Source organism: Diprion similis, chromosome 6 (genome assembly GCF_021155765.1).
Source record: "Diprion similis isolate iyDipSimi1 chromosome 6, iyDipSimi1.1, whole genome shotgun sequence".
NCBI classification, from domain to species: Eukaryota; Metazoa; Arthropoda; class Insecta; order Hymenoptera; family Diprionidae; genus Diprion; species Diprion similis.
In genome coordinates this window covers 20789761-20997554 of record NC_060110.1, presented here as the reverse complement: position 1 = coordinate 20997554, position 207794 = coordinate 20789761, and the positions used below count along the sequence as shown (strand labels likewise).

The window sequence follows — 207794 nt, the reverse complement described above, 5'->3', positions numbered from 1 at the left end:
CGCATTTCAATCTACGAAAATTTTTTTCATCGCGCTAATTTTGAATAATTTTTCCAACGGTAGAGAGTAAAGTTGTTGTACTCGTTTGTACATGTAAACTGATGTGTTAGATTTGATCATATAGTTGGTGTCTTTTTTTTTTTTATCAAGGTCGCGTTATCAATTCAATTCAAATGTAGTATTTTATTAACACACAAGTTCAGAAATTTTCAATTATCCTTCAACCGAATACATGATTGATGTAAACAAAATTTATTTGCTCTGTGACGTTTTACTAAATATGAAACCTAACCGCGATGATTTTTGTCGAACTTTGATATCTCTGAAACTGATATCGTGGCAGATTATTGCGTAAAGAGGAAAAAATTCTATCAATTTCTTAGAAATTTTTGATGCATGCGCGTGTCTATATAAGAACACTATAAGTATGTTCAAACATAACTCTCAGCGACTTTTGATAACCGGATCCCTAGGTTCCAGGATTTGATTCTTCTTGATCGTCTTAAAGTGATTTTTCTACGAAAATATTCTCACCTGAATTCCTGAGTTGGTTCAAAATCACTTCAGCTGCAATAAAAACTTTTATTATACGTGTCAATGGATCGAATTTAAATTTCTTGGTTTACGGCTTTAATCCGACGACAAATTCCATGGTGTATATATTAATAATTCATTATAGGGAAGAGGGAAAAAAAAAAGAATTTGATGCGATTTTTTCTTTTCACCAAGGAATAATGTACCAGTAATCGAATTCACGTGAGATATACGACTATAATACAAACTATGATGAATGACGAAATGAACCAGATCTTTAACAAATAAATCCTTTTTATTTCCAGGTAGAAGGTGGAGACGCGGGAGGTCTCAACACTCGCGAAAAGGATTCAAACTCCGGGATCGACGACCGTTTTTAAAATATTCTGATCGAGTACTAAACCGCGATGGACGACGAGGAGGGTTCGTCGAGTTCGGGTCCGATGTCGTCCCTGAACAGTTTGTTCTCGTTCACAAGTCCGGCGGTAAAGAAACTGCTGGGATGGAAGCAGGGCGACGAGGAGGAAAAATGGGCCGAGAAGGCGGTCGACTCACTTGTGAAGAAACTGAAGAAACGAAAGGGCGCGATCGAGGAGCTCGAGCGAGCTCTGAGCTGCCCTGGGACGCCTAGCAAGTGTGTGACGATACCTCGGAGCCTCGACGGACGGCTCCAAGTCTCGCACCGGAAGGGCCTGCCGCACGTAATCTACTGCCGGGTGTGGCGATGGCCGGACCTGCAGTCGCACCACGAGCTCAAACCCCTCGAGCTCTGCCAGTACCCCTTCTCGGCGAAGCAGAAGGAGGTCTGCATCAACCCATACCACTACAAACGCGTCGAAAGTCCGGTTCTCCCGCCCGTCCTGGTCCCCCGACACTCCGAGTTCGCCCCGGGCCACTCGCTCCTTCCGTTCCAGCAGCTTCCGGAGCCGACAATGCCGCACAACGTCTCCTACTCTTCGAGCGGTTTCAACTCGGGGACGGGCGTCGGCGTGAACCCGACGTCCCCGCTCTCCTCCGTCGGTTCGGTGCCCAGTCCGGGCAGCACGACATCGCCCAACCCGCAGAGTCCTTACGGCAGTAACGGCCTGCCGGAAACACCACCGCCGGCTTACTCCCCCCCGGAAGACGGCTCGCAACACGGACAGTCACCGCCTCCGGACGCCTCGGCGATGGACACGAGTGGCTCCGCCGAGGTAGCACCCGTTTCGTACCAGGAGCCACCGTACTGGGCATCGATAGCCTACTACGAGCTGAACTGCAGGGTCGGGGAGGTCTTCCACTGCCAGTCGCACTCCGTTATCGTCGACGGATTCACCAATCCGAGCAACAATTCTGACCGGTTTTGCCTCGGACAGTTGTCGAATGTAAACAGAAATTCGACCATTGAGAATACCAGGAGGCACATAGGAAAAGGGGTTCACCTTTACTACGTAGGCGGCGAGGTGTACGCCGAGTGTCTATCCGATTCAGCCATTTTTGTACAGTCCAGGAATTGTAATCACCATCACGGATTTCATCCCAGCACCGTATGCAAAATACCCCCAGGATGCTCGTTGAAGATATTCAACAATCAGGAGTTCGCACAGTTACTGTCGCAGAGCGTTAATCATGGATTTGAGGCCGTCTATGAGCTGACCAAAATGTGCACTATCAGGTTGGCCGAGATCTGTTCTACTTATTTTATCTTGATTCGCAGTAGGGAAAACCCTGCTTTCAATAATTCTAGTCCAGATCACAATCTCATTTTGAATTCTCATTTTTAGGATGTCCTTCGTCAAGGGTTGGGGTGCTGAATACCATCGCCAAGATGTCACCTCGACTCCGTGCTGGATCGAAGCGCATCTTCACGGTCCTCTTCAGTGGCTAGATAAAGTTTTAACCCAAATGGGTTCTCCCCACAACGCAATAAGTTCCGTGTCGTAGACGTTATTCGAAACTTGTCGTTTGCACGCGTTCGGCGAAGTAATCGCATGCGTATCCGGTCAGAGAAACGCCGCCTAGACTTCCGTCATCCTTAGAAATTTATTTTCCAAATACCCTAACTGATAGAAAGAAACTAATGATGATCCTCCAGTGAGTACGTGGTGTGACGGAAATAGAAAAAAGGAAAAATCACAGATCAATGACGCGCCAATGAGTAATTGAAATTAACTTTACAATTTTATTCAATTATATAGTATATATGATAGGGCATAAGATATATAAAAAGAGAAACAATGATGATAATAATAATAATAAAAGTAAATAGAAGAAATAAATGAATTTAAAATGCGTATTTGGCATTCGACAAAGGGCGTTTTACCGTCGCGAAATTTATTCATCGTCAATTGTACATAGAGAGCATATTAACTACTGTGGAAAGATAATCATTCACACTTCTATATCTATTGCATACATTTCATACCCGTTAAAAATGATACCAGTTGTATACACGGATTGAAATTACCTGGTCAAATTTGTATCAGGCTGTAAAAGAGAAGAGAAAACATGACGTAGTAAAATTTTGTCTATTATTGAAAGATTGCTGCTTTGAAAATTTGCGAGCTTCAGTAACGTGGTTTTTTTTTTTGGTTTTTTTTTTTTTTTTGTTTTTTTAATCCGTTGACGTCTTTCGTCCATGATTATTTATGAATACTTATATTTTATTATTATCCGGAATATATGCCGTGTTTTCGTATTTTTGTGCATATTACTTCAATAAATACTTTTTATCTATTCTTTTTAAGCTGACTACGTTGATTTCACGTTTTTATATGTGTTTTGTACTGCAAGAAAAACAAAATCACAACTTTATTGCAATTAATATACGGTAGATAACAGGTTTTCGCAAATTTGATTGATTCCGCGCTAAACAATTATCCGATTCTTGTAGATAAATAATATACTCAGAACTGGTTTGCTTGGCATCTTTTGTGCCTCGCAATGGCTGCTTTATTTTTTATATCTACGTTTGAAAGCTTTGTCTTTTCAATAGTCCATTTGATGTGGTCAGAGGCCTTCACCATAGTGCTGCTCTCTCACTGATAAGGTTTATGTAACTGACTATGAAAACTGAAACAATGATCAACTAATCTGACTTTTTCGAATTAACCATTCGACTAAGATCCTCCCCTTGCTACAGGGTAAACAATTCGCCATAATGAAATGTGTTCGTTTTTTATTAATGTCTGTCAATCTTTTTGAAATTATAGGTATTTTGATCCATATTCCATGATCTTGTGCACATCTGGATGTTATTATGACCAATCGGTTATGAGTCATTTGTAGTAGTTTATAAGATACGCGCAGCTGTATACGGCTATTCAACAGATCAAAATTAGACATTCGATCATGTCAAGATGTGATATGAATACAGCTGCGAAAATTATAGTGCGCTCAAGTTAGGCAAGAAGGGGAATATTTTTTTAAACAATCTTGATTCTACCCTTGTGACATTCATATGTGTACAAAACTTTTAGAAAAAAGACAAGATACGAACAATAATAAATAAGTGAAGTAACGTGTAGCTTGCATCGATAAAATTTGTCTCTCTGTAATAACCATAAACTCTGCCTAACACGATAAAGATTACGTTAATTATGCATAGGTCAAAATTTGCCGTATAAGAAAAGTGTTGTTATCAAGTTGTGTAAAAGTATAGCTATCCAGAAATTATTATATGGGTAATATTTGCGTTCAATTGCATCATTTCGTCTAGCGATATTGCTACAGATTATGTGAACAATGGTATACATTTGTGCTTCATAAGAATTTCTCATTTTGGTGTGTCATTTAAATGCTTTATTCGTTAAAGAATACATTGAACAAAGAAAGTAAAGAGTAAAATCTAAATCGTCCAAGTAGAAACGAATGAAAGTATGTACCGAATAAGAATTATTTTCATTATTAATATTATCATTATCTAAAGAAACGTTATACAGATATTATAATTATTATTCCTATTACAAGTAAATCAAGTAATTGGACATATACTAAAAAACGTGTACAGCATCGGAGGAGATACTTACAATTATTACTATTAATATTAGTGCAGTAGGTTACGGTATAAAGTAAGGTGAATTATGCACCTTATGCAAAAACTACATTATAATACAATAAGGAATGATATTTTTTAATGCAATTTGTGTCTTATGAATTATGATATTTTATTCTATATACAGCGATGCGGAACGCGATATATATTATACATATACACACATATGTATAGTTCGAGTATCGTAATGTGCAGAACTTACCTCCTAATTGAGCCAAGTACTGTAATAGCTGTATGTATGTGTTGGATGTTTGTTTGTTTTATGGTTCTGTGTGTGCGTGCGTGCGTGCGTGCGTGCGTGCGTGCGTGCGTGCGTGCGTGCGTGCGTGCGTTGTGATAAAAAGAATTGGAAAGAAAAAATTGAAGGGATGAGAAAAAGCAGGTAAAACGATATTGCGCATATTGATACGGAACACCGGGCGAAGAATAGACACGTGAAATTTCGATTGGAACAAAGGACACCTTGTCGTGATGAATCTGTGCGTTTGTTGCTATACTTGTAAATTGCTTCCTCATTTTTCTTTGCGTCTGTATATGTGTGTTTGCACGAAATGACGGGAAGCCAAGAAACCTAAATTTCGCAATTTTTGAACCAGTATATAAGCCAGACAATATCTTCGCCTTAGAAAACTGAACTGCAGAATAAATTCCAAGTTGATTAACTTAGACGAAGGGGTTGTAGATCGTTTTAAACCCCGAAAAATTTCGTGAATATTGACAAAAAGAAAGCGAATATAAGACGTCAGACGTACTATGATTGAAACTAAACGAAAAAGTAAAATTTATTTTAACCGTGAAAATTCTAAAAGAAATTTAGAAGCCGTTCGACAATTATTGAAGTTTCAAGGCACTTGCAGCCCCTGTAACGTAATGTAAGGCTTACCTCTCTGACGCGACTAATCTTTGAAGTAAGAAAACAAGAAATGAAAAGCGAAACGTATATTTCAATGCAACAAATTGGGCGCCGATCTCATATTGACCAATAATTGAAATAATTTAGGTCTCACCTGCGCCTGATAAACTATTACCCTTAATGGTGAATCGCACAATTTTATAATCTTTTTCCGTTTATCAGTTTTCAAATAGCTTATCACGTACATGTAATATTATTGAGTATAATGCAACTATATTAAGAGTTTGACGCGCGTTTTAATAACTGGTATAATAGCTTTTTAACGTATACCTTAGCCGTTCAATATCGCGTACGTTTACATTAAATTTACATTTACAATAACAAAAACAAATATACAGTTATAGTTGAATTTATATACGATATTCTCTTTACGCTAATTATTGTAATCATTATCTTTGTATTCAACTGATGCGTCGTTCTAATCGCATTGATAATCTTTTTTTAATTATTTTTTTTTCCTCCACTTTCTCATTTCAACTAATTTGCTGCATGACAATATAAATATTATATACCTATATATATATATTACAAGTATATATATATATATATATATTACAAGTACCGATAATAAAGAGTGCCACTTTTGTCACAAAGATGACAAAATTTGATGCTGCCCAAGTGCCTAGCTGTGATCTTTTGCTACCAAATTTTTTGCAAAACGTAAACTCTTAATTTTTCAATCTCGAATATGATAATTCGGTAGTATTTGACCTCAACAGACTTCAAAATTAGTATTCCAAAAGTAACGACGAACAATAAACGAAACGTGTTTTTGCGTCATTACAATCATATGTAGTCTTGAAAACGTCGTCGCCGGTCGTGCTCAGAAAAAAACAAAAAACAAAAAAAAAAAAACAAAAAAAAAAATAAGCAAAATAAGAAAAAATGAATTATATAATTATATGATCTATTTGAAAAATGCCAAAATGTGCTTCTCTGTTGTTAAAATGGAAATGAAAACAAGTCGTGTGCTTAAATATTAATTAGTCAAATATTACAAATTATAGATAATATATGTATATATATATATGACATGCATATATATATATAGACACATATATAAATTTGAGGTATTTACAAAGTTAAGTATACAAATATATAAATTCACGAAAGGGAGTACAAGTGTAAGAAATAAAGTAGGTAATAAATGCTGCTTATTTACTCTGAGGCACAAAAAAAAACCGCCATTGTTCATTCCATACCGTTCCGCGATTATTGTAATTGCGTCGTAAATATTGTAACCGTGTCTCTTTGTTTTTACTATTCATTTTTCTACTTTTCTTCTTGTTCAACATAATAAAATATCACCTCATACGTATGTAATTTTGACATTTTTCATTCCAGTCAGATGTATTTTTATGATCCTTGCGTCCACCGACGTTGCCCTGCTGATGTGCTATATTTCAGGGGTTTTTCGCAAACAAACACGGCAGTATGTTCAGTTGCCTATCGGCACGTCTTACCGATGCGAAGTACAAAACGTTAATAGTGTCGGATTCTGAATTACCGTCAATTGCCACGGTCGGTACTGCAGATTTAATGCTTACCGAACACACTTCGACTCTTGCGCTGTATTCTGTGTTGGTACGTGGGGTCCGAATTTTTTTATCTCGTCTTCCAAAGAAATGCACAAAACAATTGATCGAAAATATTATAATTATAAAAGCAAGTGATTGTGCAATTGTTTATTCTGTTGCTAATAATATGAAATCAGCCTTGCACGACAGTTGAAAATAAACGATTTGTTGCAACGATTTTTTTTTTCTTTGAGTTTCTGTACAGAAAGAAATTGGAAAAAGAGAAAATTGCATTTATACAAAACGCAAAAATTCTGGCCATTATATAGTTGCGGAGGGTAAAAGACTACCATGCGAAAAAGGAAATATTTTTCTTAACTTTCATCATTGCAGCATGATAATTCACATTAAATAGTAACTTGGCATCCCGTACAGTAAAACGACAGTATTTACCTAATTGCGACTACTCACGTGGTTGTGTGTATTTTAAACTTTCGTTTCAGGTAGGCAGCAGCTGCTACTCACTCAGGGCGAGTCAAGGTTCTATTGTACCGACGGAGTTGGTGGTGTATTTTCGTCTTTTACCACGGCGCCGCAGTTTGCGCGGAAATTAGCATGAATATATGTATTTGCACATTTGTCGCTCCTCGTTTCGTGGAATGCAATTCACCTATTGGTTCAATTTCGCGTCTCAAACGCTATTTGTTTACAATTACCGAGAGTAATCTCAACGAAGAGATATGCAATAACTATCTAGAATTTTGAATGTCGCGATGTTTGTGAAACCGGTTGATGATTTTTCAATACACATCAACGAAAACAAACAAGCAAGGTATTGCTTATCCACAGCGAATATTTATCCAGACTTTTGCAAACTCTGATTTTTTTTTACCCGTCCGAAATATCAACACATGAAATCATAACGTTTACTTTATACAGTAGATGTCAGTTCATGTATAATTAGTTCCATATAATCGATTGTCGTTTTTTCGTCTCAGGATTGATTTGAATGACCTTTGTCAGGCTAATTAAACCCCAAAGAATTGGAAAAAAGCTTTGAAAACATCGCAGGATCAACCTCTGGAGAAACACATCGAAATTTCTGAGTTCTTGCGTCCTGTTTTTGACCTGTAATTTCCAAATTCTTAGTCTGAACACTTTGCCACAAGTTGCTGTCATGCTTTTTTGAGAAACAACGATAACACAGAGTTACAATCGATTGACCTTCGCTGCAGATTTCTCTCTTTAACATTTATCGCTGAGCAGTCTAACTCGATGGTTTCTACGAATTACAGAATTGATTTTTAGAACATTTTAGGACCACCCGTTACAGGAAAATGAGGTTGCACATTTTCCTAGTTTGAGGAATGAGTGATACGGGTCTTAACGCAATCGCTTCTCTCTGGAAAACCAACTAAACGTAGTGTCTTCGTTACTTTGTTAATTGGACCCAATTTTCCCATGACATAGAAAATGTGTTATAGTAACGCTATGAAATATTAGTTATAGGACACTATACCTTTACTATTTGTGCTCTCCGGGTATAAAAATACGTACTTTGTTACGGGACTGCTTATAATATAGTCAAGGTTTGGAGGTCTATAGACACAGGTCAAGTGCGTTCGATATGAATTTTTTCTCCACCTGTAAATGTCAGTCTAGCTCGGAACGAGCCGCGATCAATGAAATTGATCCAACGATCGATACTGGCGGCGAACAATACGCCATATTGTTTACAATACCTGCTGCCCATACATTTATTATCACATCATGTCACTTACAATCAGAAATCGAGTGTAAACGAGCGGCCGATGGAGTATGAGAAAGAAAAAGAAAGAAAAACCGATTGGCCAATAAAAGAAACTACAATAGAATGTAATGTGATGGATTACATATCGCCTGTAACAATGAGCTTGATTCCATCGTGATACGTTATTAATCCTTATTATTAGCCGTTACAAACACAACTTATTATGCCGATGATGTTGGCCTCTGTTATTGCCGGTCTCTCCTCGACGCGGATTCCGTTCCGGGCGATGATTGGCCATTTTTAAATTCGCGATATTATTTAGCCGTGTTTACCGACGCGGTTTAAGAGTCAGAAACCGCCAGCGATGATGACCTTTACGCGCGCCTATCGCTCCCCGGTTCTTCGCGCTTCCATCCTCCTCTCGGCTTCTATTAGCTTTGGAGTTTGTTTTCTACACGCGATTTCTTCTTCCCTACTCCCGCACCGTGGTTAGAGCTACCAATATACCGCACTCGGGGAGCGCTCAGTTTCAGTTTAGCCGGCACGGAAACAGGTGCTCCTGGTTCATCTTTCGCGTTTACAATACCTACCGGTTGTGCATTACTGTGGTGCCGAAATCCGACACGATCGTTATCCAGGCTCGGTGCAGACCGGTGCTTCGAGCCCATGGAAAACCACCGGAAAAAAAGGAAACTGGTAAGCCGTTCTTTTTCCATCGTTTACGTTTATTTATTAACTTTTATCACCTCGTATTTTAAATCGCGCGCGCTTTTTCATTAGAGTGATAATTAAATTCGTCTGTATTCCGTTATCTTATAGGCATGAAATTATCGATTTTACCTACATTGAATAGAAAATTGATCGTAACGATCATGACGATTTCTCTTGCAATCGTCAAAACGAGAGTATTATATGTAATAATAGTAATAATACTAATAATAATGTATACCTACAATTTCTACTTCAATATCTTACATTTTTCGTTATACATTGCGAAGAACTCGTGCGTGAAGATCAAGTGCGATTGACAGTGAAATTTATAGAAATTTTCATTTCCGATCAACGAGTGATTGACTGAAGTGTGTCAGGACTGTTTATTCTCTACTTCGACCCCGTATTCAGGCCGCTCCTTTCTAACGGACAGTTTTCAAAAATCTCAACCCCAACTGATAAATTTGACCGCACGAGCTGTAGCAATATTTTCACCCTCGTTCCAACCGTCGTATCGTATTTCAAATTTGTGCCAACGTAGCTCGGTAATGTTTATTCCTGCGGTAATCGGGTAATTTTTTTCACTCCAATTTACCATGTTATATTTCTATGACTGTATCGTCTTGTCGATAACTTAGTTTCAAACGGCTTTTGAATCGGTTAACATGACTAAACGAGGTTGTCAAAAGGCCAAAGTTCGATAATTTTTCATCGATAACTCTGCAGCAGATCGTAATTTACCGTTTCAATTATTTCTTTCCATTACACAGGCTGTGCTTTGCGAGCCAGTTGTAATTGAGGGTCGAGTGCTTAACCGTAATTATTCGAAATCGATAAACAGCGGGTGACCTGTTGTGTACCCGAGACCCTCGAAGCCGAGTTGCCACGTTGCGAATGCATAATCTATCGATAGCTCGCACATGCATATATAATACGTGTGAATTTCACACACGAGCCTTATCTCCACGCGAATTGCGTATCAGTTGCGCTGCGTGCAGTTTCAGGTCTCAGCGATGCCAACACTTGGAAAAATCCAATATGTGTACTCGCGAGTGCATCTTAAGAATGACCAAAAATAATCGATTATTTTTTTCCGATTAATCGAGTAGAATCGATTATTACCCAAACTCGATTAATTGACCGGTGCAATTATTTTTTCTCATAATCGGTTTCTGTTTTTTACTCCCATTGAACGACGCAATACACTATCAATACATGTGATTAAAGTATCAATTATTATCGTCGTTTTATTTACTAAGTATAACTACTCGATACAATAAGTGAAAGATAAATGAATATTCTTACCAATAAACTATAAATTATCAAGAAACTTGTCCGCCATTACGATTCATGCGTACCGAAATTCATCAAATTTCAGTTTCAAATGCACCGTTTCTAGAAAATACGAAATAATGGATCAACCGATTAATTTGTACCGATTCAATCGTGTCGTGTCCGATTATTTTTTCGGACACGATTAATCGATGCATCGATTATTTTCAGCTTATTAGCCAACGCCAGGTGCATCTAGCTGCAGGATTAATTGGAAGTGAAATATCAGTCGAAGACAGGCTTCCGCGCACTGCCGTTATAGTGATGCCGCGACCGTTTTCAGGTCGAAAATGACGTGCTTGACAGCGAAATGTAGAAAGCTGTCAACGGATATCTCGTTGACCTTTGGAGTGGCTTCTTGTACCTACAAAGCAGTTTTGTCAGGTTCGAAGTACGGGTTTGAAGGTTCTAAACGATTCTCGCTAGAGTCTGTGTAATGATCGAATTGCGATTTTCTTCCATATGGCGTTTTTTGTTCTGTGCGAAATTAGTCGCGGTTTCGAGTGGCTTATGAAACGTATAACATACAATGTTGGTCGGTTACTTATAGATTGGTAAAATTTTTACGAGTGTTTTTACATTCATCAAGTCATATTTTCATCCGGTGTTGAATATTTTTGCACGGAAATGTACGTTTAACTGTGTTTCGAGGAAGTGTATATAATATGTACACTTCAGAATTATCTGTCTTATATCGAGTTACGGATTCGTCAATAAAGGTAAACTGTGTTTCTCAAAATCTGAAAGTTTCGAAAGGGATTGATAACTTGTAAACCACTCTCCGAATTTGAAGTGAGAAAAAAAAAAAAATTATTTTAGAACAAAAAGGTACAAAAAGGTACTTCAAATCAGAAATTAGAGGAAATCGAAAATTTCATTTATTACCATGAAGATGTTTTTGCGCGACAAAAAGATCTGCAGTAAAATTGAAATAAAAAGCTGTGTGCGACTTACATCTGTGGTGAGAAAATGAGGAGCAACGTATTCTTCGAATTGGAAACCGTAAAAAGGTCTGAGGAATTCTTTTCTTGACTGTTTTTTTGTTTTTTAGTTTATTATTTATATTTTTTTATTCTTAATCTACATCCTGTGCAAAAATACGTCCGAGTACTACATAGCTTGACTGATTTGGGATAAAATACTTCATTAATTCGTTACACTTGAGATGTCTGAAATCAATCGACACTTTCGATTTCGACACCGCTTCCGAGCCTACATGCATGTTAATGCCAATGTTTTTTTCCCATTCGTTATTTTATTTAATTTTTTTAGTTTTGTTTTTTTACTTAGCTACGGCGTCCTCAAATCGTAACATAACTATATACAAATTTACGATAGTAAACGTGAGCAAAGCACAGTAAGGAGTCTACCGATTGTGAATCACTTTCAATCATGAGGTACGACTCAAATCGCAGTATGCTCGGCCAATTAAAAGTATAGTAATATGTGTATAAATGTATTCTTAATGATAATTCATGTCTAAGCGTTCCTCGGACGTGTTTGTATATTTTATTTTACCTTCTGGTTCGTATTTTTTTTTTCTCTCTTGTTCACGCTATTTTACTTGTATTATTTTTAAATCTGCTATTCCATTATTGCGGGAGGAAAACATCGCGCTGCATAATTGTGTGACGTTTTCAAGCAGAGATTGTAGTCACGCTGATTGGTTTCAGGATTGTCAGAATATACGTGTACAATGTTTGTATATATGTATACACGTGGTATGTATAATACTTGTGCATACAAATAGCTGCTTACCTACCGGCGTTGATTCTTGTGGCGAACACCGATATTACGTCATAGATAATTCCGCAGGCCTTGCAAACCCGCCGTCTTAAACTGAACTATCAATTAAAAATCACAGCCTCTTGCGCAATTCACAAGCCTGAACGCAAGATCTTGAGATTTGGCAACCTGAACTATACGCCAGTTGGGTCAGCGTTGACTGGGCTGATACAAATTAAGTAACTGTGTTATAATCACCAAGCTTGAAGGAATCGTTGGGAATTTATTTATTTTTTTATTTTTTTATTTTACTTCGATTCGAACGTTTTCGCTATCGTATATTGCTCTGCGATTTTTTTTTTATTCTGCGTAACCCAATTTCAGCCCGTTCAATCACACGAACTGATTGTCAGCGAGATTAATCAATTTTCTACATTCATACGTTAATCGAGATAAATATTTTTCGCTTGTACCCACAACGCGTTTAAAATCTGCGAAATAATATGGAAATTTTCCAAATTTATATACGCCAAAACGGAACTTGAACTTGTACTTACCTCAAGAATTTTGTGTCTCAAATTTTTACTGCAGTATATAACTATACTATCGCATCGATACGAAATACGTGAATATAAAAATCTCTGACAAAAGTCAAAGAAAAGAGTTAAATTTTTCGGAATCATGTTCTTCCGACAGGAACTATTAGTACGATGGGCCATTAGGGACATAATTTCTTCTTTTTCTTTGAGGTAGAATGAATGAATACCATGGGAACATATGTTTAATTACACGAATCGAACATGCTGGAATGTTGATAAGACTCGTTTTTGCTATCAGGCATGAAGGGTTATCAATTGGAAATATTTTATCGTCTGGCGATCAGGCGTCATACGATCGTTGCAGCTGATCAATTCGTTCCGCGACGACCAATAAAAGTCGATTAGGTCCATGCGAGATACCCTGAGATATTTTACGGCTATTTATCCACTTTCCTTGTACTAAAACCTCGCAGTTTGTCGGTTGCCGTCGGGTGTTTATCACTTCGGCAAACACGTGCCGGGTTAGCGACAAAATTATCTTCATTTAATATTTATTATAGACATTTATAAGTCTTCGCTTTACTTGCCACGTATCTATTATAAGAATAACTCAATTGTGTGGAAAATTTTTATCCTCAAATCAATGAATATTTTTTTATATATTCGCAAAAATGCAAAAAAATCGTGGCTCTTGAACCTCTTTAAAGTTTGGACTTTCTTCAAGGTTTTTTGTGCAATATTTTTGGTCTCTCGTGACGATTTTGGTTGCTTTTCTGCGTCATTACGCACTCATTGTAGAAACAATTGTTTGAATATTTTTATTCTCACAGTATAAATTCGCTTAAATGAAATTAACAAACGTTTCGTAATATTACGATGTTTTTGCAACCGAACTAGACCAATTCTATTCACCTAAACGAGAGTTTATTACTTGAAGACCGGTATATTAGGTACGTGGAGTAGGGCTTAGACCGACGGTGCATGTATTTCCGTCAAGTGTGTATAACATCGCGTACAGATATGTATGTGAAGATAATTTCGTCGCTAAGTACGATCTAAATTAGCTCAATTCCCCACGTGACTCAGAGACGGAGAGAGAAATAGAGAGAGAGCGAGAAGGAAAGAGGACCGACTGGAGTTGGATCCTCCCTCCAACATCATCCGCAACCAGAAACTCCAGTGCATCGGGAACAGCGCAGGGAAATCCGACGCTAACTCGGAAGACGCGATGCATGATCGCAGGATATAGACGCGACACTCACGGGCTCAGTTTTCATTCACCGACTGTAATCCTAGCTGCAGGAAGTGTTAGAGTCGAACTACATTTCTCCTCGTCAGAAAACTTTACAAATCGTGTAAACTGCGTACGCGAATTTTTTTGAGACGTCGTCGCGATGCGTGAAAATTTTCTTGCGAAAATCCGCGGAGCAAAATTCGTTGCTGTCCCGTACAAGATTTTTGAGTTCACGTAAGATTCGTGCATAAATATAGGATCTGTGTTTTGCGGAAGAAAAACAAAGTTCTACGAGTTTCTACGACAGATTACGAAAAAAAAGGTTGATTAGAAAAAGTCTCGATCAAAGAATCTAAAGAACGAAATTTAGCAGACCGATTGAAAAAATTTCTTCAAACAGCACTTCAGCCGCGTGTATCATCGGCTGAAGAAGACACCTCGAGACCAAAAAAATGCACGACTGCCAACATAAGCGCGTAATTGGAGTATAATAATTCGATGAGCTTGCAACACGACGTTGAACGATTTCTGTCGGAGAACCGAACTGTTCGATCGCGATGCTGTTCCAAGTATCTCGTGGCTCATCCCGGGATTCTTTGCGCCGGAATATCGATCTCTGGAAGTTTGGGAGTTTTTCAGAGGCGCAAAAACATCATCATAATCCAGAAAAACGCTTGACAACAATGTCTCGATAATGCAATAGAAGAAACAATAACCGGCGATGGCGGATGCGCGGCAAGTGAGCCGTCGAAGGAGTTTCCACATTTACGCTTGAGCGTAAACGTGATAAACGCCACGCCGCATCGAAGCAGAGTCTCTATAGAGTCTCGCGCCACGCTGAAAGACAGAAAGATAGAAACTGGCAACGAGCTATCCTAACCTAACCTAACCTAACTTCCGGAGTTTCCGTAGCTACCTTACCGGCGGAGCGACTTGGCCGCACGAACTTGACAACAACGCGGATCGACTATCAAGGCCTTCGACACGGCGATTTCAACCGCTTTCTTATCTGATAGGTGTACTCGTAACGATCGGAGGCCGGGAGTAAAACCGAAGCCAGCGATCAAGGCCTGCAGAGTCACGGAGAAGCGGCCGCTCTCCGTCTCGCTCTTACCGACGGAGTAGGACACGGGATGAAAAGAGATCGCCGATGTCGCGTGCCCGCTTCCCTTTCTACGTGTATATACCTGTAATATCCATTCCTTTCGAATGAGGTAAGAATCGCGCTCGCCGCGGCCACGTGTGACACTGCTTTTTTTTTAACTTTATTTTAACTCGTACACATCGGTGTCGATTTTCACCATTCAAATATTCATCCGGTCGGGTTCAGTGTCGCGAACTCCACCTTCCATTCGCGTTTTTACTCCTTTACTCGTAGCTGCTCAGACGTGCGGATCGTATAAGGCTACGTAGTACGCAGCGTAAATCGTAAAACCCGTTTCTAATGTGACCGTGCGTCGCGGTCTGCTTATATCCATATGCATTGTTTGTGTTGGTGAACCTGGCGAAAGCTCGTGTAGTATCTTCTCTTATACCGACATCGCTTGTTCAAACGCCGACGAATGAAAGCTCCGCGCTTTTCTTATCGCCGCCTCGATGATTCGAGCCCTGCAAGCTCTGCCATGAGAGGGAGTCGTCCACCGTACCTGCATCGAGCTGAGGTAATTTTTATTATTAATTGATTGATTGGCTGGTTTTTAAGTTCGCTCTAAAAGACCGGAAATACTTTTTCCCAACTGAAATGTAAAAATAAGCCATTTTGGACGCCTGCTGAAAATGAAAAAAAAAAAAAAAGATATTCTCAATGAATCACATGCCTTTGGAAAATAACAAACCATTTTTCCACTAGAAACCAAAAACGGGTTTCCCTACTTATAGAGCAAATATCCTGTACCAGCTTGCTTCCGGAAAAATTCCGAGGATAATATGAGACCGCATAGAATCATTGCTCGTCGTTTTTTCTCAACAAAACTTCTATAAGCAATGCATACTATAATAAATGACCCTGATGTTTGTAATAAAACACACTATAGTTTCAAAGGGATTCAAAGTATTTTGACAGATATTCGACACATCATAAACTTTTTTTTGACAGATTAAGCTGTAGTTTATAAGAATAAGAAAATTTCTAAAAAAGTCTCCCCAAAATTCTGCACAATTTTCACTTACTGTGTTTGAATCTCCGATGTTTGGCGCGAGTGTTTATCAACTTTGTTTATCTTCATTTTTATCTCTTTAATTTCCTTGCGGTCCAGCGCGGCGTAATCGATGGATTCGATGTTACGTGGGGGTCGATTGAAATTGCCTCGCACATCAGGCGAGGGAAATGGACGGAAATTACAAACCGGATGACTGGAGCCCTTCGGAAGAGACCGCGCAGTCTGCGGCGTGTCTGCAAGCTCGCCTCCCCCCCCCCCCCCCACCCGCCCCCCGAAAAACGACTAATAATCGAAACTGGGTACCGCGATTCGCTGGCAAAGTATTATATCCAAGGTTGAAAAGTCAGTTCGCCGGAAATCCTTGCAAAAATCTGAGATAAACAGAGCACTGTAGTCGTATGATTGGAAGCAATCTTAATTATCCTTAATTTGGTCGGAAGAAAGTAGATTTGCTGTTTTCACTGAAAAGATAATGAAATTTTCTTTAAAAGGTGCGAATTTAGTTACATGATTGCAGACGAAGATGAGGGGGAGAAAAAGACGAGCTTTTAGAGGATTTTTATACGATTCCTTGAGCTTTTCATATAATTTTTATGTACTTTCATCTTACGCCTCCTTTTCTTGATGCTTCAAAATGTTTGGTATATGAATTAAACATTCCGCTTTATTTTTATATACATACGGTCGCAATTCATTATTCTACACTTTGTGGTTTGAACTGTACAGCAGATCTCTTGAGCAAGCCGGTAAAGAGAAAAATTAGGCCTTAGAGTTGCGATTATACTTACATTGCACACTTTCGTGTGTCATCAAGCGCACATGCAGAGGTTTCGGGTTAATCACGCTTCTCCTGGAACCGTCCTCTTTAATTCCAGTTTTACTTTCTAAAACTTCTAAAACCGTCCCTGAGTCCTAGGGCGTAGCTCTTACCGCGAAATATGATATCATCCTTCCGGGACCTCTTTTCTCTTCATACACTCTACACACATACACCAATCCGCTGGTTGCGTTGCCCTTTTCTGTCCTGCACTACAATCGGATGGGTTCACGTAAACTTACGGGTACGGAAGTGAAACCTGCGTCATACCTTCATGTTTTGATAAAGGTGGGTACAGAGTCCCACGCGAAATGTGTATTCGGGTTAATTATACTTACAACGCGTTTTGTCTCGTGCGAGATTTTGCGATTAAATATAATATCCTTACACGAGTAAATACATTGTTTCGTTTTGCAAGTATGAATTTTACTACAGGCAGTAGAATGGAGAAATCCTTTTTTGCTTAAGTCGTAACTACAGAAGTATAGGTGTTTATGTTTTGCGCTTATTAACTCGTTTAATTAAACGAACAAACATAATTTACTGAAATTATTTTTAACCAGGCTAATTGGTGTGCGTATAATCCGCTAAGTTTTAAGCTGTACTTTAATCTGACGTTTCTTCTGGGGATTTTTAAATATTTCCGATCATTTAACTATGCAGGGATTTTCAAGCTTCCTATTTTTTCTTCTACGAGCTTTTGACAAATGCAATCGTGTACCACTAAAAATATTCGGGTATATTTTTTATTTGTGTAATATTTGAAGCCAAGAACTTTGGATGTAAAAAAGTTGAAAAAGCTGTCGAATAAAAATTTTTCACTTGTTGTTTCGTCTTTTGATTTGTTAGCTACAAAGTTGCTCGACTATCTCATCTCAGAACTCATATTCGTGTATCTACTTTGTTGTTTGTATCTTAAAAGGACTTGGGTATCGGAAATCGAGATAAGATTTTCACTGCATTTTCAAAATTTTTAACAGCCATGCACGTATTCCGTTCAAAATATTCAACTCGCCTCGCGTGAATTTGAGTATTCCACGAAAGCCTGAATTCCGTCGAAAGTTAAATAGAAATTTAAAAAATAAAACACGTCCATTATGAAATATTTAAGTTTTGCAAAATGTTGAATCTTAAAAAATGCGACAATTTCTCTAATATACCCGGTTCACATACGTTTGCGCCTAGCTCATGCGGACTAACATTCGTCTGCAGGTGACTAGCCGTGCAGGCCGTAAGGCAATATGAGTGATGGCGTCATCAATCAGTAACGACCACTTACTTTTAGCCTTGAGGGGGAAAAATAGGGAGAGAAATGGGTGTACGTGAAGATTTTATTCCTTCGATCGTTCATTTTGCGCTTTGTCGACAAAAAACGAGTTCTCTGCTTCTCGCTAATCACCCGAATCAATGAAATCGTTCATAGCAGAATATAGATCAATGCAGCGTTCTTGATTCAATATTCATCTAAATTTAGATTTCAAGACAAGATGCAGCTGTCAGAAAAATGATAAATGTTATCGGGATCGACAAAATTTTATTTTATTGCTCTTCCTTTTTAATCTACATTTTTTCGTTTCGTCAATTAAGTAAAAAACGTGTCTACTAGAAGACAAAGTAAGTTCGTACGTTTTAACCGTTTGTCAGGTCTGGCAAGGGTTGAAAAGCCTCGGGCTGTGTATTACGCATAACGAGATACTCGGCTATTGCGAATTATTATGCGACTGTCGTCGCGACGTTTCGAAATTTGCTGCAACTTTCGTCGCGATATTTATTTCGTACCGTACGAGATTATTTCTATCTCTTTCTTTCTTGCATAGAAAAAGATTCATTCGAATGCTAATTACAATAATTGAATACTGCCAATCTTCCTTCGTAGCAAAAGAAGTAGAAGAAAAAAGTCCAGATTTCATCAACTGATTTATAATGATATAAATAACAAACTCCCAATTCAAGTAACTCGATGCCGTGCGAAAAAAGTGTTGAGTGAATCAATTGAAACAAGAGGAATCGGTTAATAATATATTCAATCGATTATTTTTACTTCGAGTTTTTTTCACACACGTAGTTACAGAACTACTGTATTTTATATGTACCTGACAAACTGGTGGATTATTTTACTAGACTTACGTCAGCATGCGATTTAGTCTGTAAAAATTATACCAATATCCGTTTGTCAGATTCCCGGAACATTAAGGATGTCTTATTGATGATAATTAAGCTGTTTATCCGCTATCGGATAAATACTGGCATGGTTTTCGATGCAGGTAATTATGCCGTATTCGACGAGGGGATAATTCACCTCTGGATAATGCATGCGATTGAAAGATTCCGAAGCTTCATTTCAAATGCCTCTCGATTTATCAATGATGATTGATTTCATTCGTGCAAATTGCAAGTACGGTACAAGTAGATTTTCTGATTAATTATTTCCCGGCTTAATACTGCAAAGCTGTAATGTGATCAACAGTTGAATATTTACGGTTATACGTATACCGTTCAAATGTGGTTATTGTACGGAATATACGTTGCTCAATTGCGCGCCAACTGGATAAACATTATAGCGACTCAAGTACGTCAAGGCGATACGTTTCTTACAGTTTTTTCGTGTCGAGTAATTTTTACTCTCATCGAGCAGTCGGTGCAGTGAAACTTGAATTTTTAGCCAAATTATCAACCGTGCAAGATGGTGTAGGAAATAAAATATGTAGAATTGCCAACAAAATATCTGATGTAATTTTCTCGTTACCGCGATTGTCACACATGTCTGAAGAATTATTTTCCAAGATCTGGTGAAGAAAGTGATTTCTCTGAAAATTTATAACAACAGATATATAAGGGGGGGTTCTGGCTCAATCTGCTTTATCGACCGAGTACACTCGTACACTCGGTCGGTGAAGCCGATTGAATAAGAATCCCCCTTTATATATCTATGTACGTATAATGCATGAACACCTATCATAAAATCAAACGCTGATCGCGACTATGATCGGAATGCTAACAGTGCGAAAAAACTTGCAGAGTTGATCGTAGGTCGTAACTTGATTCGTTTTGAATTTCAGAAAAACAGGAGAACTTTCGATGCAGTATGATTTCTGTCAAGAAGTAAAGAAACAAAGTGTGATTTCGTTAATATCGGTAATTTTGTACAAAACTTGTATCCAATTGGTACAAAAAAAACTGGTTTATCTATGGAAAGTTATCGATATTTTTTTTCTCTCTTTATCCATTGACAAACTGTTGCTGTGAATTATATTTTCGAAAAGTATCGATACAAATATGTTTATTCTGTGCAGAAGACGAAGTTGATTTTTTTTTTTGTTGAAAAACTCTGTTCGACAGTAATTAATCGATATTTATAGGAGTTATAAAATATTCCTCAGACCGTTTATTCATACCTACAGCTTCACTTTGTGAGTGATATTCCTCAAAATTGTTTATTAGTGAGGTTTTGGGAGGTGCTCATTGAATTTGGTATTTTAACTTTCTACATTTATACCCCTTTATGTCTTGACTACATTTTTGACATTTTGAAATTGTATGAATTAGCTATTATTGCGTTTTTTTTTTGTTGCTGTTTTTTTTTTAGTAATTTGATATCTTGACCTTTCTATTTTCTGATCTTTCCATACTCATCTCAATCCTCGTTCTATTAAATCAGCTGATTCTGTACTTTGACTTCCTACATTTCGATTCGCAAAAAAAAACAGATATCCGTCTATTCGAAAATTCTTCATTTCCACCCTCCCACCCTCCGGTCTTTCTAATTTTCGACCCGGCCCGGTTTCCTTCGAAAAATCCTCGATAAAAATTGTACAAAATTGTATAAATATTCGCTCCCCGTTACGCGGTGCCGATCCTAGCTTCCTAACGTGTTACACACAACAAAGCAGTGATATCGCTGGTGTTTGCAGATGGGCTCGCGCAGTGTTCCCGGTGCTGGCGTCGCTGGAGTATTGATCAACGAGGACAGCGGCGATGGAGGCGGCGTCGTCGTCGGCGGGGGTGGCGGTGGAGGTGGCGGCGGGGGCGGCGTCGCGAGGGGGGTCGGCGCCATGGCGGCAGTACGAGGTCGGACCTTGCCGAGGACGGGGCAGAGAGCTGCGCTTAGCGGAACCATCACGGTATCGAAACGGCCCCCGGCGGCGGTGGCGGCGGTAAATTCCGCCGCAGGAATCAAGCAACCGAAGACGATTAAAGCCCCCGGAAGTTTCGGGCTGCCTCCGATTAACGGGACGAAAAATCCACCCTCCAGGAAGAGCCCAGGAAAACCGCGAGAGGGAGCCGACAAGGAAAACGCAGCGGGAGCCGGTCCGAAAGCTCGGTCCTCGAAAAGGCCCCGCGAAAACGAAGGGAATGGAAATGCAGGGAACGGTTTGGCCCTCCGACCACCGAGAGTGATCGCCCCGAAGATGGCCAAGGTGAGGATTGATTTTGTTTGTTTGTTTGCTTTTTATCATCTGAATTCGTGCCAACTTTTAGGCACATCGGTTTTTTTTTCTTCTCCTTTTTTTTTTTTTGTTTTTTTGTTTTTTTTTTTGTTTTTGACCAGTTTCGAACAGGTCTTCGTAAATATGTATCAAAATACAGGGAAGACAGTATTTTGTTTCGTTTTATTTTCATACAAATCGGTTTTTTACGTACAAGTAAAACAGGACTTTGGTACTTTTGGGGCTGCATGGGTGCTACGCCTTCGATTGCCGAAGACGTAGATTGCGTTTGGAGATTTTTTTTTCCTTCTTTCTTTACTTTTATCTAAAGCTATCCAATTAGGGTTAACGCAAAGTGTTTTATTATGTATTTTGATAAAAGTTTATGGAGTATCATTCTACACATGTGGTGGTGAAATTTAATTCGCAAATGTTGTTGAGTATGTAATCGACGAGGTTATCGAACTGCTTCGCGCATGGCCGGAACAAAATTGATGTGATAATTTGAAAATTTTTACTTTTTTAGAATTTGTAGAAGCTCGTAGAGGTTTTCAATTCTCGTGAGACTTTTTTCATATCTTTTTTATCTTATTTTCGATGTCAGATTTTTGGTGGAAAATTAACGCTTCTCGTTCACAATTGTCGAAATTTGAAATTTTTTTATATAATGCGTTGAAGGTACTGTTGAAATTTTATATTCACCTCGTGAGAGAATTAGGAAAAATCCTTCTGTATAGGAATACAATCGAACGACTTGTCTTATCTGCATCTTTTATCTACGCTGACTCGTAAGAGTTTGAGGGTGAAAGGGTGTGTTTTACTTTGGGCTCTCCCTTCTTCTCTAACATCACCCTGTGCAGAGTACCGAATGAGACGAAGGGCTTGGATCCTTGAATCAAGATTTAACGGGGAGATGTTCGTTTTTCGATTAACTTCTTATCAGCGCGAATCAACAAGAATTAAATTTCTTTCGCAGAATTTTCTTTTCTCTTCAAATTGGTCAAATACAATTTTTTTGCTATCGGCCTTTTAACTTATAAGTATGTACAGTTATTTCATATTTTCAGCATTATATTTCTCGTAAACTAGTATTGTTACACTGAAATAGTCGAACGAAAAGAGAAGCGTCGATTAAATGAACAGACTTAATTAACCGTGGAATGGTGAGCAGTAAAAAATCGTGTTTAGATCTTGGGATCCCTAGCTGAGTATTGTAAGATAGCATTACATAAGTGTATACTTACACACACTTATATAACTATGTTCTATATACATATTAATACGATACGCTGCTTAGAGTCATTGTCGAACATTGCGTTGGTTCGTTGAGTGAGCGTAAAAGTATTTTAAGCTATGTTTTCTAGATGTAGATCAGCGATTTATCACGGTGTAGAATAACTGCTTATAAATTTTTTCCTTCCTCGATCCGCATCTTACTCCCCCCCCCCCCCCCCCCCCCCCTCTTATTTCTATGTACCGCGCATATACTTAACTGGATTAGCCGTAATGACCGAAGAGAGGAAATTACCACGGTGGTAGGAAACGGACGTAATTTGCTCTCGTTGAGTCGAGAAATTTGAATGAGAAAAAGAAATGTTGAAACGCAAAATTCAAAGCTCGCGTTTCCACATGTAATTTTTCTGAAAACTGCTTAACTCTTGGATTCCAATCCACGAACATATACCTGCATCATAGATATTCATTACATTATACGGTGGTTAAGCATAATTCGAACACTCGAGAATGCAGTTTAAGCACCTAATTCTACGTGTGGTTGTATACACACGCACACATACTACTAAACTTTCGTTCAATTACTTTATTAATTTCAATACAACCACTTGATGTGCATTCTCGTTTGAATTTAATTTTAGGCTAGCTATGCTCTATGAATATGAATCCACTCATCCACGATTTTGGGCTATTAAAAATCGGCTATAATAAAATTCAATAATCAAACACCACTCAAAAAACCAGATCCCTATACTTATTTTAATTATAAATTTACACTCGTTTCGTTTCATGATAACGACAGCTATAGCAAGAGTTTAATTCCGGCGAATGAAACGGGAAATTTTTTGCACGTGCCTATATCTGCGTATATATGATGCATGTAGAAATGCACATGTAAACGTGTGTAAATGCATAAGAGCCGCATTATGTGAAATAGCTTGGTTCTAAGGCAGCTGCTGCAACCTGTAAAAACGGTTGTCGGTTAAATTCCCTCCGTCAGTTTACTTCTGACGTGCTTATTACCGCCATCGTTATCATAATTATTACTACTATTACCACCACACAAGTCCGTTACGTACTATAAATGCATAGCAATATTGGAGCGCAGAATATCGAATCTTTTTATTTTATATCGGTGAAACGACAATTGATGAGATGAGAGAAAAAAACAAGACAAAAAAAAAAAATCAAAATATTCAACGAACGGTAAACATTGCTAAGGTTATCAACGTGGGTGAAAGAAAAATTCTGCGGGTTCCCGTTGCTTTATGCGTATATTACATGTATATTTATTTATATAGATATATTATTCACTACTTACGCAGGTAATCCAGTCCCGTTGTGTTCACCTGTGTCATTCAACGCGATAAGACCCGCCTGCATCGTTGTTTCGCGTTGATAACGCGCGGAAAGCAAGAGGAAAAAAGATTGAGAAAACAGAGTAGTAAAAACGTGAAATAAATAAGTAGATAATATCGTCTTTGCAATGAATGCGCTGTGTAGTTATATTATTCGCACTGGTTTACTCGGTGAAGTGACAATACAGTAATTTGCGAGGCGATTAGCAAGAAGAAAGAAAAAATTTGCATACCACGCTCACAATCTCAGGTTCGCAAAAAAAAAAAAAAAATAATTTCTTGCTTGATGCTTGATTTGAGTGGTTAATTGCTAATTGTTAATTATTCATTCGAATTTAATCTGCAATACATCCGCAACTAGATTTTGTCAAAGAAAAGTTTCAGACAATTTTCAATTCCATTATTCATCAACGATACTGACAATTTTCTGTCAGTCGAAGAAACAAAACAAAAAAGAACAAACACGATTTTGTTCATTGGACGCTTTTTCTCAAACAAGTCTGGCAGTCGCATATATATACTGCGTTGCTACTAGTTTCAGTCCTCGGCTGCTAAACTGTCGTTTGCTAAAATGATGTCAGGACCAACCGGGTCTGCAACTTGACAGTTTCTGCTTTGTAACCGGGGTCACGTGCCTCTGGGCTAGCATTGCGTGGCGTTTTCTAACCACGCGATACGTCGGCGAAAACCTCGTTATAAAAGCCGGAGGTCAAAACGAGTGATTCTTTCTTATTTTTTTCTGTTGTTTTTCTTTCACGGTTCCAAATTATCGACGACACCGTTTCACGCATTTTTGCTCTAAATATCGTGACTCAGATTTGACCTGAAAAAATAACACTAAATTTTAATTACCGGGCAATATAGCGTCAGTTTAAACGACACCCTTCGAGTCAGGATCGATGACGCTTCTTCGAACTGACTTTTCCCGAAAATTAATTAATTAACGGATATTAGAAGGAGCCGTCGAGAATTTGCTTCACTTTCGTTTATACGCGAAGTAGACTTAACACGATTATAATCACTTATATCGATCCCCATCCTGACCTCAACCCCCGGAAATGAAACGAACGCGTGTCGTGACACGGAATATTTTTCAACAGCTTGTAGAAAAAAACCTACAAACTTAAAAATTTCTCATATTCCTACGTTTTTTGACCTAATTCGTATCGCATTTTGTACGAATTTTGAAAAAGCTTGAAATGTTTCAATTTAAAATGCAATTTTGCGACACGTTTTTATTCGCAATTCTTGACTGAGGGTCAGAACTTGGAAGAGTCAGTATTGCGAATGACCGATATATCGAAATTTCAAACATGTGAAGTTGAAATCCGAAATCTTGATTTTTGGAAGTGTCGCTGATTATAATGACTTTGGAACAATTCATATTTCCTTATTCTATTTTCACATGTTTGAAATCTCGATATATGAGCTATTCGCAATACTGACTCTTCCAAGTTTCGACTCCCATTCCTCACCTTGCAGCTATTTCCTGAATTTTTCTCTTCGCATAGTCAATTATCGTAATCAAATTCTGTTTTCCCATCAATTAATCGCTTCATTTTTCAAATTCGTCTATTTAGGCACACGTATTGTGAAACCGTTCGTTTATTCACCCTGCACCATATGGAATTAGACTACATTTGAATCGTTGACGGTTCAAGGTTCCTCCGAGTCTTGGCTTCCGGAAAAGCTCTGTCGGAATCCGCGTCTCTGATATAATGTTCACGGGAAGGAAAGGAAAGCTTAATTTTAGTCGAGGCTAACTAAGCGACCTACTTGACCCGATTTGGAGTCGGGAAATGCTTCATGGCTTGAGGCGGGTGTCGTTTGCGTGTTTCATTCTGCACACCTGCGTTGCACTTATGTTGCAGTGAACTGCACTTGCCTTCCTGCGTTATCCCGGCAGATTACGTTGTTACCACACAGACAGAGCTCTCATCCCCTGCAGCTTATTCTCTATCTTCGGCTTGTTTCGCGGCTAGTTTCTCCCACCTTCGTCTCACTTTCTTACGTAACTTTGGACTGGAGGAGCTCTCTGTCTGTTTAACGAATTTCACACACGTTTGCGGGGCTTAAAGTTAGGCTAGGCGAACTCTAGGCGAGACTATTCTCTCTAAAACTAACGCGAATATATGCATAACGCGACACACATCCGACGGTTAGACTCAGGTGTTGATGAGTTATGTTCGACGAAAATACGAATTTTTTGTTACGAATATGATTTTATTACATTTTTGTCTTATTGCCTAGAAATTACGTAACGTAGATTCGAAATTCTGGAGTACAGAGGACATCTACTATCAATAATTTGATTTTTCTGTTTACTGTGACAAAGATTTTGGCTGCATTGATTTTTAGTGTTTTTAACACCTTCCTAATTTACTGTCATTGGAATATCATTGCGGTTAAAATCTTTCAACGAAGCTAAACTACTTTTTTCGGAACACTTGACTCAATGTACTACATAATGTAAATTGATGGAACAAAAAATTGGCATAACTTTTAAAAGCTTGAATTATGTGAAACGTTTTTTCTTGTTTTTTTTTTTCTGTCCTGTTCAAATCTTGAGTTGAAATCAGAAGTCAGATAGAAAACAGAAATTTGATGCTTAGTTTAAAAAGATTTTTATAGACCAATTTATCCAAGTGTATAAAATTGTTAGAAACTTTTTGCGAAAAAGCCACGGTGTTTAATAAACGTTGAATGAATAACTGGATGTCGATAAAATGGAAAATGCAAATTGCCTGACATCGCGATGTCTCTTGCGGTAAATGGAAAAGGCAGCTAGAAAATGCGATCTTTACGCGTACGTACATATCGTTGCATGCATACCTTCGGTTTAAAATTGAAATAAATATGAGAGCGCTCGAGGTATGATTAATAGATGTTTAGCAGCGTCGAGTACCTTCCTATTAAAATTCATACGAAATGCGGAATTAATACCGCAATGTCAATGCACGTTTCAACTTGAATAATTCATTGTATCAAATGCGCGAGTGTCCGCGTTGATGTGCCGACTTATTATATCGAGAATTATATCCTGGAAGGCATAATAAATTGCTTTGAAACGATTGCTTTTATCTTATACATATATATTTCTTGGAAAAATAATAGTATATAATTACTATCAGACGACAGTAATTATAGATACGTATATGTGTAAGAATGTCGTGTGATTTTTCTTACCACACTTTGTTCCTATAATCTATATACGTAATTATCGTGTGGTAGTGATTGGAACACTTCCTAATCTCTGCACCATGTCTTACAACGAAAATTTATGCTTTCCTATGTATCTCGGTCATTAGTCAGATTCCTGACAAATATGTGACAATTCCAGAAAGCGTTTAATCGGAAAATTGTACCTATATATTCGTTTGGTGAAAGTTAATAAGAAATATTACAATGCGGAGTATCGATAATGGTTTAAAAAATTTTTAAATTCAAAAATTCTGTAGTCAAAATGAAGGGAATAATTTTTCGAGGTCAGCAAAATGTGTGCAAAGGTTTTTCTCAATCTTTTTCGTCAACGTCTCGTTTAAATTCCATTAGCCGAATACAAATAATGACGATGCATGTATTACACAATATCCTTATTCTATTTACTATACACGAATGATGAATGAATGAAAGGCACGACTTGCACCTATCAGGAAAAAACTTGTACAACTTGCCCTGATGCGACGCAAATACCGTTTCCAACCAGGCGAACTTGTCGCGATTGAAACGCGGGCTATAAAAACCAGCCAGTAAAAACTAGACACCTACGCGCATAGTTTAGATCGTTTAAGTCGCCTTTACGTACTTACTTCAGAAGCCTTGCGAGCCGGCGAAGGTTAACCATAAAAGCGTACGTTCAGAGTATCTCCACGTACGACGAGAAGGCAATTGATCGAGTAAATACATTCTTTCAATTTTACCTCGCGATTTTCGATCGTCATAAATTACCAATCCGATCAATCCAATATCCAATAAACAAATCAAAAAAATTTCTTCAAAATCGCATTGGATGTAAATAAATTCGAAAATTTATGAATCCAGTTATTGCAACGTCACTTTTTCTCTCGCCTGATTAGGGACGAATTGTTTACTAGACTGATTAGAAAATACGTGAGAATTCTCAATTCTATTGATTTTCAACTCTAATGATCCTGGAGATAAAATTATCCTCGATCATGCATTCGAGAATGTATAACATTCGGTGTGAAGTGCAAATTGGAACTTATATATATATATATAGCGTGTGGTTCGAATTCCCGCGAATTCAATTGCAGTTATACCATAATGTACCTGGTCTATATCTACGTTTCGGTATGCTGTGTGGTCGCCATAATCACGCAGCTGGAAACATGTATGTGCGATAGTTGCATGACTACATAATGCATCGTTTAACTTATATATCTAATCAATACGCACCTGCATCGAACTCGACTCGATCGATTCACGCTGCCAGCGCGATTTTTTCATTCTGCAACTTTACTACGCGTCGACTATCGGGGTACAAAAAGGATGAAAAAGTTGAGTTGCGTAGGATACACGAATAGCAATTTTATCTTTGTACATGAGACTAATTTTCTATTTTTTCATTTCTTCATTGGATACAAGAGAAAGCTGTGTTTCGTATTATCGAATGTCAGATAGACTCAGAACTAGAACATGCGTGCGGAAATTGATCTATCATTGATGAATATACCGAAAATAATGGAAAATATATGCTTTTATAGAGAATTGTAGTCTCTACAAAAAATCTCTGATACATCAAATTCGTAAATGAAAGCGTTCGTGTGTTAATAAACGAATTTGATTAAATTTTGAACGTTAATTAACATATCAACGCTTTCATTTACAAATTTCATGCGTCAGAGCCTTCAATTCTCTACAAAAATATGTATTTTCTATTGTTTTCTGTATATTCATGAACGACTTATAAAATTTTAAAAAGCAAAAGACGTTTTTTCCGCGTTAATTCAAGTTGAGTTAGGGAGGTGAAATTTTGAGGATTTTTTTTTTTTTTGTTAATTAATTTGAAAACGTTCAAACCTCTGGGAGCATAAAAATTCGAAAACAACCCTATTTAAGATCACCCTAATATATATTTATCGATGCACTATGCATGATGTCAACCCTTCCTTTTTCGCCCAGGAAGCTGTGTGAAATCCTGGTGGAGGGTCGCTTTTATAGGGCAATTGGTGAATCAGCCTGCAGGGTATAACGCCCTACGGAGGATTCCTTTCGCCTAGGATCCGAGTCTCTGGGGGTTAGCGTACCTCCGCATATATGTACATATATATAAAGGCCAAGAGTTCAACGCGCATTCATCCCGCATGGGTTCGAACCAGAGGTTCTCATTGTCAGACAATTTACCGAAAAAGGGTTCACCGCGATCGCTTTCGAGTTTGAGGAGATTGGTCTGCCAAAAATCTATACTCTTTATGAATTTTATTATGAGATACTCGTCAATTAAGCATTCGCCAAATCCCTATGCTCGTTAGCTACAAGAATTTCTCTTTGCGAAAATATCGTGATTGCATAGAAAAAACACTGCGATCATAAATATTAGCTTCGATATCGATGTTTTATTTCAAATCGATTCGAAGCGTTTAAAAACCTTAGAATGAGCCATCGTAGAATGAAATCGAAAGAATATATTGGATTTTTTATAATTTTACACAGATTTGAAAAGAAACATCGATATATATATATATATATATATATATATATATATATATATATAAAAGCTTTTGGTCGTCATTCCGGTGTATAAATTTATTTTCTAGCTTTGTATTTTCAAAGAGACTTTCATAGCTCAATAGTCAACGTAGGATAGTTTCGTAATTTTGGTATAGAAAAAAATAAAGCCAATAAAAAGTTTTCCATTTTATGCTCACCAACTTCTCTAAAAACCTGAATCGTTTTCTTATTTCAGAGATCGAATAAAATTCTGCATTCGTACGATTCTGACCTTAATTATCATACAAAGTTGACATTCGGTTTTCTTCCGTTTCGCTCCGATTTTTTTTCTCTGATTTCTGGATTTTCTGAGCCGCGAAATAAACTGTTCTAGACTTGTGTTTCCGGTCTGAGAAAATTCGAGGCAATTTTCGCGGCGGGATTTCAGGTACACGATATCTGGAATTTACGAAGCGTGCAGCAACGGCTGGCTTATTCTTCTCCGCAGCTGCGCGATCTATTCAAAGATATTCGAATGGGTCACGAAGTATATAAGCTGACGTAACGATCACCGATGCTAGGTGATGGAGATAGACGCAACGCGTGTCTGTGGATGTGGAAGTGCGATACTTTACGTGAGAGATTGACGCCTCACGATTACAGATCGCGATTGATGAATTTTTCCATGGAAAGAATCGCAATTATGGCCTTCGTGCCGTGTATTGACGACATCGTTGATTGTGTGGTTTCACGTTCAAACCGCGTAACAACTCTCCTTACATGTTGAACGAACGTAGACGCAACCGGAGGATCAGACGTTTCCTGCTCACTCAAGATCACCGTCCATGGATCATTTTTGCTCATCGCTTGAGCGAGGTCAAGAACCGAAAGTCCTCGGGAATATACTGTTGACCGTTTCATGGGCAAGATATTTAAACCCGAAGTTCGAATCTAGCTGAGGGAAAATCTCAAAATTCAATTTCAAACCACGATGTAGGTAAGCTGTTTTGCCTTGTCGTTTTCCTTCCTTCCTTCGACTGATGGAAGACTTCGAACATTGATCAATACCTCGTTACAGATAATCTTCAAACTTTTCATCAAGTCTAAAAGTTTCCTTTTCTGAGGCAGGTAAATCTTAGAGAAAAATGAATTTCGTTTTCACTTTCGGAAAATCCGAAACTTTGACCTACGGTTACGGTATTTTTTCAAAAGTGTCATTTCTCGCTTAATTTTTCGATTTTGTTTATTCTTTCTTCCCAACAGTTATGATTAGCATTCGCTCGCGATTCGATACCTGTAAATAAAAACGTCAGGGGAAATGTTACGACAAAGGAACGGCGCAGCATTATTGCGTTACACAGAGACAAGAATCTTTCTTGGCTCGTTGGTTCTTTCATGAATTTCTGGACCGGAACGCCTGGCGTTGTCATTCGTGTCTATCAAGCCGCTGGGAAGGATTCAAGACTCTCCCAAAATTCTGCAGCCCGTGGCCTCAAGATCAGTATCTACCAAGCGTGCGTTTCATGTCATTCGAGCATAAGGCGACCGGTCGACTGGAGTTCGTATCGACTCAGAGTCACGCACGTGTTATGACTCTTTTCTTATCTGAAAATAAAATCTCGGAAAACGGATTTCGCCAGCTCAACGTTTCCACGAATTAACCACAATTTCCTGCTCATCTGCAAGGAGGACCTCTGCTACGTTATCCCAGAAATACTGTTCAGGTACACGATTCAATGGATTTATCAATTTTATATAGCTGTCCAATATATCAACGACAAACCTTAAGTAACTTACGTTTTTCATCAATGTTCAATAAAAATCACTTGTCATTCAAATCTGATCAAATTTAAGCACGATTGATGACTTCCTTATACGTGACAGGTTTACGTATCTACTAAATTTTTTCAGAGGTATTACATCCTCTTTTAATTAAATAGTAACTCCATACTCAACGTGTAATTATATTTGCATTCAACATTTTGAAAAATTAATACACCGCGATAAAGATGCGAATTTTAATGGGATCTGAGAGCAGGACTATTCGTCGCGATGACGTAGCCAGCTGCTAAACCAGCCGCCCCTGGCTATGAGCTCAACATTTGGCATGCTGTATTGATCATGATTATTGTTGTGATTATGATCATTATTTTTCGTACGTCCAACGTACGGCTTATTTCGATTAGCGTGCATCGATCGATATTCAATTTCTTGGCATTTTTTGTCTTTTAAAAAGTAGAACCATCGCTCGATGCTTCGTCGGTTCGGAGTTTCTTTTAATGATTTTATTCCCCGGTTGATCAGTAGATTGAATTCCTTCTACATACCATTCCTCAGTTTTTTCCCTTCCTTTTTTCTCTCTCATTGTCAGTTTACGGTCAGTCTCGACGCCGTATAATAACAATATGCCTGTCGACTCTGCACACCATTCTGCGATTTGCAGTTTATTAGATTAGGAGAAAGGCTTCCTCGGCTGCCCATCAATCCGGTATTCAATGCGGTACAATGACACTTCGTACGATCTAGAATTACCTACTTAAAACCGAAGTATCAAGCCTCGGTCCGGGGGTCATGCGGTGGGCCAAATTAAATTTCCTCCAATCCCCATACATCGGGAAAGAATTCAAGTTCTGTGATCAAATTTCGCTCATCGCACATGACGCAGCAACTTTTAAACATGAGAGGGTAAAATTTTCGAGTTAACATTCTTTCTCATTTCAATTCACGGATCTAGTTCCACCTGCACCATCAACCCCGGTAGTTTCTGCAACGCGAAGCGTTTTAGACGCGTCCTCGGTATAAGTGGATCGATGATACGCCCCCGCCATCAACAATGAACCGTTCCAGATACGCTACGCGGCTGTCCCATCCTCGGCACCAACTTGTTCCTTAAATCCCTCTCGGTTTCGTCCGATCCGTCAATGTGTCGTGCGCCAAAAGCTCATCCGTTTCCAACGACTGGGTGTTCAGCAACAAAGGAATACCAAACATGAAAAACATTACTTTTTTATGGAGGAATTGGAATAGTTTTCATGAAAAAATCATCATTCGATAAGTAACAAGAGACAGTTAATGGAATCTTCATGGATTTTACCACCTCATCGATAACGACTTTCCTTTCCTTCATTCTTGTTCCAACAGACTATTGATCATGGTACGTACATGGTACGTTCGATATAAAGAAGAGGGAATAAACAGCGTATGTATAATTGATTCCGCGTCATGGTGAAGCGTTTGATCCCACCTGGAACATGGTGTTGAAGTTGCGAGGTGGGCTATGGGTTCACCGAGCCGTGAATCCGTGTTGGTGGTCGGTTGGTTGACTGGTTTGTTGCTCGGTAGGCCTCGTCGTTCTTCGCTTCTCCCTTTGCTCCGATACTCAAAACTCTTGGTTCTATTGTCTGTTCGGGTTTGATGACGTCAGGTGCCAAGTCCCGCGTTGAAGGTTGCCCTGATGCACGGTTCGTTTGCTGTCCTATTTCCATCATCCGCACACTGTGCGCTTTAAGGTGTACTAACCATTGTCTATGTACCCAGTATGTAGTGTTACATCGTGGACTCATTTTCCTCTGTCCTTGAATCAGTGAGAAATTTCGTTCTAGGAGAAACCTATGAGGTCGGAGTATTTGGCTATTTTAGAGAAAGTGTGTGTAACTGAGGTACAACGACTTTTGGTCAATTGGATGTGTACTTTTGCGACTGAAAGTGACGACAATGTTCTCGGAAATATGGTACGTATTTCTATCGGACGTGCATTATTTACACTCGAGATTACCGCCTTCGTCCAATATCCGCCTGATTTGAATGTAATCGGTTCCATGGTACTCGAAATTTTGTCTTCATGGTACGAAGACTCGTGATGCAGGATGATACGAGAAGGTCGAAAATTTTAATCCATATGGTAAGACGTGATATCAGTTGCCTGCAATGTGTTCAGGAAAAGAATTATGGATATGATTGTGGTGCTCATGATCCTTCGCACCTCTGTCGACATAAAATAACGTACTTACCATAAAAAGCGTATACCGAAATGCGTCTCGGCTGGGCGGAAACGCGGATGTAATACAGACGCAGCATCCGGGGCGTCTCTGGCGAGAGGAAGAGTGCATTCCTTCCAATTCCGACCTCGTATTGTCGTAGTAATATATACATGCAATGCATTTACGACGCACGCATTGAACCAAAAAATTCTTCTAGAATTGAAAGATAAAAAATGACACAGACACGATCCGCAGATTTGCGATACTACTTTCGAATCTACCTGTAGTAAAAAATGAAGAAAGATGAATGTGCGAGTAATGGTTTAACGATTTCCTGACAGCTGACCTCCACTGTAAATTGAAATTACGCAATGAATTGAGTGCTGGTATTGATGCAACGATTCCATTCCAACGATAATATTTTCTCACTAGTCAATTGCTACCGTTGAATCACATACAACAAACATTATTGCTTAGTAGTCTATTCGGGAAGTTGAAGTCAAGACATGCGATTTTCGAGGTCTTGCGATCCTCTTGGGTCTGGTGTTAGAAACGTGTACCCAATCATGGTCTTATCGATTGACTCTTGAGCTGTGCAGACTTGCGTAACGAGTACATTCAGTAAATTTATATCCCTGCGAAGCACTTTCTTTTGTGTACAATTATACTCTATCCAGTACTGCAAGTACGACAAATCTAACCATGCCGAGATACTGCTCTTATCTCAAATGCAGGGTTTACGCTTGGACTGACTAGAAAAGTGAATGGAAGTCTGCAGGATGCACACGCACATGCGTCAAGAGTTAGGGAACCGTGAAGAGTCACAAGCTGGTGTCAAACGAATGTAAAACACGTCGCGCACATGCAGTGGACATAATCTCATGTGGAAAATCCACCTTTCGAACGACGAATCTTCCACAGTATGCACGTGCATACGTTCCTCGGGTAATTTTTTGGTCTCAGGTCTGTGGCTCGACTCGCACTTGGTTCTACAACACTTGATGCTGCTGTACAGCTTTTAGTGGAAGCGAGCAAAGTCGTACCGAGTGCTTTCCTGCTTTTGGTGCAATTAACGAGTCAGAACGAAGCGGCAGTATCCTGGTAGCTGGTATAGACTCAAGGTCACCGGATACACGCGTACCACTCTGGAAAATGAGAAATTCCTTTTTTGCCTTCTCACTTTTTTTCGAGATTTACCTCCGGCGAAGAGCGGTGAGAGAGTGAAAGGTTTTCTCATTTTTTTTTTTCTTTTGTTCTTGCCTTAAGAGTAACTTTACCTCCATTTGAACACAGGCGTGTATTAAAGCACTTACTTAATACTTAAATTGAAATTCACAATCAGTGAAAGAAATGATAGAGACGTGATTGTGACGAATGTTGAATATGTCTTCGACAAATTATAACTTGTTTCCCTTTTCATTCTTATCGCATCATTAGCCATGAATCGGGCATGAAATTTAGAGTTCGACGACCGAACTACGTCGAAGACCCGTAACTATAATCTCTGCATGTCGAGGAAGAAAAAAAACGTCATCCGAGGTTCAATCAATTTTACAACATTCGTGCAGTCACCCAGTTTGTAGGTACAATGGACAAAAGCGATTTGCCCATTGGTCGCGACCACGTGATTGTGTCGTGCTGACTGGGGAGTTTCGTTGAATTGGCAAATAGCTTTATTGATTGAACCAGCTTTGTTCATTATCGATCTACGTCGTCGGTCGTCACCACGCGACAGTTCATTGACGCGAAGAGCTTAAATCATCGCTGAAGTTTTCGCATCGATTTTCCACCCTAATTAAATCCGACTTCAAGGTGTTTCGGACGTCCGACTTTTTTTTTAAACGATTTCCTTGTGGAAGTTTGCGATTGTTTGAGGCGTGAAATCCCGCAACTGTATAGTGAGTTTGCAGGGCGATGATGGTCGGTCAGGTGGGCGGGATAATTTAGCGCAAATTCAAGCTTAATAAAGTACAGTACCGTCGAGTTGCTTTACGCTGTTACACATGCTCGTCATCGCTGTACATATTCCGTTACTCAGTTTGGTAATGATCTCAGCTTCTTGCCTACGTCCCCGTGTGTTATTCATCGCAATGAAGGTCATGGTCCTGAAAATTCAGCTCATACTCATTTCCTCTCTCTCTCTTATAATTAGTTACAATAATCGTGACGAAGAACTAATTCGAACAAAGATTTCAACGATTCGGATTTATCCCGATTCCAAGCTCCTCCCTGATGTCGTAACAAACGCGTCGGGAGATGCAGTCAGCTCTTAAAGTCTCTTGAAAAATAGAAAAGCAAAACGGTGGATAGAAAAGAGACTACGAGAAAAATAGGAATGGATAGAAATAGTCGTGGTCGCATGTCGGCTCGTGTTGTTATCTACAGTCTGACCTAATATCCCTCCGCCGTTGTAATAAAATCCAGTCTATTATCCGACCCCGCGTCTAAACACAAGAAGATATTATTATACGTGTAATTTCTCTTCGAGGATGCAAACTTCCACTCCACAGCGCTGCACAACAGAGCCATTAATTGCACGGCTCTAATTCCATGCTGGTGTAATGTCAAGTTGACAGGGTCAGATTAATTTTCATCGTTACATCTGCATTTCACATGCCTATCATATGTATGTGTGTTGCACATAATCGTGAGATTTTCTTTGTCAAGTGGTTCTATCTCGGACGATTTTCTTTCCTTTTGTTGGACTTGGACAGTTCTGTGAATGTTTTTCTTTTAACCAAAGTTAAAATATTGCGATTTAGAACGAGTGTATAATAGCAATAAACGGTCGATGGAAAAGTGGCTCAGGTGACGAAGAAAGTCGCCATTCAATGTTCTATATCATCGACCGCTCGAAAGGGGCTTTTTATTCTTCACTACTCGCGTTATACATTCCACGCGAAATAATTCCTATGGTTTGAGATGTAGAAAGCCTGCTGTGGCAGCTTACTGTTTAACGGGCGAATGAAATTCTCTCAGCTTTTCGCTGCAGAGACTTTCCGTGACGGCCCATTCGGATATCGGGAATCGATACCTACGTTACAGCAGCGTATTATAAGATACTGCTGCAGGCATATATAGGTGTATTCGGAAATCGGAGTTCAAGGGGTTTGCATCAGCGCGGTAATTCTCATCCATCGATATGTTGCACCAGGATTTTTATTCCTCGTTATAGTAACAAGTGGTTCCTGATCGTTGCGTACTACGGATCTCTGGTTTGCTCTAAAGACGGCCGATTTAACATTCAAACGCAATTTCGGAGACGGCGAAGGCCAAACAACGCAATAAAATTGTCGGTCGGAAAATTTAGACTGCAGGAATTTTCCTATAAATTACAATTGCAACGTGTCTCGCTGCGTATGTACTTTATTTACTATATGGTGTATACATGCAATCGTTACTGATGAATCGTACACAATACACTGACAGATTGGTGTACATCGCTTGTCGAGGGATGCACGCAACCCCGTTTACTTGACGTACACAATAAGTATGTCGACTTGCCGTTACAGTTAACCACCCCTCAATCGATAAATGCTCAGGCTACGTCGTAATTTTACTCCACAACGCGTAATTTTATATACCGTAAGTAGGTATACGGTGAGCAAATTACTTCGTTGAAATTAATTCGTGCAGCTTATATTTTTGCCAAATTTACTGTCGATCAGGCGTAAAATTGATGTAGAACAACGCGGTTAATATCTAAAATGAATACAACATTCATGTCCAACTATCGTAGAGAAGGTTGACCTATTTTCGATGAACCGATCACGTGAGATATTGGATTTGCAAATGGAAAAGTATGACAAGTGGATTCTGGAGCCGGGAGTCCCTTTTCCAAATAAGAAATGGGTCAATAATGACTTGTTGGATCCGTCTCAACCTACAATTCAAGCTACAATGCTTTGAGAAATTGGAAAATACGTTATTATCCTGCCTGATAAATCATAAATTGATTTCAATGTCTGATCGAGTAAAATCACGCGAATAAAGCCACGAGCTTTATTACTCGTCTATGAAGAAAAAAAAACGTGAAAAAACATATACGTCGTTTCATATGACCTAATTTGAATCCTGGTGATTGTGAACTGAGGGTTGTAAACTTGGTCAAAGTTTCCTGATCCCGAGCCAAATTAAATTCCCGTAACAGTTGGATTCAACAAGCTGGATTATAGCGTAAACTTTGTGGCTCACTGTTCATTTCAAAGTAGAAATCGCGAGGTTCTCTTATTCACACGACAACATTCTGCAAGCTCGTTCAACCTGCTGTAATTCATATTTCAACCTGACTCGAAATGTGCAAACGGTTGATTTAAAGCCTAACACGTGATTGCGATTCGAAATATGCAAACCGCGTTATAAAGACCCAACTGCACTACGGTCGTAAATATAAACCCCCTTGAAAGAACTATTTCTGCGTATGTGTTTTTTTCACTCGCAGAATAACGGCTAATTCGATGCAATTCTCGCGCATTATTCCCCCCTCCCCTGAATTCTGACCCACTTTGACACTCGGAATGGCTATAATTTCCACGATTGGTGACGGGGTTTCAAACCCACTGTCGAGGTGTTGGATTGAGTAGTGACTTCTTGGACGTTTTTCTTCTGATAGATACCACAATGTCTATAGGTACCCATTATAGTACCTGCTGCAGGCTATGGCGCATTGTCTTCGAGATGAAGAAATGACGGTACGACACGTGACGCGGCAAAAAGTCTCGTGCTTTTGGCTAAGATTAGATTAGCGGAGTGTCGCGTAAGAGGAGGAGGAGGAGGCCAAGAGTCGGGCACTTGTGATTCACGGATGGTGCACATCGTCGAGGGGAACTTTAGGCCCGCGGATACAGCAGTTCGTATTATTTGGAGATGGGCCAAGGGCAACGAACGCACTCGCTATCTTTCGGGGTTCCTACGTACCGCGAACCGAGATCCAGAACGTTGATTGAATCATGCACTACAACGGCTTACGTCGCTTGCAAATACTCCACCAAAGAAAGTCCGGGTGGGCGTAAAAGTGAACCTCGGTCAGATGTAGCAGCTGGGAAGGGTTTTTTGGTGACGCGTTCTGGCATATATTATAACGTATAAGAGATGAATAAACCGGGGGTTAATTCTAGACGGGAAGACATATGGGAGAAAGTATCTCACTCTGATTTTATATATTTATTTTGAAAAATAAACCTGTCGACCATAGACTATGCACTTTATGGACTGTGATTATTATAAACTGTGTCGCCTTTTCTCACATTTGACTGAATATCGTCTGATGATGTTTTCGTTGCAGAACGCGGGAGAGAGCAGGATACCGATGCCGGGTTCCATCCGGCCCTCGTTTCTTCCTAAGCCCAGGGTAGTCGCCCAGCACAAGGTTGCAGGATTCGAAATTCCTGTAACGCCACAGAATGCCGGACAACGAGGATCGGTGAAATCGCTTATGGAGAGCCTCTACTTGGCAGACAAGGGTTGCGTCACTTCGACGCCATTTGTTCATTCGAATACGGGTACGATAGACGAGTTTTTGGCGTTTATGTTTTATGGAAAATTCTGGGTGTAGTTAAGTTCGAACGTTTGTACAACGCACCATTCGGACTGAATTTGCTTAACGATTCCGGCTCAATATTTCAGGTGCCAAAGCCTTCGACGAAACCTTCGGGCTTTCACCTCTGGAGAATGTCCGCAATGAGGAGGATGGAAAGTCTAAAACTCCATCGCCGACCTCGAAAACGAAAATCCCACCCGGTAATCGTCTGGTCTTGCCAACGATGTTTACGAAGCCGTCGATCCCCTCGACGAACGAAGCAACCGTCTCGCCGGGAGCAAAATCGACGAACCTTAACGTGACCGGAACCGTTGCGAAGCCGAAACCAGCGCCGCAGGAAGTCGAAACGTCAAAGTCGCCGGAGCAGAAGACTCAGTCAGTTGCAGATGCGGGTGTTTCGAAGAAGAATGGAGCCTCACCGACGGGAAACGAGGGGAGAAAGTCCCTGCCAAAAATTAACGAAGTCTCTGCTCTACCGTCAGACGCAGGAGCCGAAAACAAATGGATGCCAAAGTCTTCTACGGGCGTAAAGAACATTACCCACCTAATTAACAAGGTCGAAAATGCTCTTCTGCGTCAAGCAGTGTATAAGGTGAACGACGTGACGGTGAATTTGAGCAAACCGTCGCCGAAACCAACCGGGGCCATATTTACGCTCAACGAATCGTTCATAAACGTGAAACCGACGGTAAACGGAAACTCCGGCGATTCGGAGCAGACGACGACTGTGCCGAATTTCTACGCCGATAAATCACCCGTCGTCGAGGCACCGTTTACGAAACGAATGACGTACACATGTGGGAAAAATGACCAGCCCAACGATGGGGCCCAATCGAAGAACCTGACCTTCGACAAACCCGGCCTGATCGCAGGCCTTAGTCCCGACGTCGCGAAACAGAACGGTGGAATTCTGTCCCGCGAGGATATGAACGACACCTTCTTGATCGGGGATAAGGCTGGTCATGGCCAGGCCGAGTTTACCAAGGAACAGAAGGCCTCGAACGGGACGTTTTTGATCGACGGCATCGAGAACATCGACGCTTTTTCACGGACCATATCGTTACCCGACAGAGAAATTAACGCCCGCAATAATCCGGCAACGAATTTATTCCCTACGACACTTGAGGACAAAGTGAAAAACGACAACGAACTAAACGACACGTACTTCATCGAGCCGGGAATCCCCACTCGCGCCAGCATTGTCAGTGGATGTTTAATGAGCAAAGAACCGGCCGAGTTTCCGAGCATTTTTTACGACTCCATGCGCCTGAGTCAGATCGAGTACGTCAACGACAGCTGTCTAATCGACTACACCGTAACTACGGACACGACGAATCGGTCGATCCTCCAGGAGTCCTCGAACCCGACTGACGATTCGGCGAGGAACTTCGACTTTTTTGACTCGAAGGTCACCATGATCGACGATATCGGCGACAGTTGCCTCGCCGACCGGACTCTGCAGGTCACTAACACCTTAGACGAGCCCTTGATACCAGAACTCATCTCCTGCAAGCCAAAGGAAATCACCCTGGGTCCGACTTCCGGTCCGTACAGTCTCCTGGGTCTGAACGTCCCCGAAGAAGAGGACGAATTGACGCCTCCGGCAGCACCGCCTCCCTCGAAAGCTACGCCGGCTCCTCACTACCTGATGCTGAACAAGCAGAACTCCTTCGAGCACGACGAGAGCTTGGGCATACTGACGCCAGACCAAATGGCGGAGTTCAGCATGGCCTTGGAGTGCTCGAGGACTCCGTCCTGCGAAAACTTGACCGGCTCCGGGGGTTCCAGGATCGCGATGACGAGGGCGTCCGCCTCCAGACCGTCGGACCTCCCCACATCCGTCGACGGCGGACCCACCGAAGGATCAAGCGAGCGGACACCGTCCCCCGAAGATCTTCCGCTCGACCCGAAACCCGCTGAACCAACGCGGACCGTTCCGGTCAGCTTCATCACCTCCGTGACCAGCATCACTAGTCTCGAGGCTGGCTACCAGGGTGACGGCGAAAACTCGAGGCCGGCAAGCCGCGGAGCCGATCCGGCGCCTGTCGCACCGCCACCGAATCTTCCAGCTCCTCGAACCGATCCTATGACCGATTCGGACTTCTTCACGGAGAGCGACGCCGACGCCCACGAGGAGATCGTCCGCGGTGATCGCAGGGCTCAGGTCATCGATGGTACACTTTTCTGCGCCCCCGGTGGGAGACGCTGTCCCAGCTTCACTGGCGAGGAAATGGACTCCAGTGGTATCTATTCCGATCTCGATCGCAGGCAGGACGATCAACAACACGAGGAACCCCACAGCGAAGGTCAGACTCCAGACACCGCTGATACAGAGTCGCAAAAGAGCCAGCCGTCACCTCATTTGATCGACAATCAACAGCAGCAGCAGCAGCAACAACTTCAGCAGCCAATCATCACGGATAATCTACAGGTGAGGAACGAATATAATGTATTGTTGGGCCAGTTACCGATTGTTGGGTTTGCATAGCAGATTCTTTCGATTTCACTTACTTCAGACAATTGTAGTCAGTTTCTTCCTGAATCTTAAAAGATCGGCATCACTGCTGACATTATTTTAATTATCTTTCCAGGTACCAGCGAGCAATTTGAACACATCGGTGGATTCGAACACGTCGGTTGGTACCTTAGAGGCGACTGTGATCGAGGTTCAAAATCAGAGTCCGCCGGCAAAGGCATTGAACAAGTCGGATCCGGTGCCCTTGAAAAAGTACAAGATGCCCAAGCGGAACGTCGTCTCGAAGATCAAGGCTATGATCGAGTCCGGACCGAAAGACGAGTCCGAAAAGGAAGCACGACGGCCGCAAAGGACGCCGAGGAAGGGTGGACGGTGGGACGCTGTTATGAGCAAGATAGAAGCCGGGAAAAACGAGCAAAGGTCACGACCACCGAGGAAGGAGGTCAAGTCAAGGGTGTTGCAAAGCCTCGGTCCTCCACCTTTGACGGCGAATCGACGATCGCCCGGAGACTCCACGAAGAGCAAGAGGTGCGTATCGATTCTTTAGTCAGGGGAGAATGGGATTCGGGATCTTATGGGGACAGGATTTCAATGACGTGAAATGGTAGATGGCGATTAATTTTTCTGTCTCTTCATCCAGCAGGAGAACCAGAGGACGTCAGGATGTGATTTCGCCTACTCAGGAGACTGCGCAAAGCTCGGTGCACAGTTCGATGAGTGACATCAGCAGTGCCCCCAGTGAGTCATAAATATTTACTACAGCTAGAACAATTGAGTGTGTGTTGTTATAAACGAATGGAGAATAATGGGAACGAATTGATGAAGAATCGGAAAACTTTACAACGCGCATTTTATTTTTATCGAAGGTAACTTGCTTAATCTGTTCTAATTTACAAATCGTCAAATTCGTTGTTTCTTTTACGACGACGGATGTTTGTTTATTAAACTATAACACATGTGTTGATTGAGTTTACTTGTTCAGCGACCGGAAATACTGTCGATTCTTGCACGGAAACGAGGTCGGTTTACACGCGTCTCGTCGTTCGCGTTTGCGAGGATGGATTTTGGATCGTGGATTAAAGCAGTGCGTCGTTGAGTCAGTAAACTTTTCCGAATTCAAAAGTATCGCGCTTTGCTGTGCGAGTAGCTTTAATTTTTATTTATCTGTTATTATTTTTATTTGTATAAAAGCTTAAAAATCATCATTGCGAATTATTTTCGAATGTTTTATTTCTCTTTCTATCGCAATTAGTCATGACACGTCATACATGTATTACACGTAACGAAGCTTTTATAAATTTCATATTTTTCGAGAATATAAATCATACTGTATATCGTAATAATCGTTGTCTCAATAATTATTCTATATCGAAATTTGAATTTAAGATGAATTAGTTGCCTTATCTAGAAATAATATTCAATGCTCCGCTTGACCCTTGTCAGCTTGTCAAGGTATAGCGAATAAAAAATACAATCACTCGCCTCAAAGTTCACTCGGCTCGTTAATCATCGTCCAAATTCGTTCCGGTTTAGACTTCTTTCTAAAGCTGGTCTGCTATACCTCTGCTCGATGGAAAGTCGCCGCGTCGCGGCCAAACAGACGATTAAAGACATTCTTTCGATTTCTGACCCCTTAAATTCGCTTTTGTTTTTCATCGTCGACGTCTCCGGACTTTTGTCTTCCCGCCGAGCGTTAGATTCCGTCACAATTCTTCAGTCGGGATAGCTCGTCTATATTTGCTACTGTTAATGCTTTTTGCTTAGCCGTTTCGCAAATAAACTCAGCAGCTGAACCGTCCAGGTCTCGTCGTTAGAAGCCCGAGTCAAAGCTCAGCTTTTATTTTCCACAGAAATTTCTTTACCTTAAAATTAAATATATTCTAAAAATCTGCTTTAAACACGGTATCGATTATCAATTTATTTCAAGTAAAAACTTTCCCGAATTTTTGAAATGGTAAAACTTTAAGCTACTTTATTTTTCGTTAAGAAAAATAAAGGAAGTCCATTTCTTTTCTTAATCCTGCTAGATTTTCTCGTATTTATGGAAACTGAATCACTGCATCACTTCGATATTTCATCTCGACGACGGAATAAATTTTTCCTCGGTTACATCTGAACTTTATTAATCATCCTACGTATTTTTAAGCATCGTCAACTTTTTTTTTCCTCCAATTTTTCTTTTCATCCCCAAAACATTTTGAGACGAGACGCGTATATAAATAGCGAAGCTTTCAATACCTGCACGCGTTTACTAGTGTATAAAGCATCGTGCATTCATGGTTCGGAAATACTCGATACTGTCTATGTGTGTGTGTGTGTGCGTGTATGTGTCTGACGACTGTATTGCGGACGCATTCCGTTCTCGAATTATCCCTCGAATGCGATTTTGCTCTATTTGTTGGCCTGATTAGCCGCATTCAATTCCGACAATTATTCAGCTGTAATTATTGTTAACGATATTAGTTGCATTAGTTATACCATAACGCGAATATGATCGTCGAATTGGATTGATCCGTGAAAAAATACAAAAAAAGCAAAACAAAAAAAACTAACGACTGTATATAAAAAAAAGTACCACAGGAAAAAATTTGTGCAAGATTAAAACTTGCAGGACGTATGAGCTCGATTAAAATCGCTGATGATAATTTCGTATCGATCAACGTGATCTATTTTTCTTTTTTTCCCTCTCTTCGACTTTTTTCACGATGAATTATTCAGCAGCGTAGGCGAACAAAGCAGCAGCCTTGATTTGAGACCGGCCGTCTTTCAAACGTTTATTAGACGGTGACATTAATTCAAATTACGTGAATTCAAAAGGCGGAGGTCAGGCAAATGATTCTGGGAGCCACGGCCGGTCAATCGTTTATTTTACGTAGTGCGAAATCGAATCGAATGGATTACGTTAATCGCAAAAATGCTTTATCGGCGAGTTTCTTTTTTTTTCAGTGAAAAAAGACATCAAGAATTTGAGAAATAATCCGATAATTGGAACCTTCAAAATAAATTCGATTTAACTTTACTGTTTTTTATTCGAATTTCATATTTTTGGGCGCATCTTGCTCGCTGAACAAATTCCGAGATATTGTTTGAAAAACATTGGCAAACAATTTTACATCATGTAATTTCAGATGAACATCGGTTGTGTAATATTGACACGAATTTATTTCTATCCTCTTTGGAGATGGCGATGGGTAAACATTTTTCTTTGAAGATCTCGATGCTAAACGAAATGATTCGAAAACATAATAATCGGATAAGAAACATCAGAATTTAATCGTGTTGGACATATTGTCACATTGTTACACTGAAATTTTCGGAAATTATTGATAGTTTGTGCTATTTGGATTTGTTCGGATTCATTTCTGTACTACATATTACGAATATCGTTACATTCGCGTTTTCAAACGGTTTTTTCCCGCTTTAAAAATTTCACAGAAGAAGGAAAGATGGAGGAAAAATCCATCCGTGGTTACATGCACGTGTGTTATTCATCGAGTAGTAGTCCAAGCCTGCAGAAGTCAAGCTATACAAGCACCCTTGCCGCAGCCATTATTAGCACGCTTTTTTTGCTATATTTTTGCGACGATGGAAACCAGCTGCTGCTAGCAGGATATAAAAGGGCGTAGCGCTTGCTCCCCGGCTGTTTAGACTTCGTATCGACCGTAATAGTTTGCTCGGGCGAGAAGAAGCTGAGGCGGAGAAATTTGTTCGCAATTTAAACGACAATAAACTATCTATAGATACATCCCGTCGCATTCTGCGTCATAGATTGCAGAGGTTTTATGCATATATGTACATATTGTATATACATATATACTGCACAGTATATCACGGTATAATGTATATATCTGTACGCATATGATCATACGACTCTGCATAATTTCATGTTATATTTAGAACTGGGCTGTAACTTTTTTCTTTCGTTCTTCTTCCGATAGACTGCTAACTCGTTTCAAACCCAGATTTCAAGCTCTTACTGCAGTAAGAAATATTTTGGATCCACGAGTTATAGTGGTCCGAATTCATTGCGTGATTTCTTTCTTCACTTTTGAACAATCGATCTTTCGTTTAATCGAGGCTTTGAATTCAGCGATTCTGTTTACAGTACTTCATTGAAAATTTCTTTTCTAGTCTAGAGATTGGAAGTTGAAAGAGTAATTGAATTATAAAGTTAATTGAATTTACTTCGTAATTCGAAGTCCTGTGATAAGTGATGAAAATTCTATTTAGCACACAAGGAAAGATTTAAAGTCAACAAATACAAACCCTCGTCTAGTTTTGTAATTTTTTTAAATTCATGCATACAGTGCTGAACAATATTCAGTTCGCTATTGCTACACTTGAAAGCAATTTTATAATTGTACCCATTTGCTGCAATATGCACTAAGATAAGGCTCATTGTCATGCAGCTTTATATTCTTAGCATTGAGCACTCACCGTCTTATTATTAGACGAGTAAGTGCTTTGAACTTGGGAAGAAATTTAATAAAGGAGTGAATCAGAGTACATTCATAATCTGGTAAACTGGGTCTCTCTCTCACAGTTCTCATGTCAGAAACGCATCATTCAAGTAATTTATTACAATTACTTTGCTGAAAATATACTTTCGTACATCGCGTCGCTGAAAAGTGTACTTCCATGCCTTACCTCAGTCTGAAACTGTACCAAACCGCGACTTCTAAAAGAATAATTTTTGCGATTAGCGGAGGGTGTAAATGGCGACTTTGCGATGCTGGAAGAAAATGTGGTTCGACGTCAGGGCGAGACGTTGGACCGTGAAATCGTTACGACACAGTCCACGGGTTCCCGGTGCAGCACATCCGTTCGTTTTAAAATTCAAATCGAGGTTGGTATAACTCCGTCGTCCTCGAGGCGATCCGGTGACGACGCCCCGGATAAAATGGTCACCGTAAAACCGAGGCGGAGATGAATTAATAAGAATTAATTTACCACGTCAGCACCGTCGTTGCTGCTGATGCTTGTCGCTACGTGAGGAGATTAAAGAACACTCGAACTCGTGCGACTATGTCTGCGACTTCAAGACCGCTCAAAGATCACGGAGACGACAAGGTCTTCCAACTTTGTCTTCAAGGCTATATGTCGTTTCCAACCGTAACCCTCGTAGCGTTTATCACTAATCTTTGGAATCGCGTTGCTGTTACTATTGCTGGATATCGTCGAGGTGTCGGTGCAGAAAAACTGCCCCTCTTCCTTTACATGCAGTTTAACCGTTACTCGTTCTTATAGTGGCGATTCACTCTGTAGTTAAACACGTTCCAAGAATGCAGCGAACTGGAAGTAACGTGCCGATTGAATGCTGGCGAGCTCCTCAGCGTTGAACGTTTCCCAACAAGACAGGATTGAAGACGTACAATCGATACACTGCTGTACAAAAACTTGGAACATAATTTTCAAACTTGCATTTGGAAATTTTCTCTTTCTCGTATCGAATGGAATAATCTGAAAATGGTTCTCCTGATCATCGACCGACTTTCGAAGGTACAACGATCGCCGCATATTCGACGGAAAGTCTTCGCCAGATTTTTTGAGGTCATGGGACAAAGAGCAAAGCAAGTCGATGTGAAGCATCCGAATGAGAGATGCATGTGCCAAGTGTGCACCGGCGATAAGTGCCTGCAATCGAAGGCCAAGGTCCATTGGGCCATCCTCGTCTCTGGCAGGTATTTTTCCTCGGCAACAAAGCCGCAGCCATTCAATACATGTGCGGTTGTTATCCTGGTCTCTGGGAATTTCTCTCGTTCCACAGCAATCTTCTCCGGGCTTTGAATACGTGGTGCGGAGGATCGTTACACGCGTCTCTATTGGTGTGTTACGTGGTCCCGGAGAAAAGAGAATAGAGACATTGAACGGCGAATTATTCCAAACGCGTTTCAGTCGGAGTTTATATTGGACTGTAACATCGATCGCTCTGTGGAGTTGCGTCACGTTCTTGAATTACGGCTGGTTCCCGCAACGATGGAACAAACACATCGACTCTAACTAGTTCGCACCAATTACTGTGCGACTAAAATCATGCACGGTTGTGGATACTAAAATTTCCTGCTAACTAATTTAGCGATTAGTGGCCGTAAAAAAAGATCACAATCCGTATATGTTTCAAGAATTTTAGTCTTGATATGTCGAACCATTAACCCTGTTTTCTATCTTAATGGATGTACTAATGACGCACGAACTGTGCGATATCGTCATTTACTTTTTCTAATAGAAAATTGCATGTTTACTTCAATTTAATACGAGTTTCTTTAGCCAAATAAGATTATAAGAATAACAAGTGTTTTTGTTATTTCATCTCTATTCTTGTAAAATTCCTCGAGTTATTCCTGAAAAACATCACTGCTTACATAATTGGTATCTTGTTCCATCGGCAAAACAAATATCGACAAACAATCTGCACATACCAGTCCTTTTAACGAATGAATAGTCCCCCATAATCAGCCAGTCTAAAAACGAGGGGGCCTGGTCACGTGCGACCTTTTAATTTGACCAGGGGACTCAAAACGGTAACTGTAAGGTGTCAGGGTGGTGATGTAATAGGACACCCTATAATAGACCCGGAATTTTGTAATCTATCGTAAAAAAAAGGGAGAAATAAAAGTCAGAAAATTGTACGGTCACGGTAAACGATGTTATGTTTTCTCTACTGTAAGTAGAACAATTTCTGCAATCAATTTGATAGTTTGGGTTATATTGTCACGAAAATCGTACCAGAACTCCGTAAGGTAAGTGTACCACTCACTGACCCTGTTCCAATTATTGACCTGTTTTAATTGTATCTGTTTGATCTTTAGTTCTGTAAAATTGCCAAAAGAATAAAATTCTAGTATCTAACCATCTAGCAATTGGTTTTAGCAATCGAAAAATTCACAATTTGTACCGTCAATTAATAATTTTGTAAAACAAAGGGTCAATAATTAGATCCAAACGTGTGGGTAACTGTAACACTTGCTCTCAAAAATTCCACCTCACAGGGTGTGTCCACGTCGCAGTGCGCTCGGCGTAACGTTTGAGCAAGAGAATGCTCGGTTGGGGTGGGTCGTGAAGCGAGGGTGAGTCACGGGTAAGGGTGTCGGTATCGATCCTCCGTCAGTGGAGCCGGCGTCGTGACATTAACGGGGTTCGGTATCCCCCGGGTTCCGACGCCAGTGCTGGAGGGAGAGAGACCGGCGGGGGCGCTCTCTCGTGGCGGCCGGCGTCGGCGTCGGCGTGTCCGGAGAACCAGGAGGACGTCGAGAGAGCGAACTTGCGACAGTCCCCGACGAAGCTCGGCACGGCGTGGATGCCGGCGACGCGAGTATGCGCAACGAGAGTGCCGCGTTTGACCGTCGACGGGTCGTCGGGACGTCGCCGGCGCGGACGTCCTCCTCCTTCTCCTCTTACTCCTCCTCTTCTTACTCTAGTTCCTCATCTCGTCCTGATCTCGAGTCCCACTGACGTCGGTCTTCCCGCACTTTGTTCGCCGTCTTCATTCTGACGACGCGGGTCAACGCCACGCCGGTTTATTTCCGGCACCGCCGTTCCTCCCTCCCTCCCTCCCTCCCTCTTCATCTTCCTCCTCCTCCTACTCCTTCTCGGGAACAGGTGCACCGGGTGACCACGTGGGCCCCCCAAGGCCATCGACCATCGGTACTGCTCGCTCAGTCCATCGTCGGCCTTACGTAACTGAACAACGCGACCGGGCTTTAAGGAGTCGAGAATAAGGGCACAGGGTGCGATTCCCGGCCCAAGGTCACGGCCAGGACTCTAGGCCGTTCGGGCCATCCTTCGGGGACAAGGACGTTTTCACTTACCGTTGAGCGCGGGCTACGCTCCCTCGCTAATCGTTAATTAATATAGTAATTTAGTGCCTTCGATGACGGATTTTATTGTGAGAGGAGAAACGGAATGAGAAAGACGATGTAGAGTTACCTGAAGGAGAGTACAATTACTCAGTGCGATTTCGTCCAGTATCGAAAGCCGGGAGCACGTTTCGCAGTCGCGGATCATGTGCGTGGCGTGTATAACATGAAGTCCAGAGTGCAGGATGTGACCCAGCCACTCGTAAAAACAGGTTTAGACCTTCCCCCTTGCCGAAGGATTATTTTTTCGTAGCTACAGTAGGTCTGTATGTACATACATATAGTGTGTCAAAGCTCCCGAAGTTGAATATTAAAAGCCGTCTCCAGACCTTCGGAGAAAAGACCTGGAACCTTATTTCTGTGATAAGCATATGCAAAGAGATGACGTCGGACCCGGCTAACCGGATGAGCGTTTCTCCTCAGTCCTGAAGGAGCAAGAACCCGAGAGACACCGCGGTAGAAAAAGGACTCTACCTGGCCATGGACTTCGGGTGACCCGTAATTATAATCGACAGATTATCCTAACTGAAAATGGGGCAGCAAGGGTCGAAGGATAAGTCGTCGGGCATCCCAAGGGCCGACTTTGTCAGAGACTCTGCAAGGATGCGACTCGGAACTTTCAAGAGAGGTACACCTTACCTAGTCGTTTAGCACCCGCAGGATCAATGATCACGTACCTGCGTGTGACGGGCTTTGTAATAACGCTCTCCTTCCTGAACCCTCCGACTAAGATTTCCGGTCACGTGACCAGAGGATCGTACTTTCATCGCTTTTGTCGACGGTCCATGTTTCTTGCTTTCGAGTTGGAACACGCGGTGTATACGAGCCTAGTTTCTGCGCTTTTTGTGCGACGACGATGATGCCACAGAGACCCGGTTTCAGCCGCTTCAGCCACTTTGTTTTCACGACCGTTTTAAACTCTCTTCTTCTATTTTACTTGGCTCGCTATTTTCCGTGCCGTGTTCATGACGTATAGTGCACAAGCAACTTTACGCGTTTCTGCATCATAAACTCTTCGACATGAAGGGGGGGGGGGGGGGGGGGGGGGTCACTTTCGCAAATATCTACTTGCTATGTTTAGGTCGAAAGAAGTTTCATCGCAAAGTTGTTGCAGGCGAGCAAACCAGTTTTCGCGACGACTAGCCGGGCATAAACTTATACCTGACCCATTACAGAAAAAGTTTTGAGCCCGTTTCAACCCGTGAGTTACTGGCATCGATGTGTATACTTAAGTGTACGGAATAAGCACACACCGCTACAAACAACGCTGCAGCTGCTCATCCTCTGACGATTTGCTCAGCTGGTTTTCAGGCGAACGTTACTGATGTGATCTAGATTCGGAAGTGCCTTGCTGCACGCACGTTTTGTCTCTTTTCATCATTTCCTCCAAACTTGAACATTGACGCCGAGTCGGTATGGAAATATCGCTGAACCCGAATGAAGAAGTCCGTAACGATCTTTCCTTTGATCGCAGGGTTTTGCAAAATTCTGGATACTTTCCACTTATAACGAGTTTTGAAGTCTTCGTGAAAACTTGTGGGAACTACATTGGCTTTGGGTTTGGCTTCCAAGTCTTCGTGAAGTCTGTTTTACCATTTATCACCTCAAAAATGATTTCGCTAATGGCGAACCTGTAGATAACCGATAAAATACCGATGAACGGATGACTGGAGTTGAGGTTTGGCTAATGGGTTAGAACCTGGATAGCTCTAGAGTACAGTAATCGGTGAACGTGAATCTAAAAATAATATCCAGTGTCAGTTTTACGCCGACAGTGCATCATCTGTGCGTCATTTCATGACCCATATTCATCCTCACCGATTTAGACTGTTCCTTGCCACAAGACGCGATGCGTGTGGCAAAATCAGGGCCTCGGTTTTCTCCTCTTTTTCCACTGCTCGATGCGCGTTCCACTTTTTCGACAAAGTCCACCACTTCAGCTGCGCAATTCCCTCGGAATTCAATGCACAAAGAGGACAAGTGTAACAGTCGTCTTGACTTTTGACCAATGGTGAAAACAGGGTGGACAGACTTGATCACGTGATACATCGAATTAGCATGAGAGAAAATCCAGGCGAACCTGCGAGTCGATCGTTGGTCACGTACATATATACACTTGAATAATGGCTATGGCCTCCGGTTCTTCGTAACAAGAGGCTGTATATCAGAAACAGATGAAATTTTTATAAAGTATATAATATAGTTTATGATAATAATCGATTAATAGGCGCAGGTATACGGGCTGATTTACGATTCTAGGAGATAATTGTTCCACTCGTGCATACCTTGGTGCCTGCATTGCTCACGTGCGTTGCTCGGTTCCTTTCGAATCCTTTTTTCCTTCGGTACGTTCGATTCAGGTTCTCAGACCGAGAGAGAAGGGGACTGAAAAGAGGCGGTGTGGCCACAACAGGTTGACTACCACTCGCCGGAAATGTGGGTCGCGTTCTGATACGCAATTTGAGCCTTAAGGCCTTTGTACTCGCGAACCGGGGAACATTCGGCCCCTTCTCAAACGCACATGCTTTCGATTCCAGAACTGGACTATCTCGAAGAAAAGAAAGCATCGAAATATGCTTGAGTCAAGAATTTGGACATTTTTCTGCACTCGTGAATTCAAATTTTTCTCAATCTCCAAACGTTACTTTCATAAATTTCAGACAATATTCCTGAACTTGACAAAGCCCGAAGTGCAGTCTTCATATTATCTCGTTCTATAAAAACCTGATACACATGCCTCTGATTGCATAACAACGCTGTGATAAAATCCGTTCCGAAAATTTGATAGTTCAGAAACTGTAGAGCGGGAACCCCGTTTGTGGTTAATCTAGGAATCCGAGACTAATGATGTCAAGTTGAGACCAAATAGTGTCGTAATGTCACAACGTAGAGTCAGACTAACACCTGAACGTGGTCCACGTTCAGATCATAACTCGGTTGTCAGGAATAAGGTTATGCGAAATTGATTAAACGTATTCCCAGAACGAATCCAACGAATTTACATGTTTCCCTGAAGGAGGTTTTTAACTGTTTCGAAGAAGCAGGAACGTACGTACGTACCTACGTGAGTCTTGTGGTAACCTCAGTGGTAACAAGATATTCCACTCACTCAAGACCACACTGCAGGCCATGTACATACACAAATATAATAAAGAGATGAGGCGAGTGATAAGAGGTCAAAAATATACTCGCTGCGGGAGAAAAGACCCCAGCCGAAAAAATTATACCCATACACCTACTGATTAAGATTTACGAGTTAAGCACACTGCGTGACGTGTATATCCATGCACATTTACATTAATGACTTTGTTCCGTAGGGTCGGCGAAGAAAAGATTGGGCAGTCCTGGGGGCAGCGAGGGATCGGCACAGTCAACGCCACGGATTTCGTCTCCTCGACAACACCAGCCGCCACCCTCGTCATTGACGATTGTTAACAACGTCGTTTCATCCGGGAACGTAAACAACAATATCAACGCCGCCGCCGCCGCTGCCGCAGCGGCAAACGTTGTCAACAACAACAATAACAATGCTAATAATAATCAGCAAACCTCGGCTCGGCCGATACCATCACATTCCCGTAAGCTATATACTCACGGTATGTCTCCTGTTATACCTGACCGACATTCCTGACGTATTTCACAACTTCCATTCCACTTTGTCCAACTTCTCGATTCAGCCCTGCTTCGAGGCAAAAATGTGGAAAGATTAGAATAGTCGAATTCTCAAAGACCACATGTGGTATGGTCGAGGTATTACGGAAAGCCTAAATATAGAATTTTCATAATATGGAAGACCGTTGCAAGGCAAAACAGATTGGAATTACCATAAATCGAATTCAGTTTTATTGATTTTTTTTTTCATACTTTAGAGCTTCAAGTCTCAACGACTTCTTCCATTCTTTTTATGGGATTGACTAGTTCAAAAATCGTGTTTTATTTCTCGATAAAGGCTATTGTTCCTTATTACGTATCGCTTTCAACGATATGCTTTCGTTTCTATACCATATATAACGAGTTTTAAAGGTCCTCTATACAATACAAAAAGTTAAGGCATGTAGGTACTGACCGTTTTTTTTATTTTCAAAGGATTTCTTTGTTACATCCGTCAATCGTGCTCAAATTTTCACCGTAACTGCTCGAGACCGTGACGAATCGATTCATTGTGAGCAAATGTTATAGCGGTTAATACCGTTCATACAGAAGTTATGGAGTTCCTTTTCTTCTGTCGTGTACATAAAATTGTATTCAGAATCCCATCACATCTCTGCGTCCGTTTCGTTACGGTTGTAAAGCTATTTAGCTTATCGATATTATTTTTAAACAATTTAACGCGTAATTCTTGAAGGAATTTAGAACGTAATTGGAAATGAATAGTAGTTCGGGAAAATCAATTGATAAAAGAAAATATTAAACAAAACATCCGAACAAAGTTGAACCTCGATAAATACCGATAAAATCTAGTTCTGATCGCGATTAAAAATCTCATCCACTACTCAAGCAGGGAAATTAAGAGGGATTAAAAAAATGGGATGGATCTAATAATAGCGATCTATTCAAATATTTTTCTAACACGTCGAACACGTGCTTTCATAAGCGTGATCCCTAATCCTTCACCAATATTCTAAAGCGGTTATAACATAATCTATACGGCGGTTAGCCGAAGTGGAAGATATGCTTTGACAGCACGAAACTGTTAAGCTCCTTAAGAGTTACACAGTGTAATCTCAGGAGAGATGAGCATCGCGTATACATAATTAATATTTTCTTTTGGGCCTGCCTGCATGTCGTTAAATGTCGAAATTAGTGTAGGACGCTAGTCGAGTTCACCGTAAACCAAAGCAACATTAGATCACGTATATTTCTTTCGTTCCTTTTTCTTTTCCCTTCTCAACCTTCCTACTTTCCCCGACTTCCGCATCACCTACGATCAGTCATGAATTTGGCAATGAGACTGAAAAACGAATCACGAACGAATGCATGTAGGAGTTGGAAAAATCTCTTCTCAAGCTTTGATCCGCACCTTTGAAAACGGAGTTGCAATAGGATCGAGAACCAGTTCGTATCTCTTGGTTACAGTAGCTCTTGCCACTTGACACCTTATAACATGACACAATGCTGCCATGAGTCGAGAGGCATCTCGGCGATGATTGGCAAGAGACTAATTGGCTCTAACGAACTGACCCTCCTTTGTCTGTATGTGTTTATCTGTGTTTATTTTAGAGAGGTCACCGACCGTTGGAACACCTCCGCGAAGACCGGTAAACGGAAGAACGAGCCAACAGCATCAGCAGCATCAGCAGCAGCAACAACAGCAACAGCAACAACAGCAACAGCAATCACGGATCAACGGTTCTGAGGCGAAGAAAAATTCGCTCGATGTATCTCGAGTAAATCTAGGTGAGTGACCGAGTCTGCGAATCATGCCTGGACCATCGTTCGAGAGCTAAGCGTCGCGATATGTCACGCTCGATTATGCTCTCTCTAAACGGCTGTATACGAGTAGAACGCTTAGCTTAGACTAGGTATAATGCTCAACTGCCCAACCCTAAAGGTGCATACGTTGTCGCTTAATCTTGTAACAAATTGCTACCAGCTGCGAGCGAAAGCTGCAACCATGCCGCTAGTTACGCGACGAACAGCCTCCGGGTGTACTTTGTTGGTGCTCGTATGTCAGACTCGGAAGAAAACGATGGACCTGCCTTAGAGAGATAATCGCAGTTTTTCACGACGTACAGTAGTCGAGGAGGGTTATAATAGATGTTCGAGTTACGGGTTTTGAATGACTCAACTCAGTGACGAGGGAACCCCTTTTTCATAACGTTGACGAATTTTCATAACGATGTGGTTGGGTTGTGTCTTACGATGACGTGGTTTAGGATGAAAAACCGATTTTCACGTATTTGTGTGATATATTAAAAACGGTTTATACTTTTTAACACTTTTCTGTGAATATCGCAATGTGAAAAGATTCACTGAAGTAAGATTAGTCCTTCAGAACTTCGCATTTCTATGATCAAGTGTATGATTGAGGATGAGAAGTAGTAGAAAAATTGGTCAACAAATTTTCGTCTGTCACCGTGGGTTTATTTTTATTTTTTTCTGTCACGATGACACACCAATTCTTTGATCTCAACGACTTCTTTTTATGAGATTTGTTTTTGTTTCATCTTCTCATCTTCTCATCTTCTATACTTTTTCTGAAGATTCCTCTGAACATAAAATTATATATGTATATATATATACATACATACAAGACGCGTAAAATATGTGGTGGAAAAATAACCGGAGCAGTTTTTTTATATCGCTTTTTCTAATCGCCTCTCGTGAGTTTCAGTATGATTGAATACCCGCCAATCAGTCCGATTCGGTGGCTGGATTTTAGATATACGAAGGGCGAAAATATGCGGGAATAAATTGTTTTTCCAAAAAATAAATATCCGGAATTACGGACACCGATTTATTTCACTTAGTTTTTTGAAGTTAAGTTTTCTTTCAACTTGTCACATGGTATTAATCTCAATTCACCGTGCTTTCGTTCTTAACAGACACATCCTATTGATAGCAATCTGTTCCACAAATCAATATTAAATCTCTAAATGCAATTACCTACATAGATTCTACATTTTTACCATTAAAAATCAATCATTTTTATCATATTTAACAAGTAGTGTGTCAGAGATAAGTGATTTCGTTGAAACATTCTAGCGTGAGGAAAGTAAGAGAGCAGGTTTCTGATATTTTCTACGTAATGTTAATATTGGGTGAAATTTATTTCGAACTTATATCACGCGAAAGTGTAACTGAAATGAAGTATCTAAACGTGTTTCGCGCCATTCCTCACTTTCGCTGCATCTTTTAATCTAAAATATCTTGTTTAAATATAAAAATAGTGGATTTCAGATAATCGTCATATAATAATTTATCACCACGTGCTTTGCAAAAATAGAAATTCAAGTACGATCGATCATTTTACTCGAGAAAGTGAGTGAAACGGTACAAAGTATACAGAAAAATACTCATTCCAATACGCAAATTTGTCAGACAATTTGTTTTGGGTTAACGTCACTTTCTTTATTCACGAATGAAAGAATATCCGGATTAATAATAGTTCAATAAACATGACGTTCAATCAACGATACACAGAATTTATTCAGGTGGCTAAGCCGATAAAATTTTCTATCATCACATCAACGTTTTTTAATTGTTTCCAAGAGTTAAAACCTGTCACCATTGTCAAGTGGTGAGATAATTATTTCCAACATCGTATGAAAGAAAATATATATCGATAGACAAACGGTTACGCAGCTTACGATTGTAGTCGTAATTTCAAAGGCGTATGCAGAATTATTCACGGTTTAAAGAAGCGTGTCGTAATTTCCTCAGTTGTCGGTTATATCCGCAGAATGAAATCAGAAAGTATAAAATACTGACAGCACGTATTGTGCCTTCTTCTTTTATGATATCGTAGTAAAGTGTAAGGTAAAGAGATCCACAGTGTTTTATTGTTTAGGACTATCTGGGCTACACGTGGCATTGTCTTGGCACACCATGATGCACGGATGGCATCCTGCGAAAGAAAGTCAGAATGAAATTAATTACTTACAGCAACAGCCGCGTTTCGAATCCAGATTAAATCTCTTCGTGTACTTGGTAGGACACATTTCCGGGCTTTCTTAGGCAATTCTTAATCCACTTTTGACTGTCGCTCGCTTATTATACCTACGTGCACTCGTATCTGATTCTCTCGCACCTCTGACATGCAGTCTCAAAAATCTTAATAAGTACGCTTAAATTTAGCTGGCTGTCGCGTTGTTTTATAAAAAAAAAACCGTGTGCGTGTGGTTGAAAATTGTTATCGATCGATTTCACCTGAATTTTCACGTCATTCGATCACTTGCGTTCTGTATTTTAAAAACAAGCGTCTTGTGTTGGTTTTTTAATCGCTATATATTTTTTGCATCGAATTTGTAACCCAAAAGTTGATTCGAACTAGACTCGATGCACCAAATTTTTAATAATAAATAATAATTGTCGTAGTATTTGGAAATTGTCGTCTCTGAATTAATTCTCTAAAAACGAAGCTGCATGGAGTGTAATTTTAACCAACCACCGATGTTCAATGAATTAAAAATTTGGAGAAACGTGACTGAAATTTATGAACCTAAATCTTCGAAATTCCGGCTGTTGAAATAAATTTAATTGTTTGAAATCAAGAAATCTGAGATTTACGTTATTGAAGTTCGTAATTACTTTAACCTAATGATCCATTTTCAAAGAGGATCAATAATCCAGAAGTTTGAAATGGTTACGAAATACGGTAAACTTTAAATCATTCTGCATAGAAAAAAAAGTAAAGTAAATTCTCGTTCGTGTAGGTAATTAAAATAACTTACAAAATTAGTAACTATTCCAAAAATTTCATTACGATGATACAACGAATCTCAACATCGTTGAGATTTGAGTCAAAAGTGATGTAAGGCTACCATTCCATCGCCGTATAACAATGTAATCAGGTCAACAAAAAGAAGAAATGAACGCTCGAGAAAAAACTCCATCCAAAGATCCTTGCCCGATACGCAGTGTGAGAAAAACCTGGTTTCATACTTTATACCCAAACCTACTCATTCGAGGGTCGAGTGGCGTCCTCAAACTTAATTTATGGTTAACCTGACCCAAAATGCAATGCCTTGGAGCGCAGCAGAGACTAAAGTTTCAAAATCTCACTCCACCCTTAGTCAGGTCATGAGCTTATGCCCTTCATTCGCACAGTGCAGTAATTTCCAAAGTCATCGACCCCCACAGGCCGTTCAATAATCAGGCTAATTACCTGTAATTACCGCACATCGTAGGTATCGTTTATATAGAGTATGTATGAGGAATTCCATGGAAACCCAACCAACGTCTGACCCTCACCATTTGTGCGATTTTGTTTGCAATTTTTTTTCTGCAAATGTCACAACTCCGAAACAGTACCATGAATTTTATCAGATTTTTTTTATTGAATTGGGTAATTATTTGTAAATATTGAGAGTCATTTTGAAACGGATCTTTTTTAAAATTTTTCAAGAATTCGCAAAAACTGTATTTTATTTTGGCAACATTTCAAGACCGGGTCAATGATGGGCTGATTTTTTTCTATATATTTTTTTTTTTTGAACAACAAATTCTCAAAACTTCTATTTTTCACTCAGAACATTTTTAAACCGTTTTCACTAGGAAATTTGTAAAAAAAAGTTGAATATGCCAAAAAAAAATAGACAAAAATGACTTCGTAATGGAACCGATCTAGAAATAAAAAACAGGGGAATTTTCAAACCGTTAAAACAATGTTTTAGCTGACAAAAAAAATTGCAAGTGTTGAAAAAAGTGGAAAATAAAAAATAAAAATCTGCCCATCATGGATCCGATCTTGAAATGTTTGGAATAAAAAATACAGTTTCTGAGAATTTTTAGAAAATTTGAAAAACGATCCTTTTCAAAATCACTCTTAATATTTCCAAATCATTGATTAGTTAAGTAAAAATGTTGAAAAAATTCAGGGTACCTTCTCAGAATTGAGAAAAACGCAGAACATTTTTTATGGTGATCTTCAAACGTTGGTCGGATCCGCACGGAATTTCCCATATCCATACACACACACATACGTAAAACCTAAATACCCGACCTGCGGAAAACCCTCGAGGATATATTGCGTATATAAGGACCGTGAAAATGCGACATGCATTTAGTTTTTGTGGCGGCGGCGGGGGCGGAATGGCGGGGAGGCCGAGAGCACCGCTGCGTGGTTCCGGTTAGGTACTTTGCGGCCGCACTAGACGCTGCCTCTCGAGTTCTTTCGAGTTGTCTCGAGTCTCTGTTGCCGGATAGACGTAGTGCTGCGCTTCGTGCAGACGCCGTCGCCTCAGTCTTCATTCACTTACACATGTCGCTGGGATGCTGGCTCCGGTATTTACACTGTAGTCTTCAGTTTCGTTGTGCGGCGTGATCGCTCGGTGAAACGCGTTTGTCGCGTCGAATTTCCGGGGTCGAGATGATCGTGTACCGGAAGTGAAAAAAAAAAAAAAAAAAAAAAAAAAAAAAATATCACAATCCTCGTGGAAAATCAATGTATCAAAATCTCTGGTCTCTCTTCCCACCGCCGATTAATTCTTCGTCGTCTTCATGCAGACTTTGGACCATCTTCCTGAGCCTGGAGTGCACCTTCGCACTCATAATTACTGGACCCTAGCACGTTTGGATCAGTTACCTTCGGATGCAAGTGTGTGTCTTCTTTTTCTTTCTTCGATATAAGTGGTTTGCCTAGAATCGGTTCAGAACTGCATCCTGCTTCATCGCTATGCAGAAAGAGCACGTCGATGACTGATCGATTGCTCCGATAGCTTCAACGCTGTGTCCGAGTAACCTTGTTCCGCGGTTTATTTTTCTCTTAAATTCTTCCTTTTTTTCTTTCTTGTCCTTCCGACTCTTTCGCATTCTTTATTCTTGTTACATTCGTTGTCCTTACAACTTCCGAATGGATTCGATTTATCGGGTTTTAAGTATCGTTATTCTATTTCGGTCTTATGGTGTTACGGAAAAACAGGTTTTTTTTAGTTCCGCAAAATTTTGCGATTCACAGTTGATTGAAAATTTTATATACTAACAATCACAAGTTCAATTATATTACCCGTCAATCTGTGCGCGATGATTGAACAAAAGTTTGCGATGAAATGAAATTCTGATTTGCGGATGTGAAAAAAGGCAATCGTAATTAATTTATACCAGCCGCAATTTTTTATGCTTGTTAATTAATTTCTTTCACGACAGCTGATTAGTTACCGCAGTAAAGTTGCGACCGAATAGGATGGAAATAAAAAAAAGTTGTATCTTAATCGTTTGACTTTCAGTGTCCAAATTTATTGATTCGGTAATGAGTTAATATTTATTCAAAGAAAATTATGTTTTTAACGCACGCGGAGAACGGAAATATGATGGAAATAAAAAGAAATGGTTATTGCACCCACCCACAGATCTTGCGCGATTTCCTCCTTTCCGGTTTTTGATTTTGTCTCTTTCTTCACCGATGATCCTCGCCGACGCGGCGTAATAAACAGAAAACAGAATAAAACCGCCCACGCGGTTAGATTTTTAACCAAATGCAAAGATCGAATCTATTAACCCGTGAAGCCAACTTCAGAGTTTAGAGATTAGAGCTTAGAGTGCTATTAGCCATTAGCCGGAAGGTATATATTGATGGAGAAAAAGAAAGTGCGCGAGGTCTTTGCACCTCACGTCCATAACCAAATACGATTCGGATACATCTGAAGGAAGAAATGCGGGTGAAAGATTTTTATCTCTCAGGTACAGTGTACGCCTTAATTGTTTCGCCGTTTGTATGTTAATTTAAAGTAAAATAAAGTTCGAGCAACGGGGTATCACGAGTGAAATTAACATTGAGAAATTATCTTTGCATATTCTTTATGCGTGAAATGATTCCTGAACTATTCGATTTAACAACATGAATTCCGCAAATTAATTATGATTTCCAGGCGATGAATAATGAAAACAAAAGATTGACCCGAACCGAGAGAAACTTCAAGTTGTGGTTACTATTCAGTCTTCGACTATTATCTTCATTTTTAACCATTACCGCAGAATATAATTCTGGGTAAAGATGAAAGTCTAGTTTCGTAGATGTTACCGGAAATTCTAGTACACGTTACTATTTTTATTAATTACGGAAACTCGTATTATACACTTTCTCATAACTATTGCGATTACTTGATGTTCGTGGAACAATAAATTGATGTTTATAAGGTCCTGTTTAATTGAAAACTGTAGCAGATCAAACAAACAGATTTAATATTACAATAACCAGAAAATCTAGCTCTAAAAACTATTCATTGATAGCAAATTTATTTCTGATTTCAAAAAATATTTGAACCGTTATCGTAACGATACCCGATTTTCTGGAATTATCTAGTAACTGTAAAACAAACGATGTAAATCTCAGTGCTTCTCAAACCTCCAACTATTTCGTATTCCATTCAAGTAGCGCATTCGCGTGTGAGACACGATGTGCGAACGCGTCCTCGACGAGAAGTCAAAAGCGATGGATGTGTAATTGCGTACAGATCGTGTACCTTCCTTCGTTTTCTTTTATTCTTTTTTTTTTTTTGTTTTTTTTTTTGTCTCTTTTATTTTATTTTGACGTGCACTCCCACTACCGTCACGAAATGCACGATTCTCGTAATCCCACCAACTGCAACGGTGTGTGCGACAAATTGAGTACGCGCAAGACTTGTGGTGGTGTGAGAAAGAGGCTCGGACGGTCCGCAAGTGTCAAGCAGACTTCAGTTTGTAGCATGCTGTCATTCACTCAGCACATTCTCTTTGCAGAAAAGAGTCCCTCAGCAGCACGAAAGCCCGCCGTACCGCGGAGATCGACGTCCAACGTCGTCCCGAAAAATCAGAGCGTCTCTCCGCCTAAGGGTGAGTCAGTCCTGCAAATTTCAAACGTCTAGACATCGTCTCAAGCCTTCAGCCCTCCTTTCCTTACTCCGACTTACCTTGATTCTTCATTTCATTTATACTGTACTTAAAATTCATGTATGTGAATTCTCTTCTTCATGCGGTTCGGACGATTTGGATGATCGTTAGGGAGAATGAAAAATCGTTTTAACAGCTTGATAGAGTTTGAATTCAAAATTTTTATCTGCCATTTAGAATTCATCTTTTCCACTCCGCTTGACAATTTTAACTCTATTGTTTCGTCACGTAATTCGATGTTCAGAGTATACAGGGATTATTTGTGAAGTTGTTGAGCGAAGGATCTGTCGGAAAGTCTCGCGCTAAAAAAAGTGATGAAACAAGGATCCTCGAAGTAAAGTGGATCGAGTTGTATATGAATGAAACAAAATCCTCTTGCAGCGTTGGCTAAAAAAGACAAAAAATGAATAATAAGCGAGGAATTTTAGCGACTTAGAACACTTTTCATTCATAAAATCACTTAATCGTCGAGAAATCACCTGACGCACTTTGTTTTTTACTAAAATTAATAAATGCCCTTAACGAAACGTGAGACAATAAAATTACTATAGTTATAACCCATGAAAATATTTCCACGTGATTTTTCCCGAGTATCTGAGAAACCGGATAGAAAACCGTTAGCATTTTTTGGTTAGCATGATCGGTTAGGAAATCGGGAATTACAACTTCCGGAGAATGTAAACTTTCGTCTTGAGACTTTTGCTCATTTTCATCCTACACACTCAAAGCCAGTTCCAAGACTGATCACAAAACTATATGCGTAACGACATAAATAATATGATGCTGAACTGCAACAGCAGCAGTTCCGGAATTTGATGTGTCAAAATAGCTCAACAGCCTTTCTGATCTGACAATAAAAGTGCATCCTGGTTTTTTAAGTGATGTTTCGATCAGAGAAACACATGTTTTTGCCCTCCATTTCGTGGCGAATTATTATAGAGTGAGGTGAGTCAGAAATTAAAACAACAAATGAAAATCATCGCGCGACTTGAACTCAAAGAATTTGGTATCTGAAAATATCTTGCGTGATTTTAGGTTCATTTCTAGGTGAACAAAAATTCTTGAAACCCGGAAAAAAGAAGTCGTTCAGCAAATTTTCAAACTGCGATACGGGCGGAACGATTTAGGCACCGATTAGACTTTACCCTATCCTTGTAACAATGTTTGAGGAGTAAATCAACGAGATAAGTTTTCTACGCTCGTTTCTCCTATCTCTGCCACACATATACACAGTTTACAAGCCATTCAGCTGTAGGTACACGCGGTGTATATGCGGCTTTCATACGCACTGCACACGTCCTCGTCGTACGGTACAAACTGTTGAATTACGTCAGTTCGTATATAATAGGGTCTTAAATGTTTCTCTTGGCACTCGAACGACGGAGAGACTAGGCAACGATCGTCTATGGGAAACAGGGCCTCGATTGCTTCCACGAATATACCGAATCGACGACGTGGTATATTAATATAGAATTACGACCCCCTGCGGCGTCTACATCTCGGGATTCGAAATAGAACAAGCTACTGCCTGCGAATTTTCCACCTTATATCGTATCCCGTTCTCAAGATTTTCCCGAATTTTTACGACGATTGCTTTAATTAATTTTAATTCCGTGTCGATCATTGCATCACTTGCAGCCTGGCGTATCGATTGAGTACCATGTCGATAGGAAAATTATGAAAAAAATTTTGGATTTGCAAGAAAAAAAAAATTATAAATTAGATGATAAGTTGGAAAGATCAGGGTAAAACCGGGATCATTTTGATCCCGTTCTCGATCAAGTACTCTCAGGTTTATAACGCACTACGTGGCTTCCCCCTCTTCGAGAATAACGGAAGCAGAGTCAACGAACGCGCAAATTGTTCCGTAATATCATAACGCGAGAGCCTGGAGACGGCCGGTGGTGTGCGAGTGAATGAAATAATTATAAAAATATTTTCCATTCGCCGAGTACGACTGTCGAAAGACCTGCGGTGCGCGTATACGATCAGAAACTCAAAACCATATTTCCGGCGTCGTTTAACAACCCGCGTGCTCATTGGGTTGGCGAAATATTTTAGTATGAATGAAATTGAGGACAGGAAGTGCAATGAGAAAACGGGCATGGCTGTTCTGTTTTACCGACACCCTGTGTTTTGGATTTTGCTCACTTACCTTGAGTTATGGCATTTATTGTTTAACAATTCGAGAAATTCTTCACGCGGTTAATGGGCTGTCATTAGATATTACGTGCCGATTGTACGAACATTGCCTTCCTGAATATTTCTGATTATTAAATGGTGTCTTAAAACTTAATCAGTCCTCTAAAAATATTATGACGGGTCGGTAAATTCTTTTGAAATTTGTTTGTTAAATAAATGTTTGTTAAAAAATACTAAATATTTGTTACAGTTTTGGTTTTGATGCATAGAAAATTGACTAGCTTCTCCCATATTAATCAAACAATGAGATTTAATCGAACCAATAAAACACCTAGAGTCCCAATAAGAAAGAAAAAACCTTTTTTTCACTGTGATTGATGAGAAATATTGGAAACGAATTGTCACATTTTCTAATTCGTTTCAACATATGGTCTCTGAAAGTTCATAATTTTTATCGCACGATCATGATGCTGTATAGGTGGAGAAATTTAATGTATCCAACTGTCTACATAATGATAAAAAACGAACACGAAATCTAATGACATCTGTACAAATTGATGCCAATCTATTTTTAGATTTATTATGGTCTAGAGATTATATTTGTGACCCAGTTATCGGATTTCTTCGAAATTTTTCACTGGTCTGCAATTTTTTCTGGAATCAGCCATCAATGCTTTGAGTCTTCTCGAATCCTATACGTTAGATTAAAATCTGATTGAAATTTTTTACAGCAAACGTGCAGCGGTGTAATTACTTTAAAAATTGGAAAATTCAGGCGAAAAACATAATCTCAAAATACGATTCCTCTGCAGGTTTACAAGAGAATAAATTTTGTAGATTACAACTTCTGCAAGCTTCCAGAAATACATCAATTTCGGCAAATTGAAAAGAACGTGATTAAAAATTAAACGACTACGTTACCAGAAAATTAAATGTACCAGTCCTGAAGAAAGATCGAAATAGAAATCTATAGATCGTATAGAACCAAAAAATTATTTCCTCAAAAAATCGCTGAGTTTCAGGCGTTTGATTTATTGTTCCGATCAAACTTCGGTGTTGAAACAAACTTAAGCGTCTGTATATCGCTGCGAGATATGAATCTATAAAAAGAAGAGATAACCAAACAAAGAAAGAAGAAAAAAAATGGCGAATCGTTAATTGCGCGAGACGATAAATTGGCGAACAGCCGCCATGTTTGCTAATTGTAAAGCAGAGCACATATATGTATATAGATATTGTATATCTGCCTCCAATACATCGGATCGACACTCCCTTCCGGTTTATCAGTTGTCTGCCTGCGGACGGGGATTTGTCGTGAAGATTTTTGAATAGCGTCGACAACGACACGCCGCATCATCTCGGCATTGGATGAGTAACAATTCGTTCAATTATTATCCGTCGAGATAATCGAGGCGTGTGTGGCACTCATTGTCGGCTTCTTATTGCAAAGCAAAAAGAAGGAGGAATACAAGGATCAGAGAGAGAGAGAGAAAGAGAGATAAAAAAACTATCATAGTGCTACGTAATACGCAGTAGAAATTGTTTTGACTTCTATACATATACTATATGATATATATGCTGGTCCCTCTTCGCTACGATCAACTGTTCAAATGGAATAAATAGTCGTGCTCTTCTAACAAAACTATGATTAGTCTATGAGGGTCTATGATGGAATTGATAATTCCGATTTATACTCCGGTACTGTGTATTGTAAGTGAATAATTTTTGTCTCACTATAAGGCGCTTGAAAACGGTCAAGAATTACTTCTCGCAAGATATTCTATATAAGACGTGTTGATTAATTATTTTTTTGTTGTTTTTTTTTTTTTCTTTTTCTTCTTCTACTACTCATTTTCATTCACCGCTTGATACAAATGCGTCATCGTCATCGTAAATATCATCTTCTCATCCTACATCAGTCCCGTAATACACGGTCAAAAGGTCAATTATTTATTCAACACTACATTCCAATTAAATCTACACTATGAACAACGATCCCTGCATACACGAATCTCTGGTTTATAACTCTATAGAAAAATAACGCGTGTCAGCAATCTCTGATTAATTCCTGAGTATAATTGATACATGTATTTGTATAAATAATTTTATCTAAGACATAGATGTGTTGAAATTCTTTGCCAGTCAAAAAATTAAGTTCATATTTTTTCAACAGCGTGTCAAATTCTGTATACATAGATTAATTTTACTGACACGTCGACGATATTCATGCTTCTTTGCTGTTGGCATGTCGCTAACTATTATAGTTTTGGATTCGAAACAATTTTACTCTGATTGATATTCGACTAGCCTGAAGCAGCGCGTATTTCTTCATCCAGAGATGCGTGAAATTAACATGCCTACTGCATTTCTGAATCGAGAAATGAGTCTGCGACACTGCATCAGACCTTGTCATCTCGTTTTTCACTGGAAACGGTCACTCGACAGGCACGTGTAAACACGAAATCAAACAGAAACTTGGGCGGAAGCTGATTTGAACTTCTCAATTTTTCACTTTTCTAATTTTTCGAACCGGATGTTATATATATATATATGTATACCGGGTGAAATTTCAAAGCAGATTTACTCCGTTTGCCCGCAGCGATCGTAACCTCCTCGTCTATAATAAAATTCCTCATTTACTACAAGCTGCACGTAATATCGCTAGAATAAACTCTAGGAACTGGCGCTGGTCAAGGGCCAAGATTTAAAAAAAATATTTGAACGCTGCAAGTGCGTCATGCATACAAATCTCACGTTCGGCTGCTTGATGTGTAATCTGTCCGCACCGAAAGTGGCAGCATATCTAGAATATACTGACTCAACACTTGAAATGCCATCCCGTCAAGAAGTCGACCTAATATCGTAATTATTCCTGAAGAAACCTTAAATTCCCCATCAAAATTACGTTCCAATTTTTGGAAAAGCAAATTTTTCAGCACATTGACTTAAAAAAAGTCTCTCGATAACTTTTTAATAATTATTAATACTTGAGGACCGCTCGGCGCCGTTTCAGGTTTCTAATCTTTACTCCAGACAGTCCGTTTTATGGGGCCCCGTTGTGCACTTCTGGTATACCGGGAATCCCCTCTTCCGCTATCCGTCCAGGTGCTCAAAGAGCCTGGAGCAAATCCAGAAAGCAACGCCATGGATAAATATCCGCTGCTTCTCGGGCCGAGGAAGAAAGTCGTGGCTTTCACCGTGTCACACGAGAGTCCAAGTGGAGAATTGAAAAGTCTGGATGTGTGCGATTTACTGCCGCATCATGTGGAAAATCATAAATGTATAGGCAATACGTTAATGACTGTGGCAATTTTGCGCGCAAATCGATCGGTCATTCGCATTAGGTTGCTACTTACGAAATGTATAAGATACATTCGCTCCTCGATTCGATCAAGAAGGAAAGCCGAGTTTCCAGGACGTAAATTCTAACCGTACAGACTCGCCAATTTATGGCACCTGTTTGAATTTCCAAGTCTTTTTCCTTTCCATGGAAATATTTATTGCCGTACGAAAAGTCGTCACGTATCAACTTGACAAACGTAATTTATCAAAGAAGTTAGAAAAGTGAATGAAATTTATTTGTAGCTAAAATTTTGGCTGTTCCCCTTTGCAAAAAACATCGTGCCAAGTTTTCTTTCACTACATTTACCCTGAAAATTTATTTGGCTAAAATTATATCGTGCATAATTATTTGTGAACTTTTAAAAGGAACTATTTCTCTCATAAATGGAAACGTCTTTCCAAAGATTTATTTCAAAAAGCTGAGGCTTTAATACGATAACGAATAGATCCGGAACGCCCCATACAAACCGTAAATCCATGATTAATATTTATTGCTCCGACATATCACCTCAACATTTTAACAAATTACGCTTTCCGCTTTCTTTTTTCAAAATTATTACTCTCCCTAAGTCGACGACTGATATAATAATATTATATCGCCTGAGGTCCGGTTTCGAACAAAACCGGACATCTGTTGCCCCGACGAAAGTTACATTGATCAGAGGTCAAAAGTATAGACACAGTTTATAGCATTTATTTCTATGCGTGAATATCATGATATATATATATATATATATATATACACACACACTTTTCTCTTTCGCAAGACTTCATTTCGTCACTCAACATATGCGCGTCTACACCTATAGGTACAATAGCGGATTTGGCACAGGATGGACCAGATTCTGACAGAAATAATAATAATCACAATTCGTCTCACGGCTATGTCAAGAATTTTTCCTTAGATTATTATTGATTCCTGTTTTCCATCGCAGTGAAGTGATTTGAAGAATTAATTATTACCCCCGTAATTCTTCCTTAATTATATTCATAATCTTTGGTGGGAATCTCTTGTGGAAGGATAACTTTTCTCATTACATATTTTCTTTCTCCTTGTCTATATCGCGTGCATATTTTCGTTAACTATTCATTCACCGTCTAATCTTTATTCCTAATTAAAACTTGGAGCCGTTCTTTATCGTCTGGAGCTCATCGGAGTGGCTGATGAGTGTGTTCTAATTCAAGAGCGAACATAATGTAAAGTTCTACGTACACACATAAATTCATACTCACTTGTTATACGCCCTCTCTCTCTCTCTCTCACACACTTTTTCTATGATCTGTCTTTTTTCTCTCGGCCTCGGGTTTTCCAACGATTCAAATTAATAATCCTTGTACACAGGTACTTTCGCGTTTCGGCTCTCGAGTCCATGTAATACTAATTACAATATATTATGGGTTTGCATTATATTTTACACGGTGCAATTCTGGAAAGTCTACATGGGAAAGTTTCACCGAATTTCCCACTCAAACCTAGTAGTGTTTAAATGAATTTTTATTACTTTTTAAATTGAAACAATTTCTAATCTACTCACAGGTATCCTTATACGGATCAGTATTGTTTTTACTCGAAATTCTACGTTGAGAAGCTACTCAATTTCAACCCTCAGAGTTTAGAATTTTTCGACAATAATGACTGATTATCGTATAATAATAGGTAATATCAAAATTTTTGCTGTCAAAATTGAAACTCGAAAAATATCAAAATCAGAACAGCAATTAAACTTTATCTCGGAAAAACCTGTTGATCTACACACCTACAAATAATCGCCAAAGATCAATGAACTAAAATAAGTTCTAATAAGACTTGATTACACCAAAAACAAAGTTTCTCATCAAGTAATTCCATCGGACTTTCAAATTCGTATTTTTCCCGTTCGTCTATGTCAATAGATATAACTATTCGTGATAAAAAAAAAATATCCATCTCGTATTTTATGCGAGGCACAATTAATCGCGTGTTTAAAAATAAATCCTGTTTCTTTAATACGATCTAATAGACGATCAATTTGGGTCAAACATATATACCTCACGAACTTTGTTTCGCCAGTAGGAGCTACTATTATTTCTTCGATATAAAATACAAGTATAAAAGTGTATATATAAATATAATTCAACAACGATCTGTATAAAGAAAGGAATACACTTTAGATTGGAGATAGAAATACAGGCGTGCATAAAAGAGGCTGTCGTTAATAAAACGTATAGAAACAAAATGGAAAAAAAAAAAAAAAAAAAAAACGATTACACAAAAAACAACATTCCTTTATAACAGTATACGAATAAAGCATAAATAAATAAATACATCTTCCGACGACTCGCTATAGTCAATTAACAGATAAAAACTGTATTTTGTTAAGCTTTCCGTTATTACTCCCCTCCCCCCTCTCTCCGGGGCTTCTCCAAATACTGTATTTTTTTTTTTTTTTTTCTACAATTTTTCTTAAGATAAGCGAAGTTGTAGCTACAACAGTTACTGTACGCAGGTTGTGATCTTCGATTGTTCAAGGCGACGGGTATGGTTATACATACATACACAGACACCGAAAGTATAATCCTCGTCGATTATATAAATAAATAAGTATAAATTTATTCGGAGCACCGCGCGTCTATTTTTAAATACCCCGCCATCTTTCCACCGCCTCTGGTCAGCCGGTGCTCTGCAAAGTAGCCGCGATGATCGGGGGGCGGCGGTCGATCCGCGACGTCTTTCGCCCCCTTCGTCGATCCGGGGCCCCACCACCGACGAATCGTAAGGGGGCCGCGAGGAGGCGGCGACCACTTAGAACTTGACGATGAAGCGGCGGCTCGCGCTAATTCAGTCGTCGTCGCGTCGACTTTGTGCGCGTCGCCGCCGCCGTCGCGATCTGCCCTCTTCGGATCTACAACGTCGCTCGTTTAGTGCTGCCCGATTAGTAAACAGGACTAATTAAGCCCGCCGCCAATTAGGATGAGGACTTGCCCGCGTCCCGCGGGAATCATGATCGTTGATCTTCCATTTTTTGAAAATTTTCTCATGCCAGTTCTTCGGTCGCTTAGTCTTCTGTCATGTTCGATTTCACGGTGAAAAACTTCGGTGGTAATGAATCGAACGATTCTTACCGATGACGGATCACTTTTGTTATAATTTATCGAGCTTGCGGATTTTTACTGTTTTAAAACTGATGGGATCAATCGAACGATCACCATTCGTAGATCGGTTATTAAGTGTCGATTTGTGCGTCAAGGTGTGTTGTGCAATGTGCTTAACGTACAGGAATCTAATTATCTAAGGGACTTATTTTAATTTTTTTTAAATTTGCAACGCCGTGGCACTTCTGAACTATAATTAAACGTTGCGGATGTACTTTCAAATGTACTGCAATTTGATTTCAAAATCCTTCAATTTTGCTGGATTTTTTTTTTACATCAAAAATCAAAGCAGAGGGTACAAATTTCTCGCTACGAATGATTGCGAATATTCTAAAGAGAATGCGTGAAAAATTGGCAAAGGAAAATTAAATAGCAGTACAGCCAAGCCAGTAGTTGCGAACTTTCTCATGATCATTAAACTTCAACTGTGGAACGTTTAAAAATATTTGTAACCTATAAGTTGAAGCATGTATTATATGTATGCTCTACACATAAGTTAGGCTGATCTTGAGAGACTTTTTTTCGAGTGCGCAAAATAAAGATTGGCAAGTATACCTAACAGTTGGGGAAGAAGAAAAAATAAACTTCTGTCCGAGAGAATTTAACAGTGTAGCCACTTTTAAAACTGCGCAGATATTCGAGCTTGTAAAATTAAACAAATCGGATTGAAATTTTAATAGCCGTACCTAAACGAAGATGAAAATCGCGATCGTGATGTTTTCCTTGATAAAAACAACGTGCAAAAATTACAATGAGCAAAAGTCTCGGAGGATTTTGTTGTGCTGGAAGTTTTTTCTACTGCGATTGTGCGACGATTTTAGAGTGTGAGAAAGAAAGAATCTCAATGGTTAAGAAGGACCAGATTTGAGGGTAGGAAACGATTGAGGTGAAAAATCGTAACGGCAAAAGGTCTGTCAGCCGGACCGCAGATGGTGATGGGTCCGGTTACATTCGTTGCAGATCGCGGGGCCAAGGAACCTACCCCTGCGCCGATTAGGGGGCCCATTGAGACGCGGGAACAGGCCCATCAGACTGACCCAACGCACGAGGAAATCCACCTTAAACAAGCCGAGGTCTCCGTCCAGGCCTTGTCCGTCATCGTGCAGTACCTCGCTCACCAGGTGAGTCATCTCTTCCTTTTCTCAAACCTCATCTAGGGGTTGATAATTATCTAAAACTAATAAAATACTCGAAATGTTTACGAAAAGCCCTAAAAAAGATCTCAATATTGACGAATATTTTTAATTTACATTATTCTGCGAATCTTTTTTCGAAACTGAGCAATATGCAATACCAGGTGAAATGTTCAGACCGGTTTTTCACTTTGCAGGTATAAATAAAGCAATTGAGATACATTTCGTGATTCAGGAAATATGTCTTTGGGTCTTCTTTGCCTATTTCAGAAAATATTTCACGATTTTTTCTACATTTTGAATTTATTCACGTTTCTATACACGTCTATGAACGATACATTTATTTTCTTTCCTTAATTTAACTGTGTATATAGACAAACAGCCGCGACGATTGTTCAAAAATCGAAATAAATGGTGTTCCTGATAAATCGGTTTCAAATTTCTGATCGTTTGTACGATAATTCCGGGTGCCTTTAACCGACCTTTTTTTTTTTTTTTTTTTTTTATCGTTCCGATCGAACGATTCTAAAGTAAACTATTAGCACACTGAGAGCTTTTGTGAGGTGAACGGATGCTTGTTTGTACAATAGTTTTAATTATACACAATCCACAGTCTACTCACCCGTCTCATTTTACCATGTAACACTACAAACACGCAAGGCTGCATCAATATTTTCATGTCCGTAATAACACGCGTTATTTATAATTATACTCGTAGCCAGCATCTACCGTACGAGATACAACCGAAACAAATGTGTGAATCATGCAAGACAACTCTTTACACACACCTTGTTTATAATTATCGCACAGCCGTTACTCACCGATTTTTAACGCAGCCTAATCAGCAAGACCTTAATTATTAAAACACAAGCATTGCGCATAAAATGCAGACGCGTAGTTTTGCTCGTTCGTTTCAAACTTTTTCATCGTTTTTTCACAAAACAAAAACTGAGGCGCAAACAGTTGTCCGGTTGTTCTCCAAGCTGGAGGAAAACTTTTTCGTTTATGATTTGGACCGATTTCGTGCTCTTTTAGACGCGTGTAGTCGGTTGCAAATTATTACGCTGCGCAGCCGTTTTTTACTTTTTTTTTCTTCACTGCTCGCACAAGATTTAGAACGACGGTCGTTGTAACCACGTTCATTGACAAAAGCGTCATCTCGTCGTCACATGATTTCGTAACATTACACATCTGTAAAGTTTGACTTGGTAGAAATTAATTAACGCTTGATGTAAGATCGCGTTCTGTGACTCTAGATCCCAGAACCTTGATCATCAGATCGATGAACTCATCTGTCGTCGTCGTCAGCTGGCATTGTATTCAACTGCTGAAAACATTTAAATATTTCGAATTCATCTGTCATGGAATTTACCATTTTAAATGTTCTTTTTTTGTCCTAAATTCAGGACTTTCTAATTTTCAATTAAAATAATTGTATTAATAGTAGTGTAAAAAATTGATCCCTAATTAAATTCCCTAGAATTGAACCCTGAATATATCGTTTTTAAAAAAAATATATTTTATCTTTTAGACGTTTTAAATTCGTGTCTGGCAATAATTCTACCTCCGTTTTCTTTTTCTCTATTTTATGTGATAACAGCTCGATGGCTTCTCAGCACCGAGACTGAAGAAAGACTGCGAGAGGATGAAGACTGAATGGCTGGAGGCACGGCTCGAAGCGGAAGAGTTAAGGGCCGGATATCGCCGTGTTGAACAACAGTTAACCGAGCAACACGACGAACGAAAACGGGCCCTGGATAATCTACGAGCTGAGCGTAAGTCCCGTCGTTTCTACGTCGCCTGCGAACTTGTCTCCGCACCGCTAAATCACTGTCGTAATTCCGTTTATCCGGTCCCAGTCAGTGGTGCCAACCATAAATTTTTCCGCTAGAACGAATTTGTATAATGATTTTAAGCTGAACGAAATTTTGGGTCGAATCGAGAAAATCAGGTCCATTATTCTTGTTGTTATGTGTTATTTTTATTTATTTATTTTTATTTATTTTTTTTTTGTCACTATTGGCCATCGGTAAAAATACCGCGACTTGTACACCGTATGAATAAAAAATCCGTAGGTACATCTACATTCGTTGAATTGGTGTATTAAGTACAGTCAGTTTACCGCTATGGGAAGCGTGCGCAGGTACCAATTGCGACTCGACGACGTACGAATGACTTTTCAACGTCACTTCCTGAGTTGCTCAGCTGCATTGTCGCGCGCTTATTAATTGCCACGTGATAATTAATTAATTAATTAATTAATTAATTAATGATCGTGTGATCTCGACCGGATTGTATTTTTTATACCATCTTCTCTCGGAATAATTAATCGCATGGTATTACATTACGTATTATATATGTATAATATGTAATTAATGTCATGGGATAGAATTTCACGATTGGTCCTAACGAAGTGTAATTATCGTAAGGCTGGTGTGAATAGAAAGCAGCGGGTTAAGTGGATCAATTGGTTACTTTTTAGACTGCACTTTGTAATGTGCAACGGCCTGTCGTGCATCGCACGCGGTTTAAACTGCGGAATATATTACAGGGTCAAACACGCGGTCGGTTACTATTAGGTATATAAAATATTAGTGCAACTACGTTATATGTAGTAAATAATACGTGGATAACGTCATTTTATTACCTACGTTTATCGAGGCTCGTTTGCATCAGTGATTTACTCGTGGACATGGCCCATCAATATTCGACCTTACATACTCGTAGAGATTTTATGGGTAATAATGATGGCAATCGAATCGACGCGACTTACGGGAAGTTCGTTATTTAAGAATCAATAACTTTTCGCTCATTTTATTATTAGATTGGCGCACGCTGAGGATCTATCGAATTCGGATATTCGTAAACTGTTGAGATCTTCCCAACAATGCAAGGGAAACAGTCTGATATTATAAACTAGCACCTAGTCATAGATTTTTTGTTTCGCATTACTTTGAAATAGTTGAAAATCTGATTGTCAATCTAATTTTATTTCACGGTGGCTCATCTTGTTGAGAAGAATATTCTCTGCAGTTCCATTGGAACATTCTCGTTATCACATTGCAGGTGACGTTAATTATTTAATTTTTCTAGATTGTACCGTTATTGATCTTATGACCAAAAAATAACAATATTTCATTTGCTATTAACAACAATTAAAACCTGTTCGACTGAATTTGTGAAAATAGTTTTCCCAATGAAGTAGACCGTCTTTGAGTAAAGTCAAACTAATCTATGTCCTCAAATTTTAACGAAAAAATTGAAAAATAGAAAAATATTTTAGAACAATACCATCAGATTGCTAACGATTTTACAACGTCGACAAAGATCATAAATGATTTCAAAGGATAATTCCATCGTATTTTATAATATTCAAGTTCGTCCAAAATTTAAACCATGCAGCAAAAAATTTCGTACCAAATTTCTAAATCTTCCAGTGGAATCCCGTCACGCTCAGCGTCTTACGGAGATGGAATCAGCGCTCCAAGAGGAGCGTGAAAAGTGCGAAGCGCGTCTTCAGGACACACTGAACAACTCAACGAAGGAGTTGAAGGTGACGATAGCCCGCCTGCGAACAGAGCACGAAGCGGACCTGATGCGACGAGAAGCTGCGACGGAGCGAAGATCGGCGGTCCACGATCAGGGAGCAGCGCTGCGAGCGGAGGCGGATTCCCTCCGAACGGTGCTCGAGCTGCGGAGCCAGGAGATCGCGGCGTTGCGAGCGGAGAACGACAACCTCCGTCGAGAAGTGGAGGTGAAGGAGGCGCTCGAGGCAAAGGTGGTAGCACTGGAGGCGCGGAGCGAGGATCTGCGCGCGCAGCTGCAGCGAAAGGAGACTTTCGAGCGTCAGTTATCGCACGAGAACAAGGTGCTGCTGGAGTCGTTCCACCAGGAGTCAAAGCAGAACAAGCGGCTCTCGCAGCACAACGAAGAGTTGCAATGGCGGCTGCGTCAGAACAACGAGGTCGTCACGGTGCTGGCGAATCAGCTCGCGGCCCCACCGCAGCGTCTGACGAGATCGTTGGGCCCGGAGCACACGAGCCTTTCCCATTCGCTCGACGACTCGCCACCGGCCTCACCGATGGTTAAATCTATGGTCGAGAAGAGCGACTCGGTATCCTGGACTCTGGAGATCGAAGAATCGCCCGAGGCGATGGCCTCTCGTTTGCTGCGCCGCTCCGGATCGAGTCGCGGCATCAGTCCCAGCGACTCAAGGCCCAAAAGGCCCCGACAGCCGTCCTCATCCTCGCCCGTCACAGCCGCCACCGTTTCCCGCCAGAGTTCGCTTCGCGCGACGAATCCTCAGCGAGCCGTTGTCCTCAGGGCCCGCTCGAAGAGCGTTTCCATCGGCGACAACGGGCCCCAGGACACTTGGGCCTCGCCTGGATTCACGTCAACACCATCCGCCGCACGAAGAAGACCAAGAAGCGATCCCGCCACTAATACCACCGTCGTTAACCAGGAACCGAGCCCCGGCCTGAGGCCCCAGGAGGCCGGTGGCGAGGCGATGATATCCGAAGAGACCTCGGCGTCCAGCAGCGAAGACGAATCCTCGGCCAGCAGCGACATTCCACGACTAGCGATGGAACTATCATGGAGCGAATCGGAGGGTTGACGTATCGCCCCCGACGCCTGCTGCGGCTGGAGGAGGACCAAGAGCCTCTAAGACTTTCGACTATACCTATTATACATTGTACGAACACGTGTGAAGAGTTTTGAATTTTTTTTTTTTTTTTCTCGTTTTCTTTTATCGTTATTACACTGTTTTTTTCTTTTCTTACCATTTTTTACTCATATGAATTGCCCTGTAAGGTTGAAAATTAGTGACAAGTTACATCGTTGGGATTTTTTTACTTTTCTTTATCGTCAAGATTATTTTTTTATTTTTATTTTTATCCTATTCTATTCTATATTTTTTTTTCTCAAATTCACTTCGTTTTTGGCATTTTACGAATGGTTATATATTATATGTCAAAATGATGCAGGATTTTTCTCTCCTGTGGTGCAAAACTAGGCAGAGAAAGATTTGGGGCGTGATTTTAAACCACGGTTCGCTTAATGCTGCAGGCCGAGCTGCAGACTAAGGGTGCAAAAGGATGTAGGTATATATGTAAAAATCGACGGAACTGGGGTGAGATGACAATGATAAATATATGTGAGATAAAATTGTGAGAGACGAGCGGTGGGGAATCCAGTATTATATAATTGTCTATATATATTTACAGATAATTATTATCTATTATTGTCATTATTATTATTATTCTTATTCTTCTTATTATTATTATTATTAACAATTACGCCGCTACACTTATTATGATATACTCGATAAACGAAATATTATAATAATAATAATTGTTATTATTATTATTATTATAACGAGAAGGAGACGCGGTTCGACAAAAAATAAAATATGATAGTAATAGAAAGAAAAATCTACATGTAGCTGTTTTACGTTTGATAATAATAATATAGGTAATATAGGTATACTTATTACCGGGGCGTTGCTGTTGAGTATATAAGGTGAGATTATGTAATAACTTGGACCAAAAATAATAACCTTACGGATCACGGGATTTTCTAATCCGGTTAGAAACGACGTCTGTTTAGTATGGAAAGCAATTTGCCACTTTATACCCGAATAAGGCATCCTTCAAAAATCGATCTGTTTCCACGTAAATAAAGCGTGTAAGAACGATTAATTTTGCAGCCTTGTCGCCGATATTCCGAGGCGTTCTTTTATCCTGCGATTCGATCATAGGCTGATCGAGCAGAACGTTGAGGTTGTTATTGACGATCGAGCAATTATTACAGTGTAAAAATGATTATTCGAATTACGTTGACAAAAGTAGCGAAGATATGCAAATCGTGTTATGTGTTTTGAGGATACGTAATATCGACCGTGTATGTTATTATAATTATTATATACTCAGATGAAATGCAAGTCCTAGCTCTGTGATTGCAGCTCGTTAAGTGTACATAACGTAACTCGCCATTTCTCGATTAAATACGATTTTTTTTTAATTTCGAAACTGTTTGAATTAAATTTATCCCTTATCCGCAAAGTGTAAAAATTTCGCAAACTATCGAGTCGACGACGTTTGGTTTTTTTTTTATCAAAAGATTTTAAACGCTATACGGATGGGATTTATTCTTGGTCAAGTTTCTAAAATTATTGTCGGATATAAACGATCCATTTCATGAGAAACCGTCGACTATGTCGTAAATGCGAATGTTTTAATTTTTTATGGAATCCCCAAGAAACTTTTGACCATTCTGTAAAATTATAGACTTGAAAGATAAATTAAACAAAACAAAGAAAAATTAATAAATAAAAACAATTATCGTGGAATCGTTCACACGTCGTGTAGAAATGACCCTCGACTAACGGACGTAGGTATGAGTTCACGTCGGAAACTTGTTTTCTGAAGTTATACGTATAAATTCAATAAAATTTTGAGTGGTTGCAGTTGATTAATATGTATACATAGATATTATATTAATTAACATGTTTACCATGTAAAACTAGCGAGAATATCATGTCATCGATTTATTTATTCGTGTTTTCTACTATGTATTCATCAAAATCGTTAGAAAGGAAAACGTTGTTCCGTTTTGCAAAATTCCATCGTTTTCTGTATTTTTCATAATCAATATTAGGAAGTTGGCGGAGAGTTCGAAGCGCGAATCAGCCAAAGAGAATTGATTATATATTATATATGTTTAACGGGATAATTTCAGCTTAAGTCCTCAGCGTTTTCCCATATATATTAGCGCACGTGCACACAAACATTGTACATCTATAATGGTTGATTGATTATTAAAACGATTCTTTATCATCGCCAAAAAGTAAAAGAGAGAGAGAGAGCATGAAAAACGGAGAAGATAAAGAATAATAAAAGATAACTTAAGTTAATTATTTGTATCTTTTGTACAAAGCCATGGATATGCATATACTACATAGTACATAAGAACATTAACAGTCTAAAATTTCAAAAGAAATTAAAGAAACCGATGTTCTAGCGATTAAGAAAGATATTACGAAGAAATAAAGTAGAATTGATTAAATATAAAATGCAACACACATATAGAGTTGTAGCTGAAGATTTGTATGACGAAGAGTTATTATAATAATAGGGAAAAATATTTGTAGTCCTGATGATAACTAAGATTTTCATCGATATCGACGACGACGAGGACAGGTAAAAAACATAAAAGAAAAAAGAAAAAACAAACTTAACAAAAAACACGCATGGAGAAAAAGAAAATGATAATTCTCTCCTTCACTTATATACATCATAGGTATATATAATATAATGTTGGACAAATTTATTCTATTCTCTATTTACCAAATAAAAAAGATACCTTTAACTATTACCACAAGTTCAATACATGATGCTACAATTCTATAAATTGAAGAAAAAGAATTACAATAGTAATAATAATGTGTCTTGCTAATTGATAACTCCCGTCCTCGGTCTTTCCTCAATAATTTATTGTAGTCTTGTACGTTAATTCACTTATATTATACATACGAGTCAATTTTTGTTGTCATATTTTCGTGCAAGTTTTCCATTATTTAACGACGAAAGCCAAAATCAAGCTCGGAGTCGAATGTCCCAAGTTGGCTGGCTTTTCTATTACGCAACCTAGTCACGCACCTACTTCAGACTCTGACATCACGTGCCGAAGATACCATACTCTCTACGCCGTTTGCATATGCGATACGCACTCGTACGCACCCACGCACGTGGGTTATACCAGCAGTAAGTTCCATAAATCACGAATGGAATTTTTCAGTAGGTTGACATCGTTGTTATTGTAAATTAATGGCAGGTTAACAGAAAAAATCTGTTCTTGGTTTCCAAGCTCTACTTGAGTGAATTCGTTAATTAATGTTTTTTCACATACGAAAAAATATGTAGATTACATATAGATTTTATGATTAGGATTGCTTGTCTTGTCGGTACAGCAGTACCAACGCACGAATGTAGAAAGTACGAAAGTACAAATAGTTTGATGTTACATTGCTTCTAACATATCATCAATAGAAACATGTACTGTATACAACTTTTCCCTTAGATAATGTTTGGTTTCTTCGGCACAATTCCCTGTGCTTCCAGGCTCTCCCTGAGGACGTGCTTCTTGATTTTTCCGCTGGTCGTTTTCGGAAATCCCTTGGTCAGATGGACGTATCTCGGAATTTTGAAGTGCGCTATTCTCTCCTTTCCGTATTCCTTGATGTCCTGAGCCGTCAGGCCGGCAACACCCGGCTTTAGACGAACGCAGGCGCAGACATCCTCGCCCAGACGGTCATCATGAACTCCGAAAACATGGGCCTCCATGACTGCCGGATGGGTCTCAAGGAACTCTTCAATCTCCTGCAAGAGTTTAAGCTTCAATCGTAGCAAAGCATTATGCACGAATCGGGAAAAGTTTGACAGCGAATAAAGGAACAACTCGGGAGCATTGCTTAAGTGACATGGTTTTCCAATTAGTAATCCGGAAATGAACTTTGGTGTACCGCGACAAATCGGGCACGGTTCGCATTCGAAATTGTAATCGAACGTTACCGGTGCTCACGCTTCATCGATATCGTTCAGATTCATCGCTTATCGGTGCTTCGCGTCATAAATAAAATATCACTCCGTAGCACGACGCAAAGGCTTTCCAAACCGCCATGCATCAATATCCTACAGACACTGTCTACGCACCTTCGGAAATATGTTTTCACCGCCCCTTATCAGCATGTCCTTGAGTCTGCCGATGATCCGGCCGTAGCCGTCTGGCCGCAGGATGAACTGATCCCCAGTTTTCAGCCAGCCATCATCGGTCTTGGTCTTCCTGGTGTTTTCCTTGTCTCCCCAGTAACCAATCATCGTGTGATAGCCGCGAGTCCAGAGTTCTCCGGGTGTTCCGAATGGAACGGGAACTCCATTCTCGTCGACCACCTGCAGTGCAAGGTACGTATGGTCACGTGTGCAAGACGTAAACACTGAAACGACCGGTTTTTCACTTGTAAACTACTTTAACCAAGATCGATTTCCCACTTTCGCGCCTTCCGACCGTCAGTCAGTTGTCTTTGCGTTCTCTAATTCTTTCCAATTTCCCATTCACGTTTTGAGAATGATAAATTAACGCGGTCTACGCTATAAGTATTCAAATTCAAGCTATTATAACGTATGTCCACATAGAGTGATGAATAAAAAGCCGAAAATATAGCGATCTTTAGTCATGATTAGTAACTACATCTACAAAAAATTTGTCAAATCTGTTTGTTTAGCAAGTTAAAGTTAAAATATGTATTTGAGCAGAATTGTTTACTGGTTAGATTATCGAATTTACAAATTGCGTTTTTTTTTCTTCTAGAGGCGCAGTTTGGTCACCTGGACTTCGGTGTGATCCGATAAGTATCCAACAGTCGTTTCAGCAATATCTCTGGGCGTGTTTAGCGGCGTCTGGAAGCTCATGCAAGTGGTCTCGGACAATCCGTATATCGACTGTAATTAGAGAAAAAACGAAAAGACGTTAGTCCGATGGGTAAAGGGATCTAAATCCGTGTTAACGCTAAATTTGGGTTCGTTAAAATTGGTGTGGCAATTTGCAGATGAAGAAGTTCCGCGGCACGTGCTGAGCCTGCAGGCTGCTCGTTACGCAACGGATGTTTTCATTACCGCGTTTTAAAAAAGACTGGCATTTCGGCAATTTGAATCAATGCAAACCGGTGTAAAAGCAAGTCCAAAATAGCATCTCAAGGCTGCGAGGCTCGTCCAGTGGTCGCCGCAGCTTCTCTACCAAATCCTACATCTTTGCTGTTTTCATATTATCATTCTTCTGCGCGTTTGGCACGCCTTGAAGTCGATTGAACTAATTTAACCTACACGGTCAGTGTCATACTGCAGACCACTAACTGGCTCTTGAACCCAGCCTCGAACGGATGGGTCGACTGGCACTTTCATTCGTAATTGGCGATACATCGAACGATAACTGTGTGCACGCACTTTATTAGCAAATTCCGAAGTGGTCTGTGAAGTCGTCCTTCACATTTGCGGTATCGAAGAATCATCAGTTCGCTACTGTTCCGGAGTAATCAAATAATTTTCCTCCCCCACTGTTCCCCATCAAATTTCAGTCGTTTAACCCGCGGTAAACGAACAAGAACCAAGAGCAAGTCTTGCATCTTAACATGCACTCAAGACCCGGTAATTTGAATGATTCCATTTGGTTGGCGTCAGACAAGGTTCCCACTGAGGGAATACTTAAATGACTTTTTCCAAGTCCAATAATACTTCAGCAAGTCTGCAGCAAACCCAGCAAGTGGAAGTCAGTTCTTCAAACTGGAGCGTGAATTTTGACTTGATCGTTTCCCAACAGTTCTGCTCCTGTTTCCGGTATCGTTACCTGAATCGAATCACCTCACCTGATATGCGGATGTGTGAATGCCGTTAACCTGCAGATAAACAAATACTTCGTACACAAAATTGCATTGTGGATTCAATTAAAGAAGCGTCCACAGGTCTCGCCACATTGATGCCGCATGTGTGGGGGGATTTTTAGTAGTCTCTCCACACACACGAACACACATGCATACGATGATCTTGCATAGTAGGCAGCCGCGAGTTGTTCGACTTCCGATGCATCCCGCTTCCTGCGAAAGATCTCCGCATAGATAGGAATGAATGACCGAGTCATTGGCCTCGCCCTACCACAAGTTGACTCCTTTCCTCATTGCCGACTGTAACCGGCGTTACTTTTGCCACATAACCACTCCAAAGTGGATGCTGTAAGGCCACTTGCACCTCCGAGGTAAGTGCCATGCTGCTGACGAGATGCGAGAGCGATGCTTTGATCGTTCGGATTAAATAATTAGACTCGTAATGTTTTTACAGATCGAGCTTTTAACTACGCCACTCACGAGACTTGGAATTCAAGAAAAAAAAAAAAAAAACAGCAGACCTGATTCGAGTTCCTGTGACTGGAATTCGTTCGTCTCCAAGTCAAGCTAGATCCACCAATGGAACGGCGAGACGACATAAGTACGTCTCTTACCTACCTACCTTCATGAAGTCAAACCCAAACGTTTCTCTAGTTCTTTTAAAGAGGTCTGGCGACGCTGGAGAGCCACCGGTGAGACCGATCGAAATCTCGCCAATCGGAGCCATCATCTCTTGCTGCGTGTTCACCAAATCCACCTGAAACAATCGGATGAGACTGTTTGCATTCCCTAGGCACAAAAGTAATCTCCTTTCGACTTACCCACATCGTAGGAGTTCCGTATATCACTGTACATTTCTCCTTCACAATGGCATTCACCGATTCCTTAGGATTGAAAGATGGTCCGGCAAGGACGACCGTTGCTCCACATTGCAGACTCGTCACTATTCCCATGTTCAGACCAAAAGCATGGAAATATGGAACGTTAAGACAGATCTTATGGTGGCTGTCACTCAGTCTAAACCTCTCAACAGCCTGCCAAAGAAGTAGGACACGAAAGTTACGATAATACCGTGATTGGGTTTACTCTTCACATCTGAAGACCGGTTTTAACTTGAAATGTATACCCGTAATCTTTCAGTCGGAGATTCAAATTTATTGTAGCGGGACAATTCTAGTGTGAGAAAAAAAATTGACTCCTATCTGATCTGTCCTTGTTTCTTCTTCCACGCCAAACTTAGCCTGACGCGTTTCCACAACTTCCATTAATTCCTCCGTTGGCGTCGTTTGATATGATGTATTTGTTCCGCGAAAAAAAAATACACTTAAAGTTAAAGTTAAAGTGAGTCACGAGTCATCGGGCGACTAAGTATATCGCTAACTCGTCTAAATGCGTCTAAAAGTTCTCCTCCTCCAATGCAACACCGCCCAATCTCACCTGCCTGGAATTGTTGACGTATGATCTGTGGGCCACCTCAGGTGCTTTTGGTTGTCCAGTGGTACCGGAAGTGAATTGAATAATCGCGCCACTCCCGGGAGAGATTTCACTCTGTTCAGCACCGACGGCTTCCACTTCAATGCCACTAGCCAAGGACTCGACGTCAACGAATCTCCTGGTTCCACTGTGGTGGGTGAAATTTTCGAGGAAAAATTAATTAAAATCCACTCACGAAATTTAGTGTCGAGTGTTATTCTTCACATCTATATGTAATCTGCGTGTATAATTTGGTTGAATAATTATTCCTACTTTTTTCGTGCAAGCGTATTTACTCTTCCGCAATGATCACAGAGCTTGATAAAGTTCGGCCGCCACGTTTGTCCATTAGATTAATTGAACTATGCACGGTTAATAACGCGGCACTGATAACAGAAAAAAAACTCCCTTGACTGCCCGGATTCAGACACGCGTTTGATCATTGTACAAGGATGAATATTAAATTCCAACCACTCATTGTGATACCAATGGATTTCTTTGAAAAAGTGTTTTCCAAGGGACTCAAACAGCTTTGATGAACGGTGAGGAAAAAAATACCGAGATAATTTTCTGCACATCGCAAAGGTTCTTTTACGCCTCATCAATCCTTACGGAAATTGAAGCGGACCGGAAATTTTTATTTGCATCGTGATCTTGATACCTTTTACGAAGACTGATGTTGATTCGTGCACGGGATACAGGTCAGGCATCACTGAGCCATAAAATTAGACACCCTAAATTTTCTTGCCTAAAAAATAATCCCTTCCTGCGATGCGTATGACGTGAGTAATAAATTTTGCCTGGCTTTGGTTTTACTTTTACTAGGTGATTCGCTGAGTCAATTTCGTTCAACATTTTTCGTGAGATATTAGTTGATTGACTCAATCCACCGATTATTAGGGTTGGGCAGAAGCTCCTGATGTATGAGAAAATAGAAATGAGACCGATGTCTGTAACGATGTAATTTAATTACGCCCGAATAAGGAGAAAATATTGAAGGAAGAATTCCTGAGGAATATATGATCTACTGAAAAATCGCCGGATATCGAAAACATCGTTTATTGCGAAAAGGCTTATCGAAGTTGACTAATGCTTACTTTGGACCTGTGTGATACTCGTGTGTCAAGTCTATCTACATGAATTGTTTATTTATCAATATGAAAAAACTTAAGCTTATCCCATTTTCGTGTAGCCGTCCCTTTGGCTGGGATTTTTATTAATCCTCATCAGGGCAAAACCTGCTGTGAAGTAAACTGGATTCTATTTGATATTAACCTTGAATAAATATCGATCCAATCCTGGTGCTGCTGAACAACGCAGCTGTAAGCTGAAAGCCGAAAGGCTATAAAAGAATGAGATAATCAAGTTTACTGCGAATCTAAATTACGTGCAATTTTCTAAGCTACGGGTAGACATAAAAAAAAACAGGTTTCTGAATGGTAATCATAAATTCCGCATGTCGCAACACTGTGTGTTTGACCTATTTTGCACATATTGAAATGCATCAGCTAAGAACCTAGATATCGACGCATTGCACATGTCAAGCTGTTTGAGAACGGCCTAATACTTGTAAGTTTGAGATGGAGATTCACGTCAACTTTAGATATAATGTGATTAAATCTGTATAACACACGGCCAAATCGCTTCGTGATAAGCGCGACTGAGTTTAACTTGACATAATCCACTATCGCACAATGTCACATCAGATCAGTGAATAGCTTAAAACTTTGGTAAACAGAAGCGAAAAATAAAACTTTTATGCTTAACCTTGTAAATATTTGCAGTCCTGCAGAGACGCGTTGTCTAATCGACAATTTTTTCTCCCTCAAGATAAGCTAATTGGACACTTAGCCTCGAATATACCTTATGCATAATGGAAAACACATGCAGGTACTCGACATCCTAAATATATACCTTACGTGCTGATCACTGAATATAATGATGTGTTCCAGAGTTGGACACCGGCTCTTGGCACTGAGCAGCATTTCCGGGTAATTTTGAGTCTTGAAAATATCCGCTGCAACGACAGCCTTGGTCCCGACTTTGTCGATGCCGTACATCAACTCGTGTAGCTGATCCGCAGGGTTCATTCCGACGACCTTGAATCCAGCCCTGGCAATGGCCAAGAAAGCCACGCTCCACTCGATGGAATTTGGGCCCCAGATTCCAACTCTGTCGCCCGTTTTCAAGCCCATTTTTTTCAACCCTGCCGCGAATTTGTCGGCCCTTTTTCGAGCCTCGGAAAATGTCATCCGCATATTTTGATGGACAGATACAAGGCTTTCTCTGTTAGGAAATCTTTCTGCTGCCACGTCGAGTAGCTGGCCCAAAGTTTTCTCGAGCAACGGATTGGAGCCCGGGTTCGATATGTAAGAAGGTCCATTTTCGTCGGAAGCTGACGTCGATCGGTATCGTCTGTATCGTATGCTTGGTGATTTTTTCCACAAGTTTGCTACGTTTGAAAAGGAATGAAACCAATCGATAATCCGAGACGACGATTCATCACCTTGGCTCATAATAGATGAAAAGAGGCTTTTTAAACTCACCAGAAGAAACTGTCGAAATAAAGCCTGGAGTGGGACCAAGCCTTGTGTTACCAAATGCCTTTGGAATACTGGCTCTGAATTGTATCATAACGATGAAAAGGCTCACAGTGAATGAACAAATACTAATACGATAACTGCTACGATTCAATCAGCCTGGTAAACCAAAACCTATTGCTTGCAGGCTAGTATTACACCGTTCAACTGTAGAACTTAGAATGACAACATCGGTGCATGAGAATGTAAAATAAGATTAGAGAAGGCGGCTGCCAGAAATCGCCATTCCTGGCTATCTACGTGTTTAGTATCGTCCGGAGGGCTTATCAAACGAACTTGGCAGCAAAAAAAACTTGTTGCAGTGGAACCATAATCGAGCGATAAACTCTGGCTGTTAGATAACACTGATACCCGTAACAAGACTGTTGGCATGTCAAACTTCCTACGATTCCTGCTACCCTGATGCTCGATGTATATTTATGTCGAAGGAGAATTAAGTGGAGGATATCTTTTTGTTACTCGGTAGTCGACAGATATTTTTGACGTTGGAACATAAGCTGGTTCTTCGTGAAATTTTTTTCGTACCAATTCGATTCGACGTTAGTAATCATTAATTGTTATATAACGTGATTAACTGTTTACACTAATTTACGTTTCACATCAAAAATGTATTTGCCAATTGTTATTAATATGGCGTAGCTCAAACGAATTCAAAATAAAAATCAATGAAGAGATACAAAAGAAAATCGTTGAATGCCAAAGAAACTATCGGAAATTTAAAAAGTAATCACTCGTATTTATTCGGCTTTACTTAACTACAATTTTTATTATTTTATTGACTATTACACGATTTCATGTAACATAGTTTCAACTTCAGTTAGAACAAACTTGTGAATTGGCTTGGTAACTTTGACCGTGGAATATGCAACGCAACCGTGAACTCTTCTCTTACAATATAATGCTTAACTGTTACATCATGTACTCTGTAAACTATGCTCGATAATCAGTGAGTCGTGCTCTTTCGTTTTGTTATCATTCATTCAGCAAAAAGAGGTAAATGGATCAAAACGTGAATCAAAGTGGTACGTTTTATTTGTGACCGTCAAGCGGAAAATATTGATTATTGATCATGTCGCAACAGATGGCGCCACCAGTGCCATGAGTAAAATTCCTTTTCATTGTAATTGTAATGTTCCACCGCCATTTTGGTGCTTTAGCATACGCGGTACATTGTGCTGTCCTATGGCTATGATATGTTTACTATACTGGTGCCTATAAGAGATACGTCTGCTTATGGTAATTCATTCTATACTCTGATTAGCCTGACATCCGTTTAATTAAAAAATAATGCATTGTTTTCTGCATTAGAGCAAAACGATACCTTCGGTATACATTTTTATCACTGATCTCTACACTAACTGGATGGCGGACTCCTATACTTCCAGCACATGGCAGCTTGTGTGGATTAGAAGCCCCAAAATCCGATAGTAGCGCTGCAATACCCGAAGTTGAAAGAGATTTAGTCACGTGGCTCGGTCACTTTAACCAATAACATACACAGTGAATCACGTGATTCCTTAGTTCCATTGAGGCTATTGAAGCGCTGGTGTCGTTTTCGTCAAGACATCCTATAGAGATCAGTGATTTTTGTACCGATCGCGTCAAGTTTATAAAAAAAAAAAAAATCGGACAAGTACGAGTACGTCTCGCGTTCTGTGGATTGCTAGATAGAACAGTGCATATACTGTCTAGGCTTTTGACGTCCAACTACAAGTGTGCTACCAAACCTTGGTGCCACTGCATAATTGCAAAGGAAAGAGTGGCAACTGCTCCCTAATGGGATTGAAAATCCAGAAAAAAAAATTAAATTAGTTTATGATTCGAAATCTTTACATGGATGCGTATTCAAGTACAATGCGATACTGATAATTATATTATAGTAAAAGTTGTGTGTGTAGAAGTATTGTATGATAGTAGCAATTATCGAAATGATATTTTTGAAAATATAACTGTTGACAGAAAATGGCAACATCAGTCCTCCTTCGTTGATTTGTTTCGGATTCCTGGCTTGTTAACCTGCAGACCGTTGTCCTCGCTTCGCCCCAGAATGGCTTTGTCAGACACTGATTTGGTTTTAACCAAAATTTTTTCCAACACAACCAATGGCGATTCAAAGAATATAGTGAAAAGAAAAGCCACGACGATTGTAAGCACGAAATCAATCAAATACTCAAAAATCTGAAAAGAGATGGGTTAAGTTTGAAATGAGCAGGTTAAAAAACAAAAGTTATCAAAGAAAAACTTACAACCAAAGAATTCGAAAATATTATAGGAGTTCGTACGATCCCACTCCTCACACATTGGACCAAAACATGCACCAAATAAATGGAATATGATAACCGACTGAGGGGCCGAAAGATCGGCATCGACAAAAAGCTGTTAACGGGACCTGAAATATTGTTAATAAAGTTTTACGTCTCGACAATGTTTGGTATTTCCTGACAAGAGTACCATTCACCTGCATCAGGAACCTTCAAGTTAGGAACTTTACAGTGTTCTGTAATTGAGCGCAGCTTTCAAATTGAAGAATAGAACATATACTTGCCTCCATATCCGTGAGTGCATGCATAAATGATCCAAGCAGTGGCAATCGACCAACATGGACGTAACGTGAGTGCGAATAAAACTTCCAATACAGGATTGTACGCAAAATCATTGCTGTAGTTGAAATGAGTAGCACATATACAAAAAACGAGAAGAACAGAGGCTACAACCCAGTTGATCAATACGTTCATCTGAAAATCAGAAAATATTTTGATATTAGACGATCAGTTGGTCATTGAAATAAGATAGAAATTTCTTGTCATGCGAAAATTTGTCTGAAATACCTTCGTAAGCTGTCTCTTTTTAGTCGCTACGTCATAACCTAAGAATATTCCGAGGAAGTAGGCGCAGGCTCGATTGTAAGTCGGTACGTAGAAGTTGAAGAAGTCATTCAGGGCTAATTTTCTGATGGGGAAATAATCATAATGAATATCTTCTTTCCGATGAATAATGCATTTCGTTAATATTCGCTCACCCTAAATCCATGCGTACAGTGAATATTCTGTTAGAGTAACCATTGATGGCTAGGATAACGGGTGGTGTAACAATCGAGGCGAGGAGGAAAAAGCCAAGTATTCGGATTCCATGTTTTGGCCAGCGGTGAAGTGGATATATGACAAGTGGAGATATCCAAAAGAGTTGCATGTCAGCAGCCAAGTACCAGGTGTGCAGTAAACACTGAAATTGTTCGTAACCTCGTAAACATGAGATAATCATCAGATTTATCACGATGAAAAATATCGAATGAAGGACTAGTTCCACTTCTGAATTGCACGAATAACAAAGACATTCCATGGAAGTACCCAAGAATATTGACGTTGTTGATCGTGTCTCATGTACTTTCGTTGGATGCGAATGTAGTGAAGTTTATCAACACTTTCAAGTTTCATAAAACCTCTTGATCTGTCAAAATTAACCGTATGTTTGATTTAGTAAAAGCGTGGAGCATACTTACAATCTTTTCCACATTCACCAAGTTCTGGAGGTACAATAAATTGACCCACCAATTTTCTTGGCAAGCTTCTATGCCTGTAGGAAACAAAGTTTTCCATAGGGGGCCGCTTCCAAAGCGATGTATAAGAAACAAAACGAACAACATAACGGCGGCAAAGGATGACGTGAGTCTATAAGAAAAATAACAATTCGTAGACACATCGGAAAGAGTTATATCCCATTTGTAGATTCTGATTACACGCAAAGTGGCACATTACACCCTTAATCATTAATCACCCTTAACGTCGAACATAAAGGCGTGCATTCCTCATCTACAGTTTACGCTGAGCACTATCATTTGAATTAGAGTTCTTACAACTCACCTGAGGTAACGTCGGAGGAAGAGCAGTGGCCAATTGATTCGTCCGTTCGATTTCAAGGTTTTAAGAAGCATGTAAGCCGTGAAAAATCCGCTCACTACAAAAAAGGTCTCGACAGCAAATGGCGCTGCCTCCACGAACAAAGATGGCCATGAATTGCTCCACTGCGGATCAATTGTGAAAATATTATTGACTTGCTTGGTGAAATGGTAAATACATATAAATAAGAGCAGACGGTAGTACTCAAAATCATCTCTACTACAATTGTGTAAAACACATTGTGACAGCGATCTGTATTGGGCTGAAGGCATTTTTTTCGCATGACTTTGGAAACAAAGTAATCTTCGATCGTTGGAATAATTATGGTCACTATTGCATATTAGGTGTACAGTTCAACTTACTTTGTTGATTTCGAATACATTCACAACTGGCCTGATGAATAAAAAAATGCAACCATGACCGAGTATGACCCAGCACATACACAGAACTCTGATACCTTGGACTGATTGCAGCGTATCAGGTTTTACTTTCGTGCTTAACACAGCGAGTGCATTCGTGTAGAGGGAGAATTTCGCCAACGTATCTATCAAAGTAGATGCTTCTGTCGGCTTGTGTCTTTTCGCAAAGTCGCAGATGGTACAAGCGATCATAAATACGGCAACGCCCACGAAAAAAATTCTGCAAGCAATGCACTGTTTTCTCCGGTGATCAAATGGAATTGTTCTCCCAAACTATATATAATGCCAACTTACAGGGTGTAAATTTCTCCAGCACTCAAGTCATCAGATCTCACTTGTGTACAGGACGCTTTACTAGCTTCGAATTCTAGATCTCTGATGGCTGGTGTGTTCGTGATAATGGCATTCATGATCTGCTCCACATCAGTCTCATTGCACGATGATGGAACACACAGTGATGAGAAAATGTCATAGTTAAAACCATTAACCGCAGGTGATGCAGGATACATCGAACCCAGAGACATCACGCAATGCTTACCCCGCATACTGACGTTATTGTATTGCTCATCGACTTCGACGCACTCGTCGTACATTCCGATGTCTCTAAAGTTTCCTTTTATAAGTCCTGACTGAAAACTCGACGAGGCATCCAGCACTATTATAAAGAATAGAATCACTGCTAACTGCATTGTTACAGAAGAGTTTATACATTTTGTATGAGGCAAACTTCAGCATATTCAGAGATTCCTTTACTTTTATGATAACAGCGTATTCTTCATACCTGACATTCGGTAAAGTTTTTTCCTAAAACACTTCACATAGTAATTAGTCTAGTTCTTACTTTGCAAAGCCCATTCTTGGCCAGATTCGATGGCTTCTACCAAAATCGCAACTTCGTCCGCACAGGAAGATTCAGAAATGTTGTGAATTGATTTGAAACCCTCGATCCATGGCCCTCGTGAAGACCTAACAATCCGTTTGACCCGAATCCTGGTTGTGTCCGACCCATGGATGGATGAAGCAATATCCGTAGATGCAAAGCCCAAATTTTGTATCAAAGACACGAACAGTATTACGACGACTACGTTGAGATTAGTAAACATTTCGCCTTCGCAGTTAGTTGATTTCGGGAAGACTGATCGATACGTTTTAACGAAGAATCACTTTCAGACTAGGGACTATATAGTCGAGGCTCGCAAAACATTCAAGAACCGATCCGCGAGTACCCTCACCTACGATGAATCCATAATAGGGACCTTAGATGAGTAGTATGCCGTGAGAATCCATAATTTATAGTCGATGCTCGGAAAACATTCGAGCACCAATCCGAAGAATTGAGTTTGTAATTTGAACTTTGTATAGCATTTGCGTCAAACCACAGGATGTTACGAAACGCAAACCAGTATACTCAGTAATGAGAATACATAAAAAATAAATTGTTTATTAAAAAATACCTTTCTCTGATATGATCACTTTTTGCCCGCCTGTCGTTGATGCCTGATTCTTCCTTTAACGTGGCGGGGGTCTGAAGTTTTTTGGCTTCATATTCTGGGACTTTGGTGGAGGTTTCAAATCTTTGAGAGATTGCTCCAAAGTCTTGGTGGATTTTATTCGCTCGACCAGATCGTCGACGCACGACCATCCATCGAACATCGCAGCTTGTAATTTGTCTTCGACAGTTGCGTTCACGTGAGCTAACACGTGGCTTGTTCGAACAGACGATTCCTCGCGTTGTAGATCTGTTAGCAGACGGCACGTATCACTCGGGTACTCGATCATCATAAATTTCGTTTTCATTATTTACTTCATATTTTCATGCCCTTGTGTGAATGTAAATTTGTGTGAATTTTATTTAAGATTTGTAGCGTAAAAGGCGAAAACCAGAAAATTAACTTCACAAAATGGCGCCTGAACACAAAGTCTAGTCATAGAGAAGGTAAACATAGGATTAACTTTCAACATTTTATCGTTAACAGATAGTACGATTACGTTCATGCAATAAGATTAGTAAACCTAAGCACTACAGTAAACGTGTTATAATATTTGTCTGCTCAAAGTATATGGCGCCAACAATTAAAATAACCCCTGTTAAAACTAGATCACGCATCACACATACGTCGAGAAACTACTCAAGAGCTCGATAAAACAGTCGAGATGGAGGAACAGCTGGACTGTTTGAAGGCGGAAATGATTGAACAGCTAAAAAGTCAACAAGCAGCAAACGCACAACTGACTAACGAAATCGCGTTGCTAAAAATTCAAAATGAGCAACTGAGATATTCCAGCCTTGTAACAGTACAACAACCAGTAGACAACAACGATCATATTTCGGTAAGTGAATTGACAGTAATGTTGCGAGGAAATCATATCGATGCGAAAGCTCCCGAATTTTCAGACGAAAAAACTATTAATCCAATAGAATAGTTAGAAAGTATAGAAAATTATTTTGAATTAAAAATGGTAAATTATGAGTGAAAGTTATCAATAATTGAGAATAAATTGTCAGGAAGAGCAAGGATATATATGGTGGGAAGCGATTAAAGAAACAATTAACACTTATTAGGATTTTAAAGAAGCTTTAAGAAACAAATTTTATTTTATTCCAATCCAAGTGAAAGTTCAGATAAAGTAGAGTTCGAAACGGTTTAACACACAGGATGAATCACTTCAAACATATTTTTTCAAACAACAGCGATGGTCAAAACCAGTAAATGCCACTGCAATTGCAAAATAGCATCAGCAACATCCAATCTAATTCAAACAGTCATTTGAACTAGCAAACAACACGATGAGTAGGAGTCCGACATCGAGTTGTCATTATGCAAATTTAGTTAAGGACTTAACATATGACATCAATGAGTCTGAAAAAAGTCAAAGAAGTAAGACAAAACTTACCTCAAGGTCCAAGTGTTTTAGTAAAAATTTTAAAACAAGAAATAATAGCTTTAATTGATTCGGGAAGTCAAGTGACCTGTATGTCTAAGAAAAATTATCAAAATTTTAGGAGTGTACATGGTTTGAATGAGTTTCCAGTAAACAGTTGTGCGGTATGGCCAGCGATAGGTCAATACTGTAATCCATTGCGAATAATACATAAAAACGATAACGGAGTGAGATTATGTTTAGATGCACATCATGTGGACGAAATAACAGAATCTGACAACAAGAGCCCACCACCGATAAATGAGTTATCGAGGAAATATCACGGTATTAAATTAGATGACATCCACGGATTTGACACATGGATGCTGGCGAATTCGTTTAGAAAAGAATTTTACATGGTGATAAGCTGTACCAATTTTATAGAATTCTATTTGGTCTCAAGACGGCAGGAAGCGAATTCATACCAGCGTTAAGTATAGCACTGGGTAATGAATTTGCTTCGTTTGTGACTTGCTATATCGATAATCTATTAATAACATCAAGTGATTTCGATTCTCATATCAAACATCCAATATAGATATTTGATCGTTTAATCAAACATAAGTTGACAATTCGCTTGAACAAATCCTAAGCATGACTTACGTGTTACGTCCCAGCCGATAACTACGACGGCGTCCTATCTGCGCCTCACTTTATCACCGTGCAGTTACCATAAACGAGCCTTATGCACTCTTACCACTGTTCTTACACCAAACCGACATTCACATTTACCACCTTAACTTGCAATACTCTTATATTGATAGTTCTGGTAAGACACAATGCCAGTTATTTCATCAGCCAAGCTCATACCTATGAAGCATTAAGTACATATTAATAATTTTTACATTTGACCCTTATATTTTTCATCCCTTAGCTCTCATATAAAACCCTTGATTTACGATCTCAGCTGCAATAACTCAAAGTAAAAAAAACTTGCGATAGATTTCAAACTCATCACTTAATTAACATAGCTTCGTAGACTAAATACAGGAAACGTAGGGAGAGACATCATGGATAGTTCACAAATAGAGAAGCCTTTGGTCTCAGAACTAGGGATAGCGCTTTTGTTGTAACGACGATACAACCAAGAAGCGTTTCACGGCTTACAATTCTCCGAACCAATATCGTCTCGTGGTGACCCCCCCCCTCCCAAAGGTACTACTCACTCACCAAACTCCTTCAAATTGCTTATAGTGAATAATTAATTTCAACCAATCATTCTAGACCCGCGAGGAAACGCGACTCTTTTTCAACTCCTACTCTCTTCATCCTTCAGCCCAAATTCAGAACAGATTCAGACGCTGAAGAGAAGAGATTGAGACGCCGAAGAGAACAGTTTCAGACGTTGAATAGAACTGAACCTCATAGGAAATATAGAATCAAATCATAGAATAATTAAACTCAGAACCTCCGAGGTTTAGTAACATTTTTCAACTGCGATAAGTGACAGTAAATGTGATAGTTTATACAGCAATTGTAAACCTTACTGTTGAAAACTTGAAGGAGATTGTGTAAGTAAACGGATATTTAACCCAAGTATTATTAACAATAATTATTTTAATCACGCATAGTGATAGTTGGAAGGGCCGAAATGTAAAAATAACTTTTAGAATTTGGTGAGCTGAACAAGAAGACCTGAGGAGCTGATCAGCGGACTTCCGAGATTCATATACATCGAAATACATAATACACGAGTACATCTAAATCACGCAACGAATCCGAATCAAGTCACGACGTTCATCTCACAACGTAACATAAGAATGAGGTTGTACGTAGATACGATAAAATATTCTTTACTTTTCGTCTCTACATATTCATTTTATTCAAATGTAAAGTGATTGGTACATAAACAAAAATTTTCATTATGGCAAAAGCGGTTAAAATAGTGTATAAATTATTTAAATATGAAAGTGTAAATCATAAATTGAATACTGATCAACATGAATGTACTATGATATGTAGACTGAATGACGTATATACAAATAAATTGAGAAGTTGATTGCACTGTCGTATAGATATAGATAGTTTCCAGGGTCTCCCCGAGGACATGCTTCTCGATTTTTTCGCTGGTCGTTTTCGGGAATCTCTGGATCAGATATGGACGTATCTCGGAATCTTGAAGTGCGCTATTCTTCTCTTTCCATATTCCTTGACGTCCTGAGCCGACAGGCCGACAGCATCCGGCTTTAGACGAACGCAGGCGCAGACATCTTCGCCCAGACAGTCATCATGAAATCCGAAAACATGGGCCTCCATGACTGCCGGATGGATCTCAAGGAACTCTTCAATGTCCTGCAAGAATTTAATCTTCAATCGTAGCAAAGCATTATGCACGAATCGAGAAATGTTTGACGGCGAATAAAGAAGCAACGCGGAAGTACTGCTTAAGCGAAATGGTCTTCGGATTAGTGATCCGGTAATGAACTCTGGTGTATCGCGAGAAATCGGGCACGGTTCGCATTCAAAATCGTAATCGAACGTTACCGGTGCTCACGGTTCATCGATATCGTTCGGGTTCATCGCTTATCGGTGCTTCGCGTCATAAATAAAATATCACTCCGTAGCACCACGCAAAGGCTTTCCAAATCCCCATGCATCAATACCCTACAGACACTGTCTACGCACCTTCGGAAATATGTTTTCACCGCCCCTTATCAGCATGTCCTTGAGTCTGCCGATGATTCGGCAGTAGCCGCCTGGCCGCAGGATGAACTGATCCTCAGTTTTCAGCCAGCCGTCATCGGTCTTGGTCTTCCTGGTATGTTCCTTGTCTCCCCAGTAACCAATCATCGCGTGATAACCGCGAATCCAGAGTTCTCCGGGTGTTGCAAAAGGAACGGGACCTCCATTCTCGTCAACCAGCTGCAGTGCAAGGTACGTATGGTCACGTGTGCAAGACGTAAACAGTGAAAAGACTGGTTTTTCACCTACAAGCTACTTTAACCAAGATCGATTTCCCACTTTCGCACGTTCCGACTGTCAGTCAGTCGTCTTTGCATTCCGCGTTTCTTTCTAATTTTCCTTTTGTGTTTTGAGAATGATAAATTAACGCGGTCTATGCTATAAGTATGCAAATTGAGACGATTAAAACGTATATCCACACAGAGTAATGAATAAAAAGCTAAAAATATAGCGATCTTTATTCACGATCAGTAACCATGTCCACAAAAAATTTGTCACCATCCTTCTGCTTAGCGAGCTAGAGTTAAAATGTATGGTTTGAGCAGTTGTTTACTGGTCAGATTCGCGAATCTACAAATTGCGTTTTTTTTCGAAGCGCAGTTTAGCCAGCTGGATTTCGGTGCGATTTGATAAGTATCCAACGGTCGTATCGGCAATTTCTCTGAGCGGCGTCTGGAAGCTCACGCAGATGGTCTCAGGCAATCCGTACATCGACTGTAATTGGAGAGAAGAAGAAAACTCATCAGTTCGATGGATAGTGATATTTAAAACCGTGTTGGTGCTATTTTTCGGTTTATTAGAATTGGCATGGCGATTTGTAGACGAAGAAGTTCCGCGGCACGTGCTGAGAATGCATGGCATGCTGCTCGTTGTATAACGAATATTTTCATTACCACGTTCTTAAAAGACTGGCGCTTCGGCAATTTGAGTCAATGCAAATCGGTGTAAAAACAAGTCCGAAATAGCATCTCAAGGCTGCGAGGCTCGTCCAGTGGTCGCCGTAACTTCTCTACTAAATCCTACATCTTTGCTGTTTTCATATCATCATTCTTCTGCGCGTTTGGCACGCCTCGAAGTCGATTGAACTAATTTTAACCTACACGGTCAGTGTCATACTGCAGACCACTAACTGGCTCTTGAACCCAGCCTCGAACGGATGGGTCGACTGGCACTTTCATTCGTAATTGGCCATGCATCGAACGATAACTGCGTGCACGCACTTTATTAGCAAATTGCGAAGTAGTCTGTGAAGTCGTCTTTCACATTCGCGGTATTGAAGAATCATCAGTTCGCTACAGTTCCGGAGTAATCAAATAATTTTCCTCCCTCGCTGTTCCCCATCAAGTTTCAGTCTTTCAACCCGCGGTAAACGAACAAGAACTAAGAGCGAGTCTCGCATCTTAACGTGCAGTCAAGACCCGGTAATTTGAATGTTTCCATTTGGTTGGCTTTAGACAAGATTCCCACTGAAGGAATACTTAAGTGACGCAATTTTTGTCGAGTCTTACAATACTTCAGCAAGTCTGCAGCTAACCCAGCAAACAAAAGTCGTTTTTTTCATACTGAAGCGTATGCATGGAGTGTAGGAAGGTGGCAATTTACTTGATCATTTCTGACTAATTCTGCTCCTGTTTCCGGTATCACTACCTAACTTCATTCACCTTACATGCTGAGCAGATGTGCGAATACCGTTAACCTGCAGAGACCAATCACCTCGAGTAAAAATTTGCATTCAAGAATGAATTTATCGAGCGCCTTCAGGTTTCACCGCATCGATGCTCCTTGTGTGGGAGGACTGTTATGAATCCTCTGCACACAAACACACACACAAACACACACACACACATAAATGCACACATGCTCGTATACGATGGTCTGCATAGTAGGCAGCCGCGAGTTGTTCGACTTCCGATGCATCCCGCTTTCCGCGAAAGATCTCCGCATAGATAGGAATAAATGACCGAGTCATTGGCCTCGCCCTACCACACGTTGACCCCTTTTCTCATTGCCAACTGTAACCGGCGTTACTTTTGCCACATAACCACCCCATAGTAGATGCAGGAAGGCCACGTACACCGTCAAGCCCAAACGTTCTTCTAGATCTGTAATAGAGGCCCGATGATGCTGTAGAGCCGCAGGTCAAACCGATCAAAATCTCGCCAATCGGAGCCTCCATCTCTTACTGTGTATTCACTAAATCGCCAATTCACCAATTAAAATGACGAAACACCATTTCAACATTCCGGAAAAAAGAAAACACCACTTATGTCCACTCGAATTGTATCGCGGGCTTTTGAAAATATGCCATGTCATGTATGTAGGTCTCTACGTTAATTATAAAGGTGGGTAACAACCATCGTTATCAGCGAACAATGGTAATTACCGTGATAATTCCTGTCCTGAGGAAACTTTAAAGGTTACGCTTACGACTGAAGCATGCACAGGCTGTTGTGATCAAAACCCAAGGAGAATAAGTTTCCGCCTTCCGTGTACACATGCACTTTTGCAACTGGTTGTGCTGCGAGAATTCCCGTGAGAAACAAAATTGACTTTTATCTGATCCCTACCTATTTCTTTGCTTAAGTTTTTCACCCATGTCTGCAAGTTGGCTATAGTGGCCGGGTTTGCATGATAAACCGTTCGAATGCATGCTGAAAAATCATAACCGATGTGCACAATTTGCCTTGATGTACCTACCGTCGCGACTGACTTTGTAAAAGGTCAAAGAGGTCGCCAAACCTAGCTTGACGTGTACCAGCAATTTCCATTCATTCTTCCATTGGCGTCGTTTCTGTACAACGTTGTTGTTCGGAAAAAAAGGACACGATGAAAGTTAAAGTCATGAGTCTCCAGGTGAGTCCGTATATCGCTAATTCCAATAAATGCGTCCAAAAATTATCTTCTTTTAATGTAACACCCCCAAATCGTACCTTCCTGAAATTTTTGATCGTTGATATGATCTGTGGGCCAGCCTCGGGTCCTTTTGGTCGTCCAGTTGTACCGGAAGTGAATTGAATAATCACGCCGTTTCCGGTAGAGATTTTACCCTGTTCACCACCGATGACTTCCACTTTAATGCTACTGGCGTAGGACTCGATGTCGACGAATTACCTGATGCCACTGTGGTGGGCGAAATTTTGGAGGAAAAACTAATTAAAATCTGGTCACGAAAGTAAGTCTCGAATATTATTCTTCACATCTATATGCAATCCGCGTGTGTAATTTGAACGAATAATTATTCAAACTTTTATTCTTGGAAGCATATTTACTCTTCCGCGATGATTACAGAGCTTGATAAAGTTCGGCCGCCCCATTTGTCCATTAGATTAATTAAACTATGCGTGGTTCATGACGCCACAATGAGAACAAGAAATACACACTATCATAACTACCTGGAATCAGACACGCATTTAACAATTGTACTAGGCTGAATATTAAATTCAAACGCCTCATCGTGATACCAATCGATTTCTTTGAAACAGTGTTTCCCCAAGGACTTAAACAGCTGCGAAAAGCGTTTCCAAGACATTTTTCTGCGCACAGGAAAGGTTCTTTCATGCCTGATTAACCGTCACGGAAATTGAATCAGGCCGGAAATTTTTATTTGCATCACGACCTTGATTTTCTTTACAAAGACTGACATTGATTTGTGCAGGGGATTACAGGTTGAGAATCACTGGGCCATAAAGTTATGCACCCTCAAATTTTCTCGCATAAAAAATAAACCTTTCCTACGGTAAGTATGACGTGAGTAATAAATTATGCCCAGCTGTGGTTTTGCTTTTACTACGTGGTTGGCCGAGTCAGTTTCGTTCAACATTTTTCGCGAGATATTAGTTGATTGACTTGATCCACTGATTATTAGGGTTGGGCAAAAGCTCCTGCAGTATGATAAAATAGAAATCAGGCCAATGTCTGTAACGACGTCATTTAGTTACGCACCAATAAGAAAGAAAAATTGAAGGGAGAATCCCTGAGGAATATATGAACTAGTGAAAAATTGCCGGATATTAGAAACACCGTTTATTGCGAAACGGCTTGTCGAAGCGCGAAGCAGGCAAACGCCAACCGGAAGTTGCCCAAGGCTTACTTTAGACCTACATAATACGCGTGCATGAAATCGGATTGCATCGACTGCTTATTTGTCAAAATGGAAAAATATTGCTTCGCAAAAGAAATGACTCCTTTTCCCCTAATTTAAGCATATCCCATTATCGTGTACCCGTCTCTGTGGCTGGGAATTTTCATTAATCCTCATCAGGGCGAAATCTGCTGCGAATTAAACTGGATTCCATTTGATATTAACCTTGAATAAATATCGATCCAATCCTGGTGCTGCTGAACAACGCAGCCGTAAGCTGAAAGCCGAAAGGCTATAAAAGAATGAGATAATCAAGTTTACTGCGAATTTAAATTACGTGCAATTTTCTAAGCTACGGGTGGACAAAAAAAAACAGGTTCCTCTGTGGTTATGAATTCTGTATATGTGTATAACGTGATTTATACATATACCCATAAAATTCAAACATATTCTGCTGAATAGTAATTATAAATTCCATATGCTGCAACGCTGTGTGTTTAACCTATTTTGCACATATCAAAATGCGTCAGCTATGAACGTGGCTCTCGACGCATCGCACATACCTGACTGTTTGAAAAGTGTTCGTGCCATTGAGAACGGCCTAATACTTTTAAGTTTGAGGTCGAGATTCATGTGAACTTTGGATATAATGTAATTAAATCTGTATAATACATAGCCAATTCGCTTCACGACAAGCGCGACTGAACTTTAATTGACATAATCCACTATCGCACAATGTCACATCAGATCAGTGAATAGCTTAAAACTTTGGTAAACAGAAACGAAAAGTAAAAAAAATTTATGCTCAACCTTGTAAATATTTGCAGTCCTGCAGAGACGCGTTGTCTAATCAACAACTTTTTCTCTCTCAAGCTAACAATAAGCTAATTGGACAATGAACGTCGAATGTACCTTATGTATAGTGGAAAACACATACAGGTACGAAGCATCGTAAAGGAATTATTTCTGTGACGTGCTCTATGGGGACTCCTAACTATAGGCAAACCACCGTACACGTCCACTGTGATTGTGAGATTTTGGAGCCAACAAAACGCCATCTCAGAATTTCATTGAAGAACAACGTATGTCCAGTGTAATTTCCGAGGACATACGACGTTTTTGAGATGAGGTTTTGTTGCTCTCAGCCGATGGTCCGACTTTGTCGATATCGTGCAGATCCGCAGAGTTTATTCCGACCACCTCGAAACCAGCCCTGGCAATGGCCAAGAAAGCCACGCTCCACTCGATGGAATTTGGGCCCCAGATTCCAACTCTGTCGCCCTTTTTCAAGCCCACTTTTTTCAACCCTGCAGCGAATTTGTCGGCCCTTTTTCGATCCTTGGAAAATGTCATCCGCATGTTTTGATGTTTGAATTTTATTTTACGTAGTTTGACCGCCAACTGTTTCATCGGTTCAAAGTGTGCATCGAAACTAACCTATAAAGAACTTTATACGACGGTTATGACTTCTGTTGCACGGGCCGACGCTTGAATCTCAATCGGCGTCAAAGTGACTTTTCATGCCGTGCCGGAAGAAATGTTGTATGGGGCGCGCCTGTGAAGTGCTTTAGACACGAATAAAGATTTCAGTGATGAAATCATTATCATTGTCACAAAACCAAGTACTTTACAGGGACGCCATATAAAGTACACCCCTTTTACTTACTACACAGCAAGAGATGAAATACGTTTTCTTGAATTTCTTCGAACGCCCAATATCTACAGTGGAAATGACACAATATAGAAAATAATCTGCTTTCGGAATATATCCGACGTTAAAAGTACAAGAAAGAGCAAAGAAGTACTTGACCCTGAAAGCCCCTCTCAGCACTCTTAGAATAATAGCACAAACTCGATTATTGAATAATTATAACACCAGAATCATCACCATAGACAAAAATATAGCTTATTGTTAGATAACTCAAGATATTATGACTGGTGTAATGTTAGATATGATGATTTATACCATATGCTCAGTAACTACGCTGCCTACCTATAACGAAGAGAGAACGTGATTCATGATTGACATGGACTCCCAAAAACACCCAATTGATACTTTCCTGAATAACCTGTATGACCCTAATCCATCGACAGCGAAGAAGCATACTACATATGTCACAGTCATATAAAACGTATCGAATACATTAATATGTAAATGTTGATCGGTATATAGAAACTCTTGACACAGAACGTAACATTATAAAGTTCACTGAAATGCATTTATGTTAAGCGGATACATCGCTCATAATAAAACAGTATATAAATTTTCAATATTCTGCAAAGCGATCCATGCGAATTGGAACTGGAAACATCACCGATTATAAAGCACGGGATACGACTATAAGCTACGATAAGTACCTATTACACAATACCGTATCTCATACTGTAAGCCCTTTGCAGAGCTCAAAACTGAGCTTGAACAAGTGAATACTACTACTACTACTACGACTATTACTTATTTTTATTCCATTCTACTTCTAGAATTTCTTCTTCTCTTACAACATGATGCCAAACTGTTACATTATGCATTCTGTAAAGCAAACCAAAATAATCAGCAAGTCGCGCTCCTTCATTTTGTCTGTCATTCGCTCAGCAATAAGGGGTAAATGGGCCAAAACCGTGAATCAAAGTGGTATGTTCCATTTGTGGACGTCAACCAGAAAATATGTATGTGGACATCCACGTCCAAAACGCTGTCAGTGTATTTTATACCTATTATACATACATTTACAGTTCAGAGTGGACAATGTCTAGTTAGCCGCAATGCGGTTTTGCTGTGAGACCGCTATCAGAGATCCGACACTAAGTCATGACTCGCAACGCACCCATTCGAATAAAAGCCGAACTAAAAGCTGAGTTAAAAGCCAGAAAAGGCACGTGGGACGCTGATAGTGTCCGACACGCAGCAGAAGTTTGATGTAGAAGAACCAAATTAACCACGCCATGTGTCATCGCATTCGTATGATATCACATTCTAGTGAAAGTTAATCCACATAATTCTGTTCCTCTGGTGCAAATGGACGTCGATGTAAAGTCTGAATGAAACCGGTCAAGGTTTCGACAAACCTGAACGTTTTCAAAATCGGACCACTACGGTGTGGTGGCTGAAAGAATAGAGCAAGTTAAACGTTAAAGATTCGTGTAAGACTGCCCAGGCACTTCCAGACCGAGTCAAGTAAACCCAGGTACTTAGAAATCGCTGGTTAGAAGCAAGTGAGAATTGAGATGGCGAGAGGACTGCAAGGTACTTTTGAACTTGACTCGTCGCTGAAAAATACTGGCGCGAACAGAGATGCGAAACATTGACGGATCGTGCTCCAGACGAGGATGGAGGGCCACCGTTCCTCGCATGGCGTGTCGAGCAGGTCTCCTCGTCCTGCGCCGGAAGTCGCGTGTTGACGGCACCCTGCCCGCCGCCCCTTATCCCCACCGCCTTCTTACGATGCTGTGCCAACGCTGAGTGTAACCACCGAGGATTGGGTCTCGGTGTGAGTGTCGACTGTGTCTGTGTACGATGAAATTTCCTGCATGCATAGCTCGCCCACAACCCCAGAGGAAGCACTGCGATTGGCTGATCGGCGCCATGACGAGCTTAAAGCCACCCTCTTCTGGTGTGAGCGTCTTCAGAAAGGCGAGGACGCTCGCGACGCTAGCATCGTATTCTAGGCCAGGTGCTTCCTAATGTTCGACGAGTACTTTATGCGGGCTTTTTGAACATCGGGAATCGTCCTTGCGGGAAATCCACGCTCAGTCAATTTTTCTACGGAGAGTGAAAATGTTACCCCGTCAAATTTTATCTTCTCGATTTCTCTTCGTTTTAGTGATTGTGATCTGTGACACTGTTGAACAGTGATGCAATCTTGGTACCATTTGTCTGTGATCTAAGTGTTCATGGAATCAACGTAGTGATCGGACTGCACATTATTTACCAAGTTCCATTCCCTGGTTACGTCGTTTGGTGATAAGACGCCGCTTGCACACCTCAGGCGAGTCAAAATTGAGCCAAATGATGTCATTCATGAATCTTATCTAAAGTACGTTACGATGAAAATCGGGGGCACGAAGCCGGCTGGATCGCAGCGATCCATTCGATTGATGAGAAATGATTGAAATGATTCCTTGGAATTTTTTATTCGGATCGAACACCCCTGTGACATGATTCTGCCCCCTCGAGGATCGAGATAAGCTATGAGTAGCTCGAACAAAAAGCCTTCGGGCAGTAGAGACGACAAGAAGAATCCCTCGAGCAAGGAAGACAGCCCTGCGGGTGGCAAAGATGATGCTGGAGCCAGTGCAACCGGCAGCAATGGGGGGAGCAGCGCCGAGCCTCAGCAACCTGGGAGCAAACCTGGATCTGCTGGGGCAACGTCCAGGGAAGGGGCCCAAAGACTTCTGGGCCTTGCTGCACGCGGCGAATGGGCCCCGGTTGACCAGCTTCTCAAGTCCCTGGAAAAAGCGGCGCAAGGTGCTGGTGAAGAAGGAAATCCAACACCGTTAGCCGGCGTCATGGACCCCGTAAGTTTTCCACTTGTGCCGAAGGTCCGTGACTTCGAAAGCATTGAAAAGAATTCGTTTCGGTCGAGATAACCTGATTTTTGGATTGAGAATAGATTGAATGAGCAGAATTCGTTTACCAACAGACAAGATGTTTTTTTCTGTTTTTTCTGATGGTTTTTTGTTTTGTAATGGAGGTAAATATTCCTTTACTGTCAGAAAATCGAGCTGATTGGGAAAAATCAGTAAATATCGAACAGAGTTTGATACTTTTCAACTTCTCTTTCAGACGACTGGCATGTCACCGCTCATGTACGCTGTAAAAGACAATCGAACGGGATTACTGGACAGAATGATAGATCTTGGCGCTGATGTTGGCAGTCGAAATAACGTAAGCATCGTCAGAAACTTTTTTTAGCCCATTTTTCGCAGTTTGAAATCGAGATCTAACGCCAGACAAGGATTACCAATTGGTAACCGATGTCGGTTTGTCTATTCTTTCCAGTTTTCAGGCCTCATCTTACAGCTCGAATGATTGTTCAGAATTTTTTCACAACGATTTCAACTCACAATGAACAGACTTCAGAAGAGTAGACTAACTCACAAAAGATAGTGTCACGGAAACCAAATCCCTCATGAATATTTTCAATGCTTGTCGGCATTAATTACACGAAGTCAAACATCAGAAGCTCGCGATTCCTGCGGGGCCGTTTTGTGCGTCACGTCCGTTGTGAATTTATAACAACAGACCCCGATTACAAGAATGGCGAATAATTTGCCCACGGCGTGAAGGTCTGCTAAAGTTATAAAACGATGCCATGCGACCTCAAAAGATTTGCAAGCCGTTCGGGATCGACGCCCATCGCGGGGGGCGGACTTCTTTATCGGTGAACGTAATCGCACCACTTTTTTGACCCACTGACTGACCGGCCTACTTAATCCTCCTGGCCTTGGCCTCACTTCACGCAATCTTATGCTACCCCTTATTCTAAACCCCGACTCTAACATGGATTCTAGTCTACTCATCAAAAGCCTCGAAGTATATGTACCTTCGTCTATTCATTATTGACTTTTGTACTGCCAGATACAGGCCAAATCAACATGTGCGATCAATTTCAATGACAACCTTGAGTTGATTTTTGTTTTGTAAGTTTTCTCTTTCCAGAAGTTGATTTGGCCAGCTTAAGAACTGTAACCAAGACTTTTATTGCAAGTAGCTCGCGAGTTCCAAGGCTACATGATCAGCCTGTTCTATACAGTTACAGTACGACCAAAAAAAGCTCGACCATTTCTTCACGATTTTCCACCACAGGATCATTTTTTTCCCGGATGTGCTTTACGCGGATCTAGAACTACCGAATAGCGTGAGCCTTGCTTTCCAATTTCCGAGTAGTTATTTGATTTCGGCGTATATATAGCTTCAGAAGTTTGTTTCAGACTCACGACTATGCAAACTTGGTGTGAAATATTCCTCTCGAGCCAAAGCTTCACTAATAGTCAAGTGAATTGTAACGATTGATAAATAGCGTGTAATCTTACGCTCCATTTAGAGAGTATACAAAGGTCGCAAAATGTTGCAAACTAAAGAGTACAGAGCAGGGATTAATAGCGATCGGTATAATTTCGCACATTTGCATACATTCCCTTTAATCACACGGTCCCTTCGAGTCGCTCTCTCTATAGAGGCACTTACTCAGTTTGAAGGCCTTGAAAACGGCGATCTAAACTTGGCGTGCCCACGGTTGGTTGGCGCACAGATCTTCATCGAACACGAGCCAAGGGTTGCTAATTCTGTGCTCGATTTTTGACCGTGGTCACCGTACAAGGTTCTTGAACAATACCGGATTAATTATCATTCACGGATAGTCATGTCACCCCAGTGCCATGATTATTGTTATCCATAGAATAGGAAACTGATAAGTTTACTTATGCTGGACAACTTTATTTCCTCTCTTATTCCTATTGGTTGATCATATAAAACCAAGCGTTTGGTAGAGGTCGGACACATGTAGTACCACGGCCATAAAGCTCTGCTAGTTTTCGGACTTGAACCACGTGACGAATAACTTATACGTGCGTGTCAGACGTTATATTTCACAGTGTTTGCCTTCTTCTCGGAAAGTCGATAATGCAGGGTTCTCTGTTACGAAGAGGATTTCTTGAGCATGGGGAGAAAAGGGAGCTTGCTTGTTTCGTATATGAATGTTAATTTTTCCCGGGTGACTTTCCACGATTTTCGTGGTTCATTGGCGAGCTCTGAGCTCCTACAACGTAAAATCAGCGTGTCACGATGTACAACAATGATGCAGCTCGAGGTACTATACACCCTGAAGAGTTATTCAAGGGGATCGGTATAACCTACGCGTTTGTTTATATCGATTTTTAGCTAAGCTCTAAGCACCGCTCCCTTCAGCCCGACATAATTTTCAAATTGCATGCTAATAAACAGTGATTGGAATGGGGGCTGGCTGCTACTTTCAACTAATGCTGGGCGCGGTAAAATGCAATTTACTCCCCTGTTCGCCTATGGTCTTATGTGAGCTGCCTTCGCGAGTTATGGCCTTAGCCGAGCCTCAGCTCTGACTTACAGCTACGATTACACGAATATTACGATCGCGGAAAGAAAAATATTTTCTCTTTCAAGATCCTTCATCTTCACTTGCCACTCTTTGTTTTTCCTAACTAGATACCAATTGCCCCGAAGGCATGTACATACAACAACTTATCACAGTATCTTAAAATGTTTTACTCGCTCCGGTTGATCACCAAAATTTAGCACCACCAAAAACAGAGGTCACGGAAAATAATGCAAGTGCGAAATCAGAATAGTTTCAAGCCCAGCTATACTCAAGATATAGCGCATGATTCGCTTGAGTAATTAAAATCGATAGGAAGTAAACGAAGAGGCGGATGGCCAGAACAAGTTTGTTCATTAACAAGCTAGGTGAAAACTTGGGCGATACCTACTTGTATTATCCACCTTGAAAACAATATTTCGAGTTGATTGAAACTAAACTAGAAGCGTGCCTCTAATCGTCAACTAAACGTGTTCTGCACTAAACTTATACCCCTTGGCTAATTACTTGTGTGGTAATTGTTGGATGAGGTTCCATTCATTCTCCACCAGGATTCAGATCGCGTACCCTATACTCACTACATCGTCGATTTTTCTTACACGTTCTCCGTTTATTAATACCTTTCCATAATTTTAGGACAACTACAATGCCCTTCACATATCCGCCATGTTCTCCCGTGAGGATGTGGTCAAGCTACTCCTCGGCAAGAAAGGCGTCGACCCTTACGCTACAGGCGGGGTACGTTGATTTTAATCACTATTAAATCGTACTAACTCAGTACAAGTTCTTTATTTCGTTTCAATTGTGCGACTTTTCCAATCAATAATTCTTGTTTACAGGCCAGACAACAGACCGCCGTTCATCTTGTGGCGTCTAGACAGACTGGAACGGCAACGTCGATTCTTCGAGCACTTCTTGCTGCCGCCGGAAAAGATATCAGATTAAAAGCCGATGGGGTGAGTATGAAGATTCTATGTACCATGGCAGTTACACATCCTGTCAACTATCACTCATTGTCAGCGTCGTTAGCATTGAATCAGTGACGGTGACAGTGAAAAAAGTGACACGTCGGTTTCTGCAAGAAGCTACTGTTTACGGTAACTTTTTTGGTATGTGGAACTGAGAGATCTGCTGGTTTTCAACGACGTAAAAGTTTTGAGGGAAGGCATAGTTATGCATTCCTTTGTCCAACGTTCGATCAGGGTGGGTTAACTCCTGGTGATAGATAGATGACGGTGTTCAGATCGCGGGACTGCCATCCCCCGGCGGTGGCCCTGCACCTCGCGTGACCTACGGGACCGCCCTGAGGTATCGCGGCCTGGCACCGACGCCCACCGAGTCCTGGTCCGGGCCTCCATAATTCTTCTTTTAGTTTTACTCAATTTTTACGGAGGTTGATGCTCCGGAATTTCCCCTACAAATTGTAGATTCAGGTTATCGATTCCCCGTCACGATAACGAGCTAATCTTAAGAGGACAATCCAGATTGCGAGTATGCGTATAAGTAGATAATACTATATTAGGAGAAGAAGAGAGCTTCAAATGTGCTATGTAAACGCTGTTGATGTCGCGTTTTCGTCGCGTTTTAGTCGATCGAATTTCATATTCACGGATTCGGAGCTCTGCTGCAAACCGCGAACTCGAGTTAGTCGTGATTCGATCGCCAGGAAGCCTTGTCTTTCCGTGACGTTACTCCTTTGTCTCGTCGTTGTGCTGTGATTTCGGCAGGACAGTCATTTGTTCAAATTATTCGATTAAACCCCACTCGTCGTCACTCCCGTCTGCAACAACAAAAAATTAGATCATCGATCAATTTTTACGCGATAGAACTACAATGGCGGTGTTTTTACGGTATGACAAGATGAAGATAGTTCTAACTTTCTACCGCTAAAATTTCCGGGCTTAACGAGACGTTCACGTCCACCATTATGAAGCTATGTCGACGAAGACGTCCGAAGATGGTGACCGTGCATCGGATAAATCGGAGACCATTCACACCACCGACTTCATCCATCGGAATCGGCTTCAGGCCGCAGTCGGGAAGAATTGGAAAAACATTAACAAAACTACAATGGAATACACCGTGTGTCCTGACGAGGTTGCTCCCATTTTTTACTTTGAGTGAATTTATGATTGCCTGATTTTGGTTGCTAGTCGCTTTTTCAGTTTCAACTATCACGTAATTACCGTGAAAGTCTACGGACATTTGAAACGCGAACTAGACACGCGAATTTATGAAGAAACCGCTTTTTTCAGAGGGGGAAAATTCCGCTGCTATTGGCAGTTGAGGCTGGCAATCAATCCATGTGTCGCGAACTCCTTGCCCAGCAAGCCGCCGAGCAACTTCGAGCTACGACACCAGCTGGGGATACTGCTCTTCATTTGGCCGCCAGGAGAAGAGACGTAGACATGGTCCGCATACTTGTCGATTATGGAACCTCCGTTGATATCCAAAACGTAAGTGTAAAATGCTTTTTCGATTGATTCGAAATCTCAGACGACCCTGTCATGTCACTCGTTTCGTCATCAAGCGTGCTTCAACTCAGGGTGCAATCGACAGATGAAGTTTTCTACTATAAGTACGACAGTTACTTGGTTTGTGCAACAATCGATAACCGTGTACAGCTAGGAAGTGGTTAATTTTGACATGTCCCTGACACCAAACCCTCAACAATTCATCTTGGCGGGACTAAACTGATTCGTTGTCACATCGTTACATTATGGAAACGTATCCGTTTGCACCCTTTGAAATGTTGAAACAACTAGGAACTCTTGGCGACGTTGATGAAGCACCGTACCGTGGCATTGTGGCAGCCAATTGCGGGGGTATGTGCTCAGTTCTATACATATAATAATAGCAGTAATGACATCTCACCATCGGTCAAGTGCGTCATGCGTTATGGAATACATAATCAGAGAAGCTATGGTGGGAGGACGCCATAGGTGGACTGTATGCGTAATGTATGAGGCTAATTGTCGCAATGCGTCGTCGGCGAGGCCAGGCGCAACATTCAGTCGACGAAAAGCTTCGGGTGACAAGTCGGGTGCCACTTAAGACCAAGAAAACGTCTTTTCCGAGGGGAACCACGTTCCCTTCTAATTTCGATCAGGTGTTCTTTATCGATACCGTTGTCTACCATCGGCTATCAGTCCACTGACATTGAGACGCGATTAAGCTCATTCCATCATTCTGAGTAAGCTTTTTACTTACATAACCGTCAAGTGGTCTTCGTTAAATCTTCGCGGGGTCAATTAGATGAGACTTCTTTTCTCCTTGCGCAAAGAACTTTGATATTTACAAAATGAAATATCCTTAGCGTATAATTAAACATTGGTAGTGAAAAAACGGAACCTATCATTAAGCCGTACGATACGCTAGTACCGTTACAAAGGGACCTAGTTGATTTAATATGAAATTTAAAAGCAATGGAAATACAGGGGTCGGTCTGAGCCTCGGCTAATCGTAGATGGTGATTTTTGTGCGTGCTTTTTCCAGGGTGAAGGTCAAACGGCCCTGCACATCGCGAGCGCGGAGGGCGATGAAACGCTCGTTAAATATTTTTATGGTGTCCGAGCCTCGGCAGCGATTACTGACCATCAAGACCGAACCCCCATGCACCTTGCTGCCGAAAATGGACATGCCTCTATAATCGAACTCCTGGCGGACAAGTTCAAGGCGAGCATCTTTGAAAGAACGAAGGATGGATCAACGCTGATGCACATCGCGTCGCTCAACGGACATTCGGAATGTGCTACTATGCTGTTTAAAAAGGGAGTTTACCTACACATGCCTAATAAAAGGGGAGCGAGGTCGATCCACACGGCAGCCAGATATGGCCACGTGGGGATCATCAGCACGCTTCTTCAGCGAGGTGAAAAGGTGAGGATTTTCATTTAGCACGTTTATCCAGACTTCCTCGCTCTGTCTGCATGTTGCGAAGGGGAAAAATCACTGATTGTGAACGGACTCTGGGCATATTCCTTGGGTACCAAAGAGTGCGGGTAGTTAGCGAGCACCTTGGTAGTTATTTCGTTATGAAATTATTGTGCGTGTTCACCGCGCGTTACCAATACTCCAACAAGATTCTACGTCCGATAAAGTTTCGTCGAGCTGTAAGCGGAACCGGCTCGACCATCGCCGACAATGTCCATTCCACGGATAAAAATCACGAATCCAATAACTGTCTACAGTCAATGTACTCACGATATCGGCTTACAGATAGTTTCGACAATGTGATGACAATAGTCAATTCACAAAATTTATCGACTCTGTCCAGGAATAGCACGAAAAATGAGTGTTTCGGTTTGATTACCTAAAATCAAAGCCGTTCAAACAGACACCAGCTTCTGGAGATCGCAGCATTGATGAACGTATTAATCGTCAGCCAATATCTTTCGTTGTTCACAGGTCGACGCTACGACGAACGATAACTACACCGCGCTACACATTGCAGTAGAAAGTGCCAAGCCGTCTGTGGTAGAAACGCTGTTGGGCTATGGTGCCGAGGTCCACGTTAGGGGTGGAAAAATGCGCGAAACACCGCTTCACATAGCGGCGCGAGTACTCGATGGCGACAGATGTGCTCTGATGCTTCTCAAGTCTGGCGCTGGACCAAACCTAACTACTGACGACGGACAGACGCCCGTTCACGTAGCTGCAAGCCATGGGAATCTGGCCACTATGCTGCTCCTCCTCGAGGATGGAGGAGACCCCATGTTTAAGTCAAAAGTAGGTAGCAGTCAAACGTCAGAAGTTTTAAAAATTGGACGTCATGAGTAATTATTCACATCAACGTTGAATCACTGTAAATTTCATACGTCACGTATGGAGCTTGCTTGAACTATCACCTCTCATGGTGTACCGCAAAATGCATCTTCTGTTCATCCCACAGAACGGTGAAACACCGTTACATCTGGCGTGCAGAGGATGTCGAGCGGACGTAGTCCGTCACTTGATCGAATTCGTGAAGGAGAGGAAGGGTGTTGAGGTTGCTACGGCTTACGTGAACAGCGTGACGCATGACGGAGCAAGTGGCCTGCACTACGCGGCTCAAATCGAGCCCTCCGAAGTGGCGAACTTGGGTGATGACCGTGCCGTGGTCCGGGCGCTGTTGGAAGGAGGTGCGGACGTTTCACTCCAGACGAAGCAGGTCCAAGAGACGGCGTTCCACCACTGCGCCTTGGCAGGAAACAACGAGGTCATGTCTGAGATGATAGCCCACATGTCGACTACCGACGTTCAGAAGGCCTTGAATCGGCAGAACTCCATCGGCTGGACGCCGTTGCTGATAGCAGCACACCGAGGCCACATGGAGCTGGTCACCAACCTGCTGGCCAACCACGCGAGAGTCGACGTCTTCGACCACGAGGGTAGATCGGCGCTGCACCTTGCAGCGGAGCGGGGATACCTCCAGGTTTGCGATGCTCTCCTGGCGAGCAAAGCCTTCATAAACTCGAAGTCCCGAGTGGGCAGGACGGCTCTTCATCTCGCTGCGATGAACGGATACACGCACCTGGTCAGGTTCCTCGTGCAGGACTACAGCGCTGCCATCGATGTCCTGACCCTGCGAAAGCAGACACCCCTGCACCTTGCCGCTGGCGCCGGTCAACTTGAGGTCTGCAAGCTGCTCCTGGACCTCGGAGCCAGTATTGACGCGACTGATGACCAGGGCCAGAAACCGATCCACGCGGCCGCCATGAACAACTACTCCGAAGTGGCGCAGTTATTTCTTCAAAGGCATCCGAGTCTCGTGATGGCTTGTACTAAGGACGGGAACACCTGCGCTCACATCGCTGCTATGCAGGGTAGCGTTAGGGTGATTGAGGAACTAATGAAATTTGACCGCCAGGGAGTAATTTCCGCAAGAAACAAGCTCACCGAAGCTACGCCACTCCAGCTTGCTGCAGAAGGTGGTCACGCCGAAGTTGTCAAAGCCTTAGTCAGGGCTGGTGCATCCTGTGCGGATGAGAACAGGGCCGGATTTACGGCAGTTCACCTGGCTGCCCAGCATGGACATGGGCAGGTGCTGGAGGTCATGAGGTCGACCCAGTCTCTACGAATCTCGAGCAAGAAACTGGGCGTTACCGCACTTCACGTGGCCGCGTACTTCGGGCAAGCCGGTGAGTTGTAGATTGTGATTTTCTGATAAAAAAAACTTTCTTAATAACGAGTCTAGATTCGCAATGCTTTTGCTGATTCATTTCACCCTTGGATCTTGATAAGACGTGAATCATTCTTGACGGCGGAGAGAGAAAGGTGAACGAAAAATCGAAATTGACCGCAGAGTGAGGCACACTGTTATTCACTTCGTGAAACGTATGAAATTTCAGTAATTGGTTTGGTCCCTAACTCGTCCTGTGACATGCGTTTCTTGCTGATCCATTTGCCCAACTGTCAACGAGTGTTAACAGAGTGTGATCAGAAACGAAATATATTGCGAATAAGAGCCGTTCTCCAATCTTAATCCAGGTCTAGATCAATTCGAGCTGTTCGCACCCTGAGGGACAAATACAATCGGTGCAACCTCGCAAATTCATCGGACAATAAGAATGCCCCTGTTGCAAAAAAAGAAAAATCGAAACACTTAGTAAACTGTCGTGCTATGAATTCAAGGTTTCTTTCGAGATCTGGATCAGAAGATAGCGAGGCGAGTAGCCAAAGAAGGTTGACTGACCTATTAACCAATATACCAGAATAGCTTATTGTTAGGCTAATAATTTCTGCCGGTATTAGTCAAGGGTGAATCAAGGGGGAAGGTGGCCGACGAAAACGGTTCTTGCTCAGGGTTGGCTGCTCATCTTGTACTGAGTCGAGCAAAGGGGGACTCATGCGGACTCGATTTCGCGTGACGACGCCCTTTTGACGTTAGTTCGACCGCAAGGCGAGCTTTGGTCAAGGTCACCTCGCACGCAACTTAGGTATTTCGCGGTCTGCCAGAATGTGAGTGCTAGGATAATTTACCGGAAGTGGGTGTGCTCGATTAAACCGGGTGGCGTGACAGATATGCGGGGACTATAACGAATTAAAAGAAAATTTGGTTATATTGATACGTATTTTTAATTTAAGCTTGCCGTTATAAGCAATAGCCATCGGATGTCCATATATCTATACCTATCTATGTCTGTAAACCGCGACGTAGTTTACTTAGCAAAGTACGTTATTCGGGGTTTCCTTTTTAGGTGGAAAGTCATGACGATGAAATTTTAATATCGGGATTTTTACCTGTGCAACTATAATAAATGCGGTATTCTCAAAGATCCGAGATAAGCTTCGTTGGATTTTACAAGTTTCCTTAATTAGGTAAATAATCGAGATTGTTTGTTACGACCGGATGATCTCACGACACTCCGAACGGCACGCAATGCTGGGTGTAAAATTTGAACAGTCAAAAGCTCAGTCAAGGATAACCCATTCAGAATTACTTTGTGTCATTCTATCTTTTATACCGATTATTGGTTTAGAACCGAAACGTTGGACAGAATTTATAATAAAAATAATTCGAATACTGATTAAAAGCGCCGTGAATTAGATTTAATTCAACACACCAGATTGTCTTTCAGATAAAGAATGGTGAATTGAATAGACGAATAATTTCCAGTGCTGAAGTGCAGAAATAAACTCTGACGGTCGAGGAAAGAAGCAACGAGATTAAAATCTGTAATTAGTGTTTATTTATACCAACAGTTTTCCATACATATCTTATCCGCAACATCATCGTCTGTGCAACGTGAAATTCCCTTTAACGTGTTCCCCCCCATACCATAGCTCCGTGATAATAACCTGGTTTTTTTTTACATCCTACGTTACCCAAGTTGGTTAGTGGATTTCTGGGTTAATTACTCTCCCCTTAATATGCCATTGATCAATATGATTAACACCCTCGTAAAATGATGCGCACGTCAAGCTGTCGCAAGCCGCCGCTATTCAATACACTGTCTAAATGAACCTTTACAAAGTAACAATCTCTTTCAATAATTAAAAATTCCGTAACATTTTTGACTAATTATTGTTAGAGGCAGCGCAGTGATACAGCGTTTCATTATTATATTCCAGTAATCACAATGATTCTCAATGCTATTTCAAACATTCGTTATACCATCAACCCTTGTCATTTCATTTCGCAGACACCGTCAGGGAGCTGCTCACCCACGTCCCAGGAACAGTAAAGTCCGATCCACCAACGGGAGGTTCACTCGTCGGGGAATTGGGGTCTGAATCTGGCATGACGCCATTGCATCTGGCCGCTTATTCCGGTAACGAAAACGTCGTCAGGCTCCTCCTCAACTCGGCCGGTGTCCAGGTGCGACTGAACCTGTCAGAGAAAATCTCATAACTCCTTCGCCAGTTAACGAATGCTCGTCGTTTGACTTCAGGTCGAAGCTGCAACAACGGAAAATGGATTCAACCCTCTTCACCTGGCCTGCTTTGGCGGTCACATCACGGTCGTTGGGTTGTTGCTCAGCAGATCAGCGGAGCTTTTGCACAGTGCAGACCGGCACGGGAAAACTGGGCTGCACATCGCCGCGACCCATGGTCACTACCAAATGGTCGAGGTCCTACTCGGTCAGGGTGCGGAGATAAATGCGACCGATAAAAATGGTTGGACACCGCTTCACTGTGCAGCCAGGGCTGGCTATTTGGATGTCGTGAAACTTCTGGTGGAGAGTGGCGCATCCCCGAAGAGTGAAACCAACTTGGGAAGCGCCCCGATTTGGTTCGCAGCATCCGAAGGACACAATGACGTTCTCAAGTATCTAATGGAGAAGGAACACGATACTTATGCGCTTATGGAGGACAGACGGGTGAGTAGTAATGTTTTGAAGGAATTTTGAAAGTCCACGTTTGAAAAACTGAAAAATGACCAGAATTTTCCTCTTGCAAAGCGATACTTCAGTCTCGTGATATTTGAAGATAAGACACGAGCTTATCATGCCACATGAGGTTGGAAAATAGCGTAGCTAGATCCCGTGGAATTTGCTTACCTTGCCAAAGACAGTGGACAGTACGAATTAATATTAGTATTCGCGGTCGATTTTTACACAGAGTATTATAGTTCGGATTGTGGGAGGTCTGATTTTAGGATTTATTTACCCAGACCCTGAGATCAATAGGTACGAAGTTTAGTTAATTTCTGTAAATGAAATTGTTTTGAGATAAAATTACTGAATTTCGAAAAGTGATTCGCTTCCGATTTTGATCGGGATGCCTTTCGGATAATTCGTTGTTTGTAGAATCGGATACGAAATCGAAGCATTTCTGACGTTGGTAATTTAGCGTCGGAATATGACCGAGTTTTACATATCAATTCTGGCATCAGAAGCACAATGCAGATAAACGTATGGCGGAATATCACGCTTATACTATCTCAAACGTGCCCGTTGAAGAAGTCGATATTTGAAGAAGTAAATATCAACCGTAACGTTTTACCGTCACGCGACGTTCTTAACTAATCTATCGCGCGGATAAATCCTTACTAGAGTGATCTGACAGACAGCACTAAATAGAATTGTGAATCTTCCATTGTAATATCTGGATATAGTCAATAATCGTTAGAGCTAATTTATCCGTGATGTCTCTCGTCAAGCCGAGCTTGAAAAAGCACATGATGACCGTTTCTTGCTTTTCTAGTTCGTCTACAACATGATGGTGTGCAGTAAGAACAACAACAACAAGTCGATAGAAGAGTTCGTGCTAGTGTCTCCAGCGCCAGTAGATACAGCTGCCAAACTTTCAAACATATACGTGAAATTGTCAGAGAAAGAAAAGGAAAGGGCGAAGGATCTGATAGCAGCTGGCAAGCAGTGCGAATCGATGGCCACTGAGTTGCTAGCCTTGGCAGCCGGTGCTGACTCGGCTGGAAGGATACTGACTTCGATGGACAGAAGAAACGTCGAGTTTTTAGACGTGCTTATAGAAAATGAACAGAAAGAAGTGATCGCCCACACAGTGGTCCAGCGTTACCTTCAGGAACTCTGGCAGGGAAGCCTCAAGTGGAACGCCTTCAGGACGATCTTGCTCTTCATAGCCTTCCTCGTGTGCCCGCCGGTTTGGGTAGTGTTTGCATTGCCTCTGGGACACAAGTACAACAACGTGCCGATCATTAAGTTCATGTCATACCTCACGTCCCACATATATTTGATGGTGTTTTTGTTACTGGTCGGTATAACGCCCATATATCCAGTCGTGCGCGCTAACTTGATGCCTTATTGGTACGAGTGGTGCTTGTTGGTTATGCTTTCGGGACTTTTACTCTTCGAACTAACGAACCCAAGTGACAAAAGTGGTTTGGGATGGATCAAACTGGCTGTGCTTTTGTTCGGAGTGTTCGGAGTGGCTTTTCACTTGCTCGGTCTCGCTAGGATCGTTAAGGAAGTGGAGTGGCCCACCCTGTTGTACCTGCGGAATCAGCTCTTCGCCATCAGCTTCCTACTCGCCTGCGTACAGATTCTCGACTTCCTGTCGTTTCACTACCTCTTCGGACCTTGGGCCATCATCATCGGTAACCTGATGAAGGATTTGGCCAGGTTTCTCGCCGTTCTGGCCATCTTCGTCTTCGGATTTTCCATGCACTTCGTCGCCTTGAATCAGGCTTTCGAGAATAAGCCGCTTCAGCTAATCATTAATGATAATTCAAAAAAGCCTGCGTTTTCCGATGGTAAGTGAGAGATGATATAAGTGCAAAAACGGTATAATACTGTAATTAATTGATATTTTTCAGCATAAGTAACCGTTTAATCTTTCAAAAATTAATACTTTTTTTTTATCGGTTATTCAAATACTCACACAAATTCCATCGGTCGTTGAATTTTTATAAAATTCGATAAGTTTTGTGTTTATCGTACCGCCGTCCGTCTACCAAAATCTGATAGTGAATACTTTTAGTTTTCACCAATAATTCCTTCAAAATCTGTGAAACATGCATACCGCAAAAATTTAATTATTAAAGCTAACAGGACTAACGTCATTCGGCTAGGCTTGAGCGGTGAAAATTTAGAAATTATTTCCCTCACGCAGTACCTAAGCCTTGCAGACTTTGATACTAGCACTTTTAACGACTTTGGTGATATATTCCCACGCGATAACAGGCGTGTTGACCTTCACACGAGTATACACCTCACTACGATTGCCAGCAATGTCATGGAGCGCGTAATCATGTAAATATGTACATACATACCTATGTATTACAGGTATCTAATAAGCCAGAGAATCTAGGATCGAAATTAACGAGTGACTAGGGAACAGTTTTATAGTCTGGTAGAATTACGAGCTTGTACTGTTGAGATTTTAGTTTACACGTGTTAAACATCGTCCTGGACCTAAGGGTATAACAAACTTGATTGTAATAGGTTTGTTGGGCAATTATACAGAGTGGATGACGGACACGCCGGCGTCAGCGCCACCCAGACGCTATGGGCGATACAAGAAAAAAAATGAGTGTTGTGACGATAGCAGTAAAGATTGTAAGTTTTGACGACTGACGATGCTGAATTCGTGATTGAATTCTACATGAATTCGTGAATGCGGAATCCCTCCTCGATGTCGTCTCGTCTGCGTTGCATTTTGTCGGTTTTTGTGTGCGTGTGCGTGTGCTCATTATTGCCTGACACATACACATACCTTGGACTGTTGCCTGCGCCACTGCCCGGCGTTAACCCGAGAGTATCGATACGATTTGGAAGCCCAGGAATGAAATTTTTGTGCTCTACCAAAGTCGAGATACTCTTCCGGGTATTTTTTCTTTATTCTTCATTTTGAGTGTTTGACCACTGCAGCCGGAAACGGAAATTTTCGTGTGCAAATCGTTGTTCATGCATTTTGTGTTGAGTTTAATGTTTCTTGTGTGTGTGCGTGTGTGTGTTTTTACGCATTTTGAAGAATCGAAATCATTTTTGTGTTTTTTTTGTCCAACACGCCCGAAATTGTTATATGCCAGACACCGCGACTTTCACTTGATGCATTTTCAGGCTACTGCGACTAAAAAGAAGCTGTATTTATCAAATTTTATGAAGGTCTGTGATACCAATGCATGTCCTCTAAAATGATCGGCAGTCTTTATACCCATTCGCCGATGAAAAATTGAATACATAAAACAAGCATATTGAATGAGTCTTATACTGGAACATCAATCGTTTGTCTGACATTTCGATCCTCGCATGCTGCAAGGCTCTTAAAAAAATGCAGCCTCCGTAAAGAATAAACAATATTGAAAACATCCATGGCATGGCCTGAATGTTACATCCATCTCACTATTGTGAGCCCAAGTAAAATAAAAACGTGTCCACTTCACAGGGATTTTTTTTTTATCTGCTTTGCATACGTCGGCTTGAGATGTGCGGAGTCATTTAAACCGGATTTTTTTTTTTTTTTCATACCTGGTGTAATTCCAGGCTGGTCTATCGTGAGTCACGAATCCAACTTCCCTATACCTACAGCCGAATACCTTGCCATAACCAACATGCCTACGTGTGTTTTCTGTGTCGTCCGCGGTGTTATGCATACACGCATTTACTTGACACACGATGTTGCAGCCTGAAGTTTGACAGCGCATCACCTCATGTCACATAATATTAGCAATGAAACCAATTAACATGAGTGTTATAGTACAAAGTGTACCTGCAGCAAACGTTAAAACGTTTGGCATATGATATATAGTACACTGTACACGAAACGGCCAACAAAAAGCCAACAATGGTCACAGCTCCGCTGGTGTGTTTCTTGTTGTTTTCCGTTTATTTGTTGGTTTACTTTATTCATAATGTCTTCTTGTTGAACGGTGTTTTATTAATGACAATGGCTGCTCAGCGCACGACAAATGCCCAAGCATGGCAATTACCGTAGCATGAGCATGACCACGTTGCGTAGCGCACCCATGTAACCCCTAACAAATTCAACGTTGAATCGGATTCCAGTAAAGATGAGTCCAGTACTAGCCTTCGAGTACCTCTTCTTCGCGGTCTTCGGTCAGACCACTCACGGGGAGCTCAAGGTTGAAACAAACCAGCCCGAATGGACCTCGGTCCTCTTCAAGCTGGCCTTTGGGATTTACATGTTGGTCTCGGTAGTGGTGTTGATTAATCTACTTATCGCCATGATGAGTGACACTTACCAACGCATTCAGGCCCAGTCAGACATTGAGTGGAAATACGGGCTGAGCAAACTGATAAGGAACATGCACAGGTAAGAGATAGCATTCCGTTAGTTCGACATCGAGAGTGGGTTAAGTATATGAATTAAAGAGTACCTACTTCTGCAGTCGCTCTTACCTCTGCCTCTCTATGCATATACATAATACATATCGTCTCTCTACTTTTGCGCGCACTTTGATTATACCTATAATCGCTCTGCAATTATTGCATCAGGTGCAAAACTTCGATCAGAGCGTTACTAATGCGCGTCATATTTTTCTGCGACATTTGCAATACCTTTTTATCTCATCGCGGGTAATCTTGAGTGTTTTCTTTCTCGCTCTTTCTCGCTCTGTCTCACTTACTTTCTCTCTCTCTCTCTCTCTCTCGCTCTCGCTCTCTCCTTTTTCCCTGTCTATCTTTGCCGCTCACCACTAGCGAGTGAAACGTACGTTTGGATGCAATTGACGAATGGGAGAACATTTATTTTTCCAGAACAACTACGGCACCGTCGCCGCTGAATCTGCTGACAACGTGGATTGTGTACTTCATAAAACTGTGCCGACAGAGGGCTGCGAAACGCAAACGACCCTCCCTCGTACACATGATGGGACTTGGTAGGACTGGACGAATGTCTCCACGGTCCAAAATGGGTGCGAAGTGGTTAGCCAAGGTTAAGAAAGGCCAGGTGAGGCCAAAAGACAGCGTCGCTTTATCGGTCGTTCATCTCAGTCCACTCGGAAGCCAGTTGTCATTCAATAACGCGACAAGGATTGAAAATGTCGTCGACTGGGACGCGATAAGGAAGAAGTACTTAGCTCTGACGGGGAACGAGCCGGAAAAAGAAGTCGAGAAGGACGAAAAAGATGACGAGAATGAGAACGAGGACGAGAATGGACCAACGGCTTCTAACGCCTCGACAGTTCCAGCCACAGCCTCCACACCTCCCATATGATAATGCTCATCTTTGTTCTAAAACAGACCATGGGTGAATATTTTTCTACCGCTTATTGGAGTCGATTTTACACACTCGTGGTCTAAATATGAAGATCGTTCAATGGGTGCCTTGAGAGTATTTTTTCCGATTTTGCGACTGCATTTCTACGTCTACGTACTTACGCCAATATACACATTCAACGTCCACATCAAAGAAGTCCTCGAAAAAACTGACTGCCACTTCATCTTCTCGTCAAATCCTCTAAAGAAGTATGTATGTCCAATAAGTCATGTACCGCTAAACGCTACGTTACGTTTGGCTTTGTGGTGCATGTAATATCATGTAAAATATTCCATACTCCATTTGCCTTATAGTGTTGTCGTGAAATGTATACCACTATACCAAAGAACTTGAGATTATCGAGAGAAAACGTATATGCATATATACGTATTATAACGATATGTATTTGGTCGAAATAAACGTGTAACGCCTGAAGGCTGATTTTTTTAAGCATGTGTGTAGTGTTCATTGCATCTGCGGTTTGCGTTTTGCGTTAACCTTCCGAGTCGATCCGCATCTTCGACGAATACTGCTCTTAGACTATAGTTCGCATTTTCGATAGCTCTGGCAAGCCATGATCCGCTAAATACATTATACTAATAGGATTTTTGCCATACGTATATTTTTATCCTCATCCGTCCTCACGCATGACGCGTTATCAATTTTTAACATCTCGCTGCGTCCCGGGAATACGAAAATGTCATTTTAGTTGGCCGTCTTGAGCATGCGATCATCGTGACATCCGAAATCATGACGGCCATGGTTCTCATGGTTCTGCTGAACGAACATACATATGTATAATCGTATACATCATAAGTTTTTTAATTTTCATAGCTACGTTCAAAGTGAGTCTGGAATGTACCTTCATACATTCACTGATACCCATGTACCTATGTTAGCGATTGAAGCGTCTTAGCCCCCCATAGATTGAATCTGCTCCCTAGATTCCTGCTCTCTGTTTACATAGTGTAGAGTTTGCCCTATAAGACTAGAGCAGTGCATGAGCACGTTCCCAACCAGTATTCATTCCAATTTTCACAAAAATTTTGACCCCTATTTACAGTCAAGATGAACCCCATACTGGCCGTTGAGCTACTTTTCTTCGCCATCTTTGGGCAGACCACTCACGAACAGTTCAAAGTCGAAAAGCATCAGCCCCCGTGGACGACGATCCTCTTCAAGTTGGCTTTTGGCATTTATATGCTGGTCTCAGTTGTTGTGCTGATTAATCTTCTCATTGCTATGATGAGTGACACCTACCAACGTATTCAAGCTCAGTCCGACATTGAATGGAAGTACGGATTGAGCAAACTCGTCAGAAACATGCATAGGTGAGGAAGTATTGGTTTTGAATGAAGAGCTACGATTGCCAATGGAACAGCGTAATTATTAGTAAACATTCAACGATTATAGTATGCCTACTCTTAATTCTATTTTAACTTCTCTCTAATACCTGATATCAACTACTAAATTTTCGCAGCTTCAATATGGTGTTAAATTATATTCAAATCCGCTCGACTACGAAAATCTTTCGCATTCTAATCTTTTATAATTATACCTTTTGCATATACTCTTTAAAAAGCACTCGCATAATGCCTTTGCTTAACACTTTCGGCTAAAATTCTGTCATCGATTCGCTAACTTTACCGTTTTCCGAACCTGAATTCTCTTCGATTCCGGAATCCGGAGAAACAACTTTTCCATTTACTCGTCTCTTTCTATTTAGTCTTCTTTATTATCAATCTTAGAATTTCTTGACCAGAATAAACATGTCATTTCAGAACAACGACGGCACCGTCTCCCCTGAATTTACTGACTTCCTGGATTTCTTATCTCTATAAACTGTGCAAGAATCGAGTAGCCAAGCGAAAACGTCCGTCAGTTGTTCACATGATGGGCCTACAACGGACGGGTCGCATGTCGGCTCGTTCCAAAATGGGAGCAAAATGGTTGTCGAAGGTGAAGAAAGGCCAAGTTGCCCACAAGGACAGCGTCGCGTTGTCCGTTGTGCATCTCAGTCCCCTTGGAAGTCAATTGTCCTTCAGCAATGCGTCCAGAATTGACAATGTGGTCGACTGGGATGCGGTGAGAAGAAAGTACCGAGAACTCGTTGGTGAAGAGTCGGAAAAACCCTCAGAAGAAATCAAGGAACCCATGGACAACGACCCATTGCAAGCGGCCCTGACGAGGTCGTCGATTACCGATCAAATCTTCACCTCCGATCAGGCGCCTCGAATATGAGATCATATAACATATTAGCTACTTCAAACGGAAGGAAGGGTTGTAAGATCATTTTTGGAAGGAATATTTCTTACACTCACCAGTACAGGGTCTGTGTAGTTGAATTTAAACGTGTTATCTTCCTAGAAATGAAGACTCGATGGAAATCTTAAAGGCTTTAAAGAGTCATGCAACGTCAGATCAATCGCAGGACAAGACAATCGTAAGAAACTGAATCACATACCTTATTTCCGACTGTCTTAGTATGCCAGAAAATGCCCAGGAATAGCAAAGAAGACTCCAGAATATTGTTGATAACTCATTTGAACAAGTGTATGAGTTTTCAGAGTCAAACTACAAGGTGAGGTGAGGATTTAAATGGTATCGTAGTAGTAGAAATATAATCCTTACCAATCTTACAACCCCATTTCCAACGCGCCATATCCTTATGAAATGAATAATGAATAATATATATATATATATATATAAATTGTAATATAATGTTTGTACCATTTTATCTAAGTAATCAACTTATACTAAACTAGCGTAATTACCATCATTGTAAAATACATACATTATATACATAATTGCGTACCTACATACTAACATAAGTTTTGTCAAATAAATGACTAGATCCAGGTAATCCCTTAAAAATCCACCTTCTCCCGAACTTACCAAGTATTAATAGCTGATGGAATATTGTTGCGATCTACTGTCAACGTCTAACATCAAATATGTGGGTTAGTCATACCTTTCATGTTAAGCATTCGTAGACTGATATAGTGCACATACGTTCTATTCACATCCAATTGTTGGAACAGTTTCACACCGTTGGATTCAACGTTCGCGGCTATTTTCTTTTCATAGAAAACTCCCCGTACTGCTTTTTCATGTGAAAGAAGATCTTGCGAGTTGAATCCACGATGTTGAACCAGCCCTGAACTTACCCAAGTTACTCACCTGACCACCCCTGACCAGTATTTAGATCCACCAAATTAGATAGGATTTCATGTTGAATCGAGCATGTGTATATTGTTTATTCATGAAGGCACATCATTTGAATGTAAACCCTTCAAGAATCATTTTTAGTTTCTGATTGTTTTTTTTTATAATAGTAGCGAATGAATGAACTTTGGAGTTTTGTGATTGGAGTAATCGAGAACCAACTATTGACGAATGGTTCTGAATGTTGTTAACCACGTTTGCAAAATGGTATCCAACGCTGCGGCGTCGTGTTGTTTTGTTATAGATTATTAAGAATTGCTTGAACAAAATCACAGCATGTACCAACAAACCCAGTCAAAAGGAACACTTTGAACATGGATTGTATTTGTGTGTCTGCATCATGTAGGAAACACTCCTTAGAATATCCCAACATCCCTATAGTTGCAAGTCACGAGTTGATCTGCACCAAAACGTATTTTTGCGAGTAGCGTTCGCTGGTAAACCTCAACCACTAGATGCCACTGAACATAATGCGTAGTTTGTTAGAAAAAAAGAAAGTAAATTATAGCCATAGATCATGTATATGCCACTCCTCTGATATTGCAATTTATTTTTATAGTCGTTGATGCAAATTTATATTTTTGTATTGTGAATGTTCGTTGAAAATAGCCTGTTTTGCGATCGTGTCGACTATCATGAGCCATACTAAAGCATAATATTCATCTTACAGTTAAAGCCAGCCCGCTGCTAATGATCGAGAACCTTTTCTTCGCCATCTTCGGTCAGAAGGAAAGCGAAGCCTTCACGATTAGCCAAGGCCAGCCCGAATGGACTAAGTATTTCTTTAAGGTATGTTTTATAATTCGTTGCTTGCTGATTCATCCGTCGAGTGTCGTTTCACAAGGAGGATTCTCATCAATTTATCTATGTTTCTGCTTCTTTGTGTTGTACAGACATCCTTCCTCCTCTACATGATGGTGACGGTCATTGTTCTGATAAACCTGTTAATCGCCATGATGAGTGACACCTACCAAAAAATTACTGCCCAAAGTGACATTGAGTGGAAATATGGACTGAGTAAACTCATTCGAAGTATGCAAAAGTGAGTAAATTTTTTTAGCACAAAAATGTAGTCCTGGAATTTTCTTTGTATATTCACGCGAAGCAAATTCATTATCTCAATACTGCAATCGAAACATAAAAAAACTATCCGACTCTTATATAAATCGCAGATTCCATTTTGCTTGGGGGAAAGATTCCTGCTCTTATATCTTTGCGTTACAGAACAAGCACTGCTCCATCGCCTCTGAATTTAGTCAGCGCATGGTCCTTTTATCTCTGGGGTGTTTTTAAAAAGAGAATGGCCCGAAGACAAAATACGAGAAGATATGCACCCAGGTTCCTTGGCCGATATTTCGGTCGATGGATGACTCCATATCAGGTATACGAAAAATATTCCATTTGTCATTCATATTGTCGATGGTAACTGTAAAAATACGGTATAACAATTTATACGGATTGTTTCCGCTGTTCAAATTTATTAATATTAACGTAATTGTAATTAGCAGGCAAACGTGGTGTCACTACACAAAGATAACATTGATCTCGGTATGATGAACGGGGAAACAGCAAGTCAGTTATCATTTGAACAAAGGCCAACAATCCTCAACATCGTTGACTGGGACATCGTTCGCCGGAAGTACAGAGTACTTTTCGGTGGTGAGATCGAGAAACCGTCTAGTGAGGACATGGACGAATTGGACGACAATTAATTCGATAGTGGAAATTTCACGCATAAACGGGAACATGGAAGTGTACCTGAAATAATACCTTTTTAAACGGGTTCAACTTGACACTATTATTCAATCATAATCACACGAGATTCCTAAACACTTATACTTATAAATATAACGAATATTTTTCGGGCACAAAGAGAATAAATTAAGAAATTGAAGATGAATCGTTATTGAAGGAACTAACAATTACTTATCCTGGCCTATAATTTCTCTGTTTAATTTCCTTGCCCGAAAGGTTGCTGAGAGTTGGTTCTCAGATAAAACCTTCCACGTGTCTCCTTGCTCAGTATCTCTCCCATGAACACTTTTTTTCCCTGATCACTGCAACGTCCTGAAACGAATTCCCCCCAACTTTCACACCGTGTGGATAAGAATCCTTCCGGACGAATGATGGACTCTGACATGTACTGGTGTGATCTGGCATGGCTGCAAAATTCTAAACAGAAAAAAAATCCACGATTTTCAGTCAGTATTCGATTACCAAAAATGGATGACAATGATTTTATGAGCTCGATCTTCTTACGAGAAGCTATCGGTGGACATCCGGGTTGATTGAAGGTTCCCCCATTGGGATAAAAGTCGGCGTGACCAATGGCCGAGACGAATCCTAGAGTACCGGAACAGGTATGAATGACGTCGACGAATTCGGCGTCCGTCGGATCCAGACGTTCTCTGGAATCGATGAGGAAAGGGGCTTCGAAAGCAGGACGAGCTGGATCCAATCCGGTCACTCGTCCAACTCGTCCTGACACCATAGATCCAGCGACACCCGCAACGTGAGCGCCAAGACTATGTCCCAGGATATGGACATTCGAGAGGGAAACGTTGCCGTCATCCTCAAGGAACGCCAAAAGTTTTCCGAGATGCTCACCCACCTGAAAAAGAGACAGATATAATAATTAAATTCCAGATCATTGGCTCCGCCAGAATGTGGAAAAACGTTATTCTACAATCATGGCCATGAGTGTTGGATTGCATGTGTGCAGAGATTTTATTCTGAACTCACAGGTCGGGTCAACTTCGCGGAGGTGAAATACTCTCGTCCAGCAGGTGAAGACCAATCGACGAAAATCAGGTTGAAGTTTCCATTGGCTAGGTAATTTTCCCGATACGTAATATACCACCGGGAGTCAATGCTATCGGTCCATCCGTGAATCATCACTTTTGTCGGCCATTCGGAGTCGAAGGAAGATTCTACGACACTTTTGACGTCTCCGACTCTCAGCACCTGAGCCGTATCCGTGTTCGCCTTGGTGAAGAGATAGAAGACGACCTCGTTTTCAACGTTTACAGTCAAGTTGACGATTTTATCCAGCGGAAGGCCTTCTTCTGAGTAAGTAATCTGCAGTGGCGGTGTTTCAGGGAGGATGAATTCGGCGCTGAATGTACCGCCACCCTTGGTGACGGCTAAAAAATAGAAAATGTTGAAAAATTGATTGGTACACTCAGTCTAGAAAGCTTTTCTACAAGTGAAACTTTCTTCTCAGCGTTACCCTTATTCGGAAAAAATTATGAGACTTTACCCGGAATGAGGACGAAAACCAAAATTGATAGCATCGCTCCGAGTAAGTTACAAGACCTGGATGACAATGATGATATTCTGGCCGAGTTTACTAGCTTCAAATTGATGAAACAGTTACCTAACTAATGATGGTAATTTTTTTATCGTTATTCTCATTACTAGTACAAAGTACATAATAGATCCAACGAAATGAGGTAATTCAGCTGAATCGAGGCCACGGAATACTCGACTAAGGACAACCTAATTCAATTGCATCATCACTTGATACCCTGTGAGTAACAATTTCAAATTTATTCAACTGTTATTCCTTAAATTTCAAATTTGTCCAAATTCTGTGATTCACATTTTTTTCTATGACTGTTTTATTTTGAATTTCACATGAGCGAAAACTGTCACTATTACCAAAAGACTGAACTGAACTAACCAATATCAAATTTTCCAATTTAAGTTCTCTTACTAATTATAAATTTCCTGAAGTTCAAGTTGATCGTAATTCATTTCTACTTAACACTCGAACTATTAAAATCAAGACAAAGCTATTTCCCCCAAACCATCCAAAATGATTGGTCTTCAAAAAATACCTAATACTAAAAATACTTGATATCGTATTGACATAAACATATTCTATTATTACACATTTTTAAAGACCAGCGATTTTTAGAATAATTTTTGCAATTTCCACTATTCAAATGACCGCAAAATTGGAATCTGTCTTATCGGTAGATCGTGACGTCACGCGACGCAGCTTCTAGTCCAAGCCTGCAGATGGCAGCACCTTTCCGTATTCAACGATCGTGTTTCCCTCGTGCGAGAAAATTGAATGTAGCAATAGGAATCCGTCAGCTGACTCGTATGGCCGTCGCGCGACGCGATCCGTAAAAGCGTGGCAGTTATTCATCCATCGAACAAGCTACGTAATTCGTTATTTTTACTCCATCGTCTATCGAAATTACTTCCCTATCAATTTACGGGAATAGTGTTGAGTCCTAGTTATTTTTCGAATGTGATGTAAAACATGAAAGTTACGATAAAAAGTAAGTACGCTATTTCCCTGAACTCAAAAATCGCAACATAACCTCAACATCTTATTTATTCTGTTTGTTTATTATCGTCAAAGTGTATTACTGTTTGAAAATATCGCTGTACCGAGTTAATAACAGAATATGATACACGCGCTAATTATTACCACGAAAATTAACCCTCGATGAAGGCAACGTCGGCTGTTAGGATGGCTAATAATTTTATCATCTTTATTTTATCACCGCCGGATTTTGAATTTCCCGTGTGTTTTTGTGACGCATAATCGTCAACAAATCAGTTATCCGTTATTGTTCAGGTTGGACGGGTGTTGCTACTTGGCGTTGGATAGCGAACGACGACAACTGCGGCATTTGCCGAATGCCATTCGACGCCAGTTGCCCAGATTGCAAAATACCCGGCGACGATTGCCCTTTAGGTACGTATAATTATTAGTCTGCTCTCCAAAGAATGTTTCAATTTTCACTAAATCCATCATTATTATTATCTATATAATCGCGATAAATATTTCATGCAAGGTATAATCATACACTCAGTACGAACGAATAACAATTAGCCAGATTAATAGAAATAAAAAATTGAATATACAAAAATTTTCAAATAAATCAACAATCGTCTGTATAAATATTGCTGTAATAATTATAATTCAGATACATAACTACTACTAACAATAATTGGATTATCACAATACCACGCAGTCAACGTTTCAAAGTAAATGATTTTTTCTCTTGCATAAAACTAGCATGCAGAAATGAAAAAATTGGCTTAAATAATTATTTACGATGTTCAACCTAGAACCTAGTTTTCGCAGGATGATTTCAAATTCCGAACCAAACAATCCAAAAGCTGTCATAGGTTCGTGTTCGCATCTGCGCGGCAAACGTCGCCAAATATCGATCGGCATACAATTCGTTCCAGTTGAAATACATATATATTGTGTGTGTATATATATATATATATATATATATATATGTTACAACTATAGCTTGGAGCTCAGTTACGATGCTTACGGAACGATCTTAGCTTACTTCCGGATAGGACGGCGAAACGTTCGGTCTAACGGTAAATTGCAAGCGCAAGCAGCAATCGTCGCCGAAGTTTGCCTCATTGCAAGCAGTTTTTACCGATCGCGTGATTCTCATTCTTACGTTTGACTTTCCTCACTGATTATTTTTTCGTTCAAGTGTGGGGCCAGTGCTCGCATTGTTTTCACATCCATTGCATCATGAAGTGGCTGCACTCGCAGCAGACAAGTCACCTCTGCCCCATGTGTCGTCAGGAATGGAAATTCAAGGAGTAAATACCGCAAATTATATAGGTAAGAATCGATTGCTTAAGCTTTTAGCTCTATCTTTCACACAGATTTTAAACTTTCATTTTGCTTTTCAATTATCCCAAGATATTCTCTAAACCTTATAGAACAATTTATACTTGTATTTGAAACGCTGAAACCCTAATAATCATTTCATAACGGTGTACAATCGAATCTACATGCAATCCCCATGTGACACGTGCTCCATCTCATTGACCTGAGACATCCTGATTAATACCTGTACAACAAATATAACATGAGTGCGATTTCATTACAATATTATAACTTAATCAATTAGATACAATATACATCACATATGTATTATGTTTTGTGTTTTTATTAATTTTATTAACGTGATCGTTCAATACTAATTAGCGAATTAGTTATCAAACAAATTCGCGTGGCAATTTGTGTATAATAATTACCCTGAATCGATTAATCTTTGATATTGATGAGGAATCCATCTTGTACCTACTCGTTATACATACTTGTGGGTATACTGTACTTTCGCGCTATACGAGAGGAGTGAGAAATTTGCTGCAAGTTAGAATTAGCAGCGGGGGGGAAAACTATTTCGCAATCTTTCCTTTCGTTTCCTTTCGTTCGCGTTACTAGGTACATGCCGCGGGTACGATTCGCAAACCCAATTCTCACAACTTTCAAGCAGCCGTTTCGTTTCTCGTATAATATATAATGCATTTCTTTACACTAAGTGCATTAAAAATTGTAAACTGTTTAAACTGTCGGGTAACTGAAGTTATTTTTCAAGAAATGTAATACGCAGTATATCTTGTGATTTTATTTTCTTAATCCTAGTCGATAATTGTGTACCAAATTTCAATTGGACCGACTCACAATCAGCTGTTCTGTAAATGATGCAAGTGGATATTTTTCTCGACGAACGCTTGTATAAATTACAGAGAACTCTGTCGCATGCGCAATGAATATATAATAATCTGCATGTTAGCGTCATTTGATCCACACTGCAATTAAATCCGAGATTTAATCTCAGATAGCCCGGGGATATGCTGCTGAATCACCAGTCGTTATAAAGTTAGACGGGAAAACGTCGTCTGGATTACATACGAAGTGGTTCTTATCGACAAATTATAAATGACAAATGTCTAATCTGTATATTAGAACTAAAAATAAACTTAACAGAACTCACAACAAACCGATAAGGATTTAACTATGCAACCAAGTATGTTAAGCTCCGTTTTCCTGCAAGCAGAAGTGCATGCCTAGTCCGTACAATTTCACTTCTCGTGCAGAAAAATGCGAAAGTGATACAGCCTGACTTTCCGCGATGACGTTGAACAGATTCCTAAAATGGTCAATTACTTGTAAGTCAACTTTCGTTCCGGCCTGTGGTTTACTAGTATCTACACTGTTCAAAATTTCGATTATAAATTTACGAAAAATTTTAACAAGTTATTTACATACACGGTATGGTAAAATTTACTTTACATCGTTTCAGTAATTTTTAAAACTGATTATGCAAATTCAAGGACTTTCATACTAATTTCAATATACAATGACGCACTAATTTCAATAAACTTAAATTTAGTTACCACAGTCAGGGTTAGCTAATTGAATATGTAACATAAGTACCTGAATTTTCATAACGATGTACATTTCGCACGAGTGATTTCAGTTTACATTATCGACCGGGATTCATTAATCGTACGGCTGTAATAATAAAAATACGTTATGTATTTCGATGAAATAATAAATCGTGAATTCACGGTGTCAATTTGATTGAATAAAACTTAAACCGGAAGGCGCAATCAGTCCAATACCGAATACAGTACGGGATCGATTTGACTCATCGTCAGCCTCGACCTCGACTGCAGCTTATCTGACCACAAGCGAAATTGAGTCAGGCACGATTTTTACTCCAGATGTATTTTTATGTTATATGTACATGTATCGGGTGTTTCTTATTTTGGAGTCGGAAAAATTTTCATTTGAATGCCTCCCAGATCTGTTCCAAATCGTTAAGAAAAATCTGTGTAAAGTTTTAAGCCTCCACGTCAACTGGAAGACGTGCCTCTTAGTTCTGAAAGTTTTAAATGGAAAATAAATGTAGTTTTTATCATGCAGTTATTTCGTTTTGTATATAACTTTGGTATTGAAGATAAAGGGACCAATTTGACAATGAGACTTGGCAGAGTTACTCGTCGAGTCATCAGCTCTGCAGAGTATAATCGAAGTACTCGGGCATTATACGTATAATAAGATAACTGACACCTCTTTGTGTCTGCATTTGGTTACATTGCAAATTGCAAAATTAGCGTTATATATATATACATTGGCAGCAATCGACTAATATTCCACTATTATATCATTCTTTTAAGAAAAATTATTGAATTGGGCGACACGTGATAAATTTTTATGTTGCTGTGAAATTTTAGGTTTATTTTACTAGTTATAACTTGCGTTGTATGGCGATACAGCGATTTTTAAAAAAATGATTTCCAATCATTTCAGGATAAAGACGATTATACCGTTCAATAAGAAATTTTCAATGCCGTACGCTTACACGCGATAAAAAAAGATCGGTAATCGTAGGTTATCAACCTACAAGGTTTATCGCCGACTCAATTAGTTCGTTACTGCTGCTAGAAACGTTAACAATAAAAGAAAATCAGTATATACAATAATAATTGTATCAGAATTGAATAAACAAGCACGACGAATTTTCATTAAATTTTTTACCAAAGAAAAAACGAACTAAAGAATACAAAGAAAAGTGAGTATATTATAGAGAAAAGATTTTTCAAAGTATTATACGTTTATGTGTATAAAATAAAATTGCAACAAGGCGATAGACGCGTAAATATCGAGATAATTGAGGCTCAAGGAAAGCAATGTATGTAGATACGTATAACACTAGTGTTGTATGCGCTTGGATCGATTGTTATGATCGGTATTGCGCGTTTACGTAACTCCATCGGCTCCGGCGCCGATTTCTATGCAGTCTAGTCTGTAAGATTGCAGGCTCGTAGTCACAAACACGTGCACACACCGTACATGAATCAGTCTCACTCTCCTCAAACACAACAAGCACAAAGTGTATAGTAGAAGCTCGATAACTTGCAGCGATACCCAATGGAAAAGTTTAGCGACCGCTAGACGGCGCTGACGTTGCGTTAGATATATTGAGAATTAAGTTTAAACATAAACAAGAATAAAATATTGAACTTGTGTTTTTTTTTCACACAAGTACATCGTAACGCAATGAAAGTACTAAATCTGTAAAAAATATAAATTTGTAGATTGAATACCCTAATATGATAATTAAACATTTTTTTTTTTTCAAATTTGTTTATTTATTTTTTTGATATATAAGTTATATAGTAATGTTCCCAGTGGCTTACTATTTTTTTGGAATCTAAACTGGAACGAGTTTCTTTTTCAAGCAAATTTTATGTGCCAATGACTAGCGACGTTAGTGACGAGCGCAACTGACAGGAGAAACAAACAATAGTTATAATTATAGACACAAAAAATTTTCATAAAATGAAAGCTCGTTTGACTTTTGATGAAAAAAATTAATAAATAAATAAATAATCAACCACCAGGAACCCATTAATGAATATTCTTGTATATTCTCTCTGTTCGAATCGTTGGTGCCATAACCTCAAAGTTCATCGTGAATGTTTACTGTTCACAACGCGTTCTTCTTAGCTAATGCAAATAATGTAGAAAAATGGTTAAAGTGAAACGTAATATTTTATTCGTTTCAGGCAATTTTCAATGAGAGGTTATCAAAATCTAAACAAAAATAAACAATTAAAATTGCACATACAAACGGAACATTGACTGCAAAGCCAGCCAGCGACGAAAGCTTTAGCAAAACGTTTTCATTGATGAGTCACAACTTATAAAGGGACTGCAACGCAAGTCATTCAATTTCGCACCATTTTTTTACTCTCCATATTTGGGTGTGAGTAAAAAAAAAGTAGAATTGCTACATAAGAGACGTGTCACAACACCAAATTTTTCCGGAACGTGAAAATCCATACCATATACCTAATATCGCAATTGTACAAAGTCGAAGTACAGAGAAATATCAACATGTAGAATCGCCAGAATTTTACCAATTCTTTACATTTTGGCTTGGCATAATACATTCATATTCATTCCGACGATTGCATAGGTACTATAAACGCACTTTGTCTTTCTGTATTTCAAATTTGAATTTGAATTGAAATTTCCGTTGTTTGAAAAATTGATATTCCGACCCCTCGATTACATCTGACCCCCACCCCCCATACGTACATCCCAATTCCAGAGCCCCGATCGCGGGAAGTTACCGATCGTCCAGCACATTTCGAAGACCCCAGCTGGACATGGTCGAGGTGGAGGTGCCCCATAACGCATCGCGTATTTATTGCCGCAGAAACGCAAGCATGGCATAATCGCGGCATTTAATGGTGGGATAAGCTCGGTAGTAAGCCAGCGCCGATGGTTGGAACGGAGAAACACAGAGCAGCTACCTGACGCCTAACACCGTGATCGGGAGTCACGTGGTTCGCCTCCCTCCCGCTTCCTCTCCATTCCTCCTCCTCCTCCTCCTCCCCCCCCCCCCCCCCCTGAAAAACCTCGAAGGATGGATGTCGGATCCCTCAGTCGCGGTCTCTCAGTCGCACCGAACACTTACGAGGACGCTGTGTGTGCTGTGTAAGAGGAACCGGTAACAGCGGCGCGATTATTTTCCTCTCTTTCCTTCGAAACTACTTCGTGTTTTCTCGCTCTATATCGTAATAATATTGATAGTGGTTCTTCCGTCATTTTCATTTTTGTACGGAATCGTCATCGTTATCGTTGCTATTTTTGCTTCCTCTTCGTGCCTCGATTACTGTGCAAGAAGACGAGGATTCCGCTCTCCAGCGATTCTTGAATCGTATGAAACGAACTTCGTTGAACTTTTTCAGATATTTTCGCCTCAGGATCTCCGGCCAGCTGCAGGAGAAACCGTTATCTTGTGGTTATCTAATCGGCCGAGTAATCGCGGTCGCGTTTTATCCTTTGTTAAATACAGTACCTGGGGAAGTCTCGGTTGGTATATATCTTGCTGGTGATCGAATCTTGAGCGAAATGAAGACTGTGCTTGTTGGTCGTTTCTTGTACTCGCGTGTGCGGTGAGACGGTGACCGGTAGGAACTTATAAGGTGCGCAAAGACTGGCTTGAATAAGAGGAGGAAATTATCTATACACGCGAATCATGTAGTTTCCTCAGGATTATGAAATTCCCCTGGTTTTCCAAGCGGCCTTCACGGCCAGGTGACGCAACGTCGTTGGTGAGAAGAGAAGCTCCGCCACCAAGGTTTTAACTTTTAGAACAAGGAAAAGGAGAGCTTCAATATATATATCCGGAAGTGAAAAGAGAACTGCACGCGAAATGCAACTCGCCGCCACCCTCAGGCCTCATCCACCCCCCGTACCCCCTAGACCGAGTCGTCAGGTGGTTGCTGAGGCGCTGAAGAGGTCGCCGAGGCCTCCATGTCCGACTAGACAAGCGCCGCCGCCGCCGGATACGAAGCCATGGCGAGCTGGGAGGACCGTCGTTTACGAGTCCGCGACGTCGTCGCCGACTTCGGTCAGGAGTGCGGAAGACGATCGTCAGCAACGAGATGAACGAGCGTCGAACCCGCGGGACCAGAACCTCCAGCGGCTCGGAGGCGGTAAGGCGATAGTAACGCCTGCCACGAGAGTAAGGGGCGACGGGCAATCGAGAGGAACGATTCAGCAGCCTCTGAAGCGACCCGCGCCGATCCAGGTGCCGAGAAACGGAAGCGGGAACGGCAGCAGCAGCAGCAGCGAGAGCGAGAAGAGTGCCGCGCCAAAGTTCAAAAACCAGAGGCACATACAAGTCGTCAATGGCGCCGTGGTATTCGAGGCACAGAATCCGCAGGTACGTGTACCGCAGTCGGAATCAAAGGAATTGAGGCCGGAGGATGCGGACGAGGCTGTGAAGGAGACTGCGGAACTGAATGTGGCTAATAAAGGTATTACTGCCGAGGAGAAGCGCGAGGTGATCGTTGAAGAACCACGGAGGTCTTCGTCGAGCACGATATCCAGCGGCGATGACTGCGCGACGGTTGTCGTCGTTGATGATCAGCCCGAATCACGACGCGTCGCCTTCGACGAAAGAGTCAATATTAAACACGAGGACTGGCTCGAGGCTGGGGTTAGATACTCATCCACGAAGATCACCCTCTCAGGTGACGAGGTCAACGATGAAGGGGTCGCTCTTAACGAATCGACGGAGGATGGGATCAACGGGTTTGGGTACTTCGACGAAGACGAGGAGATGATCATCACCGCCTTTGATTTCAATAGGTAGACACTATAATCGACGGTTCTTTTTCCCAGCAATTCTGATCTTATTGCGAGAAGGAAAAGTCAGCATGCTTCAGAGGGTTTAAGATTTGAAGACTCGATGTTGATGTCTATACATATATATATATATATATATATATATATATATATATATATATATATATATATATATATATATGTATATACGCTTCCTTGGTCATTCCGATTGTGAGTCACTGATTTACAATCACGTTATGCAACGCCTGACGACAAGCCTTAAGCGTTTCTCCTTCTTTTTGCGGTTTTTTGCGTTTCGGTTCTTTCTTCTGCCTTTTCTGAGACTGGTTGTTTGTTTTCTTATGAAGATGTTTGTGCGTGTGGATTTACATGCATGTATATATATACATGTGTGTATGCATACACCACGAAACAGCCGGATGAGGTTTGCAGATACGATGCACTGCTCCGAGCAGGATTGTGTCAGTGGCTCTGATGATGGCTAGGAGCTACTTATTCCGCAACGAATTTATAACAACAACAGTAATGACACAAGCGAGTGCAAAACAGTGAATAACTACAAATTCATGCTCGATGACAAACCGCAAATCGTTCCGTGCGTGGACGGCGAAGCAAATTGCCTCGCTGAACGAACGAACGGTAAAGTTGAATCGGCGGATTTCCACTTTCGGAATGGCGAAAAACGCTGCCGCGGTCTCGAGAATTCCTGCGTAAATCGAAGGATTTTTATCCATCGCGACGGCTCGTTGCAGAAAATCAGATATTCTATTTTTAAAACAAATTTGAAAACATTTAGGAAGAAAAAATTAACCGACTCCTTTGCCAGGCATTTTCTTCACTATTCTAATATCTCCAATTTATTTGCAATTCTCAGGAGTATTTGAATAGTTTAAAAACTTTTTTAGACTTTGAAAAGTTGACTGAAACGATTCAGCGATCTTTTTTTTTTTTTTTTTTTTTTTAATGCAAAACGGTAACTCGAATACTGCAAATTGAGATACTTTTCCACACAATGGAAACACTCAAGGCCTTGCATTATGCTGGCGATACCACGTGGTGGCTTTTATACACGAATACACGCTGCTGAAAACTTTTAAAACGACGACTTAGGTTCCCTGCTGCAGTAGTCACGCGTACATTCCTTTCCATTTGTACTAGTACAATTTCATTGTTGTCAAAAAACCGATAAATGCATATTTGCAAGTCATCTTACAGGTCGCATGAAACCGCTTGTCTGCAGCTGCATCAGTGGGCGTTCAATTCGTTCACGGTTAAAAGTTCAATGCAAATTTTAGCGCATTGTTTTACATACACGGCCGATATGCATACCTATGAATTATTACAGAGCATATACTTATCTACCCACGTTTCAAAGAATTGCTGCACTCATTTCTGTTGTACTATGAAATTCAAACTGAGCAGTGACGTGAATATCCGAGACGCGATAACGCGTGTATATATTGATTCCGAGATATCGACGATCGTGAGAATGTATGGAAAAAAATAGGCTATCAATAGAGAGTCTGATTTCATTGCAAGTTAGAGTTGAAATAATCGTAGATCTTCGATTCGGTGATAATTTTATAACCTAGATAAAATAAAGACAAAACCCTGACGTATAAAGAAACCCAAACATATTATCGCCACGTTTACAAAGACCAAAAATCGTTTTCTTCCAGTATAAAAGAAAAAATAGCCATGTCGACTCTGCAAGGACTGCCTCCCTTGCCACGAAGCTTGAGCGGATTCAACCTGAGCACCAACAGAGACGGAAACGAGCCGCCACCGCCACCCGCGAGGTCTTCTAGCAGGCCGCAACGCGGCGCCAGGACATCCCCAGGAGTCGGGGGTCGACCGTCACCACAGGGTCGACAACTGACCACCCTCGATACCCAGCTGGCAAAGCTTAGGAGAGAAATGGTACGAGCCGTGTGCTTTATTCTTCGATGTTTTAACGAAAAACGCTTTTTGAGTTTTTGAGTTTGAACAGAGGATCCTGTGATTGGATGCAGACCGTCACGCTGTTGGAGCCCTGAAAAATCAGCCTAGAATCCAACGATCGGCTCGTTCTCGTACACATGTGAGAGGTGGTCGAAATAATAGAGAATCCAGACACGCAGCAGAAACACATAACGCTGAGAGTGCCACTCCCACGGCGTCACATTCCCTCAGGCGTGACCCTCCCTCGTCTTATATTATGCCCACAAACTCCTGGTGCGCCTCTCGCTGCTTCACTTGGGTCTCTTTTTCTCTCTTTCTCTCGTCGTCTCTTCTTCCTTTCATTCGGCCACACGTTTATACCCATACACCTCTGCAGTTGGTACGCAAGACGGTATTCGTGGCCTCGCGGTATATTCCCACGATAAATAAACTCGGGATACGTTCGAAGTTTGCTGCTGCGGTGTGTACAGAACCAAACGCGCGTTATACGGAGTCACGATTTTACTTTTCAACTTATGCATGTAATGTGTAAAATCCTTCTGGCCGTCAATTTCATATGCAACGAAATCTAAACGTTTGCGCAGGAAATGTGGAGCCGCGTCGAAGGAGGCTTCGACCTCCTGCACGTTTTCAGAATTCTATATTTGAATATAACAATAAACAAATTCATATTGCACGGAATCAGTCTTTATAGAATTAACGCCGGTGTGAGAATGACAGTGAACGTAATTATTCCGTTCATCAAATGAAACCCCAACAGTTGCTGCGGAGGGGGCTGTACGCGATTCTATTAGATCAACCGGATTCTGTTACACGATAGCCGTCAGCAAACTGTCACCCAGTAGGAATTATAGGGGATCGTAGTCTAGTATGTTCGGATGGTTTCAGAATTACGGTTCAATTTAAATCCTCGTTCACATTCGGGTATTCCCAAATGTCGAACGATTATCATACCTCTCGATCCAACGGTGCCAGAGAAATTGGATTCCAAGGCTGATTATTCGATATAATTTGTAATGATTTCAGAGTACAAATGTTTATGATTCAAAAACGACGATCGAGTCACAAGTGTAAACTGCAGAGATCGTTGTAGCAGTTTACTTTTCAAATACACGCACACTGTCATCGTGGTGTAATAAACTCAGACTGTCGCGGACTCGAAATCTATATATAAAGAGACTTTAAAATGATTCCTCGAATTCCTAACGTGTACGGGCGGGCATGCCCGACGAACAAGTGTATACAAGCTCAAAGTCCATGGTCAACCGCAAACCGATTTCCATATCATCGGCAAGCATAACGTTGTCTCCTTTGAGTCTTTTACCGTATTGCATTCACGTTCGTTCGTATATCTCTACAGAATTTTATTACATGAATATTTCTTTTTCGGCTTCATAATCTCGAAAACACCGCGGCCAAGTACCAATATCAAAGGAATGAGGTAAAGGCCGACAGTTTATCAAAAAAAAAAAAGATGGTCTCGAGCTAATAAACTATTACAGGCATAACGATCATTCGCACTCACAAAACCTGAATTGTAAAAGTTATACAGACTTGCCTCCTGATAAAATAAGAATTTAGTAATGTATGTACAAAGTAATGAATATTAATGTCAGTTGGTTGATATTGTGTTTTTCTTTTTTGTTTTTTCTTTCTTATAAACACAGTTCGGCCTGCGTCAACTCGACCTGTCGCTGCTCTCCCAGCTTTGGTCGTTGAACGAGTCGATCCAGGAGTTTCGACAACTTCTTCAGGAACAAGAAGACCGAGCACCATCCCCATCACCGAGCAGCGAGGAAGGCGACGATACCTCGTACGGTAGCCATCCACCGCCGCACCCCAGGAGGCCGCCCCCCGTCAGTCATCACCACAGGGTGCCGAGACCCCCGCCGAGAAACGACTCACCCTCGAGCGAAGAGTACGGCGCCGTATAAATTATTATAATAATAATAATAATAACGATAATAATAATAATTATAATATAATTAAAGAATTAAAGACTTACAAATCAGAGAAAAAACGAACGGAAACTTATACATATAATATATATATATACATATATTATAAACTAAAGACGTCACCCACGTACGCGCTGTTATCTTACTCGTCTTGCCCTTCAGCAAATTCTTGCTTCGGTCCAGAAAAAAAATACTAAAAATAATATTAATAATAATAATAACAACAACAACGTTTCAATCACTCGTTGGATCGATATCAGAAATGTTCAGGGAGTATGACAAGTCGCGTGTGTCAGGATAAGGATAGCTTAATTTCCTGTCGTTCCTGTCTGATGATTGTTAGTGTTACGTCGATACGGAGCGAATATTTAGTCTGATAGAAAATATATTTTTTTTTAATCGACAGGTAACAGTTCTGATCTCAATATTACTATACAAAATTACGAGCAGCGTACCTTCTCGGATATTTATCGTGCGAGATAAGGAAGATGATATACACGATCAGGATGTCGTTTTTTTTTTGTTTTTTTTTTTTTAATTGATTTTTTTTCATTCTCTTTAATTTTAAACCGTTCCCTTGTACCGAAGAAGAGTCTTGTACATAATGAGATAGGAGGAACGTATACGTCGCGCAAAATTTGTACCGTTTTGATATTCCTGAGAGAACGCAGTAAGACCGTGCAGTCCGGTAAATTTAATACGCTCGGAGAATTTTGAATCGTAAGTATTTTACGGGTGTATTTTCGTCGGTTTATTTACGTATTCGCATCACGATCGTCAGGTGAAGGAGGTATACACATCATACCTACTCTTCGGTCATTCGGCACGATGTACATTTTCCTCGCGTACTTTTTTCGGCCACGTGAATGCTCGCTTTTTATTTCCTTGACAAATAACAACGACGCGCTTATTTGTCCCGGCTCAATGACTAGTGAGACTAATTCAACACGGCTTTATAAGTAAATGTCTTTTTCATTGCAACAATGAGTACAAAATAACACGGTGTATTTATTTACAAAACAGTTACGATTCTGAGTAAATTGGTAAATCCAATTCAAAAAACGTCGCACGGATCAAGAATTATTATCAGTTTTAATTTGTACCCATTGTTGCAGTTTTAACACCACGGATGTGGCATTGTAAATCCTTTTTCTTTATATTTTTAATTTCTTTTGATTGTTTCGTAAGAATTCGTTGAATCAAATATATTGTACAGTTGTATTTTCAATTATTATTTTTTTTCAATCCAAATCCAAATCTTACGGATCTCGGTAATTGTTCTAATCGTAAATTCGCCAATGAAGACATGCAATAATCTCTGCTGTACTATGTTTATTTATTTTCAATTATCTTCGATAAAATCATTTGACATTCCCTTCATCGACGAAACTAAAAAGTGATTAAATGTACAAAATATATAACATCGTAATCATCGCTCCAAGTAATCGCTAGATAATTCCTCTCGGTGCTCTCGAAGATTACGTATAACAAAGCTGATTCCTTATAACGTATATTAATAATAATAATAATAATAATATAGAACAGTGTATAATACATAAATCGACGTAACTTAAATTAAATTATAACTTAAGGATATATATATATATATTTCTTGGATAATCTTTTACACGATACTTGATCGGTTACATACAAGATAACATCGTAGAGTATATATGTCATACATACACGTACATGAGGTTTCAATAATAAGTAATAACTTGTATCCACTACACCGTGAAAAACAAGAAAAAAAAAACAAACAGAAAAAGAACAAAAACAGCAACAAAAACAACAACGATAATAAACCACGTGTTATTTAAATTAAAAATACACACGCTGAACGTTGAAGTGGAGTACCAGTGTCGAGATACACGGATGTACGATGATTCGCGCATACACCTATACAGCGTACATAAGTGCCCATATTATATGACCTTTCACAAATACCGTTGTTCCATTTCGAGAGACTGGGCAGTGCGTATAATGTATCGTACCTACGCGCCTGCCTCTTGTTGTTTGTGCGTGAATACGCGGTGAGTTGCGAGCCCGGTTCTCCGCTCGGCGTGGGTACGAGGGCCGAGAACCGTACGTAGTAAAATGGGCCCGATGGAAGGGCGCGGGCCCCGCGGTAGCGGGGCTAAAGACGAAGACGGAGAGAAGCCGCCGCTGCCTGTGACAGACGGAAAGGGAGACTTCGATGCCGCTCTTGGTGGCTGCATGGACCGCGGCTGCCTCCTTGCCTCCGACCATCGCGAGAGAACGGATCTACGAGATGTTTTTTATGCCCCGATCGCCCCACCTTTTACATCTTGCCCCCCCCCCCCCCCCCTCCCCCCAACGCTCCCTTTTCATTCGAGGAAAACGTGTGCGCAACGAGTCTTCAACAATTTTATATACATGCTATATGTAAATATACATACATATAGATTGTTTGTGATGTTGCTCTCACGTGCCCAACGTGCTTGTGAGATCACATTCGTTTTGCAATCCTGTTACGCAATATTCTGAATTTTGTATTTGTTTGTTTGTTTTTTTTTCTTTTTTTTTTCATAACGATTGTATTTTACACCAAGGTAAATAGGAAGTTTTCAACTTGGGTGAAACTCGAAACAGATTCAAATTGATATATTTGAAATGAATGAAAAATATCGAGTCAAAGATGTCGATAAAATCTCGATTATGCAATTGTACGACGTGTACTACGAAAACTTGAAATGCTTGAGATGTGTCTATAAATTTAAGCATTTTCCGAAATTGCGTATAAGATGCGGTTTAAGATGTCGACTTTGGGTAATCAAAGTTTGGTCAGATCGGATCAAAAAACGAAGAGCTGAAGAGGAAGAAAGAAAAATTTCGCGCAATCTCTACACTCCGTTTGTCATTTGCTTTATGTTGATCATTAATCGAGTTGCCTTTTATAGATGAACAATGATACGAAATGACCTCGTAACAAATACACTTTGTCTGTATTGGGTCCATAGATGCTTACGTATACATGTAATGTGCTCCAAATATGCGGCGCGATCTGAATTATACTTTCTATTCCACGCTTCTGCTGCAGCACCATCAGCATCGCCGGCGGGAACGCGGCCAGATCGAATGAACATAACGGATTGTTTATTCATCGGCTGATCCGTCCAACGATCGATCATTTCAAAAGACGACCATCGTGTGATTTTATTTTTTACAAATTGGGAATGCACTAATTCATTCACACATGTGTTTAATAAAGAAGGACGCGTGGTATGATAGATATATATTTAAAAAAATTTGGATTCCTTTTTTTATGTACCTGTATACTGATAATTTATATTTTTCAAATTACTTCCGACTCTCCAATGGAGACCTCTCTTCTGCAGCTCATATGCATAGGTAATTATACAGACCTTGAAGAACCATTGGAAATGAGTTATTTTGCCAAAAATTTGTAATTTCTAAGTAACTATCTTCATCTATCGCCGATTGACCAATAAACTATGAGATGTGAATTTCTTATGAACGTGGGAAAAAATTTTCTCCTTCTTCTTCTTCTTAAAAAAAGAAAAAAATTGGCAAGCCGTGGTATGCGGTGCAAAATTACGCGTTATCCATGGGCCTTATAGCTGGAGTTTAAGTTTACGACGTTGCACCTGCCGAACCAGGTCCCAGTGAACCCTCGGGACCCAGGAACCCATGATGAATCTGACGTATTGCTCGGTCAGGTAAATATCCCGTGGTAGAGAATACATTTCGGGTGTTCCAAAAAGGGCGAAAACCCCGCAGGTTCCCTTCCATGAAAAAAGGGGATGAGGACCTTCCCCCACCCGCTGACAATGCCATGAGATCGAGCTTCGCTCCGGGGACCGTGTGGCATTTGTGTACCTGTGCGTGTACCTGACCCAATGCAGCCCCACTCGGGCCCCACATTCTCTACCCCCACCCTAATGCCCAACAGAAATCACTGCATCCTGGACGACCAATAAGCAGCCGACTTTTCATTCCCGCGCGCAGTGACGTCAGGCGTCGCGGCGTCGTCCGCAATCACGTCAGACGCTCGCGGGGTCGCCATGTTTCGTGCGTGGATTTTGACGTGAGAATCCGTGGAGTAGCTTAGTCTTCCTTACTTGTGTACCAAAACCAATATCGCCGAGTTTTTTCCTGTTAAACCCCGACGTTTCGATACCGCGTTGAACCGATTCGTACCTGCCGGAAAGTCCGGGATCAAAAGGTTGCCCTTTCGTTCAATCTGGACCACCTTTGGAAGCCGTCAAGTTTACATTCCAGGCTCGAAAAACCGGACGCCATATTCTTACGATACGTACACGCTGCTACTGCGGTGATTGGAGAGAAAACTCTCGGCATTCCGGAGCGCACGATTCGCCCCCGAAGAAGACTTTCGAACACCCCTGGCTTACGGAAGTCAGAGCTATGTAGGAGGGTGCGGGTACACCGGTCATTGGTCACGCCGGTAATCCGAGGATAACCGACACGACGACGACGGTGCGGAACCAACGAGCTCTTTACGTCCGCCTCGGAGTGTTTGTCGTGCAGTTTCTTATCCCTGTTGACTCGAGTCACCGAATGTGCAGCGGAGGTTTATTATTGTGATTATGACGGTGTGCAATCTGACTCGTCGAGCCTAGTAATGGTCGGTTGTCAGGGTTTGGTGGAACTGCAGAGAGACGCGGAGTGCAGGGAAATGCCGATCGAGGAACACGACTGACTGACTGACTGACTGACTGACTCACTGACTGACTGACTGACTGACTGGCTGAGTGGCTGATTGTGAGAGGTGTTGTAAAGGTGCGTGTGTGTTCAACCTCTGTTGCCTCCTCACTCGTCGTTGGTCATTTGAGGATCGCGAAACCCGGACCATCGCCTGACCCAGATTACGGAGGGACCGAGTCGCGGATAAAGCAGCGACCGACTGACTCGGAGCTGAGTTGAAAAGAGTCGGCGATTTTTCTCCTCCCATATCTTATTTTATTTATCTTTATTTGAAAAATGGGACGTAGCCCTGCCCCGAGCTAATTCGCCCGCGATGTCCAATAAGAACAAGCCGCTGCAGCATCACCACCAGCAGCAACAAAACCAGCAACAGCACGCAGCGCACATGATCAAGCCAGTACAGGAAACGGTACCGCCACGGTATCAGCCTCCTCCGCAGCCAACAACCGGCATCCTCAAACATCATCCTCATTTTCCACCGGGCTCATCCTCGCAGACCGGCGCACCTCCGCCGCCCTCGAACCCCGCTTTAAACGGCCTGCATCCCCACCAGAATCACGCCCAAATACACCGGGTACAACCCCCGGGGCAGAAAGATGCCCAGGGTAAATATCCCGCGAAGATAGTCCCGCCCGATCATCCGACATCGGCAAAACAGCATTCCCTTCACGGGTACAACGTCCAGGGCAAGGTTCCTCAGGGACAGATACCTCCCGCCAGTCAATATCCTTTGACTCAGGTTGTTCAACGACAGAGAATCACCGACGAGGATTTTCTCAGGCTTGGACCAGTGGAAATGCTCAAGTTTGTCAGGAAGACGGAGTCCGATATATCAAGGGTCGCCACCGAGCAGAACCGACAGATACAGAGTCTGGTAAGACTGTCAGATATTATATCCTTATTGCTCCATGCTCTTATCGCTGTCAGCGCTTGTGTACCTCATCGTCCTCATCCACTTGGACTTTTATGATTTATCACGCCTGATCAGCATCGTCGTATCTTCTTACTCCTCGTCGTCTTGTTTACGGCTTCTGGGTCAGCTGGTCAAACGACCGCTGGCTCATCGCGAATGCATACGTGTATATATCGGTATAATGCAATTCAAGTTCGTAACGTTACAGTAACGATGCATTTTCAGGTAAAAATCTTTACTTCGCGCCGTTAGAATTGTCTGAAATTGTCATGAAGTCATTTTGAAATTGGAAAATAAAGAATCTCTTCCTGATGTTCCGTGACGCTAACGTTACTTGCTTCAATCTCGTTACCGATTGTTTGGTCGTTAGAAACTCTCGTCGCAAAGCTTGGATTTTAAGTGATTTCAGGATATATTGCACGTGTTATACCATAATTTAAGATGAATCCATTTTGCGATCGTTTCGTTCAGTTTATGGTCACTCAAGAGATTGATGCTCGGTAATCGGTGTTCGGCAATTTTGCTACGCATCACTTATCGCCGCACCTATACCTTTTGCACTAATCGCATCTGTCAATATCGCGTAAGCAACTCGCCGCTGGGTATAACACGATTCTCATAATCAGGAATCCATCGCGGTTATGTGTTTAGTAAGTGAACGTCAAGTCGAATCATGCGTCATTCGTCATTCGACCGAAATAAACTTGCTTTTTGAGAGACGCTAAATTGTCGGTAGAGTGCAGGTGTATTGCTGTGACCTGACCAAACTATCCCCGAATCTTGAACAAATTGGTTCAAAAAATTACACAGAGGTCTAGCATGTGTTCAGATAGTATTAGAAAGTATACGTTGAGATAAAACTTGAATTTCGTTGCGATAAAAGGCGGGATGTAGCAAAAACATCTTTCGAATTATCCAGCGTCTGCTGGAAATTTCAGTTTTAATTCTTCTGAAAGTCGTTTTGTATTCGATAAGTATAGTTTAATGATATATTTCAGTCACATCACGGTAATCATTGTCATTAGATAGTCGAAGTGAATTAGACGATTCGTCTAAAAATTTTCCACTTCCAAGTCTCGTTACTGATTATGTCAATTAAACTACATGACCGTAATGAAATACGAGTATATCCGGGTTTTGATGTTCGAATCGTCAATAGCATAAAAATGAGTGAGTTAAGTATTAGGTCATCGAACTGAACATTTCGTGTTCAAATCAGAAAAATCTCCTCACATAAGATGATGCGAGCAGTTATCTTATTCTGGTAGAACCAGTTTGCAAGCTGATTCTGAGTTGCATCCCACAAACCCAGTAACCGGCTATTCTCCACATGCATACTAGAATCAATTATGCAGAATCCTAAATTTGCCTCTTGGAAAATAATAACAAGGAAACAATAAATAGCAGCGATAGAAACGTACACAAGTCTAGAGATAAGTTAAAAATAAGCAAGAGACTGAAGTCAGTAACGTTAACGTAACACGAAACGTGGTAGGAAAAAATCACTGGTTAATTGAATTATCTAGTGACCGAAGTAGTTGAGCTTTCAATGAAATGACCAAATAACGATTTTTCCCGAAACATGAATCATTACAATAAAGTTACCAACTTTATCTCCAAAAAAAAAGCAAGCAATGAAGCTTGTAAACGAACCGCATGGGGATCAGTGATGACGCGTATGAGGTGCTCGGGGTCAAGAAGCGGTGGTAATATGGGGCCGTATAACAGGCCCATAATTCATTGGTATAGTTGCTACCTGCAGCCTGGAAGTAGGGCATAAAACTGTAAGCTCAAAGTATCGGTGATGATTTCTTTGCAGTTGAACGAGCTTCGGGCCCTGAAGGAGGCGAACCAACGTCTGAGCGACGACAACCAGGAGCTCCGGGACCTCTGCTGTTTCCTGGACGACGATCGTCAGAAGGGTAGAAAGTTGGCGAGGGAATGGCAAAGGTTCGGAAGGTACACGGCTAGCGTGATGCGGCAGGAGGTTTCGGCCTACCAAAACAAGCTCAGGCAGCTCGACAACAAGCAGCAGGAGCTGATCAAGGACAACCTGGAGCTCAAAGAGCTCTGCCTCTACCTCGACGAAGAGAGAGGCGGCGGACAGAGGGACGACGGAGATGGTTCCAGTTCCAGTACCAACGCCGAGGAGACTGTGCCGCCGAGGTCAAGACACACCTCCACTTTTAACGGTGAATATTTCTTAACGTTACAACGTCGAATGCCCAAACAGCCGATTCCATTCCCCTTCCTAATCTTATCCGCGGCTAATTAATTACTGCATCTAAACACACTCCATGGAATCGATCCGAGACGTTTGGACCGTGGATCAATTGCGTTTTCTGCACGAGGGCTGCACGGTGTGGTAAACTTCGAAACGTTGATCTATATGGGGATCAGTTAAGAGGAATTTGTCAAAGGATGTATACGACTCTCAGGTAGCCACAGATAATCAATGAGATATCATGATACATTTGTTTCAAGTCGATTAAATCTAGTTATAGTTAGTGGACAGTACGAAATGGTGATGAATTTCATACGCATGTTGCATGGTCAGTAAAAGGTTCATTCGTGAATGCTATTATCTGCAATGAAGAAACTTTATTCTGTGTAACAATAGGGAAGTTTCATGGGAAAAACGTCGCACTGTTTATGTATGTGCGTAGAGTAATGTTAAATAAATCGGTTGTGTTTTTTTCATTCATTCCTTACAAACAATAATTACAAAAGTTATGCAATCTAATTTCACTGTTTTTATGTACATGTTTAGATATACTTTATAGTTGCAGACGGTATTTTTCTCGATCAGTTGATACTTTGCTTCAGATATTTTTCAAATAAGAACAGAAAACACATGATGAAACTTTCCTTCCCTAAAACACTAATATATTGAGAATTGACCAGAATTTATAAATGATCTCGAATAAAACGACTAGATTGAAGTATGCAAAGGTTCCGAATCGAAAGGTTAGTCTGATTTCAATTCTTTGTAAAGAATTTCTAGAATCTTTAGAAAAAATATTACACGACTGACCATTGGAAACTTGTAGATAATAGATGACCAATGACGCAAGTTTTAACCGTCGTAATTTTGTTAATTATCTTCCAAGTCACCGTCTTCTTGTTTTTCTCATTATATTTCACAGGAATTTCCTATTTCAACACTATAAATAAGTGAAAGTGTCGCGGTGCAGGAAGCATGTTTTGAATATCTTTCACGGATTTTCGAACGTGTTAAATGTCAACACACGCGATAATTTAGTAACGAAGTTCTAGCCGACGATTTCGTCGACCTGGTAACTTCAGGCAGCGATTAAATAATACGAAATCGTAATTACCAAGCTAATTGTCCGACGAGCTGCATGGAGCGTGGTGAAACCAACCAACTCGGCTCTGGATTCCCACTCTCTATATATAGAATAATGTAACCACTGCTTCAGATAATGTCTGACAAGCTGCACGCAGATTTCAAGGAATTGTCTCAAGGAAACTCACGATCAGTAGAGCAAAAAATAACTTCTTCTTTCGGCGCATGCACAGGATGCAAATGAAAAAATGCAAGAATCCGAGGAAACAGCTATTTCACAATTTTTGCGGACTGAAATCTAAGACGCTTTTTTTTGAGAAGGAAAACTCGAGTTGATCAACACTATATTTATTCCCCTATCGCTGAAACATTTCAATCCAGATAAAAATTCTAAAATTTTCATTCTTTTATTGCAGACCAAACTATGCAGTACGTTCGAAGCCTTGAACAGCGAGTAAAGCAGCTTGAGGAGGATAAAAGTGTGCTGCAAGCCAGGGCGCAAGGGTGGGAACCACCCCCTGGTGAAGTATGGGAAAACCCAAATTCTTCCGCCGACAGCACCCCCCTAGGAGGCCGTCCCGAGGCCGTCGTCCGAGCTCTTCAAGTTTTGGAAGTCAGGGAACAGCTTGAGAGAGAAGGCGGTCACGACGGCGAAAAGGCGTTGGTCAGAGAAATGTGCAATGTGAGTTGATCTTTATTTCTAACTGCTCAATCATCGACTAAACATCGTTAAAACTTGAACAGGCAGAAAGAAAAAAATATAACGAAATCATGGAAATTAAGCGAATTTTTTATTCGGGGTGTTGAGTACTCGGGAATAACTGAAAATTCGTTTGAAAAGCGAATTCCTAAACTTCTCAATCGCTTGACAACTTGTTAGAATTTGCTTCGTCGTTTAATACTGGTTGCAAAGATTTGAAGAAGTAAAGAGCTAGAAACTAGGTAAATCATTACGCTGAACTGATCTTGTTAAATCATATTTTATTTTAGGCTAACCAGTTGTTAAACTAATGTAAAATAATGATATTTGGTTTGATTTCAGGTCGTTTGGAGAAAACTAGAGGAAGCTCCTCAGCCGAGACATTAACCTGAGAGACAAAAAGTACATATTTATAAAATATTATATATAGACACATCCTAGGGTATAATAAGACAGTTTTATCTGCCGAGCTATGATACCTAATCAGTTTTGATATTATATGTATTTTTAAGATACTACAAGGATCACTAGGTATAATTAATTGTCACGTGTTCATTAACGCGTAAGTGCCCGTATTGCCTTCCATAGTATTATTATACAGAGATTATTATTGTCAAAATGATAAATTTATAAATTATTTACATATATATTATATATATACATATTATAAAAAATATATATATATTATATAAATATAACGTAGTTTATAATATATATGCACTGTATACAGATAGGATTTTCATGTGTATAATATTCTATTACCGTAACGATCGTGACGACGTTACATTCTTTGTAATAATGTTCTATTTATAAACCTCTATTTTACATTATACGAATGCCGTTAGCTTGCCTAGATGCGACTGTTATATTAATAAAATATATTTTTATTAAACCGCGCGGTATAATTTGCCTGCATATATACATTATACTCAAACGTGACGGATACACCTACGTGATTATTTGGACATTGAGTTTTTTTTTTTCTTGTGATGTATTGACTTCGCCGCCGCACGGTATTCGCTTGCCTCCCGAAATCCAACTAATTATTATACATACATGCCTTAAAACGTAATCTGTTCATTCTCTCGGGTGAAGTGAATGCGATAAATCAAACGGGAACCTGGTTTTTTTTTTTTTGAGTTTTTTTTAACAGTCATCGTCTCGGACACTGGAACATGAAAATAAAATTAAAATCACTCAACGATACCTAACACATGTGGCATATTAAACAACCGTGAAGTGAGTCATGCGTGTTTCACCGCCACCTTATACTCGAACCTAGATCTGCCTAAATCTGTAGTCGAGAAATGTGAAATTTCTAACAGATTCCATTTTTTCAAAATGGATGTTGTAAACTGAGAAAAGTGTTATAATATGAAATTTTTTGTGTTTATACATTGTTATATGTATTTGTAGATGCAAAGAAATTCTAATTTAAAGTCTGAGATTATTAACGTGAAATTTAATCCAAATTTGCACTGAAAAATGTAATATCATTATTTTTTACACGAAAAACTCAGGAAAAAACTATATAGTAAAGAGCTGAAAGCTCGAATGGATTTTGTTTTCCAGTTAATAAAATTTATGTGGAAAACGTATGTTTGGTGTTTAACGTCTCGATCTGCAGTGCAGCCGAAAACATTATTCAGCCGTCAATCAATAAAGTAATAGACTGGTATTGTAAACAAAACGTCGAAGAAGAAACCACGATCGACTCCTATTGTACATAGTCGATAAAACTTCGATACCGCAGAAAAGGTAATTTTAACGGAAATCCAAACGGTAATAAACGTTGAACCGGTATGTTTCAAATCATCGTCTTCCATGGCCTGATGAATTTCTTCTTGAAACTGTTAGATCTACGTTGCGTGCATGAAATTGATTGAAATAATGTTCAGTAGAAAAGCTAGAGTCTTCTTTTTTTTATCCATGTTTCTGAACGAATCTAGAAACTTTCGGCACTACACAATACACGTAAATCGATCTGTTTGCAATTGCATTGTTTGCATTGTAAATGATGGAATCGAAAGAGAAATTCATAATCATCATTATCAAAACGATATTTACGTGTTCCTATATACCTATATGTACCTGTGGGTTTTACTATAATTATTTTAATTTGCGGTTACCGTTGATCGAACTTTCTCCGTGCATAATTGGATAACGCTTTCCAAGTCAGTGCACTAAAAATTGAAAGCTGAGCAATTTTGATTAGCTATTTGTTCTATGTCTTTTATTGTTTTTAGTCACGTAGAAATTGTACTCGTAGAGCGTGGTTTAATTTATACTTTTCACACGTACAACCGGGATAATGCTTCCGATTTCGATATCAGTTGAAAAAAAAGTTCAAAGAAAAGAATAATCCGAGATTGAGCATGTATTTATTTTATTCAAATCTCTTCGTAAAATTGAGGTTGAAATCCATGGTAATTTTTTAAACATTCAAAAATAATGAAGTTAAAAAAATCTCATATAATATTGTAATATCTCTGCATGTGATTGATGGATGCAGCGATGCAACTTAAACGATGACTATCTTTCAAAGTACACCTCAAGTCTGTGCTATTTTTGGTGTTAAATTAGAAACTGTACGTGTATTACATTGCTTAATGTGTGCCAGTGTAGATTTGAAAGAAAACGAGAAGCAAAAGAAAAATAATAAAACGATAATAGCTGCGACGGCACATGAGACACGAGTTGCGAGAAAAGAAGGGGAAATTATTTTCGACGCATTGCAACGCCGTGACATTTCGGTCACACTTTTCAGTGCACCGGCTAATTATCTCCTTTATCTAACACAACGTTTACTTTTCCTCGAGGCTCTGAAAGTGTCGTTTTATTTTTTCTTTTCACCCGTGTTTTCCTTTTACTTCTTTTTCTCTTCTTCTTCTTCTTCTCTTGCTGACGAGGACACGCGCTCAATGCCCACAAACGAAGATCTATTTCTATTTTTAACGCTCAAAGGATCCCAGACTTTCAATGACAGCTCCCGAGATTGCCCTAGAAAACTACACGCTTTTTGGCAACGCCAAAAGCATCAGACATGTCAGCTCCTCGCATACGTGTAAATTTACATTTTTTCTATCCGACTTTTTATTTTTCACTCTCATTTGCATCAGGGAAAACTTTCAGCAAACTATACTGCAAATGCGTCTATCTTCTTCAAGTCCTGCAATAATCTGCCTGCAGTCAAGATAAATTCAACACGAGTCGGTAGCTAAGTAGATACGTGTGAAATATCGGGGATAACGAGTTAGAGAAGTGTATTATAATGATCTGTGACGATCTGCTACCTGTGTAAGTGTATAACGTATTCCAAGCTTCTAATCGTCGGTTGCACAGCAGCGTTGTAATAAGGTTCTTGACGTTCTCACGGACTTCGCAGGTTCATTGTAGACATCCGTACGCGTAAACTGACAATGAGTATACCTTATATACCTAATTCAGCACCCACGCAAACTGGATACTGTCAACCAATTGATTGTTAACCGAAAATGTGTATTATATTCTTGTTATACTTGAGGGTAGCTATTTACTTAAAAAGTTTTCGAGTAAATCGAAAGCCTCGAAAGAATTGTCGCTGAGAATACACGTACAGTAACGTACCAAGTAAGTTATAAGAAGTTAACATATGATTGGAGATATTTTCGAATTCATATCACGATCAGCTGTGATCGGTATTGCTCATCCATAGACTACAGGAGTACAATCACGTTCCGTTTTATATCAGTTCTTTATTCGTAAAAAAATTCAAATTTATTGATTTCCAGTTTCTTTTTATGCTTTCTGTTAACACAGTCATATTTTTAGATTTGAATTTGTAATCGTCGCGACCTGGAATTTGAACAAATTTAAATGAGACGCCTTTCTACTTTCGTACTCATGATCTCTAAAACGGTTTTGCGAATATGGTAACAGCAGTAAATCGTATATATATGTCAATTATTTGAATACCATCCCCGCAATATCCGCAGATAAATCGATACAACTCAAAGTAAAAGCAAATCGTAACACGCTGTTTATAATATACATATACGTATTTAATATCTTTTGATCTGAATGTGAAACGTGATGTCGCTTATCGGATGTAAACGACATGCGCGTACGATCTGCCAGCTTTGAGCGAAGTGCAGAATCCGATTTGTCGAATATAACGATCGGTTATCCGATTAAAGAGTTTCATTAATCTCTGACATGTTCTCGTTCCGATTGATATAGTGGGCGTCTACAACACGATCCAAGCCTTCCACATCCATCCTTCCACCTACAGCTATTTTAGTTCAACTGATGAACCGATTGTTATATCCACTAAACATCTCTCTCCCTTCCTCTCTCCCTCTCTCTCTCTCTCTCTCTCTCTCTTTCTCTGCATACCGCCTAGATTGGTGTTTGGTGAACGTCTTTACATCACTGACGGGATCTGGAGTTTGCGCGTTTCCGGTTCAACGGTGGCCGTCGTTGTGCACGTGGTCCAAGATCCGCGGAGAGGGGGTGGGATTCGTCTGCTCAGAGCAGGGCGATGAGAGTCATCGGGGATGTGCATGTGCGGAGGCCTCGCGGAGGACAACGCAAGGTTCGTCCTACTAGCCGGTGTCCTGGCCGCCTACATGCTCGCCGGTGCCGCTCTTTTTCAACGGCTGGAAGCTGACCTGGAAGTTCGACAGGTGGGACACTTTCGTCAAACGTTTCATACCGCGTCCCAAAATCCGAGTGAAACATTTCTTTTCTCATTTTTTCTCGCCTTTATTCGGACACGCGCGAAAGTGACGTCGCGAAATTTTTTCTGCATTTCAATACTTATTCACATTTCATTGCTCATCGTCGATTTCTTGTTTCATGGATAATCGGGTCACTCGATGGGACAAATCGAAATTTGCAATGATGGGATTAAATTGTACGAACTTATAGTATGTCAAAAGGGTTTTCGAGTTTATTTCCGGCAATGAACCGTGAAGTCAATTTCATACGAGGCATGATAGATTATGCTTGAAGTTTAAACGGTTACCGAAAATGCGGTGAGAAAAACTTGGCGCCAGTGACTCGGCAACGTAAATTGAGCTGCTCCGATTCTTTGCGAGGAGATAAAAATCCCTGACGTAATCATGCAGGGCTGTATGCTTCTGGACGCGAATGTAAATAAGTACATACACGATATATACTTTTGTACTATACCTGTATACATACAAATACGCGCCGGGGTAATGGATCGAGGATTGAGAAATGTTATGGGAAGAATAGAGCAACAAAACGCCAATCAAACTGCAACGTGTTTATAACGGTTTATACATATATGTATTTCTATTATATATCTTCCTTCTTTATTCACCGATCATCTCCTCATCTTTAGGCTGCTGAATTTTGGCGCGTCTATCACAACTTTCGAAAACAACACCTTCAGCCAGGAACTGAATCTGTTCATCGGTTACACGAACTCCTATCCGCCTACGGAAACGCTTCGTCTGCTGGCATCATCAACAAAAGGCGACGCTGGGACTTTCCGGGAAGTTTTCACTTCGTTGGAACCATCGTGTCGACGATCGGTGAGAGATCAGAGTTTATTAATTCTTGACAGCTAATTTATCACCAATACATGAATGGGAGAACTGGGTTGTGGAATTTTTGAATCTTTAAATTGATAGGCTTAGCATGAGTTTTCGAATAATGAATATTATAGTTTTAAAGTACTCTTTTACTTTGCAAGGAGTGAAAAAATCTTTGGACGGAGTGCGAAAATATAATTAGGTTTGAAAATTTGAAGATTGTCGTAGTAAGAATTTCTAAAACAAAATTAATAAATTCGTTGTCCCATGATCACTTTGTTATTAAATATAATAAAAGCGTTAAAAATCTCGTCGCCGATCTTATTGTTAGTTCAATTGAAATTTCACAGAGTCCGTTGAAAATAATTCTTCAATAATCTAGTAAAAATCACGTAGCAAATATTTATAGCAAATATTTCACTCTTCATTCAACGTACCGCTGACTTTTTTCGCTCCACAATTAAAGAAAGAAACCAAAATTGATCATGTGCACACAGCACTCGAATTTCCATTTCAAGCGAAATAATAATTATATTTTGTCTATAACAAAATATTATTCCTCAGAATCAGTCATTTCACTTCATTCGTTTTTTCGCCAATAAACGTACCCACTTAATTTCAATGAAAATCTGAAGGATAATCATTATTCCAACACACACACGCCCATATCCACGTGGCAAGACGGATTCTTCTGTAATTTTTATCTTTTTTCTCTTCAGTTTCCGGCTGAAGAATATAATTTATAATCGACTTATAATGACGGCAAGAAAGGTCCGTCAGGTCGGCGACCCGCGATGCGTGGGAATGTAGGAGGGTAGATTCCGAGATGCTAATATGCCTCCATCCTCAGACCGCAATTGCACGCTCACAAATACACGCGCTCATTCCGCATATCCTTAGCTTCTATTCTTCGCGGGCTTTGCGGTCACACAACGAAGTCAAGAGAATGTCGCGCGACCGTACATGCATTGTGCACAACTCCACTCGGCGAGATAAACGTTTTAAATTATCTCGACGCCTCGACTGACCCACATTTAACCATCTCCTTTACAGGATACGGCAGCACCGCCCCTCAGACGACTGCTGGACGCGTCGCCGTTGTTCTCTACGGATTCCTGGGCTGCTCTGGTAAGACCTGGGGGTATATGTATGCGTAGCACTAAATTGCATCCCCTGTAAGTCTACCTTTGATTTTTGGTCTGAAAACTCCTTTTTTTTCCTCCACTTGACTCGTTTCCAAACTTGTCTCCTGATCAAAAGGGAGACCAACAGTCGTCGCGTGTCCTGAAACTTGTTACTTTTACTCAAAATGTCACTCTACCAGGTGGTATCCTGTTCTTCAACCTCTTCCTGGAGAGGATAATCACCTTCCTGGCCTGGGTGCTGCGCAGCATCCACCTGCGACGTCTTAAGAAGCGTCTACGAAAGACGACGCTTGCCTCGCGACGAATATCGCGAGGCTCGACACGCGCGAGAGCCTCACTCCCGGACATCCTTGACGACGACGATGACGTGGGTCTGGAGCACTGGAAGCCGAGCGTCTACTGGGTGATGCTGTACTTGTCACTGGCCTCGTGTGGGGTGGCTTGTTGCGCAGCGGCGGTTTACGCACCCCTGGAGGGCTGGAGCTACTTCGAGGCGTTGTACTTCTGCTTCGTGAGCTTCGCGACCATCGGCTTCGGCGATTTCGTGACGACGCAGCAGCCGAGCTATCCATTCGTGCACTGGTACCGCTTCGCAAATTTCGTTTTCCTCGTGATCGGGTGCTGCTGCATTTACTCGCTGCTCAACGTCACGTCGATCGTGATAAAACAGGCCCTCAACTGGGTGATAGAGAAGCTGCGTTGCGACGGGGGCGGAATGGCCGCACCCCGTCTTCCCAGGAGACGGTCTTCCGTGTCTGCAGTCTACTGCACTCGACGAAGACCGACGAAAGTCGGCGCCAGGGACTCGATGCATAGCTCAGCCGGTGAACCTGACGCCTCGGACACCCCCAGGCGGTTGTCCGGGGAGCTGATATCCATGAAGGATTTCTTCTCAGCGAACAAAGTATCCCTCGCCGTGATGCAGAAAACACTTTACGAAACCGCCCAGATGCAGAGGGGCGGTGGGACTCCCTCGAATTCGACGACCCCCCATCATCAACCGACCTTCAAGCCTGGCGCCGTCGGCCCTCTTGCTATTGCGAGCGAAAAGTTCTGAGCGGACTCCCTGGAGTGTTGATGCACAGACTCTAAAAAGTAAAAAGTGACCGGCCTTAAACAGCCTTATAGCCAAGACTGATCCATTAGGATACATGCGACATGAGGGTGATCCTTATTTAGGGTGTTGACGAATATTTTTTTCGTGCCGCCTCGCAAATCGACTGCGAATAATTCAAAAACGATTCCCTAATTTTTTCAAATTTTTATCTCTACTCCTTGTGCTATCTCACGAAATTTTTGTTCCGCCGTAAGAATAATATGGGATTTTATGATCACTTGACACTTTTTTTTTTTCCGGAAATTTTCATGAGAAAAACCTTAAACAAACGGGGATTTATCACGTATAATTCCATGTTATTCTTATGCCAAAAGAAAAGCCTCGTGAAACGGCATAAGGAATTAAAATAAAGATCTGAAAAAATTAGGGATTGTTTTTGAATTATTTGGAATCGATTTGTAGAATGGCACGGAAAATATTCGTCTACACCCTAAATAAGGACCACCCTAATGCGACATACTTCTGCAGGGTTTAGATATAATTCTTCACTCGTATGATTTACATTCTATCAAGTGATTTCAGATCTTCGTAGTACGGTGTTGAAAATTCAGATTAAAACATCAGCGAAAGATCTGTTTAAGGTATTGAAGAATATCTGCAGTAAAAAAATCACCCACCGCACCTTACAGTATTTATCGTATTATATAAATTGCACGGGTGACACTCACACAGCTGGCTATAGTCGCAAAAGTGAAATGACCGGTGCTAAAAATTAGAATTATCTTGCAACTGCAGATTTTGCCGACATAGCAATGATACAAATCGATTCGATCGTAATTTATTTTGCATGTAAGGAAGTAACATTCTCTACTGCAAATTCCAATTTATAGATATAAAATATTTTTAAGTAATGTATTATAGTACTGACAATGATTATCATACGTTTATTTCCAAAGTATATAAAAAACCCGATTATATTATAAAGTAAATCTCGTGTAGAATAGCATGATAATAAAGTTCGGTTAGATATGAACCCCGGTGATATTATTATTCGAATTTAAATTTATCGTCAAGTATTTCCTACAACGGTCATTAAATTAAAGTAATTAAATTTCATAAAATGTATGCCATACATAATGAATTGGGGTAAAAATATAATACTGATTTTTTTCAAACCCTTCTCACATCGTGACAAAATTGTGATACTCTCGTGTTTCACGGTGGTGTAAACAAAGTTGTTGAGAGAAACGGGGGAAAAAAAAAAATTTGAACACGCGAATAAAAAAGTGAACATAGTACAGACAGCATAAATAAATTGCAATGACGTTCAAAAGCGTGGGGATGGCAGAGAATATTCATAATTTCAACGAACAATCAATCCAGAAAGAAGATACTAAAGACGTAAACATGAACACGAAGTCGCTTTATTTTGAGGTACCGTGGACACTTTTCTTCATACGTTATATATTCCACAACATAAAATTTACTCCAGTTTTTGAAATTGTTGCGGTTAATTGAGCGACATAGAAAATCAAAAATCAGATGTACTGATTAAAACTCGTCAATTTCCAAATACTGATTTCGATTCAAGGTACCGCATGAAAATTTGACAGTTTTCACCTGCCTCATCGATATGATTGCATTAGAAGAAGGGGTCTTCGGAAGCGGTACCTCACACAGTCGTATAGCTCGAGCTCACCGAAATTTGCAGCACGGTTTGCAGCTGAAGGACGGTTCGATATTTCGCTACACTCACGCAAGTGGACCTAGTTTGGATGATGAGGATAAAATGTGTCGCGATAAGGATATTAATGAACGGCAGGAGACAAAAAATTCCTCTAATTAAGATGTCGCGAGAAAAGAAAAAATAATTACATTATCGCAATGATGTTTAAAATATTAATCATATACAGTGAAAAAAATTAGCCAAATGACAGATAAATTACGAGAATTTAGGGAATAACGTATATACGATTATTATGGTGCACTTTTCCCACCAAAGAATTTTACGAAACCTGAAAATAAATATCTTATAAGACTCCAATGTAATGATAGTCAAACAGCTATTACTGCAGTGTTAAATAACTTTATTTCAGTGGTTTTTACAATGTGCTTTTCCATGTTCTCAGTATTGTCAACAAATATACAATCATACTCATATGTATCCGGAAATATCGTACATGAAAACATACGCCGTACGTTTAATATACAAAAGGAATAAATATATGAGAAATAAGAAATTGTCGCTGCGCATAGTGAACTACAGAGATGACAGTGTATATATTTTCGATATCAGCGTGATTCGCTATTAGTTTTTTCGTTTTATTAATTTTGTTCAATACTGTTGCATTCATTCCCTGCACAGTATTGTTGTCATTTCTTTGCAACTACGACTGGAGCTTCCTACATACATAATTTACCATATTTTCTGCATTCCTTGACACCAGGAAGTATCATTACTGGACACTTATATGTATATATGTATATATATATATATATATATGGGAGATATGGAGAAATTAGTCACAAGTTTTAAGTTTTACTCTTTGATAGGTCAAGGGTTTTGCATTTTTTCCGACATGATCCGGATAATTATCACGAGGGATGGGTACAGTAAAGATCAGTCAAATTCGCACACGTTAATCAAAGCAAAAAAAAAACATATACGTATATTATGATTCCTTGGATCATCTTATAACGCTATGAAATTCTGTAAATTTATTTATTTGTATGTTCCTTCATTATCTTTTTTTGGCGATTATTTTTCTTTCGATCGTTTAGAAAGAAGTATAAACTGAGCGGCAATTTGTGAGAGAAGTAAAATTCAAATTTGCTGCTGAGTATCACCTGTTTTTTTTTTTTTTTTTTTTTTTGTATCGTATTGAAGCATTGCAGCTGCAAAGGTTTGTACGATTACGATATTAGAAAAAATCTTCACCTTAAAATAACTATGTTATACGTATAGTCATGTAACACGGAAAATGTGAAATATGGACTGACAATACTTTCGAAATACTTATTATCTCACTGATTATGCCAACTGCACTTAGTTACCACAAAATCACAAGTGCTGATTTTTTATTCTTTATTGCGAACTATAAATAGACTGACAAAAAAAAATAGATTCCTATTAGTTAGACTAATGAATTATTGAAATTTATTGGACTAATTTTCGGGTTACAGCTTGATCTACAAATGTGTTTTACTTTAATTTCTTTCTTCATATAATATTTCATTGGTGTGCGTATACGCTATTACGATACCTGCACAGTGGTTTTCAGATTCAACATTTATCTATGAATATAAGTATATATGAGTTGTAATTTACTTTTCTATTTTCTCCATTTTTCTTCACTAAATCCAAGTCTGAAATTGAGAACAGTTAATATTTGAAAGTTTAAATGAATTCTTGTGATGAGAAACTTGCGATGCAACAGGCAAGCTAAGTTACTGAAATCGAGTCCAGTCAGAGAGATTCATATCCTCACAGAACGTGAAACTATGTTTGATTCGTGCACAAGATGATGATAGATATCATTTCTATACCTATAGTATAGTGAAATAATCTATCAAAGTTCGCTAAGAAATTAATTTCTCAAATAGCCACAAAAAAAAACAGATATTTGTCTATCATTCATTCTCTTTGTTTCAGAATTCCATATTCACTAGTTAAACGACAAAGTAGACCTTGATTAGTGAAAATTACTGTGAGAAAGGTGAGCAAGAAAAAAGACTTGTAAGTAATGCAAAGATATTGCGAAGAGATGAAAACTTTGGTCACAATTATAGACGGAGTTGCAGAATGAAACTGTGACAGAAACAAATAACACTAGTCAATATTGATTCGATCTCTAGCACTACAATATAACTATGGACTATCACTGCGTAACAATTTGATTATACAACTGCCGCATTTTCAACGATCAATGACTCTCACTCGATAATTTCCGGCGTGCGTGTGAAATCATTATTATAGTTGCACTTGAAATGTATTAATAATACGGTCAATTCTTTGTCTCCATTTCTTTTTCTTTCTTACTTTCATGCTTTCGTTTTCTCTCTCTCTCACGCTCACTCTCTCTCCCTCTCTCTCTCTCTCTGTTACTCAATAACTGATCGATTGTCATTTCACTTAAATTTTGCATCCCCTTTTGGCGAAGAAGTTCAAGAGAAGAAATTCGCTGTAGACATACATGTATACCATATAATAATGCTTCACAGAACGTCGGTCTGTTCGGAGAAAAGTTCTGCCTGTTATTGATTCCGTTCTGACAATCTTCTTCAAAAAATTCTGATCATTAGACATGATCCAACAAGAAACCACCCTCTCACAGGGTGAGCGCTAACATTTCGTGTTTGCGCCAACAAACTGTGTCTCAAAGTTCAGGTCAAATATCGTCACTGTTATTCGCAGCAACGACACCCTTGGTTTTTGGCAACAACAGCATAAAGTACAATTCAACTTTTGCCTGTGCACAACGTTCACGAGATTCATATCTCATTATTCATTTAGGGTCCCAAATTAAATTGATTCATCATTTTCAACGTATATCACGCATACGTAAAAACTGCTGACCTACCATGTCTAGACCATTTCCAATCAGATCGACACCTTCTACTAACTTAATTACTTTTGGTTTTAGAAAATCTGTGTCTATATCATACGCTTGTATGTAATCAGACATCAGAAAATTATTGTCAGTTATGGTAGAGTGAAGATTCTGGCTTTGAGTATGACGGTTGCGAGGTCGAGGTACTTGAAACGCAGGCTCCATCAGGGTAGAGTGCTTCTTGCGTTGATGCTGTAGAAGCTTAGCCTGCAAACATGTGAAGGAACCTTATAAACAATCGTGGCGTTGTTTGTTGATGTGATTGTAAGATAAAAAATTTCTTTTGCACTACAAATGTCACCAATTTTGCTGCCTTTCCCATAAGTGCTGAACAAAGTAACGTATTTACCTTACTCGCGTACTGCTTATGGCACCACTGACACCCTTGCGGAGTTGTAGTAATACTGCCAACAGTTTGACTGAACGTCGGATTTGGGACTCCAGGTAAATCCGATTCTTTGCGCCGATTACTTGGCGGTAAGGCCGCACCAGGATGATTTTTTACAATATGAGCCTTCCGCTTGCTGCTGCTTTTGTAAACCTGATGATAATAATTAACATAGTTGAGCCAATGATTTTAAAAAGGTAGCTAGAAACAACTTTCATAAGAGTAATTAACTATACCTTTTCACAGTACTGGCAATAATAGTCCCTAGTTTGTCGTAAAATCGGTAAGTTTAATTCAGGGACAGATTCTGGAGGAACATCTGGATGTCTTTTAGCCAAATGATTTACGAGCATACCCCGTCGTTTGAAGCCCACCAAACATTGATGGCATTTGTAGACAAAACGATTGTAATCAGTTGGATTGACCTGCAATGAAATGTAATTTGGTTTCTTAGTTTCTGCAGACATCACCTAATTGTAATGTACGAAATATTCTGAAAACTGACAAAATAATCTCTGATACCTTGGGGATAAATTTTTTTGCTTGTTGTCCTTGAGCCACCTGCTGCTGACTCTCTCGCTCCTCATTATGCATTCTTGTCATATGCTCTTTCAATTTGTCCTTTCTTTTGAATTGTTTATCGCAATTGGCGCAATGAAATTCTCTGTAATTACGTTACCAAGTGGTATATAAATACGAGTTTCCTGTTTTAAAAATCACATATAGCACCTATATATCATGCCCTGTAATGTAGTACAAGAACATTGCACATACCTATGATCAGAATGACGTAGCAAATGCATTCTCAACTTGTCAAGAGTGGGGAAACGTTTTGCGCAAAATTGACACTTGTGCTTTCTTTCGCAGTGGTGGGCTCTGATATGTTTTCGAATCACGGAATACTTAGTGAATGATTTTGGACAATGAGGGCAGTTGAAGATGCCGTCTTCGGTGCGGTGAGTTTCGATATGATCTTTCAACATTAAGACTTGGTCGAACGATTGTCTGCACATTGGACATTCAAAAATTTGTTTATCTTCTGAAAAATAAATTCGTAATGTAACTACCGGAAAGCGATCGGGTAATTATTTTTTTTTATGTTGTCTATGATGTTCCTCACCTCTATGTGTTTTCAGATGACACGACAGTGCAGAGTTGTTCATAAACCTTTTGAAACAAACGTTACATGGCAGTGGCTTTTTGTCATCGGCACCATGAACAAGGCAGTGTTGCTGTAAGCGCACTTTGGTTGCAAAACGTTTGTAACACATGGAGCATTTATAAGCTGCCAAAGGAGTTTGCTTTGTGGTTTTTTGTGCTTGTTGTCTGCCATGTTCAGCGACGTGTTTGATTAACTCATTTTTGTTCTCAAATTTAGAGCCACACTGTGGGCAACTGGTAGAATGACTTTCATTTTTGACATTATTGGGGTTGTGAATTAGCGTATGTAAGTCAAGCAGAGCGGCCTTTGCAAATATCAAATTACAATTGAGGCATTTCCACTCAGACATATTTTGTTTCTTATTTTCTTTTTCGTTGGAATTCCCACTGTGGAATATTTTTATATGCCGACTCCGGTTGTAAGGGTGGAGAAAATTTTCACCGCAAGTTTGACACTCGTAACGGGGTGCCTTAGCTCCAGGATGTATTAATAAATGACGTTTCAAACTGTAACTTCGAGGAAAAACCTTCGAACAATACGGACATGTATACAGGACTGTCTGACCATCAACGATTTTGAAAAGTTTTCTGAAAAAAAATATTTGTACGAGTTATCAATACCGCGAATTCAGGTAGCGACTATCTTCCACATATAAATATATTATATAATAACGAAGTTTGTAATTATTATATAGCGAAATGTGGTACTGTATTATAGTTTTCCTATTTTAGCATGTAAGATTTATGTACCGGGACTATGAACAGGTAATCTTAGCTACCTGTGTGGGATTACTACTACGTAAATTTTCTGGTGAATAGAAATATACCGAAGTAATAATTTTCTAGGTCATAATAGTAAATGTTGTGAAAATTAAAATGAGTACTTACTTAGAAGGGGTATGAGTCTTTTTGCACTTGTTTCGAGCTTTAACATCAATTCTTGGACCATCGTGAACATTAAGATGCTTTTGAAGTTTTTCTGATGTGAGAAATCGTTGATTGCACTCAAAACATGGCCAGGGATTCCGTTCATTATTCAATTCTGGGTGATAAAATAAATTTTTAATCGACAAACTTTTATATTGCATAGTGTAAATCTAATAAATAATCGCGTAAAAACGCTATACGTAAGATTTAATGAAATCAAAACGATATCTGAGTACATACCTGTTTCATCCTTCGGATCAGGTACAAGTACCGGTAGATTTCTAGAAGCGGCATATTCAGGACTGGGTCCTGCTTTCAGTTCTTCTTTTGGCAGGATATTTCTTACTGTGAGAAATACGATGCCCTCGCCTTGTTGACTGATTACCAAATTCTGTTCTTTATATGTTGACGCAGGTCGAACAAAGCGCATCCAATTTGACGCATCTACATTGATAATAAATTAATGAATCAAAAAAATTAAAAGTTCATATAAAAATATAGGACAAAATGATTCACCAGAAAAATAAGAATGCTCAAAGGGTTTCATATAATATCGTCTCTCTGGTTGCCTACACTGTAGCACTAAGTAATAATATATGAATGATAAATATTTAATTACTTTCGTCGGAAACGTCTATCTTCAAAAATTCTCCACCATCTGTTTGGTACAAGAGAGGCAGTGTGTTCTGTGGTACTATTCCCTCATATGTGCATAAAATTCCTTCAATCGGCCCGAATTGAGTGCGTCTTGGTATATTGCGTTTGGCAAAAACACCGTAGATTGCTCCTTCATGTATAGTACTTGATGTTGGTAACTTGTTTATCGTAAGGTATGAACCAGGCAAGGTTGCTCTAGCTCTTGATGGAACAGGTTGATCCGCAATAGTCTGGACATTGTGTAGAGTGCAATTCTCAGCGTCAACAAAACCACCATCGCATTTCTTGCACCCTGCATCGATTCCGAGAATCAGAGAAATGTTTAGAAATTCTTTATATAAATTTTGTCCTTTCACAATGAGTGTTGACATCTACTTACACAACGCTTTTTTGTCATTGATATGCCGCTTGGATCTTCGCACCCCCTTTTTGTCAGCAGATGTCTTTAACACATCATCTTTATTCAAATCAGGAAGAACTTGAACAATGGAACTTTCTTTCGGATGCATTGCTAGCTGTGAATCATCTCCAGCTTTGACTTCAAGGTGTGTAATTTTCGTCTCATCAATCTCTAGGTTCTGATTTTTATATCCACTTATTGCATTCAATTGCTCTTCATGAGTGACAAGAAAATCTCTTGCCAAGGTAAAGTCTGCACTTGGTATACCAGTCAACATCAATGGTGCTGCGGAACTCTCCAGCTCTGGCGCAGCACCTGCATCAATGCCAGTGACTATTTAATGTGTGTAGTGATCAGGATTAACTTCAATTAGTTCAAGCAATAAACCCAACAGGTTTTGTAAAATTTTAATGATTAATCAATGCACAATCTCATGGAAAACACAATGTGATTCATGTTCTAGAGATTTTCCACACATGCTGTGCATAACGCAGGAGATAACGATGAGCTCAACTGGAAATTGATCTTTACCTTGCATCAGGATCAATTCACCGCTAACTCCCGCATCAAGACCTTCCTCGTTGCCTGCGACAACAAAATCTGAGGCAGTATCAGCCTGGACAACAGTTTGTGTGGAAGATTGATCTGCCAATTGTGTGACATAATTAATTGTCGGTCGTACATTTTGATCAGAGGTAGAAATCAGAGGTGAGGACGGTCCTTGAAGAACAACAACAGAGTTATGGAATGGGGATGGTGGGAGTTGAACAGGAGTAGGTGAATACCGAGCTGCCGAACTCATGTTCGGATCTAATGGACTTACTCGGTGCTCAAAATCAGAAAGTGGGGATGATGCTTGGGGGGAAAAAGGGACCTGTTCGTACGTCGGAAATATTCGTGAGTAGTCTTTCGAGTTGTCTTCAACATACTCGACCTGCAAAGGTAAGTCAATTATTCAATGTTGCAGTTTTATACTTGTTTGAGCCTAAGAGGTAGAATCGGCACTAGAATCTTGAAACAATTGAAATTTGCTTACGGTAAGAAACAGCAGCCTGTTATTGTTGACTTTCCTTGGTTGATCAGAGATCGGAGGCGAAGCGTTATGCTCCGAGTGCCAATTTTCAGTGACATCAACGACTTTGTCGATGCCTGGTATTTCCAAGGGGTCACTAGGGGCCCCCTCAGGAGGGCCCCCAGAATCCATTTTCCAAATGATAATTAGTTACGAGTGGAAATATCTCGTAGGGTGGTCTGCAAGGGGTAAATCACTTCATTATTAATATCGATTCATCGGTGTTGTGTGATGCGCGTAAATGGAAGACCGGAATCTCAAAGAAAATCTGTATTATACATGCAAACTAGGTCTCAGCGTTATGGAGTAGAGGCAGTGCAACATATACACAACGCAAAACTTGCGATTCAACATCGCCTTTCAACTAACGTACCTGCGTTTTCATCGTTAATTATAGGAACGAGTATTACTTATGTTTTACGAACAGATAAGAGGACGCTGCGTCCGCTATTAATGCTCGTACAGGTATTTTTGTGAGAAAACTTTACCTCCTATCAAATACGTGCAGTACGCTTTTGTTCGAGCCACTGTCAGCCACCTACAAACCGCTCGACTAATGCCCGTGCATCATGAACATGTACACACACATAGCGCCACGCACACACGCCGTCAGGTCGTCAACAATCGACCTTATCGGTTTTTCACATCGGGAATTGAGCACCACTGCTTTGAGCGGGAACGTTTGAATCGCTTTATCCACGGGCAAAGTCGAAAGCATGCGTTTACGTAATGATATGATGAATGAGTGATGAATTTGGTGTCTTAAAAAGAATGAACAATTGGCTGAATCGACGTGACGACTATAAATTGGAAGGTTAGTTCATTTAAAAAACTAACTCAAATATCAATCGTCAAGATTTTCGACTAGATGTATCTAATCTCTATTAATTGATGTCATAGAAAATACTACTTATATTGAAATATGTGGTAAGTATTAAGCGCTCGAGGTCAATCAAATAATTATTGTTAGTGCTGATCTGGATGAGGGTATCTTTCATAACGTACTCGTAGTTAAATATAAAAAAGATTAAAAGGTCTAGTGATGAATGAAGGAAATATTGTTTGCTTGAATTTATATCGCGCCTGATGCAACACTAAGCATTTCCTGTAGTAACACCTGTCGATTCAAGCAGCCTGACTGAAAATGAATCTCCCTTAACAACAGGATAGCGCATGTAAACAAGACGGTTGTCTGGATATAGCAAACCATTTTGGCTAATCGATGGCCAATCAACAAATCGGACAAGGGACGTGTTGTGTTCACGGATTTAAGATTTACGGTTAAAAATTATAACGTAATTAGTACAATATTAAATGTCGACGATGAAAACTGTGCACTTCGAAGAAGTAAACGACGTAATGGAGCAGATGTTGAGGGCTCCGATTTTTGAAACTACAGAAAAACGGATGTTGGCTACTCTTAGCAAGAAGATGTTAGATCCGAACTTAGTCATGGATGTCAGGCACAAGATATTCCATGAACCGTTATCCCTGTCTCCGTCAAAGGACGTCATACTACAAGAAGCCAAACGGTACTTTATTCGATTAACTAATCATTAGAGATATTATTCTAATCAAATTGATTTTTTGTGTCATTTGCGTTACACGTTGAAAATTCAACACATCTTTACCACTATAAGAGCGGCGCACTCGTGTTCTTAATTTTCTGAATTACGTACATTCTACCGTTTTATAATCGTACGCTATTTCTGTTTATGTATAAATTATGTGAATGTTTAATTTGGGAAAAAATACGTTAGTCGAAAGCTGCAGTGCAATTTAATGAATCTTAAAATATGCTCTCAGCTTGATTCTGGACGAAGAGACGCAAGCTTTGTACCGGAGACGAGAGCAAAATATGTTGGAGTCAGAGCTGAAGAGGTTTCAGTCACACCTTCAAAAAAGTCGCCCAAAATTCCGAGGGCCGTACATTTGCTCTCGAAAGATTTTGGCCAACTCAAACGACGATCAATTTTGGGCCGGAGTAAGCGGTGTAGCAAAGAAAGAAATTGAACGATTATCCGAAACGGTCATTGAAATCGAATCCAACGGTACGATTCAGCTGCAGACGGAACAATCGGTGAAATTGGAAGAAAGCAAGTATCCCTGCCCAATTATTGTCACGATCAAGGATAAACCGATTACGGAATCCAAGGAAGACCGACTGGAATTAATGAGACGCGCTTTCGAGGCATTGAGGCGAAACGTCGTTCAAGAAAGGCAGTTGCAAGAGCTGCGGATCAAGGTTCAGGAGAGAATAACGACGCACAGATTACAGCACAGCTTTCACACCTGGAGGACCTTCGTCGACAACGCGAGGACCCGAGCTCAGCTGAAGAAGGACGGAAAGGAGATGTCGAAGGAGCGGAAAATCGAATTGTTCGTCAACGCTATCAGCGAGAAGCAAAAGGAACTTGCCAAATTGCAGAACAGAACGAATTCCGCCGATATTTCGGCCACTCTTCGCCGCACCCAAAGTGCCGATCATCCTCTAACGACGCTCAATCCGATCTCGGTGAAGAAAAATTCTGCAAAAACATTAGCGGTCGTGGATCCACCGGCAAAACATCGCTTGAATGCTCAGAGGAAGATAATAGCCGAGCAAAAGGCTAAGCTTGCTGAACAAAATAGAATAATCGAAGATTTAAAGCTGAAACAAATTGAGAAAGAAACTCGACACGCCAGTCGAGACACCATCAATGTTGCCAAGGAAGTTTTAACCCATTTTGGGGGTCGGACTAGGAGAACTCTCATAAAATTGATCAGAGATGAAGGCTGCAAGTGAGTTTCGAATTACTTAACTGCATCTCGTGACAAACTGACGTTTGTATTATCATAAATATAATTTTAATATAACCATTGCAGTTTCACCGTACGTTCGATATTACAAATAGATTATGCATGCATGCATCTACTTTTCAAAGGCTATACATCACTATTCTTACGTTAGTTTAGCTTGTTCATCTTTTCTGATTAGTATTAGAGGTCTGGATTTGAACTTGAGAAATTGAGGCTTGCAATAAAGGCCGTTGTTATTGAATAAAAATGAACCGCATTTGACAGCACGTAATTTGCTCATGTTTTTTTTTTTTTTTGAACAGTATGTAGAATTGTTGAACAAGTATTTGATATAGAAAACACCTCTCATTCTATTCATTTGGAGCGTGGATGTTGAAGGTACATCAATTTCGCTACCGCTGACGTGACGTAGTTATTCGAATCGCACATAGTTAAAAAATATAAATACCTGTTCTAATTTATATTCTCATGTGCAGAGACAAATCAATAGTCGAACCTCCGCGACTCCCGAGCCCTCCGAAGTTTTTGATACGGATGGAAGCCAGAGCAGAAGCAAGACGGGAACGGGTGAAGCGAGCACAGGAAGAACGAGAAAAAAAAATGGAGGAGAAACGAAAGAAGGAAGAGTCTGAAAGGCGGGCTGAAGACGAGGAGAGGAAGAGACTGCAGCTCGAGGTAAAACGAAATTAACGAATAAGTTAAAAATGCTCTTTCAAATCTAGAAAAAACATGTAAAACGTGAAACCATTGCGCTGAAAATAATCATGACTGACGGTTACGTTAAATTTAAGGCACAAAAGGAGGCGAGAAGATTACGGGAAGAGCAGGAACAACGAAGAGCCCGGGAAGCTGAACGGACAAAGCATTTGAATCAGATAGCGGATGACTTTCGGCGAAAGTACCTGCTGCGACGATACATGATGGAGCCGTTCTTCAGGCTAATAGACACAAAGTACAACTACATAAAAATAGCCGACGACCATTACCATGGTTCGCTCCTTCGAAGGACTTTAGGAATCTGGCTGAAGGAGACCCACGAACGAATCTCTGTGAAAATGGATCTCGCCTCGGCGGTTTACAACCGGAATATTTTATGGTACGCCTTCAGGGACTGGCGAGATTTCGCCAGAAGCGAAGCAAAAAAGATGCAGGTGGCCACAGATTTTCACGCTATGAGGCTTCAGGAGAAATGCCTCAGAGTGTGGAACGCGAAGACGGTGGAAAGCAAGATTCAGACACTCAATGACGAACAGTTAGCCCGCGAGCATTACAGAAAGAGATTAAGGGCGAAATACTTTGCCAAATGGAAAGACTACCCGACCATTGCCCGGGATATTAAGGAAAAGGAGAAACGAAAAGACAAGTGGAGGGAACTCGTTCAAAGAGTTATACCAGACTTTGATCCCAAGCAACGAGGAGTTGCCATTGAAGATTGATTCCTACGATTGAGTCTGCATGAAGTCTGGAGATTAGAGCGTGACTGACTATGAACGTGATCCAAATTTTCCGATCTTCTACAGTGTTTTAATTTAGAACTCTCTGGCATGGCCGAAGACTTGTTAAACTCGTGACAAAGAACGTGTCACGGTACCTCAGTCAAGTTCAGATAAACGTTTCAAACAATTCCACGATGCGTGCAATCGTCCTCGCACGATGTACGGAGTAGAAACGATGTAAATATTATATTAATGAGTATATAAAGATAGATAAGCACAGTACATAGTGATTACTGATTGGCCACAGTCCGGTACTTACTCTCTGTGAACGTGGAATATGGTTACTTTTGCAATATTTGTCGATATGTATAAATTTATCTAAAGGAAGACGGATTTGATTTTCATAGCCGCCAAAAATAGGTATTATAACAAGAATAGTACGTGATAGATTAGTTGTTTTTTTCTTATTCATCTATTCACTAGTTTGTTTGTACAATATTTATTAGTTGTTTAAATGGCCGTTTTATCACAGTTACATTAAATTTATATACACGATACAAGTATAATGTATGTATATGTATATATATATGTATGTATCGTTATTCAGATCTGAATAGAAACTTCTTTTCTGAGAGAAGTATAATTAAGGTGTAATGCAATATCCAGTTAATACATCGTGCGGTGTACTGTTTTCACAATTCAAGTTACATGAGATTCCGTTTTAGTTCATTATCGAATTATAAAATGAATGAATAAATTATTATGTTCCTACAATTAGAAAGTAATTATCGATATCTACCATAAACAAGATCGGCGATTAGGTCAGCTTTTATTTTCGTTCGTTTCATATTTTTCTTATTTTCCGTTTTTTTCTATCAATATCAAAATTATATGAGATCTGCAATAATATCATCGTCTTAATCGTAATATCAATGTTTTAAATTTCGAAGCAATACTTACATAATTACGATGAGTACACTTTTAACAAATTGAATAGAATGCAAACTTACATATTTACAAATTCCTCCGTTTCTTGATTAATATAATCTTGTTAGACAATAATATCGTCAAGATGTTATATCAAACGAAATAGGCCAGTCCCTTCGTATATCAATCAATAAAACTCAGCAAGCTTTACAACAAAATATATGACCAAAATTTTTCAACATATCTTGACCATAAGAAGCACCACCGCCCGCCAGAGCAAGACGTCTTTCATTCGCTGTTGTACCAATCCAAATCAACCATAAGTGATACAAAAAACACCTCAATACTGCCAACCCAGCAAAAAGACTGTAGATCGCCGATACGAAACAGAGAGCAATGCTGAAACAATGAGTGATGGCATAGATCAGGAATAGTAACCGAAATATAATTATAACTTGACCGAGGTCTTAAGTTTTCAATAAAAAACAACAAAGAAACACACATAACTACAAGCATATCGATTTCCATGGGTCATAAGTGAATTGAGCTCAAGATTGGAGATAGCTGTTCAGTTGCACCGAAGATCTTTGATGTTTAATAATTAATTACGTCAATAGACGCTTAATGGTAATTCTTCACTTACTCCAGCTGGTGATAAACATCGCTGCAATCATCGGGCAGGAGAATGGTACCAATGAAAATGAAAGGATGGCAGACGCTGGTCATGGTGAGATTAGAACCATAGATAAAAGCTATGGCTGAGAATAATAGGCAGCCCATGTACCATCTGAGGTTACTGCCCCCCACACAACAGTCCAGCCTAGAAGGTTACTCATTAGTTACTGAAAATAAGTGATAAGATGATACAATAATAAAAATCAATTAGATAGCCGATCCGCCAGCCTCTGAGGTAACAGGCCAGCAAGCATATACGTTACACATGTGTAAGAGCAAGATTTTTGTGCCAAGTAATGTAACTCATGAACAACACTGTAGCACGCAAAGCGAGATAAACTCTAGCGCAACTTGGAAATACTAAATAGCTCGTTATCTAAAATCAACAATCAACAAATGAAATTATTAATAATATAAAAATGCCTGAAGATATTGAGGCGTTGGTAAAAAATCGAAAATTCTATCAGCAATCAGATGAAATTTCTTTTTCAAACATTCAAGTGGGGTTTTAGATTTTATTCGCTGATAGATAACAAGCTACCAAAATAATAATGCGTTTGATGAAAATATTTCTGTAGCTCTTACGTGTACGAAAAAACAAAGTATTCAAAGAACCACTTGTTTAACATAGTGAGACATTTTATCAGTCAAGGTCCTTATTTTGATTTTGTTTTTTAATAAAATTTAAAGGTCTGCAGTGGTGAACCGAAGTTTACAGTCGGCTATAAATATAGGTCATAAAAACTGCTTTACATAACAGCGGCTCTCTTATCAATAAACTTATAATTAAAGTTACACTTCAGATTTAGAATAAATTTCTGTAGACCTTGCACCAAGTCCGTTGTAACAATAAATCAAACAAGGAGCACTCTGATTCAGGAATTAGGAAATGACATTTACCATTTACAGTGATATTCCCTCCTAATTACGCAAGTTTGGCACATGCGACAGTGATGAGCAAGGGGAGGAGCTCGTCTCCTGCAAGTCGAGCAAAGCTCGCCTCCGGTGTCGCCGAGTTCGATAAGATGAGACGAGGCCGCATCCTGGTTACCGGAGTCAGCCTTGACTCTGGTTTGGTAGGCGCAGCCAATGCCGCCGACGACACTAATGACAAAGACCCAGTTCTCCTCTGGGAGAATTTCTAGCAACGGTACAACGGTTATTTCGAAAACCAGCATCAGCAGTACAACGCTGGTTATATTCCACATGAGAAAGAACTTTGTTCTCAGTAAAAAACGGAGAAAATTATGGTGCAGGTAGTAGACCAGTATCGGCGTTGTTACGAACGTTATTATCGTGCAGAGCAGCGTCTGGGCAGCGGCAAAGGACAGGACGGGCACCGCGATCAGGGGGATAACAGCGTCGACGGAGAGCTGCTTGGCGCCTCCTCGCCATCCACAAGGCGCCCTCAACCTCTCCAGGATATTCATCGTGGCGCCGATTATCCCTGGAATTACCCTTTTTCCACTCTAATCAACGGTGATAACTCAAGCCGCCGGGCTTCATTGAGCAGCTATTTATTTTACGGCACTTTGCCGTCTTGGCTCTTGTTTTGTTTACTGTACTCACGATGTCTGGGGATCGCCAATTCGGCTCTGGTGATTTCGGCTTGGTGACCAGATGGCAGCACGCGGCGAAAACTCGGTATAAATCCTCGCGACAACCGAGGGCCGAACTGCTAACAAGTAGGTACTAAACAGCTTTTAGTTTAGCTCCTGTCACTTGTGCTCGGGCCGAGTGACGCGTCGTTTTAGGTTATGTCAACGAAACTTGATGAGTTTCCAGAATTTTTTTCTATCTCTCGGATTTGTCATATCTTTTGACTTTTCCGAAGGAACCTTATCTTCAACTTACAGCGAATAACAATGTATTATTTAATATCATAGCGGTGTGATTCGTGCGAACGCCGTCGACGGATTACACAGTGTGACGTATAAATATCGAGTTGTAAATAGACGGAAAACCCAAGTGCATCTTATTCGCTGAGATTGACAACTGGAGCGGGAATATCGCAGGTGAGTACCAAATATTGGCGGGAAATTCACCCGTTTATACATATTTTCTGGCTGCATGAATGGGCGAAAAAGAGTCGGAATCAATCCTAACGAATATCGATGTAACGGTTCATCGACTTATTCCGAAATGCGTACTGTCATTTCGAAACGGACGTAACGAAAATGCTATCTTTTGTCCAATTCTCAAAAACAGTTATCTCATTCTACTTCTTGTCTTTTTTTCAAATAATAAATGTAAGAAGGTTGAAGTTCAAAACACGCCAACCGTTACCAGGTTAAAAAATCTCCACAATCTCGACTTTTTTCATTTCGCGCGTCTAACAACAAGCTCAACTCATTTCGGAGCGTTGCGAAATGTTGCAAGTATTTACAAGTACACATTTCGGAATACGTTCTATGCATATAGTACGTGAAGCTGCAGTTAATCGAGGTGAATTTCTCCGGATTAACAATACTCAGTCAATTGACACGAGAACAATTTCGAAAATACGCGAATTTGAAAATCGAACCTCAATTGTTGCCAACTTCAAAGAGATCTGATTATCGTACCACTTTCCTGTTTCCTCAAAACGCTAATTTTTTCATGCGTGCCATTATTCGCCTTTTTTTTTTTTTTTGTTATAATTTTTCGCTTGTTCTGATCGAATACGCTATCTTCTAAACCTGAATACTCGCTTTAAAATTTTCATTTACACATATTTACTATGGCTATAAATATAATATAAATAGCGATGATAATGTATGAATACAACAGTCTTGAGATTTCAGAGCGTGGTATGACGTTCATATGGGCCCGAGTTATCGAAATTTGTTTGAAGATGATAATTCTGGAATATCTACGTACAGAATCGTTTATAGAGAGACATGAGACATGTGTCACAGCTGCAGCATTTAACGCACCAATATTATCGACATTTATCACGTTGTCTGTAGGACTATAGCTTTATCCCGAATATGTTTAAAAAAATGATGATAACTATTATACGCAGACGCCACATGTGCTCATTCTGATTTACGTAAGGCATGCTGTCTATCACTAATACATAGACTTTTCGTGATTCGAGGACAGCAAAACAGAATAAATAAAAATCGCTCTTTTTACGAAGTTGAATAGCTAGCAGCCACAGCTGTTAAACTTTTTAGAATCAGAAAAATGCAGTTCAGTTTTATCCTCATAATTCTATAAAAGTATTGGGTGTTCAAAGTATTTCACAAATTTTTTTTTTCCGGACTTCACTGCCTTATTCTCGAATGAACATTCAGGGTGTCCAGGACACGGGACTTTAAAATTCCCGGATAATTCCCGTATTTGCCCAGTCATTTTACAAAAATTACCGGACATTCGTAACATTATTTTGAGCTACATAACTACTGAATATTAGTCGTAAGGGCGATCGTTCCAAGATTTTCTCAGCAAAGAGTTCACTCTTTACTAATCTTCCAATAATATCATCGAGCATAATAATCAAGGAATTAAACAGTAACAATACTTGATTCCAATTTTTGGATTTCATCAATTTCGCAGACCAAGTATGTACTCGAATGAAGCCACTTTTTCCGCTGAATTACGCAACGAGTCGTGATTTACTACAGCATTATGATGAATAAAATGATAAAGTCTGGTAAAGGAGTTGAAAGAAAGAAAAATTCTGATTCAAAATATAGCTTTTTCATTAATTTATTCGATTGTTTCGTGGATAACTTTTAAATTATCTGACTTACCAACAGTTCATTTTTGGATTCAGCAGTTATATAAATACAATTAAACAAGTGAACAATATGAAATTAATCACACATTCAAAATGTAAAACGAGTACGATTTTCTCATTTTCATTAATTGAATAAACATACGGCGCATTAATTTACGACGTGTTTTTACTGTTGTGAAAAATCTAAACCTGTATCCCATCCTCCCTGAATCCCGCATTTGTTGAGTTTTAATTACGATTTTTTTACATGACGCACGTAAAGATTTCCATCCTATCGGCATCAACAAAAATAACAATGGTAACGAGAAAATGTATTTGAAATGAAACAATCGTAATAAATTTATAATAAAATAATAATAATTTATGTGGTTTTTTTTTGTGTGGTTCTTAAAAATTTGCACGAAATTAAATTTTTTTTAAATTCTCCGTAAAAGAAAATATAAATTATCAGATTGGGTGTTGAAAAATACTGGTTAAAGAACGTTGATTAGTTTCAACGGTCGTTGTTATTCGTTTCCTGAAACAATTATGAAAATATATTCCGTGCAATTGTATGAAGAAACTTTCGAATAATCGCGAGAAAATGCATTTCAATTATCGTTTTATATGCAATTATACCGAAGTAATCTGCATGGCAAAATTGTTGCACGAATGAATCATCGCGAAATCAGACAACTGCGTACCAAAGACGGAATCTTAAGGTTTCTCGTGCTTTTTACGTCTCGCATTGTAGGACGATGGAGCGTATAATCGATCAATCTTTTCCTGATAAAAGGCTCAAGATTTTACTGAAATGGGCAATCGGATTTTCTTTTAGTAATAATCTAACTTATTTGTCAACTAATAGGCTACACCTGCGTATGATAGATGCTGCAACTCTTTCACAGCACAATGAAAAACTCCTCGATTATATCCTCAGATGTAGAATTTAACAGATGATCGATCTCGTGCAGCTTCTTCGGATGATTGATTGCGTTAGCAATATATGCAAACTGTTGAAAAGCCAATTTGTCTTCGATTCTGCACTTTGATTTCTTGATTGGAAAAAAAATCATAGATTATCTATAACTATACAACACAATGGTTCATATTACTTAAACATTACATAATGTTGCAGCCAAGAATTATACATATTGACTATACACTAAATCCGACAAGAAGTGATAAATGATTTAAAACAAATATAGCTAGAATCCAGTGCGAAGTAAGAAAAAATTAGCCTATCTGAAATCCATCAACGTACAAGAGTATGAACTATGTTATCATCAATCAATTCTGACGATATTCTCTTACATTCAAGCTCTCGTACAGGCAACTAATATTTTCGGTCACACAGCTCGTATATCCTGCTGGTGAAAATGGTGAAGTACAATCATGTAGGATCAATTTAATTAGGATTAAATATCTTGACGCCCGATGGGCAACAATATATAATCACGTTAATCGCAAGCGTTATTATATTTAATTTCGTTTCTAATGAATTATATTTCCCGATGAATTGCTGTACATGATATTCTTGTCGAGTTGAATTGCGGACGACTTTACCCCGCGATGGCCGTATTCCCGCAGTTTGCGCAGAGACAAACAACGATAACCGAATACTCGTGCAAACAATTCCAAGTTATTCAAGTCGCGATTGGACGAGCACGGGACGCGACGCAACTCCAAGAGATATACTAAAGACTGTTTTCTACATTGTCAATCAATCTTTGACTCTTTGATAAGTAAGCGTTGTTATGGTGTTTGTTATATAAATAGAGTGTTCCCTGCAGCCGGTCTTTATAATTACTCGGCAAGCAGAAGGAGATAGCGTAAATTCATCTGTTACTTATAATATGAATATGTATATGAATGTTGCGCTATTTTTTTCAAATCTGGGTTACGGAACAAACAAAAACAAAAACTAGCTCGTCGCAACTTTTATAATCGTGCACACACTTCACGATTCATTATCCAAATGTATATTATACGTTATATATATGTATATACCTATATGTAACCTGTTTTAACGTAAAATCTGCACTGATAAATAATAACAAGCCTTAAATACTATATTTATTCAATTGTTTGATCCGACAGTTCGGTAAGCCACCCAGTAGATCACTAAATTATCTAATCGCGATCAAGGAGATTTCCATTCCCATGTAGATAACAGTTTTACAATTTACAATTCTTTTTCCCTATAGACTTTAGATTGCAATATCTTATTGCGATTGACGTGTATTCACACCACTCGATCTGCGGAGCGAAGGTAATCAGTCGTCAAAACCACGTGCTGCAAAATGCATTTGCGTTAATTCATCACTCGGGACACCGTGATTTTCCACGTTTCATGAAAAAACGGAAAATCGAGTTGCGAGAGCTAATTTTTATTTTGCCATTTGAACACCGGCGCAAGTTTAAAAAGGAACATAGATGTGTACAGAAATTGATTTTCTTCTTCAAATTTCCATCTAGTCACATGTATATACATTATTTCTTTATTCACGATTCATATCAGTTGGATACCAGGAATTTTCAACAACTGTAAACTCAACCACGCGACTTTCAATACAAGATATTATGTTCGCCACCATGCAAACGTTATATGCTGATAAAAAACATTTATTAATGAGTAATAAATGGTTGATTACATATGCATATATATAGTGACTTATATACAGTACTGAACCAATGTAGATAATCAGAATAATTGAACATTAATTATATTTATAAGTTAAAAAAAATTTTCTTAAGATAAGCAATTCGATTCATATTCTAAGTTCTACTGATAAATCTATCCGAAATATCGTACAGTTATTTCATACATGGCTATATTGCTGATCAGTGATAATTTATTTTTGCCGAGACTGTCGCGTCGACGTAATTTGTTAAATATTCATGAATGCATTGCCGTATAAACGGACATACCGACATACATATATTCTTCTCTGTTCTGTGAACAATAAACGGTTGATTATAATAATGCGTATTTTTTTACGAACTAAGTTCGATAGATCGCTTTTGTTATTATTCCACAAACTCGTTATCTTCGATTAGAAATGATTCACACTTTTCATACTAAATATTCGTTCCCACCTATATAGTCACAATATCTAATCATTTTCCTTCCCTTGTCCTCCATGAGGTATGTTACACATTCGGTTTTTCCAAAAACAAACGACCAATAAGAATCGTCGTCGGATTTCTCATCGACTCGTTTCAAGTTAAACCCTTCGAGTGCTAATTTTTCAACGAAGATTCTAAAACAGTATGTGTACATGTACATCACCACAGGATTATCGATAAATCAACAACAAGTTGTCGACTATAGCCATGCAAGGACAAGATAACGAGTCGCGGAAAAACGACGCCTAGTAATTTCAAAAGGGAACAATTTTTCGTTGACAAATGTAATCTCAGCAAATCTGGAGTAGTGGTCGGATGATAATCCGTGAATACGTGACTGAGATGAGTGAGTGCATCGATGAACGCGAAGGTGATATTATCGCAATACCAAATAACCGCATATAATATTATATATGTTATACACAGTGAATCGTTTCTTCGGATAAACGTACACGACGCGTATTATTCCTCCACGTTATATCCCAAGTAAATAAGTAATACTATACATATAAAGGTAAACACGAAAGGTGACGACGCTGGAAAAGTCTCGATCCGATAAAAAGATAAAACGGTGACGATAAATAATAACGTGTTACAACGCCTTGAGTTGGTTAGTTTTGACATAAAACGTTATTCAGAAAATACGTGACTACGATATAATATTATTATCGTTGCATAAATTAACCCGTTTTCGTGTTTCATCATGACAATAAGACACATTGAACTCTCGATTTTAATGAGGATGAAGTTAGTAACGTCACTGCAACGATGCATGTTTAGGATAAGAATCGTTACTTCGCACCTTCAACGATGTTCGAAATTTAGTTAACCATGACAAACGAAACGTATTCATGTTTCGAAAACCAACTCCTTGAAAAACATCCTAAAATTGGCGCAATAATGATTTTTTCCCTGATGGTTAGTTAGTTTAACGTTACTAACTTCAGCCTTATCGATTCTACCGTTTATGCTTCTCCCCTTTCCATGCCGGTGGTTTCGAGCGCGCAGGAAGTTCGCCAGGAGAGCTACTATAATCGAAACTGGGTCTTCCAGGTATTATTGATTGGGTGCAAACTTTTCCAGGAGTGCGACAGCTGTTATCTCCATCCTAGTATATATAGAACAATAGAATTGTGTGTACCTTTTAAAGTTTGTTCAGTCCGGTCGGCCCCCGATTTTATTGTCCAGCTTACTCAACCCCCAGCATACTTTGGCTTATTTTTAGTTGGCCGATATTTACTTTGAGTTTGAAATCTAACGAGCGAGTCTTCTTCTTGTCCACACTTAATTATCGTCATCGCTGTACAACAACATTAGCGATTAGGTATTAAGTATTAGGTATTACGTTCGTGTACAATATCCGGCCGCCTTTAGTCATATATTATATTATATTATATTACAATATTATACACGTACAAAGTTACTTATCTGCACGGTGTGTAATATGGCGCGGGGTTACTGCTCTCCGTTAGTGGCTGGAAACACTCCAGAGGCTTCTCTCGCTGGTGCAACGTCGAGAGACTGCTTCAGGGTGTATGTTCGTATGGATGGATGTATAAATGTGAGGCTTTCCACCACAGGCGTATATGGGTACATATTATACAGAGAGTAGTGTCTTTTCGTCTCTACTGTAGCGTGTTGTTATATACACGTTCCCGGGATGTTATATAAGCCAATATACGTGCGGCAATCGGTCACAACACATCGAATCGCGTCCCGCTAACAATAAGAACTGTCAGGTCTCGACACCCGCGATTCTGCCGCCTCGAGTCGCGAGTCCAAGAAGGGGTTCCTTGGGGGGTTGAACGCATTTGGGACACCGATATTGTCCGTTTTGTTTGACGATATCGGGACTTGGACTGGAATTAATTACACATACAGGCTAGAAAGCAAACGAATCGAAGCTGCACCGATGCGGTCGAGGTGAATGTGATATCGGTGCACTTGTGTCGCCTGTATTTATTTACTCGTATACCTACTCTGATGGACCGTTGTTCCTGTACTGCAGCTTCTCACTGATGAAGACGACCGCCACTTGACCACTCGAGGAAGGAGACGATACCCGCCGAGGACGAGCCCCAGAGTGTGGCGATGACGACTGGGCTACCTAATAGGCTACAGCTTTTATGGGACTACTTCATACACGCCGAACCCCAGAGTTACGAGGTGAGATAATATGGCTCTGTGTATACGCAGAAACGCAGTTTTTCGCTAACGAACTTGAGACGTTCAGTGAAATTGACACCGAGTGTGCAAGGTGCAACGGGCGTGCAGGGAATGCGTCGGATCAGATGCGATTTTTATTGCGAATATAAAACCACGAATATCTGTATAACGCACTGTTGTTAATTCAACGTGATTACCGCAGATAATATAATTTGCTTGTTCATTTTACACGAATCACTTTTAATTGTTAACAACAAAGTTTTACAGTTGAAGCGTACACTTTTATACCTGTATGTACACAAAATTGACGCGCAAAAACTTGAATCAGTTTATCGATAAAAATGACTAACATGTCCGCCGTCAATACGGTTGAAATAACAATTCGTATGGTATTATTTTAGCCCGAAAAAAAACTGGCGGCACACACAGTTTGATTTCAACTTTACTGTCGACATATGTAATTTTGAAGTTTAGAATATGATGAAATTAAAAAAAAAAATTTCTTATCATGTACCTTTTTATTCTTAAATTGTGGGAGTGGATTAGTATTCTCATCTTTAAAAATGAATGTAAACACTTTATTAAGGGGCCGTGGGCTGAACCGCCGGAGGTAAATTACTGCGACGCATCCAGTTCCCTCTTACGATTAGCTCCAACCGTTTGTTTATCTAAGCCTTGTATGCTAAGGTGACATAAAATTAAATCCGTATGGATGAAGCTTATGGCTCAGCCTGGCTGCGGACGATATAGTGACGGTAAAATGTGACAGGATTATGTACGCGCAGATGCACAGATGCAGTGAAGCACTGGAGGTGCATTTTCAATCATGCTTCTTGCGTGTAGTCGGGTTTTACGAGTCGTGTAACTTCTCGTGGATTGTATTTTTGGAGCACGTTGAAATCGAATCCATCTCAGTATAGATGTACGAGTTCTCAGATTGAAGTGGACACTACGAAAGATGAACTCCCGCAAGTGAATATACAAGTTTTTTTCCTAATTTACCACGCAGGAAGAGTTAATTGTCACGGATCTGAAATATCGTAGGTCAGCTGCAATACTGATCAATATCGTGAGGAAAAGCTTGTAATTTAATTTTTGGCTACAGAATCATCTGCAGAATTCGGAAATAACAGCAATAAAACAGTTAGCGAATCTTAATTACGAAATGAATGTTCATTCATTTTTCACGATAGTTTGCCATTCTTTGACACAAAACAGGTAGACGCGAAAGTGATAAAAATGTTCGAACCAAGATCTCAACTTTGTGTGCAAAGATGTTTTATATCAATTGCATAACGTTCTTGTCTACGTCAGACGAGTAGCTTGATAATTTCACTTTTTCTACGCTACAATATATTATCTGAGTTTAAATATTATCTCACATCAACTCTACATTGTATATAGGGTGTTCTCCGCTTTTCGGTTTGGATTAAAATCACTAAACGTAAAATAGAATTACTTGGCTTTTTTTTTTTTTATAAACAGAATTATAATTTCTAAACCTCACGTTTCGTTGCATAAACATTTTTGTTACGTATTTCAAATTCTGTACGTTTGAAAATTTGTTCGTTATTTTTGTTTCTTCACGTCTAGTTTCGAATTTGTATAATTATCTTTCTGAGACAAAGATAAAGCAATTAGAAAATTCTACTGTGATTTCATGCACTGATGGCCATCTGATACGCGGTGTGATAATTATTACACAACAACGCGACGGCAGATAGATTCATTATCTTGACAATAATAACGCAGGTGATTAACGGCTCGATATTCAATTTACAGAAATCTGAGTGGCTTGATATATTCTTGGCAGAGTTACTCGTCCAAGTCAAAGACGGCCGTGATGTCAAGGATGCACTCTCCTTCTGGTAAGAATTCTTATCAATCATTTCGTGGAATGTTTAATTAGTGAGTGAGGAATCGGTGTCGTTAAAATTATAAGCCTACAAGTTAACAGTCGGAAAAAACCAAAAGAAAAGAAACGATTTATCACACATGCGACATAATATTATAATAATTATGTTCTGTGGAGTAAAAATACTTCATCAAGTTCTGTGCATTGTCGCCCACATGTAGGTATGGCATAAATATTAAGTCTAGGTATCTACCGCGAATTTCTCTCATAAAGATAGATATTTAATCATACAATTAATTATTGTTTACGCAGAGCATAATTACCGATTCGAAAACTTCCGTTGTGAATGATTATATATTTTACGTCGAACTTTGCGCGATCTTCGCACATGTATAATTACAGATTTTTCTCCTCCACCACGTTTACCGTGCTTCGAATAACGGATATAATATTCTACTCTAAGCAAATGCTAATTGCATTGTAATTAGGTATAGAAAGTATGAAACGAGTTCCGTATACAGTAACTTGTCATTGTATTATAGAAACGTGCAGCATAGATTACGCGGATCGTGTATAGCATGATTAATCACATTTATTATTCCTCGCGCATCCTTCACAATTAAATGTAATTAAAATCTTTCTTGCCTTATGATAATGTTCTCGATGTGGCAGTTTATCAGTAGATCATTTTTAATGCAATGTATAAATAATAATCATCTTCGCAGCGGAATCAGACATTTTTGCAATTCAGTATATTATGTTTTCATACTTCGCTTCGTATATTCAATCTTTTATCAATTATATGTAGGAGAATTTGTGGATTGTAAGTGTTATTTAGTTTCCTTAATTTTAACTCTGCAAGGTAGCAGTAATGCAGGAAAAATAGATAATTATTGCATAATTTCATGCAGAGTGTATTTTATAAAGCTAAGCAATTCTCTGGTTGTTTAATCAGTTATTCCTTTTTTCTACGCTTTCCTCTTTTAAATTCCAACTGCAAATTATTCAGCAGAGTCATAACATAAATTAATAATTTATCGAAAAATATTTTGCTTATCGAGACTCATTTTCTCGAGATTATGCAGACAAATTATAATGTGTGCAGTTTTGTAAATTTATTTTTTTAACACCCCTGCAACTACAGACAAGCAATTAAAGAGCTATAAATAAAATTTACTAATTAGGTTTTACGTAATTTATATTTGCATAAAGATAAATCAGCCGAATTTTAATGAATGGACCGACACTATGTATTGCAATATCACATTATTTAGATCTTCAAAGGCAATAACGTTACATCTTTTTTTATATAACAGTAATTCAATCCCACGACAGTTACACATGAGGGTACAATTTGTTTGAGGCCTTGAATTATAATTTACTCACAATCAATGATATAATAATTTATGCATAATAAAAATTTATAATTGTAATTCATACGATGCTTGTATACGATTAATTGTCGAAAACAAAAATTTCGAGCAGGACCACAGCTCGGTACAGATTGGCGTCACTCTTTGTTGTCTACTTCAGAAATCAAGGGATGCACGTCGTTATAACGCAAAACAATTTCCTTGAATGAATTTCAGTTCAGGGGGCGGAGGTGGAGTCTCGACTCTTGTCGCCTGCGAATTGTTGTCCGACGTTCACATGCTTTGCGCAGTTCGTACGGATGGGGGAGAACTCAAGGGTCTCAGAAAGTACTTAGTGCGGGGTAGAGGATGGCGATGTTTAGCCGTGTTACACCTGTTAGGTGTACGAGGACTGTCTTGCGGGAGAGAATTGGTCGCGTTACTTGTTGCATTGTATCCAGTAGCCTTTCAAGAAAGTGAAGGTTCGGTACCGAAGAATCCCTACATCAAGTTCCACTGCAACAACGACATCGTTGATACGGTGAATATAATACCAAATAAAAAACAGAAACATGTCAAAACGAAGAACATTTCGGAAAGCCATACGCAACGGAAGAAGATCCGGAAGCATAGCATGGGGGCGAAGACGTTGTCCCAACAAAAAACCGAGACTAAAGCCTCCGTCGAGAATGTTAGCAGTGAATCTGAAATGCTCACAGATGGAATTGACCAGGCGAGATCGTTGACTTTGAAGATACGATTGAATCCAATGGATTTCGAATATTTCACATCAGTCGTGAGAAGCGACGAGGAAGAAAAATGGGATACTCCCCTTTATCAGCTACCATCCCGCCCGATTAAACGAACGCCTGAATGTTTTATGGACGAGCGCATAGAAGCCATATTCAACACTTTCATCAGTCCTTTCGAAACCAGTTTACTCATCATCCAGCTTCTCCAAGGGTTGAGGGACTACGATACTCCCGCTGAGCAAACGCCTGCTGTCCAAGTCCTAAAATTTGCTCTGGATACCCTCTGGGCTCTGCAGTTCGGGATCGATGGTGCAAATTTAACCGGGACCGAATGTGCCTCTTTGAAAGCAGCCGCCGCAAGGTTGATGCTCACAGCACTTGAGCGCGTACTCAGAGCAGATGAGCCGACAACTGCTGTTATCCACAACGGCTTGTTACCCATGACACTGAGATTGTTGGAGGATGCCTGTAGCAAGCCGGTATCAGTTCTGTTGCCTGAGGAGGGCTCGCTCCTTCAGGAATTTATTTTTGCCACTACTTACGGAATCATTACATTTTTATACTGCCTACTGCATCAGCGAGGAACTACCGAAAAATTGAAGGGGTTTTTGGAGTTGTTTCAACTCTTCACAGAAAGCCAGGATGGTAAAATTGTTGAAAGAACAATCTTGACTATCGTTGGTCTCCCGAGTGTTGATCAACAGAGGTCCGTGACAAGAGCACGGAAGGTCATTGACATGGTTGGTGCCTTGATAAGTGCCTTAAAACGCGTCAGGATGGAACTCTGTCACATGGGACAGTGCCGCAAGAACAAGCACAGATCGTGTGCAGATAATGTGGAAAATCATCACCACTTCGATATCCTAGGGATTGCCTACACCGAAAGAATCGTTGGATCGATCAGCAAGCAAAGCTGCTGCATTTCAGCTTTGTTCATGACGTTGACATCTTTGTTAAAAGAGTCTCACTTATTTTCAGGAGACTTGCAAGTCAGATTGTTAAAAGTTGCGGCTGCCGCTGGTACTTGCTGTTGCTGTCCTCCAAAAGCCATTTTCTCAAGCATTGTTACATTCTTAAAGAAACGTAATTCTCTCACGTATGCGCCAGCTGTTGCCCTGCTGGAACGCACTTTGTTCAAAGAACTTGGGGCGTATCCAGGACTAGATACGTGCAACACTTGCAGTAAGCCGACAAATTATTCTTGGGATTTTCTCGAACTGTACACCGAACTTTTGATACCGGACGATCCGAAAATGTGCTACGTCATTATGGCACACTTACTGAAAGTCACGCCAAACTCGAACTTTTTAGTACGCCAAGAGTTTCTCTTTAAAGTATTTTATCCAACTTTTCAAATGGCTCTCGAATGGTACGAAGCCGATAACAACAACGCGATGTCAAAGTTCCTGATTCAATCCTGCTTATCGGTTACCGCTAGTTTGATAGTCAACGCACCGATGTGCGAGAGATTCACAGAAATTAATGGACTAGATACAGTTTTGGAAATTTTACTCGACCCTGTGTTCACTAGAAACGTTTGTGCCCTTTTGGAAGTTTCCGTTATAATGGAAATATGGAAAATTAGTTGCGAGGATCCTGCCGATGTTGACGATTCAGCTAGACCAGCGCTTGTTTCACTGCTCGACGCCCTTGATAAAGAAACGAGAAATTTACTTGATATTCTGGAAAATTACACGGCACCCAATGACATTATGGAACACAAAAGCGACGTGGTAGTTGGAGCAAATGATGCCAATCCTTTGTCGAGTAATAATGAAAAGGCTAATGAAGTTGAAGAATCGATAATTCGGATGTCACATGAGAGTCATGAGACTGATGTACGTAAGTTAGGATCAGTAAATAACTCGCAAGTTTATTGTGCGACAAGAAAGACTGAAACCAACATTGAGACGGATGATGACGATACATCGAATTTGATAAAAACGGACTTAGTATCACGAGTTATTGGAAAAGTACGTGTGCATGATTGTACTTATGTAAAGAACAGTTTGAGTCAAGCCAGTGCAGTGTGGAGGGCTGCAGCTGGAGTAGCATTGTGCAGTCCAACATTTCGAACGGAGCTTTCAAATCACCCTGTGTCTCAACTATGTATTGAATTATTCCGGAAATTGGCCGTTTGTATTGCATCTGATGAAATAAAAGGTGAGTGGAGGAGCAGCAATAATATCGCACAGTTGTATTAACATTCACGAACGAGGCAGTCATGATTGTAAAACAAGTTGATGTAATTATTTCCAGAAACTGGTAAATCGTTACACAGATTAATGGAAGCCTTGATGACGTGCTGCCTGACATCTCCATTGAGTAAGTCTATTTTAAATAATGAATTGACGTTACACCGTCATATAAAACCATCTTGACAATATCAATAACACAGCTTGCAGCTGCGGATTAAGATGAATGTATAATCTTTACAATTGAATACTTTGCAATGAAAATATAGTTCAGTTCTCGAACACACGTCGCACGAACCGTACCGTCCGATCCGTATATTTTTTAATAAATTCGTTCGGTATAGTTTGTAGTTGAAAACCTTGTTTCTACTTGTATCCTTGTGTTCTTATTATATTTGAAATGGGTTGTGGCATAGCTGGATGTGACTTAATCAAAGAACTGAGAAGAGCATTAATAGACACTGGCATCAAGTTGGGACATGGAATAGCAATGCTAGTCGAAGCGTTATTGAGAGTTGCAATGCTGAAACCGTCCCCGGAACAGACAATGCCACAACAAATTCGGCCAAGGGTATGCTAATTTCTGAATAATAAAGGTTTTAGGTTTTAAAAGATAATTTCACGCATCTTCGGTCGAAGTGGGATTTTGGATATATACACTTTTTCAGCTTCCTACAATGACACTCGATCCATTACCGGATATTGGCGGAGATGACAGCAGCACCGGAGAATACGTAACAGCGGATGATGGCTACGAGGCAGACATTGAAGTACCAGGAAGAACTCCTCAAAATTCAACTCCTAAAAAGGCGAACCCTTTAGGGCCCGTTGTCGAAGCAAGAGGGTATGCCACAGCACATCCAGCACTTTGCTCCTTGGCAGTGGATTTGTTGATCCATTTCAGTGAACAGTGAGTCGTATTTTGAAGAGCTCATATATTGGATCAGACGAGAGACGAACTGTTCGTTAACCAAATATGATTTGAACAGAGGTATGGAAGGTGAAAGGGGTGTGATACTAACTGGTGGCTTGAGACGGGTGGCAATTACATGCAGAGAAAGCGTTTCAAGCTGCGCTGCTCTCGCAGCTTCGGGAGCGATAACAAGAATACTTGACGGCTTCAAAGAATCACTGACTAGTAGAACGTCACAATGTCAAGGTAACGAAATACATCTTATCAATATGGAGAGGATTAATTAACGATGAATGATAACTCTTTTACAGTTCAATGGATTTCATTCATTTTCATTCTTTGATGAAAATTTTTGCGTAGAAACAAACATTTCCATTGATTATTTTTTATTTTTTTATTTTTTTTCATGAATTCTCAGAAACTGAAGTATGTATTCACATTTCTTTGTCTCTTTCATTACAGAGTTACAACACGCTGTACTCGAAGTGTTTACACTATTGGCAACTCAATCGATTACTCCTATGGAGCTAATCTCTTATTTATCGCTATTCAAAGTCCAATCACCACCATTGTTGCCCTTACTCGAACCTCTGTTTCGATTAGTGCTTGCAGCCAGACCTCAGCCCAATTTTATTTTAGCATTTCCCATACCTGCAGAAGTAACAGCTACACCGAAACTTCACAATGAAGATGCTAAGAATTTAGAGAAAGCTGAGAATTTAGTGAGCAATTTCAGGAAAGGACACTTGTCTTCCGGAATTTGTAGTCCATGGTCCGTACATGCGGTATGCTTGCCTGTTGGTCCTGAATTAACTTGGTCAGTCTGGTTACATGGCTGTTCTGCATCCATGTGGCTCAGAGTAGAAAGAGGCTCATCAAGTATAAACAGAGGTGTTGTTATGTCTACATCTCCACTGCTAGGATCTGGAAGCGAAAGCCTTTCAGACTGGGGGGTTTTGTCGGACAATTGGAGTCGAGAAGGTAATTCTCATTATATCATAAAATGGTGTAAGCGAATTATCCAATACCTACGGAATCGTTGATGATAATAGGTGCTATCTAAAGTCCCGCTGGAATTATTTAAGACTAAATGAATAGTTTTTTCCTCGGATTTACAGTTGTGGCAGGATCTGCCTCACCACCTACTCCAACATCAATTATTCATCTGATGTCAATTGGCTATGAATCATTGGTGCTGGAAACTTGGCTTGACCTTCGATCCGGTAAGCAATAGGATTACGTATGGAATCAAGATGTTGAATGCATTAGCAAATATATTCTGCCCTATTGGTATAATATGATATTAATGTCATTTTGTACAGATAAACTCATTTTTCGGCTGACCCGACCTGACGATAAAACGAATCGTACCATTTCGGAAACGTCTATAACAGGCACGTTTCCATCAGGACGATGGCATCATTTGGCATTGAACTGTAAAGATACTGTATTAAATAAACGGAGCGCGGTAGTTGAAGTTGTACTGTGGATAGATGGGTGGAGAGAGGCGCGAGCACAACTGCCATTCGATGGTTTGTTAGTTAGAAAACCTGGAACTACTTGCATCTTACTAGGTCAACTTGGACCAAATGGAAACGGAGCTTGGTATCTTGGAAATTTGATGTTATTCAGGTACATTGCAAAGATTTGGTGATCGTAACTCACATAAATTTGTGGCGACACCATTGGACTGCAACATCTTCAACACTTTTATTTCAGGTGTCCTGTATTCACTAGAGAAAGAGCTTTGTACCTTGCTAGCCTCGGACCAAATTACACCAGTTTAGCCGAATGCACGCTAAATACAGTAAAACCTGATTTTGCACCACTGATAGCGTCAGGGGCACTAAACGGTGTCAGAGAATTCAAATTTGGTAAGTAAAATCAAACTTGTATCACCGTATCAATTGTTGCTAGGACATTTTTAAATTTGCAACTTACTTTCAGAGGGAGCTAAATTTGATACAAGTAGAAGAAAATCATATGGCGGTACGTATCTGAGACACGTGGTTGAGACTAAAATATCTGACACAGAAATTGACTGGGATGCAGTTATGGATGCCACTAATTCTCATTTGGGAGAACTGCAAGATAACTTACTCTTAAGCTATGAAGCTCAAACTCCTAACATTTTACATTTGTACCCACAAGCTGTTGCCAGTTCTGGAGGTAAGCTGTACGGAGATGGTTGCAGTACAGAATGTCTCATTAGCAATATTTCATATGGCTCTTTCCTTTCCGGGTCACAGCTGTCGTTGGAAATCTATTTCCTGGCCAACCGGGATTCAGAATTATATCAGCACCAGAGCATAGAGTTTCACAACAACCACCCCTCTCTGTAGCACCAATTCTAATGACTCATCTGGAATGTCAGCAATATAGAGGACTCATACCAGCTGCGAGTCTTGTTGGGGGAATACCCGTTTTTCTGTACTTATTCGCGAGGGTTCGTTATCTTTTCCTATACAAAGCCACACGCGATAACAATTGTTGACCTTGTCTTTATGGGGCAGTGCCGCTTTTGCAATAGACACTTTATAATGGTCGTCTCAATTACAGGTGGTTGAGTTAAATTCTACAGAAGAAGAACAGGCTTTGGCCTTGTCTACTGTTTTGCACTTAGCTCGCAGTGATTCAGAACTCTTGAATCAATATCGATCAGAAGATGGACCTTCTCTTCTTCTTCGCGTTTTAGAATCGCCACGTTGCCATGCGGGAAGGCATATCCTCAAAGCAATGCTAGATGCAGCGTGTGACAGTTCGATTCTGATAAAAGATATTGCGAGTGGAAATCATGCGATATCTCAAAATTGTGAAGCTGTGATAACTGATCCGGAATTGATCAATGGAGCCCTGAGTGCCTGGCGGGCATGGGCTAAATATGACACGTTAAATTTCCTGCTACAAGCATTATTGGTTTTGTTAAGAGATCAGCATTCTCAAAGAGAATTTAATGCCACGCAATTGAATAGAGTTGATATTGTCGACACACTTTTAACTTTATGCAAGGTAATTTTCCATTGTTAGTCGAGTAAAATGTACAATTGACTGCACCATGCATTATCATATTATAAATCTCAATTTCTGACAATTTCAACATTTGCAGGAACATTTCATGTATGAAGATCTAGGTGCTTCTTTGGATACAGCAGTAGGTACTGCTGTCGTTGAACTAGTGCAAGCATTAATGGGAGCACCACCAGAATTTCCGCATTTAGTTGCAATCACAGACTATTTAGTATTGGTACACCAAGCTTCAGAAACATACGTGACACACGCAAAACACAACATCTACTTCCTGCTTCCACCACTAGAAGAAAAAATAACTCCTATCAGAGTTAGCTGCACTGTTAGTTCATCTGATGAATCTATTAACACTGTTGATGCTGGCAAGTTGAATAAGGCTCTGGCTAACATTCAAGTAAGAGTCTAAAAATAAAAATAAATTGCACCACTCGTAACAAATTTTATTGAAACCATTTACCTCGATAGATTCAGAAGGGTAGACCGTCAAGAAAAAGAGAACATAAAAATGGTCCCCAGAGAGAGCCTAGTGCAGGTGAAGACTCTGGAATTGCAGCCAGCGATGGATCTGCTACTCAAATTCCTGTACGTATGCTTTTGATTTCCAAAGTTCTCAGTGAATATAAGTACGGATGAGACATCTGATGAAAAATTTCTTCTTAAAGGGCAAGCAGTCCGTATGGACGGATGAAAGGAGAGCCTGTCAAGGAATGGTTTGTGAAGGATTGCTTTTACTGCTGCGGGATGCGTTGAGGATGCTACCAGACAGTCAAGTTGGTTCAGTAGTAAAACATGTATTGAAACCTGAGTTGTTACTTGTATTAGCTAACAATCCTGACGCCAGAGTTCGTACTGCACTATTAAAGGTACACCGCTATTTACATTATTCCTATTTTGAATGAAATCTCGTATTTATTCTCAATAAACACATGTATGATTGCCGTTCAACAGCTGATTCAGACTTATCTTGAGCGTGCTAGCGACGAGGAAGTTAACAAGTTTATAAAGCAAAAGTATTTCATGCATTTGGCCAACCAAATCTCCTTGTATCCCGGCAGTGAGTCTCTGGTGATGGCTTTAGAAAGCTTAGCTCTATGTGGTCCAGCAACAGCAGGAATGCCGCCGTTATTAGCTATGATTTTGAAAGCCTCCGCTACCGACCCAAATATTGCAAGACCCATGGTCTCTTTTGTTACGGACATGGTCACTAAGGTAAGACAAATGATTACTATGAACTTTAATATACACTTGAAGCAGTATATACTTCAAATTTTATAATTCGTACGTTTGCAACAGAATCCAAATGCACTGCGAGCGCTCTTGGAAATGGGTTTAGCTGAATCGATAGCAAGGGCATTGATCAGTGCTGCACATCGAGGCAGTTCTACATCATTGCTGCACGATTTTCACGTTTTACTTGTTGCTATTGCAACAAAATTGCTGGAATCGCCTGGCACGCATCACATGCAAGCCGTTGCAGACTTGCATTTAATACTCAGTCATGTTGAATTGAGAGAACGATCTGAGTGCGGTATCGGTACTATTTGTGTATCTGTTGCTAGAGATGCGCAAGTGGCACTATTTGATGGAGAATTAGACACATTGACTGCCAGAGTTTCCTCTCATCACGGCTTCCGTTTACGCAGCACTGCATCGTACCTTGCATCAAGTACGCCTAATATTTTTTTTCTACTGTTCCAAAGAATCACCAGTTATTGTTACATCCAACTTCTTGCAATGAAACACTTTAAGAGCCCAACAACTTTACTTACTTACAGTGTTGACCACTTCAAGTGAACAAAGTGACCACGGATCTCGTTCGTCAAGTTACGGCAGTTTACAAGGCACTTCAAACACCGTTGTTCGTGAAGCTGGTAAAGGAGAGCTGAGTGAGCGTCTTCGTGCCATCCTGATTCGTGCAGTAGAATTCATTACAACAGCGGATCAGTCTCCATCAGCGACTGAATCGGAACTCACCCGACGATTGTTTGCAACACTTTTACATGGACTAGCAAGTCCGAAGGAGAGGAAAAATCCTTGGGGCGGTACCTGGTCATCTAGACCAGTTTTAAGAAAAAATACTGCGAAAATTATGGTGTGGTTGTTGGGACCACACCAAAGCAACAACATGAGAGTTTATGCTGTCAGATGCTTGATGGAGGAACCAAAGCTCAAAGAAATTTTGACCTCGCTATTGGAAGTACATCCACAGGTAGATATCAAATGATATTAAAACTGCGCAAAGAATAACGCTATCGAATCAAAATATCGAAGTACCTTTTCACCTCGTGCAAACTAAACTGCACACACTTTATACCACAGATCGAACAAAAATTCACTGTATTTCTGTGGGATCTTTTACAACGACGTGATGAGATGCCTACTGCTGATGCCAGAGTGTGTGCTGAGCTTAGAGAAGCATTGAGCATATGGAATCTTACGAAAAGTATCGACCAAGCTACACCAGGCTTATGGAATGAAGAGCTAATTATGCTTAGACGAGAGTTGATGAGGGACCGTGATATGTGGATGGAGAATAATCTTTCCGCAATACACAGGTGAGTGTTGCACTTGATTTATGAAGCATTTACATACCCACTGCAAAGTATTCGAACTCCTTACTGTTTGTTTTTGGATATACCATAATTGGTGATTCTTTTCACAGAATTGGTAACAAATTCGATTTGCTGGCAAAGCAATTGATGGAGGGTGCAATGGCTGTAACAAGAGCTGTTGTGAAAGAGCAAAATTTTGAACGTAAAATACTTATCAACGAATTGAAACAGTCAAGGGCAATGAAAGCCCAAGCAATGGCCAGATGGCGGGACTTGGCTAAGCGATTAACGCATGAAAGAGCACCCTGGCATTTTCCGGAAAATTATCCGAGAAGTTGGGAATTAGATCCCACAGAAGGGCCTGCGAGAATTAGAATAAGAATGCAAAGGTGTCATTTGAAAATGAATAAAAGATTTCTAATGCCTGAATATCAAGAGAAACTAGGTATGTCGACTTTACTCAAACTATGTAGATTATCATGTAATTATCCTCATTTCCATGTTTTTACTCAAATTTAGCCAACATGGAAGAACCGCTGGCTTATTTGTTGACAACAGATCGCCAAGATGCAAACTCATCTGCTCTAATCGAAAGACTACACACAACAGAGAGAATTCGCAAAACTGCACAAGCCAGAGTAGTTACACCTGGGGCAGAATTACGTGGGGAAGCTCTTATAGGGGAAAGCTGCCTCTATTTTGTCCCTGAAAACCCTGACATGCCTCTGCATACCGATGTAAGTAAATTCCAAAATAACTTCTTTCTTTTCCATTTCTTTATAATATTGTATACAAATTTGCCTAAGCCTCCATTCATGTTATTATTCGTATTTTAGATTGCGTTAGATGGTTTAGATCTCGCTATGGCAGGTGGTACAGCCTGGCGACTAGAAGATATTCGTGAATTACACAGGCGGAGATATCAGTTACAAGAGCGAGCAATTGAGATATTCATCGTTACTGGAAGAACTTACTTATTGGCATTCAACTCGTCAAAGGTATTAATTAAACAAAGTTTTGGTCAGTTATCTTATGGGAGTTCTAAACCATACGAAATACTGAAATGATAATCACAATAATGATATAGGAAAGGGATGAGTTCGTAGCAGAATTATCCGCCTGCAATTTACCAAGGAGAATACCTGGGGATGATTTGGGAGAGGCACTAGCATTGTGGCGTAGTGGTGTATTAACGAACTGGGAATACATTACTCGCTTAAATAAGCTTGCTGGCCGCTCTTACAATGACTTAATGCAGTATCCGGTGTTTCCTTTTGTTTTATCGGATTACTTCAGTGAGAAAATTGATTTGGAGGACCCGAAAATCTATCGGCAAGTATCTAATTGACTCCATATACAATATGGAAATCAAGAAAACATTTTCCCAACTCTAAGCCACATTTTTTTTATTGAGTATTAGATATTTGGAGAAAATTAGTAGTTCACCACATTAACGTGAAGATTTTTTCCAGAAATTTTAAACGACCGATGGCTGTACAAGATAAAAAAAACGAACAATACTATATCAATAACTACAATGTACGTATATTTTCCAAAAATTATATTAACTACAGACCTTGAAAACTATCAGCATGTGGGACCCATACTTCTGTTTTAGTATCTCAAACAAGCTCTTATGGAAGGATTGAATCTCATAGCTCTGAATCAAGAACCATTTCATTATGGATCACACTACAGCAATTCGGGAACTGTTCTACATTTTTTGGTTCGACTTCCACCATTTACAAGCATGTTCCTATCATATCAAGGTAAGTTTATTTTGAATTCGTTAGGGACTTTAACTAATATAAGTTCAATGTCGAAAAGACTGGTAAATATATTGTATACTTTGATGTAGATAACAACTTTGATATTCCCGATCGAACATTTCACGCCCTGGCTACTACATGGAGATTAACAAGCTGTGATTCTACAACAGATGTGAAAGAACTTATCCCTGAATTCTTTTATTTACCCGAGTTTCTACTTAATTCAGAAGGTATATTTCTTGTTACTTATTCTGCATAATTTTTTAATAGATGTTTTGTATTCTTCACTGTCGTAATTTTTATATTTCAACCTTCTAATAATAACGAAAAATATATTCATACGATCTCTTCTATATTATCATTACAGGGTTCAATTTCGGTGTACGTCAAAACGGTTACACAGTTAGCGATGTAGAACTACCACCATGGTGTGGTGGTGATGCTCGCCTATTCATACTAGCGCACAGGGCTGCACTGGAAGCTGAGCTTGTTAGAGAAGTCTTACCATTTTGGATAGACCTTGTTTTCGGATTTCGACAAACTGGACGACCCGCAGTGGAAGCTATCAACGTCTTTCATCCAGCTGTAAGTTTGCATGTTTTTTTTGTAACATACCTGGACCCAGTTACAGTTAAGTCAAAAAATTTCTTTTAGACATACTACGGATTCAATGTCGAGCAAATAGCGGATCCCTTGGAACGCCAGGCTTGGGAAACTATGGTCCGAACTTACGGACAAACGCCTGCACAGTTGTTCAGAGCTGCGCATCCTTTAGCAATTCAAAATCTCGGGACATCTTCACCATCTGGCAGTATTCCCATAGTTATTGAAGGAGTTGCAGGTATAAAAAAGCTAACAAAACGCAGTTCTAGCTACTTTAATGTCAGCATATTTTTTATTTAAATTTTTATCTTACAGGGATAAAATGGGGCAACTACGTTGGTGCCCCTGGCAATGAGCCTGTTCTATGCTGGAAGCATAAACACAGGTCTCCATTGGTTTCCCTTGTTCCACTGTCAACCGGTGATGTTTTTGGACTGCCAAATTTGACAGCTTTATTACTTGGTTACAGTAAGGAGAAAGGTCTGCTCTTTCATACTGTCTCGACTATTTTTCAATCTGAAACCATATCATTTGGCAGACTGACCACATAACCAATGTTCAATAGGTGCCAGTATGTTAAGCGGTGCATCCGTACTAGGAGCTGCATTAGCATCATGGGGTGGTACTGATGGAATTGCGAGACTGAAATCCAAGAAAGAGCAGCCACCGAGACCTTTATTGAGATCATCTGGTTTAGATCCGGTGAGAGGATTTGGCAGGACGAGTCATTAATAAATAACCAAATTTAGAAAATTGAAAATAAGTAACATTCATCATTTTCTTTCAGATAACTATTTTGGCATCAGTTCCCGACTGTGGGCAGCTTTGGGCAGGTCATTTATCTGGTAGAATTAGTGTATATAGTTATTCAGTGGGAACTGTTGGTAAAATACAGTTTAGCCTGTCGCCAGCATCATCTTTATTGGCACACAGATGTGCGGTAACTGCAATTGCATTGTCAAGGGCATTCAGTATAGCAGTGTCAAGTGACAACGAAGGTGTTGTTGCTATTTGGGATTTGAATAGGTCAGATATTTTTTACCTGCAAGTATCAAAGCTCTTATTTATTAATTTTTTCTACTGCTTCACTATTTCGTAAAAACTATTTTATCAAGGGGAAGATTAGTGTGACACATTTGTTTAATTAAGATGTTTTTTTATTACAGCCTGTCATACGTCAGATCTGTACAGTCAGATCACTGTTATCCGGTTAGTTTGCTGTCAATTAGCGAAACATTGGGGGACATAGCGATTGTGTTCAATGTTTTGACTGTAAACAAGGACGATGTAACCAGTAATACTTCGGAATTGAGGGTGTACACAATAAACACACGTCTAGTTGGTACCATAGCATCCAAAAGGCGAATGACCGCGTTATGCTATAGCAATGCTCCTGAAGGTGTTTCAGTCAATGTCATTGCAACAGGTTTAGACGACGGAGTGATACGGTAGGTCCATTCTCGACTAATATTTCAAGCATTCTATCAACAATAGTAACTCCAACTCATGACTCGTCATTTTTTTAGACTGTGGAGCAGCTGGGACCTACGATTAGTCAGAGAAATTGTAAATGGTGGTACAGGATGTGGGGCGATAATCGCGTTAGCATGGGCTTTGGATCAGCACCATTTGTATGCAGCAGCTGAAGATTCTACAGTTTTAATTTGGGAAGGCATACGCCGCCTGAGTAATGGAACACCAAAATTCGTGAACTTATCCTCACTTTAGGTTCCTTTAAAATGAGTTCTAGCATACTTAGGAAACGAATAAAATATTTTTTTATGATGCTATAATCATCCTGGAGAGTGTAAATACTGATAATATCTGTTTAGGTTTATAGTCACTGTATCCCAGTTTTAGTTGTTAATTATGAATGGAATATACGTATGACAGAAAGATTTCTTGTTGAACTGGTTTGATATGTAATTTGATAAGCAACATACACGGTTATACATTTGTTAGATTTTTTTAATAAAAGTTTTGTAACATATCAGCATTTTTCAACTCGCATTTTATACTGGCAAGTCTTTAAAGACATGGTCACAATTCATTATCGAGTGATGTGTGAAAAAGTACCATTGTGCAAAAATACACTTCCAATTTTTTGTAAAAATTTTACTGCTACAGTGTCTCCAAAGAACAAACTTATAGAATATAAACTGATCTTAAATATTATTGAGACAAGGTTCTATCATTTCAAATAAAGGATAATATTTTCCAGTTCGTCTTGCGATCTGCTCTGCATTATCACCACTGGAATTCACTAAATGTGGATTAGTATTATAATGCAGAAGTAGCAGCTGTAATGCTGGAGAATTGTGAGAACTTGCACTTGCCAAGTGAAGAGGCGTTTGATCCCCTTTTGATTTAGCATTTATATCAGCTCCATTGGCTATCAGCACAGCTGCACAATCAACATGATTCCAACAACACGCAGAATGCAGAGGCTCCCAGCCGTCATTGGTCTTGGCATCTATTTTTGCTCCATTTTCAAGCAAGTACTGATGAGAAGTCAGATGTAAATATATAAGAGGTTACTTTTTCTACATTTGGATATTTAAAAAACCTTTGATTCATGTTTATCAGCCTTTTTTACAAACCTCGACTACGTCTATGTGATTTCCATAGCAGGCTCTGTGAAGAGGAGTATAACCATCGTGGTCTGTGGAATGGATTAAACTAGGATCTCTGATAATGAGCTGTCTGATCATGTCTAAATCACCTTTTTCAGCTGCTGCTAGGACGGCTTTACTGTCTGGTTCTGTGCAACAGGATTTTAGATGTTTTGAGCTTTTGTGAGGATATTGTATAAGGATATTTTTTCTATAATTTGAATCGAACTTACGTAGAAAACTGTACATTTGTTTTTATTAAAAAAAATTTAACTTCAGAGAACAGCATATTTTCTAACCTCTCGCGTTTTGGTACTCTTCAATACCGTCGTCGTCATCTTCCCAGGCACTTACTTGCATTCGCTCACCGCGTGGTTGACTCAAAATTTTGTCGCGAATTGCCTCCAAATCCGTAATCTGATCGTCCTCTTCTTCGGATGACATTTTCAAGTCTATCAAACAGTTTCGCAAAACACAGCAGACAATTTTCAGAGAGCTTCCGCTTTCTCATCATCCAAAGATTTCATTGGTCGAAAATGGTCGAAAAGATTGCGAATATGGCGAACAAAAAACGACGACGAAAACGCACTTCGGGGAATCCCGTTATTGTAGATCAGGACGTTGTCAGTCAACGATCTGGGTGGAGTCAATTCTATCCTGTGAATTGAAAACCATAGCGTAAACTACAGTGACGAATTTTGTGAGCAGTCTACGGTCGGTTTGGTTTGATTGTGCGAAAAAATAACGTAAAAAACTTCGGTAAACAATTATAATCCGAGCCCGATTTTCCAATATGACTTATTTACGACTACGGACAATCAAGCATGGATGGACCGATGAAATGTGTATGGCCGGAGGGCAGAAGCGTTGCGTATGGAAAGAAATTCCAGTAAATGACGTTGAAGGACATTTAATAAGATTTGTAAACCTTTGGTTCTCAGGAGAAGACATTGACTACGATGAAATTCCTTCTATATTGAGAAACGTGCTTCTATTGTTTCCACTCGTAACATCAAATGAATTACTACTCAGAAATGTGTTCGAAGCAGCTATTGAAACGGCACAGAGCCCTCCAGCTATTGAGAGCATCAAAAATGTATTCAAGGAACCTATTGTCGACCATCTTAATTTTCAAGATAAAGCTGATGTCCTTGCTTTTCATAACTGGCTAAAAACAAATTTTAATATTATGAAAGTTGCAGATAAGGACGATGAAACAAGCACACAAGCGTATAATTCTGCCAGCCAAAGGCTCAGGACCGTGCTGGGCTTTTGTGCTTTACTACTGATACGACGAAGAGTTCGGAACGAAATGCATATCAAGCACTGCTTTCCCTACAATGCTTCGAAGTTGTTTGATCTCTTTTTTTCTGAAGTAGAGCTTACTGTCTCATTAGTAGCACCTTCTCCAAAGTGCTTGGAACTACTGTCTGAGACTATATCAAGCAGCTCCTACACTCACAAGGAAACTGCCGATCTAATATATTTACTAGTTTTCCAGTACTTGAAATCAACAACTGAAGGTGGTGAATCATCACAACTTACCAGAAAAATTCTAGAAGAAGGTTGTCTCAAATACATTGAAGGAAATGGGATGGGCTTGGTCCAGATGTTTCAAGACGTGAAGCTAATGTATCAGAACATCGAGGAGCGACGATTGCTATCACTTATAGCTGGCAATGGAATGACTAAGGACAGCCACGAACGACTAATCAATTTCATTGGCACTTATATGCTGCAAGACGATCCGCAATACTCATGGAAATGGGCCAGACTGTTGGAGCAGGATTATTTCGGTGATTTGAACATTGATAACAATAAATTGTTGTGCTCCAAACTTGCTGCGTTGTGCTTAGAGAAAAATCCAAATATATTTCAACATAAGGTTCTAAAAACTGGGAACATTTTTGGTGCGTCATCAATTGAGTGGGCAGAAATTGCTAGAAAACAACTAAAAGAACTAAATGAATCTCTTGGGAAAGAGTCATGATCTGTATTTATTCAGTTTCATTCATATATTTGTTTTGGAAAAAATTCGATATCGATCCACTGCATACTCAACAAGTAATTGTTTAATAATTAATTTTTAATATTTGCACAATCCGATATATGTTACTTATTATACTCAACTATATATGCTCTGAAGCTGATGTTTAGAGTCGATAATTGAATATGCTAAACTTTGTCAAAAAAGATAATTCGTAGTTTTATCCGAAAATCTTCTTATAAGTGTACTTCTTATGAGTTAAAACAAAATTCCGAAATCACTGTAAAAAATCATATTTTATACGGAATCACTGATTCAACTTCGCATCCCTATTGGAACCACTAAATAAATTTTATACTCCTATGAAAATCACAGAGAAAATTATTTTATTTTGTAATTCATTGAATCAATCTTATACTTAATAATCCTTGCATTGGTTCGGATTGATGAACAATGATATTCTCGACAATCCATGGCACATACTGTATCGCTAATTGACACAGGTTCACTCGCACAGGCAATCACTACTAGGTGCGATAAATAATGTAATCAGAGGAAAGTTCGTTGCATGGTATATCTCTCAATTTAAAAGCAAACAAATACTAACGAAATGAACAGGACAAATTGGACAAAAATAAACAGAGAAAGAACTCCTAAAATTTACTGTGCATAATTCATTTTACCACTCACAGAGTTCATGTTGTCAACTTCCGTTATCACTTGTAAAATATATCAAAGTCATTATTTAATTGTAAAGCTCGATTATTTCTCTTGCATCATTCTTATACTCTTTGGAATTCTCCCGCGTCTGGAGCTGACCGCTTTCTCGGCCCTACGGGCACAGAAGATCGCAGATTTATCAACGTTAACACAATCGTCGATTGTTTATACAAAGCAAAACGCAAAAAATCCCGCCAAAATCAAATAGACCAATTCTAAGAAAACCCCTTACGTTGACTGAAGAATTTTCAGTCAATGCCCCTTATATCTGGGGAATGCACCAAGCCAACAAAAATATCCCAGGCCCGAAATAGAGACAAAACCCTTTTGTATCATTTTTCCCAGTCCAGAATATGTAGAAACAAACCGTTGATAACTAGGTACTGATATTAACAAATAAACCCAGCAAGGTGTTTATAAGGATAGTCAATCAAAATGTCTCTCTTTTTTTATTATAGTTCGGAATCTAATCACCTGTCTTGTCGTAGCGCTAGGGTTGTGAGATGCTATGGCGCTACTTTGATTATTGATATTCGATAGGCACGTATAAGTTTGTGAAGAAAGGGACTTGGAAAATGGGGTTGTTTGATCGGCTGGCCAATATTTTTGGCCTAAGGAAAAAAGAAGTAAACGTATTAGTTGTTGGACTTAATAACAGTGGTAAGTCGACGGTAATAAATCATTTCAAACGCGAGGAAGAGCGGTGTGTCGATATTGTCCCTACTGTCGGGTTCAATGTTGAAAAGTTCGCATGTAAGTTACATGTAGAGATAAGTCAAGTCACTCGATGTCACTCTAGAAGCTTTTTTTAATGTTGGTTACTAACACTATATAGACTAATATGATCTCACTGCACCTGCGTATTATTATAGTTCGAGCAACAATGTAATCAATATTCATACCTGATGCATTTCTTATTACTTATATTCATGTACGTGTATCAAGCGCGTAGAATTTGTGGGTACAACTATAAAGTTACGCGTAACATAAATATCCCGTTGATTGTTGAAGTTCAGAGGAATTTCAAGTGTTGTAATTCCGTTTATCGCGAAAATATCTGGAAGAGGTACAGCCGTATTTTTTTGTATAACTTGGTGAGCTGTTAGGTAGAAATATTTTCTCCCATATTCGCTCATGTCACCGAACTCAGAAGCCTAAATTTCTCGTCTTCGTCTCGTGAGAATGATTGACTTGTAGAGTATAAGATCGGTAATTCACATCAAATGAATATGCATGTATTGACTGCATTATTTATATATAATAAATATACTTCACCTAATTCTCGCAATTCAGGATATATATATTCAATATATCTTCCTAATAACGATAATATTTCTTCTAGTAAGGGAAATTCGCTTGCGGTTTGTTTCAGTTAAAAATGTGCATTTTACGGCATTCGATATGTCCGGTCATGATCGCTACAGATCGTTATGGGAACATTGCTACAAAGATTGTCAAGGCATTATATTTTTAATAGACAGTAGTGACAAGCTGCGATTGGTTGTCGCGAAAGAGGAACTAGACATGCTTCTACAACATCCAGACATAAATGGTAGGTAAAATTCGGCCTTGGTGTATGCCGATTAACAAAAATATGAGTATTAATGGGTACAAATACGTAATATTAGCACTGCTGCAATGATGGATCGATTAATCTTTTTTCAGGTCGTAAGATTCCTATACTTTTCTTAGCGAATAAAATGGATTTGCCAGATTCTTTAACCACGGTAAAGTTGGTTGCCGGATTGGGCCTTGAAAGAATTTTGGATAAGCCTTGGCATATTAGAGCGACGAATGCCGTTAATGGAGACGGTTTACAACCAGCCATCGAATGGCTAACTGATCAAATAAGAGATATTTACATAAATAAGAGATAACGTTTCGTATCACCGTTATCAGAAGTTCAAACCAGCATTTATTAATATTATGACAAATTTTCATTTCAAATTCGCATTACAGTACGATGGCAAAGCACGGCAAGCACTTAAAGCTTCATACATAATACATGTATTTTATTTATCAAGTTCACAATCAGTCATTTATAACGTACCTACTTATGAAAGTAAATCGAATATTTACATGAAAATGTGATTTGGACAGCCTTTGTTGTATTGGATAAAATTCATATATCTCATCGCAGATTGTGCAATATATGTATAGTATATTTTATCTACAATTATAAGCTCAAATTTTTTCATACAATAATCGAAATGAGATATTTATAATAATTTATACAATGTACATGTAATATATTATAGTTATTGTGATTATATTGATCCGTCCAAATAGAATAATGTATAATTACAAATAGCTAGAAATTTAATATATTTGATAATATTTCGATAATTCTTGTATTTGTATATACATAGCAAAATTCCATATAATAATATAATATAACATATCATAAAAAGATAGACGTGCACGGGATACGCATAAACAACAATTCGTAGTTTTTAATTCTGATTATACATTTATAAATTCTAAGATATGCATAATTGGTAATTACGTATTGTAGCTTCGAATTGTTTTTACAACAGGTGTATGATGGAGCATATATTATGCAGCCTTGAAGTAAAAAACTTTTGTTTCTCGTCAAATGGTGGTGCATATTTTTGCAGAATTTAATACCAAAAATCTCAGCTTTCGTAAACATTTCGCTTTTAAATGCAGACAAATCAATTACACCCACGCACGCAAGACGCGTGGGAGGCTTATCAGGTATGTATTGGCGTCATGGCCATAAAATATACCGGCAATGATTGTAGAGTATACAGATACATACACGAAGTTTCCCACATCGATCGCTGTAATTGTAACATCATTACATTAGGTTCTAAATAACTTTCACGATTTTCAAGATATTAAATTTTTTTTTAAATTCTACAACGCATTGCAGGCTGGTGACGTGTTCCTTTAAGAACGCACGGAATTAAAGAAAAAAACGACACATTTAGTCCTGCTCCGTCGGTAAACAAAGTAGGTAGACTATTTGACCGTAGTTATGACTCTAGGTTATCAATCACCTTCTATCATCAAGAACGAGAAGCTCAGCCTTCTACTCTCTTCTGTAACCGTGGCTAAATCCAGGTGTATCGACCAGACAAGCGTCGAGCTGACAGGTGGCTAGTTTTCGGTGTTCCTAATAAGTTCGCACGGTGCATTATACAGGCGAAACAATTACCTCCGCATCCCAACAATTAGTTAAAATGAATGGAAGATACCTGTTCATTTTAGCGATCCTGCTCATCGTGGCTGTCACGTATTCCCACTCATATAATGTCGAAAGGTATCCCCTGCTCATGCCAAACGTCAGGCCCACCACTGTAAGTATGATACTAATTAGAGTGTACACAAATTCGTGCATCATGTCACGTAATTGCGCGACGATGTTTCTCTGCATTATCCCTTCAAATGTTTCTTTTAACTGTTTTATTACAATTTTGAATCCCATTTTCTCGCAATGTTCCAATTAATACTTTACATGTTTTTGAATTCAATTATTTTTTTATGATTGAAATTGCTGTTTACTCTTTACGCAAGGTTGACGTATGGTATATGTTTTTACGCGGTTTATGATGAATTTTTTTTTTTTTTTCGTTTTAGCCCGAACTGTATCTGTGCACTCCGATCAAAATAGATTCAACAAAGGATTATTATATCGTTGGATTTGAACCTAACGCTACTATGGCTACTGCCCATCATATGTTACTTTACGGGTGCTCGCAACCAGGCAGTAGCAAACCTGTCTGGAACTGTGGCGAAATGGCTCATGCTATGGATACTGACTCTGAAACTGCAAGTCCGTGCAGTGAAGGATCCCAGGTATATAACGAACTATAATTTATTGGAAACTGTGATAAATATCAGAGATAGGAAGGAGTAATAAAAATTTAAAGTCATCAAGACTCAAGAAGCTGTTCAAACAAAGGGAAATTTTATATGTTATACAATTAATTAGCGACACTATCACCACCCAGAGAAGTCCAACGTATGGGCTGGAAAGTTGAAGAATTTTGTACTGAAACTTGGAAACAATTGCTGACTATTGATATTTGAAATTCTTTCTCCAATCTAGATACTTTATGCATGGGCCAGAGATGCTCCAAAGTTGATTCTACCGGATGACGTGGGATTCAAAGTTGGCGGTACTTCGACAATCAAGTATTTAGTATTGCAAGTACATTACTCGCACATTGATGAGTTCAAAGATGGGAGTACTGATGACTCTGGAATATTTTTACATTACACTCTTAAACCACACAAGAAATTGGCTGGTGTTTTACTGTTGGGAACATCTGGGATAATACCTCCAAAAAGTACAGAGTACATGGAAACAGCGTGCTCTTTGCAGGAGGAAAAAACTATTTATCCAATCGCGTATAGAACTCACACGCATAGTCTCGGTAGAGTAGTCTCGGGTTATGTAATTAAACCTGAAAATGAGTGGGTAGAATTGGGAAAAAGAGATCCCTTGAGTCCTCAGATGTTTTACCCAGTTCATAACAAAATACCAATTACACGTGGTGATACATTAGCAGCCAGATGCACGATGGAAAGTAATCGTACTACTTGGACGCACATTGGTGCTACTAACGCAGATGAAATGTGCAATTTTTACCTCATGTACTACGTTAAGGAAGATGAACCTTTAGAAATGAAGTATTGCTTTACCAGCGGCCCACCGACTTATTATTGGCAAAATGTTGGTTTGATTGGCATCCCCGAGCGAGAGGCCTCGACCTTATAATATCTGAGAAAAATTGAATCGGGATTCAGGAATAATGGAAAACTGCTGTGGTTCCTTAACGCTTAATTATGAAGTATTATTGATGCATTCTTGGATATCATTTTCAAGATATACGTACTACTTACAGGTACTTAATTGATTACGTATTACAAATTAAAAGAGAAGACAAAAATTAATATAGAAAATATGACGACGATATTTATTTTTTGAATGCTATATTTCAATGTATGGAAATGACAAATTTATTTGCTTGGTTTTTTACGTATTTTAACAAAGGAATGATATATATTACACTTCGAGGAACAGAACCGTAAAATGTACTTAAAAAATCTGACAGTATGTTGGAAACTAGAATACTGCTTGAGCAGATTACATTCATTCTACCTATTGCTCACACTTGTACTTAATTCATTGACATAATGAAATGATTTCAAAACT

General features: G+C 40.0%; 17 protein-coding genes and 1 long non-coding RNA gene across 30 annotated transcripts; 11 read left to right on the top strand and 7 right to left on the bottom strand.

The window, feature by feature from the left end:
• The first annotated feature begins 839 nt into the window (after positions 1 to 839).
• LOC124406932 (protein mothers against dpp) lies at positions 840 to 2751 on the top strand. Its single transcript, XM_046882619.1, has 2 exons — positions 840 to 2188; positions 2298 to 2751. Exons 1-2 carry the CDS (start codon positions 942 to 944, stop codon positions 2455 to 2457), a joined length of 1407 nt encoding a protein of 468 aa, XP_046738575.1. The 5' UTR covers positions 840 to 941; the 3' UTR covers positions 2458 to 2751.
• Positions 2752 to 15745: 12994 nt separating this feature from the next.
• LOC124407041 lies at positions 15746 to 76874 on the top strand. 5 transcript variants are annotated; one of them, XM_046882837.1, is made up of 12 exons: positions 15746 to 15949; positions 21176 to 21682; positions 39217 to 39433; positions 39558 to 41902; positions 42063 to 42475; positions 42588 to 42685; positions 53121 to 53381; positions 55024 to 55200; positions 62182 to 62274; positions 71866 to 72068; positions 73681 to 73855; positions 75518 to 76874. In XM_046882837.1, the coding sequence occupies exons 1-12, from the start codon at positions 15851 to 15853 to the stop codon at positions 76693 to 76695; spliced, it is 5766 nt and encodes a 1921-aa protein (XP_046738793.1). In that variant the 5' UTR covers positions 15746 to 15850; the 3' UTR covers positions 76696 to 76874. The 5 variants fall into 5 exon arrangements, with proteins under 5 accessions (XP_046738793.1, XP_046738794.1, XP_046738796.1 ...); XM_046882838.1 differs by having other exon boundaries at positions 15747 to 15949; positions 42591 to 42685; XM_046882839.1 differs by having other exon boundaries at positions 15752 to 15949; positions 71908 to 72068.
• On the bottom strand, positions 71481 to 86724 carry LOC124407044 (medium-chain acyl-CoA ligase ACSF2, mitochondrial). The gene is made up of 9 exons (XM_046882844.1): positions 86532 to 86724; positions 85900 to 86437; positions 83950 to 84133; positions 83334 to 83546; positions 83135 to 83269; positions 81464 to 81577; positions 80792 to 81028; positions 80139 to 80458; positions 71481 to 71589 (listed from the first exon to the last, which is right to left on the bottom strand). The coding sequence occupies exons 1-8, from the start codon at positions 86617 to 86619 to the stop codon at positions 80156 to 80158; spliced, it is 1812 nt and encodes a 603-aa protein (XP_046738800.1). The 5' UTR covers positions 86620 to 86724; the 3' UTR covers positions 71481 to 71589; positions 80139 to 80155.
• Positions 86725 to 88413: 1689 nt separating this feature from the next.
• On the bottom strand, positions 88414 to 92036 carry LOC124407045 (nose resistant to fluoxetine protein 6-like). 2 transcript variants are annotated; one of them, XM_046882846.1, is made up of 10 exons: positions 91742 to 92036; positions 91195 to 91555; positions 90844 to 91120; positions 90446 to 90606; positions 90085 to 90253; positions 89605 to 89807; positions 89414 to 89534; positions 89131 to 89320; positions 88832 to 88974; positions 88414 to 88763 (listed from the first exon to the last, which is right to left on the bottom strand). In XM_046882846.1, the coding sequence occupies exons 1-10, from the start codon at positions 92001 to 92003 to the stop codon at positions 88557 to 88559; spliced, it is 2094 nt and encodes a 697-aa protein (XP_046738802.1). In that variant the 5' UTR covers positions 92004 to 92036; the 3' UTR covers positions 88414 to 88556. The 2 variants fall into 2 exon arrangements, with proteins under 2 accessions (XP_046738802.1, XP_046738801.1); XM_046882845.1 differs by lacking the exons at positions 88414 to 88763; positions 88832 to 88974 and having other exon boundaries at positions 89064 to 89320; positions 90103 to 90253; positions 91742 to 92003.
• A 12600-nt stretch (positions 92037 to 104636) lies between these two features.
• On the top strand, positions 104637 to 121980 carry LOC124407042 (serine/threonine-protein phosphatase 6 regulatory ankyrin repeat subunit A). 2 transcript variants are annotated; one of them, XM_046882842.1, is made up of 14 exons: positions 104637 to 105100; positions 105369 to 105470; positions 108292 to 108393; positions 108495 to 108611; positions 109911 to 110111; positions 111151 to 111534; positions 112063 to 112383; positions 112547 to 113774; positions 115779 to 115954; positions 116028 to 116456; positions 117283 to 118309; positions 119001 to 119114; positions 120564 to 120831; positions 121275 to 121980. In XM_046882842.1, the coding sequence occupies exons 1-14, from the start codon at positions 104774 to 104776 to the stop codon at positions 121732 to 121734; spliced, it is 5256 nt and encodes a 1751-aa protein (XP_046738798.1). In that variant the 5' UTR covers positions 104637 to 104773; the 3' UTR covers positions 121735 to 121980. The 2 variants fall into 2 exon arrangements, with proteins under 2 accessions (XP_046738798.1, XP_046738799.1); XM_046882843.1 differs by lacking the exon at positions 119001 to 119114.
• Positions 121981 to 126483: 4503 nt separating this feature from the next.
• LOC124407048 (pancreatic lipase-related protein 2-like) lies at positions 126484 to 128366 on the bottom strand. Of its 3 annotated transcripts, none has more exons than XM_046882850.1 (5): positions 128261 to 128366; positions 127744 to 128144; positions 127261 to 127612; positions 126966 to 127173; positions 126484 to 126759 (listed from the first exon to the last, which is right to left on the bottom strand). In XM_046882850.1, exons 1-5 carry the CDS (start codon positions 128292 to 128294, stop codon positions 126582 to 126584), a joined length of 1173 nt encoding a protein of 390 aa, XP_046738806.1. In that variant the 5' UTR covers positions 128295 to 128366; the 3' UTR covers positions 126484 to 126581. The 3 variants fall into 3 exon arrangements, with proteins under 3 accessions (XP_046738806.1, XP_046738808.1, XP_046738807.1); XM_046882852.1 differs by having other exon boundaries at positions 126620 to 126759; positions 126928 to 127173; positions 128261 to 128365; XM_046882851.1 differs by having other exon boundaries at positions 126623 to 126840.
• A 721-nt stretch (positions 128367 to 129087) lies between these two features.
• LOC124407049 (anaphase-promoting complex subunit 11) lies at positions 129088 to 138762 on the top strand. Its single transcript, XM_046882853.1, has 4 exons — positions 129088 to 129293; positions 129596 to 129715; positions 130482 to 130615; positions 138634 to 138762. The coding sequence occupies exons 1-3, from the start codon at positions 129275 to 129277 to the stop codon at positions 130595 to 130597; spliced, it is 255 nt and encodes an 84-aa protein (XP_046738809.1). The 5' UTR covers positions 129088 to 129274; the 3' UTR covers positions 130598 to 130615; positions 138634 to 138762.
• On the top strand, positions 137302 to 141742 carry LOC124406558 (leucine repeat adapter protein 25-like). Its single transcript, XM_046881993.1, has 4 exons — positions 137302 to 137307; positions 137440 to 137593; positions 138612 to 138874; positions 140563 to 141742. The coding sequence occupies exons 1-4, from the start codon at positions 137302 to 137304 to the stop codon at positions 140827 to 140829; spliced, it is 690 nt and encodes a 229-aa protein (XP_046737949.1). The 3' UTR covers positions 140830 to 141742.
• A 1534-nt stretch (positions 141743 to 143276) lies between these two features.
• Positions 143277 to 159204, bottom strand: LOC124407050. Its single transcript, XR_006929278.1, has 3 exons — positions 159191 to 159204; positions 158501 to 158506; positions 143277 to 143390 (listed from the first exon to the last, which is right to left on the bottom strand). It is a non-coding gene; the product is annotated as an uncharacterized LOC124407050 (long non-coding RNA).
• On the top strand, positions 144834 to 151112 carry LOC124407047 (coiled-coil domain-containing protein 85C). The gene is made up of 4 exons (XM_046882849.1): positions 144834 to 146434; positions 148293 to 148665; positions 150197 to 150462; positions 150823 to 151112. The coding sequence occupies exons 1-4, from the start codon at positions 145874 to 145876 to the stop codon at positions 150865 to 150867; spliced, it is 1245 nt and encodes a 414-aa protein (XP_046738805.1). The 5' UTR covers positions 144834 to 145873; the 3' UTR covers positions 150868 to 151112.
• LOC124407046 (potassium channel subfamily K member 13-like) lies at positions 154845 to 158550 on the top strand. Its single transcript, XM_046882848.1, has 4 exons — positions 154845 to 155144; positions 155828 to 156020; positions 157074 to 157148; positions 157345 to 158550. The coding sequence occupies exons 1-4, from the start codon at positions 155016 to 155018 to the stop codon at positions 158220 to 158222; spliced, it is 1275 nt and encodes a 424-aa protein (XP_046738804.1). The 5' UTR covers positions 154845 to 155015; the 3' UTR covers positions 158223 to 158550.
• A 1896-nt stretch (positions 159205 to 161100) lies between the features above and the next one.
• Positions 161101 to 167990, bottom strand: LOC124406892 (PR domain zinc finger protein 10-like). Of its 2 annotated transcripts, none has more exons than XM_046882552.1 (13): positions 167926 to 167990; positions 167402 to 167616; positions 166897 to 167299; positions 166345 to 166680; positions 165928 to 166257; positions 165549 to 165752; positions 165270 to 165423; positions 164341 to 164969; positions 163995 to 164259; positions 163743 to 163884; positions 163457 to 163645; positions 163182 to 163373; positions 161101 to 163039 (listed from the first exon to the last, which is right to left on the bottom strand). In XM_046882552.1, exons 2-13 carry the CDS (start codon positions 167567 to 167569, stop codon positions 162764 to 162766), a joined length of 3288 nt encoding a protein of 1095 aa, XP_046738508.1. In that variant the 5' UTR covers positions 167570 to 167616; positions 167926 to 167990; the 3' UTR covers positions 161101 to 162763. The 2 variants fall into 2 exon arrangements, with proteins under 2 accessions (XP_046738508.1, XP_046738509.1); XM_046882553.1 differs by having other exon boundaries at positions 167863 to 167930.
• A 558-nt stretch (positions 167991 to 168548) lies between these two features.
• On the top strand, positions 168549 to 172157 carry LOC124407225 (trichohyalin). The gene is made up of 4 exons (XM_046883176.1): positions 168549 to 168969; positions 169244 to 170218; positions 170713 to 170911; positions 171028 to 172157. The coding sequence occupies exons 1-4, from the start codon at positions 168752 to 168754 to the stop codon at positions 171670 to 171672; spliced, it is 2037 nt and encodes a 678-aa protein (XP_046739132.1). The 5' UTR covers positions 168549 to 168751; the 3' UTR covers positions 171673 to 172157.
• LOC124407229 (palmitoyltransferase ZDHHC23-B) lies at positions 172156 to 175007 on the bottom strand. The gene is made up of 4 exons (XM_046883181.1): positions 174844 to 175007; positions 174175 to 174721; positions 173243 to 173419; positions 172156 to 172998 (listed from the first exon to the last, which is right to left on the bottom strand). Exons 2-4 carry the CDS (start codon positions 174702 to 174704, stop codon positions 172797 to 172799), a joined length of 909 nt encoding a protein of 302 aa, XP_046739137.1. The 5' UTR covers positions 174705 to 174721; positions 174844 to 175007; the 3' UTR covers positions 172156 to 172796.
• A 114-nt stretch (positions 175008 to 175121) lies between these two features.
• On the top strand, positions 175122 to 199283 carry LOC124407222 (lysosomal-trafficking regulator). Of its 3 annotated transcripts, none has more exons than XM_046883170.1 (36): positions 175122 to 175289; positions 182115 to 182272; positions 184055 to 184140; positions 185717 to 188394; positions 188491 to 188556; positions 188843 to 188997; positions 189095 to 189336; positions 189416 to 189585; positions 189802 to 190320; positions 190458 to 190562; positions 190662 to 190971; positions 191059 to 191213; positions 191287 to 191508; positions 191589 to 191785; positions 191899 to 192348; positions 192446 to 192760; positions 192832 to 192948; positions 193029 to 193229; positions 193315 to 193575; positions 193660 to 194032; positions 194142 to 194575; positions 194686 to 194921; positions 195029 to 195363; positions 195438 to 195655; positions 195755 to 195916; positions 196006 to 196250; positions 196391 to 196457; positions 196537 to 196687; positions 196777 to 196917; positions 197055 to 197272; positions 197342 to 197528; positions 197606 to 197770; positions 197856 to 197992; positions 198078 to 198316; positions 198457 to 198738; positions 198817 to 199283. In XM_046883170.1, exons 2-36 carry the CDS (start codon positions 182198 to 182200, stop codon positions 199016 to 199018), a joined length of 10116 nt encoding a protein of 3371 aa, XP_046739126.1. In that variant the 5' UTR covers positions 175122 to 175289; positions 182115 to 182197; the 3' UTR covers positions 199019 to 199283. The 3 variants fall into 3 exon arrangements, with proteins under 3 accessions (XP_046739126.1, XP_046739125.1, XP_046739127.1); XM_046883169.1 differs by having other exon boundaries at positions 198078 to 198334; XM_046883171.1 differs by lacking the exon at positions 189802 to 190320 and having other exon boundaries at positions 198078 to 198334.
• Positions 199079 to 200728, bottom strand: LOC124406557 (ankyrin repeat domain-containing protein 49-like). Its single transcript, XM_046881991.1, has 6 exons — positions 200715 to 200728; positions 200492 to 200559; positions 200202 to 200408; positions 199891 to 200051; positions 199377 to 199791; positions 199079 to 199283 (listed from the first exon to the last, which is right to left on the bottom strand). Exons 1-5 carry the CDS (start codon positions 200726 to 200728, stop codon positions 199456 to 199458), a joined length of 786 nt encoding a protein of 261 aa, XP_046737947.1. The 3' UTR covers positions 199079 to 199283; positions 199377 to 199455.
• A 2390-nt stretch (positions 200729 to 203118) lies between these two features.
• LOC124407230 (ADP-ribosylation factor-like protein 6) lies at positions 203119 to 204690 on the top strand. Of its 2 annotated transcripts, none has more exons than XM_046883184.1 (3): positions 203119 to 203269; positions 203982 to 204161; positions 204275 to 204690. In XM_046883184.1, the coding sequence occupies exons 1-3, from the start codon at positions 203185 to 203187 to the stop codon at positions 204484 to 204486; spliced, it is 477 nt and encodes a 158-aa protein (XP_046739140.1). In that variant the 5' UTR covers positions 203119 to 203184; the 3' UTR covers positions 204487 to 204690. The 2 variants fall into 2 exon arrangements, with proteins under 2 accessions (XP_046739140.1, XP_046739139.1); XM_046883183.1 differs by having other exon boundaries at positions 203142 to 203362.
• A 1000-nt stretch (positions 204691 to 205690) lies between these two features.
• LOC124407228 (peptidylglycine alpha-hydroxylating monooxygenase) lies at positions 205691 to 207561 on the top strand. The gene is made up of 3 exons (XM_046883180.1): positions 205691 to 205932; positions 206213 to 206431; positions 206685 to 207561. Exons 1-3 carry the CDS (start codon positions 205816 to 205818, stop codon positions 207354 to 207356), a joined length of 1008 nt encoding a protein of 335 aa, XP_046739136.1. The 5' UTR covers positions 205691 to 205815; the 3' UTR covers positions 207357 to 207561.
• The last annotated feature ends 233 nt before the right edge of the window (positions 207562 to 207794 follow it).

Bases quoted from the DNA above. Each gene is read 5' to 3' on its own strand.
- LOC124407230 (XM_046883183.1), top strand. From the start codon at position 203,185: ATGGGGTTGTTTGATCGGCTGGCCAATATTTTTGGCCTAAGGAAAAAA. The intron at 203,363-203,981 runs GTAAGTTACATG...GGTTTGTTTCAG, and splicing joins CAATGTTGAAAAGTTCGCAT to TTAAAAATGTGCATTTTACG. The intron at 204,162-204,274 runs GTAGGTAAAATT...ATCTTTTTTCAG, and splicing joins ACAACATCCAGACATAAATG to GTCGTAAGATTCCTATACTT.
- LOC124407047 (XM_046882849.1), top strand. From the start codon at position 145,874: ATGTCCAATAAGAACAAGCCGCTGCAGCATCACCACCAGCAGCAACAA. The intron at 148,666-150,196 runs GTGAATATTTCT...CTTTTATTGCAG, and splicing joins ACACACCTCCACTTTTAACG to ACCAAACTATGCAGTACGTT. The intron at 150,463-150,822 runs GTGAGTTGATCT...GTTTGATTTCAG, and splicing joins TGGTCAGAGAAATGTGCAAT to GTCGTTTGGAGAAAACTAGA.
- LOC124407222 (XM_046883169.1), top strand. From the start codon at position 182,198: ATGACGACTGGGCTACCTAATAGGCTACAGCTTTTATGGGACTACTTC. The intron at 184,141-185,716 runs GTAAGAATTCTT...AATGAATTTCAG, and splicing joins AAGGATGCACTCTCCTTCTG to TTCAGGGGGCGGAGGTGGAG. The intron at 194,922-195,028 runs GTGAGTGTTGCA...TTCTTTTCACAG, and splicing joins AATCTTTCCGCAATACACAG to AATTGGTAACAAATTCGATT.
- LOC124407041 (XM_046882837.1), top strand. From the start codon at position 15,851: ATGAAAGCTCCGCGCTTTTCTTATCGCCGCCTCGATGATTCGAGCCCT. The intron at 21,683-39,216 runs GTGAGGATTGAT...TTTTCGTTGCAG, and splicing joins TCGCCCCGAAGATGGCCAAG to AACGCGGGAGAGAGCAGGAT. The intron at 39,434-39,557 runs GTACGATAGACG...TCAATATTTCAG, and splicing joins ATTTGTTCATTCGAATACGG to GTGCCAAAGCCTTCGACGAA.
- LOC124407044 (XM_046882844.1), bottom strand. From the start codon at position 86,619: ATGATACAATTCAGAGCCAGTATTCCAAAGGCATTTGGTAACACAAGG. The intron at 84,134-85,899 runs GTATATATTTAG...CACCCACCACAG, and splicing joins TTCAGTGATCAGCACGTAAG to TGGAACCAGGAGATTCGTTG. The intron at 83,547-83,949 runs GTGAGATTGGGC...CTTCTTTGGCAG, and splicing joins ACGTCAACAATTCCAGGCAG to GCTGTTGAGAGGTTTAGACT.
- LOC124407045 (XM_046882846.1), bottom strand. From the start codon at position 92,003: ATGTTTACTAATCTCAACGTAGTCGTCGTAATACTGTTCGTGTCTTTG. The intron at 91,556-91,741 runs GTAAGAACTAGA...TCTTTATAATAG, and splicing joins CCAAGAATGGGCTTTGCAAA to TGCTGGATGCCTCGTCGAGT. The intron at 90,254-90,445 runs GTGAGTTGTAAG...TTTTTCTTATAG, and splicing joins TTCCTCCGACGTTACCTCAG to ACTCACGTCATCCTTTGCCG.
- LOC124407229 (XM_046883181.1), bottom strand. From the start codon at position 174,704: ATGAATATCCTGGAGAGGTTGAGGGCGCCTTGTGGATGGCGAGGAGGC. The intron at 173,420-174,174 runs GTAAATGTCATT...GTAACCTTCTAG, and splicing joins AGGGAATATCACTGTAAATG to GCTGGACTGTTGTGTGGGGG. The intron at 172,999-173,242 runs GTAAGTGAAGAA...TCATTGTTTCAG, and splicing joins GATGTTTATCACCAGCTGGA to CATTGCTCTCTGTTTCGTAT.
- LOC124406892 (XM_046882552.1), bottom strand. From the start codon at position 167,569: ATGGATTCTGGGGGCCCTCCTGAGGGGGCCCCTAGTGACCCCTTGGAA. The intron at 165,424-165,548 runs GTATGTACTCAG...TTTATCACCCAG, and splicing joins TGATCCGAAGGATGAAACAG to AATTGAATAATGAACGGAAT. The intron at 163,374-163,456 runs GTATAGTTAATT...TATTATCATCAG, and splicing joins ATTGCCAGTACTGTGAAAAG to GTTTACAAAAGCAGCAGCAA.
- LOC124407046 (XM_046882848.1), top strand. From the start codon at position 155,016: ATGTGCATGTGCGGAGGCCTCGCGGAGGACAACGCAAGGTTCGTCCTA. The intron at 156,021-157,073 runs GTGAGAGATCAG...TCTCCTTTACAG, and splicing joins AACCATCGTGTCGACGATCG to GATACGGCAGCACCGCCCCT. The intron at 157,149-157,344 runs GTAAGACCTGGG...TCACTCTACCAG, and splicing joins CGGATTCCTGGGCTGCTCTG to GTGGTATCCTGTTCTTCAAC.
- LOC124407042 (XM_046882842.1), top strand. From the start codon at position 104,774: ATGAGTAGCTCGAACAAAAAGCCTTCGGGCAGTAGAGACGACAAGAAG. The intron at 105,471-108,291 runs GTAAGCATCGTC...CCATAATTTTAG, and splicing joins ATGTTGGCAGTCGAAATAAC to GACAACTACAATGCCCTTCA. The intron at 110,112-111,150 runs GTAAGTGTAAAA...TGCTTTTTCCAG, and splicing joins CCTCCGTTGATATCCAAAAC to GGTGAAGGTCAAACGGCCCT.
- LOC124407225 (XM_046883176.1), top strand. From the start codon at position 168,752: ATGTCGACGATGAAAACTGTGCACTTCGAAGAAGTAAACGACGTAATG. The intron at 168,970-169,243 runs GTACTTTATTCG...ATATGCTCTCAG, and splicing joins ATACTACAAGAAGCCAAACG to CTTGATTCTGGACGAAGAGA. The intron at 170,912-171,027 runs GTAAAACGAAAT...GTTAAATTTAAG, and splicing joins GGAAGAGACTGCAGCTCGAG to GCACAAAAGGAGGCGAGAAG.
- LOC124407049 (XM_046882853.1), top strand. The intron at 129,716-130,481 runs GTACGTATAATT...TTTTCGTTCAAG, and splicing joins CGGCGACGATTGCCCTTTAG to TGTGGGGCCAGTGCTCGCAT.
- LOC124406557 (XM_046881991.1), bottom strand. The intron at 200,409-200,491 runs GTGCGTTTTCGT...TTGGATGATGAG, and splicing joins CAATAACGGGATTCCCCGAA to AAAGCGGAAGCTCTCTGAAA. The intron at 199,792-199,890 runs GTTTGTAAAAAA...ACTTCTCATCAG, and splicing joins ATCACATAGACGTAGTCGAG to TACTTGCTTGAAAATGGAGC.
- LOC124407228 (XM_046883180.1), top strand. From the start codon at position 205,816: ATGAATGGAAGATACCTGTTCATTTTAGCGATCCTGCTCATCGTGGCT. The intron at 205,933-206,212 runs GTAAGTATGATA...TTTTCGTTTTAG, and splicing joins CAAACGTCAGGCCCACCACT to CCCGAACTGTATCTGTGCAC. The intron at 206,432-206,684 runs GTATATAACGAA...TCTCCAATCTAG, and splicing joins CGTGCAGTGAAGGATCCCAG to ATACTTTATGCATGGGCCAG.
- LOC124406932 (XM_046882619.1), top strand. From the start codon at position 942: ATGGACGACGAGGAGGGTTCGTCGAGTTCGGGTCCGATGTCGTCCCTG. The intron at 2,189-2,297 runs GTTGGCCGAGAT...TCTCATTTTTAG, and splicing joins ACCAAAATGTGCACTATCAG to GATGTCCTTCGTCAAGGGTT.
- LOC124407048 (XM_046882850.1), bottom strand. From the start codon at position 128,294: ATGCTATCAATTTTGGTTTTCGTCCTCATTCCGG. The intron at 128,145-128,260 runs GTAAAGTCTCAT...TCTATTTTTTAG, and splicing joins GGTTTTCGTCCTCATTCCGG to CCGTCACCAAGGGTGGCGGT. The intron at 126,760-126,965 runs GCAAGGAAATTA...GTATTATTTCAG, and splicing joins AACTCTCAGCAACCTTTCGG to GTACACTTCCATGTTCCCGT.
- LOC124406558 (XM_046881993.1), top strand. The intron at 137,594-138,611 runs GTAAAGTTGAAT...ACGTTTACAAAG, and splicing joins CCTCGCTGAACGAACGAACG to ACCAAAAATCGTTTTCTTCC. The intron at 138,875-140,562 runs GTACGAGCCGTG...TTATAAACACAG, and splicing joins CAAAGCTTAGGAGAGAAATG to TTCGGCCTGCGTCAACTCGA.